General features: G+C 43.5%; 1 protein-coding gene across 1 annotated transcript; it reads right to left on the bottom strand.

Annotated features, from left to right (window-relative positions):
• Positions 1 to 5,538: 5,538 nt before the first annotated feature.
• On the bottom strand, positions 5,539 to 162,880 carry PLXND1 (plexin D1). The gene is made up of 36 exons (XM_060271380.2): positions 159,786 to 162,880; positions 116,744 to 116,920; positions 112,621 to 112,752; positions 106,890 to 106,990; positions 104,392 to 104,521; positions 99,407 to 99,581; positions 97,048 to 97,156; positions 94,357 to 94,459; positions 85,641 to 85,745; positions 82,217 to 82,306; positions 81,511 to 81,604; positions 77,948 to 78,111; positions 75,510 to 75,661; positions 72,075 to 72,174; positions 68,547 to 68,686; positions 67,049 to 67,216; positions 64,282 to 64,372; positions 62,565 to 62,831; positions 60,327 to 60,476; positions 54,656 to 54,770; positions 53,560 to 53,667; positions 51,925 to 52,037; positions 49,510 to 49,617; positions 47,322 to 47,452; positions 45,402 to 45,600; positions 29,906 to 30,052; positions 27,320 to 27,476; positions 26,045 to 26,148; positions 24,839 to 24,902; positions 20,604 to 20,638; positions 19,493 to 19,597; positions 17,862 to 18,025; positions 16,525 to 16,672; positions 12,312 to 12,452; positions 11,783 to 11,857; positions 5,539 to 8,173 (listed from the first exon to the last, which is right to left on the bottom strand). The coding sequence occupies exons 1-36, from the start codon at positions 161,364 to 161,366 to the stop codon at positions 8,057 to 8,059; spliced, it is 6,060 nt and encodes a 2,019-aa protein (XP_060127363.2). The 5' UTR covers positions 161,367 to 162,880; the 3' UTR covers positions 5,539 to 8,056.
• Between the last annotated feature and the right edge of the window lie 74,956 nt (positions 162,881 to 237,836).

Below are 237,836 nucleotides of genomic sequence, written 5' to 3'. Positions count from 1 at the left end.
CCATTACAGGAATAAAATGCTGCATCTTCTTTGCAACATTTGTGATTGAATATTATATGCTAACTGTATCTTTGACAGTAAACTGCAGTCACAGTTCTGTGGTGGGCAAAGAGAGTGAGTTTAGCCCTGCAATAGTTCTGATGAAGCGCCTGTGGTATGGAAGTATAGCAGTTTCATGGGGGTGGGGGTGGAAGCAGGCTGGGAAATGCTCAAGCTCCCTCTCTCTGCCTGCTGGCGTACTGATCCTAGTGCCACTCCTTGCACCTGCTATTTGCTTTTTAAAAAAGAGAGGAAAAAAAGAGATAAACTCAGCATTCATCAGCAATTGTTAAAAAGAAATAACGTCACATTTAACTGCGTATACAGTAGAACCTCGGTTTACGAACACCTCGGTTTACGAATTTTCAGTTTACGAATGTCGCGGACCCATCTGGAACGGATTAATTCACTTTCCATTACTCTCAATGGGAAAGTTGCTTCAGTTTATGAACACTTCAGTTTATAAACAGACTTCCGGAACCAGACTTCCGGAACCAATTACACCCATGCTTCGGGTTAAGTACACTTCAGGTTGAGTACTCCGCTGACCCGTCTGGAACACATTAATCCACTTTCCATTACTTTCAATGGGAAAGATTGCTTCAGTTTATGAATGCTTCAGTTTATGAACAGACTTCCGGAACTAATTGTGTTCATAAACCGAGGTACCACTGTATACACATTTTGACTCATGAAACCTGGGTTACAATCATAGCTGCCAAGTTTTCCCTTTTCTCACGAGGAAGCCTATTCAGCATAAGGGAATTTCCCTTAAAAAAGGGATAACTTGGCAGCTATGGTTACAATTGCCACTCAGCCACAAAGCATGCTGAGTAACCTTGGGCGGTTTGCTGTGTCTAACCTACCTCACAGGATTGTTGTGAAAATAACAATCAGTGCCTTGTCTTGAGCACCTTACAGGAAGAGTGCAATAAAAAAACAGGTTACAATAATGAAATCAGTAACTTAAGGCTATTCAATCAGTATCAGGAAACAGAAGGCTTTTCAACCCATGCTTCCCTAGTCAAAGATTAGTGCTCCTTTGGAGAGATGTTACAAAGTGGAAAGGGGGGTGATGGAGACCTTCCACCTGCTGGGATTTCTGAAAGGCAATGGCTGTCAGTATCCACATATAACTGCCATCTTTACAGACTGATTGTGGTTTGCCCCAGCTAGAGTTCAAGTGAGAGTTGAGTGAAATTGTTTTCCTCGTCTGCAAGCTGGCTCAGTATCTTGGTTGATGCAGGTTTAATTGGACTGAGGATTGTATTCTCTTTAGGCAATCAGATTGTAATAACAGCAACCGGAGATGATCTATGTGACCTCTTCAGTATTTTAGCCAGCTGTTTGTGCTTTATAGCATCCAAGTATTGACATATACATAGGTGAAGCAATTCACAGGCCTAATCTGTTGGATTTTCTACTTTTTTGTTGCAATAGTTCAGGAGTGTTCAACATGGGAGAAATCATAGAATCGTAGAGTTGGAAGGCCCTCCAAGTGTCATCCAATCCATCCACCTGCGATGTAGGCATCTCAACAAAATCATATCTGGCAGATGGCCATCCAACCTGTTTGAAAACCTCCCAGGAAGGAGAGACCACCACCTCTCGTGGGAGTCTGCTCCACTGTCAAACAGCTCTTACTGTCAGAAAGTTCTTCCTGATTTTAGTCAGAATCTCCCTTCTTGTCACTTGCATTGGTTCGTGTCCTACCCTCCAGAGCAGGAGAAAACAAGCTTGCAGCATCCTCCATGTGACAGCCATGTGAAGATATGTGAAGATGGCAATTGTATCTCCTCTGCTTGCAGGGGGAGAGGATCAATATGATGGCTGTTGGCCCTACTTCACATGTTCAAGGGTTCCACGAGGGTGGAAGCCTGAGCAGAGACTGCCATGTGAATTATTCCAACCCTTCGTCTCCCCAAGGTGTGTACAGAGGCCTGTTGTCTCAAAAAGGACCCTTGAACACCACAGCAGGACCAAGATTATCTGGTGCCTTCCCCCTCCACACCATCATTCCTACACAGCTGGACACCCAAACAAGATTATTATTTCTGGTGTAAAATAAACGGGTGGAATCTTATCTGTCTGACGTGTCTGCTAAGGAAGCTGATGTGTCTGTTAAGGATGACCAGATGCAGAGGAGAGGACTGAAAACCTTTAATACTTGTGCAAAGGAATGAATTTCAGCAGGTTTAGCTTTTCTCACATGAACCACTTCACTGGACAATATCCTCTCTTCTATCCCATGTTTGAAGGCATAACGGTGACCATAATGTTGTCATCACAATGCACTGAGCCTCTATGGACCATTGAGTATCTGCACCTCTCAGTTACCATTATGGGTGCTTGGTCTGTGATGTGCAAAGTTAACAACCCCCAATATCTCAAGAAATGGCGATGAATGATGCTCCATAAATCCAGTGCTTGAAGTGAGAGCAGCAATTCCCACATTAAAAAAAAGCAGTTTCTTACTTTATTCTGAGCAAGGCTGGCCCTACCATTAGGCACAAGGAAGTGGCTTCCTTGGGCATTTTGATATCATGGAAGTGCAGCAAATATATTAGTCGTGTTGTTGTTGCTGCTCTTGTTCCTGTTGTTGTTCCTGCCAGGGACAGTAAGTGATGCTTGTAGAAAGGATTATTTATTTAATAGGCACCAAAATCTTTAAGCTTTTTTAAAGGTACACTTCGACTTGAAGGAGCTACCTTGGACCAGTTTGGTAGCTAACTTTTGATCCAAAACCCTGTGGCCTTGTCCATCAAAAGCATATTGTATCACTTAAAGAGTTTTTCTGCCAGATGCCACCACTAACTTTGGGATTTCTAGTGTCATTTTTCTCCTCCAATTCAGCCTTGGTGAATAAGCTGTAGGTAAAGGAATGCAGGTGGCGCTGTGGGTTAAACTACAGAGCCTAGGGCTTGCTGATCAAAAGGTTGGCGGTTCGAATCCCTGTGACGGGGTGAGCTCCAGTTGCTCGGTCCCAGCTCCTGCCAACCTAGCAGTTCGAAAGCATGTCAAGTGCAAGTAGATAAATAGGTACCGCTCCAAGCGGGAAGGTGACCTGGAAGCTGTACACCGGCTCCCTCGGCCAATAATGTGAGATGAGTGTGCAACCCCAGTCAGTCACGACTGGACCTAATGGTCAGGGGTCCCTTTACCTTTACCTTCTGTTAGGTCCAGTTGCGGACGACTCTGGGGTTGCGGCGCTCATCTCGCTCTATAGGCCGAGGGAGCCGGCGTTTGTCCGCAGACACCTTCTGGGTCATGTGGCCAGCATGACTAAGCGGCTTCTGGTGAACCAGAGCAGCACATGGAAACGCCGTTTACCTTCTCGCCGGAGCGGTAACTATTTATCTACTTACACTTTGATGTGCTTTCAAAGTGCTAGGTGGGCTGGAGCTGGGACCGAGCAACGGGAGCTCACCCCGTCGCATGGATTCGAACCGCCAACCTTCTGATCGGCAAGCTCTAGGCTCAGTGGTTTAGACCACAGCACCACCCGCATCCCATGTAAATTTACCAAGTAGGTAATTTGCCCACGGTTCTCACGTCTATCCATTATACAGCCCATAATTCATTGGGTGCAGGGGTTGTGGCCCTATTAAATCAAATTGTCAGACAAGGATATGGTCAGTTAAATTCTTCACCTGCTGGTAGCACAAGTTAGCAAGCAGAGCCCCTGGCAGATAACTGAGTGGGGGAAGGCAACCTGCAACAGGGCTGTCGTCAAGAAGTGAAATGTTGAGCCTGAAGCACTAGGAAGCCAGTCAAGACTCAGGGTTCACAAAGGGCAGAAGAATGAATAGGGAGTGGATTACAAGGGACAGAAGAAAGGAGAGGCAAGGGAGCTGTGGAGGCTAAAGGAGTGTGGGCCTGAAAGCCTACAGCAATGGTGGCGAACCTTTTAGAGACCGAGTGCCCAAACTTCAAACCAACACCCACTTATTTATCGCAAAGTGCCCAAAGTTGTTGAGCTTGAGCTTTTTTTGGGAGAGGAAGAACAGAAAAATCTCCGCAGTTCTCGCCGTCTCCCTCCCCTCCCTCCGACGTTGCTGCAGCAAAGGGGTGAGGCTGGGTTGGGCCAGGCGCACAGGGAGGCGGCAGGGGCAGGTGCCCTCCTAGCCCAGGCAGTTCAGACCCACGGGAGGCGAGGGCCTGCGGAGGATTGGAGCTGGGGGGGGGGCAGAAGGGAATGGGCGAAGCCTGGCTTGGAGGGGGGAGCTGGGAACTACCACGCAGCACCGAAAAAGTGCAGGAAAAAAATCACGAGGGCCAAATAACAAACGCTGTTATGCCCAATCAGAAACAGCCACTGCTGCAGCCAATTGAAATACAGATCAATCGCCAGCTGCCAGCAAAAAAAAAAAAAAGTTATGGGTTTAAGCAGTGGATGCACACAGTAGTGTGGGGAGGAGCGGGAGCACAAATGGAAAAACAACAACAAAACAACAACACAGATGGGCCGATGGCGTGCGTGCCAGCTGTGAGGGCTCTGCATGCCCACTCTGGCACATGTGCCATAGGTTCGCCACTGCTAGCCTACAGGGTATAAAACCCTCAAGTTCAAACCTGAGAGCTCTCTACTTTTAAGAGTGGCACCAGAAGAAGGCAATCTACCAAGTGCTTTCCCCACTCCCCTTTCCATGGCTAGAAAAAACCCCCACCTTGATTTAATTATCAAGGGGTTCTCCCAGGGCCTGGTTGTGGCAGACAGTGAAGCCCAAGAGGCTATCTGAACTGATCGGTGAATCTACTATGTAGTGATGTAGAGATATCGAACCAAGGACTGTTCCTCTAGACTGCTCCACACGGAGCAATGGATTCAAACTACAAGAAAGAAGATTCCACCTAAACATTAGGAAGAACTTCCTGACAGTAAGAGCTGTTCGGCAGTGGAATTTGCTACCAAGGAGTGTGGTGGAGTCTCCTTCTTTGGAGGTCTTTAAGCAGAGGCTTGACAGGCATATGTCAAGAATGCTTTGATGGTGTTTCCTGCTTGGCAGGGGGTTGGACTGGATGGCCCTTGTGGTCTCTTCCAACTCTATGATTCTATGATTCTATGTTTTTGCAAAGGAGCTGGAGGGAGACACAGCATGGCAAGTGGTGACGAGAGCTCCAGAGCTTGCTTATTCCTCTACACATGATAGTGGTACCTCTGCCTTCTAAGGATCCCTTCTGCTGGACTGAGGGAAGCAGGCAAGGGGAGGGGAAGACACCAGCCTAATCCTGCTTTGGTCCAATTACCCAGACCAATAGCCCACAGCTTAAGAGATTTCCAATTCAGTCTTGTACTACCCAGAACCCAAAGCCCTCTTCCTCAAGACTGGAGTAGGTAGCTGGAGTCTTCTTAAGACTCCAGTTTAGAAAACATACTTTTTAGTGGCTTCCATCGTGGGGCTGAGTGAAGTTTCATACTGAAGCTGGAATACATGATGTTCCAGTTGACTTTTGTTCCTCTCCCAAAGTTTTATGAATGGAAACACTCGGACACTAATTTGATCACCTTGTTTTATTACAAAGATATTTCTCACCAAAGATTCTGCCACTTCCATTAAACAGCAGGTAGGGGGAAAACACACCCACAAAGAACATGACAGCATTAAAAATATATTACAATGGAGTTGGGTTCTGGGCAACAACACCCAACCCTCAGCTTCTAGTTTGTAGACAATTCATTTCAATGGTTGTAGCAAATATTTGGACAAAGAATTAAATAATAAAGCATATGCCATGATACACGTATGCTGCCAAGCACATTGCTTGAAGCACACACACACACACACACACACACACACACACACACACACACACACACACAGGATATAGTAATATGTGAGGGGGATACAGAGATCGGTCCCTCTGGCCTGGTGGCCTGTCCAGACAGTGGCTTTCTGTAAACCCAATTAAGTGCTGAAACTGTGCTGATGCTTTCCAAAATTACAGCTGTCTGCACTGACTGGGCTAGGAAAAAAAACCTCTAATCCTGTCTCTGTTTTCCTTCAGCTCTCTCCTCCTCCCCACAACTGGTGGTCCAGCAGACTCTCTTTTCACATTCCTGAGTCAGCCTTCTCTGTATGCGTGTAACTGGCAGCTCTTCACAGTTCAAAAAAGAAAAGAAAAGAATGTTGAAGGAAAAAAAATCTCTTTCTAGGTTAAATGTAGCCCAGCTACATCCTTAAAGTTTCTCTTCTGCAGCCACTTTCTCAGCAAACAGTAAGCGTAATATTCTGCAATTCTGTTCCCCCCCCAAATGTCTTATATTCCTCTTTATTTTTGCACTGGATAAAATCTGTACTTTTTAATATACCAATACATAAAATCCATCATGACATGTCGGTTCCCCACATAATATACTACACTATGCATTTCTGATATACTTGACAAAGGATAACTACCCATAACAATATTGCAATCAGGGAAAATAAACTGCTCAATTCCTACCCAAGTGATCACATCTTAGCCTCATAAACTGTGGCAACTCCCCTTTAGACCTTGCCTTGGATGAGGTAGTGTAGGTTTATTTTTTAAAAAAAGCATTAATTGGCAGTTTGTGACCTTGGCATTGTCAACAGCATCAGCTGGCTTCAGTGCTCACGGTAAATCTGGATTTTGAAGGCAGCTACCTATTTTTCTAAAGAGGAATTCAGAGAGAGAGAGAGAGAGAGACAGACAGACAGACAGACAGACAGACAAGAGAGCTAGGACAACTGTGTATCTTCCTCACAGTTGAGAAAAAATAATGCTTCCTACTGTAGTCAGTGTAAAGGCATACGGGAAACAGTTAGGGGGCTTTATGTTTAAAACCAAATGATACTTTAATGATGCTGGCAAATATAGGATACTGCATTAAAGGATGTTACCTTATGAAAGAAGTTGGAGCAGGAACAGACACTTCTTTTTCCTTTTTCTTTTGTGAAGCTACCAGTGGTTTTGTGTTAAGCCAATTGTGGATTTATGGTGATCCAAGAGTTCAGCTTTGTACATTCCCTCTAAAATTGCAGGGGGCAGAACAAAGGGAAGGAAGTGCATCCCTTTGACCCCCGAAGTGTGTGTGTGTGTGTGTGTGTGTGTGTGTGTGTGTGTGTGTTCTCCTTCTTGGGGAAAATTGTTCCTGGAGCCAGATGGGCATTTAGAGGGGAATTTGTCGACTGCAGTTCAGTGTGCATAAACATCTGGGAAGCTTTGGGAAGCGGGAACAGCTGCACTGATTTGTTCTTTTTCAACATTGTCTGCTACACAATAATGATCCCTCCAGCAAGGTAACAGCCACTTCCGTTTGGGGGATAAAGTGCTTTCACATGTCTCATGACTACTTAGGAAGCAACTGCATTGTCTAGCCTGTGAGTTCCCCACCTCTTTTCAGCCTCAGATGAAGATGTGGTTATGTTTCCATGTACAGTACAAAAATAAAAGGCACAAAATACATCTAATGCAGCAGGCTGTGTACAGTAAATGGGTTCCCTGATATTTAAAGTACACAGAAGGGAGAGGGGGCACTGTTTTGCAAGGGGTGGGGAGTTCCCCTGTTGCTCCAAGGGCCTTTTGAAACCTTCATTCAGTGTTCCCTGAGATAATATATCTGCTTTTCTCCAAACCACCTCAGCATTGTTTCCATATCCTGAGCTCTGGTTTACAAGAGTCTCTCTGGGAAAATGAATAAAAGGAAAGATGGCCGCTTTGAATACGAGTCGGAGCTCTTCAGAAGGAACTACTCTACTACATTTGGCGGCGCAGGTATTGTGCCTCTGTCTGAAAGATCAAATAAATTATGGGTGCCGTGCAGTGCAGATCACATAAGGGATTTCAAGCTGTTTGGTGGCCAAACCCTCCCGTCGCCTGATGGTTCAAGGAGACTGGCCAGAGAGACGCACCATCAAGTTGGTTTCTTTATCATCACATACATACAACAGGCTGCATATTGACACACACAGATACTTTGAAAAGGTGTTCCCTAAAGGACAGTGCACTGTAGAGAAGGCCACTTCTAGACGTGGAACAAAGTCCAGATTGCCACCTATGCCTCACTGCAGCATTCGTAAATGTTGTCTTCCATGAGTGCAATCACTTGCTCAAATTTGTGCTGCAGCTGTGTGCGCCTCGTCGTGGGGTTGGAGTCCAGCGCATTCACTATCTGAGAGAAGAAGAATTGAAAGAAAGAAAAACAACACCATCAAGATTTGAGATTGCAGGGTTTGAGATCCTTGCATTCTGCCAGTGCAATCCCATGCATATCTACTCAGGAGTAAGTGCCGCTGAGTTTAATGGTGCTAATCCACCGGAAATTGTTCCAGGACTTCCAACTAACAATGGTTTCCCTGCCAAATAATTTCATGTCGTTCAAGAGCCTAAATCACACATCTGTTTAAGTCCATCTATTCCCTCCTCTCCCACAGCAACATTTCCCATAATTTAGATTCTCCACCATTCACCCTAATTTTACCCTCTTCCACATCATTTACCACCCTAATTCCTAAATAATCTGCAGGCGCTCTTTATGGAAGGGTGTCGTGTAACAGAGCTCTTAAAAAGAGCTTGCCGGGGAGCAGAGGAGTCACTTTGGGGCACAGCCGAGCTCTCACGCCCCCAGAAAGGGGTTCTTTTGGGGGGCCACGTTGCTCTCGCGGCTCTCCCCCTCCCTCACAGCACCAGGAACCTCGGAGCTCGAGGATTCCTCGCCAATCAGCACTGGTGGTAGACCGGAATTCCTCTTCCACATCATTTACCACCCTAATTCCCAAATACTCTGCAGGTGCTCTTTATGGAAGGGTATCGTGTAACAGAGCTATCGTTCTCGGTTTAAGCTCAGCCTCTTGTTTCCCTACTTTGTGAACAGCATACTGCCACTTGATTGCAAACCAGGGTTTGTAACCCTGGTTTGAATTTCCTAGAAGTAATGGAAAACAGAGGACAAGATGGTTGGACAGTGTTCTCGAAGCTACGAACATGAGTTTGACCAAACTGCGGGAGGCGGTGCAAGACAGGAGTGCCTGGCGTGCTGTGGTCCATGGGGTCACGAAGAGTCGGACACGACTAAACAACAACAATGGAAAACTGTGATTCTACAAATCCTGGATGTATTGCATTGCCAACAATAGTCACACTCTGAGGAGACCCATTAAAATAAATTTCTTTCACTGGGTCTATTCGGAGAATGACTAATGGATTTCACCCATAGCATTTGAAATTCATTCTCATACTGTAGTTCTCATAGCATTCACCCATATTGCGATATACAGATTCTTGCCAATGATAAGTGAATACATTTTGTAACTGAATCATAGGTGTGTGAGTTATGTGACTTAATAAAACAGCTCCCTGTCCGCCAAACATTTTATGCTTATTACTACTATTTTTTAGAAAAGCAACACCATGTATTACTTGTTTAATACAATTGTTTTGCATTATTAATTTGCATGACCTCTCTTAGGCAAGGGAGGAATTCAACGTCTCACTAATGCAAGTGTTCTGTCAGGGCAAGCATTTCAGCTTGCGAGACTAAACAACCACTTCTCTCCCTCCCTGCTGCTCTGGGTTTTTTTCCTGCAAGCCAATTTTGGGGTGCATGGGAGGGAGGAGGGAAGAACAGTGCCATTGCAGAAGTGGAAGTCCTTGTGCAGGGCTTCTGCTGGCAGACTCCTTACCTGAATTCCGCCTAATATGTTTGAAATACTGATGTTTTAAATCTCTTAAATATTAAATTGCTTTGGCCCTAATTGACTTGTAAGATAGGCTTGTTGTTTTTGTTATCCACGTCATGTAGTCTCGTCTTGAGGTATCATTCCCTCAAAACCCACTAAGCTTTGTGAATAAATAACAGCTAAACACATCCCTAATATGACTTTCTTTAATACACTGGACTTGCGACTTTGGGTTTGCTGTTTCTCTGAGTTGGTGTGTTAATGGCCATTTAACATTGTGATGAGTAAGGTTATCTCCTGAGCAGTTAGAATAACACAAGGATCTGTTTGTTTCTAAACACAATTAGAATTACTTGTTCCAAGGTGCAATATGTTTCACATCCACAATGAATCTCATCTGTCATCATTGTGCTTGACATTCTGTTTGTACGGATTGCTTCTCAATTTTTTGGCTTATACAATATCCTGAATGAGTTTGTTTAAATGTTGCCTCTGATGTCTTCATATAATTTATGACAAAGTTCAGAAAATTGTGTCAGTATATCATATCATATATCATATCATAAAGGTAAAGGGGCCCCTGACCATTAGGTCCAGTCGTGACCGACTCTGGGGTTGCGCGCTCATCTCGCATTATTGGCCGAGGGAGCCGGCGTATAGCTTCCAGGTCATGTGGCCAGCATGACAAAGCCGCTTCTGGCAAACCAGAGCAGCACATGGAAACGCCGTTTACCTTCCCGCTGTAGCGGTTCCTATTTATCTACTTGCATTTTGACGTGCTTTTGAACTGCTAGGTTGGCAGGAGCTGGGACCAAGCAACGGGAGCTCACCCCGTCGCAGGGATTTGAACCGCCGACCTTCTGATCAGCAAGCCCTAGGCTCAGTGGTTTAACCACAGCGCCACCTGGGTCCCATATCATATCATATCATATCATATCATCATATCATATCATATCATAAAAAAGGGACATGGACCTAGCAAACTACTTCCCAAAGGCTAACCCAAGTGGGATTTGGGCTCTCTACCCATTTGGCTTCTTAATGTGGGAAGATGGCAAAATTGTCACCCTGCACACTGCCCAACCTTGTCATTGTTCAAATAACATAGCAACAGCAGGTATGCTTAGATACAAATGCTATAAAATTACAACTCTCTGGTACACAGCCAAACAGTTGTGTGCTTTCAACTGAATAAAAACAACATCTCCCGATTTTGGATACAGATTTGATCACATATCTCAACCTTTGCTATGAAATCCTAATGTGCAGGAATTACAACTGGATTGAAATTTCAGCTGGTGGTAGAAAGGTTTTAATTTAAGAAGTGTTCTAATTACACTAGGTTTATTTTTGTGTGGGTGAAAGCTCCACTGTCCTTTTAAAACCCATTTGTGGATGTTTAAGACAGGAAAAAAGCTGGCATTTGAAGCAAAGTGCTTGAAGATGGTTGTTTTTTTTTTCACCAACAGGTCTGCTTGAAAAAGAAGCAACAACAACAAAAAAGCTATGCAACATAAATTCAGTACCTTCACCTAATGCTTAGGACGCCAAGGGCACAGCACAGAATCACAAAAGCTGGAAGCCTGAGCAAGGTCTGCTTCCTGCGGCCTTCTTTGTTTTAGAGCTGCGATCCACTAGATTAATTATTAAAAGTCATTAACTCCTTTTAGAGTTGATTAATGCATGCTGAGACATGGCCTTACTGTCTCTGGACTAAGTTTGTGAATCAGTCATATGGCTGGCTTCACTGTGCATCTAGATCAGGGATGGGGAACCTCTCCCACGAGGCCAGCTTTTCCAGCTGGCTTGGCAGAAATGGCCTTGTGGGCCAAATGGGGGTCTGCATCTTGGGTCTGCATCAATGACACAATAAGAAAAATATTTCTGATAGCTCGTTGTCAGTGACTTGATTAAGACCATGCACTGAAGAACAAGGATCTGGACTTGTGGTAAAGCTTCAGTGCAGAAGGCATGTGTTGAAATTTCATACGACTGTTTCAACCATCCACGCAAACAGAGCCTATTTGCATTCAACCCAGGTCAACAGCACAAGGTCATGTGAATTGGCAACGAAAAGGGGAAACAGTGAAGGAATTGCTTACCTGACTGCGGTATCTCTTGGCATATTTGTAAATTTCAGTCATGGCAACATTGGTGTTAAACTCATTCCGATATTTCTTCATAAAGGATAAAACAAACAGGGGAAGACTATTAATCAACATACACAAAATGATATCCATCCTGTTTGACGGAAATCAATTACACTAAAATGGTACTTGGGTTTCATTGCGTTGTAAGCTAGCATCAGCATATTTGAACTCTGGTTCTCTTCTAAGTTAGTTAATTAATATGTGACATACATAACTTCAGAGCTGCAGGAGAAAAAAATGAAACCAAGGTCATTCCCTTGATTTATACTTGCTTTGGGCTCATGCATGGATTTGTTTGATTCTTCCATGTTACTCTAAATAATATCACTTAGCATCTTTTGGCTACAGAACTTAAAAATATCTTTAAATAGATTTGAAGTTAATGCTCTATATATTGGACACGACTCAAAACATTTGCTCCCACAATATGGGATGCTGATGTCCTAAGCTATTGCTTCGAGTGGCAGAGCTGATTTCTTACCCTGGATTCCTCTGCCAAGTGTGCATTCATTTCCTGTTCACTGAGAGGTGGCATGTCATGGATCTGCTTGTAATACCTCTGCACTATTTTTCTATACTCAGGAATCTCCTTGGCGTACAACAGTTTATTCGTAGGCGAGTCCTAGGGAGAGAGAAAAACAGGCAGAATCCATTGTTATTTCATTGACTTAGTGGTTAGTTCCTTTGCTATCTGATCCTCAGTGGGCATAATACTGGCATCGGTTTAAGAACGTAATAGACAACCTTGCTGAAGGAAGGAACTTAATTATATGCACCTTGCCCTTTAAAACAAAGACATGCAATAGCGCATTCAAGGCATGGGGTTGTATCCAACAAAGTCTTCCTGTTACCTCAATGATTTTCACCTGCACAACGAGACTTCTTCTCCTTGCATCTCTCCCTCTTTGCCCTTCCCAAGTCTGTTTTGGAAGCTCCGCCAATCCTCCAGAGTAGATTGTGTGTGTGTGTGTGATTGGGGAGACACAGGGGAAGACCCAGTGTGCTAGTGGGAAGGATAAAACCCATGGAAACCGCTGTATTGGTAAATACAACGTAACTGTCCATGTATATTGCAGTGTGTGATACATATAATTAACCAGGATCATTTGCTGACGTGTGTACCTACAACACCAAATGCCAAAGTTATCTGGCATCTACATGACCCACCAGAAGCTTCATGTGGAAGGGCTAAAGAGCTTATTATCAACATATTGCCAACATTACACAGAAGCTGGATTTGGCTCTCACTATTTGCCAATACTGCGAGGAGGAGTGAGGGCATTTACACTGCCTTAGTTAGATCTGTCAAAATGCAAGTGAAGCTGCCCACATTAAAAAGTAACCAGCCGCATCAGTCTCCAACTCTGTTTCTTAGCTCAGTCCACCAGTGTTCCTACTTATTGTGGATTTTTTTTAAAAAAACAACTTTAAGACCCCATGAAATGAGGGGTCAGGGTCCTTTGGATAAGTCTAGTGAGGTACGGTACTTGACTGAAGTTAGCAGCTTTTAAATCATTGGGGTGGGGGGAACTGGGTGTAGTAAAAGGATGACATATTATAAACACATGTCACTGTATTTTGATGCATGGGGTTTATTCCCCCCACTTTACTCCACAATGCCGCCTTTTATGCTGTTGTATTCTTTGAAACCATTTCCATCTGCTGTCTGACCCCAGCCGACCCGTTTTCTGTCCTGACTTAGGGTTTGAAGAAGGGAAAACTGTAGATGTTTCATAGCAGATGCAAAAATGTTTAGAAACCCAAATATACACAACCGACACATCTCATTACAATGTCATCTCGTGTTAATCTCTCTCCCAATGTGCAGAGGGGAATGCTCAGCTGCAGAGGTTTGCATGGGCCCTCTCCGCACCGCAGCTCTGCTGCGCATTCACTGCAGACGTGCCAGCATTGAGACGTATGTGATTTACAACATTCCCTAATAAAATTTATTTATGCTAGAAAGTTTCAGATGTCAACACCAAACTCAGCAGAGTCATAAAGAGGACAATATCACACCCACCCACCCACCCATTTCTGCTTTAGAGATTGATCTTGCTCCTGAAGCTTGCTCCTAAAAAAATTATATATGAGCCAGTTCTAGCAGTATAAAGCCTGTGCCAGGTAGTATATGGCCTTATGAGTTCCCATGATACAATTTTGTGTCCTGGCTGCACAGCTTGCAACTCTTCCCTCCTGGAACAGGGCAAGTGAGCTAAATCAGAACATATCATTACTGCATTACCATGCTTTAGCCTCAGACTTTTGCACTATAACCTGTTTTGCAGATATCAGTAGCTAAACATGGCACATACACAAATAGGTGTTCCTTGCTGTATGGTTCCTATTGCTGACGGTTTCCTTCATAACCGTGTAAGAATCTCTCATGAATAAACGGTGGTCTAAATCGGCTCCACCACCAGCAGAACGACCATTTATTATTACAGTCACAAGGCCTGAGAAGAATATACTGTATAGGAAGAATCTCTAAAAGAGCCTAGAGACTTTTGAGTCTATTCCAGCCTGGATTCTGCGAGCTATCAATCTGCTTAACTGGACACTAAGCTCCTTTTAAAACATGAACCAATTGGTCAGGCAGTCTCTCTAGGAAAATGGGGACACTCTCTCGACTACTCAAGGTCAAAACAGCGTAACGTAACAAAAAAAGAAAGAGATGACGATGTGTTAAAAAATGAGAGGATGAAAGTCCACTGCTCAGCATATAAAGGAAGTACATATACAAAATGGTCCCATTTGGTTCTATTCTGGCTAAAATGTGGAACAATGCCAAACAGGCCTTTGTTATAATTAATGGTTGTAAAACTCAGAGATGCATCCCATAAATCAGCATCAGGCTTCCTGTGGTTAGGAAGCTTCCTGGACTCCATTAGTATACGGTACATAACATCTACCTCCTTAGACAAGAAACAAGGAGAGAGTGGAGTACATATGTTTCCCCCACCCCTTATTTGCAAGAGATTTAGCATTGGTATGATATATATTGATTCCCAAATTACTGCTTTTGGCTTATCTTCCCCCCCATACGATTATTATTATTATTATTATTATTATTATTATTATTATTATTTTAAAAAAATATAAAATACAATAAGATAAACTAAGCTAAATAAAAACAAAAAGAAAATACAGAGTCCTGTCTCAAAGGTAGCTCTTAGCCCTTGTCACACACAGAGTGGTGGACCCTCCCAGCTCTTACCTGGGAGCTTCCCATTCTTCTCCCAATCTCTCACCTTGGGGGAATCTTCCTTTCCCTGCCACTGACTTATCTTTGTGAAAGAATTTAGGCCGGTAGGAGGCAAACAGGAGATTTCCAAAAAGGGTGCCATGACTGTTAAAGTGTCTTTAGCACAAAGTATTAATCATCCTAACAAAGAGAGGTTCATTTTTGTCACAACCTCTGTAAGGAATTTGGCACCAAAAAAAGACAATTTTCTGCATCAAACTGCAATGCTCCCCCCCCCCCAACGGAGTGGGAATCATTTAAAGCCAACACTTCAACCTGAAACCCCACTTTTAGTGTTCCCCTTTCAAACTACAAAATGTTGAGATGACCTTAGAATATCAGAAATATCGCACTTAAACAAGGTATGCCACTTCCAATGCACAAACTGGCATGCAATGCTGGGATTTCTGGGTACCATAATCTAAGAGTTGCCATGGGAAAGTCCCTGTTACCTCCATGTGTTACAACTTGGCAAGGTAAGGCATCTTCAGATGACTGTACTGTGCTGGTAGGTTCAGGTGATCTTTCAGATATTCTGGCCCCATACTGCACAAGGCAGCACCCTCAGCTTAGGCCAGGAAGCAAATAGGATATCAGTGCTGCTCTATGGTCCAAAGACTGGGCTCCTGTCAGCAACACTTTCGCATTTTGCACCAATGGAAGCTTCCGGACACTATTCAAGGGCAATATAGTAGCTTAATCTTGAAGAGACATATGCATGCATAACTGTGGCAAGAACACTCTTCTGCAGAATAGGCTATAGTTGGCAAACCAAAGATGAGCGAAAGGAACTCCTGGACACAACCACCTGTTTATCCAGGAACACACCCAAACTGTGTAGCTGCCAAACCTGCTCTCTCATCCCTAGCCGAGCAAGAAGCCTGAAAAGGGGTTGATCCATGTTTACTCTCCTAAGCCACAACGTCTTTTTGAGTTGCCCCATTGGCAGGAACTTATGGCAGGCTTCTGCCCCTAGATGTAGTTGCTGAAACAGCTCAATATCCCAGTCCTGCTGGGTGGGGTCTCAAATTCCAGGCTGCCAATGGCCATGCAGCTCCACTGCTTTTTACCCCACAGCAGATCTCAGGTCTTTCGGTGACAAAGCTGACCTGTCTGCTGCAGGAGCTGATCACTCAAAAAGTGTTTAAAATGTCTGGATGGCAATCCATTTGAGCAGTATGAACCGGACAATTTATCACGAGTGATTTGTGCCATTAGCACTGCTGTACTGATAACACACCTGACACAGCTACATTTAATAGCAATGAAATGGAAGAAAGCTTAAAGTGCCATCATATAATTCTCATTTTGTCGGCTGCCCACAATGGCCAGATGCATCCCCCTAGTATTCTTGGCTAAGCCGACACTAGCTGCATTGCAAGACAAACAGAAGGGAAATATTTGTGATGGAAAGCGAAGGGAAAACTTGTCCTTATTGGCAGTAATGTACCTTGCCCAATTGCAGGTCAGAGATGGAGCAGGCGTCGATAAAGGCCTGGGCTATTACAGAAAGGCAGGCATCTATGTGGTCCGTTTTGTCGATGTCAAAAACAAACTGGGGGTTCTTCAGAATGTTGACCCAAAACCTCAGAGGTAGGCTGCAAAATAGATGAAAATGGTTATCATTCTCTCATTTCTCCATTACAGCGTGATGGAAACAACTTAGGTTTAGGTATATTAAAATATAAACTGCTGAATGTGTATAGTGCAGTAGGGTTCTGGATTGATGTAGGATATCATCTGACCATCAGGCTTTCTTCCTGGATTCTAATTTTCCTGTGTTTATGGAAAACACAGGTTATTTATCTGCTGACAGTTATTTCAATGTTGGCAGAGCTTGCTCCGTTACTGCTCAGAAAATGACGTGGAATGAAACTGCTGTGGCATGGAAAGAAGGAGCACAAGATTCAATGAATACTCCTCCCTTTGTGCATAGAGGGTGCTATGGGCCATTAATCTCTTGGCTTTTCAGCCCAAACTGCTGACACAGTTGTCAAAAAACATGGGTGTATCAGCCCCTGAAGAGCTTTGCTATGAGCACCTACTTATTTAGGAGAGATACTGTATAACTAATTGGGGAGTGGGAGAGAACACTATTGATCACTGCCAAATGGGTTATGTTACCTATAATCCAATCCAAAGTTCTTCAGCTTTGACAACTCTGTTTACAGTTGTCCTCAAATACAGTGAATCTGTAGAACTCTCTGCATTTGCACAAATATTTGTGGTAGCCTATATTTATATGAAAACTTGCTGACACTCAATTTTGATTTATTTTTGAGCTGGAATGGTTGTTTCCCCTGTGACAACTTGAAAGGCATCTCTTTAATATTCTCTGAGGAGGATATACGTTCCACTGCTGAGCAGACCTGAAGCTATTTTCTGTTCCCTTGCCATTTCCCGCCATTCCCTTTTCTGTATATGCTGTCTCCTGAGAAACTACAATGGAAGTCAACGAGATGTGCTCAACCATAAGCATACTTATAATTACAGGAAGTTCTCCCCTTTTGTTTGTTTATTCCGATCAGCCTGTCTTGCACCTCAGATGTTCCACACATAAAATGATGATGTCTGTTGCCCCCTTAGTATAATTTACTCCATGGCCTCTCCTCCTCAACTCCTTAATCTTTCTGGGTTTGGACATTTAAGTATTCCAGCCCTCACTGCATATTCTTATTAATAATTCTAGTGATAAATAATATAAGCCATGGTTATTTTGAAATACAAGGTTTTTTTTAGAAGTATGTGCTCATTCAAGGCAAAAGGATTGAAAATTCTTTCCCCAACCTGTTTGTTTTCCAAATGTGCAATGTGTCTGGGTCAGAGATCCCTCTCTTTTCTGCTTGCTCTTCCAGGAAATCAAAGAAATACTTGATAGCCAGAGGAGGTTTGTCATCTCGGAAACTCAGAATGGCTTTGAATAAGTCATCCAGGAATTTTTGCAGTGTCCCCTCAAATAAGAAAAGAAAGAAAAGAATATTCAAGTTGGTTGGTGGCAAAGATGTTGATGAGATATGACTATTTCTTTTTAAAACTAAATTGAAGAAATCTTGCTATAGAACGATTGAAGAATGAGGCAAAAATAAGAGCCTGGAATGGAGGACGGGTTAATTCTGTGCACTGTGATATAATTAGCTTTAGTTTGCATTTAATCTCTCTTGGCACGAAGAATCTCCTTCTCTGTTGCTGGAATCCAAGAGCACATCTGTGATTGTTCTGTGTGGTAAACAGTGGGAAAAACTACAGACCCCTGGCAACTCTTATGATCTCTCCTCCAATTATGAATCACAAAGCACTGGAATTACAGGCTGGCTTAAAGCCAAGCTCTGTGTCCATGTCTGTTAAGAGCAATGGTCTGATGTTGTAAGTGGAGTTTCTCAATGCAAACTGGACTGTTCTCCACTGCTGCATCAGGCTGCCTCAGACTCCGTTGAGGTTTAGCACTTTATCTGACACCCCAACATGTGAAATCCTTGCGGACTTTAAGAACTACTGTCCTATTTCCCATAGGGTTCAGGTCCCATTTAAGCAACATAACAAGAAGCAGAATTAATGACATGAGAGTGCTTGAAAGTGCCACTTGTGTCACCGGTATTTTGAGAACTACATTGTGAGTAATGTAAGTTAGTAAGAAACAGCAAATTAAGCTTTTCTGTCATGTTTTAGTCCAGCCTTGCAAGTATCCACATACCTTTCCCCCCCTAACCTGCCTGCCCAATCCATATATCCTTTTGTTAAGTTATTTGAAAGTATGTGCAGGAACTAACTATGTGTTACATACACTACTATGACATGCACCGCAGGAGGACCATCATGGTCCCTTCCAACTCTACAATTCCATGGTTCCATGTAATCCTCACTTCTAATCAACAAACATACTTTTCAAGGAGCTGATTTGAAGCAGAGAGGGGTGTGAAGCCTTCTCTCAACTGCCGATTTTCACTATCACAATTATTTTTATTTATTCAAAATTTATAAGCCACTCTTTTGGGTTTTGTTTTGTTTTATAAAAAAAGAACAAACTCCACAAATTAGTATCTTGAAACCCATGATGGAAAGGTGGCTGAGTGAGTGTTAATTTTAGAGGGAAAGCATTCTAAGTAAAGGATCTTTAAGACCTGCTGATCTGAGTTGGTAAACTAGCTGTACAATCCTAAACGTGTTTATTCAGAAGCAGGCTGCAGTCCTATGCATATAAGCTGGGAGTGACCTCCCATTTATTTATTTTTTGAATACCCATGCCCAGGATCCCACTATAAGCATTCTGTCCATTTCTGATGAATGAATTTGGCTATCCTGGGTATTGGTCATCATCAAAAGCCAGAGACGGGATGCTTCTTCAAGAGTTTGATTTGTGCTTATTCACACCAGGGACAGTCACCATTCTTCACACTCAGCACAGCCATAATGTATCCTACCTTTGTGGAGAGCAATCTGGTCAGGTAGATTTCAGGGAGGACTTTTTTCCTGTGACTCTGTCGATGAGATTTCTTACTCTCATTCAGGTCATCTGTGGGAAGGACCTGAACAATTGCAAAAAGACAGGGTTATGCATGGTTAAAATGAATGTTTTAAAATAAATGCTGCTAATAAAGCATTTGTGTTAGAAGAAGAAAAGACTGTTAGCCCATGCTATAAACCAGACAATTCATTATATATATATATATATATATATATATATATATATATATATATATATATATATAATCTCACACCAATTGTACTGTTTGCCAGCTGTGCTGTTTGATTCCTTTCCACCGCCCTCCACCTTAATGAATGAATGATTTTGCCATAGATCCAGTTTGCAATGTATTCAGCTGTCTGAAACATCACCAGACACAATGTTCCCTTTCCCTTCTGGTAATTGGCAGTCATCATAAAGGTAAAATACATTAGAAATATATGCAAGATTATGACTGAGATTAAGATGAAAAATTGAGTTCTCCCCTTCTCTCTGCCAAACATAACGTGTGTTCTATTATTATCTTATTACACAAACAATGCAGGAACCACAAGGGTCTCAAGCGTACCCCCCTTGGTGGGTCTGATCCTGGGCCAACAAGCTGGCCAGCTGACAAATGCATCAGTCGGCATATGCTGCACATATGGAAAACATTCCTAGATTTGTCTTTGACAATAAACTATGTGCAGTATTACTGCCCTTTCATTGTACATTGCTAAACTGATGCGAGGCAGGGGAAGGGAAGATGGAGGTTTGTTTCATAACAAACACACTTGGCAAATTTCATTGGACCAGACCAGCCACCCACCCGTTCCAGTTAAGTAATTATTTCCACACGTTTGCATAAAGCTGTTGCAATTTGTGTGTGAACAGTGATTTACCTGTACCATGCCATTTGTGTGTGTGTGCGCGCACGCACACACACATTCCTCGTGTGTGGGGGTCTAATTCCCAAATAGACATTTCCTATGGAGGAAAGAGGGGGAAATGACCCCCTAAGAAATCTTTGGCCCACCCACAGTGGGTGAGTCATTATCCCAGACTAATTTTTGGAATAGGATACTTACCAAATGAAAGTATTTTTCAGTGTCCAGATCTTTCACTGCAAAAGAAAAAGAAAAGAACTATTTTTTGGAGAAAATGAAAGAAAATGGCTTAGCTTGCTACTTTCCACAGCAAGGCCCCCCCCCCTTAGAATGAATGTTTCTGCTGCTAAGGATAATCAGCGGTAAAACCACTTCCGCATTTTACGGAGGTGGTGTTGTGGGCGTGGCCTGTCTCGACCCCCGTGAGGGGGCTGAGAGTTCAGCCCTCTCGCGAGACGGGGTTCCCGCCTCCGTCATTCCCCGGCTGACCAATAGGGCCAGCCGGGCGGGGCTTCCCCCGCGTTTAAATCAGGCTGGAGGTGGGAACTCTGCCTCTCCTTCGGCCGGGACCTTGAGCGATCGGATCACCCACCCACCCGCCCTATGGCTAGGCAGTTAGGCAGGTTAGGCCGACGCTGCTATGGAGTTAGTCGGTCGCCTCGGTTGGCCGTGGGGCCGGGTAGGACTTTTTCCACTTGGATTAGCCAATCTGGTTTTTTCGCCTACCTCATAGCATTTCGTCACAACTTGGTTTGGCGGTTAGGCATTGGAAATTTGCATAAATAAAGAATGGGGGGCAGATTACGTCATCCTCTGCCCGAAATTGGAGATTTAATCCCGTTAAAGGGGTTCCGGGGGCGGTAGCTTTGTCCTGGGCCTACGGAGGTCAGGGCCTTATTGCACCCCCCAACGGTGGCCACAGGAGGTGTCTCGGTAGATGTACATCACTGGGCTCCTTTCTGGTGGTTAATTTCTCCCAGACTGTAACACACGGGTTACAGTCGGATATAGCCGGTTAGGGTCCAATGCCTAAGCCAATACCGCTCAACATCCTTAACCAATAAAGTTGTGGCCTTTTCACCCACTTAAACTTATTTCTCTGTGTCTTGTTCATTATTTCTGGGGAGGGAGGGACATTGCCACACAATAACACATGATATACTTAACTGGGCTCAGAACTTAAGTAACACCCCCCAACAAAACATTAACTGACCCAGATGACATTTACATGAGTATCTGGTAGTAAAATCCATGTTTTATAACTGGAGAACTGAATCGAGAAGGTAATACAGAAGATACTGGCTTCCAGTCCTGCTCTCCAATTGCTGGCTACATCCATGCCTGGCATTATTTTGTTGCCCTCATCACGGAACACATGCCAGTTTCTTGAATAGAGTGGTAGAGAATTAGACCTGGACAAACTGAAATCTCTACAGTGAATTGGCACCACTGCATTTGCTACAAGAGGAGGCTGCTGTAACTGAAGGCTGCAATCTTTAAGCGTTATCTGTGAATTAAGTCCCACTGAACTCAATAGGGCTGAAGTTTTGAGTAGGTATGTGTGGGGTTGCACTGTAGGTACAACTTCCCTCTCCTCTCCAGACTCTTTCCCTCTTTTATGAGACCTCATTTTCCAGTGAAAAGCAAAATAGCGCAGAATAAGTAGTGTTTTCCTCTTCCTCGGTGACCTTCAATTATTTTCATCATTGTTTTATTTGTCAGCTTCGCTCTGAAAGTGGCCATTGTGACTGCTGAAAACTTGATCTGCCTACTGGTCGGCCACTTACCCAGCTAAAAGCCATTCTGCCCGGTGTCTGGAGTGGGGGGAGATTGGCAGCTGATGCGTTGCAGTAGAAGATGACAGCCATTCAAGGCAAAGGTCAACAAACAAGCCTATTTAGCAACAGTGAAGAGGATGACCTCATAACATCCAGTCTGATGATGACCCAAGCTATATTATATTCATGGGCGGCTTCAGGCCTCCGTGCGTCCCCACCCCCACCAGCTTTGCCAAAATACTGCTTGCTGCCGTTTGGACACCCATTTTTCTCTCTCCGATTGCTGGCTGCCATTCAGAGAATGTCATGCACTGCAGGGAACAGGGCACTAAGTGTCTCCGCTCTGCTTTTCTGTCTCTTTGTCTAGCCATCAATCCTACTCAGTTCTGTGGTGGACGTTGAAGGCTTTCAGATGAATGGTATTATTCAACAACATAAATTACTGCAGCTTAATCACTGTGATTGAGATAGGGATGTGAATCTTGCTAAGTCCCAGTTATAACAAAGTAATATCATGATGGGTTGATTACTTTTAAGCTGTAGAAATTTTTCATAGTATCATTAAATTGCTTTCATCTTGAACAGGAAAAAACAAAGAACAACTTCACAAGTGAGGCTTAATTTGTGCCCCCCCCCCCTTATAATGTAAGTAACCAGTGCAGGATTTGTATCACAAATTCAACTGAAGCAAGGATCACTGTAAGCCTCACATGTGAAAATACCCAAAGAGCACTGTTACTCCTTAGAGCAGGCATCCCCAAACTGCGGCCCTCCAGATGTTTTGGCCTACAACTCCCATGATCCCTAGCTAAGAGGACCAGTGGTCAGGGATGATGGGAATTGTAGTCCAAAACATCTGGAGGGCCAAAGTTTGGGGATGCCTGCCTTAGAGGCTAATAGGCTTACTGTGGGGCATGAGCTTTCAAAGGGAGGATTGGGAGGAAATGTTGTTGAATTCTGCCACAGATGTAACAGCACTAGGATGGACTTCTAAAGTGGAACATGGGGCTCAGGAATTCAAAACTGTTTCTGGGAGGAGGGTCCAGAAGGTTTGGTGAACTTTCAGATTTAAAAATCTGGCAATGGCAACATTGGTGAAATTGTATGGTCCATTTCCAACCGTTTTTACTGCAGCGAATTCCTTTTACTCTCAGAGTCAAAGTGGGAAAAGCACTGCTTCCTTTAGCTTCTACCCTCCCTGGAGAAAACACACTTGGAACAATGTGAATAGATGTTGGGAAGGGAGGTCATATGAGATACTATCATTACATCATTACAGCAGCTATGCAAATGGAGTCTGCACAGGAGTGATGTTTCTGTTGGGTTTTCCCCACGCCTGTGAGTTTTGAGGTACAAAATCTCATAGCCCTGCCTTCAACTTTCTGTTTTGCTGGAGCAATGATAGTAAATGAACAAACACTCAAAAATCTAAGAGGACTAGGCTGGAGCTTTTATCCTATGGCTAATGGCAGTGACAAACCTAGACAGCATCTTAAAAAGCAGAGACATCACCTTGCCTACAAAGGTCCGTATAGTTAAAGTTATGGTTTTCCCAGTAGTGATGTATGGAAGTGAGAGCTGGACCATAAAGAAGGCTGATCGCCGAAGAATTGATGCTTTTGAATTATGGTGCTGGAGGAGACTCTTGAGAGTCCCATGGACTGCAAGAAGATCAAACCTATCCATTCTGAAGGAGATCAGCCCTGAGTGCTCACTGGAAGGACAGATCGTGAAGCTGAGGCTCCAATACTTTGGCCACCTCATGAGAAGAGAAGACTCCCTGGAAAAGACCCTGATGTTGGGAAAGATTGAGGGCACTAGGAGAAGGGGACGACAGAGGGCGAGATGGTTGGACAGTGTTCTCGAAGCTATGAACATGAATTTGACCAAACTGTGGGAGGCAGTGGAAGACAGGAGTGCCTGGCGTGCTATGGTCCATGGGGTCACGAAGAGTCGGACACGACTGAACGACTAAACAACAACAACTAACGGCAGTATGGGTGATTTTTGCCAGGATTGTGGCTGGGGAGGGAGGGGCTAGACTTATCATCCTAGTGTACTGCAGTCCCTGTGAAAATTGGAGTGGGTGGCCCTCACCTGTCACTATTATAATTTTAAAAAACAAAACATGTTTCTAATGAACAATTAGTATCAAGAATGCTTTGCTTGGTAAACCTTGTAGCAAAAGCCTTCGCATGTGGAACACCCTCCCATCAGATGTCAAGGAGATAAATAACAATACAACTTTTAGAAGACATCTGAAGGCAGCCCTGTAGAGGGAAGTTTTAAATGTTTGATGTTTTATTATGCTTTTTATATCTGTTGGAAGCCCAGTCAGATGGGTGGGGTACAAATAATAAAATTATTATTTTTATTGTTTTCAAAAGATTGTAGCTCTAGTTTGATAAAACATATTAAATACAACTGAGGAATCAAACTACATGTGAAACATGGTAGCATATGGGTCCATTTTGTAAAACAAAACACAAAACATCCCAACAATTGGGGGTGGGGAAACAATTGACTGAGAGTTGCATGCAGTTTGGTCTCTAAAGAGCAATATGGAAGGCACTGTAATCTTGGCTTCAGTCTGCAACTTATGAAGGAACCCCTTCCCTTCAAAAGGCATAATTCATTAGGAAAAAAGTAGCCGCTTACCTCTACTTAAAGTAGTATCTTTCTTATCAGTTAAACTCATAGCTAGGGAGGCACCGTCAGGAATCTGTGAGGGGAATACAAAATAAATAAATAGATAGACCAATAGAAAATAGGTGGACAGATGGACTGTGCATTTCAAGATTTCCTCTCTCTCCTGATAACACTGCAACAAATTTATTGTGATGTGAGTGAGCGCACAGAAGCCTGCAAGTCTGCATACTGATAGGAAATCTGAAGATTACTGCAGGGACAAATGAATGAAATGCAACAGGAATCCTGATCAAGATGCATCCTGAAGCCCGCAATCCTGTACACACTTATGAAGGGACAAGTCCCAATGAAAACAGTGGGACTGAGTTCCGATTAAACATGCATGAGATTGCTCTGCATGCACCGTTTTGAGTCTTCAGAGGAATTGCTTGTGGAAAATATTACCTCAGAATGATAAAACACATGCGAGTATTTTTCATGAAAGACCCATTAACAAGAGATGATAGACGTATAATAACCAATTTACAGATCCTTGCAGCAGAAGACACACGAGTTTTTGTTGTTGTTGTTATGACAACATTCCGCATGTGGGGCCCTTGATGGAAATTACTCCAAACACTGCAGTGGAACAATCATAGACCCAGGACTGGTTCACATATGTAGCCATCCATATGATTTGGGTTGTGTGTGCGTCATAATGAGACAACAAGGGCCGAGCTCCACAATACCACGCTGCTGGTGTTATGTTGCTTCGCCAAGCCCAAGCACCAAGCACCTCCATAGTAGTCCTTTGAATACACACTTAAATTCCTCGACTTTAACTTCAAATGAAATTATTTCCTCAAAAGAAGAAAGGATGAGGGGAAAAAAACCATGCTCCCATAAGAGACCAATGGGAACTCTGACACCACTCTCAGCAACAAAGAGGAATGGTATGATTTTAATTAGGATGGATAGCAGCCATTGGGAAAAAGAAGCTTCTCCCCCCCAGCACTAACTTGTTTCGCATGAAGAGTGTTTAATTAGTCTCGATGTGTTGCAATATTAACGAGTTTCTCGCCAGGGCAGATGTCTGTTCCCCGGAAGCTCTTATGGAGTTATGGCAACCTTCCTGCTTGCTTTTGCTAATTCTGCTTAGAAAGCAAATTGTGGCGTCTCCCCGAGGAAAGGCGGGCCCAAAGGAAGGGAAGTTCACGGAGTATTCACACTTCTTACCTTATAATGTGCTAGCGTGTTCAGTTTCTTCCTGCCATCCTCCATCACTGAAGTGTCATCAAGGTCCCGGAGGATGTAGCTGTCAGTGCTTGTGGCAAACCATTCTAAATATAAAGAAAATGGGACAAGTGGAAACCCTCTCTGAACACAGCACGTGCTAGCAAGAACACAAACATTTTCCTTTTTGTGTCACGTTTGACAAGGGACACAGGTGTTTCGGTGTCAAGCTCTGCGGTTCTTTGGGGGCACTTGTGCCATGAAACTCAAATACGCAGACTTTTTAAAAAAGTACCTATTGTGGGAAATCTTACAAGGATATGCCAAGCAGGTAAGAATGTGACCACTGCATTTCATTCTGATGTCATGTATCTCTCACACTGTGAATAAAAAACGTGTTCAAGTACAACGCACAGTGTGTAAAAAAAAATAAAGGATTCTGGGTGTAAAGTAAAAGTACACACCTGATCTCCAATAATCTGGGATTTTTTTTAAAAAAAAGTGAGAAAAATTCACTTAACTAATATCTCATTTTGAATACATTTGTATGGAAGTAAGTTCAACAGATTTGGAATTACGGATCACAGCTTTAGAAAGATAATGTAAACAAAACTAACACCTTTTCATGGGGAGCAGATTTTACCTTCTGTTCCCACACATTTCGTTCTGGTTTCAACTGTGGCACTTTCTCCCCAGTGGGTAATTCAATTACAATTGTATCCTGATTTTTTTGTGACCTGGAAGGGAAGCCGCCACGATTCCTGTGAGCTTCACCCTATTCAAAATGCATTGTTGTGTTTGAGGGATGTTAAGACAGGCCCAGGGGAGAGCAAGTGATCAATCAGAAATGGTCCTGATTTTTTCAGGTTCTGCTCATATGCAAAATATGCAACTGTTTTGAGGTTTTATTACAATCAAGTGGTATATAAATGTTGCAATATAAACAAAACAAAACAAACATGGAAGTAATGTTCATTCTGTATCAATGTTCATTCCTGATGAACAGGGTGGGCTCCCAAAAGATGTTTACTAGGCAAGTATTCAACCTGGGACTTGATTTTAGTAGCAGGTTATTATTATTATTATTATTATTATTATTATTATTATTATTATTATTTAAAAAATCAATTCACAATGTTCCTAAGGCACCACAGTTCAACAACAGTTAATATATGGAATACAGGTGTTCCATGTTTGAACATTATGCTTGCGCATGATGAGCATTTGCATCCTAAAGATAATGACAGGTATTTCTGAACAGGGGGGAAAAAGGTTTACCAAGATCAACATCTTCTACTCTAGGCCACTGGGAATATGGGATATTCTTGCAAAAGGCTTCAAGTATCTTCTCTTTAACCTGGCTGAGAGTGTCTGTATCCATGACCCGAACACTCAGTGAATCCATCCCACAGCCTTGGAAAGACACATTAAGATTCTGTGGAGAAAGATGGTTGCTTACAGTATGAGGTGATTTGCACAAGTTAAAAGACATAAAAAGCCTGTGAGCTATAAGCGGAGGGAAAAAATCTTGGCACACCATAAGCACTGTACTAAAAAGAGATGAATATTAAAGCTAGCGAAAAGTGCTGATTTACAGTCTCATAGATTGAAATTGACCGTATTATTCAAAGAACTATGAGACCATGAGAGAGTGCAGTCTAAGGCTCCCCAGAATTGTCCGGTCTATGAACCCAAACCCTGAAAAGCAGGAACTATCTTAAGCTGGGAGTAGAAAAAGTGACTGTTGCAATTTTCTTCTAAGCACTCACTTTGTCACAGGAGGGGACTGAGTGCCAGTGAACCAATAGGTATAATACAGTGGCAGCTGGTTAACCTACTGTACAATGTTGAACAGTGACATGAGGTAATGCTGCACTCTGAAGCCCTGCCTTTCAGGATTTCAAAGCGCAGAATGGGGCTATTTGACAGCGTTTTGTCATAATATAATGACTAGACAACTCAGCATACAAGTTCCCAAATTCAAGATTTGTAGAAGAAGGAATCAGGAGTTCCTCATCATGTGGGGAGGAGCCGTCATTCAATGGTAGATCATTCATGTACTTTCACAAAAGCATTTTGACATCATAGAATGAGCCATCCATGTTTGATAGATCTATTAATTTTGGTTTGTCTCATTTTTCCAATCTTAAATTCAGTTCTCCACATTTGCATTTTTTTTAAAAAAATGTGCATGAAAATTCGTAAGCATTTTAGTGTGGATTTTTCTTAACATACACATTTTTGTATGCATTTTTGCAAAGGAGTTTTCCCCTAATTGTGTATTGGCATTTAGTATGCATGTGCATTTTTATGCTGACCTACCCTGGTATAAGCGTTTTTGAACATATTCTTTGGCTAAAGAACTGCATTGCAAAATTTGAAGAAGTGCAGCTTTCGAAGAGTGCACATTTAGGCTTGTGTTTTGTTTTGAAAGAATTAGGAAAGTTTGCCTTTAAATGGAAGCTGAAGGGAATTTATCCCCCATCAGAATTTGACAGCAACCTTTTATAATGTGACCAGACAAGATAGCAGGGTGTATCTTGCACCATTTCAGACTTTGAATTATGCCTATTTCTAGGATCAGAGTTTGCTTTGTGAATGGTAAGCAATAGAACTTAAAAGTTTAATGTGTGTTTTTTTTCTTTTAAAGATAACCAGGTTTACCCACAGTTTGGTTAACACTGATGTTATTTTTGCAGGGACTTTATTTACTATCACCTGGGAATTGTGCATTCACTTGTTTCGCTTACTTGTAAACAAAGAGTCAGTAGCACGTTCTCAATTTGTTCTTATGGAGTTAGCTCTGTAAATTGAAAGTTAATGCCAAAAGCCCTGCTGCTAACCTCCTTAGCTCTGCATCATAAATTGTAAATCAGTTGGTAATGTGAACCTACAGCAAGGCAACAAAGGATACCCAACCAAAAGCCTGCTCTCATTTTTACACCAGCACAGCTCTTGAGTGAACCCCACTGATTCTGGGAGAGCTCCTTCAGATTTATGCTATTGTAATCAAAAGCAGAGCTTGGTTTGGACTTTGCAAAGGTCTGTCTACTGCATTTACTGTCAGGGTTGTAGTTAACATATTCCCCCAGACTCTACATTCTTTGTATGAGTCAGTCCCACAAGAGGCATTTTACAGCATCACTTTTCAGCACGACTTCTGTAACACCCTGCGTAAAAGCCTTCACACCGTGGACTCCGCTTTACAACCAGCAACCTTTGCTGGCAGTGGAGTCAGTGCTTTGCCAGAAGCTGAAAAGACCTGACACTCCTTTTTGATAATGGCTTGTTAATCCCCCCCCAGCATATCATGAACACCAGCCAATCAGATGGAATTCTCAATGGCCTCGGTATATTCTCTGCCTTGAAGATCTTAGTACCCAGATGTTTTAAAATAAGATGTACTTCCTTATGTACTTTTCCAAGTCTAATATATGCTAGCACAAGGATGGTAACTTTACATGGAGAATGAAACAATTTTGACAGTGAATCTGAAAACAAAGCTATCTGATACGCACAATTCCTAAGGAACCTGTGTACTTAGGGCACAAGCCTTCCTATGGATCTCTTGACTTGTCAACCTCAATGTTCTTGTGACTTACTGTACCCATTGATTTTGGTCTATTTACAGGATATACTTGTTGGTCTCATCCACTGACTCAAAATACACTTTTCTTTATTTAGTACTGCCCCTCCCCTCCAGTTCTCATTCCCCCAAATGCCCAATATAAGTCTAGAAATAGGGCACACTGCCTCACCCCATTAAAAGAGCTTCAGTTCCTAAAACTGATATGGATGACTCAACCTTCAAATATAGCCATGACACAAACAAATCCTTTTCACTGAAGAGCAGGAATCTCTTACCCTTGGCTTTGCTTCAATATTCTCTCTCAATAGCCATTCTTCGTTGAGAGTATACCTGGCTTTTCCAGTGATGGCATCTATGGAGCCTTTATTGATCTGTTGCTTGATTGCACAGAGCAGGAGGAAGAAGGGCTCCCCAACAGTTTCCTAATAGGGGAAATAACAGGAAATGGTTTGGTGACCAAGAACCAATGAGTGTAATTTCTCACACCCCCCCCCCCAATGATTTACAGCAGGGGTCAGCAAACTTTTTTGGGAGGGGGCCGGTTCACCGCCCCCCAGACCCTGTGGTGGGCCGGACTGTGTGTGTGTTTGTGCATGCGCACACATGGCAGAGAGGGCTTCTCTCTCTCCTTCTCTCTCCCCCAGCCCCTCCCCTCCCCCTGTCTACCTATGGTGCTGCTGGTGGCCCAGCCAAAATGGGAAGGACAAGCAAGAGGAGCGAAGAAGAGGAGCACACACAAAGCCCCAATCCCATCTCTTGGTAGCAGATCCCAAGGAGGACCCCACCCCACAGAAGTCCCGCAGAAAGGAATTGCCACTATCAGACAAAGGCATCAACCACATCGGAAAGGAGCAGCACGTGTCACTGAAGCAGGAGAGGCTGCTCTCCTCCTCCTCCCCTGCTTGTCCCTCCGCTGCCGCCAGCCTCTGTCGCTCGCAAGGGCAGGCACAGGAGCCGCAGATGGCAAAGTGCAGCACCCTCTCCCACCCGTGGCTCCTGTGCCTGCCCTTGCGAGCGCCAGAGGCTGGCGGCAGCAGAGGGACGAGTGGCCCAAAAGGGCTGGCTAGCTCCAGAGAGGCGCTGCCCAAAATGGCGCTCAGCCAGCTCAGCCCATCCCCCTTCCTCCACTACGCAGAGCGGGGAGAAAGGCGAGGAGAAACCAGGAGGAGGGAGGGAGGGAGGAGGCGCTGCAGTGTGTGAGAGGGAGAGGGGGGGAAATGTCGTCAGGGGAAAAATGGCAACACTGGAAAAAGTTAACAGGGGGGAAATTAATAAACAGAATCACCGATCCATGGACCGTCCGCGGGCCGGATCCTGAGAGCAATTGGGCCGGATCTGGCCTGCTTTGCCATAGTTTGCCGACCCCTGATTTACAGAGCCATTTCCATGCTGCCGTATTTACAGACGTAAATATTACAAGCAAAGTTATTGTAGGTGGCCTCCAGGCTAGTCATTATTTTGTGGGAGGAAATTCAAGTGCAAACTGAAACATTACATTTGTGCAGTTAAAGTGGATTAAAGTCCTCTGTTGTCCTAGTACAACAAATCTCACTTAACCCTCCCTCCCCCAACTTTTTGCAATTAGGAAAGCGATGGGGAAGCACATAGAAAACTTGGAGGTGAAAGAATGATTAACAGGAAGATGCATGAACACCCACAAGCGAATTTGGATGAATGCTCATTGTCATCTATCCACCCTATAAACAAACCAGAATGAATGCTCAATAAACTCAAGGCAAAGTCTAACCACCATGTAAACTTTGCACAAGCAATCAGGATGAATGCTGAATAAATGGGTCGTCTGCAGGAGCCCTTAAGATCCTGGAGAGCAAATGCAGCTTTCAAGCAACCCAAAAGAGATGCTCATCATTCTATACAATCAAGCAATATTATCATAGAAACTAGAGCAGGAAGCAGAGTTGGAAGCAATAATACAATGAAATTACAGGAGTAATTTTAAAGAGTCAAAATGAAATTATCCTATTGTAAAGCCCCACGAATAGATGGGATCCTTGCTTAGTCTCTTGTGAAACCAGAACATGACATTTATATGTCTCTATATTGGGAGGATAGGTAATATTATCAATTGTACAATCTGGATCCTATCCAGACATTAACGCCATGCTTATTTTACTTGGCAGTATTGTACTTCAATACTGATACCACTGAAATTGGATAACAGTAATTTTATTCACGTTCTCAGTACAGTTTTTCAGAGATTTCAAAGGCAATTTTCCAGATTGAATTCATCCAGTTTCACTGTCAAATGACTGTAAGCTAACCCCAATGTATTTTAATTCAGAAATCCTTTATATGTCAGCCTTTTTAATATTCATATTTTTTCCTCCAACTAAAACGTTTATATTAATTTACCATTTTTGTAATTCAATTTCACTCTTCCCCTCATGCATTCATGCACACGCACACTTCTTCCGAATTTCTTAATTGCTAAGGGCAAGAGAAGTACAATTACTGCAAAAATGTTTCAGGAATCCAAGTGGCCAGCGTCTGTTCATTCCGATTCCTCTGCTTGATTGATGCTAACGCTATTAATGCTTCCTCATCACTACAGCAGCTAGTTTCATGCCAGCTTTGGCTTCGCTACACTTGGGATGCTACTATACGGCTGAAGATGGGTACATGCCATCTGTTGTGTAAGTGCCAGGATTTAATTTGCAGCAAGCAGCATTCTTATGCTAAAACAATACTCATACTAGCTTCTTATTTGAAGGTTTTGTCAACACTCTGCCAGATACCCACATCTAACTGGGCCTGTTGTGGTCAACAGTTTGCAATGTTTGACACCCTTGATTTTTCTGCATGAGTCACACAGCAGTTGCATGAAGAGGAGAAAATATAGCCCCAAACGATGGAGCTATCAAAGCATTGATTCTGAATGGAGATGTACTTTAGGAGGTGCTTAATGCTAGATAAGGGACCCAGGTGGCGCTGTGGGTTAAACCACAGAGTCTAGGGCTTGCTGATCAGAAGGTCGGCGGTTCGAATCCCTGCAACGGGGTGAGCTCCCGCTGCTTGGTCCCAGCTCCTGCCCACCTAGCAGTTTGAAAGCACATCAAAGTGCAAGTAGATAAATAGGGACTGCTCCGGCGGGAAGGTAAACAACGTTTCCGTGTGCTGCTCTGGTTTGCCAGAAGCAGCTTTGTCATGCTGGCCACATGACCTGGAAGCTGTCTGTGGACAAACGCCGGCTCCGTCGGCCTATAGAGCGAGATGAGCGCTGCAACCCCAAAGTCGGACACGACTGGACCTGATGGTCAGGGGCCCCTTTACCTTTAATGCTAGATACATGCTTAATTAAAGTCTCACAAAACCTGGAGAACAGACTGTGGTTTAGGGCTCATTGAGTTACAAGTGGGGAAATAGTGACACTTATTCAAAGTAGGGAGGGAGAAGAAATATATCAAAGGTCTTGGACGAAGGCCATTGTTACAGAATAAAATCAGATGTATTTTTTTTGGGGGGGGTATTCACATATGTTCTTGCAATCCAGGTTTCATGAAAGCAAACGATACTGAGAGGGCTCCAGATTGCCCTGTGCTTCGGATTTTTATAGCACAATCCTATGCATGTTTACTTGGAGCTCAATCCTACTGTGCTCAAGGATGTTAACTCCCTAGCTAATTACAGGTAGGTACCCGTGTTGGTCTGACGCAGTCGGAAAAAAAATCCTTCCAGTAGCACCTTAGAGACCAACTAAGTTTGTCATAGGTATGAGCTTTCGTGTGCATGCACACTTCTTCAGATACACTGAAACAGAAGTCACCAGACCCTTATGTATAGTCAGAGAGTGGGGAGGGGTATTACTCAGAAGGGTGGTGGGAATGGGTGATTGGCTGATAGGAGTGGTAAACCTGTTGACGACTGTTAACGACTGCAATTGGTCTTGCAGGAAAAAGCAATCATAGCTGCCAAGTTTTCGCTTTTCTCGCGAGGAAGCCTATTCAGCATAAGGGAAAATCCCTGTAAAAAAGGGATAACTTGGCAGCTATGAAAGCAATGGGTGATCCATAGCTAATGCATTAAAGAATGTAGCCATGCTTTCCGACTCTGAGCAGGAAGTGTGTGTACCTTGTAAGGGAGCTGCTGAAAAGGCTGACCTTACTGTGAAATGCTAGAGGGGAACATAGGGTGGTTGTGTATTAAAATCAGATTCATCCCTACCCCCACCGCCTTGTAAGGCATGTAGCTGAGTCTCCACCACAAAATGCGTCAGAGTCTCAGCCAGAGACAAATTGCACCTGAATCATAAACCTGCTTCCAAAGCCAGTAAAAGTGTTTTGCGAGAAGGCCACAGTGACAGAGCTGATATTTACTGCCTTGGCATAACATGTATCGCATATGATTAAGCAGAGCATGTGAACATTTCTCCCCCGCTATGTCTGAGAGTGCCACAGCAAGAAGCAGTTAAGCAGGCAGCTACACTATTCATGCTGTAGACTTTACAACAAGAATTATTACACAAGAAATAAACTATTAAGTCCCAGCCTCTGACATGCTAGTTCTTTGTGTTTCTGAATCCCAGAAATTGTGGGTTGTTGTGAAAATCTGCAGAAACAGAAAAGTCAGTATATTTCAAAGATTGGAAAGGAAGTGGACAGCCAGGGACTATAGATGAAGTGGATAACTTGGAATTTATTTCAAATTTATTGCTGGGAAACTGGTTTGGGAAGTAGTCGAAACCATCCTCGGACTAGGCTTTTTGTTGGGGGGGGAGGGCTGTACCGGTAAATGTGCTTATTCGTGGGGGAAAGGGGTGTTTTGAATACATTTACAGAGCACATTTCCTTCTCTATTATATTTGCTTTTTAATGAAATGTTTGGTGATTTGTAACTGCAATGTTATGGGCTCTTACAAGTAACCCTGGGCGGTAAAATCACTTTGTATTAATGAAACCCAAAGTTGGCATCCTTTGAACTGTTCCATATAGGTTGTATGAAGTTCTCTTTCTATATGCTGGATTTAAACAACAACTGGGAGGGGAAGAATGAACTCTTGGGTTAAATTTACAAGCTACTCTTCTAATGAGACTGAAACAATGTTAGAGATGTCTCTTGGGAACATATTATAGAGAGTTAAAATGCCTGAGGGCACAAATAGAACTATTCCAACTACCCCAATTCAAAGTCATTTCTTACATTAAAAACATTGCTTTATGGAGGCTAGCAGTGGGCACATAATAGCAAACTCCAGTGTCTCAATCTTGGCTTCACATTCTAGTTATTTGGCTAGTTATTGGGCCACAGAACCATGGCTGAATCCTTGCCCCCTGTTTCTCCTCTGTGGCTAGGGGTGCCTTTTACCAGCTTTGCCTGGTTTGCCAGGTATGGCCATTCCTGGACAGGGATGTCCATGCATCGGTAACCTTGAAGCTGGATTACTGCAATCCACTTTGGGTAGGGCTTCCCTTGGGCCTGGTTTGGAAGCTCCATCTGGTGCAGAATGCAGTGGCCTGACTGCTGATGGGGACACCTAGCTGACAACATGTTGCACCATTGCTAGAATATCTGCACTAGCTGCCTATCTGAGCCAGGTTCCAGTTATTAATTTTGAAAGCTCTGAACGACATAGGTCCAGGGCACCTTAGGGTTAGCAAGGCTCTTCTGACATCAGCATGAAATAAGAGGTTTTTAGTGTCATTGGCCCAGTCCTGTGGAATACTCTGCCAACAGAGATTCAGCAGGTGCCTTCTGTTTCAATGCCTGCCGAAACCTATTCCATTCTGCCTGGCTTATGGAAGCAATTAAGAATACATTTTTCTATAACAGCTGATGCTCTCTAACTTCAAATGTGTGAAAGTGTTTTTTGTTATACATATATACTGTTGTAAACGTCATTGATATTATTTATTATCTAGTGGTATATGCATATTTTTTTTTATAAATTATAAATAATAAAATTTTCAAGGTGAAATGACAAATTCTTGCACTCTGTGTTCATTTGTCCAGAAGAACCCCTGGCAACACCCTCCAAGGCTCCATACTTACAACCATTAAATTACTAGTCCTACCTTGTCTCTCGTCATACACTGAAAAGATGGAAAAAACTAGCCTGATTATGAGTACAATCGAGTGTTTAAAAAACTTTGACTAATCTGCATTATGCAACCTTAATCTTTGCAAAGAACCGCCTATCTTGTCCTATCAAGAGAAGATAAAGAAGTGCTAGAATGTTATTTGTGATGGGCTTGTATATTAGCATTTAGTTAGACTCCAAAGAGGACTCAGTTGATTCTTCCCCCTTTGGTTTCTGAAGTTAACTCCAAAGTGCTTCTCTTAGTGCCAAATTAGAATGATGTTACCTATATGACTGCAATGAACATACCTAATTTTAAGCCATCAATAGTGACTGTACAGTGGGAGCAGGTGGGATGAGAACACAGCATGCAGGGAAGCAGAGTTAACTCTCTCCCACCCCCATGTTGGAGTCCCACTGAAAGTGCTCCCACCTGAAGCTGTAATTCAACCCCAGGAGAGACGCTTACATTGACAGCTTCCAATAGCAGTTGGGGAGGGTGTTATTGGGACTGCAGCATATGGAAAAGTGTCCACCCACCTTCTTGGTCCTAATTCTGATCCCCTGCAGCTGCTATTTAAAATTTAAAAACCAGACACGTTAATTGCAATCATGCAATAAACATCACAGCTTGTTTGGCTCTCATTGTATGACAAAAGGCAAAAGCCTTCTGGGGTTTCTCACGTTTACGTTAATAAAATCCTAAGTCTTTTACGGCAAATCTAGGTTTTTATTGAGGCACCTTCTTCTTCTCCTGAAACATACAATAACTTTCTGGAAGTCACATCATATTTTTACTGGCACGCTTCAGACATCATGCCAAACCATGGTTTAAAACCCGAACCGTTCCTTACAATTCCAAATCAACCACTATTTAGAGATGCTTGTTTGCTTTCCTTTTCCTTTTGTGTTTTTCATTTTCTATAAGAGTAATAGTATTTACTATGGTTTCAGATTAATTCAGCAAAAGCATGCCTTGCAAATATACTTTTAAACATAATTTCAGACAGAGCTTTGCTGGCTGATTGCAAACCATGATTTATCACTTCAGACACCACACCAAACTATCACCTTCCTTAACCATGAAAGTTTCTTTAACCTTAATTCCTGTCTGAATTGAAGCAATGTGTTTCTGCGGAATTCTTTTCAGACTTGTGTTTTTGAAACTCTTTGTTTTTCTGTCCCCTAAATGTCTGAACTCTCAGACCTTGACCACAATGTGAATATGTTCACAAGAACGAGACACGTGCGAATTGGGGGGGGGGGAGAAGGACCCTGAAGCAAAATAAATTGTATGAAGGTGTTCCCTAAGGATTAAGCTACTTGGGTCACTCTGTATACAATTAGCTGCATTTGTATGTCATGATAAACCAGGGTTGCAGGCTTATCGAAGTTTTACTGTGAATGAGGAACGTAATGGTGCATGCAACCTTTGTTCTTCCCTTGGCGTGGGAGAAACAAGCCATGAAGTCACAATTAAAGTTGTTTGATTTCCCCCAATGAGGCAAAATTGCTAGCTAGCCATAAACCATGGTTTGCTGTTGTCAACAGTATTAGCACACCTGGTGGCCATGCTGTGGCGACAGTACTCACACATACGCCCCCAGCAGCATGGAACTGCACCACTGTGAAGAGGACGCCATATCCTTGGGTTCCCATGTGAAGGAGGTCTGAGTCTCGCTGACTTGTGTTGCAGAGTAACCAAAACAAAAAGGGGATGAGTCTAGTTAAGTTTGGCTGAGTAAGTCCAAGTGCAATGAAAATAGCCTAATTGCACCAGGCAGTTCTTTGTAAGTTCTCTTATCTCTTGGCAGCAGAACACATTTGTGAAAGCACCTAAAATCTGAGCCTTTTAATTTTCACAATAGGGCTATATTTACAAACTGAACCAACTAGTCAGGCTCATCACTGGAGTTGCCCTTTGCTTAGGCCATGGATAGCTATTTGACTATTTTTGAATGTTTCCATTTTTAGATGGTTTGCTCTTCAACCCTCCATTTCTACAATACAAATGGATGGATTGTTTGGCACAGAATTAATATAAAACAAATGTTTAAATCATGTAATGCTAACTTACGAGGGAAAATACAAGCAGCTGGAATTTTTCCACTGCACAATTGTTAAGGACCTTTTGCAGCAGCTGTTTCAAATAGATGTTGTGATTAATGGGGATAATTCAAGAACTAAAAACAGACCCATCATCACATATGTCTCACGGCCCAGTGCTACAGGAGGGCTAGTAAATTTCTTTACCGAAAGCTGCCTGTAAGACTGGGCTTGGTTCACAAAAATGTGGTGCATAATGGAAATGCTTGACTTATAGCGGATAATTTAAATTGCAGATTGTGGGTCTAATTTCTTGTTGGTGGATCTGGGTATAATATCCCTGAATATAGTAGGCTTGCTTTACTTTTCCAAAACCTTTGCAGTTAGAAATCAACTGTGACTTCCATTTTCTCTTGGTTGAGCCGACCTGGGCTGACATTCCATTGTTAATCTGAGTTCCAGTTACTCTGTTGAAGTAGACAAGACTCTAGTGGCACCTTAGAGACTAACACATATGTTACAGTATAAACTTTTGTGGACCAGAGTCCACTTCATCTAACATTATGAAGCGTACAGTAATCCTAAACTGACAAGCAGATAACACACAATTTTTGGGGGGGACAGGGGTGAAGTCAGAAGATCATGAAATGCAAAAAGAATGAGCAGTGATTATTATACAGTTTGAACCTTGGTTTCACTGCACTGGGTTTGGATGAGGTTCTGTTGCTGTAGAAGTTCCCCACTGTATCCAAAGAAAACATGAGTGGGAGGACGCAACCACCAGCAGTATACTGTATTTTTCCATGTATATGACTAGGTCCCCCCCCTAAAAAATAATATCCAAAATTGGGGGGGGCATCTTATACACAGGGGCCATCTCCCCCCATTTTCTTAAATCAGAGCCCCCCATGTCTTATACATTATAGACAGAAAAATAACGGTACATGCCAAAAGGTTGGCAGCATAAATTATTGAAATGGTGCAACTGGGGGACAGAGAAAGGGGTAGAGCTGAGCCGACTCAGTCGTCACTGGATCCTAAGCTTGTCCAACTCCTGGCAGCTTGTGGCAAAGGGGCCTAAACTTGGCCTGTTTGCTTGGTCTGAAGGTGGTACAGCAAACATGTGGACTCTTCTGCCCTGGCCAATAAAAGCGGGGGGGGGGGGGGGCTTCAGAAGCGGTGGTGGTTCCACTACCCACTGTTGCCTGCCAGTGGTTAGGACTGCACCTTGAGTATGTAAGAGCAAAATGGTGATTGTATCATCAAAACTGCTTTTTCATTTTTTTTACAATTGCCACAATGCTCTTTGTTATTTTCCCATTCCCTGATACTCTCATGTTTTCAGGAGGAAAACACATCAATTGCTCTATTGTGAGGGCAACTGTAATAATGGGACACTGGTGCAGCATAACACCATATTTAATGTTAAGAATGTTGTGAATAAACTTATGGGCTTTTGTTACATTTACATTTACCTTGGAGGCACACACAGCTGAAGAAATTAAACACAACAAGAACATGTTCTCTAATTTTTGGTCCTGCAAGCATGCATGCAGAAATGGCCAACCATTTCAAAATGTGCAGCCATCTATCATTTGTTTTCTGTGATTCTAGGAAACTGTTTAGTGGATTCAGGGATATCATCAGGAAATTTGTGTGGGGGCAGAAATGTTCTCAGTCCTAATTATCACCAGATCTAACAATAAAACTCTGAAGTCACCACAAATAAATGGATCACTGAACACTACAATCATCATACTGTGTAGCCACAATATCAATGGGGGGGGGGCGACTTTTGCGTGGTCGCGCGCAGCCCCCTGATCCCAGAGGGTGACTCCCTGGTAGTTCGGGGCTGGCACCACCTTCCCAGGTAGGATGCCAGGGGTCTCCGCCTACCCAAGTCTAGCTTCCAATTCAAGTCTAGCGCCCAATCCTGCCTGGGGAGGTGTTGCCAGGGGATGGCCAGGTAAGGGGAGGGACTGTCCGGCTCACACAATAGAATTTGAATCTTACCTCCAAGCACCAGTTGGTTCCAGAGCTTCTCCCACCCTCATTCAAGTTCTTTTGCAGGTTAACCTTTTCTCTACAGGTACACGGGCACTGCTACGTCAAGGCCGCTGTTGAAGGGTCGGAAAGGAATTTCCCTGCATTGGCAGGTTTCGCCTTTCCCGTAGCAATACGTCACAACTTGGCGGTGTCAGGCCTTGGGCGGAATTCTTTGGCAATTTTCCTAGAGGGAGGGGCATGAGGCGGAGACCTCACCCCCTTTGCAGCAACAAGATCGGGGTATTGGGGGAAGCCTTGACCATGCCAATAGGCGTCATCACTTCCCCCTTCCAGCGGCGGTGAACAGGGGGCGGCCTCTCTCTGCTTGAACATATGTTCTCCAGAGCCAGCCCCAACCCCCACACATGTGGATAACCCCGAAGCCTCCCAGAACCCCGGCTGGGGACTGGGAAGGATAACGCCCAATGCCTGAGCCAAGGTCTCCCTACATCTGAATCTTAATAAAGTTGTGGCCAATTTGAATCCCATAGCACGTTGTCCTGTGTCTTTATTCCGCTCAGTGGGTCGCCTGGGGGTTTGGGGGACTCGCAATTGTGTAGGACAAATATGATTTCTGAAACTATACTTTGCCTTCTCGTTGCTCTCTTTTTGTAAGCATTTTGGGAAGAGCTGATGTAAACTGGATGACTGAATTTGTCCTTTAGGACCAACCTATCAGCAAACCTATAGAGAGTTTGCATAGTTTCCTGAGAGACGGAACCATTCTGTCTGGTTACATTATCCATGGGCTTGCAGTGGGAGCTTATAGTCTGAGACTGGAATCCAGACAGGTCCCAGAGTTATCTTCTGTCACATAAAGATTTTTTTAAGCTAGTCTAGATAAGTAAGCTAAATCTTGTGCTTGCCACAATCAATTCTGCCCCTCCTCCAATTTAATGGAGAGGAGAGACCATGTTTCTGACATTGGACAGGTTTCCAAATTTGAAAGCAGTGAGAAACCTCATTGCATCAGAGCATCATCTATGCAATTGAGTGATCCTACTCCTGTGTTGGGCTTGTGTTTTCCAGCTGGACTTCAGAGGTGCTCCAAAGCAGTCAAGAGTCTCTCATAGAATCATAGAGTTGGAAGAGACCACAAGGGCCATCCAGTCCAACCCCCTGCCAAGCAGGAAACACCATCAAAGCATTCCTGACAGGTGGCTGTCAAGCCTCCGCTTAAAGGCCTCCAAAGAAGGAGACTCCATCCCACTCCTTGGCAGCAAATTCCACTGCCAAACAGCTCTTACTGTCAGGAAGTTCTTCCTAATGTTTAGGTGGAATCTTCTTTCTTGAAGTTTGAATCCATTGCTCCGTGTCCGCTTCTCTGGAGCAGCAGAAAACAACCTTTCTCCCTCCTCTATATGACATCCTTTAGAGGAGGGAGAAAGGTTGTTTTCTGCTGCTCACTACTTCCAAGTGTCTCATAAGCAAATCATGAAATCAGGTGGTCCCTTACCAGTCTCTTATCTTGTGCTCACTTTATTAAAGGATGTGGTCTTCACTGGGGTGCTCATTTATGATGCTCAGGTTTAGACTTGCAGCTTCCAGAGAGGAGCGATGAGGAGTGGTATGCCTCTGAATACCAGCTGCAGGGAATCACTAGTGGAAGAGTGCTGCTGCTGTCAGGTCCTGCTTTAATGTATTTTAATTTAATGTATTTCTAATCTTCTGTTGGAAGCCGCCCAGAGTGGCTGGGGTAGAAATAATAAACTATTTATTTATATTATTATTATTGGTCTTCTACAAACATCTGGTTGATCAGTGTGGATTACCTGGGCCTTTGGTCTGATCCAGCAGGACTGCCCTTCTGTACTTAGCAAGAGATGAGGCAATTCTTTCTATGTATGAGATAATCCATGGAATTCTTCACTTGGATGATTAAAAGCACTTCTACCTGAGACTGAGATGAGTTCAAGATCTACTGACTATGTTCAGTTAGGCCACCAATTAATCCTGATTCTTCCTTAGATCACACAATTCATAGCAGCAAGCCAGAAAGTCAGGGGTAGCTATCCTTACGTTGCTTTTCAATGAGACATTTCCTCACCAGTTAAGACAAAACCAGAACATCAGCTGTATATTTCAGGACAAGCACTGCATGTGTTCTTTGTTATCACTTTGCTTCTAAACGCAGTATTGTTCCTAATGAAAAGTGCCAAGCAATTTTATATGCATATACACAAAATATTTTTTAAAATATTGAACTTCACCACTGGCATGCTGCCTTTTCCTGTCCTCCGGTTCTACAGCTAAGTAGACAAGAGCTGATTTTCAGCCGAACGAACAACAGCAGAAGGAGAGGTGGCACTGTCTCACCCTTGTCAAAACCAGCTTCCTTCCAAATTGTCTAATTTACTGGCAGGCTTTCCCCAGATTCAGCCAGTTATCGGCTGCTCCACAAAATACCACAGAATTAAAGCATTATCACAGCACACATGGAGAATCAATTTATGTTTTTAACATCTGTCTTTTATCTTTCTCTTAGCTGGGACCATGCCAGGTTTAAAAGATGGGGGGCAGGCTGGGGGGGAACAAATTATTTACAAGCTAGCTTCATGTTTTAGATTAACATTTAAGAGTCCTAATCTTTGCTTCACTCTCCTGCTATGAAAGCTGCATCCTTCACCCTGGCTGCGCAGGCAGACCAAACTCTCCTGCACTCAGACAGGCACAAGGTGGGATGTGAAGCCTTAGAGCGATAGTAAACAGTGGCTGTTTCTTCATGCGTGCCTATCTGAGAGCAGCAGAAGAGAGCTCAGAGGAACATAAAAGACCATATGAGAACTGCAGGCGTTGTTAATTTCTTTTGTAAGACCATCCTGCTCAGAGGTCCTGTAAGATAAAGCTCTATCCCCTCCCAAGGTTTCCTTGCACAATGTTCAGAAGAAATTAGGCAGCTGAGTTGGGTTGTATCAGATTCCAGCTGAGTTCTGTAGTCCCAAAAGAGGTCTCCACTTTCTTAACCGGGAGGCTAAGTATATGCAAAATCAGCAGATTTTAGCACCATAGCATGCAATTAAAAAACACACACGTCTCCTACTTTCTTTCCCTTCCCAGGCTTGTTGAATGTCTATCACCGACCGCATATGAACAAACTGGTTTTGTTTAAATATGTGATTCAGTTCAGACTTTGAATGCCTACAGTCAAATGGCACATCATACAAATCATATAAATCAGACAAATGGATGATCTAGTTGAGATTCCTGCATTGCAGGGGGTGGCACTAGTTGACCCTTGGGATCCCTTTCAAAATAGTCAAAACTTCTAAATATTGTTCACTTTAATAAGCAGTGCTATTTTTCTAAAAAAAAGGCGGTGGCAGAACTCACCGTGAATGCTTCCCTCATTCTCGTAGAATGGCAATGGCGGCCACCTGAGAGGTGCCGGAACTGAAAAAGCCCTCTTAATGAGGGAATTAGAGCCAAATTATGTCATTGGGGGGGGGCGTGTTCAACATTACAGTGGTAGCTTGGTTTATGAACACAAAATGGAAAGTGGATTAATCTGTTCCAGACGGTCCGCGAAGTACTTAAACTGAAGCGTTCATAAACTGAAGCGAACTTTCCCATTGAAAGTAATGGAAAGTGGATTAATCCGTTCCTGACAGGTCCGCGGAGTACTCAATCTGAAGCGTACTTAACCCGAAGCATGGGTGTAATTGGTTCTGGAAGTCTGTTCATAAACTGTTCATAAACATGCTCATAAACATAAGCTAAAGTGAACTTTCCCATTGAGAGTAATGGAAAGTGAATTAATCCGTTCCAGATGGGTCCGCGGCGTTCGTAAACCTAAATTTCGTATACCGAGGTGTTCGTAAACCGAGGTTCCACTGTATTGGTTAGAACATAAGAAAAGTCTGCTAAATTAGGCCAATGGCCCATCTAGTCCAGCATTGTGTTCTCACAGTAGCCAACCAGGTGCCTGCAGAGAAACCAGGGAGCAGGCACTCTGCCCACCTGCAATTCCTAGCGACTGGCATTCAGAGGCCTCTGGCAGTGGAGGTAGAACATAACCATTGTGGCTAGTAGCTGCTGATTGCTGATTGCTGCTTACTGCAAACAGCATACATAGTCTTTATGTCTCAGCTTAAAAGGTCCATTAAAGGATATAGTACTTTGAGTAAATCCCTGCAATGGGGTGAGCTCTTGTTGTTCGGTCCCAGCTCCTGCCCACCTAGCAGTTCGAAAGCACATCAAAGTGCAAGTAGATAAATAGGGACCGCTTCGGCGGGAAGGTAAACGGTGTTTCCGTGCGCTGCTCTGGTTTGCCAGAAGCAGCTTTGTCATGCTGGCCACATGACCCGGAAACTGTCTGCGGACAAACGCTGGCTCCCTCGGCCTATAGAGCGAGATGAGTGCCACAACCCGAGAGTCGGACACGACTGGACCTGATGGTCAGGGGCCCCTTTACCTTTACCTTTTACTTTGAGTAAATTTTAAACTCTTTCTGTAATGGATGTGACATTAATTCAAGAAATGAACATAGACAAGGGACTCAAAGGTGACTAGTGAAAATTAGCTGTGGGTGAGGACATGTAGGGGCAAGAGTACATGGGCAGTAGACATTTGAGTTAATACAGAAGCTGAGGTAAGGCAAGACTTACTTAGATGAAAGTATGGAACCAGAAATTGGGAGCTGAACAAATAAAAGCCTTGATTCATGGGGCTCATTAATAAAATAGCTGAATATCAGTAGTTTTGGTCATCACTGATTATGTTTTGGAGCATAAAATTGTATTATTATTTTTTTATAAATCCAAAACTAAATTTGAGCCTAATTCTTGAAAGCAAACTCCAAGCCTCCAATCCTTTCTTGAAAAGCAACATTTGCAGACAGTATGCTGACAGCATTTGAGTTGAGCCAATTACAAAATTTGCATAAACAGGTGCAGCCTTTGTGTTCATGTTTGGATTTCTCATGTTGGGCTATAGAAATATCAGCCTAGTAATTTTCTAGGATCAGAGGGAGCCCCTCAAAAAGAAATATGGCCAATATCAACAATCCCGGTTGAAACATTATGATAAAAATGCAGTTGTTTTGAAACAAAATCTGAGAGGTTAACATTTGACATTCGAACAGAAATTCCACAACATCATCAATGGGAATAATTCTTCCCTAGGAAAACTTGGGGGATAAAGAAGCGGAAAATGCTGAAAATACAAGGACATAGACACAACTTCCCTCTATGCTAGTTATCACCTTAGTATGTTATTTTGCCAGGACATATTATGGTAGGCTAAATGGAAAAAGTATCAACTGTTTCAACAATGGGGATTAAGTTTTTTAGAATCTTAACTTTTCAGAGATCACACGCATTACTGTTTTGGGACCTCACAACACAGCTGCTTAAATGACAGCCGTTCTATATACTTTTAGATACCTGAAAATCTCTGTTCAGCTGTGAAGTTTACTTGATGGCCCGGGACAACTCACTGCCCATTAACCTATTCTGCATTGAAGTGTTGCTGATAAAGTGAGATAACACTATATCTTAATCTCTCTCCTGGGCTACCATTACCTAGAAAGAGAACAGGGAAGAAATCTAGATGCCCTGAATAGGAGACAATGAACTATCAAAGGTGCCCTGCCCAGTTCTCCACAGTCGCACCAGGCCGCAAACAGCGCCTCCCCAAAAGCTACTTACTCTAAGAAAGCTGTACATGCAGATGGACATCCAGTTTGTCAGCATCTTCTCAACTACAGATTCTGTCCTTCTCAACATAAGCTTGGGGTTTTTAGAGGCAGACGCGTCAATGAGATCCACCAAGAGGTCCTTCATGATGCTGGTGTAGTACTCTAGTTTCCCATGCAATGCAATGGTGAGCAAGGAGGCCAGGTTGCATCTGCAAGAAGAGTTAATGGACGGTTTTTGAGACTGATAGTACCACTGGGACCCATCAATCAACGTGAACAGAAATTAAAACCATGGTAACATTCCAGATTTTTTTTATTTTTTTTGCGCAAAGGCTTTCAAAATTGTTGAAGCTTCAAACCATTTGTACTGCAGCTGTGCATAATCACATTGTATTATGCCCCTCCGATAGAAATGGATGCCAATCGTTCAAAGAAAAAACATTGCTCTGGCGCTCTGTAGAATAATAGAGAAGGTTAACACCAGAAAGCTGGAAAATGGCATAATAGTTGTATCTTTTAAAGAAATAATGGAACGGCATGATGTTTAGGGGGATATCGTTGTTGTTTTTTGTATGTGGGTTATATACAGAGCCCTTGAGATGCAAGGCTACTTAGGTCCGCTGTACAATAACCATAAAACACTCCCAGGCAGCTCTACCAACTACTTTACTTTCTTCATCCTTTAAAAGCTCCCTGGTTGCCATTTCTTCATACAGGGTGCTTCTGAATTAAGTGCCATATATTGTGTCTCTTGCTGACAGAGGCAGCCACAGAATGCACTTCAGAACAGGTTAATCCTCCTTGCTCCATGATAACACCATGAAGACTACTTTGTGATATGCTAGTGACTCAGGAGGAGCCATAAATGACTACTAAAAGGGCCTGAATAGTTGTCTAGTGCAGAGAGGATGCAAGAAAAGCAAAGAGAAAATGATTTTAGCCACAGTGCTGTGGAAGCAAGCTTAACTCATAAGGATATCAAATTCCTCCTCCTTTGTCCCTTCTCAATTCAAGGACTGTTGAAGTTCAGTCCTCTTCAGGCATTCTGAAACATGCAAGCTCCCCCCATCCTGTAGGGACAAGCATGCTAGCCCAGCCCCACACGGCTCTTCCAATTGCCCTCCAACCCATCTGAAAAAGGGAGGCTCCCCAAATATTTTAGAACCCTGATTTTCCAGGAAGTTTTCTGCTTCAGATCCTTGTCCTCCAATATGTGGAGGGTGATGAAAATTGCAATGGCGGCGGTGTGTGCGTGTGTGTGTGTGTGTGGCTACCTGCTTGTCCCTGCAGCATCCAACAACCATGTGCAACTTAAAACAAAAATAGGATGTCTGAAGAGGACTTATGTGAAGATGAAATCCTACATCTGCTTTTTCCTGAGGTGTTGCTTGGCTTCCTTCTGTCAGGTAGATAGAATTTCTGTAATATGTTGAGGGTATGTCCCCACTCAAGACTGATTTGAGGTACGTATGTACCAAACTTTAAATCCCATCTGTGTGTGTGTGAATGAGCCCCGATGGTATTTATATAGCTATAAATATTTATTTCATGTAATGCATTCAAAACCAGCAGTCCAAGGCTTATTTAGTATTGCTTTAATATCTTTCGGAGTACACAGAAAGTGAACAGGTTATCTACCCTCTTTAAAACTTGGAGTTGCTCTGAGTTTGTTTGGGGTTTTTTTAAAAAAACAAACATCTGGAAGCATTCATTCCCCCACAAGCACAGATATCAGGTTTAGAAAAGGAACTCAAGAGAAAACCAAGTACAGTAATGATTCTGTGTTTATCAAACAGGAAGTACCCTTTTAAATGCCCAAAATCTGGGCAGGGCTCATCCAGGTTTGTAGGGTGAAAGAGGTGTGTGGTCAAGTTAGGGTGAACTTGTGTGCCACCTAAAGTTATCTTAAAATCTTAAAAGAGAACCTTACCTGTCTCTAACGGCAAAATCTTTCTGCTGCTCAAGAGCATGGACGAAGACATTGAGAAAGTGCTTGTTGTTGAGTAAGGTTGAGAACAATGCAATTCCTTCTTCCATGTTGGGTCTACAATTTTCAGGAATCTAAGGCAAAACCAGCAATTTGGATGAGAACAGTTCCCCCCCATCTCCCATCACATACGTCTTAACTGGCCTACTTCATTTTAATACTGTGTACAGCAGCTTAATAGCAGCTAGCAAGACAAAACAAAAATTTCTTTACCACTGAAGGCACTCCAAATAGTTTATGACTACAAATTTGATAGGTATGAGCTACCTTGATACACAAAATGAAAACCATTTAATAAAAACCACAGTATAATTAACATATCAACCACAAAGTGAAAAAGGAAATATGCATTCCCCTGCTTTGAGCCTGATTCACCTGATTCATGTAAAAACTCCTCCAAAGTTACGATTCTCCGTCAAGTTAGACAGGGAACTTTTAAAAATGAGCCTAAAAGTGTTTCCTTGTGACCTACTAGCAACGAGGGATGGATGAATTTGTCAATTTCAGCTTGCCTGTCTCTCATTTTCCTAAACTAAAGTTCAGTTTGTTCGATTTCTGCATCTGTTTGTGATTGTTTTAAAAGAAGTCCACATGAACATTCATTCCTATTGTTATGCCATTGTTTCTAACAGGCACATTTTTGCATGTAATTTGGCAAGCGATTTCCCCCGATGTAATTATTTTTTATTACATTTATACCCCACCATTCCTCCAAGAAGAACAAGGTGACATACTTAGTTATCTCACATACCATTTAATCCTCACAACAACTCTGTGAGGTATGGCAGCCTGTGAGAGAGCGACTCAGCATAAGAATATAATAAGTCCTGGCCAATCTAGCCCAGCATCCTGTTCTCGCAGCAGCTAACTAGATGCCTGCAGAGAAACCACGGAGCAGGACACGAATGCAGTGGCCTTCTGCCCACCTGCTATTCCTAGCGACTGGCATTCAGAGGCCTCTGGCAATGGAGGTAGAACATAACCATTGTGGCTATTAGCCGCTGATAGCTGCTTATTGCAACCAGCATATACATTACAGGTGTCTCCCCACTTGTGTGTCATCATCATGTGTGCTCCTTCTGACATGCACACCATTTTCGGTGCTGAAAGGGGGAGGAACGGGGGAATCCATGGTGATGTGTGGCAGTCGGGAACGGAGCCCCTGCATGAGCACTTACTTCTCATCTTAAAAGGTCCATTAAAGAAAACAGTACGTACTATGAATCAACATATACCAGGGATTCAAAGGCGAAAATTAGTGAGGAAATAGAGTGGCAAATGTTTAGTGTATCTGGGCAGTAAATGTTTGAGGTAATACGGAGCTGAGGTAAGTCATTACTTCTTTAGATGAAAGTGCAACAGCATTCTCCCCAATTGTGATTCTCAGCAACTGTTATACAAAGGCATAATGCCTCTGACAGTGGAAGTAGAACACAGCCATCGTGGTTAGTCGTCACTGGTAGTTTTATCCTCCCTCGGTTTGTTTAAAGGCCGTTTATCTGGCCCACGGGCTGCCCGTGAACCGAGCCGCCCACTCGGTGAGTCCCCCGCGCGCTGCGCTAAACCAGCACAGCACAGGAAATGGTGCCTGCACCTGCGTAGACGCCGGAAATCGCTTCTGTGCAGAAGCGATTTCTGGTGCTGTGGACATGCGCAGACACCATTTCTGGCATTGCACTGCACCCGTCCGGCCCATGGATGATGTCTGTGGGAGTGATCTGGCCCATGGCTGGATAACCTTGCCAACACCTGGTTTAAACCTTTAAAGCCATCCAAGTTGGTAATATCACTGTATCTGTATGGGAGCGTATGCCATAATTTAAACTAATTTAAACTATGCACTGTTTGAAGAAGGGTGTTTCTTCAGTGTATCCTATATCTTCTTCTAATATGTGAATTCATATACATTTATTCTAGAGCTCCCCGCCCCCCCCCCTGAAATTATTATTTTTTTTCTACAGCTTTCTACATCCTAGGAGGACATTTCCTATTGTTTTTACTCCTCTGTAGCCAAACTTCATTGGTTACTCGGTGCAGAACATACTACTTATTTCTCATGCATTTCTTAATCACTACAGTATAATAAAACAACACATTGATCATTACAGCTGTATCTGTAGCCAATACTCACTTTCCATTCTCCCAACAGTAATGGGTGAGTTTCTTGCACCTGAGAGCCCATCTGTGAATTAAGGTGCTGGGAAGGCAGAATGTAACGCTCTTCATAGAGGGAGGAACACTATTTTTTTTAAAGAAACACAGAAAACAAATCCAAAGCACATCTTGTTATTTGGCAAAAAAGGAAGCATGATCAAATCCTACATGCCTTCTCCAAGTCCCTGTGCCAACAAAGCAATATTGTTATGGAGTGGCAAGGAGAGATGTCATCATGACTTGAGGCTACTCACAAGTAAGAAATAATTTGGCATGTTTTATGGAGGTTTTAAACTCTCGGCAAGAAGCTTCTGAATGAATGCATAGAAGAACTTTGGGGGAGGCATATTGTTTGAGAGAAACAAGGTATTCACAGTGTGAACGTTATGAACTGCCTAATCTGACATTCATGGCTTCACAGAATGGGGGGAATTATTTGGGACTAAGCCACAATAAGTAGTTATTGGGTATTTGAATATTTGCCTCTTCCAAGACAAAAGGAGCGAACTGCTTCATTCTCCTATATTTATGTACTCGCCCGAGGCTTTGCGTAATCTGCAAGACAATTCAAATTCCGCTCACAGAATTCATTTGCAAATGAAGGAATTGCATATATTTCCATTTTTTCCTGCTTTTTTTGTTTGCTTTCATTTATTCTGCTTCTGAAATGTGGCTTTTCAAAAGTTTTGAGGCAAGTATCAGGATGTAATAGTGTAATGGGGAATGAAGGAAGAGGGGGCCATGTATACTGTAACAAGAGATAAGATGCGAGCATCCATTGGCAAAGGGCAAGTTGCTGGCAGGATATCAAAGTCTTTCCTTAGGACTACCTGAAATCATTTTCAGTCCCCGTTTTCCTTTTAAGCACTTGCTGCTCATACATTTTAGTGCTCTCCCACAACTATGAGAGCTAGCAAATCTTAGGGTGGAATTCAACAGTACATGAATTCTGTTTGGAAACTGAACGTTCTCCCCCTCGCCTTCCTCCTACACACCATCTAAATATGTTCTAGAGGGTTTCCACAACCTGCTAGAGCAGTTTGGGGGAGGGCACAGGTGATGTAAAGTGGATAATGTCCCCTTGCAGAAGCAAAAATCCTTGATGGGACATGCTAATTGAATTTATTTATTATTTATTCCACTTAAATCCCACCTTTTTCCTCCAAGGAGTTCAAGGTAACATACATGGTTCTCCTACCCCGCATTTAATCCTCACACCAACCCAGTGAAGTAGGTTAGGCTGAGACTGAAAAGCCAAAGGTCACCCAGTGAGCTTCTGGCCAAGAGGGGATTTGCACCCTTGTCTCCCAGGTTAGAGGTTCAGGTCCTAGTCTGAACCTCTAACCACTACACCACATGGGCTCAGATTCACTTCCTCAGAATGTCAATTTTAACGTCTTGCTATGTACCGGGGTATTAGATTCAGTGAATGCGAGTGCTTACCTCCCTGCTTACTTTACCACAAAACAACAACAAATGAAGCTCCCAAACAGAAATCACCCCTCTCTCTCCCACTATCGATATAATGCAGCTGTTTCTAGGGTGCAATGCTGCTATTTGATCAGCATATATTACATTACAGGCAAACGATAACAAGAAAAAGAAAGCACAGCATTTGGTGTGACATTCATTACCGGGTTTAAGTTAACATACTGGATCTGGAACAGCTCAGTTAAAATGTATACACCTGTGAAGAGTCTCAAAGGCTGTCATAAGGACACTGAATGCTGATTGTTTCTGCCAAGAAAGTGTCTTACAACAACTTCAATTATTGTTATATTCTTATCTTTGAGATATTTGGTTCTGAAAGTGAGCATAGTTGAACAGGCTTTTCCAGATGTGATTTGACTTAGCTGAATTATGAATGTGAAATTGAACTCCGTAACACAATTCCTGAGGCCAATCTCAGTGTAACACCAACCAACTTCTCACTGGGGAACTGAAGATATATCTAACCCTGATTGCTGTAGTGCATAAATCAAAAGTCCACAACTGGGGAAAAGATATTTGCTTATTAAACACTTAAGAAACAGCACTCGATGCTAAGTGATGACATGCTACAGCCCTACTTAATACTAGTTTGGACTGGAGATCTCTCTTCAATGCCACTGCCTGACTGCGCAGCCATTATTTTCTACTATAAACTTGCCTTCTAATTATCAACAAGGCCTGTTTCTGCTTACAAGACAAGGATCCATGGTGATGGGAAGCAGCTTCTGGGGGCTTGCTGTAGAACTAACATCACAATAACTGGACAATAGTATTAAACTGCCCTCTAAACACTGAGTGTTAAAGGCAAGATCGAGCATCAAAGGCAAACAGAAACACACACAGTGTACAGTTGGGAAAAACCATGCATTATTAGAACCTTTAAAGTGCCATATTGTCTTACTTTGGGAAAGAATGTTCGTGTAACAAAGTACTTGTATTCCAGGAATGGGATTCCTTGGCTGCGATTTAACTCCTTGGTAAGATCTGTCATATCTGTCTGGAGTTCTGCAAAACCTGATCCAAAGAAACCACAATCAGACCAAAGAGCTGCTTTCATGTAATGCAAACTTTTATTCTTATTCTGTATGTTGCAGCACGTTGGCAGCAGTTACGCCTACTTTTTTGGGGTCAAATCTTGCATCCTAATTATCGCTAGAACATCATGTATAGCGGAGGATTCTGTAAAGACTCATGGACTAAAAAGAAATCAATTTTTCCTCTAACTTTGGCAAGCAATATTTATATTTCTTAAGTATCTACAGTGCTCTCATAAAATAGCAGGGCAGCGTACAGCAACATAAAACTATAACACCCCCCTCCCCCAAATTAAAAGCAGTTTAGAACAATAATTTAAAAGACTGGCTACTCAAGAAAAATGTTGAAAAACTGCATAGGCCTGTCGGCATAAAAAGGTCTCCAAGAGACACCTGAAAGTTAAAAGTGAGGATGCCTGCCAAATCTTTACTGAAAGTGTGTTCCACAGGACTGGCAGCGCTAACCACCTGACTTGTAGTTCAGGCCAGTCAGGCTGCTGTAAAATGGGGACAACTAACAGAACTCCTCCAGAGAATGCTATTTTAGTTCCTTTCACTACTGGATCCTAGAGCGTCATTAAAGACTCACAGGACTCTTGTGAAGAAGCCATTTCACACATATGGAAACCAGCAACATGAGATAATCTAGAAAAGTGTTTCTCAACCTTTTTTGGGCCACGGCACACTTGTTCCGTGAAAAAAATCACAAGGCACACCACCATTAAAAAAGTTAAACAATTTAACTCTGTGCCGCCCTATATTATAATTATGACTGTAAGAAACACTTGCCAAATATTGCTTTCCGGCGGGTCAGTGTTGTGTATTGGCGGCCGCCAGGCTCGTTTGCACTGAGCTTTGGGAAAGAGGAGGAGAAATATTGCTTTCCGGCGGGTTAGTGTTGTGTATTGGCGGCCGCCAGGCACGTGACAATGCAAATTGCCCTTCTCGTCGCCGCACGTCGCGGCACACCAGCCAGCGTCTCGCGGCACACTAGTGTGCCGCGGAACAGCGGTTGAGAAACGCTGATCTAGAAGCCACCTTCTAACGACGTTGGTAAGACAATATTGAAAAAGAGCCATAGGCAGAAGTAGAGCCTGTGCTCCTTGCTCATTGGATTATTTTACAATGCTAGTGAACTGGAAGCTTGCTATTTCCCCAAGTCCATGCAACAGGTTTCATTCAAAACTCCTGACCTTCACCCATTAGGCTGTGGTTTGCCTACTTGGTTGCGATTTTGTTTACAAGTTCCCCAAATGCAGCAAACCGTTTCTGGAAGTTTCAACCACAGCACGAGGCGGCAGCTTCCCTTTTGTTAACAATAATACCATTTTGCAATCTCCGAGGAAGCTGATCTCCGAGTCACAGGACCCAATGCTGTGGGCACTGCTGTTTCTTCTGCATGAACTCTGAGGGGCACCTCAGGGCTGCAAACTTCCCCCAGAGTATTTGAGAAGAAACATTTATTTGATGCCCTTCAACACTGACTCTTTAAAGGTACTTACCTTTGCGAATTTCTTCTCGGATCTGGGACTCCATCTCCTCCATCTGCAGAAGAGTCTTTTGCCAATAACGCTCCGCCCTGCGACTCTTGGTGCAAAACACAAACAGGGCTGGAGGAATGGAAGGAAAGAAAGGCCCCAAAGGGAAGACAATAAGCAGCTGTGGCAGCGTCCAACACGTCCATTTCCTATTAATATAGCACTGGTGTTGCTATTACGATTCACTGGGGGAAAGAGTACGTAACGCTACCCCCCCAACCGGTGAGAACTGCTGCTCACCAAACATGAGCCAATTGGAATGAAAAATAATTGGCAGAGCTGGGTCTGATGGCTAGTCCATTGGATCATGGATAAAGGAACATTTCCAGAGGGTTAAGATGGTTCAGTGGTTTATCTCACCACAAGAGCAGATGCTGCTGTGATATGCTACAAGACCATTTGAGATACGAGATGGACACATTTGTGTTTGGATTGTGGTATGGGCTATCCATACAACTTACATTAAAAACAAACAAACAAACAAACAAACAAACAAACAAACAAACAAACACAAACCCACCTACTGAATTATAAACTGTGTGGGTAAGCTAAACGTATTTCTCCTGTTTCCTTTCCTTTATCGATGATTACATTAATCAAATACATTAGCAGGGTAGCTTACAAAAGAACATCAAAACCCCATAAAAAAACAGCTGGTCTTAACCTATGCTTGGAACCATAATAAATGATGGAACACCTCTTCTCATATGAGCCCTATCCAGACTCTGAGGTCCCAACATAGTTCCTTCTCCATGTATTCCTCTGAAAGCAATCCCGACCATGGTAACAAGAGAACAGGCCTTTTCAATTGTGTCTCCTCCCCAACTTGTGGAATGCTGATATTAACATATTTTGACTCCCTTCTACCAGGAATTTGAGTGTTAGCATTTTACTGTTTTATAATTTGTGTGTTTTGAACAGTCTACTGCCTTTTATTTTCATATGTTGATTTTTCCTCCAGGGAAATGACAAATAAATAAAATAAAATAATAACTCCAAAAAATCTTTGGAATCTGGTTATGTTGGGTGAAGCTGCCTCTGACGGGCATTTGTCCCTTACCTACAACAGAGAGCAGCAGCAAGATACTACAGATGACTATGGAAACAGTGATTGCCGTCTCACTTCCTCCAAGGTGCAACATAGCAATTGTTTGATTGAATTTCCCAACCTGGATCTAAGAAAGAACAGGATGGAACCATCATGAAGTTATTTAATGAGAAGCTAGGAGCAGTACAGAAATCAGGTTACATGGGAGGGATGTTCTGCAGAGACAAATGAGGTTAGCAAATCATTTAGTTGCTGGCTCTGCAATACTGAATGAATCACAGTTCTGTAGTTCAATAGTAGGACCTACTTTGATTAGCATTGCTGGGTCTGGTTGATGGTTATCAGACTGTCTGTGTGTCACATGCACAAAGGCAAAACTGTGTGTCACACACACAAAGGCAAAACAAATCACAATAATTTCTACAAGACCCTGGGTGACTTCTTTAGATCCTGTTGTCCACTATGTTTATTCATAATGCATGGGTGCACTTTAAGAAGTCATACCCATGCTTGAAGATGAACATCAGAACTAGAATAAAGTATCAGTCCCAGAGAGACAAAATATAAGTTTTGATTTTTTAAGAAAAATGTAAGTGCACAATTAGCTCGATGCAAATAAATAAATAAATAAATAAATAAATAAATAAATAAATAAATAAATACACTTCACTTTGTTTCCAACATCATACTTTCATTAAACTTTGTGTCTCACTCCAAAGGATACACCTTTGTCTTTTCAATATAAGGACCAGCCATCTAAATGGCTGTAGGAATTAGTTATTCAGACCCAGTTGATTAAACTTTAAGATAAGATCCCACTGTTATTTTTCTCCCTTCCCTTAGCAGCATGCTTTTTTTCAACAAACAACCTTTTTCATGCACAATAATATTTACTCAATCCGAATTCTCCAGCTCAGTTCACATTTAACAGTTTTTCAAACATTTGATTTGAAACAGAAACATATACAGCAACCGCAGCTATCTGCAAAGTACAGTTCTCCCTCATTAATTATATAAAGACTAACTAGCGCTTTGACCTTCCTGTGCTAGGTGAGCAATGTATGATTTTTAAACAATATAGCGATGCACAATTCCATGTCTTTTTATTTCATGCAGTTTAAGAAATCCCTTGAACCAAGAGTATTATTTGCCGTTGACTGTTGTCAGTTGTTAAGCTCCTTTAAAATGGGCTGGAAATCTCCAAGTAAAAAATAGGACCAAGAAAGAAAATGAAGAGCCACAGGCATGTGCTGAAGAATTTGCGGCAGTGTTGGGGTTAAGGCACAGTAGTGGGATGCACAACTGGGGCAAAAGTGTGGCTTTAGGCAACCCACTTCTCCATCTCTGCACTCAGAGGTCCAGCGGAAAGCTGGGGACAGGGAGTTTATCTGTGATTTAATGAGGAAGCATACTCTCAGAACAACTAAGAAAATGAGTTTCGCTTCCCCACAGAAAGGAGTGTGACCTGGAGGGAGCTGGTCTGTACCAGCCAATTGTGAATCAGGGGTTCAGCTGAGAATCAAACTCTGTTTTCACTGGTAGACTCTGCATGGGCAACTGCATAATCCTGCCAGAAGTTACTAGAAACGTGGACTATGCAGAATTAGATAAGATGACAGGGGGAATTCGAAACCGACGGGACCAGAGGTTCTTGAAGGACTGGACTAAATTTGAAAAATATTTGAAAAACAATTGTAATCAACAAATTATGCTTATAGGTTTGCAGGAAGTTTTGTAAGGAGAAATGTATGAAATATTACAGAGGACAAGTTAGGAAAATGGAATTTGATTAGTGATTATTAAAAGTAATAGTGAAATAAGGAATACAAGATGAAGTTAAAAAGTTGGGAAATCTTGAGACATGGTTGATGGAAGTTCAAATGATTTATGGAATATATATGAAAAAATTATATATATATAGTTACTAGAAATGGCCAGGAATTTCACTAAGGGGCACATCTATAGGGCAAAGAAATGAGTGCAAGAGGGGTTATTCGGGCTTAAATCATTCCAACAGCAAGAAGTGTTGCTCGTCCCTGTGCCCTGTCAAGGCAGAATGCTCCCCATCCCTATCCAAGAGGCCAGGCTAGAGTTTATTGATATAATTTAGCTGTGGGTAATCTAATTTAATAGAATCTGTCACTAGAGAGTTTCCTGGATGGGATTTATTTCCTTTAGAAATGGTATCAGGCATCGGATGATTTTGATATTTCCCATGTGCTTTAAAATGTTGTTTAGCAACATGATAACCCTGCCATTTCTAGCAATGGAAAAGCTTATCAGGTGACGCTATTTTTTTTAAGCATTCTTTTACAAAGGAGCACAGAATTCATGGTTCCTACTTTTTCAGACTTTGAACAGAAGAATAAATGTGCACAGCAACCTTGCCTCTAAATAATATAATAGTTTCTATCTATTAAACTTCATAAGCAAAACATAAACATATTCACATTTCCGGAAAATTCTGGTTTAGCAGAATATTCCACCATATATATATTCAGATATCTAATAGGCAGAAGCAACGGCTCCTTTGTCTAAGAAAACTGCAATGTAAAACCTCTTGATTTACTTTTCTTTTTTGGTTAAGTCTTGTTATGCTGCCCTCAACTGACATCACTGTGAGTGCAAAAACCCACACTTTTTGACCAGCTCCAGGTAATGAGTAGAGTAATGAAGGAGCACCTCCACCCCCATCGTTCTGCCAGGACACTGAGGTCCAGCTCCGAGGGCCTTCTGGCGGTTCCCTCATTGCTAAAAGTGAGGTTACAGGGAACTGGGCAGAGGGCCTTCTTGGTAGTGGCACCCGCCCTGTGGAATGCCCTCCCGTCAGATGTCAAGGAAATAAACAACTATCCGACTTTCAGAAGACATATTAAGGCAGCCCTGTTTAGGGAAGAGTTTTCTGTTTGAAGTTTTATTTTGTTTTTAATCTTCTGTTGAAACCCAACCAGATGGGCGGGGTAGAAATAATAAAATTATTATTATTATTATTATTATTATTATTATTATTATTATTATTGCTACTATTGCCACTATTAGTAGCATCATGAACATACCACATAACATAAGCCAAAAAATGAAATCCCCTGCACAGTAAATTTTGATACTGAGGTAGGCAATAAAGGAAGGTGAGAGAGTAATGAAAGAATTGTACATGCACTTAGGCTTAGTTTCTTAGTTGGACTACAGTATGTGAGTTGCACAAAGCATGCTTTTTAAAAAGTACCCATAGTCCTGGTGTGGAGCCAGTGCACCAGACAAGAGTCTTCACACAATTGCTCCTCCCACCCACCCCACCCCCAGAAAAATATAAATGAGGAGCACTAAGCATGCTTTTTTAAAAAGCATGCTTAATGTAACAAGTAGTTTGGCCCTAAAGGTTTTTAAGATGACGAATTTATGGAAAGAGTAGCTTTTAAGCAGGGATTTGATTATGATTTCACCTAAGTGTTCTGGGAAGGGGTTCCAAGCATGGGGAGCAGTAAGAGAGAAAGCCTGAAGCTATTTAAAGACTTTTGGGTGAGTGAGGCTGGCCGGGTTGGAGAACTGACGATAATAAAGAGGGATTTGGGGAGACAAAGGAAGAAAAAGATAGGGCGAGGCAAGCCTACCGGTATGAAGAACAGAAGGCAGTGTTAAGTTGTTTGAGCTGGTTGCAAAAGGAAGTCAGTGAAGGGATTTTTTTTTGGGGGGGGGAGGAGTGCACGGTCCGCATGATAAGAGAAGCGACACAATTTTGGCAGTAGAACTCTGGGGCACCGCGATGAATCTCAGCCTTGGTTCCTGTTTAGCTGGGTTCAATGGCTGCTGGTATGGGATAAGAACGACATTTTCCAAATTTGCTGCCTCTGGGTCATATGTGGGATGGCAGCTAGGCATTGTGACCTGCCAAAGACTTGGTAGACCACCCATGTTTATCAAGGAGAGCTGCAATACATACCTAGTGTGGCACATCTACCCTGGGGGGTTTGACAGGCTGATAAAGTGGCATGAATTTAACCAACATCAAACTTTTTAAGGATACAGCAATTTACACGGTATTAAAAGATCTCTGAAGGAAGGGGGGGACCCTACCAGCTTCCTTTTTAAAATATATATAGCTTACCCTATATTTATAAAAGTCCCCAATTAAAGATGGAATTTTCTCGTTTTATAGTTCCCTGTAACAATGGGTGAGGAAATTCAGAGGCCTGCTATTTCTGCCTTTGTTTGTTTTGCCTTTGCAATGGAATTTCATGTACAAAGACCCAAATAACAAAATAACACCCTCTTCTCAGATGCAATGCTAGAGGCATGGGTTTCTCCAGCTTAAAGAGAAGTTTCCATCCCACATTTGCGAAATGCTGTGCTTCTGGGGAAGGTTTGGCCACAGGCTTCTCGAAGTCCCAATAGGCTCCCCCCCCCAGCCACATAGTCCTGCCAACTTAATATTAACACACTTACTGGAAAAAAGGGAACAACTGAGATTTGGGGGTAGGGAAAAAGAGAGAAAGCTGTAGGTTGTTATGCCTTGGAGAGAACGTCTCCACCTGTCTCAATGTGTGAACAGCTTTAAAGCCACTCCGAAGAAGCTAAGGGACATATAGAAAGTAAAGCAACTGCAGAGAAATGAGTGTAATTAGTGACTCAGTCTGGGAAAAAGCCCCAGAAATGAAGACTTGTAAAACCACAAAAGCAGACATACAAGTTGAAGAAAGCTTACACCAAAGAGCAAAACCTTCCTGAATATGAAATCAGCAGCTGAGAAGTGGCCCTTTTGAGGGCTGCGCAACCACTCCCTTCAGACTGAGGAAGACGGAGGAAAGGAGCCCTGGGCTGGGGGAAAACACACACAAGACAGCCAACCAGGGGAACTGGCTAAACTTTCTCCACACTGCCTCTGTCCCCACAACTATACTCCCATCTCTCACATCCACTTAGTCTCCTGCCTTGAGAGCAGTAGCAGGAGTGCTAGCTCACAATAAGCTACAACGAATTGCCATACTCGCTATACACGGGTGAAGGAAAACAAAGCACTTTAAAAGGAAAATATTAGATGATAGACAGGACCTGCAATTCAACACTGCAATATTGCCGCTTGGGAATTCACAAAACCATATACCCAACTTTATTTGTATTTAATTTGTTTATCCTCAGCAGAACCGGTCATTTCTTAATTGGACATGATCCCGCCGGCCTGTCCTTAATGGGTTTCAGTTCCTCTTAGCCTGCAGGGGAAAGGCTGCCTTCTTTCTTTCTCTCCACCTCTTGCCAAGGTTCTGTCACACGTTAGCATTTCATTTTAGAGTGACAAAGAAACAAAACCCACGATGAAGAGAATGGACTTCTGTCTGAGTCACAGTTCAGAAACCAACCGTTCACAAACATGAACATCGCCCCCCGATAATGAGGTCCCAAAGGGGTAGGGAAAGAGTCCATCTCCTCTGATGATGCATTCCTGAATGCACTCCTTCACCTTCTCCCACGTAAGATAATTGATGCAATTCCTTTTTAGGAGGTGTGAAACGATGGGGGTGGAGGTAAAATGGCACACTAAAGTAAAAGTGAGAATTCTAAAGATTGGGTTGGATTGCCTGTACACATAGTGGAAGCCAAAATCTAGGGTGTCAACAGTGTATGTTGTGTAGGCTAGGAGGCAGGTTAAATACAAGCTGGCAAATGCTTTCAGGCTTCTACCACTTACCGTAACAGGGAGTTGTCTTTCTGAGGTGCGCAGAGATTCATTGACTGAGCAGTGAATTACTTTATCTGAAACTATTTGGATCTCGCAGGAAATTAAGCCAATCTTAACTTCATACTCGTTGCTTTCCAGGCCAAGGTTGTCAGGCTCTTTCTAATTATGAAAAAAACAAACCAAGTGAAAAATGACAATGACAGTGAATCAATGCTGGTCTCCGCTACAGTGTCTACTTCTCAAAAGGTCCACTAAACTCTGTCTCAAACATTTCTGAAATATTTCAATTTAGTCCAAATCTCTCCTTTTCAGCTGACATTTTCCATTTTACCAGAGTATCACAGGAAACACAAAGCCCTCTTCCCATATTTCTATTTTGGATGTGTTGGAGATACGAGGGACGGGGGATGGCACAGGAACTGTTTTCCAGTTCCTTTGCAACTCCCAGAATGGAAAACATCAGAGCCAAAAAGCCTTAAAGGCCTGGGGAAACTCTCTTTGATCTTCCCCTGATTCTGCACATCAAATGGTATCTGATTAAAGATAATCATAAGCCTGTATAGAAACTGGTGACGGAAAGAAAGACTAGATGGTGCTTAGATCCTGGTAATGGCTGCATTTGACTGGACAATGCTTTTGAAGTCCATGGTACTCAGTGAGAACATTTCCCAGTACATAAAGGCCTGTGACTAGCATTGTTCCAAATCATTCAATTCTGCTTTGTCTCAATTTCCTTGTTTATTTAACAGGAGGTGTCAAAATGATGTAGGATTTTTCTGAGTAAGTATAAATTTTCACCCTCCACTTCTTCCTTCTAATGTTTTTTTATCTATTGTCCACTATTTCCTTATTTGTCCACTATTTACTTATTTCTGATTTGTTAAAAGGTAAAGGGACCCCTGACCATTAGGTCCAGTCGTGACCGACTCTGGGGTTGCGGCGCTCATCTCGTGTTATTGGCTCAGGGAGCCGGCGTACAGCTTCCAGGTCACGCGGCCAGCATGACAAAGCCGCTTCTGGCAAACCAGAGCAGCGCACGGAAACGCCGTTTACCTTCCCGCTGTAGCGGTACCTATTTATCTACTTGCACTGATTTGTTAGAAGAGGCATAAACTCTTGCTTGACTCTGTGTCTACATTTCCCCTTGCGTTTATTGAATCATAAGGTGCTCCTTCTCATCCCATCCTTTAATCAATTGTTACGGTGTTTGAGGTGCTGGGAGGTCCTATTCCAGGCTAAGTCTGCCTCTTCATGATCCCTCCTTTTGAGACGTTAAAGGAGTTCACAAATAAGCACAGCCCTGCACCCTTTTCACTTTCTTCCCTTATCTGCCTGCATAGGACACAGAGCCATCCAGGCAGCCCACCTTTGTTTTGAGGGTAGTTTCAGATGAGACATGAAGGTGCAAGGAACAGGAAGTGCAAGTGTCTCTTCTCTACCTCCCCTGCTCGGAAGATGTAAAACTTCTCCGCCCTTCAACAACTTGTACATCTTCCAAGAGAGGGAGAAGTGAAAGTTCTGGATAAGCTGAAGATGCAGAGGAACAGGAAGGAAGATGCATTTGCATGTCCTCAATTTCAGCATCCTATCCCAAACTACTCTCCTTAGGGGGATTAAAACTGCATTGCTCTTTCTTAGGGTAAGCTCATTATGACACTGTTTGAGAAACAACACCCCCCTTACAACATTTCTCACCATCGATTGTGCACGTTTCCGAGCACAATTCAAAGTGCTGGTGCTGACCTTTAAAGCCCTAAATGGCCTCGGTCCAGTATACCTGGAGGAGCGTCTCCACCCCCATCGTTCTGCCCAGATATTGAGGTCCAGCGCCGAGGGCCTTCTGGCGGTTCCCTCATTGCGAGAAGCCAAGTTGCAGGGAGCCAGGCAGAGGGCCTTCTCAGTAGTGGCACCCGCCCGGTGGAACGCCCTCCCATCAGATGTCAAAGAGAAAAACAACTACCAGATTTTTAGAAGACATCTGAAGGCAGCCCTGTTTAGGGAGGCTTTTAATGTTTAATAGATTATTGTATTTTATTTTTCTATTGGAAGCCGCCCAGAGTGGCTGGGGAAACCCAGCCAGAAGGGCGGGGTATAAATAAATTATTATTATTATTATTATTATTATTATTATTATTATTATTATTATTATTATTATTATCACCACCACCACCAACTCAGTCTGGCAATATTCCCTCACCAGCTGAACAACAAGGTAATATGAACCAATGGGAAACACCACATTCTTACATGTATAACTAGCGTCAAAGGCTCCCCTGGATGGTGTTTGATCCATTTCTCCTTCTTGGCTGTGAAGAACTGGGGGTCCATATAGTATTCCAAGTGGAACTTGCTAATGTGTATAGCCTCCTCAGGGTGTTCAAAAGGGAAAAGGCTGTCATCGGTATACAGGCGTCCATTGATGTAGAAGTCCACAGGTGCTGGCTTGCTCCCGGTGAGGTTGGAAGCAGCTGGAGAAGGGCAGGTAATCACAGTGTCCGTGTGAACCTTACAGTTCTGAAAGCAGGAGAAAGCATGCACATCAAATAAGGATCAACTCAAGTGGTGTCGATGTGCAAGCAAAGGTTTCAAAAAGTCTGCAGCCATTCGAGTATTTGTTTGCATGGGGCTAGATATTTTCATCAAAGTGGACAGAGAAAGGTGGCACTGAAAGGGAGCCCTGCTTGCTAAAGGGATGCAAGAGAGGTTGGGGAGAAATCAGCGATCACGAAATTACTGAATCATCTCTGACCATCATGTATCATAACAAAATAAAAATAAAAATGGAAAAATCCTTATATTTTGGCAAAATAAAATAATCAAAGCCCATAATCACAAAAATGATCCAAACAGACATTTTCAAATACGAGAAATCAAAATTCAGTTGGAAAATATTTCGTTTTTAAACAAATAGTGGGATTGGTCTAATGAGAGGAGCTTTATAGCTTGATCCACAAAATCTGGACTACGGGACACCACAAGCAGAGTGCAGGTGCACCCCAAAGTTGTCCTCCGAGACCAAGAGGTAATTGAAAGCCAGAGTGATGTACTAGCTAGACCAGGGGTCCCCAAACTAAGGCTCGGGGACCAGATGCGGCCCAATCGCCTTTTCAATCCGGCCTGCGGACGGTCCGGGAATCAGCATGTTTTTACATGAGTAGAATGTGTCCTTTTATTTAAAATGCATCTCTGGGTTATTTGTGGGACATAGGAATTCAGTCATTCCCCCCCCAAAAAATATAGTGTGGCCCCCCCACAAGGTCTGAGGGACAGTGGACCGGCCCCCTGCTGAAAAAGTTTGGTGACCCCTGAGCTAGACTCATGGACTTAAGACCAGTACTCAATGCTCAGCCATGAAGTTCACTGAATAGTCTTCTGTTAGGCATCCTCTCTCAGCATAACCTATCTCACTGGTCTGTTGTGAAGCTAAGGGTGGAGGGAAGAGAAGAACATGTGTGCCACCCTGAATAGGAAGGGGAATATGGCTATTTAAGTAATTTAACCTGTGGGAAAATATCTACACCAGGTTAAGAAATCTATAGCCCCCTGGGATTGTTGGGCTCCCAGCAGCTCCAGCCAGTGTGGTCAACTCCCAGCAGCTCCAGCCAGTGTGGTCAATGATCAGGGATGATGAGAGCTATATTCAATGATAACTGGAGGACAACAACCTACCCATGACCAATATGATCCTATATATGTGAGTAAATCAAACCCTAACCCATCTCAGTGGAAACAGGAATTGAATGGTAGCAATTCCCTGATGATCCAGGGGTAGAAAAATATTGTAGGAAGTTAGGTGGTGGAGGAGGACAGCCATTTTCAGTGGGCCATGAACTGAAGTGAACTAATTTCATTTCTGGCTTCTATGCAAAACTTATGCCTTCTATTTTGCCCACCATCATATTTGACTGAATGCTTCCATCATTTTCGCTCTTTTCTTTATCATGCTACTCTCACAAAGACTTACTGTTTGTTCTTTTCCAACATTGAGAACAACCATAGACACATTCTGAACCATCAAGAATCCATTTCCTTCCACGGTGATGATTCTGCCTCCACTTTAAAAAAAGAAAAGAAAACAAAAACAGTGAAGTAAGGGATCAGATGAAGAATGGGGCATCTTTCATTCATACAAGATAAGAAAATGAACGAAAAGGAAATAGACACTGTCCTGTATTGAATGAAGTCTGCAGTCCTGTTTAGCCCAGCATCAATCAACACTGTGACTGGCAGTGACTTTCAAAAGTCTCAAGCAGAGCTGTTTTTATGTTATTTGCTTTACCAAACTGTAGCAGAATAAAGGCTACTTCACACATTACCCAGAAGTAAATGCACACAAATGTAAGCACATGTGGTGGAAAGCACTGGTCAAGCAAGGTGTGCAAGGACAATGACCAGACATGTGGTGGAAAGTATACTTTGCTGTATGTGCATCTTACAGTTTTACAAGTAAGCACAAAATGCATTTTAACATGCATGGATAAAAGAAAATGTAAAAGCATCTGCTTGGACTAACATGCATTTTAACATGCATGGATAAAAGAAAATGTAAAAGCATCTGCTTGGACTAAAAAGTGGACAACCTGCAGCCTAAGGGCTGCATGCAGTCACTGAAATAATTTTACGTTGCTCCCAGCATCACCTAATAACTTCAAAAGCACAATTCACTAATAAAATAACAAATAACTATTTCACCATTGAGGCTAAATAGAGACATGCTCTGAATATATTTTATTACCTCGGCTGCAAAGTATGAATGAATAGTTGCGCTGACTTGAATCATGGATGTTTCAAACACTTGATATTAAAAAGTGAAAGGTTTGGGTAGTCTTACCCCATCAGACAAGCTGCCTGAGGAATGCTAAATGTGGCACCATCAATGTGAAATCAATTAAAGAAAATAATGAGATAGCTTTAGCACATGCCACCAATACAGAGAGGAGGAGAGAGGAGAGGCTTGTCTCCATTGGTTACCAAAAACTACATCCAGACTTTACCCCGCATGTGGCCTTTCATTACTTCAACCATTTCGTGTTCTACTTGCTTTAATTATACCGCAACATCAGGTGGCTCATCGGGGAATTCAGGAAGATAGTGATTTATCCCCTTTGCCTCCAAAAGACACTCAAATCCAAAGTGATAACATACAGGGACAGCCTTCGCAAGTCATTTAAGGCCTCTAAAGCCTCAGCATGCTGTGGTTATGCATATTCATAGGCTCTCTGTAGTTCACGCTACATCTGCGATGTTGCTTGGTGTTTCCTTGAAGAAATTTAATTCCGAATGGTATTTGATCATTGCCGGGGAAAACTATGTTAGGTCCAATTACCCTTTTGATGAGGAAACCTACAGCACCACGTTCATCAGAAGCAGCAGCGTGGTGGGAAAATGGAACTAGTGGCAAGAGGAATCCTGCAGTATAACTTTCCAAGCACTTTGTTGTCCTCTTTGGTTGGCCTACAGCAGGGGTCCCCAGACTACGGCCCAGGGGCCACATACGGCCCCCGAGGCTCTTTTATGCAGCCCCCGGGGAACCCCGCCGCCCGCTGCTCTTACCGGTGTGGCGCGGCTGCCAACTTCCAACCCAGAAAAGCGACGGAAATAGCTTGTGCGCACGCGCAAGCATCATTTCCGGTGTATTTCCGGGTTGGAGGAGGCTTCTGCACATGCGCACAAGCTATTTCTGGCACTTTCCAGGTCGGGAGTGTGCCAGAAATAGCGTTTGCGCATGCACGTGCACAGCCGTGCGTGCTCCTCCACACTCCAGCCCACCACGCAATCGGCGCGGCAGGCATCCAGCCCAAAGCCGGGTAAGTTGGGGGACCCCTGGCCTACAGTAACAGTGCCGTTTGCACACCGCAGTTTAGGACAACATTTATTTGCAGCTTAGTGATCTTGAATGTTTCTGCCCAACTCTTACGTTTTGCAGCTGCCACCCTGCATTTCTGACCCAGTTCTATCCTGCCTCACACTCACAAGACTGTCAGAACTTCCCGCCCAGCACTGAGAACTGGGTGTGCTGCTGCTGCTCATTTGCAATTCCCCATGTTGCAATTCGTGTTTTGGTTTTTGTGATCACATGCGATCCCACTTTAAGAACGTTGCATAAGATCAGGGCAGTTGGCCTTGGTTGGCCTTAAAACACTTCCTGAGTAACTTGGGCTTCAGGTACACTTGCAGATTTCCTCAAATTTCTTTGTTCAAATTATGCTGTTACACTTCAAGACTGTACTAAGCAGGGAGTGATTTCACGGAGAAATTCAAAAAGGAACCGGAGCCCCAAGGGCTCGAGGGGGAAAATGGAATCAAAAGCTTTTTTTTTCCCCAAAAAGAAAAAAGAAGTCCTGAAATGTGTCTGCCTTGCAGGTTCTTTTGAATAAAAAATATTGCAAACTGTATCAATCAGCCGGAGCCAGTAGGAATAGTATGATGCTCATGCGGACTTTGGCCTGAATTTCTACATCCTTTGAAGCACATAAACTTAGGATTCTTTCCCCATTATTAGTTTGGAGTTTAGCGATGCTTGCTGAAACTGGGTTTACGGTGAGCAACTGTTCTGCCTTGCATCAGCTCTGCCTCTGTTTTTCACAGCAACTTGTCTATTTTACCACCCCAGCCTCAGCACAATATGCAGTATCCATGAATGCCCCAACCCCAACCTAGAGGACCGCCTGCCACCTTTCCTATTAGTCCCTGTTAACAGTTCTAGAAAATCTCACAGAGTAATGTCTTACCTGATCTGACTCCTTTTGGGGTTGATATCTCTTATACTTGGGTTTTTCTCATACTTGAAGGTGCTGTTATCACCAATGCAGGACTTCCTTTCAAACTGGACACAGACTTTCACAGTGGTAGTAAATTCCACACCTGGCATGGTGCAAGTGATGCTAGTGTCAGTGCGACTATAAAAAAGAAGACACAATGAGCTGCTGTGCAATGCATGGATATGGCCAGTTGTTGTTCTCTACAGTGAGAATCCACACTACATGCCATTCATCCGAAGCTTTATAACACAATGGATGTTTATGAAATTACGAATGGTGTGTAGTGAGTGTGTGTGTCTCTCTTTTTTGTCTCTGTCCGTCTGCCTCTTTCCTCAAGCGCAACTTGGGGCCACCTAATGACTGATTGGCAACCAGCTGAGGACAGAAAAAAAGTATTTCTTCATAAAATGCACAATCAACATGGAATTTCTCAGTATGTGGTGAAAAACACTAGTCTTGTTGGCTTTAAAGGATAGCTGGACAAATTCACAGAGGTCTATCAATAGCTATTAGCAGCGATAACTAAATAGAGCTCTGTTTCCCTCAAAACCACTGATCCGGGTGACAAGCTAAAGGGAAAGGTTGTTGCCGTCATGCTATCTTCTTAGTAAACTTCTGAAAGGCATCCTGCTGGCTGCCAGTGGAAAAATAAGGTCGCAAAAGATGGACTTTGGTGTGATTTCAAGCAGTGCTCTTCCAATGTAAGGCCTTGCCCATGGGCATAGCCAGTTGTTTTGCTAGGGGAGGCAGGATATTTGTTGAGGGGGGCATAACTTCAGTTTGCTAGGTATTTTTATTTATTTTTATTGATTGGGGGGCAGCTGCCCCTCCTTGCCCCCCCAGGCTACGCCCATGGTCCTGCCTCATTCCTCCCATCCTTTACTGCTCATAAAATCCTCATCAAACTGCTGTGCTGGTGTGCTTACCTGTGGCAGTGTAGTGGGGAAAACTCATTGCATGAGAAAAGGCAATTTTGCAATCCATGCATCAAAGACTATATTAATAGAGTAAGATGTGCTTCTCCTACATTTCCCACTGTATTGGTATACTCCAGTCTAGAGAACTGGGCTTTTTAATAGACTTGTTTTCTCACTTCTGATCAGGGCAGCTTCTGACCCTATTTAAATTTTGCAGCTCATGAGAAAATTCTGCAAATATAAAATTATCTGCTAGTTACCGGTACATATAATTTGAAAGAATTGCTAAGTACCTTTCGCAGATACAAAACAGAGGGGGGAAACCGAACTAGTAGTGAGATTATATGGCTACTCAGCAAGTTGATATGCTTTGCATTAAAGAGAGCTCTGCTGAATTTGTTCATACTGAACAATTTGCGTTTCCTTGGAAAAGTCATTGGACAAACACTTATGGCATATGGCTATGGCATATGGGTCTTGTTTCTTGTTAGGTAAATTATAATTTCCTGCCTCCGCTACTGAATTATGGTTCATTCTGAGGCAGCACTTACCTGAGGTCTTCACATTCTTTTGTATTATTAACCAAAACTCGGAGCTCAGAACCCACACTCAGGTTATTCCCTGTGATGGTTACTCTGGTTCCTCCTGCTTTAGGGCCAGTAGATGGAGACATAAACTTCACTACTGGAAGCTAAATAAGAGAGGAATGTCAAGGTGAGGTTTCTTAGTTTCTTAGTCTGTAATTAATGCTAATGATACAGACATACCGCAGGCAGGGAAGATTCTGCATGTCAAAGGTTCTGCAACAATTCTCCAGGAAGAAACCAAGGGTGGTTGGTTTTGGGAACAAAGGAAAGGAATTCTAACCACATTTGTTTGGAAGTGGGCACCACAGACTTTGTAGGGCTTCCAAGCTGTCAAATGGGGGCAACTTGTATAACTCATCTCACAAAAAGGGATCTGGAGTAGGTTGTCCTTAGTATGGTGCTGTTAATGAACTATATTTCTCTTTTACATCTGAAACAAGCGAAGCTGTGAAGGTGCTAAACTGCTATTTGGAGGCAGTAACTAAGTAGATTAGTGCCCCAAAGTTCAAGCTCAGAAATGAAAAGGTAGAGCTGCTGTTGGCCAGATTAAGTGACATCCCACTTGCGGAATACCTTACTTGAACTCTTAACTGGTATCTATTTTGATGTCATTTTGATACAACATACAAGTTTCTAATTCTTTTCCTGGCTGCAAAACAAAACAAACAAAACAAACAAAACAACCCATCGAAGCCATTGTTGCCTTATCTGCCTTGTTTTATTTAGCATTCCTATTCTGCTGCTTTCATTGTTTTGTAATATTCCATATTTGATTCTTTGAAATTGTTTTTAAACTTTGACATCAGAAGCTGAAGAGCAACACAGAAAACAAACAACAATCACCCCCCCCCGTTGACTGGTTTTCAAACAGTGCCCCTTGAACTCTGAACCTAGCCTAAAACCATGCTCAAATTTTAAAGTTCTCTCGAGTTTCTGATGCAGTAATACATTTTCAGTCATCTTTGTATCAGACTGGCAGGCTCTGACTGCCTTGATTTGTAAGTAAGGATAATAATATCTGTGACAGTAAAATGGAGATGAAATTTATTGTACCTTTGAAGGAGCATATTTTAAAAAATGCCATAGGTGTTCTTTTTCTGGCCTTCTGAAATATATTCAAATGCCTTTTAGTTGAGTTTAATCTTGCACAGCAAAATTTAATACTGAAGTGTATACTATACAGTAACACTGCAACTTTGAAGGGGCCTTTTTACAGAAAAATACTGGGATAAGCAGAATGTTTATAGATTCTTTTTAAAAGCACTTTGACTTAAAAAAAAACCCATAATCCTGTGAAAAAGTTTTACATTTTTGTAAAAATACTTCTGTATGAGATTTAAGAGCCAAACCATGGTGAACAGGATCTGCTCCCCATGCCTCATTTTTAACACTGAAAACTAGTCACTGGTGGAAAGGTGAAGATTTGGAGGGAAAAAATTGATGCTAGGGAAGGAGTTAAACTTTCTCTCTGTTTTAAGTTGCCTTTCCAAAGCTACTATTTCCCTAAGAGGCAAAACATATTAATGCAATAGTTTGGATTGCCCTTTATTTGGGTTATTAATTGTTATTTTTGTTAATGTCAATTTGTTAATATCTATCTCTGCATTGAGCCAGACCATGACAACCAGTGACCTCCAATATATAAACTGCCAAGTGGTCAAGTTATGAGTGGTACCTTGCATGAGAGAGGCACCTTGAGGTCCAACGAGACAAGTTAAGATGGAAGATAATCTAGGTGAAACACCCTCCACCAGAATTCAAGAGATGACCTACAAATTGCTTCTCTGGTAGCACTGGACCCCGGTGAGACTCTCCCGTAGGAGAAGGACCTTGTCCCCACTCTGCTGGTGCAGATGTGAGGAAAGGAGAATCCCTATTCACATGATGTGCCAAAGTAACAAAATTCTGGGTTTGGGTGTTTGAATTAGCCTCCGTTATAACTGGTCAGATTTTAGTTCCAGATGTTGTGTTGATGTTGCTCTTAGATGAAAGCGGATAGAACCCCCTTGGTGTTCTATAGCGAATTAGCATCACTAATGTTGCCAGCTGTTTGGATGGAGGTGGACAGATGATAGGAGGCAGAGGAAGGGCAAACGATGGAAGGGTGCTGGGCCAAAGTGTGCAAAGGAGCTCTCTCAGAACACTTGAAGTATTCTTCTTGAAGTATCCTTCTTGAAGGATACTGACAAGCTGGAACGTGTCCAGAAGAGGGCAACCAAAATGGTCAAAGGCCTGGAAACAATGCCTTATGAGGAACGGCTTAGGGAGTTGGGCATGTTTAGCCTGGAGAAGAGAAGGTTAAGGGGTGATATGATAGCCATGTCCAAATATATAAAAGAATGTCATATAGAGGAGGGAGAAAGGTTGTATTCTGCTCCTCCAGAGAAGCGGACACGGAGCAATAGATTCCTGACAGTAAGAGCTGTTCGGCAGTGGAATTTGCTACCAAGGAGTGTGGTGGAGTCTCCTTCTTTGGAGGTCTTTAAGCAGAGGCTTGACATGCATATGTCAAGAATGCTTTGATGGTGTTTCCTGCTTGGCAGGGGGTTGGACTGGATGGCCCTTGTGGTCTCTTCCAACTCTATGATTCTATGAATAATCAAAGAAGAGTAACAAGAGGTATAGCTAAACATGGCACGTTTGATACTGTATAGTTCATGTTTGTCAGCTTTATTAACAGAAATACCTCCTAGCAGTCCCCAATGACACACACCAAGCTATGGAGCAGATATCTCTTGGCAAGATAATTATAGTATCGACGTGAGAATTGTATACTCTGTAAATTTCCATTTGTGTCATAGCTGGAAGTGTTGATAAGATAGCTCTACCTGCGAGTTTCCGTCGGTGATGGTGTGTTTTTGTTGTTTGTTTTCTTAATCTTTTGAATTAATTAATAAAACTTTTTTTTTTTTAAAAAAAAAACACTGTTCAGACTTGTGACTGTTTCTGGGCAAATTTTGATATGTTTTTCCTTGAGCAGTTAAATTGCTTTCTCCAGTAGGAATGTTGCCTGACCTGAACAAAGGCCCGGGAATGTTAAATCAATCATTAAAGGAAGACTTCCAACCGAAGCCACTGGCTCCTATTTTTGCTTCTGTGCAGGTGTTTCCTGAAGATGCAATTTCCTCCAGCACCATCAATAGCTTTAAAACATCCTCATCCTTTTTAACTTCTCCATCACCGCCATAATAGTTCTAACACCAAATACTGTTTTTTTTTTGTGAGCTCTAATTTGCTACATTGCATCATATATATATATATATATATATATATATATATATATATATATATATATGGATGACTTAGTGTTGCTATTTTTTTAAAAAAGGAGACTTGAGAGGAAGAGAACAAAGGAAGCTGCCTCATGCCATTGGTCCTAGTTCAGTATTGTCTACACTGACTGGAAGGGGCTCTTCAGAGTTTGAGACATGGCTATTTTCCCAGTGACAAATTCAAAGTTCAAACCCCCAGTAAGAACTAGAAACAACTTACCACATAAGAGTATCGGTCCCTGGATTTTCCTTCTCTGCTCAAATTAACTGTCACCACATCAGAAAATTCATCTGGAGCTTCTCCAGTCCAGCACACAATTCTGTGTAAAAAAAGAAAGAAAAGCAATTGTGACTGAGAAGAAAAATATGGACGAGCATGAAATAGCACCTCGTAAAATAAAAGGTGGGCTGGATTGAACTCTATTCCCCGTCCCTTAAAATTCTTTATTTTTTATATTAAAAGCATTATTTCGGATTCCAACTAAGATCATTTATACAGGAAACAGAGTAGCTTCAAACTTAATGCCTCAAATGGGGTTGGGCTACCATTTCCAGTGCAGATGATATTCCCATACAGAAAGTCTGATAAAAGGGTACTCCAGGTCAAAAGCACTGGAATCAGATTACAGTGCACCCTCAGGTTACGTTACCTCCGGGTAATGTAACTTTCGGGTTGCGAGCGCGCCAAACCTGGAAGTGGGTTTGCCGCTTGCGCAGAAGCGCTCTACGGCGCCACACGCATGCATAGAACAGGGGCCTCCGGTTACAAAGATTTTGGGATATGGCCGGGCCACCGAAACGGATCCCGTTCATAACCAGAGGTATCACTGTATTTTGCTTGTGTGGTCACATGCTAAGGGATACTCCATTCTGCATGAAAGGGGGGGGTGTCTGTTGGTCTCCCCACCAGATTGCATTAAGAATTCAGAGCACTTTGGACGTTTTGGGAGGGAACGTTCACTCTTCTCTTGATGAAACAGGGATGCCCCCCCCCAATGGAATCCAAATGCCCAGCTTGCACATCATGGCTTACCATGATCAAGCAGAAACAGCATGCTCTCTTCTATGGCAAGGTGCCTTGTCATACCTTCTTCACACGGAAGCCATTTCAATGTCCAAATATTCACAAGTTGGTGAATTCATGATGGCATATGCTTGGTAATAGGTTAGCCTCCAGAAGGGGGCATATATAACCAAGTGTAAACTATCCTGGTACAAATTATTTCACTAACCCTTTTCTGTGCATGATGGACTGAGCCGAAAAGAAGTAACACCATTTCTCTTGAGTCAGTTCAGAATTTTGGGGTGCTCTTCAGAATGAAGTAGGAGGCTCCACATCTGTTAAGCTTATTCTTATTTAAAGTGACATGACTTTTGAAATTTTGTTGCCATTTTTTTCCTGATTGAGCAACTACATATTTCACATTACTTAAAAACGTGAAGCTCATGAAACTCCAATTGTGCTTTATTTCTTACGAAAAGTCACTAAAAATAAAATAAAAGGTATTTTGCTTTATAGAGAAATATGAAGTTTGCTCATGACCCAACAGGAAATAACTAGGTGTTTATGTTGTTGTTTAGTTGTTTAGTCATGTCCGACTCTTCGTGACCCCATGGACCAGAGCACGCCATGCACTCCTGTCTTCCACTGCCTCCCGCAGTTTGGTCAGACTCATGTTGGTAGCTTCGAGAACATATTAGTAGTAAATAATCCTGTGATTCGGTAGCACCCTCTACTTCAAACGTAAATAAAGTATGCCTGCACCAGCAACCTTTGGGCTTTAATTAATTAATCTTTGGTGTTTTAATTTGCTGCTTGTTGTCCCACTGCTGCTGTTTATGCATTTCCTGTCCAGGCATGCATGTTCCCTTTGGGTCAACAGACTGCTCTTCAGATAATTGCATTCATTCATAAACAACAACAACTAAGAGCGGATATGTTCACTGCAAAAGCTATGGCGTATCATACTATACAACAGCCAGCATCATTAAATACTGGAAATGCCCCCTCTAGCATCACACAACAAAGGAACAGCATCTCTTTTTCTGGGGATTACTGCTGCTTTAAAAACTTTGGCATGCTTATTCAAGATGGTGCAAAGGACGCTATGGGAAGGTTAATACTTACTGAGGCACTACTCAGATGTAGCTCACTGGGTGGTGGGGTGGAGCCATTACTCTAGCTTCCCACTGGATTACTGTTGCTGACTGGAAGGGAGAAGGGGAGGCGGCAGGGAGGTCATCACAGTGTAAACGTAACAGCAGAGCCACTCTGTTTTGCCTGCTGGTGCATTTGCACTATGCCAACTTCTCTGCTGACTTGCCCCTCCCCCTGTGGTAAGCAACCCACATGCCAGGAAGCTAGTGTAATGGCCCCACCCCACTTGGCGAGTCACTTCTGGCACTACCTTTAATTCAAAGAAACCCAGGATTGGGAAGTTAATTGGGGTCAGGACTTGGGATAAAGTGTTCATTATATCCACTATTCCCACACGAAAAACAATTGGTGCAGGAACACCAATGCCTTGTTTGCGTATTTTCTCCTCCTTCTCAGATGGAAATGGTAACTTCATAATTGCTATACCCAGCTATTTCCCTGAACTGTTCATAACGGGTAATTTCAATTTCTTCCAAAATTAGATCTCGCTACGTTGCTTGTTATCAACAGCATGCCTTCACACACAGCCCTTATAGATTGCTTGATCTGCTGATCTTTGGTGTCCTTGGTTCACTGGCCTCCTAGAACCGTTTTCCATAAGAAATTATCACGAGAATTTCTCCCGGGTTTTTGTGGATGATTTCTTTCCAAAGTAACTGCACACAATCACCTCAGCTGGTCTCTGAAGCCTGTCTAGCAGAGATAACGAAGACAACTTTGCAAAAAAGTATGCGAATGTGAAGCTAGTGAAAGGTCTGACAGCACAGAAGTTTCCCAGTTGTTTTAGATGGAGTTGCAGAATGGGTAGCAGCTGTGCGAGTTTTGATTACATTTGTCCTCCTGACCTGCGGAGGGCACAGGTAGGAGACAGGCGGGAGCTTAGAATATTGTGGAGATCAATTCCCTGGCACAGCCAGCTAACTAGAAGGCTAGTTAGTACCTGTCTTTTCCGCACTTGTTCACAGAAAATGTTTGTCTCATGGTAACTTCCCCTCTGAGGATGCATGTGCATCACTCAAAACAAAACAGATAGGACCTACGGTAATTTTCCAGGTGGAAGTCTTCAGCAGAGAATACAATTCACAGGAACGACCTGAGAATTCTAGAATGTGACTTCTCTCGGCTGAAGTTATTACTGTGGAATAAATTCCTTGTGGGGATAAAAATCATTAATCAGTTTCAATATGTATCATACAGAAATCTGCACTTTTCATAAATGAGCTGATTCAGAGTCAGCTTGGTTCACTGGGTCACAAAGCAAACAGTAGCAGCTACTATTAACAACTAAAAGGCCAGTGGATAATTGGATGCCTTACTCTCCATTTACGCATGCATGTGAATCCCTGGAAACATTTGCACGCTCATACCAAGCCCTCACATTCCTGATCTCTGAAGAAAGACCGCTGGAAGAGATCAATCAGCTGAAAAGGAGGAAATAAACGACAGCAATCCCTTTCCTTTCACTCGCTTTTAAATCATTCAGCATGAGTTACTCACTCCTCAGAGACGATATATCTGTCCGGGAGCGGTGAACACTTCACATTCCCTATTTTGACAGCGTTAATGACATCACTGAACCTACGGCCCAAATTTCTTCCTCGTATTGTGAGCAGAGTTCCTCCTTCCAGGGGTCCATTCAGGGGCTCGATCTGCAAGTTCAAAGGGAACCTGATGAGAGTAGGTTAAAAGCAAAGGCATGGAAGGCAGCAAGGTGGGGCGCATTCATTTTTATTCCCGTCTGGGTACAAACATCAATCTTATGCTCCCTATTCTTCTATTGGGGGGGGGGAGTCTGTGGGTCCAATAAATGAGCCACATGCTTAAGATTCATGTCCTACTTCGGCTTCATGACTAATACAGTTTTTACAGTGCCTTTTACCTCATATAGAAATAATTTCATACACCACTGAAAGTACAACTATCAGTATTCTTAAAAGTTTTGAGTAACAGTTTAGGGAAGGGGGAAAGTAGTAAGAACTGACCAGTGAAGAAAACATAATAATGCTACCAACTCTTTGCACTGGGAACAGTCAGCACAATCTTTTGTATAATCCTTAACAAAAGGGTTGGTCTCTCTAAACACCACCATGCATGTTATGAATGATAGCAGCTATAAGTGGGCTATTTGTTCCCTACCTTTTTACATCCTGACCCAGCACTGATTCAGAGAGAAGACTGCCTAATTATCACCCTGGGGTTTTTCATTTAAACAGCAATATCCAAGTCTTGCTGCAAAAAGACTATAGTTTGTTTGTTTCAAAAAACTGCTTATCTACCTGTCTACCTACCTATGGCTTTTATATACTGCCCCAATCAATGATGTCCTCTGGCCTCTGGGAGGTTGTGGTTAGCGTCTACCCAACAACATTTTGTTGCACATTCAGGAGAGATTTTTATTTGTTACCCTTTGTTCTGCAGTCAGTCACAAAGCCACTTTGATTTCGCTGGACATCTGGCCTAGCTTAATGCCCTACATTTAGAAAGGGCCTTTTAAATTGCAACAAACCTATTGGAAAAAAATAAAGCCAGCGAAAGCTGCACAGGAACAGCAGCCTTCCTTCCTCAAAGTACAGTTATAGAGGCTGCAGCTTGCCATTCACTGTAGCTGCTGCCAGCATAACATGACGTAAGCCAAGGGGCAGGAGGTCAAGAGTGGAGGCTCCTTCTTCCGCCAAGCTGCTTAGGGCTGATAATGTTCCCTTACTGAGCTCAGCGTCCCTTTCCAATAGACTTGTGGTTGTCCTCCTCCCCCACAAGACAACTCTGTAGACACTAAAGAAAAGCTTGTTTGTTTTTGCAAATGGAGGGATTTGGATTGAATGTACAGTATCTGCTAAGAAATAGCATCCCAACCCCGTGACATGCCGTAACCTCAATTCTTGTGGTTTGTTTTCAGTTCTTGATTTTGGCAGAGAGGCAAGAGGCTAAGTTTCCTATACAGTGGAGCGAGGCGGGCTCCTTAGCATTTCCTCTGTAAAGCCAGGCCTGAGAAACGGGAACGGTAGATGTTAACAATAAAATGGCTATTGGATTATGAATGCAGTAGGGACCTACCCATCCTCACCAATACAGTTTTAAGAGCATTTCTCTGGATTGTGTTATATATGTATAATTGTGATATAAAGGTAAAGGGTAAAGGGGCCCCTGACCATCAGGTCCAGTCATGTCCGATTCTGGGGTTGTGGCGCTCATCTCGCTCTATTGACCGAGGGAGCCAATATATATAATTGCTACTACTGTCCAATCACAAATAGCCCTTCATGAGCAAAGAGTAAAAGAGGACGGTGTCCAAGCAACTTCCTATGTGCTTAGAGGAAGCAGATTTCTAGACCCATTTCAAATGGTGTCAGGTCCAGTTTTAGCACTGAAGCAGCACTGATTGCTCTGGTTGATGACCTGTGTCAGGAGAGGGATGGGGGTGGGCAAGCAAGATCCTCTTGATTTTCCCTGACCTCTTAGCAGCTTTTGATACCACTGACCACAGCATCTTCCTGGAGTGGCTTTGCGGCATCAATAGACTTCTGTTTGGGCCCTGCATCATCTGTGTTAGCATTTTAAAACTGAGACTAGTGAATTTATTCCTACTTTTGTGTTGCTTTTAGGCACTGGCATTGCTCTAAAGTGGGTATTTCGAATGTTTTAATATTGTATTTTTGAAATACATTTAAATACTTTTAAACTGCTTTGGTACACTGATTAAATACATAGTTAAAGGTTAGAATCCCTATCTTAAAATCTCTGCATTGGTGGGGTCGCACTAGACAGTCTTTAAAGTTGGCTCCAATTCTAAATACCAAGCTAGCCTAATGTATCCACTGTAAAGATCAGAATACAGGTCCCTGTTCCACTATCCATTAATAACAACCAATTCCTGTTTACTGCGGCAAAATGACACTGAGCAGAATACCTCTTTCTGTACTGTGCCCAAGACTTACCTTCTTAATCTCAGGAGGAGGACACATGCCTGGAATCTGGAGGGACTCAGTGTTTAGTCTACAATTAGAACTGCTCTCGCTCCAAATGCACTGATGACCCAGATCTTCTCTCCCAAGACACTGAGAACAGTCACTACTTCCAACTGCACAATTATAAATCTCCACTAGAAAAAAGAGACAAATATCCTAAGCTGGAAGCATATATGACTCTGCTTAACTTTGTGTGTGCAACTGCCCCCCTGCCATAGTAATGCAACATTTCCAACAGCAGAGTCTGGACATACAACAATTTAAGAAGTCTTGGCCATAGTCCTAAAGATTTCCCAGAAGTTCTGGGCACTCGTTCCCACTGCAACATAATTTAGTACTTGAAAATCCCTTTGTCAATTTGTGCTACATTTTTCTAGATATCCACATGAGAGGCAGCTTTGCATAGCTCAATGCATCTAGTTAGCAAAAACTTTAGTTTACAATGGCAAACAATTATCATTACAATGCTTAGCATGATATGTACATTTCACCAACCTTCCCCCAAATGGGAATCTTTTTACTGCTGTTATTTCTGCCTGTCCTTGTTTCAATGGCATGTTACATTTTTATTAGACCAGGAATGGAAAATATGTGGGCCTCCATATGTTGTTGAGCTCCATCTCTCATCAGCCCCAGCTAATGTAGCGAACAAGATGATGGGAGTTGTAGTCTAACAGCATCTGGAGGACCTTAGGCTCTTCATCCCTGTGTTAGAGCACAAAAGGGTTACCTGCTCTCCTAAAGTTTAGGCCTCTTGCCCTTGAATAAATAGGAAATCCTATTTATTAATCAACAGAATGTGGATTAATAACTGTGGACGGGGAATCATACAGACTAGTGTTTCAGCCAAACTGGAGCCCCGTTGCAATGAAAACGCAACAACTGACTTTTACAACAAAAACATTATAATTCTGAACCAAAGCGTGATTTTGCCCAGTATTTTCTACCAAACAGTGGCATTTTTCAGACACCTATCTGAATGATTGCCTTCAGCACCCTCTGATCAGAGATGTATTACCTTGGAACATTGATATTACATATGTGTATTACAGCTAACAGGCATTTATAGATCTAACTTCCATAGACACTTGCACTATGGGATATTGCAGGCCATGGGCGTACCCAGGATCAAAACTAGGGGGGGGCAAGGGGAGGGGCCAAGGCACGGAAGGGGAGGGGCCACAAAGTGGGCGGGAACGCTGAACTCGCGCTCCGCCGGGCTGTGCCCCTCCCTAGAAGCAGGGCTGGTGGGCGGAGGCGGAGCCCAGCCCAGCGGAGCGCGAGTTCAGCGTTCCCGCCCGCCGCGCCGCGCTCCCTGGTTCCCCGCCGCGCTTGGCCTTGCCTGAGGGCGCGCCGGGGAGCTGGAGGGAGGGTGCGGCGTGGTGCGGCGGGAATGGCGAACTCGCGCTCCGCCGGGCTGTGCTCCGCCTCTGCCCACCAGCCCTGCTTCTAGAGTAGGGCAGCTGCCCTAACTTGCCGAATGGTGGGTATGCCCTTGTTGCAGGCGACTAGTCTTATCCTGGTGCTGTTTAGCATCTATATGAAGCCATTGGCAGCAGTCATTCAGAGTTTTGATGCCGTGTGCCTTCAGCATGCTGATGACACCAAGTTCTATTTCTTGATAACATCTTAATCAAGTGTGGCTATGCAGACCTGGACTGGTGCCCGAATGCAGGGATGGGCTGGATGAGTGCAAATAAATTGTATCTGAATCCTGGCAAGATGGAGGCTCTGTGGGTGAACTGATATATCAGTTGCTTGTTCTGTATTGGGCTACACTCCATCTGGAGGAGTGGATCTCTAGTCTGGAGATAATACTCGTTCCATCATTGTCACTTGAAGCCCAGGTGACCTCAGTGGCTAAGAGTGTTTTTCACCAGTTTGGCTGATACAACATCTCCAGTCATTCTTGGATGACTCATAGCTTGGCCACAGTCATCCAGGCATTGGTAAATTCAACCTTTGCTGAAGCAACTGCAATGGCTGCCAGTATGCTACTGGGTCAAGTTTAAGTAATTGTTTTTAGTAATCAAACAACTTGGGACCAGGGTATCTCAAGGACCCTCCGGCTTACACGCAAGTAGGAATGGGATCGGGGCTGCTCTGATGGGAAGGGAGGCGTTGCACTGCCTAAGGGATCCCCGCCTCCTCCTGCTTACACGCAAGTAGGAGTTGGGATGGGGCTGCTCCGAAAATGCACACTTTTCACATATTTTGGTATGTTTCTGGAGCTGAAAACTTTATTGCAAAATTCAGAGAAGCATAAAACCCAAAGGCTAATAATGCCCCAATCCCTATATTAGCCCCAGGGGTGTGAATGAGGTTAGTTTGCTAAAAATGCAGACCAAACAACATTCTCCTCCTCCCCTGCTTGGAAATAAATTAAAAATTAAGTGGTTGCTCAAGAGTGTTTGCTTTGATTTCAAATATATAGGCAGGGATGACAGAATTAGCAGAAATGTGTTTACATATTTTGTTTCTTCCCAGCATTGAAAACACACATATTTCAAATATATCCCACAGTGACACTGTGTTCCCATAAAAACTGCTGCTGGTTTATCTGGAGATTTATCTCCTTTGAGCTAAATTCCATCCCTGACCCTAAACAGTCCACACATTTTTGTTTCAATATCAGGCCAGTATGATATTTACAGTACAACCCTACACATGCCTATTTGAAGCCAAACCCCACTGAGTTCAGTAGGGCTTGCTCCCAGGTATGTAGAGCATTACAGCTTTAACAGCTCGATCCTATACATATTTGCATAGGAAAAAGTCCTACTGAAATCAATGGGACTTACACCCAAGTATGCACATATAAAACTGCAGCCCAAACTATTGTGCATTTAGTAACTGGATGAGTGCACATAGCAGAACATGTGTGAGTATACTGTATACTCACACATGAGTACAGTGGTACCTCTACTTACGAATTTAATGTGTTCCGAACGCACATTCGTAAGTCGAAAAAATTTGCAAGTCGAATCCCATAAGAATGCATTAGGAGGAAAAAAATTGTAAGTAGAAGCAACCCTATCTAAAAATTCATAAGTAGAAAAAATCCTATCTGAACTGCATCCAAGATGGCGGACGGATCTCCATTCGTAAGTAGAAACATTCGTAAGTAGAGTTATTCATAAGTAGAGGTACCACTGTATTTAGCCGGAACTCACAGAACTCAGTTCTGGCACCTTTCAGGTGGGCGCCACTGCCATTATAAGAGAACAAGGGAGGTGTTCATGGTGAGTTCCGGCACCTCTTTTTCTAGAAAAATACCACTGAGTATACCCCATATGTTGTAATCTGCACCTGATGGTGAAAGGTGGACAAGAAATATTATAATGAATAAATAATAGTCGTAAAAAGAGATCCAAATTTTTGTACGTTTCCCTGATTTCAAAACATCTGCCACTAACGTATGCAAAGGCTCTAAGAGGTCAAAAGCACCAGCTAGCTAAGAATCTGTAAGCTTTCTAAAGGGTATTTTACCCTCTCCAAATGAGAAACAGGTAGAAAATGTGTTCAGAGCAAACCTGTCATCAGCGCTGGACTATCAATGAATCTATCGGGTTTTTCCTTCAGCTGAAGGTTTAGTGGAAAGAGGTGCCTTTTGTCTGAAGTGTGAAGCTGTACAAAGAAAGTAAGTTAAGAGTTATCCCATTTACAGAAACACTAGACCCCAGTGGCAAAATACATGTTAGCTTTATAGCTGTCAACACAAGGCATTTCTATATTGCAACAAGATGTTTCTTGGAATATGATATTCAAATTCAGCAGGAGAAATCAGGAGCCTGGGGCAAAAAAATAAATAAAGAGGTACTGCTCTGTCTTTGTTAATTAAACCTCAGTAGCAGAGTCCCAAACCAATGGGAAAGCAAAATTATGTTTCCATGTGGAAACCAGGCAAGCAAGCTCAACCTTAATTTTTTTAAAAATGTTTCTAGCTCTCAACAATTAGCCAGAAAAGCCTATAGATAAGAGAGCAATTGGCCCTTTTGATCATCTTTCAACTGGAGTTTCATTGCTGGACATGTTGCACATCGCTGCTGTATATTCATGCTAAAAAGAGCAAAAGAAAACTTGGAATGAACTTACATCATCGAAATGCTAGAGTTCATGGAAGCAGAACCTAATGAACTTTGATAGGATGATACCGTATGACTTGATAAAACAGCATACACAGGGCCTGTGGCTCTGTCACCAGAACAGAGGAAACATCCCCACTAGCTGTGAACTCACCAGCACGTTGCTGCACTGAACAGCAGATGCATTCACCCATTGGGCCTCAAATATCCTGTCAGTTTGAAAATGACATTCCAAAGGCATCTCCTAGACAATTGGGAAGACAAATTCTGTTCTTAGTAGTGATGGATGTCTGATCAATTTCAGAAGATCATTTTCTGGTTAATTTCAAATATGTTCATTGCAATTCATAAATCTATTTCATCCCATTTCTGCATTCATCCTTTTATTTTAAAAAAAATCAGCATGGAAATCTGTATTTAAATACATATGTAAATAATATTTTCATCACATATTAAAATATGCATTTTGTCTCAATTTAGGTACCTCTTAACATATTTTATCCTAAAATATGCATTGTTTATGCATTTGGGCATTTTTTGAGCTAAGAACTATATTGAAAAATTCAGAGGTATGAAATGCAAAGGGTAATGACATTCCAATCCATGTATTAATCAGGAGGGATGAACCGAGTCAGTTCATTTAAAAATGTAGACCAAATGAAACTCTCCTTCAGTTCCTAGTTCTCTGTGACATAAGATTTCATTTATCCCAGTAATAATTTCAGAAATAATAACTGTGACCAATAACTAGTTTCATAATCCTAATAAGCTTGATGAAAGAAATTTGAATGAGAGCATTTGATTTGCAGACAGTACTTATCCTGAACTAACCAGGAGCCATAACTCACTGGTAAAGATATATGATTTGAATGCATAATAAGTTGGCATCCTAGATACATTGCCGAGACTACTTCTTGAAAAAGTAGAGAATACTGGTCTAGATGAAGCAAGGGTATGACTCATTATATATAAAAATGGTTCTTATCAAGCTGGTAGGTTTATTCCTGTAAAAAGTTGAATTACACATAATGCATGCTCTTAGGCTACCAAATATAATACTAAGAGGTAAAGGTAACGGGACCCCTGACAGTTAAGTCCGGTCGTGGACGACTCTGGGGTTACAACGCTCATCTTGCTTTACAGGCCAAGGGAGCCAGCGTTTGTCCGCTTCCGCAAACAGTTTTTCCAGGTCATGTGGCCAGCATGACTAAGCCGCTTCTGGCGAAACCAGAGCAGCACACGGAAACGCCATTTACCTTCCCGCAGGAGCGGTACCTATTGATCTACTTGCACTTTTTGGCGTACTTTCAAACTGCTAGGTTGGCAGGAGCTGGGACCAAGCAATGGGAGCTCACCCCACTGCGGGGATTCGAAGTGCCGACCTTCTGATCGGCAAGCCCAAGAGGCTCAGTGGTTTAGACCACAGTGCCAGCCGCGTCCCCTAAAGGCTCACCTTTCAATGCAATTAGATAGCCACGACTTCAGTTTCCTTCCCACAGCTGTGCTGAATCAAGCAAATATGTATCACTCCTATTTTCCTACACTCTGATAAATCAGTGAATCAAATTCTGTTCTTGGCTAGCTTGAAAATCATGCGAGACTAGGCTTTGTAGTTCAATCTAATTTCACAGGAGATTTTGAACCCCTGGATCTGAGGCATGATTTTGGGAAGTAGAGGCCTAAACTGGTTCAATTGGCTATTGTAGTATTGTGGTCATATGAATGGTGGTATTGCAATTATTATATAATACTATAGGGCGGGGAAATTCATGAGTAATCATTAAAGATCTCAAAATACATGTGTGATTTCAGTCAATGGCGTTTACTTGTGTTTGTACCTATATAGTGCAACCGTGAAGCATACATTTCCCAAAGAAATGCAGTGTTGCTAATCTTTCCCTTGTGTTTGCAGACAGGCTGAGAGGAAACCAGACTGTAAGATAGTTGTCTGGATTTGCCATCTAGGAGCTGAGTTTCTTTAGTACCTTTCCTGTTTATTTCACCTCTTATCAAGTTACACACAGTATTTCTCCCCTGTAGCCACCTTGCAGCACCCCAGAGGAAGGCAGCTTCCCCCCACCTTCTCTTTTGCTGTAAACATAAGGGCATATCCTTATTTACCAGTGCCAGACCTTAGGGAAGAAACTGTAATAAAGCTACAATATAAAGAGTTTTCTTTGCTAGTGTTGCAAGCCAACTGTGCCTTTGTCTGAGGCTTGTTAAGCTCCTCTGTTGGGTACTGCAACTACTTCAAAAACTGTCAATAAGGGCCCTTTAAGAAGCTTTAAAAACAGTTGCTCTGAACAAAAAAGGACAGGCTACATGCATGCACAGTTATAAGCAGGGGAAGTGCTTTTCACACAAACCCACATTTAATTTGGACCTGTAATCACATGTGATCATTTAAAATCATGAACCACTATGAGACACTGAAATGCTCTACAATGCTAGCTTTTATGGGAAAAAAGCTTCTTGTCTTTATTAATTCATGTGGCATTTGCTGATTAAGCACCTAAAACACTGTGCTCCACCTACCCCCCAAACTCAAGAGGAATAAGAAAGGTAGCATATTTGGTACATCCACACTATAGCTTAGTTATCCCTAATATATTAAACTACTAGGGGATCAAGATGGACACATGGAAATGGATGACTAAATTAATACCATGTGTACATGAGCACCCTAAATTACCCAGACCTGGCCAATGACAGAGAGGATACTGGGTAGGATGAAACACTATATTCTAATGCAATACATGAGCTCTCATATTCTTTTTAAGGGTTCATATAATAGCAGCTTTCATATACTTCAGGGGGAATGCACAAAAGAATAAGATACAAATGAAGTATTCTTCTATGTCATTGATTCCTAGACTTCTTTAGAAACTAGTCTATGAATGTACCTCAAACACATAATGCTGTAATGCTAAAATTATTTGCCTGACCCAATTCATGTGTCAGGAAAGTACAAAGAGCATGTATTTCCGTAAGTGCAAAAAACCCAGATTGCCAAACTCAGAGTGTGATTTGCAGAGCAGAGAGGAATTATGTCCATGTTTCTGGTCTTGATTCATTTCCAGTCATAGATTTTGCCACTTGTTTTTAACAAGCTGCTTTTTCTCTTTTTCAAGCACGGCTCGGAGTACATTCCCCTGTGAGAGTTGCACACCTGCAAAGTACACTGAGTGAAATATGGAAAAAATATCTTCAAGTCTATGAAGTTGATTTGCCCCCAAACAATCTGTTCAAGTGAAAGTTTTACAATATTATAAATCCACCTATTGTATAAATACTATGAAGGTTCTTGCATTACATGTAACAGACCCCAGAGAACGCCTGCATTTTCTTCTTTCTTCTTAAGCCCACCCAGTCGCTTGCCAAAGTGACTGCTTTCTATTAAAGGTCTTTCCTCTTATGCCTATTTCTGCCATTCTGGCAATGGGAAAAGGCAAGTTATGCATTAACCTCATTTCATTTATGATAAGACATTGCTACCCCATTAGCAATCTCAGTTTTCTGACTTGTGGTGTAAATGTAGACTCTACCTGCTTTTCTGCAATGCCTCTCTATTTTATTACCTTTATGAAAGCAGTATTCATCAAGGTGATGACAATGTCCTGGGAAGTCCCTGTTGGTGCTGGTGCAACAGAGGAAGGTACAATCTGTGGACAATCAGTGCTGTTCTATAGTTCAAGAAGCAAGCAAAAGAAAGGAAGGTTAATATGGGAAACTTGGGGTCTTCTTAACACTTGAGGAAACAGAATTTAGAAAAAATGGCATGGCTGATAACATCCTTGGCATTCACTAATTTTTAGTCCCAAGTTATAACAGGTAAATGGAAGGTAAAGGTCAAGGACCTGTGGATGGTTAAGTCCAGCCAAAGGCGACTATGGCATGCGGCGCTCCTCTCGCTTCAGGTTGAGGGAGCTGGCATTTGGCCACAGATAGCTTTCTGGGTCCTGGGACGCAGGTAGCACTGTGGGTTAAACCACAGAGCCTAAGGTTTGCCGATCAGAAGGTCGGCGGTTTGAATCCCTGCAACAGGGTGAGCTCCCATTGCTTGGTCCCTGCTCCTGCCAACCTAGCAATTCAAAAGCACGTCAAAGTGCAAGTAGATAAATAGGTACCGCTCCGGCGGGAAGGTAAACGGCATTTCCGTGCGCTGCTCTGGTTCGCCAGAAGTGGCTTAGTCATGCTGGCCACATGACCCGGAAGCTGTACGCCGGCTCCCTCGGTCAGTAACGCGAGATGAGCGCTGCAACCCCAGAGTCGTCTGTGACTGGACCTAATGGTCAGGGGTCCCTTTACCTTTACGTAGCTTTCTGGGTCATGTGGCCAGAATGACTAAACCACTTCTGGTGCAATGGGACACCGTGACAAGTGCCAGAATGCACGGAAACACCATTTACCTTCCCGCCGCAGCAGTACCTATTTATCTACTCACACTGGTATGCTTTTAAACCAGGCACCCCCAAACTTCAGCCCTCCAGATGTTTTGGACTACAAGTCCCATCATCCCTGACCACTGGTCCTGTTAGCTAGGGATCATGAGAGTTGTAGGCCAAAACATCTGGAGGGCCACAGTTTGGGGATGCCTGTTTTAAACTGTTAGGTTGGCAGAAGCTGGGACATAGCAACGGGAGCTCACCCTATTGCGTGGATTCAAACCGCCAACCTTCCGATTGGCAAGCCCAAGAGGCTCAGTGGTTTAGACCACAGTACCACTCACATCCCTTCCCCAACTTATAGCACCCTTTTGCAGGCAGTTCTCTGCCTCACAGCCTTAAAATCCAATCCTGCAAAGTCCCATCATGGCCAATGGGACTTAATCACTAGTAAACATGCTTAGAACTGTTCCATTTCATCTCTGCATTATCAGTAAAAGCTCTCTACTTTACATAGATGATAGCCGTCAATCTTGAACTCAGTGGTCGGTGCCAACTGCCTGTGGTGTGAGCTGGCACCTTTACTTGCACAGACCAAGAATATATTAGTGTGAAAACAGAAGAAACTTCACCAACAACCTCCTCCCTGGAGTGTGACTGTGTGAGGCTTGCACCATTCCTTCCTATTCATCTTCTGTTCTACGGATAAACACTGTGCTTTCAGACTTCAGGCAACGGTGTTATCAATCTGGGATTTTTCACAGCGAAATTAATTTCCTCACAAATTAAAAGGAAAACCATATGCTCTCATCAGCTGCCATGTCTGAGGTAGCTACTATACCCGTTATTTCACTAGAAGAAATGAAACCAAATAATATGATAACAGTGTATTTATTTACAGAAATTCCAGCAAGAGTCCTTGCAAAAAAACCCAAGCATTTTGCTGTGCTTTTTGTTTTTTGTTTTAAGTATGCACTTGATGCTAAATTTGAGCACTGCATGCATGTGACTATGTGCGGGCAATAACTCTTATGAGTTTTAGAGCTGGCATTGAAGGGCTGTCATTGCCTATCACACACACACATCATCATTATTAAGGCTGATTTCTGCACAAATCCGTTTTGCAGTTTTGTAGTTCTTCTATAACTGCCCTGAAAAAGCAGAGATAAACAATCAGAAGCATGACTAGCACTGTTGCAGTAGATGGGTGTACAATATGAGATGCATGTGCAGTGCTCTTTATGGGTACTCACTACTAAGTACAGTCATACCTCAGTTTAAGTACGCTTCGGTTTGAGTACTTTCAGTTTAAGTATTCCGTGGACCCGTCTGGAACGGATTAATCCACTTTCCATTACTTTCAATGGGAAAGTTCGCTTCAGGTTAAGTATGCTTCAGGTTAAGTACAGATTTCCGGAACCAATTGTGTACTTAAACCGAGGTACCACTGTACCCATAAAGAGCACTGGATTGCTGCTGCAGCATAGTGCATAAAAGAATGGGCACACATTTCTGTCCACATTCACGAAACCATTTAAAATGATGGGGGCAGACCTGGAAGCAGTTTCCCTTAGAAGTAAACTGACTAGGTTAAAAGCTGCTCCTAAATTGGCCTCATCATGTTCATGTTCACAACTGTACTGATTTGTACAGGACTTAGGGAAGTTGCTTTTTTTATGAAAGTATAATAAAGTTATTAAGGTTCCTATGCTGGATCAGGTCTAGTGTAGTGTCATGGGAACCATAAAGAGAAAGTCATTCCCATTGCTCCAAATGAAATAACCATCTGTATAAAGACTGTGTGTGTATGTCGAGTGTTTACAGGCTATTGTGGAGCACAACAGAAGGAGGACAGCCACCAGTGTGGTGACATGTGCGTTGTTTAATTAAACAAGGGCTGAATATGAAGCAAATACAGTGGTATCTCAGTTTTCGAGTGTCTTGGAACCCGAACACCGAAAACTTGGAAGTAATTGCTTCTGTTTTCGAACGAGTCTCAGAGGTCGAACAGCTTCTGCTGCGGTTTTTCCTTTTTTCTCAATTGACTTTGCTGACTGCCCTTCGCGCCTCAGTTGTCGAACGTTTCGGAAGTCGAACTGTCTTCCTGAACAGATTACGTTTGACAACCGAGGTACCACTGTATGTTATCTAATATTCCACAGCACCTAGCGCTACTGGATGATTTTTTATCACAGTTGGAACCAAGGCTCAAACATGCATGAAGCCATATATGCAAAGTTGGAAAATATAAAAGAACCCTCTCTCCATCTTCTCAAAAGTGCATCACATAAAATTGATGGATGGACAAAGGATCTGATTACAAAGAGCCCAACTTTCACAATTTGGTTCATCCAAAAGGTTTACATACACAGACACACACCCTCCCTCCCTCTCTCCCTGAAAAGTCTGGCTAAATTCTTATCTCTCCAGGCATAGGCAACCTTGGCTCTCCAGATGTTTTGGGACAACAACTCCCATGATCCCTAGCTAACAGGGCTAGTGGTCAGGGATCATGGGAGTTGTAGTTCCAAAACATCTGGAGAGCCAAGGTTGCCTATGCCTGCACTAGTCTACCAAATATGCATAAATAGCATGAGCTAACTGAGAAAACATCATGCCCCACAGTGCACAAAGGTTGATTCTCTTGTCATTGACTGACTTCTAATTTACACCTGAGTGAGACAACTTAAGACCTGGGCCTTGTAACACTTAAAAAGATAAACAGTAGAACACTTCTCTATCTCATATGCTGCAAGCACTGGGAACTCCTTGCACTTAAGACTGGCTCTCCCCTGGTTCCTGCTAAGCCCATCTTCAAGGCTTCTCAATTATCTTAAAGTGCTTGTTTGATGGGGAAAAGCATGTTTCATGGTTTATCGGGACACTGATCTTAACCATGCACCTTCCCTAGGCTGCCTCAGCACGAAGATTAAATAAGAGCGATATGCAAGCAGAGAAGTAAATCAACAAAGAGGGAGTGGATTGATTCTGGTCCCTGAGTCTCCTTAATGTGAGCAAGAAAAAGAAAAGAAAAAGAGGGCAAGCAAACTCAGCAGGGAAATGAACATAGCTTTGTGTGTCCCTGCACAGTAAAGAAGCTGGCTCAGATTGCTAGAAAAACAAACAATAGCGAACAGATTAACTCACTACCTCACAGTGCCTTCTCCTGCCCTTGCGCAAACTACTATAGTGGAACCTCGGTTTATGAACACCTCGGTTTACGAACGCCGTGGACCCATCTGGAACGGATTAATTCACTTTCCATTACTTTCAATGGGAAAGGTCGCTTCAGTTTATGAACACTTCAGTTTATGAACAGACTTCCGGAACCAATTACACCCATGCTTCGGGTTAAGTACACTTCAGGTTGAGTACTCCGCGGACCCGCCTGGAATGGATTAATCCACTTTTCATTACTTTCAATGGGAAAGTTCGCTTCAGTTTATGAACGCTTCAGTTTAAGTACTCCGCGGACCGTCTGGAACAGATTAATCCACTTTCCATTACTTTCAATTGAAAAGTTCGCTTCAGTTTATGAACGCTTCAGTTTATGAACAGACTTCCGGAACCAATTGTATTCATAAACCAAGGTACCACTGTACTTTCATTTGCGGCTGCCTCAGGGAGAAGAGCATGTATCCATGTTTGTCCCCAGTCTGTCCACTTTGCTAATTGTAATTTCCACCATCCTCTCGTTGTTCAGACCCTGAAAGGTTACCAAAACAAGACCCCCTCCCCCATTTTGGCAGAGGGCAAAAGTTTTGGCGAAACAGATCGCTCTCTCTTTTAACTCATGACTTGCCTGCACGCAGCGATCACTGCAAATGCTTATTAAGGGTTAAACTACTAAACCCTGGTTATCAACTAGTACCTTATTTTCAGTGCTCCTATCTTTAGTTTCCAATCCAAGGAAACCAAACGACTACTGCAGCCCACGCATCCTGATGTTTAATCACCCCAGCAAATACATTCTAGATGGATGAACCTGGTACATTCAGTTGCACAGCAGGGACAGCTCGCCTGAGTGTACCTGAGACAGAAAGGGCCTTTTCACATTTGGTGTTTAATCCTTTAGTCTGTTATTACTAAGCATAGAAACAGCGCTTTTCATCTTTTGCTATGAAGCGGCTCTCTAAAATGGCACTAATTCTTGCAGCTGGATAGGGGGAAAATGTTTTTTCTCCGTTTTGCACTGGGAACACTGAAACGGGGGGGGGGGAGGGGGAGGAAGAGACCAGTGATGCATTCAAACAAGTTAGCATCTCAGAGACAGGGAAGAAACTCCATTTGCCAAATACAGTACATGCTTCGTATTTCCAGCATAGCTCCCTGGCCCTATAGTTTAGCAAAAAGTATTGCATAATTTAAATAATGCACAATATCTAATTGTATCTGTACATTCATATCTGTTATTCAAACAAATCAGAGAAGTTCCCACATTGCATTTTACCAAAACAGAAGTTGATAAGTGTCGGTTTATAATGTGAGAACAGTTAGGCAGGGTGTCTGCTTCAGGGCTGCTGAGACATGAATTTGGTGAAAGCAGCCTGGGATTTTGGTGTCTTAGCAGCGAAGCAGTCTTATGGTTTCTTATATCTATTACTAGGCCTCATGTCTTAATATCAGAGAGGCACCAAAAATAACACGGAAGATGGCACACAGGTGTCTGTGAATACAAATACGTGTGTTTATTTGAACGCAGAATGGTTTTTTAAAATGTTTGTGGGACTGAGGCAATTATGATTTCAGATGGTAAGGGTTTGCTGGCATAACTTGTCTATTAAAATTCAGTTCATGCCCTTGAAACTTCATTGAAAGCTTGCTTTATTTCCTCCACCCCCACCCACCCCTCAGGATGTAACATCTGCTAACTAAAACCATTCTGTGAATTTCAGATTAATGCAAATCTTCAGGGCTCTCAACCACTTCTCTTAGTCCATCTCATGGCAGCAAAAATTTCTACCTATTCCAGAAGGAGATTTAAAAGGTATATAAAAAGTAAGCACAGGGGTTTCTAGATTAGCCTTGCCAAGCCTTTTTGAAGATGATCCCTCCTGGATGCCCTAGATTCATCTGCTTAGTTTAATCCTCAACAGTTTAGGAGGCTCATTTTGCTGACATTGCAAGGATCTTAGAGTCCTGAAAAGGTGAAGCGGTGGTCAAAGGGCCACTGAAAATACCATACTTTCCCAAAAGGACTTAAGTGTGGAATTCTAAGGCAGGCCTAACATGTGGCTTGTGAGGGGTGCTTTCATGGAAAAGACAGTTTGTGGAACTGAAGAGCTGAGTTTTCTTCCTCTGTGTATTCAGATTCCCAAGGAACCATACAGATCGCAATGCAAGCGTATAGGCAGTTACTCCCACCACGCTATATTTCCTTTTCGTCTGTTCCAACGAAAAGCAGACAAATTCACACAGTCCTTTCTACCCTATTGGGACTTCTTTTTCATGTAATGGAAGTTTGTGGTCGTCGGTATGAAGCAGAGGGCTTGGCTAGAAATGCTGCTCCATAGAGGAGACTTGGCAGCTGGACATTAACAGAAGGAACCAGAATCCAGTGGGTACTAGGGTCAGCAGTGGCGATGGAGGTGCTGAGACCAACCTAGCAGCCTCTGAGGAAGCCCGAATTTGAAACCTCAGGGTATAATGTTGGAAGAGGTGGATTGTAAGGGCAGCTTCTAAATTGTTTAGAGTTATGATCAAACTAGTAACAGTTGCTTGTCACCTTAGATCAGGCATAGGCAAACTCAGCCCTCCAGATGTTTTGGGACTACAACTCCCATGATTCCTAGCTAGCAGGACCAGTGGTCAGGGATGATGGGAATTGTAGTCCCGAAACATCTGGAGTTTGCCTATGCCTGCCTTAAAAGGTAAAGGGACCCCTGACCATAAGGTCCAGTCGTGACTTATTCTGGGGTTGCGGCGCTCATCTTGCGTTATTGGCCGAGGGAGCCGGCGTACAGCTTCCAGGTCATGTGGCCAGCATGACAAAGCAGCTTCTGGCGAACCAGAGCAGCACATAGAAACGCTGTTTACCTTCCTGCTTGGAGCAGTACCTATTTATCTGCTTGCATTTGGACATGCTTTCGATCTGCTAGGTTGGCAGGAGCTGGGACCAAGCAATGGGAGCTTACTCCGTCACAGGGATTCGAACCACCAACCTTCTGATCGGCACGCCCTAGGCTCTGTGGTTTAACCCACAGCGCCACCCATGTCCAGCCTTAGATACTACCTATAGAGCAAACTACTCATGTGCCTACTTTTACTATTCATTCTGCTTCAGAAAAGGCCTACAGGCATAATTTTGCAAATATGTAGATTTTAACAACCATCAGTTCAATGTTATGTTGCTGTGGTGAAAATGATTTTACTGAGGAAAACATAACTGAAAAAGCAAAACCAAGGCCAATTTTTTAACGAAGTCAAGCATGAAAATCCCTGTATCTAATAAATTTACACTACACTGATAAGATCTGATTTGTCTAATGTATTCTTTCTGAATATTTTCCATTTATATATAATTGAGGCAGAGTAAAAACTGGAAAGTGAAAATAGAAAGTATGACAAGAAGGCCAAGGCCCTTTCTGAATAAAACAATCAAGGAGAGACTCAACACGCTAGAAAAATTTCAAAGCTACAAAGAAGTAGAAGGGAATTTAAAATGTAAATGATCAGTAAACTGACTGCTAAAAGGCCAATTTGTTTAAATTAACCTCAGGAACATTATGCCAAATTTCACTATAATGATGAGATGGATTTTGGATAACAGTGATTTCCTGTTCAAACTGTTGATTTTTACTAATGTTAGCTTGTTTTATTAATATCCCACAATAGACTAGTAAAAGGTAAAAAAAAAAAAACCCTGCAAGGTATTACTAGATTTATTTTATTGCTAAAATCCAGGCATTGCAACCCATGTGGAAATAAAGATACTGTTCCAGTTTTAAATGGTAATAAAGATCCAATGGATAAAGCCTGATTGAACAGCCAGGAAATGTGAGTACTTTTGTTAAACACATATAACTGCCTGTAGTATTATTATTATCATTAAAAACTGTCCATACTTCCAAATATCCTGCACCTGGATAAACTTCTTAAGCAGAAATGCTCTACTCTCCATGCATCTGAGTAGGAAAGAGGTTTTTATTTTATTTTATCAATGAACACCACAGCACAGCACAAGTTTTAACAACAGGAATTGCAGTGCTCATTTCACACACATGGAATGTGAGATGCAGAGGGATGGGGAACCTTGTATTTGGTCAAAGAACAAGGTCAGTGAAAGATGGGGAAAGCATGAACACAAACCCATCATGATTAGGAATGACTTTTGAAAGTCATCTGGTCTTCCATGTGGCTCACTGGATCAGGCTCACAGAACTACTACCTAGAACATTCAACAGCTAAATAAATGGGCCGCAGAAGATTTATGTAATCCAACCCACTGTCCATTTATTTTCCTGCACACACATGTAGAAATATCAAGTACTAGAGGTTTGAATACCAAATAGTGAGCAGGCTCTGCAACCTATTATCATTTGGGGGATAACTGGAAATCAGTGTCGAAAGACCTTGTCCAGGCTTCAACCTCGGCCCTCCAGATGTTTTTGGCCTACAATTGCCATGATCCCTAGCTAGCGGGACCAGTGGTCAGGGATGATGGGAATTGTAGTCTCAAAACATCTGCAGGGCTGAGGTTGAGGAAGCCTGACCTTGTCCTTCAAAACATCACCACCACCACGATACACAATGTTTATGCACAAGTTCTATACACACCATACACAACTATTGCCATTTCTGTAAGATTTGTAAAAACAAGGTCCTCAAATTTCTACCAGACAAGGAGAAAAAGAACCATAGTGTCATTAAAACAAAGTAGTATTATGAACTATCAGTGTTAAGTGCTTACATTCATCTGTATTGAGTCCTCACATTCAGTTGAATTGGAGACACAGGTGTATTTTCTAGTGCACCAGTAACACTTCCATTTAGCCGAGAGGCAGCTGATACATCTGAAATGCATAAAAGGTATGTACACTTATAATCTACACCAGTGCAGTTTATAGACTCCTGTCTGGAGTGAAAATTCTGTTGCAAGTCTGCAGTCTCTTCACTATGGCCTTGTGGCAAGTCCATCCACTGAAGGTTTTTAAAAGTCTAACACTCCATTCCCCCCCCCCCCGGTGAGAAGGCCCAGAAACTGCCCTTCTGCCATTCCACTTAATTCATGGACCAGAGAGCTAATATAACATCTGGTTTTGAGCTACTTCCCTTATTGTTTTTCAGGAATAACTTTTTTCAATAAATACAACTTTCACCATTGCATAGAGGCAACTTTGCCATTAAAAAGCAGCAACCCAAACTTGCTCTGAGTAAAGACTCAACACCACCATTGATGCCCCCTCTCACGACTATTTTACTATTATTTAAAGAAATCTTTAGTCCAGTGTTAACATTGCAGCAATGATGTCTGACCTGCCAATATGAGTTGTAAAATTTTATCCTGTGCTTTGTAGTCCATGCATGATATTAGCGAGTGACAGTGACTTTTAAGCTTTGGGGGGATACCTTGCAGAGTAGTAGGTAAGAATCTAAACTTTTAATTTCAAAAAGATCAGTTTGATTGGCGGCAAAGTATACGCTAACCATCCAATCATAATGTAGCCCTTAATCAGCATTTCTCAAATCGAGCCAACAAGACCATATGTGAGCATGAATAACATTCTTGCAGCAACAAAACATTTCTTAGCATGGATATGCTGAAAGCATGTTACTGACATGCTTTCAATGCTGACCCAAGCAATCAGATTATTCTAGGAGGAGAATGAATCTGTCCCCCTAAGTCATTAACTCTATACTGCCTTCAAAACCCATATCCTTTTAACTTTGCACATCCACAACTGCCTCTTCACATCCCTTAATTACTCTTCTTTTTGATGCTTCCTGCAGAATATATCCCCCTTCCTATAAACACATCCAAAGGGATGGTTATACTTGGGGAACCAACTGTTTCCAACTCTGGGGCTGATAATCCATTCAACAGAACAGTTGCTCGGCTCTTGAAATTGTACTGAAGTAATGCCATTTCAGTGCATTTCACATACTGCTGTAATTATCCCTAAAAGTTGTCTCCAAAGGTTGATTGGTTAAAGAGCATGATCTGTTGCGTGTGTAGACCTTTTAACCTTCCCCATATATATTCAGACAAGACTCAAATTTTTGGTTTGGTTTTTGGCAGAATTTAGGCCACAACTTTATTGATTACAATCAAGTGAGTGGTTGCATAGGCTCTGGTTCGACTAGCTCCCTGCACCCTTGCAGGCAGCGCTGACCCAGGGCACACCGTAGGTCAGCCTTGGGTGAACACCCGGCATAGTGGAAGGTGGTGTCCAACCAGTCCACCACTCAGATGCCCCCCTAGACTCAGGCTCCGGGCACAACCCCTCTCAGGGAAGACCAACCAGGAGCCCCAGGATTCCTTTAACGGAATACCCATTGCATAGGGATGGCCAGACAGTTCTGCCACCCCTATCTCCTGAACCAGAGCCTACCTTACAATTTGTGACGATTTGCTACGCAGCAGGCGAAACCCAAATGGCACCAGCCAATCAGCCAAGTGGGGGAAATTCCTGCCGTGCCCGTCCCAATGACAGACAACACATGATGGCATAGCAAGGTCATGCGTGCAAGCCCTAAATATAGGGAGAGGTGGGTGGGTGTTCTGATGCACTGGCCCATAAGAGGAAGCTCAGGGACACGTGCATGGGCTTAAATAGAGGTCCCTCGATACAAATTTGCTGGCACCCCATTGGTCTGATTTCACCCAGCATCAAGGGACCTCCAATAGGGTGTTGTGACCATCCAAATGTTCCCACCCACAACACAGGGTCTGGTTGCCAGGTCACACCACAACACGTTCCCTCTGGATAGGGAGGACCTGATTAAGCACATGGAAGAGAACTTTCTAGGGATAGAGGCAGTGGCAGGTGGAAGAAAAACAAGGCCTGACAAGGTAATACCAAGTTGTTTCCACAGCTCCATGAGCTGCATAACCTTCATGCTCACTATGTTTACTGAACCCTGGGAAATCGTATTTTGTTTTACAATAGACTGATCAGTCTATTAATATGTAGAATTTATCTCCTGAAAATCAAGCAGAGTTCTGAGGGTTAACACTAAAGCTTTCAGATAAAATAAAATAAAATATTAAGCACGTTTAAGAAACTTGAAAGGAAAAAATGCCAAAAGCCGTCAAAATTGTCCAGATGGTCTGAAATGCTCTAAGACCCTTTCTCTGTGAATCTTGGCAAGCTGCACAGTCTTCCCTGCCAAATCCTGCCCAGGGTCTAAAATATCTGGTTGACAACTAAGTGGTTCCTGCTTAGTTAACCCTCTACAATAATTGCTCCTGGGTGATGAATGTACTTTTTTTTTTAGGACTACCTAATTCACAATCTCTCCCCTACCGAAAACAAAACAAAACACGAAAAGGGTTTCCCAATGTCAGATTCTGATGCAAGTCATAGCCAAGCAACCTACTGTTTGTCAGCAAGCTGCCATCTCCTCTCCACTGTAATTTACGGACCATGAGATCACTTACGCTGTCTTTGGATAAATGTTTCCAGTTCTCTTGCAATCATAGATGGTGAAATTGGCCCACACAATATTTTTGCCGTTGACCTGTACAGCAGTTTGAACAATCACATGATCTGAGGGGGGGAAACAAGCCAAAATATACCAGATCATAAGAGAGTTGCTTTTATATTTTTCTAAGCTTTCAAGACAAGATAAATGCCTGGGCGGGGTGTCTCAAAACTGTTTCTTTCCCCAGGGGATGCGAGTCCTCAGTTTGCCCTCCCCCCAAACTCAAAAGTTTCTCTTCACTTAAAATTGCAGCTTTCAACTCCATTTCTCCAAAATAGGTAGTCACACAACAAGGGGGTGGTATGTAACACTGATGTTAGCAGTGGGATTTGTGTTTCCTGGAGCTTCATGCTCCGGCACCGGGGGCGGAGAGCAGGCGGGGGCAGGGCTGGTGCACGTTCTGGGGGCAGGGACCACCGCCTGCAGGGGCGGGGCAGCCGTGATGGCGCCCTTGGGATCGCATTGCCCGGGGCGGAGCGCCCCTACGCTTCCCCTTCCTACGCCCCTGGAGGCATGTAACATATAGAACAAAGAAAGCTGCAGGGTTCTGCTTTTGGCACGTAACCCCCTTTTATTGCACATTCATGATGATTTGCGCTCATGATGCTATCAGGTTGGTCATATGCGATCTCACTTTCAATACTATTTATTCCTGGAAAAGTTCTGAGAAAGTCATACTGCTTCCTTTCTAGCCGATGCATTTTCAGCAACCTGCTGATAAAATCCCATAACCTCTCATACCACAAATTTTATGGGGTTGGGGTTTTGTCCCGTGTTTATTGCACTATAGTTCCTCCAGACCGTAATTGGGGAAGAACAACTAATAAAGCAGGATAAATCCACCACTGACACACTGTTATTGTGTCAAGACCATGTTACAGAATAGGCTTGCAATAAAACACCAGTCTGGAGGGGCCCCATGGGGAACTTTTTCTGGATGAAGGAAAATTTGGTACCACACATTAATACACCTGTGAGAAAATAATGCATTAGTAAGAGAACATTTCGTAAGTTCTGAAGCATTTTATCGTCCACACATGTCTACCCTAACAGGATGCCCAGGGAATCCTCCAATTTGAAGGTTGCAGAGATTTATTTTACAGGAATAAGGTAATCATCTGACTTGGTTCATTGTGGCAAAGTTCATGTGCTGTAATTCAAGAAGTTAGGATACAAAATTCTACACAATTACTTATTCAACACCAGAGTACCAAAAACACCCATAAGATACAAAATACTATTTCTGTTAAGCACAGAGTTGCAAAGTATTACAAGTGATTAGAACTAGGCCACATTTAGACTGACAAACCGTGCTTGGCAACTGCAGGCTAATGAGCAGAAAGCCACATGGCAAGCAGTTAATCAGCAGGTAAAGCTTTTCCCAATGGCTTTGCATGTCTGGAAATGCTTCTCCTGCAGAATTTCTGCTAATCACACAGCTGTTGAAGATACAGGCGCTGCTGCGCTGAGGGGGAAAGGCAGGCAGTTCTCCGCAGAACTTTACAGGTGCCTGGCATATGGAAAATCGCAGCATAATGCACAAGTGTGGCATTCATGAATTGTCAAGGTCCAGCAATCAATACCAGATGGAGGAAAGAGGTGGTTGCTAAGGCCAGGGGGAATCCATACCACCATTTGGAAATGGCAATGACAAATGAAGTCGCCATTAATTGAGACTTTTTTCTCCCATCAAGGCTGCTGTTGCAGATGCTCTTGCATGTGCCGAAATCTGCAGCTCAGTACTTCCTGGGTTGATTTATATTTGACAGGAGATGGTGAGCTGAAAATTCCAATATATCCAAGACATATATGAACACGCCTAAGACTTAACACCATGCTTGTGGTGGGCTTATCACCATGAACTGGTTCTTATATGCACTTATACTATCTGCATAATTTAGGAACAAATATGCACATCCTTCTCTACCATGCATCTATGGTGATATTCAACCTGAGGACTCTATGACAACCACCATGTATCCAAAGTCATACTGGATCTTCAAAAAGGAATTATCTGAACCTGCATGATATAGCGAGGTAGCAGATAGTGTGTTTTCCCCTGGCAACATGTTGCTGTTGTTGTTGCTGTTACAGAGTTCACAGGACTGTGGCCAAAACCTAGCAAGGTAGGAGAACATGAGGACTTCAATATTCCCTTGATAATGTTCTCACATAAATGAACACACACACACACAATTCATGCAATAATTCAGTTTTCCATATCAAATAAATATGAATGACTACAGAAATAGTGGAGTTTCTAAGTCTCTCAATATTTTTTTTTAAGCATGTTGTCTCTATTCTTTGTTACATACCTTGATTGTATGGGAAGGCTGGATATTTTTCTCTAGGAAGAAAATTGCAATAAACAAACTGGCTCCAAGAGTGGGCAGCAACTTTAGCTACAGTGGAGATATTATTTCCATAATTGCAAGACATCTCCATTCCATTCAAACTTGGAATATTCCCATTTATTTGGATTATCATGCCCTAATACAGACAAAAAAATATTGAGTTATTGCTACAAAAAGACATACAGAATTTTGAATTGCATTGACTATCTAGTTTAGGAAACAAATGGCTACAATTGATTTTTCATTTTGCATAATATTTGTCAGCTGGAAAATAATGTATGGAAAGCATGGCTAAACTAGTACAGCTTTCAGAAAGGTAATAAGCAGTTGATGAAGGAGACTTACTCTTGGCTAGTAATTGTTTTCTCTTAAGTTTTTATTGCAATTTCTATTTGGACATTTTGAAAAAGGAAGTTAGTAGAAACATTTTGCTCAGGGATAAAAAAAGTATATTTATTTAAATTTATTTTTCAATTAATTAGCATATTTTTTCCCTTTAAAAAGTACTGACGTGCTTTGCAACAATATTAATATACAAATTACACCCACACACCATACATACTTGCATCCTACTACGTTTACTGAGAGTAGACCCATTGGAAGTAACATACCTATTCATCAGGTTCATTCATTTCAATTAATCTACTATGAGTAAGACCAGTGCGGGATACAACCCATAGCCTCAATAAGTAGCAAAAATATTGTGTGGACTGGAAGAAGCACCACTCTCCCCAGCCAGTTGTAACAGTTGTGTAACAGCTTTGCTTATCAAGTGAAGTGGAATCACATGTACCAAATCCACCCCTTTGCCCATGCACAATGGTCACACCTCTTGCTGTCAGTGCACACAGCAGAAACACTTCCCAGGTGTCTGCATAGTTGGGTGGTGTTGGAAAAGGATGCCTCCCAGATACTGATGTTCATGGATAGAACTTCTCTATGTAAGGTACTTTGGCTCAATCAGGGCCCTTTCCAATGCTGATCTCTAACTGTTTACATCAGACAGTACTTGAGGAAAGCCCTTTCCTATACTATTCATTCTATGCAAGCCACAGGATAGAGGAATGAAGGTGTACAGGAAGGAGCACATCAGTGGGGAAGAACTGACGCATGAGATCTTGTAACCATCCTCACCCCTCTCTCTCAGTGTGTTGCTTGAACCTCCCTTTTAGAACCAGTGAAAAGTGGGACTGAAAAACAGAACGCCACACTGTAGGAGACATAATTCCCAAGGGGGCGAAGCTCTAGTCTTGGGAGAGGAGATGGAATGCAGCAGAGCAACCTGCTTTGGCGTGGTGCTGTAGCATTCCAGTAGTGGCTAACCAAGTGCAACTGAAAAGGAGTGTAATCAATAAATCAGTTCTACTAGTACACAATCTGGTGGCCTAATGTAATTCACCCCACCTGATCGGTGCAACAGAACTGAAGAGGTTTCTGTTTCACTAACAGAAAGCTAGGAAAAGCTATTTCACAAATTCAAAGCCGAAAGATTAAGCTAAATGTATTAATTAACATAATTTCCATTGTGTGCTTTTTACTGAGGAGCCAAGAAGCAGTAGCTTACTAGTCCCCCCCCCCCAAAAAAAAATTAAGTGAATGTTTGTTGGTTTATTTTAACATTATTAATGCAGTTGTGTTAAGGGCTAGAGGTTTCTAGGGGAAGTGGTTTAATTATTTACTGGCTCTTATAGTAAGCTAATCCTGATCTCCAGAGAGGAATGACAGAAGTTGAACAAAAATCTTCTGCAGTTTACTGGCAACCAGCAAAGGTCTTTGGATTTGCCATTCAAACCATATTCCCCTCAAACTCTGGGGAAGTGCAGATGATGCTGTTCTTAAACATAAATAAGTTCAAGTCTGCTTAGCATTCTCTTCATCCAATGAAATGTACCACAGTACTGGCCTTGTGTCATCAACCGTACAATCCTGCACGTAACTACTCAGAAGAAATCCCCACTGAGTTCAGTGAAATGCACATCCAGAGTTATTTGCACATTAGCTAAAAGTGGCCCATTATCACAATTATACTGTATTATGTTATGAATAATTATATTACAACATAGAACCAATCATCATTTAGGCATAGTTTCTTCAGCAGAAAAGAAATCTTGGGAAATGATTTGACGAAAGGCTTCAAAAAAGTGAAAAACCATTTTAACTCTGAAATATCAAGCTGATGTTTGTGTGCAAATAGGTATGCTGAATATTTAAACTTCAGTTTTTCATCAGTTCAACTGGTTCAGCCTTTTGTGTTCAGGTAGCACTTTATTTAAAGTTCTTTAAAGGGATGCAGGTGGCGCTGTGGGTTAAACCGCAGAGCCTAGGGCTTGCTGATCAGAAGGTCAGTGGTTCGAATCCCTGCAACGGGCTGAGCTCCCGTTGCTCTGTCCCAGCTCCTGCCAACCTAGCAGTTCGAAAGCACGTCAAAGTGCAAGTAGATAAATAGGTACCACTACAGCGGGAAGGTAAACGGCATTTCCATGTGCTGCTCTGGTTCGCCCGAAGCAGCTTTGTCATGCTGGCCACATGACCTGGAAGCTGTACGCCGGCTCCCTCAGCCAGTAAAGTGAGATGAGCGCCGCAACCCCAGAGTCGGTCACGACTGGACCTAATGGTCAGGGGTCCCTTTACCTTTAGTACTTTCTTTAGACTTCGCCTGAGTGGTATGTTAAGCCAGTTCCTCCTTGCACAGGGACGACACTGACAACATGATGTGACTTACCTCTGCATGGGCAGATATCCCCAATGACTACTTGATTCCATAGGTACAATATTTTGAATGGAATTGCTGCTTCACAGAGTCAAAAAATCCAAATTTACCAGTAATGTTCTCAACTTTCAGATGTGGTAACATGGCAAACATTCCTTCTAATAGCGATTCAAGTCTTTAAATGTGCACCATACTGTAGCCAAAATAGTACTGTCCATGCAAAAGGATGATAAAATAGCAGACCTGCGGTAACCCTAAGGTTTGCAGTTGCTCAACAAACTCTTTAAAAAGAAAAAAGAAGAAAACTCCCCAAACAGCCCCATGAGAACTCAGTGGCTTGAAGCACTGAGAGACTGAGAAGAAAAACCCGTAACAATGGGGGTGGGATGTGTGGGGGTGGAGGGAGCAGATGGAATGGAGTGTGCTCCTATCAAAGTACTCAGAATCTGATTAGTTCTAACTCAGCTTATGTCAATTTCCATGGGGGTGTGCTCTGAGTTTCACTTAGTCGGATACAACCCATAAAGGATAGAATTATCACATTGTCTAGAAAGGTCACTTCCTGGTTCATACAGAGAAGCCCTTTAAAAACATGTCCCCAAGGATGTACTGTATTGGCCCAAATATAAGCTGCACCCAAATATAAGCTGCACCTTTAAAATTCAAGGGGGGAAAAAGGCAAAAACACAATACCCGAATATAAGCCACTCCCTTAAAATTCTGCAGGCACTCCCACCTGTTCCGTTTTACCGTATGTCTGTTTCAGCAGCGATATCGTAAAAGCCCATTTTTGTAAGGTCGCGAATTTAAGCCGCACTTTAACTCTGCATGGTCGGAATTTGGGGGGAAAGGCTTATATTCGGGCCAATATGGTAGCAAAGAGAAACCATGGAAACTCATGGATAAAACAAATAATTTCATGTAGGCTGGATACTGTGAGAGAATGGGCGCCTTTCTCTCACACACACATACATCTTCCCAAAATGAAGAAAAAACATAGGAGGAAAGAAATGGAGGACTGAGTAGGCTCAATGTGCATGGAACACTGACAGACTGTTGGCGGCGGGGGCGGAAAGTGACAAAAATGGGGAGGGGTACAGAATGAAAGAACAAGCTGCGGTGATTTTGCTGGAGAGCACCAATGGTGACATCTATTTAAAATGCACACAGTTGAAGATGTCCCTAGCTGCACCTGAAGCCTGATAAAAAACAAAGACAAGTGATGTATGCCTACCAGCATACATAAAAGTCAGATTGCAAAGTTCTGTTCTTCTAATAATAGCAAACTCAGTTGCTGGTGTGATTACGGTCCCTGCAGGCTTGTGGAAACCCCGTGGTTTACAGGTGTAGATAAAAAGTATTTATGGGAAATACCTGAGGGAGGAAAAAAGGGGCGAAGCAGTTTCATGAGGGTGGAGAATACTCAGTAGCCACAGAAAAGGAAACCGGGATAAAATGGAAGTATTCTGAAAGAGGGCTGGAACAGCAAACCAAAGCACTCTATGCACGGCCCTGTTTTGCTGCAGGTTCTACTTTCCCTCATAATGTCTGAAGCTCAGAGGTGGCTTGGATCGTTATGTAACCAAAACAGCACAACCTGCGCACAAAAGGGTTGTATCTGCAGGCTCAGGAAAACCAAAGTTTGCAAAGTACAGTACAAATGTCTTGGAACAGGGGGAGCTTAATGGGGCAGACCTTCCAATACAGTCCAACAGGGACTGAGCATGCTCAGCGGCAGCGAGATGTTGATGGTTGAAGAAGAAGAAGAGGAGGAGGAGTTTGGATTTGATATCCCGCTTTATCACTACCCAAAGGAGTCTTAAAGTGGCTAACATTCTCCTTTCCCTTCCTCCCCCACAACAAACACCCTGTGAGGTAGGTGGGGCTGAGAGACTTCAGAGAAGTGTGACTAGCCCAAGGTCACCCAGCAGCTGCATGTGGAGGAGCGGAGACGCGAACCCAGTTCCCCAGATTAGGAGTCTACCGCTCTTAACCACTACACCACACTGGCTCTCCACTGGCTCTCCAACACTGGTTGAAGTAGGGATAGAAAATTGGGGCAGAGAGGGAAAGGAGTGGTGTTTCCTGGAAGCAGGCATGGCTGTCCGGAACCCTGAGCATCACACCAAGCCTTTTTTATTTTTATTTTTTGCAGGTTCCACTTAGAATGGTTTAGAATAAATCCCGCTGCTTATGAAACAATATCAATAAATAGCGCACTTCTCATTTGACATACTTTGTTCTCCTTCTCAATGTTTATCTCTGAGGGTAGAATGGTCATTGAGGGACACTGCTGCACTCCTTCGCTGGCACTTATCCAGAAATTGGGTTCAGAAGAATTAGCGCACTCATGTTGCAGGGAACACCTAAAACAATTAAAAAACAGTCATGACCCTAGACCTCAAAATTATTAGTAATGTTGCTGGGAGAACTGCAACCCTCCTCATATTTTTCACTGTACTAGCATCCATTTTTTATAATCAATACGATCTCCATGATATAAATATTTTAGCTTCAACACCCAAGTGCACGAGATACAAAATTTAGAGATACTTTATGCTTTCCTTGTGTTTTTCCACATACTCTTTTTCTGTATCTGATGCTGAGAAATCGACTCACAAACCCATGGAAACCAGAAATTAAGCTTTTGAACTATGTTGGCTTAGCAGACTCAGAGGAGACAGGGTATCAGCTAGCCCTGCAAGTTACTTTCTCCCCCTCCCCTGCATGTTCTATTTCTGTTTTTATCAGATTTCCCCTTAAAATAAATATATTGTTCCAGCAAACTAAATTGATTGTTCTGCCTCGGTTATCTTTACTATGTTCTGGCTTGTTTCCTATACTGTAAATACTTCTGTTTAGTCTTTTGCTCCTATGATTGAGTTAGGAAAGGCTTGACAGAGCGGCAGGATTCTTATTAGTTGTAGCAATACTCCTGAAGGGGAAGCGCCATAGCTCAGTGGTAGAGCATCTAGGCTTGGCATTCAGAAGGTCCGAAGTTCAATCCCCAAGTCTTGCCTGAAACCCTGGAGAGCTGATGCCAATCAGTGTTGACAATACTGAACCAGATGGGCCAATGGTCTCACACAGTAGACAGCAACTTCTTATGTTCCTATGACGTGGCAAGCTAGCAACCTATGTGAAGTTGGGTGAGTTTGACCAGGTTTTGAACCATTAAAAACTGCACATAAGTGTGCGGCAGTAAAAATAAAGAGTGGTTGCTAATCTCCAATTGACATTCTTCAAGTGGTCATCCGTGAAGTTGCATGATTAGGTTCTCCACCTACAGAACCTTCTAGAGATCTTCCTTTCAGAGCTGGAGGGAAATTCTTTCCACACATGCTGTGCTGGGCAAGGCAGGAACTCTCCCTCCCATGTCCTTCTGCATAGCCTTAGGGAAAAAACTTTGATCTAATGTTTGGCAAATAGGACAGAGCTATCTAGCTTATTCTTGTTACAGGTAGGTAGCTGTGTTGGTCTGCCGTAGTCGAAACAAAATAAAAAAAAATTCATTCCAGTAGCACCTTAGAGACCAACTAAGTTTGTTATTGGTATGAGCTTTCGTGTGCATGCACACTTCTTCAGGCTCTCTCAAGCCTTCTTCAGGTATCTGAAGAAGTGTGCATGAACACGGAAGCTCATACCAATAACAAAATTAGTTGGTCTCTAAGGTGCTACTGGAAGGAATTTTTTTTATTTAGCTTATTCTTGTTCATCAGACTATTTTACAGCTTAGAGAATTGCAGGGTTTTATGAGGATATGTTGTTCTGGGACGTGGTGATTGCCCTTAATATATAGCCTATGGCTGACCTTGCTCCCTCTGCTAAACCATTAACTTGGGACCGTTCGTTTAGTTCTCGGGGCGGGGGATGCTGATTTCATGTTTTCAAGACCTATAGCTAGCAAACTTACTTTAAAAAAAATTATTATTATTATCAAGACTACAGATTGTACATGACCAGATTGTAGATACTGTGCTCAGAATAAGGCCAACAACGTTCAGCTGTAAAATACTCTTATCATTTTCCCAAGGGGTGGTGTAATCCTGTTAGCCTTACTCTTGAATTCCATGGTTACAGTGGTTATTGTATTTGACAAAGGAAAAAAGAAAGAACACTCAGCCACTTAGTCCTATGTTGTCCCTTCAAAATATTAAAATAATATTTTTAAAATATTTTAAAAGTCTTAAAATAATCTTAATGTTCAGGTATATGTGTTATCAAAGAAATGTTCCTGGGATTTTGGTCCCCTGCTTGAAAATGGCCTTGATAGGTCTCTTCACAGATCTTCTATTTTATGGTACGATAATAGAAATACAGATGACAAAGCACTTCTATGCTGATTTTAATTAGAGATTTTTTTTTTATTCTTGTCAAACTCAGCATCTCATAATGTTTATTTTGTAAAGTATTATTATTTTTCATAAACAATTATGTGTTTGAATTATGAATTATGAAATTACACTTGTGAAAAGTGTGCCTTGTTTACAAAATATTTTTTAAAATGGCTTTTGAATGCTTAGGTTTCAGCCATGACAATCATTTCTTCAGAATGAGCTATTAAAATTAGAAATGACTTTTGAAAATTGTTATCAAACAACCCTAGTGTTGTCAAAAGAGGAGAAGCAGAGTAATGAAATAAAAAAGACTAGTGATTTCCCTCAACAACAGACAATTATTTTCTGCACAGAGGAGCCTATTACTAAGAGGCATGTAGTGTACAAAAATACCCACCTGGTCTCCAAGGTGCACCAGCCACAGTAAGCATCGGCAGCAGCCAAGCACTCGGTACATGTAGTATATTGATCACAGGCAGCTACTTTCACACGGGCTATCTGCATAATAACAAAAGTTCAAGAAAGTAATTTTTTTTTTTAAAAAAGCTTTCAGAGAGGCACACATCTCACTTAATAGGAAAGAAGGAAACCACAGTTTTTTAACATTATTGTTTTATTTCATAGGTTACTGTCACCGCAGAGGTCTTGAACTATTAGCATAGATCGTGATAGAAGACTCTGCTGCAAGACAACTTTAAGAAGAAAGTGCTAGCAATCCTAGCAGTTTTTAGAGACAGGCCCAAGAACAAGCTAAAAAGGTAAAGTTAAAGGACCCCTGGCAGTTAAGTCCAGTCACGGACGACTCTGGGGTTGGGGCGCTCATCTCACTTTACTGGCCGAAGGAGCCGGCATTTGTCCGCAGACAGCTTGAGCCTGCCTCCCCACACCCCACAGCTCTGTATTTAATCCAAGAAATCCCCATTGCTGGAAACTCATTTAAAAAACGGAGCAGAGGAATTCTGAGAAGGCTTGCAAAATCATTTCCGTGGGCTAAGTTTCTGTAGAAGCATCTAAGATGGAAACGGCGGCGACAGTTCAGTGTGTTCTTCTGTTGTTTTAAACATTCTATTCCAGTGCTGTTTTCCCAGCTGAAGAATTTTGGATGAGTAAGGCAATAAATCTTTACATTTTTTCTCAAAAGATGGTACTTGTCTTCTATAAGCAGAACATTAACATCTGAACAAGAGAAGATTGTCAAGATGCCTGACAAGAAAAAAGTCTAGATTTCTTATTACTGAAAACGGCATCCTTAAGAAAGTTGCAGGATGAATTTGATGCCCTTTAGTTCTTCTGTTGTTATGTCTCCTAGGCTGTTTTATTTCTAATTTGATTGTTTCTGTATTTCTTTATGTAAACTGCTCTGGACGTTTTTGCTGAAAGGTGAAAAACAAAAACACTGGATAGTGCAGAATGCCGCCGCCAATAAGACTGACCAAAACTTCCATGTAGATCTGTGTAAAGCAGGCATAGGCAAACTCGGCCCTCCAGATGTTTTGGGACTACAATTCCCATCATCCCTGACCACTGGTCCTGTTAGCTAGGGATGATGGGAGCTGTAGTCCCGCAACAGCTGGAGGGGCGAGTTTGGGGATGCCTGGTGTAAAGTTTCCCTGATCCCTCCCCGATTTGGCAGAAATCTATCCAGACCTGATCCAACCTAATCTGGACTCAGAAATCCTAATCTTGTAATTAGAAAATGCAATACTTCAGAGACAGTCTATCTGGCTTTTTTTGGAGCATGTTTTAAACTCTGGATCAGCACAAATTGCTACAAATCAATATGGCTCCACCTGGCCCACTACAGTATAGTTGCCTTGAGCCAACTTGTACCAGGCACAAATCAGCATGATTTGGTTCAGGATTTAGCCAGATTGGTTGCACAGCCCAACTTCAGTGAAGTATCAGGTAATACCCATCTTCCCCAGTCTGGGATGGACATATTCAAGGAAGAGTAGGCTACAGAACATCCTTATAATCACTGCCATCAACATATTTTTGTGGGATGTGCACTGGCTGCCTGTATATCACAAAGTCCATTTCAAAATACCAACTTTAAATATAAACAAATTGGTACCTAGGTACTCTCCCCATCCTGAGCCTCAAGACAGGCAGTGGGAGCCTTACCAGAGGTCCAGAGGGTTGCTTGTTATATGAGGAGAATGGAATTATGAAACTCCCTCCCCTTGGAAGCACAAATGACCACAACATTAATGGGTTTTCACCTGTTGGTGAAAACTCACCTGTTTTTAATACTTTGGAGGTTGAGTCTTCCCCCCCCCCAAAAAAATGGTTCTTTCTCATGCTATTGTTCAGTGGAATGAGATTGTTCTGAATTACTATGTATGTGTTGTCTGTATTTTGTGATATTTTATTGATCTTCTTGTTGTTTATGTACACTTTTATGGAAACTGCTTTAAGGTCTGCATGAGATAAAGCAGCAAATAAGAGTTTAAATAAATATATAATTTGGCTGAAAGTTATTTGGAAGAAGCAACACTGTGATATAATTTCACTAGTGGCCTCTTGAGTGACAAGATATTCAAAACCATTTTAAAATATCATATGAAGAGAAGACAGTGAAAAATAGTTTCAGCATCTTAGCCCTCCAGGCTAAAGGCTGCTAGAGAAATTTAATCAATCAATCAATAATTTCAATGCCATTTTGCAATTACAAAGAATACCTCTGCCCACTATCTGGTGCAGGTTCTATGTGCAACATTCTAACAGTAATAGCTAGAATACCCAGAGTGATCTGACATAGAGATCACATTACCCTACAATTGCTTGATTTTTTTTTGTTGTTGTTGTTGTTTAGTCGTTTAGTCGTGTCCAACTCTTCGTGACCCCATGGACCAGAGCACGCCAGGCACTCCTGTCTTCCACTGCCTCCCGCAGTTTGGTCAAACTCATGTTGGTAGCTTCGAGAACACTGTCCAACCATCTTGTCCTCTGACGTCCCCTTCTCCTAGTGCCCTCAATCTTTCCCAACATTTGGATCTTTTCCAGGGAGTCTTCACTTCTCATGAGGTGGCCAAAGTATTGAAGCCTCAGCTTCAGGATCTGTCCCTCCAGTGAGCACTCAGGGCTGATTTCCTTCAGAATGGATAGGTTTGATCTTCTTGCAGTCCATGGGACTCTCAAGAGTCTCCTCCAGCACCATAATTCAAAAGCATCAATTCTTCGGCGATCAGCCTTCTTTATGGTCCAGCTCTCACTTCCATACATCACTACTGGGAAAACCATAGCTTTAACTATACGGACCTTTGTCGGCAAGGTGATGTCTCTGCTTTTTAAGATGCTGTCTAGGTTTGTGATTGCTTTTCTCCCAAGAAGCAGGCGTCTTTTAACCATCTGCAGTGATCAAGGAGCCCAAGAAAGTAAAATCTCTCACTGCCTCCATTTCTTCCCCTTCTATTTGCCAGGAGGTGATGGGACCAGTGGCCATGATCTTGGTTTTTTTTTATGTTGAGCTTCAGACCATATTTTGCGCTCTCCTCTTTCACCCTCATTAAAAGGTTCTTTAATTCCTCCTCACTTTCTGCCATCAAGGTTGTGTCATCTGCATATCTGAGGTTGTTGATATTTCTTCGGGCAATCTTAATTCCGGCTTGGGATTCATCTACTCCACCCTTTCGCTTGCTTGATTTAAACCTACTCAAAAGTGGCATAAACCTCTTACACTCCCACAAGCTTTTTTTTTTTTTACATTGTTCTGGCTTCTCCTCAGATCACATTCAAAATCATGGTTCTCGACAATGGCCATAATCCCATTTGCTTTCTTGTGGAATTTAACACATAACTCATCCAGAACCTATGGTATGCTAGGACAATATGGGGGGTGGGCGGGAGGTACCCACACACAATTTGGATATTGCTGCCACTGTATGGTGGCGATAATGCTTCAGGGTGGTATAATCGCACACTGATAGCAGCAGCTGATATGAGATGGTGATAAGTGATGTTAGCACAGTGAAACCTCTCAAACAGAGAATTCTGCAGGCTGTGGGATTTCTCCAACCAACGGATGGCATATGCTATGCTAGCAATTGACAAGAGAAAGGCATGTTTTCATGGACTAACATTTATAAAGAACAAGTTGGTTTCCTCTTCATTTTTTATTAGTTATATTTATGTTCCACCTTTCTTCAATAGAATATGATGGTAGCATGCATAGGGCTACCACGAGGCCCTCCTATTCAGCAGTGCTTGACCCAACCCAAACCTGCATAACTTCAGCAAGGTTGGTACATTGTGTAATTTCAAACCATAGCTCTGGCTTGTGTAGATTAAGTGAAACTTTTGACATATTGTTCAGAACATCCCCTTACCTTGCCTAAGCAAATTTCCCCAAAGCTAAATACCCCTGGAGAAAAGGAAACAGAACCAAGTTAACCAGAGAAGAGACAAATTATATCACCTGATGCCTTGCAGACTTAGTGCGCTTGACAGAATGATAAAGCCTATGCTAGGTAAACCATTTTGATTTGTTAATGCTAATGGGATACAGTAATGGCATGATATACTATTCCAAAAGGAATCTTGTGAGAGTCTGTACAGTGATATATGGATATTCTGTAGGGAATTGCAGCTGGGGAGTTTAAATACCAAGTACAAAATTATTGGTTGCACATCTGTTTCAGTAGATTGAGAATGAATGTAGCTTGCACCATTGATGACAGGAGCACATACCAAATTTGAGTTTCTCTTCAACTAGGCAGTTTAAAGGCAACAGGAAGACAGTAATTATACAAGAAAAGAACACTTTATATGCTGAATAGTTCTCGCTCATGCACTGTGGTATCCAATAAATTAAGTCCAACTGTGTACTGAGAACAATCTCTAGTAGTGACAACTTTAAACTCCAGGCAAAATTGTGGTAGAAATTTGGTGATACCTAGATTTTATTATTATTTTTACTTTTGCTTTTACTACAGATAAGAAAGGAAGGACGGAATCACTATCATTCAGCTTTCAGGAAAATCCAAATGCAGAATGAACAACACAGATAAAACTTTAAAGTCCTTTAAAGAAACAGAGCGAAATTATCCTAAATAATATTAACGTTCCATGAGATCAATATCGATAACTAAATCTGAAATCTTGTTAACATTTTGTTGTGTATTTTTGTGATGCCCCAAAGAAGAGGTTTTTAACCTTTTTGAGTCCACAGCTCCCTTGACCTTCTTTCTGTGGCACCCCTGTGGGGCTCAGGAGGCCAGTTTTGTCACCTCTTGCCTGCAGAGCTGACAGCTTCTCACCCTTTTTCGAACACCCTCCCTTGTGGGGTGTTTCCTCAGCCTCCTCTCCTTGGGAGTCCTCTGGGTTGCCGCTCTGGTCTCAGAGCTGCCCCCCCCCCCAAAGAGAGGCGCCTCCTCACGCTGCCCCACAGGGGCCTGGGACTTGTCTGTCCGTTCCCAACAGCAAGGGCTGGTGGACTGGCTGCCTGGGCTGCCTTGCCCATTTGCATGCTTATTCTGAGGCCACCTCAGCTCCTGGAAATCAGCACCCTCTGACCAGCTCCAGAGGCACCATTCGCCTGCTTAGCTTGTAGCCAGGGTTGCTGCAACCAACAGCTGTGCAAGCCTTTGGGAGGCAGAGACACGAGAAGGCATCAGAGGAGGGAGGTAAGGAAAGAAGGATAGAGGCCAGTGTTGCCTGCAGCAGTCCTGACCATCATTTAAGGCACCCCAGGGTGCCACTGCACACTGGTTGAAAACCCCTGCCCCAAAGCATTTGATTCTAATCAATGAACAAGTTATGTTCAAGCCCCTTTTATATAATCTATACTTTTACGGTTTTCATGGGTGTACAGGTTTATACCAAGAGACTTATCTTTTTAACAACAAGGTATGTAATACCAAGTTATTGAAGCAGACAAATATTCAAAAAATATTTATTTCCAGGATTTTTTGTTGTCATTAAAAAAATAAGTCTCTTGGCATAGACCTGTACAACCACGAAAACCACAAAAGTATTAATCATATAAAAGGGGCATGAACATTACTTGTTCATTGATTAGAATCAAACTTCTACAACTTTTTTAAAAATCACTTCATCTCCAGAACACTGTTTATTCCTCCCTACTCACCTAACAGCACTGAGAAGCTATGTCTGTAAAGGAGTCTTACCTGGTGGGAAGTCATTAGATACAGGTAGCTGGAGTCAGAAGGATCAAACTGCATGATGGGATGGACAGGTTCACCATAAGCCACAGTAATTGACTCCCGGCTTATCTCCTCCATAGAACTGTTCAGATTAATCTGCCAGGGGAATAAATATTTCATAAGACCACCACTTTGAATGAAGAAAGGGAATCATTGTTTATAGAAACTTGAAAGTTATTAATTGAACAGTTAGCATGAATTAACATAGTATCCCTGTGTGTTTGATGATTCAATAAACCAGTTTTTAAAATGAAGGATATCCCAAAAGTTAAAAGGGGGGGCTCAGACTGTAATACAATTGGCTGTTTTCCACAAACCACACCAACAATGACATCAGGTACTTGAAAGATGGATTGTCCTGCTCACCTGCCCAAGTTGGCTGTGGGTTGGGGACTGATAAGGATCCGGCCCACTGGGTCCGGCCCCACCCCTTGCTTAGAGTTACATCCAAAGCCACCTTAGCTTAACATCATGATTTATTTGGAGTGAAACAAACCGCAACCCCCAGTTCTGATGTATTGCTAAAGCCTGAGATTGTAGTTTGCTGCAACCACTCGCTTACAGTGTGAGAGCCAGTGTGGTGTAGTGGTTAAGAGCGTTAGACTCGAAATCTGGGGGACCGGGTTCGCATCTCCGCTCCTCCACATGCAGCTGCTGGGTGACCTTGGGCTAGCCACACTTCTCTGAATTCTCTCAGCCCCACCCACCTCACAGAGTGTCTGTTGTGGGGGAGGAGGGGAAAGGAGATTGTTAGCCGCTTTGAGACTCCTTCAGGTAGTGATAAAGCGGGATATCAAATCCAAACACTTCTTACAGGGTGCAGTGAAGCAAAAGCCATACACAGATTCACTGCAAACCAGACACAGAATCCCTGCTGCTGCGACACTAACCCTAGTAGCACTCAGGCTTTACACATACTGCTTATCCATTAATGAATGTCTTGAATATGCCATTGATAATGGCCCTTGTAAAATGTCCTTCTGCGGTGTACTTTATAACTTACCGGATCAGATTAATTCCCTATGCGATAGGAAATCATAATTGCTGCTTGGGGAGCTGGCTGAACATTGCTTATGCCCTTTTATGCTGTCTTGTCTTGGATGGGAAACCTGAATTATAACTCACACCAAGTAATTCTGTATGCAATGCCAAGTAACAAGGAGCCCCTAAGGTTAAAAAAAAAGCTGTTGCTGCTGGTGGTGCAGCAGCAGCAGCTGTGTAGCAGAATTAGATTATAGCTATCTGAGCAAATTATCCCAGCAAAGAGCAGCCAGGAGCCTTTCTCTAATGGAGGTTCAGTAGATAAGGCTGCCTTTTCTGATATGATAATGGAAGCAGATCTGTTACTATTGTGTGAATACAAGCTCTGTAAAGAATGAATCTGCACCGACTGCCCTATGGAGCTGGCTCTGATGCCGGCTGCCTACCACTCTGCCTCTGGGCCAATGTCAAAACAGAGGACCTCTGAGATCTTTCCCACCTTCCTGCTAGGAACATTTGTAAAGCAAAGAAATTGGATTCCCTTCTGTTCTCCCTCTCTTCTGATCTAATATTCTGCATTATGTGTTATTATCTCCAGGCTGATATAAAACAGGTTCTAATCATGCCCCTTTCTTTTCTTAATGGTCAACATCTCAACAATTGTAGCAACTCCACTGAATGACTACTCTGATTGGCCAATACTGGACCTTGCTTCGGCAAGTGGGCATACACCGTGGTTATTGCAGCTGGTGGCTGTTCATGGCTTGAAGACAATTATAGTGCCTTAAATCTTGGCCCCTGATGTATTGCTTTGACACAGATGAAACGGGCATATCACACACATTGGTTTACGTCTCTTCTCCAGCTTAGCAATAGCGAGGACCAATCAGGGAATATTTATTCAAAATGGAGGGTGTATCTATGTGCTTTTTTTTACAAGTGCCAATCAAGACAGGGAGCATTTCATACGAGGAAGTTGTTAATAACTAAAAGCTGTGCAATAACACTTCAAGTATGGGCATTTATTTCTACAATATATTAAATGACATCTTGATTGCACTGTAGCCTCAAATGCTGATTGAAAGTTAAGAATTAGTAGATATTGTATATTACTATGCAATTTAAAACCAACATCCAGTTGCTTCTTTATTGTAGAATGAAAGCTTGTGCAGTGCGCTTGTCAAGTGAGGGAGTTTCCTGTTTAAATTAACAGAATCATGGATTAACATGCCAATCTTACATTGCACAAGTATGAATTCTTTAATTTTATCATCAGTAGTCTGATCATGTGTGCTGCATCAGCACAATTATGCCCACAGTGCTTTGTCAACATGCTTTTAACTCTGAACTGAACACAGTTATCATTAGGCTCACTTAAGCAGTTGTCCAGCTCTTCAACTGGACATCTGTTCTTCAACTGTAGGTTCTCAGATATTGTTAGACTACAGCTCCTATCATCCCTGGACAATGGTTCAGCTGGCTGTGGATGCTGGGGGTTGTAGTCCAATAACATCTGGGGACCGAAGGTTGACAAACACTCTATGGAAGCATTTTGTTTGAGACACCACTGAATGAATTAACAGACACACATGGCTGTTGTGGTCCATGACTTAGGGAAGGGTGGAAGAACTGCAGCAGAAGGCTAACAGCTGAATAACAAGGGGAGTGAAGAAAACTCAGCCTGGACCAACTGTAGTCTAAGAAATATGTAATAAACCTTCAGCAGCAGTCAGACAGGGTTTATTTGCATGATGAAAGAGCTGTAGAGATTCCTAGAGCAGCCTCCTCAGGCTGATGACATCATCTACCCCGTTGCTGGGAAACTGCAATTCACTCCAATGCAAGAGTGACTTTTGGGCAGCATCATGCCTGGACTGGACTCTCCCACTCTTATCTCCTGCCAGCTGACACACAAAGGTGGCAATCACTAAGAATAAAGGTCTGCTGCATTGGCTATCACAGCAATGGCATGACATGCAGCCTGCAGTCCCGCCCCCTTCAAAACAGGTCTTGACTGCCAAAGACACAAAAGCAAACTGAGAGGTCAATAGGAAGGCAGTGTGAGGATTGTTTTAATTTCCCCCAGATATTAAACTGCCGCAGGCAGGCCCAGTTCCTTGCTTGGATAGGCAATAAAACTGCCAGTTTATAGTGAAGGAAATTTCTACAAGATACACTCCACACCTGAAATCTACAGGTTTAGGGCAGTATACAAATTTAAGAAATAATAATAAATAATTCTATTGTTGTGATTATCTATCACAAGCCATCATTTCACAAATGCTAACCCAAGTTGTTCAGACAGTCGTATCAGCCTTTCATGATCACCCAGTTCCTCCCATACAGGGATTTCAAACACTTAAATATCACTCAGCAGACCTCATAACATCCCTGAAGCCACCTATGAGATATAAAAAAAAGAACAGCTAGTACAGAAAGCAAATGCCCTAGGATAACTCTGATTAACAGACAAGCTAGAGCTGAACGAGCCAGATAATTGGCATTGCAGATAATCATAATGTTCGGTGCTTATCTACTGTTTAGCACTGATAGCACATTAAACAGTGCTTAATCAGCCTGTTTGGAACAGTACAGTTTGGTGGAAAATGCAACTGAAATTCAATTGATCATAAACTTTCAAGAGAAACAGTCAGACAATCAAATATGACTGTACATGCAAAGAAAGTGGCTGGGGAATTTGGGGTTTAGAAAGTACAGTTGCACAAACTGTTATTTAGCCAAAGTGCACAAATTAGCAATTTTATTGTTTACAAAAAAGCACCACGGAATCTTTAACAACCACAAGCACTCAGGACTTCTTCTGTCTTTTCTCTGAAACCATGCCTTCGGTTCTTTAAAGTCCCGTAACATTAGAAGGGAGATGAATCATTAAAACCACTTCCTTCTGATTCAGGAGCTCCTTGGCAGTCAATCATTTAGGAACTGAGCCAGCCTGACTCAATTTACTAAGCACGATAGCCACATAAAGGTGAGGTGGCAATTTAAAAAACAGCTTTCCAAAGGTGGGTCCTTATTGCCAAGGGTTTCAACGTGTATACCAATTATTAACTACGAAGTCCTTTAGTAACCATTTGGTAAGTTTTACCTTGAGCAGTCTTCCATTGGCTGTTCCCAGAAATACAACTGTGTAATTATTGACGCTGGTGACAGCTACTGATGTAAGTCCTGGCGAAGTGAACACTGGTCTGGCCTTGATAGGTTGCAGGATTGACAATGGATGCTGGAGATGCGCTGCTCCACAGTCCAACTGTTCTGGTTGCAACTGAAAAGGGGGGAAAGGTAGATTAGTAAATAACTATTGGGACACTGTAGGTATCTGTAGCTCACTGGATATTTATTTGGTTTTTGCATCCCCTGCACTCTATATTGCAAACAATGCAATGGAGGTGGCCTCGGGGGTGGGGGCGTGCTGAAATTTTAACAGGGGAATCAAATTTTGTATGACTTCACAATGTTCCCAAACAGAGACACATCTATCTTCCATGTTCTATATTTCCTGCTTCCCCCACATAACAGTACTATGCAATATAGGTATTGAGCATATATAATGCCAAGGGTTTCAAGCTTGATGCTCCTTCTTTTCTTGCAATTTATTTATTACAGGTATTTCTAGGCCACCCCAGGGCCGTTTACAAGAATAAAACAATTAGAACATGATTACAGAAAACAGTAACGTAAGAAATGAAAAGGTCATGAAAAGCGAATGTCACTATCTGCCTTAATGTAATCATAGTTGAAAATGATTGATCTTCTACTTCTGTTTGAAAAAGTGTTTGGTGTAATACAGATCTGCATAATCTGTCACCGAAATAGCTTGCCCGATAAATTGTATAGTAGTCTCATGACACTGATAGATTTTCTCAAAATTCATAAAGTCCGGGGGGGGGGGGGGACAGTGGCCTTATAGATGAATTCATCAGCACCAAATGCACTTGCTCTCACAAGCAGGATGCCATGCAGAGAAAAGACTGAACAGGTTATCGTATCATTATTTGTATAAGTCTACAGGGTTTTATTCTTTGTCTCACTTGCAGGTGGCTTTTCTATCTCCCTGACTTAAACATATGTAAGTATTCTGTCCTCTATGTTTGGCAAATTTGCATACTGTATATCTTTACAACACTGCAATATTACTGAAGTTAAGCAACCTAAGTCCCTTAACATTTCCTTCCAATGGTTTTGGGTTGCAATCCTCAGCATATTGAATAAACCCCTCTGAACTCATGCTTCTCAGTAGGAATATAGCTAGCCTACTGCACTTTAGGCTCAAGGTCCATTTGAAGAATGAAAACAAACAATGTCAGTATCTTTCAGGTAAGAGTAGTTTCCTGGATTCCAAGGCAAGAAATGTTAACCTTGCCAAAGCTGTTTATTTAAAAAGAACAAAGCAGTAAAAGTTGCAGCACTGGAAATAAAAACTAATAACAGCTGCACTGCTAATCTCAGAATCTGCTCAGATAACATGTTAGTTTAAAAACCAAACAACACTTCAGTGTATGCTACAAGTAAATTAAAAAAAAGCCCTTGGACTAGAAACAAATGAGTGATATGCAACTTTTTTTCTTTATAGCTCTGTTTCATTTTGATGGTTTACAGAATTGTTCTGAGCATGGAAAATGCAGCAACACCACAGACTCTAAACAGAAGACTCTTGCACAACTTATCAATGTTTTTGGCCAGCCATCACAGACTGTCTAGCAAGAGATGGTCAGAGATTCTGAGCAAGGAAATGCTGCATGTTGAAGAAACACACGAGATGAATCATAGAAGGATTCACACTAGTGGAATGGCCAATAAAGGGCTTGGGTCATATACTTGCTGAAAACTCTCCACTTTTCATGTTAAAACCCCACCCCAACTCAAAAGACACTGAATTTCTTCCTGCTATTATTAAAGTCAATGTCCTGGTTTATATAACACGCTAACTCAAACTTTGGCTTAGCAAGATCGTGCAAATGCTTGGGCTCCCCAAGGGGAGTTTGCTGTAGCTTTGCTCTCCTTGGTCCTTGATGCTGAGCAAGGGAAAGGTCTGGTTTATCATGTTGTCTGAACAAGGACTTGGGGCTAAGTTGCAAACACAACCGCAGCAGGTCGGAGGTCGCTGGGGGGAGGGGTTCCGAAGTGCTGAAGCAGCAAGCATCTTGGGATTGTGATGGCCACAACTTTGTTGATTCAGATGGAAATCAGTTTGGGCATAGACACTGGGTATGTATCCTGAATCAGTCAACCTGAATGCTGTCTGATAGGCCATCAGGGTTGATACTGGGGTTAAGGATCCCCACCCCCCCCAATGACGCAAATCAAATAGGACAATCCCACCAGGTCGCCTCTGAATGGGTCATTCTCAGAGGGAGATTAGTTTTGCCATTTTCAGTGCAAGCTTTGTCAAAAAATATAAATTTTAATAGATTTGGGAGTTTGGTTTCAGGCTGCTATTGTTCCTAAGGAACTGAAACACAAAATCATATTTGATTAAGCAGGTGTGGTGATAAACAATTCCCATTCAGAACATTCCCTGGGAGTTGTTCTTTACAGATGAAAGTAATTGTTGGCATCCAAGGAGTGCACCTCCAGGATGGAGTTAAACCGCTGTGTTAGTAGCAGAAAAGTGGCCTCCTCAGGGCACAAGCCTGGGCAGTGTGTATGGAAGTCTTGAGTGGACCAGGACTAACGGGTGGGCAGGCAGTATCCCCCATAGGTCTCCACTGCCTTTAGATGCACTTAAGCAAGTATGGAAATAGTGACCTATAATATTCTCCTTGATCAAATGCACCTCTTATCATCTGTTTAGATCTCGAACCATTGCCAAGGCAGAACTGAAGAATTGCAAACTGTTTTCGGAGCCTCTCTCTTTCATTAGCACTCAAATGCAAATTTGTTGCCACAAACTAAAGGGTATGCCTTATCAAAATTAACAAACACTATGTCTGGTCATTCTCCCCTATCCTGCAAGGCATTAGGCCAGGAGTTAACTGACTTTGTAAGTCACACTAAGGCAAGATGGAAAGGGCTGATTTAAAAACCTTTTATGCTGAAAACAAGTGCCAAGAAAGACTAACGTAGGTTCAACTATACGACATGGTTTATAAGAGACCAAGCAGAAGAGATAATGTGTTACAAGTATGAGGATCTCTGCAAAATGTATTTTGCAGCTCTGCATAATTTAATGCTATGAAAAACAAAAATCCAACCCCATCTCTGAAGCAATGCTTTTATTTCTTCCTGTAACTGGGCAACACAATTGGTTTTTTACTATGTACAAGTCCCTTTCATTTTTCTTATTTAATTGTCCTTCCCCAATTTAGTCTACTTATACAATGGAACCTTGGTTGTTGAATGCTTCAGAAGCTGAACAATTTGGAACCCGAACGCCGACAACCCGGAATTGAATCCTTCCATTTTCGAACATACCTTGGTAGTTGAATGGCTTTCGAGGCGCATTTCTTCATTTTTTCAATGGATTTTGACGACCGGCAATTGCTCCTCAGTTGTTGAACGTTTCAGAAGTCGAACGGTCTTCAGGAATGGATTACGTTCAACAACCGAGGTTCCACTGTACATATTTTACGTCAGGTTCCTAGGTCTCTCTCTCAGTGATATCTGAATCAAAGTTGTTGCCACTAAATATAAACTACAGATACTCAAGTTCCATTAATGGCTATAGATCAGAATAAGGGAGCGATCCAAACAAAATATCTCCTGGATGAGTGTGTTAGGATCAAACGGATCTCCAGATCAGCCGATTGATTCCTGGGACAGCTAGACCAGGCATAGGCAAACTCGGCCCTCCAGATGTTTTGGGACTACAACTCCCATGATCCCTAGCTAACAGGACCAGTGATCAGGGATGATGGGAACTGTAGTCCTAAAACATCTGGAGGGCCAAGTTTGCCTATGCCTGAGCTAGGCTACATTGGCGTAAATCCCTCATCCCAACTCAGCTGGAGCTATGCTAGTTTAACTCCTTCATCTGGCTCAGCTGAGGTTAGGGAAGCTGGAGCAACAGTGAAGGATGGAAAATGGGGGATTGGCAGGGCACAGGACTGAGCAAGGGTGACTTATGGTGGATCCTAACTCTGTTCAGCTCAGTCATGTGATCTGGCAACCTGGTGGGACGTATGCCAGCAAATCAAATTATTTTCAAGGTTTGTTTTCCCTCTGCCAGGCTTAGGCCAGCTTAGTTAGCAGTAGCCTCACTCCTGAACAGCATTTCGATCAGAATACTTTACACTGGCTTAACTTAAACCAGCATACTTTATGCTGGCTCCCCATACTAATGATAGTTGATTAGTCCTTTGTAGTCCATGCAACTGAACTGATTCAAGTACTTTGACAGCACAACTCCTTTCTATGAAACGGAAAAATGAGCCAAAGACCAGAATAAGCAATGTGTTCTTAACAACAGAATGCAAAAGGTTGTCCATGGATATGATGAGTATATTGATTCTTATCTATGTCAGCAATTTTTGTGAATTCTGCCATACCAAGCAGGGGAGGCTCATGCTTTTGTAATACCAGGCACCAAAAAGTGTGTTTCTTCCACACCAGAAATGGGTTCAACAAGTGAATCCTTTTCAAACACAACATTTCTTCGCAATTAGTACAATAGTGGAGGCTGTCTGAATATAAAACAGCACATATCGCTCTGAAATGAGATATCCCTGTAACAAAAGTTATACCTAGGCAAAACACACGCAGACAGCACACTACAAATTAGAAACAAATGCACATGGCCTTTTCAGAAAATGAGAGGATGGAAGGCCCTTGGGAGAGGCAGGAACAGCTGCTTTCTTTATTTAACAGTCTTGGATTTGGCAACCACTGGTGAAGATAATTGTTTCCTGAACTAGAAGGTCTAGATTTCTTCTTTGAATGCTGTAGAGGACAACTTTCATGCCTCATCATAAACATATCAAGAGCCAGGAGGGCTGTTTTTAATTTAAATCTATATAATAATCTATATATCATTTTCCTGCTTGTACTAGATATAATGGGCAGAGGAAGAGAAAGTCCACTGCTTGGAGGAACCTCAGTCAGAGGTATACATCAGATCTTATGTGCGTTGAGCTGAGATCAAGTGGTGTCTGGGTCAGAGCACACATTTGGCTTCACCTCTACAATTCTCCTCAATGCATTGTCACTCTCTCACATTCCTTCCTATAGGAAAAAAAGACAACCTACAGATAGAGAAAAAAAATTGTCTCCTGCATGTGACATAGGACAAACAGTAACACACACCACCACAATGGTGGGCCTGGGTACAGAGTTTTACTTTGTGCCGAACGAATAAATACCTAGTCATTTCAAAAGGCTAAAGTAAAACATAAGAACACATGTGTCTGGAATTTAGAAGGCTACCATGTGCAGAATTGGGGCATATTTTTGCACATCCCAACTTATGTTAACTGTTTATTAATCTTTTTGTGTCTTCCTTCTATTGCACATAGACTGGCGCAAAACTTCTAAGCTAACATACAGTAAAACCATATTGGAAATGAGAGTTTGGTAACTGGAGTGGGGAAGGTATGAAGCCAACAGAGGAACTAGGATAACAGAGGATAGAGAATAAGGAGAGGAAGGACACTGGATGGGTTGGGTCTATAGTCTTTGGTTGTCGTAATTTTCATCAAAATCTTCTAAATACGGTGAATTATTTTTTTCATATTTCTCTGGGTTTATTTTTTGTGGAGCATTGTATGTTTCCTCTCTGCAAAATTTAGCTTTTTATCATGCCATTTATTTGCTGATGACAATGTTGTGGCCTTCCTATACAGGGAAGCCTGGTTATGATGCTTGCCTGTTGCAGAGATACTGTGAGATAGTAAAAGGATGTGATCCTTTCCTTTCTGTCCAGAGTAGTGAATAGTCCTGAGTCTTTATACCCCATTTTTGGGGGGAGCAGGACAAAAGTGTTGAGCTTTTTTTAGGGGAGACAAAGTTGTTGAGCTTCTTTGGGTGGGGGAGCCAGTGATCTACCACAGACGTCCAGTGATCTACCGGTAGATCACGATTTACCTGTTGGACGTGCCTGTTACGTATCAGAAGACTACTTTAGCAACTAAAATACTAACAACTTTATTACGGCATCAGCTGTTGTGGATTGAAGTTCTCTTCAAGTTCATTAATTAGAATCCTTCACCTTCTGTTGTCATCTGTATTTTATTAATGTAATTTTAGGGCGATTTCCTTCCACACCCCTACAAAATTATTCCAAAGAAAGACATAAACATTTGTATGGCCTGCATGCCTTTTGGGGGTGGGGGGTAGCAGTTTTCTTTTTCATCATCCACTACTTAGCAAGGAGGGTACAGGAGGCAGAGTAAAGGGTCTGTTTCCCTAGCGAGATGGTACTTAGGGGCCCATGATTTTTCAACTGACTGGTAGTTCTAGTTTAGATCTTTACAGAGGGTGGTGAACGGCTGTCCCCTGAGCCCGTTAGATGACATCGCAAGTGAACGATGCCTTAGGAGAGCGAGAAAAATTCTCAGGGTCGATTCACACGCCGGCCAGCACCTCTTTAATCTTCTACCCTCGGGCAGGAGATATAGAAGTATAGTCAGTCGTACCAACAGGCTACAAAACAGTTTCCATCCGTGGGCTGTTAGGCTGCTGAATGGAAAATAATATAGTGCAACTGACTTTCGGGGTTGGTGTGTTGTGTGACAAGCACACAGAGTGCAATGAGATTGAGTGTTTGTGGAGGGGAGGCTTGGTTAATTTCATTGTACACAGGTTGTACATTGTACATTGACAATAAAGGTGGTATTATTATTATTATTATTATTATTATTATTATTATTATTATTATCATTATGTTTTGTATGGAATTCTGCAACATCTTTATGCTGATGAAGCAAGATGAGTAGGGGAAGAGTTGCATGACAGTGCTCCCTACTGGGCTGCTGTTATATCCCTGCCAACAGGGTTGAAAAGCTCCCAAGCACCTGATTATGTGATGCCTGCTCCTAAAAGCTGGTACCAAAATCAAGAATGTGTGATATTATTCCAGTTTCACATAACTGATTAAAGTCCAGGGAGGACACAAACAAGACACCCACCCTTCTTTCTGTCCGCATTAGAGAACTGCATATTTTGTACACCTGTAAGTATATATAACCTGGCAGAGAGGTATTTCACTGAAGGGTATATAGTATTCTTATTGCAATTAACGAAAACAGCAAAACTGTTTCAACTCATCTAGTTCATACATATATAAATATATATAAGATATGATTATGGGAGAAGAAAGAAAGCTTATTCCATCTAAAACCATGATACATAAGGGCTTTTTTCTTAAATCTCAAAATTGGAGTATAAGATAGATGATTAACTACATTTGCTGCCAGGCAGAAGATTAATTAAATTAAACAAGGAGAGGTTAGTTTTCAGGAAGTCAGTTTCCGAAGAAACACAGAAAAGAAGTGGTAAGGCAACGCTCAATGAAACAATGAATTTAACAGATTTTGGGTCCTGTATTTTGTGAGCTTGAACGTTCTTGACCAAATTGAGGGGAGGGGGAGAGAGGGAGAGAGAGAGTTTCTTACAAATCAAATGTAAACTTATTTGAACAGGAAATACTGTATTTCTATTTCTGTTAAAACTTTTTTTGTCACAATGCGAAAGGAAGTCAGAGGGGTTCTTCTGGTCCTTTTCATGCAACTTAGCAGAGGATTAAGCTGTTGACTCCAAGCATGCATGAAGTCCTGGGAAAATGACATTGCTAGCATTAAATTATTCTTTATGAATTTTATAGGACATAAATATTGAGCATATGAAGACTCTTGTCCAAAGCTATTTTTACTACACAAAAATAATTTCTATTAATTCTTATGAAAGAGACCCACTTTTTTAAAGTAAACCATTAGCTATCATTAGAATTAAAATGAAAAACTCTCCAAATATAAACTATACTATCCTGTGACATAAATCCAGCGTACAGAACACTTTTCACCATCATACAATTTGACAATAGTTATGAATGTATAGACTTGTGCAGTGCTCAGCCTTTTACATTAAAAAGTCCCTTCTGGCATAGCAGGAGGGGAGGTTGCGGGCACCCAGAGCCCTTCACGTGCTGGGTGGTGGTGGCTGCCATCCCCCTGGCCATTGGCTGTGCCCCGGGCGCGGCTCTCCCCGGCGCGTCCAATCTGGACGTCCTGGGGGGGGCGTGGCTCACTGAGTTAGGTGAGTGTGCGGCCGGGGCTGAGTTTCTTGGTTCCTGCCCCCAGCCGCTTCGGTTTTCCCGCCCACCCTCCCTTTAGGCAGGGCTTTCCTTTTGACATTGCTGCGGACCTTGGTTGGTCGCCGTTGAGGGGCCTGGTAGGAATTTTTCCACTTGGCAAATTGGCTCTGGCCGGGTAGTTTTCACCTACCTCGTAGCAACTCGTCACAACTTTGGTTCTGGCGGTTAGGCATTGGATTATCTCTGAAAGGTTAGCGGTGGGGGGGGGAGGATGCTGCCATCACCTCCCCCAAAATGCTGAAGGGTACTCCCTTAAGGAGTCCGGGGGCGTGGCCATGTCCGAAGCCGTGGTAGGTGAGGGCCTAAGGCACGGCCCCTATCAGTGGCCCCAGAGTGAGTTCCTAGCTGATCTGCATCACAGGGCTCACCCAACGGTGGTTAACTCTTCACAGAATGCCAGCACAACGGGCTGGAGTCGGATATAGTTGGGTGGATCCAATGCCTAAGCCAATACCTCTCTACACCCGTAATCAATAAAGGTGTGGCCTTTTTATGCCCATTAACCTTATTCAACGTGTCTTGTGTCTTTATTTACTCCTGGAGGGATCTGGGTATCGCCACGCAAATAAATAGCCCACCCTATGCCAATAGGGCTGAGCAAAGGTAATAATATTGTGCAACACTAGCAAATGTAGGTTGGATTCTCCCCAAGTGAGCACTTCCATTCATATCCAAATATACTGCAGCCATATTCTCATTCATGCTATGCTAGACTTTTATTTCTACTTGTCTCTGTCTAGGATGCGCTGTGTTCACATGTAATATTAAAACACAGGTGGGTAAACTTCAGCCCCTGACCTACGGTAATTTTATGTGGAAGCTGCCCAATTCTTCTGTCCCATCAGAGTTCCTCCCTTCCTATTCATTTCCCCCTTTGCCCTGGCACTAAAAAGTATTTTCCGTCTCTCATTGTAGTTTCAGAATACGTGGAAGGAGCCGTATTTTACCCGATCAAGATAAAGTGATTTAAAACAACTGGCGATTTGTCATATGCACTGAGTCCTAGACCATTTCCTCCAGATCCAACTAAAAAGTGTCAGTTGTAACTTTCAAGGCTCAAAACGGCTTCAGGGCAGGTTATCTGAAAGACTGCCTTTTCTCATCTATAACTGCCTGGTTTTTAATATCTTAAACAGAGCCCCTTGTTTTAACCTATGGTCCCTGGTTCAAGTGAAATGAAACACTGCAAAAGTCGTCGTCCTCCTTGAGGAGACGTGAACTCAATGCTTTGCTCAGGCTCAGCCACCAGCCTTTCCCAACTTGTGCCTTCCAGATGTTTTGGACTACAACTTTCATCAGCCCAGGCTAGGATGGGCAGTAGTCAGGTACGATTGGAGTTACAACCCAAAATAGCTGTAAGGAAGGGAAGGGGGAGGCTGAGTTAAAGTGATTTTTGTTCTACCATCAAGTATTTGATCAGAATATGTATCTCCCAAAGCGTCTCAACACTACAAGGTTTATACAATTTGGTTTTTGCATTAGCAGATGCAATACAGTTACCATTCATTGGATTTTGTAGTGCATAAACTTCTTCTTTTTTTGCATTTGTATTTTACATGAAAACTGGAAAGGTTGAAGGGACTGGTTATGTTTAGACTAGAGAAGAAGCACAAAGGAACATGATAGCACCTTTCAAATTCTTGAAGGGCTATCACACAGAGAAGGGCTGCACTTTTTCTCTGCTACAGCAGACCAGGGCTGTGGGGAAAACATATAGACCTATATTGTGACGAAGTTACAGAAGGATTCAGTTACGAAAGATTTCAGTTAAACATTAGGTGTAATGTCTCCACAGAAAAATCAGCTCAAACATGCCCCTCCTGTTTGCACGTCCTGGTAAACCGTAGTCTGAAACAAACTACGTTTTGCTGTGCATGAACAGTGTGCTGATGTGCACTCCTCAAATCACACCTGCCCTGCTCCTCTTTGCTGAGCTTGGAGGACACCGTGCTGGCGCAAGATGACATGAAAACCAATGTGTGCAGTTTGCTTCTCCCAAACACACCACGAGTGGCAAGCCAAGGCCTAACCTTCATTTCTGCTCATGGTTTATTTGACGAAAGCAAGCCACAAGTGGCAGTTAACATGCAATGCTAAGCCATCACTGTGGTTTGTTTCTGCCAGGCTTTGGTAACAGAGGAGTGGCATTAACATGATTTGAGCAGAGTGCAACACCAGCAGGCTGCTTGTTCACAGTAAGCCATAGTTTGTTTCACACCACGACTTACAATGACAGGTGACCAAAACAAATACGTTAAGTCTCCAAGAGTACGTACAAGAAATCACAGGAACCCCCTAAACAATGAAAAAGGTATGAAAATGAGTTATAACTAGAAAAAACAAGGCTGTGTACAAAATGAGCATATAAATATTAGTGGTAGTCACTGTTGTGTAACAATTACAACAATGTCTCCAAACATCTCAAATTATGATGATGAGATCTCCTGGATTGAATCTTGCTTCCTCAGAACAACACAGAGGTTTCTCACAGATGGCAGCTGTATATCCCATTACAGCCTCATTGTTTGACTTTTCAAAAGTATGCTAATCTTTGTTTATCTTTAATCTTTAAAAGTATAATACAATAAATAATGTCATCCAATTGACTGGAATCCAAAATTTAAGAGTGAAATGCTATTATGAATGGAATAGCCAGTATAGTTCCTCTAGAAGAGCTTAATCAATGAAATTTCTACCATAAGGGGCTTGCTGCTTGCAAAGATTACAACATGAAAGAATTGTTTAGTTATCACAAATCGTTGTAGCAAAGAAAGTTTGCATAATGGAATAATACAAAGCTACCGTTTGAAGGCAAAGTTTCAAAATATATACTGTATAAAAAAGTTTGCCTATGTTACTACTCAAATGATACTGCTCCTCACAAAATGTACTATAACTAAGGTCTTACACAGAGTGATGGAAATCAGCTGACAAACCATATATCACCAACATACGTGATTACATTTGAATACAGCAGTTACTCATGAGCAGAGCTACTGTTTTAAAAAGTAACCACATATTTACATCCACTTTTCTTTGAGAGAGGAAAATATTTATGAAAATATAGATAAACCTTGCCATTTAAACCTGTGGTGGGGACATGGTATTCAAGTTGTATATCAAAATACTTCTTGTAGGGAAAGTAACAAGTCCAAGGATCTTTTTTTGTGTGTGAAATAGGATGACATCTTTCTATGAATAAATAAATGAATGAATGAAAGGAGAATGTATGTGATGACATTACATAAAATCAGGGGTTTCTTCAGCCGGAACTCTGTTCCGGCACCTCTCAGGTAGACACATTCTAAGAGAACGAGGGAGGTGTTCATGGTGAGTTTTGGCACCTCTTTTTCTGCAAAAATAGCACCGCATAAAATTCACAGCTAGTGGGTGCTTCTAGATTTCTAGTAAACATCTTGGACTTGTGCTCCGTTATCCTCAACCAAGAAGTCTAGATGCCTGGCCAACATATAACTTGTAACATGCACACATAATCACATCATTGTACAACATAAACTGAGTTGCAATTACTGAAATATTTTTGCTTGTTTTGTTTTTATTATCTTTTTGTTATCAACAGGATGAAAAAACTTTTAATATCCAAACTCTGTGGACAACATATATAATTGGAATTCCATGTGCAGAGAACAATTTATCTGCTAAATGTAGGGTTCTGCAAAATCCCACAGAAGGAACTCTTTGGCACCCTGGCAACTAATATCCCAATGTGTTTGTTATTATAGGCTAATGATTAAATTCCCAAGACACGAATCATCTTTTTTTTTTTAGTATCGGATGAAGATATCAATAATGAACAATGCAATCTGTTCTTAACTTGGACTCTAAATCTGCCTGTTTCATGGAAACCCTATTGCACAGGTCTTGAGAGAAGTAACAAACCTGAGATGTATAAACTTGATCAAATGCAGTTTCTATTATTCACAGTAAGTAGGAGGTTGGACCAGATGACCTATAAGACCCCCTCCAATGATATGGATTATAGCCTATAAACAGTAGACCCACAGACATTAATGGACCTCGTTAGCCCTGCCCATGAACCTCACTGGGTTTATTCTGAGTAGAACCAACAATGAATATAACAACCCGAGTATGAAATCTACAGTATCTATTTTTTAAAAAACTGTCCTCTGTTTTCTAGGATTATTGGTCATTAACATTTATAGACATTAATTTTAGTGCTTTCATCATTTTATTATGCTTTTAAGTTATCAGCATCTATCTAACCCACATGCTGCTTCCTTTGCAATATCTATTAACAGCTCTGAATTTTTAAACAGTATTATGCACAATTATTTCCTATATGAAATATCTAAGTATTTTGAAAGGAACAGCTCATATATAGCACATATTTTCTTCTCCGTGAAACTAAAACTCTCTTAACATGTTGTTGTTTAGTTGTTTAGTCGTGTCTGACTCTTCGTGACCCCATGGACCAGAGCACGCCAGGCACTCCTGTCTTGCACTGCCTCCCGCAGTTTGCTCAAACTCATGTTCGTAGCTTCGAGAACACTGTCCAACCATCTCGTCCTCTGTCGTCCCCTTCTCCTAGTGCCCTCAATCTTTCCCAACATCAGGGTCTTTCCCAAGGATTCTTCTCTTCTCATGAGGTGGCCAAAGTATTGGAGCCTCAGCTTCACGATCTGTCCTTCCAGGGAGCACTCAGGGCTGATTTCCTTAAGAATGGATAGGTTTGATCTTCTTGCAGTCCATGGGACTCTCAGGAGTCTCCTCCAGCACCATAATTCAAAAGCATCAATTCTTCGGCGATCAGCCTTCTTTATGGTCCAGCTCTCTTTATGGTCTCTTAACATATCTGGATGCAAAACTGATAAAACTTAAATCTGTCATTAATTAGAAGCATGTTCCCATCCCACATGAAGCTCATTTATATCTAATGCCCGAGTATTTGTTCTGATGAAATTCCAATTGGATCTATTAAGAGAGATTTCCATGATTTGATCCGAAATTGTTGTGAACTGAAAGGGGAACGTGAGCACTCTAATCAACAGGGGGAATGCTAATGAGAAAAGAAAAACAAACAAGAAACAGTGAAAGCAAACACTTTGAAGTCTGCTCAGCTAACATAATTCTTTCATCTATTGTAGTAGCTAGACAGAAGACAACGAACTGATGAAACAGCTATTCGTTTTTCTCAACTAATTCTACTGATTTTTCTTGATGTCACTGGCTTTTGTACAGTGAATGCTCGTTTATAATAACAATGATGATGCATCTGGGGTCGACAGAGGAAATCAGTTAATGATTTTACACGAGCAGCTACATTCATGCACTTAGCTCAGTCTTCTGAGTTGGGGTTGAAAGTTTCCATTTCAACAGAGTGTTTGTAATTTGTTTGTTTTCGTATGGTATATATCCTTACATTTGGAGCGTCTCTTCTTCTACTTGTACGAAAAAGTTTTCCCTGCTCTTGAAATTCCTTTTGCATTTCAGTGTAGCTTTTTCTAGTCCCCATCACAGAGTAAGAAAAAAGCAGTTATTGGTTCAGCAATATAGTAAGCATTTTGCCTTTGAGCTATATTTTCCATCCTACATATAAAAAAATGTTTGACTTGAGAGGGATATCCAAAATTCACAGTAGGCCAAAACCTTCCAAATGCTGGGGAATCCTGTTAAAGGGATCCGGGGGTAGTGGCCATGTCTGTGTGCCCAGGCGGGGGCCAGGGCCAAAGGCACTCCCCCAAATGGAGGTCCCTACGGGGGGGGGTCACACTATTTGATGTAAGTCTTAGGAACCCCTGCTTGGATTGACAATGCATCACTTCTGGTAGGCGGGCCGAAAGTATTTTGATTGCCCCATGCCTAAACCAAACCTCTTTCATCTGTATTCAATAAAGTCATGGCTTCTTTTGACCCAAAACCAGTCTTATTGGTCTCTTATTTATATGGGTTGGGGTATGGGGCTCCTGGTCCCGCAACCAAAATATCACAAAACAGCATGCAAGCTTTTGAATTCTCCAGAACTCTTCATCAAGCTAGATCATGGTAGACCAATGTGGGTGGGAGAAAAAAGTATTGTTACACGCCACCCCAACCTCAGAGCAGTGCAAGATTCCAGGGGTTCCAGGTGCTTCCCTAGAGTTTGTGTTTCCTTTCAGAAATGAGGCACAGTGGAGACTGTGGTTTCTTTACAACCTGAGCCTACAATGGAGGGGTTCACAGCATCAACAAGGATCTCGTTTCTCCCATAACTGCAACCTTGGACTCAAGCAGAAAACAAGCATCATGTTCTGCCTCTCTGGCTTTCCAGCCTGCAGCTTTTTGTGTTCAGTTTACATCACAGGAAACTCAACTCTGGCTTTTATCCTTCCCACTAAGAGTTGATGGAGCAGCCCCACCCATTTGCCATCTGGCACAGAGCCTCTTCTTCTTGCTTTCTTAATGACCCATCACTTTTCCTTTGTTTTCTTAATGGCTCATCACCCCAGGTGACTACCTCATCAGGAAGCTAGCTGGACTGTTATGTCAGCTCTTCCTTTTTGGAGAGCTGCTTTGCGGGCGGGAATCCAGGTCCTCGCAGCAACCCGGTAGTGGGCGGAGGAACGCAGCCCACATCAGCAGCATCCCCAGCCACGTCACACACCCTGGGAGGCCGGGGAGGCAGCCTCTTTTGCCTCCACTCTTGGGATCTCCCAGCCCGCCCGCCCTCTTTTCTTGTGTGGATTGACTATGGCCTTGCAATGACTTAGGTCGGTCTCCTGGCTGTTGGGACCGGGTAGCAATTTTTCCACTTGGCAAAATTGGCACCAGCCATTTTGTTTTCGCCTACCTAGTAGCAATCGTCACAACTTTGTAAGGTTGGGCATTGAGTAAGCCTTATTATGGGAGGGGAGGTTGTTGCCTCCACCTGCCCCTCCATATTAAGGGTATCCTGTTAAAGGGATCTGGGTGTGTGGTTCCTGTCCAAAGTCTGGACGTGGGCTAGGGCCATGCCATGACCCCAAAGGTGATCCGGGGAGGGGGGGGCTCATTTGATGTACATCATAGGACTCCCGCTTCCGGTGGCTGACCTTTAAAGAGACTTTCTGTTAAGTGAATCTACTTTCTTCCCCCATTAATAATACTTTAGCACATGATGAAGGCTCTCTGATCAATTCATACTTCAAAATGGCAGGATTTCCTTTCAAAGAGATATTAGCTGTCAGAAGAGCAAGTTTTTGAACAACTAGTTGAAATCCTTCTCTATAAAAATCCCAGTATTTCTTTTCATCACTTCACAGATTTCTCAACTATTTTTCCTCACAGGAATAAGTTAAAATCCACACTATCCATCACAGACAAAAGTCATGATCTCATAAAACTTCTTGCTATGTTACTTTGGCAATGAAGTATTCCATCAGCTAGAACCACTAATCAGTTACGAGGTGGTTCAGTCCATGGAATAATACATCTTAAGTCCAATTTGTGTTAAACTCACTCACAAACTCAAGGCACTAATCTTCAAATTAGCTACTTCAGAGTAGCTGTGTGGTTTTGAAAAGATATCTTAGAGGGTAGCCTTAGAACAGGCATCCCCAAACTGCGGCCCTCCAGATGTTTTGGCCTACAACTCCCATGATCCCTAGCTAACAGGACCAGTGGTCAGGGGTGATGGGAATTGTAGTCCAAAACATCTGGAGGGCCGAAGTTTGGGGGTGCCTGCCTTAGAATAACATTTTCAGGATGGATCTTTAGCAAAATGCTTCCTATTAAAACTGAACAATTTCTATGTCCTGAAAAACCCAGAGGTTGAAAAAACATAAGCATATAAGTTTGGGGGTGGCGTGGGGGGTCAAAGCCAGCATCAGCTCTAATGCAGATACTGCTATAAAAATATCTCATCAGTTGTCTCTTTAGAGTTTTTCCATGTTCCTCACATTTTCTTTTGAATTACAAAAGTTCAAATAACGAACTAGTCATAGGGCAAGTTAAAATGAATGCTAATTTGACAATCCAGCGGGACTTATTTAACAGGGTTTTCTTTTCGTTATTGAAGACTGCATATGTTTTTTTAAAAAAATTAAAGACTACTCAGCTTCATTACACAAGTTTCTCTACACTATCAGCACACCTAAGCCTAAGAATGTGGTCAGGGTGGGTGTTTTATGTCATAAAGGAAAAGGAGGAATGGCTATAAACTCCATGCAACTAAGGCAGCGAGTGTTCAACTGATTAAAGTTGTTGAGGGAAGTGTTTGCCCTTTTCTTGAGAATGCACATCCTTTTTACTAGCTATGAAGACAGATTATTATTCATTCTGTGTTAAATACAATACTTTATGATTAAACAATGAAATCCCTGAACAATGGCTGGACTGATGGATTAATGAATAACAGTCTCTAGAAGGCCTCTTATAGCCAAAATATTGTATGTTTAAGCAACTAAATCCTTTGTGTCCTTTAAAATCACCCTTTTTAGAAAATGCTATTTTTCTGCCCATGCTCTCCTGGGACAGGAGACATAAGTCAAAGCACCTCTCTGCAAGGGCATCCTACCAATTTAGAAAGCGCAGCTAAAATGTCGCTTTTGAAATTGTTTGGAATAAGTCATCTGATTTATTCAGACTATACTACATTATTCAAGCTATATTTTCTTAGCTGCTCAGTTCTCAAGAGAATCCCCCTTTTACCATTCAAGCTGTGTTTCTCATTTATGTTTAGCTTTGGCTTTGCTAACGGACTTCAAAAATATCCTAACTTTCCCAGAAGACAGAATTTTGGATTGACGGTAAATTTGGCTTCTTACACTTTGGAGGATATATTCTTAATACTGCTACTAATACAGTGCCCCTCTGATCTTCAAAGTGCTTCAGAAGCAATAAAATACAGCTCTGGTTCTGAAAAATACCCATGTACAAATAACATCTTTGTAGTCATTAGGACTATTCCTTGCTTGTACTTAATCATGTGTCTGCTTAGTTTAGTGAAATGCAGGATCTTTGCATATCTTTTCCTGCTAATCCTGCACAGTCAATATAATTATGGGAAAGGGCAGAGGAATTCATCCCTGCTCAAACTTGCATAATTTACTCAATACCGAGGACAGATGATGTGGCACACATTTTATTAAAGCTGTTTTTGAAACAACCTTCTCTCACACTGATGTGTATAAGAAAGTTTGAAGAATAGGAAAGAGAAATATTTGTTTCAGATTTACTGGCACAGGGAAGACTGGCCCATCTTCTAACCCAGTACTGTACAGTATCTTATTTCTGATGAGAGTAGGGAGTTTGATAGCACAGCATGCCAGTAATTTGGCACACAATGCTTATTTTTATAAGCATACCAAAACAGGCTTTTATAAGCAAACAGAAAACAATCATCCATTGATCTCAAACTTAAAATTATGATTTTTAAAAACTGACACAGATGCAATCATTTCCCACTGGACTGGCTTAGGAGGAAATAAGACACCTCGGGGTGTCAAAGTTGGTAATAAGGAGTAACTATATCACATATCCTGGAACTGGGAAGTGTTTAAAGACCTTGGGAATGAAGTAACCAGCAGATCAAACCTGTTCATACAAATATGTATATGGGAGTTTCAAAAAAATGTTATATATCACAACGGTGAAGAAATAAAAGTGTGGAGAAAAGGAGGAAATAGGAAGATTTGCAGTCATAAATCAGAACTTGAACAGAATGAATAGCTTTAGCATTTCATGAAAAAGTAGTGTACAGCAATAGGCAAACATAAGGCAAGTATGAGGGGAAATGGGGATAAGGAAAGTTAAAGCCAGAATGCTGTAATACAGGGATGAGACATGTGGATGGTGGTTGTTGATAAGTGTTTTTAAAACATGTCCTCCTTGCTCCCTTTTGTATTGCTTTACCATTTTGTATTGCTTTAATTTTGTACTACCACCACTACTTTGTCAATACTTTTTGGATTATTCGAATAAATGAACGGAACATCATGGGGAAGTGAATGGGGAATATATTAAAGCATCAAACCAATACCAGAAAGATTAGACGATTTGTCTGAGGCCATATGGAGAGTCCACAAAAGGGCAAGTACTCAGAGATTTCTGATACCCTGATTTCATAGAATCATAGAGTTGGAAGAGACCACAAGGGCCATCCAGTCCAACCCCCTGCCAAGCAGGAAACACCACCAAAGCATTCCTGACATATGGCTGTCAAGCCTCCACTTAAAGACCTCCAAAGGAGGAGACTCAACCACACTCCTTGGCAGAAAATTCCACTGTCGAACATCTCTTACTGTCAGGAAGTTCTTCCTAATGTTTAGGTGGAATCTTCTTTCTTGTAGTTTGAATCCATTGCTCCGTGTCCGCTTCTCTGGAGCAGCAGAAAACAACCTTTCTCCGTCCTCTCTATGACATTCTGTGCACAGCCAGTTTATATTTAACTTCTGATACCTCTCTAGATCAGTTTGGACTATGGCTCCTTCAAGAATTCTGGAAACTGTAGTTGCTGAGGTATTGAGAATTCACGACAACGCAATTCCCAGGATTCTCACAAAAGAGGGACTGTTAAACCAATTTTATTCTGTAGGGTGAATATGCTCCAGCTGTGCTGAGCTATTCTCAAATCAATCCAGGACACAGCAGTATTGGTGTTGAAGGACAAACCTCATTATAAGGCAACCCCAAATTTGAAGGGTTTGGATTCACCTCACGTTGGGATTAAGAATTTTTTTGGGGAGGGGGAACCCACCTGAAGTATACTTCCATCACTAAATCATATCTCTCTGTTTGCTTAAACTGCCTCACAAGGATGTAGTGAGCACAAGCAAGAATCTATATAGCACTGAGCACATTGATTAAAAGTAACATCCAAAGTAATCCTACAATTGATTATAATTAATAATATGGCCTACAACTGTAGTCTATAGTCATATGATAAAACACTTTCCCAAACATCACTGTACTTTCATAGCTCTTTCCAACATTCACAGAAACAGATGTTTCAAAGAATCTTTGGAAAGATCAAGTAAATATATCAAATCCAGTGTGCGTCTTGTACCAGAACTCAGTAAAGTCAGAAAGTGATGAGAGGCATGAAAGACAATGTTACATTTCAGATTCACTTCTTAAACTTTAGAACTTTCAGATCAGTCACATAAACCGTCTGGTGAGATTCACTCACTTTAGTGAACAGTAAGAAAGATGGAATGTCTCACCAGACAGTGATCGTTAAGAGTGAAGATTTTTGTTCACTGCTCCAAATTAAAGTTTCTGTTTTTAGGTTATACATTCTTGAGGTACATTCTCAGAGCTAGTAAGAACCTGCTAAGATCACTTCAGGAGATAAAACTCAACTAACATTACAAAAAAGGACAAGGGTGTAGTAAAATAAATGTACACTCTCTATGTTCTCCATAGGATGTATCCAATATTGTGTGAATGGAAGGCAAGCTCTTTCCTTTACCTCCCCATCCCTTGCAGTCCCCTGTACTACCAGAAAGGCCTTTCCATAGGCTTGGGGACCAACCGGACATTATGGTCTGTGCCATATGGAATGGCAGTAAGAGGAAGAATTAACCAGAATCTGCTAAGGGAATCTTGTACCACAAGAACACAAGATTCCTCTGACGGATTTTGGACAATTTCCCCTTCCCACTGTGGCCTGGCCCACAATGTTCAGTAGCCCTCACCCCATGACCCTCTGGGGAAGCTTTTGTGGGAGGCTGAAGGAAAGATCAGAAGCACAAACAGCCTCCCACTTATACAATGCTAGAAACATCACATTTTGCTTCTGGCTTGACTTGTGTGTCTTTAGTTTTTCCTGGCATGGACATACAATACTGGGAGATGCTTACCTGCTGGACCTCTGTCATTCTGCTGTTTAAAGACACACAAGTCCTGCCAGAACAAAAGGAACCATAGGCTCCTCTCTGCTTTCTTCTTCTACCGAAACTATTATGTATTAATTTATAAACATTGTTATCCCACCTTCAGATTAAACTCCCAAGGGTATCTTAGAGTTATGAAACAAAATGAGAAAGCAAGAAACACACAGCATATTACAGTGAAATAACCAAGCAGAGGAGCAGACTATCAAGAAAGAAAAAACCAGGGGAAATCAGTAGCAGCAACAACAAAACCAGATTAAAAGTCTTGCTTAAATAAAAGGCTCTTTGGTGCTAAAAGAAAAAAGCTTTGGGGTGGGGGGTAGGGAGTTTCACAGGTGGGACACCACAACTGTAAAGCCCCTTTGGCTAGTCACCCACCTGCCTCCCTCAGAAGGTGGAGGCACACAGAGAAGTGCCTCAGAAGTGCCTTAGTTGATGGTAATGGTAACACACATCAGCAAATGATGAAATATCTTAACATTTCAACAGAAGGAAGCCAAGCCAAAGAACAGATATCCCTTTGAACAGACATGGATTTAACTGGATCCAACATCGTATATTTTGGGTTCAGTCTGGATTTGGAAGAATTCCTTCTCCATTTCCACTTTTGGTTCATAGGTTTCTGGAGTCTTTAGATTCCTTGGTAATTTAAACCAGAGGCATAAGAAATGGTGGCCAACAAGTGATCGAATAAGATCACTATCATTCAAGAGAAACTCTTCAAAAGCAACTTGCTGAAATCTGAAGTTCATTTCTCTAGCATAAATCTATTCAACCAAATAGATAATATCTATGCTTGAAATCTTTTCAAATGGTTATTTTATAAAACACATAAACATATATTTGATGCAAATATGATAATGTCAGTAGTAGTCACCAAGCATGTTCACTTTTGAGCACTTTTTAGCTGCAATAATCAAAAAGTTTTTTTGGCATCAAAAATTAAAGAAAGTGTGATGTGCATATATTTGAACTTCTACTACCAAAATATAATGAAAGCCAATCTACTTAAGCTGCTAAAAGCAATATAATTCTTTTTCATCTTTTCTTTTAAAATTCTGAATATTTTAATAAAAATGCTATTTCCCCCACTAAATACTAACATAATCATTTGCACAGTCCTTTTTTACACAGAAATTTGGATCAGTGCTGTTGAGAAACTACCTGCCAATTCCATAAGACTTGTGACTGCAAGATTTATAATGTCTGTAATTTATCGTAAGATTTTTTGGCAGCACTTATTCCTTAACAGCCTTAACAGAACTGAATCTGGATTCTTCCTAGGCCTAAATTTCCTATAATCTCGAATCTACCCCCAAACTTTGTTCACAGGTCGCTCATTTTTTCATTCCAATGATATTTTATCATTTTAATAGTGTGTAGTCTAAAAGCATGGAAGGATGTGAACTAGATGACAGCACATTCAATGTAACCAATAATAAATCACTTATTCCTTCCACCTAAGGTAGTCAGGGTAAAATAACACTACATAACAGAGTCGGAAATACAGAGAAAAGGGTCTTTCTTCATTTCTAGGGGAGGAGAATTCCACAGAACTGGTGCCGCAATGCTAAAAACGTGTGCTGGGGTCGCAGCCTGCTTTATTGCAAGGGCATGTTGCATCATCAACAAATCTTCATCCACAGAACTGAGTGATTAGTAGGGGTGGAATACCTTGGTCCAGAACTGCATGAGGCTCCTTATGTACCAGAAGTAACGCTTTTAATCTAGCACAACAGCAATTGACAGCCAATGCAACACTTTCAAAGGAGGTGTCGCATGTAGTTAAGCTACTGTAGCTTCTGGACCAAAGCCCCATGTAACAATCATGTCTAAACCCTTAGAAAACTTTGTCACCCAAGCTCTCCCTGTCTAGGAATGGTCACAACGGGCATATTAGTGAAAGCTGGTAAAAGGCACTCCTAGACACTGAAGATACCAGGATCAAGGAGTGTCCCCCAGTTGCCAATCTCTCCTTCTTGGGCAAGGTTCTTGGGTGGTTGGTGATGGACCAGATCCTGGTGCTCTTGGAGGAAACTGATTTTCTAGACCAATTTCAAACAGGATTTAGGCTCGGCTTTGGCACAGAAACTGCTTTGGTCACCCTGTATTATGGCCTGAGACAGGGAAGTCCTTGTTAGTTTTCCTCAACCTCTCAGCAGCTTTTGATACCTTCAACCATAATATCCTTCTGGAGCGGTTGAAAGTTCTTCAGCCCAGGCTTTCAATGTGGAGTTCCTCAAGGTTCAATTTTATCCCCTATGCTGTTTAACATCTATATGAAACTGCTGAGTGGAGTTTTCCGCAGTTTCGGAGGACATTGTCAGCAATACTTCTCCTTTACCTCTGCAGGTGAGGCAGTGGATGTGCTGGACTGTTGCCTTGCCTAGGTAATGGACTGGATGAGGGCCAACAAACTAGAGGAGAAATAGGTCCTTTAGGTGTTGTGGGCTGGTAAAGGTGACAAGATGGAGAAAGGGTTAGAGCACAATAGTTGATTTCCTTTTGGATCCAGAAGCAAGACCCTCTTGGGATGTTAATGCTGTGAGCCCCTCCCTCATTGTATATTTGTGTAAATAAACCATATATCCTAAAGATACCACAGCCTCTGCTGTGCCTCATTCCTCAAAGGGAATTTGCTCTCACCTGATTGAGGCTAGAGAAGAGGCAATGTAGGTGTGAAAAGTCCAGTGCTCTAAATCTACACACATCAATAAGACCACACTGATTTACAGTAAGGGGGAAGAGATCACAGTTAATTATGCTGTATAATTTATCACCTTTCCCTATAATTTATTCCTGCTTACCCTGGTCACAGTTGCAATAGCGCTCCATTGCTGATCAAGATTCACATCAGCAGTGAATTCCTATTCTCTCACAAGAGGATGAGAATTATGGGCAGAACAGGAGCATAGAATCAAAAGTATTTAGGCTCCATGTGTCACACACACTTGTGCAATGCATCAAAATGCAGTATTTCAAAAGAAGCAACAGGGCAGATACAGGATACTTATCCCAAACCAGTGGTGGGAGCACAGTGGATGCAATAATCAGGAGCATACAGCTTGATTTGCAGTTTCAAGTCAGCCCATTCTGGGGTTGGAGCTTCACAGATTCCAGAAAGTCTCACACTGTTAGAATCCATCAGAATTCTTAAACAGATGTTCGATAGGAATGCTGCTCTTTCTGCTGAAATATGTCAATAAATTCAATCAGTCTCCCTAAGAGAGGGATCATTTCAAACAGATTTTTCATTTCTTCGGTTACTTTTACATTTTTTCTCCCCACTTGCTGAGGAAAGCAGAGCTGAAACTGCTGCTCAGCAGATAGAGAAATAATTGTTGAGCATGGGAAGAGCTGCACTTGAAAGTTAATTATCCTGATGCTAAATTCACAACTGAATTCACTTTATTTTTAATCACAAACTATTGATATAGTTCAAGATCTACAGAGAGGACAATTGCTCTCCATTGACAGAGCACATGGCTTGGAGTTCTCAGTTCACAAACTACTCAATGAATAAACAAGTGACTTTCCTTTAGATCCGCAGCTTCATTACTGAGAAAGAATTTTTACTTTTCAATTCGCCTTCCCCCAAGAAGCACCTAGAGCTTTACAGTGCAATCCTATTTGTATACGGTATAATCAGAAGTAAGCCCCACTGAGTTCAATAGGACTTATTATCGGAAAAGTATAGGATTGTAGCCTTAACTCCTTACTATATGCTAACTGTCTTGAGAGCAAATATCTTGAGAGTGGGTGGGGGTGTGGGCTAAACCACTGAGCCTCTTGGGCTTGCCAATCAGAAGGTCGGGGGTTCAAATCCCTGCAACGGGGTGAGCTCCCGTTGCTCTGTCCCAGCTCCTGCCTACCTAGCAGTTTAAAAGCATGCCAGTGCAAGTAGATAAATAAGTACCGCTGCAGCAGGAAGGTAAACCGTGTTTCTGTGCGCTCTGGTTTCCGTCACAATGTTCCGTTGCACCAGAAGTGGTTTAGTCATGCTGGCCACATGACCCAGAAAGCTGTCTGTGGACAAACACCGGCTCCCTCGGCCTGAAGCGAGATGAGCGTAGCAACCCCATAGTCACCTTTGACTGGACTTAACCATCCAGCGGTCCTTTAACTTTTTTTTTTTTAACCTTCTGGTGCTACAAAATATTATTGTGGTAATCCAGAGAAGAGTACCAAACTTCATTATAATTTCACTTGTCTTTGGTTTTATGGCTATCTCCTGAAGTTGAACAGCGGGAAACCAATTTTTAAAACGCATACCGGTATATCTCACTGTTATATGAAAGGCCCCGTTAACACATACTGCAACTTTAATCTTTTCAAGGAGGCACCTCAACCCATGAAAGTCTGGAACTAAGAGTTAAAAGTTGTGCACTTAGGTCAAGAGGTAAAAATTATTCGTTTACAAGGAAAGTACTCTAATGTGTGACATTAAACTATGCTATTGACAGCTTTCCAAAAATCCGACTACTTCCCCAAAGATGTGATACTAACAAAACACAAAAAAATCATGTTTACTAAAAAGCAAATCAAACTGAGTTTTATGGGATTTAAAGGTAAAGGTAAAGGGACCCCTGACCATTAGGTCCAGTCGTGACCGACTCTGGGGTTGCGACGCTCATCTCGCATTATTGGCCTAGGGAGCCGGCGTATAGCTTCCAGGTCATGTGGCCAGCATGACAAAGCCGCTTCTGGCAAACCAGAGCAGCACATGGAAACGCCGTTTACCTTCCCGCTGTAGCGGTTCCTATTTATCTACTTGCATTTTGACGTGCTTTTGAACTGCTAGGTTGGCAGGAGCTGGGACCAAGCAACAGGAGCTCACCCCGTCGCAGGGATTCGAACCGCCGACCTTCTGGTCAGCAAGCCCTAGGCTCAGTGGTTTAACCACAGCGCCACCTGGGTCCCTTTATGGGATTTACTCCCCAACAAATGCATTTCGGATGGCAGTCTAAATCTGTTATAGGAATTATTGCTTTAATCTTAAAAGTTTAAGTTAAGAGTCAAGTTCCAGTTTCATTTTTGTGGAAATTTCAGCTGGAAATGTGGAAAAAAATTCATTGTCATGTTTTGATTTTCTGGATTAGTATAAACTAGAACTTCAAAGTAGCACAATTCCTTAAAAACCCAACCCAGCTGAGAAAGGCTTGAGTATATTTGGACAGTAAGTAGATGTTCCGTCATATTCCCATGTGGATTCAACTTTTGCTCTGGGAACATTTTCTTGGTTTATGTTCAATTTCTAAACCCAAGTGTACACATACCAGAAATGTTTATATAATTTACTCAAGCAATACACTTTATTCAACAAATCATTACTGTAAAAGTAACTATTGGCTATTCAGTTGCTGAACCACAAAACACCATTTTCAAATGATATGCAAAGCCTGAGAGAAAACCACAAGAGCCAGGAAATTCAAAGTTAATGCTAAAATTGCCCTTGCACATTTTACACCATCATCCTATGCCTGTTCATGTAGAAGCAAGTACCAGTATGTTCAGTGGGACTTACTCTGGAATAAGCCCCGAAGCTGCTTAAGTAGAACTGTTTGGTCTTGGAGCATAAATATTTTTTGCTTGAAATTCGTTCTCTTATGTAGAAGATGACAGTCTGCAATCTTCACTCACAGCAGAGAACATCTTACTCAAGGGGATATCTGAAATGGCAGTAGGTTGTGACTACACAAGTGCCAGACCAGGAGTTGCTTACATGTTGGAAACATCCCCCAATGCAGTCATTCCATGCAATATGCAGCTTCTGGTGAGTTGATTGTTCACCAGATGCATAATGACACACACCCAAGCCTCAGGAACTTCATTGGAGACTGGTGAGATCATCTTAATGAGATTAGCTCAGTGTCAGAAATGGTGTAAGAGCAGTAGAATCTACTGTACAGCCTCATAAATCAATGATACTGCACAATTTTGAACTAGACAGACAGAACAGTAGCTTAAATTGCCTCTGCTATTCGGTGCAGCATTCTGCTGCTTTGATTGGGAGCTAAGAGACCTTCAAACCATTTGTGAAGGACTGCCAATGAGTTGCTTTTATGAAGTTCTGATAATGTTTAATGCACCATCCGTGTATGCACGGATCAATCACGTCTCCCATGAAATGAGTACCCAACTCTCCTACCTGCAAGGAGGAGGCTGATTCCATTTTCAAGACTTGCACCATCAGGTCTGCCTACACAGCCTGGTCACTTAAATATTATTCCTGCTGCAGAGGCATAACTCAAGGAAAGCTGCTCCCCATGCATGTAAGATAAATGTTAAAGGTCCTTTTGATAAAAAATGGCTTTCAGTCTACTCTAACAATTATCTAATTAATAGCACATCCCCGTGGAAAGTGAGAACGTTGCAGCGATATTCTGGCAATGACATTTCACTTTCAGTTTGACAGGGCTATTCACAAACATAAATTAAGCATAAAACAAACATTTTATCTGACAAAAAGTTTATAATGTATTAGAGAGTGGATCACTGCAGGCAAACTCAGTTGAATCATAGAGTTGGAAGAGATCACAAGGGCCATCCAGTCCAACCCCCTGCCAAGCAGGAAACACCATCAAAGCATTCTTGACATATGCCTGTCAAGCCATATGCCTGTCTGCTTAAAGACCTCCAAAGAAGGAGACTCCACCACACTCCTTGGTAGCAAATTCCACTGCCAAACAGCTCTTACTGTCAGGAAGTTCTTCCTAATGTTTAGGTGGAATCTTCTTTCTTGAAGTTTGAATCCATTGCTCCATGTCCGCATCTCTGGAGCAGCAGAAAACAATATTTCTCCCTCCTCCATATGACATCCTTTCATATATTTGAACATGGCTATCATATCACCCCTTAACTATCATATCACCCCTTAAAGGAATGTTGAGGAATGGTTATAGCTGGTGAACCAGTCATAGCTGGATGTAAGCATTCCTTGCCCCTGAGGCAACCTGTGCCTCTACCAACAGTTTAGAAAGACTGCTTCTCTTTCCAGGGATATGGCGATTGTGGCCTGATGTGGCCAATGGGAACCAGAGGGTGGGACTTTTGTTCCTTTGTTTAGGATCAGAGTTTTCCTTCTCCTAGACAGGCTACCTTCCCAGGTGGTGGAGCCCTAGCAGAAACCACCTTCTTGACCATTGGACCCACTATTAATCTCATCCACTCAATCATTGTGGGATAAGGATTTGAACCAGGGTCTCCCTGGTTATAATCCTACATGCTAAGATCCGTACCACACTGGGTATAACCAAACAGAACAAAATAATCTAGGCTAGAAAGGAGTTAAGCACTTGAGAAACACTTGGAAACTCACTAACCGCTGAAAAGTGGCATTGCAACAGAAAGGGAGACAGACCCTTAACTGCAACACCATGACAGCTGCTCTTAGAATATATTTTTCCTACTGCGTATTCAAAGCTGGGACACAAAATGATTTAAAATATTTCGCTGCCTCAAAGGTAAAAACCAAGGTAACAAGCTTAGTGCAAAGAAACACAACGGTACAATCCTCTTTTTCTCCAGCAGTTCAAGGAGTCAGAAATAAAAGCAGCTTGTTAGTTCACCGGCATTCATGGTTATTAAGGAAAATGGGGAGGGGGCATGAAAACTCTTTCCATGTAGATGGTGAGCAATGAGGTGCCCAGTGGATCCAGTCAATGTTTCTAGAGGCCCAGAGATCAAATTAATGGGACATATAAAAATAGTAAGCAAACAACAGTAGCATGTTTCACACTGAGCACTGAAGTAAAATCTTCAATCCAAAATTATCAAAGGACTTTCAAAATGTAATGCTTTTCAGCCACTAAGGCTGGCTTGGTGATAAAAAAACACCTATTTTAACAGATCTGAAAGCCCGAACATGTAGAGAATGAACTTTTTGTAAAGCCCTAAGTAGCTCAGGGTGTAAACTTCAAACCTATTCCCCCAGAATACTTCCACTAGCTTCAGTAAATCTGCTCTGAAGCAGATGCTTTACATGCATCAAAGCCTAACTGCCTGATCCTGTGCTTGCTACTCAGATGTAACAAAATCCAGCAGAAGAGCTCTGGCACTAAAAGTTATGTGCAAAGGCTAAAGACAAATCCTTACATGGTAGAGAAGTGAGGCAGTTTTATTGTTTTTGTTTTAGAATGGGAAAGAACGAAGAAGGGCAGAGATGGTGTGAGCAGAGCTTTTCACTGCGGTAGTTATGATCAGGGTCAGGTTCAGATCTCCTGCATCATTATTTATACAATGGATGGGCAGAGCAATCCTAAATGGTTGGGTGGGTGGGAGAGTGGAGAAAGACAAATCCGCCACCATAGCCCAAGCACTGTCAGCTCACACTAGCCAGGATATGACATTTCTCTCCCTCTGTTTTGCTATGTCAAGCTCCAGGTTGGTATAGCAGGGGGGCTATGGAGCTTTGCAGAAATTCCAAAAATAGAACCATATTTGGTAAACATACAGAGTTGCCTCTAATGCCAATCCTACTCAGAGTAGACCCATTGAAATTAAGCGACATGACTAGCTTAAGTTTATTTATTTAAATGGGTCTACTCGTTCAATAGAATGTAGTTGGATACAAGCCATGGGCTCTAGACACCGTGCCATCCATGGGCATATCCACAAGGTAACTGAGGAGAAACTTGGTCTGTCCTTATTTTTCAGTCTAGGGCAGGGGTAGTCAACCTTTTTATACCTACCGCCCACTAATGCATCTTTCTTGATGGTAAAATTTCCTTACCGCCCACCAGTGCTCGATGGAAGGAGGATTCAGCTTGTGCCGTAGAACCCCCTACCGCCTACCTAGAATCCTGAAACACCTGCTAGTGGATGGTAGGGACCAGATTTACGACCCCTGAGCTAGGGCTACTCCTGTTCAGTTCCCAGCTCTCAATTCAAGGCCCTAGCCTCAGGCACCTACCCATTCAGGTTTAAAGAACTGTCTTGCTCCCTGTGCATTCTCCCTAGCTGGCAGCATCTCCACTTAGCTTCACTCTCAGTCTCCTTCTCGAAAGAAAGTGGGACGCACAACAAAACATTGCAAAACTATTCCAAATTCTCAGGCATCTCACCTTCATGGTACTCGGTTTCATCCCCCTTCCATGCGGTTCCCCACCCACCCGCATTTGAGTTGCCAGTCAGCCTGCAGTAGCCACTGAACATGCATAGTTCTCAGTGCTTCTTCCCCACTTGGGGGCTTTTGTACTTCTGCAAATGCAGAATAGCTCTCTAGCCTGTTGCTTCTTTTCTGCTTGCCCTGATCACTTTGCCCTGAATCACCTTCTCCCAGCTGGAAGCTGGAAGCCTTGCTGCGGAGAGGAAAATGTGAAGAACAAACATATAAGAGTCTGCATTTCAGACTTCTGGAGCTATGCACAAATTATATCAACTGGAAATATATATATTTTACATTTTAAAGCAGAATTTAAAAACAACAACTATTTATTTATTTAAATTTCTAGTAGGCCCGGCTGCAAAGGCTCAAGGCAAACTGCAGTCTGAAACATAACATCAATCTAGGTCATTGGAAAAGAATAATAATACTGGTTCCCATAATGATTTTGATGAATTGACTGAGATAAATGTTTCAATCCTATGTTTACTGGGGTAGTGTTGACCAGGACAAGAATTAATAAATTCTTGTGGTTGTAGATTAACTTATATTTGCTTCTACACAGAACTGTAATTACCCTGAAGGCAACACAGTAAGGGGGTGGTCAAGTACAGAAAGGAAAGTGTGGTCAAGAATGGAGTAGTCACAAAAGCCGCTCCGCCAATGCTTGGATGATTACTCCCCCCTCCCCGTGCTTTCTACAAAACCATGCAAGTCTTCACATAAGAAGAGTCTTGCTGGATCAGGCCAACAGCTTATCTTGTCCAACATCCTCTTTCCAACAATGGCCAACAAGATGCTTATGGGAAGACTAGAAGATGAACATGAACAGGCCTCTCTTGCAGTTGTTTTCCATCAATTCAGAGGCATGGTGCCTTTGATGCTGGAATTAGCATACAGTCTTCATGACTAACAGCCAATGATTATTCTTATTCGTCATGAATGTGTCAGATTCCATTTTAAAGCCATGGAAATTGGTGGTTCCTATATCAAGTAGTGTATGAAATAAAGAAATCATGAGGTACAGTTTTAACTATGCTCAGATAAAGTTCTCTTCTTTGTCTTTTCTGAATCTCCCACCGTTTAGCACAGTGATGGCCAAACTTGGCCCTCCAGCTGTTTTGGGACTACAATTCCCATCATCCCTGACCACTGGTCCTGTTAGCTAGGGGTGATGGGAGTTGTAGTCCCAAAACAGCTGGAGGGACAAATTTGGCCATCACTGGTTTAGCATCATTAGGTGATCCTAAGTTCTAAAGTTATGAGAGGAGAAAGACTTCTCTCTACTTTCTTTACACAATGTCTAGTTTTATAAACTTCTAAACTACATAGCTCCAAATGAATATTGGTAGCCTTTCCCTGCACCTATTCCAGCTCTAATATTGTGATTTTGGCAGGTGCTGAACAGAAACCCAGGATCCTTGAATATGGAACTGTGTAATTGTCAAAGAATTTCTAATTGCTATGACAACTAGATGAGATACAGAGTTCTGTTTTTATATCTATTAAATTTTACGGGTGTTATTTTCAAAGGCCTCAAAGTAACTTTTACTGCACGCCTAAACACATTGACTTGGAAATATGTACCATTAATATCCATGGAACCTACTTTAAAATAAAATCGCTTAGGAGAGCAGCTTTAGGGCTCTAGGTTCTACTGAAAACTGGTGGACTATATAGTCTAGAAGTCATTATTGATCACTATAATATTTCTCCCAAAAATAATCAACTAATCATAAAAAGCCTACACTTGTGCACAAATCTAGCCGCTTCTTACAAAGATGCGGTAAACCTTAATCTACAAACTACTGATACATTCATTCTTTGATTCACACTTTAGTTTTGGAGCCAAATGGAACATTTACACATAGTTGCTAGTAACTTTCCCCTAACATAATAATAATAATAATAATAATAATAATAATAATAATAATAATAATAATGCATGCACAGAATAATATAAAAAACCATTTCACAAGAATAAGCATTTCACAAGAATTTATTTCACAATAAATAATAAAGCATTTCACAAGAGGTCTCGCAAGGAAACTGTGTCCTTTTTTCATCCAGTGGTTTTCTGGGGGGGAGGGGTTATATTAAAAAAGCTGTCCTTCCATACTCCAGGAAAAAGATAAAGGAACCCATATCTTTTTTTCTGGGAAGTGGAAAAGCAGTTGGGTTGGGGAAGAGATTAAATACCCAGTCTACTGCTCCACCATTAAAATTTGCAAATACCCATGACTGTGTTTTTTTTTAAAAAAAACCCAATAACATTCAAGGGTAACTGTGCCATCAAATGTAACATTTTAACAAAAACTGGTGTAAGGTAGTAGCCAGCTGAGCTGTGGATAAACAAATTCCTGGTTTGAATTTCACCAGTAGCTTACTATTTATTTGAAACCTTTATTAATGCCCTTCCTTATATTTGGATTTCAATGCAATGCGCAATTAAAATTACTATACTCTCCATTCCCCCCATCCACAACACAGAGGAGGATAATAATAGTAACTTATCTAAAAGAGCTGTTATAAAGATCACAGCTAGATGAAGCACATGATGTGGCATACTTAAAGGTCACATAAAAATGTGAAGCATGTAGTTTGGGTGACCCTTGCAATATGTGTCTGGCTGCATCTCACAATATTACTGCTGGAATGTGCCATGCACAGTCCTCACCTCACCCATGACCTACATCTCCACTTTCAGCCTTTTAGCATGAATTAGTACTTTTCTGTTCTAAGTCTTGCCTTTTTAAAATTGCAAAAAAAGGATTTATTTGCAAAGATTTATTGACTTTGGTATTGAAGTGTATCGCGAGAAAAGTTTTAGCCTCAGAAGATTTTTGAATGGGGAATAAATTGATGAAATAAAATTCTACCTTGCACCCCGTACACCCGTAAGTATGCCTTTAGGGCCAAACTAAATGTGACTATACATGCGCATAAACATGCTTAGATGGGCCATATTTACAAAATATCAATGCAGACTTAGCAGAGAGTGGAGGAAAGATTTAACCCCTTTACCTCCTATGCTGTTTTCCTGCTAAAAGTACTTGCATCACTACCATTTGTTGACATATCTTCAATTTTTGAATGGAAAAATGGAAAAAACAGGAGATGTCTATAAAACTCTCCCTCAATGGATCTGGTGGCCACAGAAGTGTTTTGCAAAAAAGAAAAAAAGAGAAAGATGTGGCATGTCTAAGCATGTGATTCAATCACATGCTTACTTAATCACATCTACTTTGAGTGGCTTCCTTCTCTCTCTCTCTCTCTCTCTCTCTCTCTCTCTCTCTCTCTCTCTCTCTCTCTCTCTCTCTCTCTCTCTCCACTCTTCCATGGTGCAGGGTGGACAATTTTATCTTCTCAAAACTCCAACACCAAGCATAATGGCTCTCTTGCAGTATGTGGTTGCATTTCTGCGGGTATGTTAATTTTGTTATTTCTGAGACCGGTGGTGCCAATATAGGTCAAGTCACTAGTTGGCAGAACTGCTACTAGTTCTGAAATGGCTTCCTGTTCCCTGGGAAAAAAAGACTGCCCCATTCAAAAGTCTTGAACAAATACTCTCAGAGCAGATAGTTCTTATTATTCAAATTTCTCAAACAGAATGAAGCTGAATTGCGCTATTATTATTATTATTATTATTATTATTATTATTTCAATTTATACACCGCCCTATACCTGGAGGTCTCAGGGCAGTTCACAAACAAGACCACAACATATAAATCAAACCAAAAACAATAACTCAATTTTGAAAAACCCCAAAAGAGCCACATTCTAAAAGGATGTCAATAAGATCAACCGAAGGCCTGGTTATAAAGGAATGTTTTTGCCTGGCGCCTAAAGGTATACAATGAAGGCGCCAGGCAAATTTCCCTGGGGACAGCATTCCACAGATGGGGAGCCACTGCAAAGAAGGCCCGTTCTCGTGTTGCCACCCTCCAGACCTCTTGAGGAGGGGGCACACGAAAGAGGGCCTCGGAAGATGATCTCAGGGTCCAAGTAGGTTTATACGGGAAGAGGCAGTCCTTGAGATATTGCGGTCCTGACCCATTTAAGGCTTTATAGGTCAAAACCAGCACTTTGAATTAGGCCCAGAAACTAATTGGTAGCCAGTGCAGTTGGACCAGGATCTGTGTAATATGCTCAAACTGTCTTGCTACGGAGAGCAACCTGGTCACTGAATTCTGCACTAGCTGAAGTTTCTGAACCGTCTTCAGAGGCAGCCCTGCATATAACGCACTGCAGTAATCTAACCTTGAAGTTACCAGAGCATAAATAACAGTAGTTATGCTATTCCTTTCCAGATAGGGACATAGCTGGGTCACCAGCTGAAGCTGATGGAAGGCACTCCAGGGCACTGAGGCCACCTGAGCCTCAAGTGACAGCAAAGGATCCAGGAGTGCTCCCAGGCTATGAACCTCCTCCTTCAGAGGAAGTGTAACCCCATCAAGAGCAGGTGATCTCTCATCCATCTGATATAGGGAACCACCTACTAACAGTGTCTCAGTCTTATCTGGAGTGAGCTTCAGTTTGTTGGCTCTCATCCAGTCCATTACCGAGGCAAGACACTGGGCCAGCACTTCCACTGCCTCACCTGCAGGTGTAAAGGAGAAATAGAGCTGAGGGCCATCACCATACGGCTGACAACTGACTCCGAACCTCCGAATAACCCCAGCCAGCAGTTTCATGTAGATGTTAAACAACATGGGGGATAGGATTGAGCCCTGTGGAACCCCACATTGAAGGTTCCACGGGCTGAAAAGCATTCCCCAAGTAACACCCTCTGGGAACGACCATCCAAGTAGGACTGGAACCACTGCAAAGTGATGCTACCCAACCCTAGTATGGAGAGTCACTCCAGAAGGATACCATGGTCGATGGTATCAAAAACCTCTGAGAGGTTGAGAAGAATTAACAGGGATGGTTCCCTTGTCTTTCTCAACAGAGGTCATCATACAGGACGACCAAAGCAGTTTCTGTGCCAAAACCAGGCATAGATCCCAACTGAAATGGATCCAGAAAATCAGTTTCTTCCAAAAGCACCAGGATATGGTCTGCGACCACTCGCTCCAGAACCTGTTTCCAGGAAAGGGAGATTAGCAACTGGCCAGTAGTTAGTTAGGTTTTCTGAATCCAGGGAAGGTTTCTTAATGAGTGGTTTTACCACTGCCTCCTTCAAACAGGCAGGAAGCACCCGCTCTTCCCTGGCCCAGCCAGCTGTTCCCTCCCTGCTGGATTTTATCAGCCAAGAGGGGCAAGGGTCTAGAGCGCAAGTGGTCGCCCTGACTGATCCAAGCACCTTGTCCACATCCTCGAGCCTTACCAACTGAAACTTATGGAACACAACAGGACTAGACTGTGCTCTGGACCCCCATGATATTCATCTGCTATAACAGCAGAGTCAAGATCTTGGTGCATGCAAGCGATTTTACCCTCAAAATGCTTTACAAACAAGTCACAGCACGCTACTGTTGGTTCTATCACCTCCTTTGGGCCAGCCTGTAAAAGGCCCTGTGCAACCCAGAAAAGCGCTGCCAGACGACATAATGAGGATGCAGTGGAGACAGCAAAGTATGCCTCCTTTGTTGCCTTCACTGCCACAGGTAGGCTCGATAATGAGCCCTTACCAGTGTTCGGTTGCATTCATTTGGATCCTTACTCCACTTGCTTCTAAGTTATCTGTTGTGCTCCTTAAGGCAGTTAAAAATTTTAAGTAACTAGTTTGAAGAAGCATTGAAAACAATCTGCACTTCAGCAACTGGGTGACATAATTGATAGTCTTAGTCTAGGACCAGGAAGATGGGTTCTACACTGCTTAGACACCTAACTAAAAAACCTGAGCCCAGTTACTGCCTCTCAACGTCCTCCACCTCACAAGGTTGCTGTGAGGATATAAAAGGGAGAAAAGGATATAAGCCATTGTGTGATTCCTGAAGGAAAGGCAAGATACAAATGCAGCAAAAAACAAAAACAAATTCGCAAAGAACCCAAAATAAACAACCTTAGCACAAAGACTTATTGCAGTAAGTAGCCATAACAGTTATTCTGAGATCTAAGCAGTTAACACCTTTTAGAGGCAATTAACCTTGCAAGAAGAAGGGACCCAGGGACTGTGGTGTTAAACCACAGAGTCTAGGGTAGGCATCCCCAAACTGCGGCCCTCCAGATGTTTTGGTCTACAACTCCCATGATCCCTAGCTAACAGGACTAGTGGTTGGGGAAGATGGGAATTGTAGTCCAAAACATCTGGAGGGCCGAAGTTTGGGGATGCCTGGTCTAGGGCTTGCTGATCAGAAGGTCGGCGGTTCGAATCCCTGCAACGGGGTGAGCTCCCGTTGTTCGGTCCCAGCTCCTGCCCACCTAGCAGTTCGAAAGCACATCAAAGTGCAAGTAGATAAATAGGGACCGCTCCGGCGGGAAGGTAAACGGCGTTTCCGTGCACTGCTCTGGTTTGCCAGAAGCAGCTTTGTCAAGCTGGCCACATGACCCAGAAGCTATCTGCGGACAAACGTCGGCTCCCTCCGCCTATAGAGCGAGATGAGCGCCGCAACCCCAGAGTCGGACACGACTGGACCTGATGGTCAGGGGCCCCTTTACCCTTTACCGTTAAGCTTGCAAGAAGCATTGAAAGTAAGCTGGTTAGCTTTTTGTATTCAATTACTCTTGACTATGGGTTAAATGCCAGGCAAATGCCAAGTATGTTTGAGATACATTTCTACCCTAGACTGTATTTTTATTTACAGAAAAGTGTTAAAGGGTATTGGGCTCTGACCGTGCCTCTCAACAGAGGTTTGCCTGTTGCCCAGGCCAAAACATTTTTCTTCACCCAGGTGATCTAACTTGAGTGTATGTTTTAGTATAGAATCATAGAGTTTGAAGCAACCATAAGGGTCATCCAGTCCAACCCCCTGCAACGCAGGAATCTTTTGCCCAGCATGGGGCTCAAAACCCACAGCCCTAAGATTAAGAGCCTCATGCTCTACCGACTGAGCTATCCCAGCTATTTTAAAACTTGGTTACAAGCTCATGGTTAGCAAGGGGAAAGTTAAACCATAAGCCTGAGTTCAGATGACACACACTCAGCTAAACCTTGACTTAGCTAAGAGCAGCATGGAAATTTAGAAAAAGACCAAGGAGAATTCCTCTCCAGGACCCTCACTTTCACATGCATCTAGTAAGCCATGCCACGTGAACAAGTCCATTGTATAACAAAGTGCTGGTGACAAGACCAAAGTTCTAGAGCCACTAACTTAGAACGTGTCTGTAGAGCATGGGTAGCCAATGTGATGCCCTCCAGATGTTGTTGGCTTCCAATTCCCTTCAGCCCCAGCCGGTATGGCCAATGGCCACATATGATGGGAGATGAAGTCCTGCAGCATGTCAGCTATTCCTGCTCTAGATAAAAAGGAATACCCCTTAAATTTCTACCTATGTGATGTGTCCCATATGAATGTTCACTAATATATTCTGAAATGTTCCTCAGTCCTCAGCCCTGCCATTTCCTTGTTACGCTTCTATTGAAGTGTTTTCCCCATTAGTTTAAATAATGCTGAATATATGCATTTTCATCTATTCACCCAGGTTCACAAAAAAACAACCTCAAGTTGCTTTGTGTTTGCATTTTTGTACCGCAGACTTCAAAGTACCTTTGAATTTTAAAAAAGAACCTCCCCACCCCAATTTTCATACTAAAAAAGTTACTGCTGTATATGTACAAAGGTACCCAGTTGTCTGGGCACATATTTATTATTGTTTTAAGCAAAGAAAGTAATTAAACAATCCCAAAGCAAGTCAGTTTTGGGCATATTGTTTGTGTTGGATTACTTCATTTTGCTTTTTACTTCAGAAGCATGATTTTCTTTCTTTCTCTTTCCCTTTATTCCCAATCCTGTAATATCAATGTCTGAATGCTTGCTTATCTTTATCTACCCTATTATTATATCAGCAATATACCCTACAAGTCTAAACTAATTTAAAAAGAACAGTGTCCTTAAATTAATCATTTTTAATATATGATGATGATTAATTTAAGATGTAGCGGTATGCACCAAAGAAGTCAAAAGCCCCGGAAAACAAACAAAACGTTCAGTTAACCATTGCCCTCTTTTTAGGCCCCTCTTAAAATCCAAATATGGGCTTTACCCAACAAAGAGCTTCACCATTCTACAAAGAATGGAATATCTGATTCTAAAAGCAGTCGACAGTTCAGCCACTGTAAAAAGCAGAATCTCAGCTTTAAAAAATTAGTTACAGTGGGACATGTGATTACATAACGGTGCAATATTTAGTGTATTCACCCTTAAGGAATTAACTGAAACACCATCCAATTACCAAATGTCTTGGCTGTAGCAGCTTAAAACCTGCACTTGATGATTACTGAAGCATATCTATGAATTAACTGCAGTGAGGCCACAAACTTTCGCAAAGCATTGAAGCTGCCATGCCAAATGCATTTGGTTAACAGAAAAACTCCTTTCTGACACCGCCAATGGAAGGCAGACAGAGGTAGAAGACCAAGCTTTCATGGTCCAGCTTCTCTGTGAAATCAAACAGATGTTTCATGATCCCCGGCTGAAATGTGTTGTGCATCTTTCCCAGAGGAAGAGAAATCAAGGCAGCCCTGGTTACTTTTCAAAAAAGGAAAAACAGGCACTGACATTCAGCCGAGACTAACATTTATGTCCAGTTGGTAACAAATTTTGACATTAGCAAACTTTCACCCTGAAAGCTGTAAAACAAGGCAGCCTTGTGTCCCTTCTCTCTGAACTTTACACATACAAGAGCTGCCCCACTGCAGGAATATGTGGGAAGAGAACAACTGGAATGGAACACACATTCTTAAGAGGAAAAAACCCAAAAGTGGGTGAGCAGGGAGAGCGGGAGGGGGGAAGCAAAACTATGAGTCACCAGTGGTTCACTTAGGACAGAGAACTTGGGAAGAAAGGCACGGCTTGATTTAAAAAAAAAGTGTGGGTGGGTGGGGTTAAATTCTTTATGCATTTGTGTGCACAAAACCACTGCACATTTGGCTTCATTGTAAACAGCAAAAGAACCCAACTGACTTTCACAGTGTATCTAGGGTTGGTATATGATACTGCATGACTATAAGCTATGTGGGGGAAAGAGGATGACCATGCTTCACCCATCTTTTCCCCTAAAAGATACACCCTATGTTGCAGGTATACAGCAAACATTTAGCAAGTACTTATAATGTACCCACAACATATAAAGTGACCATATGCTTTTCATTTCACCAAGTGTACACAAAGAAACTTAACTGGGAGACCCAAAGTCATTGTCGCTCTCCATACATAGCATGCGTTAAAGTAGACACATGCATTTAACTTCAAACATTTTGGGGGTACAAGACGATACACACTCTAAATCTGTAATATGTAAAGTGGCCTTAAGGACCCACACAATGCATTAGGAGAACTGACAATGGATTTAATAGTCATCATGGGTATGAAAAATCCCAAATGTTTTCAGCAAAAAACAACCCAAAACTTCAAAGAACATTCCCCCCCACTCTTTCCCACTCACAGCATCATTTTTGGATATGGATCTTAACATGTACACTCTCATCTCTGCTCCTTCCCCTCTAATAATAATAATAATAATAATAATAATAATAATTATTATTTATTTATACCCCGCCCATCTATCTGGGTTTCCCCAGCCACTCTGGGCGGCTTCCAACAGAAAAATAAAATAAAATAATCTATTAAACATTAAAAGCCTCCCTAAACAGGGCTGCCTTCAGATGTCTTCTAAAAGTCTGGTAGTTGTTTTTCTCTTTGACATCTGGTGGGAGGGCGTTCCACAGGGCAGGCGCCACTGCTGAGAAGGCCCTCTGCCTGGTTCCCTGCAACTTGGCTTCTCGCAACGAGGGAACCGCCAGAAGGCCCTCGGTGCTGGACCTCATTGTCCGGGCAGAATGATGGAGGTGGAGACGCTCCTTCAGGTATACTGGACCGAGGCCATTTAGGGCTTTAAAGGTCAGCACCAACACTTTGAATTGTGCTCGGAAACGTGCTGGGAGCCAATGTAGATCTTTCAAGACCGGTGTTATGTGGTCCTGGCGGTCGCTCCCAGTCACCAGTCTAGCTGCCGCATTCTGAATTAGTTGTAGTTTCCGGGTCACCTTCAAAGGTAGCCCCACGTAGAGCGCATTGCAGTAGTCCAAGCGGGAGATAACTAGAGCATGCACCACTCTGGCTAGACAGTCTGCAGGCAGGTAGGGTCTCAGCCTGCGTACCAGATGGAGCTGATAGACAGCTGCCCTGGACACAGAACTGACCTGCGCCTCCATGGACAGCTGTGAGTCCAAAATGACTCCCAGGTTGCGCACCTGGTCCTTCAGGGGCACAGTTACCCCATTCAGGACCAGGGAGTCCTCCACACCTGCCTGCCTCCTGTCCCCCACAAACAGTAGTTCTGTCTTGTCAGGATTCAACCACAATCTGTTAGCTGCCATCCATCCTCTCACTGCTGGGAGTGCTGAATGAACCAGTAAATCTGAATGTGGGGTGTCATTGACCTAGGGAAGAAAATGTACTTTCCACCAGATTTACTGTTGCAGGTTATGTATGGGGTGTTAGGGGGTGGGTAATACCTCTGGTGGGGTGCTCCTTCTGGGTTACTTAGTCCACCTTTAGTCCCCACCCTGCACTCAGCTCTCACCTGTGGCTCCTAGAAGCTGTCAGAGTGGCCATACCCTAGAAATGGCTTTGACTGGCTGGCTAAACCAGGTGAGGGTAGCCAATGGGTCTCAAACCCTCATTGAGTTAGGGACATCGCCTGCATGCAAAGACAGGCTCTGTCAGATTGAGAGGATGAGACCAACCGTGTGTCCAACAGGCAAGAAAGAGGTTTCTGCACGTGCTGTAGAGGGAAGTGAGGGGCAGATGGGATTCGTCAACCCAGGAAATTGGCCCATCTAGGAGAAGGAAAACTCTGATCCAAAACCTCTGCTGTCTTGCGGGATGTTTTGGGGAGAAGAAAAGGCTAAGGAGTAAACTCTACACAAATCCAGAGTGAAGTCTCCGAGACAGTTGGATGGTGCCTTGTACACCTCCTTCTGGCAACTCCTGCAGTCAAGCTGGTGCCAGACGTATTGCTCTGCTTTTCTTTGGAGCACATCAGCGAGGCCGAAGGGTGTGTGTGTATTGTCATCTGGGCAGCCCAGGACCCCCATACGCACTGCCCAGGCTTGCACTCCAGGGAAGTCACTTTGGTGCTGCTAATACAGCGGTTTGACTTCACCCCCGAAGGTGCACTCCATTGGCTCTCGAGACAGATGCCAAACAACAACTGTTGCAGGGTTGATCACTGAGATTCTGTGTTGAAATTAATGTGGAATCCCCTAATTATGCAATTTTATTCCACAGGAGTTGGAAAGGGAGTAGAGCCGCCTAAGACCCCCCCACACACACCCAATATTCCGCCCAGCTGCAACCATTGAGGAGGAGATGCCAATGAATCGAACTTTAACCTGGCTAAATTGCAAGTTAGAGGTATAGATTATGAATTCAGGTCCCTTTTATACATGCAATCTAACAGACACACAGAAACCAATGTTGAGAACAATCTAAGCTTTGAATGTGACTATTATAAAAAGCCAGTGTAAGCGTTAAAGACCCTGGTCTTGCAAAAACCACAGTGGCTATGATCTTTCTCAATGGTGGGAGGCAGTAATGCCTATGAATGCTAGTTGCTGGAAACCTCAGGATGGGACAGAGCTATTGTTCTCGGTTCCTGCTTGTGGCTTTCCCACAGACATATGGTTTGCCACTGTGAGAACAGGATGCTGGACTAGATGGGTCACTGGCCTGATCCAGCAGGCACTTCTTATTTTCATATCACACCCTAACCTACCTCACAGGGTTGTTGCAAGAAGAAAACTGGAGAACCATGTGTGCTGCCTTCATTCCTTAGGTGAAAGGAGGGGTGCAAGTGTAAATAATGATAGTAAATAGAAGAAAGAAGGCATTGCACACAGAAACAGAAGTTTGCAATTTGTTTGGGATGCAGAATCAAACCTACAAAAATTAAAGATGCTGGGTTCTAAATCAACCTGTCAAAGCTCAGTGATATTTGGACCCAATGTATTGATTTAGTCTATTCATGTGAAGGATAATGTCAGCAGATATGTGAAAGTCCACTGTTTGCAATACTGTACAAAACAGGACAAAACAAAGGAAGCCTTGAAGAACTGGTAGAAATTGCTTTTTGAGCTACACTACAGATTTACAGTGCAATCTTAGGCATGTCATCTCAGAAGTAAGTCCTTTTGAATTCAATGGGGCTTGCTTGCAGGTAAGTACGATTATGATGGCAGGCTAGTATGTCTTTTTAACTTTCATATTGCTTTGGACATGATATAAATGTTTAATTTTTTTAGAAATTAGCTCTGTGCAAAGAACTATATCCAAGGCTTACCATGACTGTTTAAGGAGCTTTCCCTGCACAAAATCTGCACAATCAGCATTGCGGAGAGATGGCAACACAAGAGAAGGACATCTAACCAAGGGAAACACAGCACCATATTCTACCAAAACAATGTACCTTGATTCCAAAATTGCCTCAGCAGATTGCTTCATGAGAGAGATTTCTCTTTTCTCCTTCTCCCACATTGTTTTCCCAATGGAAAATCTGTACTTTGCTCTCAAATAGTAAAATGCCCAGGAAACAGGATTACTATCGCAACGAGTCTTTCTTCAGAGATACATATGATGCAAATAGACCTCTTAAGAACCACCTTGCTAGCCCACCTAAATCTATTACTCTGCATCCAACAGTAGCCAAACAGATGCTTTCTAGCAGGGCCTGAAAACAGCAGCCATTCCCTGCCACTTCTCCACCAGCAACTGGCACTGAGGGGCAGACTGCTGACAGCAATAGGATAGAATCATCTTCCATGAATTTGTCTAATTATTCCCTTTTAATAGGGATAATAGGAGTTGAAGTCCAACAACATCAGGAAAGACTAAAGTTCCCCATCTATGGTTTTACAGCAGTCACAGTTCAGATTCCCATGCTTGGATAAACTGAAGATTCAACTGTTAAAGTAAACATCCAAAAAAAAGTCTTCTGAAGCCAACTAAGCCAGGATCTAATTGCATGGCAGCAAATCCCAGACATTAATTATGCATTGTGTGACCGAAACACAGCAACCTGCCATTTCTTTTGCCTGTCCTGAAGCTATTTGCAATCCATTTCATCTAGTGACCCCAAGTTTTGGACTTACAAGGGAGGAGTAAAATGTCTCTCCACCCACTTTCTCCACACGCCATGCACAATTCTATAAACGTCTATCATGCCCCTATCCAATCCTTCGGCCACAAAGTAGGTAAACTGAAAAACACTGCCCCCCCCCCCAACCTTTTCTCAATAGGGACACAGTGCTCCATGGCTTTGATGGTTTGGTTGACCTTTCCTTTTGCCAGGTCAAAAAGGACACTCTCCAATATAACTCTCTGTGCTGCAGCTACTTGCAGAGGGTAAGTCATCACCAGCCCACCCCACCCCGAAAACACACCTGAATGACGCAGTCCTCTGCTTCTAATATTGGAACTGCTTTACCAGGTGCATTCCACAAAGTCTTCCTCCTAATCCCTAAGGAGGGTGCCTGTCCTTGTTCAGCTTTCTGGACACGATTGCTCAGCTGCACTCTCTTTGTCATTGTTGGCATTATCATACTACAATTTATTACCCACCCTTCACCCTAAGTTCCCAGGGCTGGTTGCAGCAAATTAAAACACAACAAGCAAGCACTATGAAAAACAAGTTTAAAAACCACCTAAAACTACAAAAACAAGGTGGGTCCCCAAAATACATGGTAGTGAGAGCCCTGGCACTAAAAGCAGGCCAAAGTTTGCCAAAGTGTGTCTGGAATTAAGACACTGATAGGCAGGCCTTCTTGGTCGCCCGCCTTCTCCCTTACCTGGATTTTCCTCTTCTCGCAGGCGGGCCCGGTGCCTTGCACCACGCTGTCGAGCACCGTGACCAGCCCGGCGTCGGGAGCCACGAAGCAAGAGTTCCTGGCCACCCGGATGGCCTCCTCAATCTCGGCGAAGCGGAAAACACACAGCGCCGAGGGCTGGGGCGCTTGCCGGCCCCCAAACCCCGTCCCGGAGGATGACGAGGCCTTCTCGAAGACCCCGAAGAGCAGCTCCTCCGGCCGGGGCGGGGAAGCGCTTCCCGAGCCCACCTGTAGGGCGGCGCTGGCGGGGAAGACCGACACCAGCCGGTTGAAGAGGTCGCCTGCGCCGCCGGTCGCCCCCGACGCCGCTCCGCCTCCGCGCCAGGCGCCGCTGCTGCACTGCAGCCCCATCTGGATGTAGGACTCGGTCAGCTTCTTGGTTTCCGCGCCGCCGCCGCCGCCGCCGCTGCTGCCGTTCAGAGTCGTCGCCTCGGCGGGGTCGCCCAGGCAGATGCGCGCCAGCAGGCTGTGCGAGTGGCTCTCCTTTTCCCGCGCATTCGCCTCGCTGTTGAGGGCCAAGTAGGCGTAGCGGCCGAGCGGGGCGCCCGCCGAAGGCGAGAGCGGGTGGCCGCTCCGGGCAGGGGCGCCGCCGGGGAGAAGGGAGGCCCCAGGCCCGGCGTAGGCGCTCCGGCCGCTGGGGGCGCCCTTTTCCTCGCCGGGGCGAGAAGGCTGCGGGAGCGGCTGCGACGGCGGGCGGGCTCCGCGGTGCAGGAAGGCGCGCACGAAGCTGAGCTTGTGGCGCTCCTTGGCGCCCTGCTTGATCTTGAAGATGTTGTCGTCGGAGGGGTTGATGTCGAAGGTGAAGAGGCGCGCCAGGTCCCCACGGGCGTCCAGAGCGCGGATGGCGATCTCGGGCGTGTTCTCGAAGCGGTGGTCCTCCAGGCTGGCGTTGCGCGGGAAGAAGGGGCTGCCCAAGCCCGTGTAAGTGGCGGCCACCAGCAGGCGCGTGTCCTGCCCGGCCTGCTTGAGCACCAAGCCCACGGTGGACGCGTTGGCGTGGTTGGCCGCCACGTTGAGCATGCTGGGGAACACCGTGACCTGGTCCCCGCCGCCTCCACCTGCTCCGGGCGGGAAAGCGACGGCCACGACGGAGATGTTGTCCATGCTGCGCAGCTGGCAGAAGCCCTGGTAGACGGAGCCGCACACCACCAGGATGCCTTGCTCCGGGTCGGGCTGCAGCAGCTTGTTGTAGTTGTCGGTGGGCTTCCTGGCGTGCTCGCACGACGCCTGGGGCAGCTGCGGAGCGTGGCAAAGCGGGTTGTCCTCCTTGGGTCCCACCTGCTCCTCCACCTCCAGGGTCAGGTTGGGGCCCGACAGCTGGTAGAGCCGGTTGACGGCCGCCAGGTACACCTTGCCTCCCGACGCATCCAGAGCGAAGTTGTTGGTGGCCGTGAGCGAGACGAACTTGTGCTGCACTTCCAGCCCGGGCACCGGGAGCAGCGGGAGCAGCAACAGCACGAGCACTAGGGAAAAGGCTGGGAGAAGGCGATCGCCCCGCGGCAGCACCTGGCTAGCGCCTCCCCGACCGGGCGAAGAAACCATCCTGCGTCCTGGGCTGCTGCTCTGAACAGAGCATGAGGCTCCTTGGCGAAACGGGGCTTGGCAATCGCCAGGAAAGGAAAGAGCGGCGGCGGCGGATGAAGCAACGCAGCGAAGCACGAGAAAGGAAAACCTGTTTCCTGCAGAGGATCTAACACGCCTCAGCTCCGGAGTGACGCCAGGAGGGAAGTCCCGAGCCTTTGTTGCAAGCGATCGGCAGCCTTTTGCCTCCTTACTGGACCGACGTCTCGAGTGGGGTTAAAGCAGCACGTCTGAGAAAAGCTGCGCCCTCCCCTAAGTCTGACAGCTTCTCTCTCTCCTTCCTTTCTCTCTCTCTCTCTGCCTGAGGACAAGCTGCCGCTCTCCGACTTCTCCGAGGTCCTCTTTTTTGGCATTACCTCTCCCCCCTCCTTTATTTAGGGTTTGTCATGTGAATATGATTAAGTTGAAGCAATTTTCCCCGAAAGCTGGAAGGCAATCACCGCACCAGCCCCAAACACAAAGAAGCAGCTCTTGATAGCAGCTCCTTTGCTAACAAATAACTCTTGTGTTTTGCGCTTTTCTCCTCTTTTTTTTGATGTTGGGAAGCAAGAATGTAGGACTCCACTAGCGGGAGGCAGAGGGAAAGGGTGGTGGTGGTGGGGAGAAGAAGAGTAGGAGATAGAAAACTTTTCTCCTCTAGCCATAAAGCAACACTGCAATCAGTTGTAAAAATAGACCTAACCAAACAACGTTAATTTCAGGAAAAGGCAACACTAAGCGACCCCTTCTCCCTGCAAGCTGTTATTCTCTCCCTCTCCCACCCCCAGCAATGAAAATAAGTTAACTCTCCATCTGCTTGAAGTGCTGCCCTACTCATTAAAAGGGTTTTACCAGAAAGGATAACAAAAAAGAGAAGGTCAGGCTGTCTGGGGTTTGGGGGTCAGGAATAAATTAAGAGGACAAGTATGCCAAGCATGTAAGATGAGGGAGGGGTGAACTGGTTCAGTCCTACTGTGTCTTGTTCATTGGCACCGTAGAGCAGCGAGGGTGTGTGAAAATGTACTTCAGAGTGTGCTGAACTGCAAGGCACTGCTTGTGCTCTCCCAAGTTCACAATCTCAGGGACCTCCTTCCCCACAGATCAGTTGTAGCACACTCCAGGTTTCCTCCTCATCAATCCACCACTTGGAGGAATCGTCTCTTGACTATCATTATTTTGAGAAGACGGTGCCTGTTTTAGATCACTCTGCTTAGTGCACTGTTAATGATATGTGTTTTTTCAATGGTTGTTTTTTTAAAAAAATAGTGTAGTAATAGCTTTTCGTGAAGAACGTCTTGTTTAATGCATAGACTTTTACACTTTGGTCTGGGGTGCCTGGTTAGAGACCTCCACTCTGCCTCAAAGCTTTCTGGGCATCACTGGAGCTGTTGTCACATACTCTGACCTGAGCTGCTCAAAGGTGATGGGTTACAAGTGTAATAAATTAAAATAAAGTGGCATGTCAGAGAAGTTTGAAACTCCTGGTGCCTACACACACTTCCAACATTTCCTGCTTCTCTTGTGATTTAGAGCTCTTGCAACATTCCCACTGCCATCATTCCCCAGCACTCTGCTCCCACTGTTCCATGCCAGCTTCCCAGTCTCTGAACATTTGATTGCCTCACCTGTCGGGTTCTGGCACAGATTTCTGCCCCTAAGATCTGGGCATCTTCATGCAAACAAAGGCAATTCAAGCCACTTTACATTTCCCCCCCTCTGCAAATATTATTCAGGAGCAAATGCCCCACACCTACAGGAGTGCACACCCTTGTGAGTAAACAAATAAGAGTTAGGGCAGGCACCCCCAAACTGCGGCCCTCCAGATGTTTTGGCCTACAACTCCCATGATCCCTAGCTAACAGGACTAGTGGTCGGGGAAGATGGGAATTGTTGTCCAAAACATCTGGAGGGCTGAAGTCTGGGGGTGCCTGAGTTAGGGGGATACATGTCCTGAAAATAACTTTTCACTCAGCTATATTTAGTATGTAGAAACAAAGCAAAGAGAACACAAGTTCAACTCCTAAGCTTATTGTGATATGCAGATGGTTAGTTAAAGCCTGACCAAATGACACGTGGCTGACATGCTCGGCAGTCCCATGATCACTTCTTCAGTTCTGGGGTGCTGGGAATTTAATTGAGGGAACTGAAAGAGTGTGTTTAATGCTTTACCCTCTTGCCATTTTTCTTCTCAGTATTCCCCACCCCCTTGCTTTCTACCCATCTGTATCTTTTCTCCTGAGGGTGGAAAAGCAGCTGGGGTAATTCCCCAGAAAGGAAATGGTTAAGCCATTGCCCTGTCTCCTCCATTCATCTGATCATAGTCTTACCCTTCTACATTTTATTTTTATTGTCTTATATATATATACCCCAGAATGATACAATTACACACATTGGCCTTCAGCCACCCAGACTAACTGGTTGAATGCCCCTTCATAGTTCAAGCTCACACAAAGAGTGGATGGTTGATTCTCCAGTGTTAATTTTTCCTGTAAGGTTCTGTATCTATAGAAGCAGTTGCTGGCATTGGGCCAGAATGTTGCCCTTTAGGAAATGGGAGGTGACTAGTAGATGGCATATCAAGCTTTCTTGCAAGATTGATTCAATCAGAGGGGAAACAGCAATCATTTTTAAACTCTGAGCCTTGCTGGCTCCATGGAGTTGACAACGTCCCCCCCCCCACCAAAAGTCACATGATGCAGAGATTCCTTAACCTTAAAATCACAACTCAATGTTAAATCACGGGAACGTGAATTATTGTTATTATTTTATCTTCTCTAATTCAGCATTTTAATGCTCCAAAGGCATGTGAAGGAAAAATTAATAATGTGCTGTAAGGTAAAGGTAAAGGGACCCCTGACCATTAGGTCCGGTCGTGACCGACTCTGGGGTTGCGCGCTCATCTCGCATTATTGGCCGAGGGAGCCGGCGTATAGCTTCCAGGTCATGTGGCCAGCATGACAAAGCCGCTTCTGGCAAACCAGAGCAGCACATGGAAATGCCATTTACCTTCCCGCTGTAGCAGTTCCTATTTATCTACTTGCATTTTGACGTGCTTTCGAACTGCTAGGTTGGCAGGAGCTGGGACCGAGCAACGGGAGCTCACCCCGTCACAGGGATTCGAACCGCCGACCTTCTGATCAGCAAGCCCTAGGCTCAGTGGTTTAACCACAGCGCCACCTGGGTCCCTTAATAATGTGCTGTAGTGTCCCCTAAAGGCTCAAAACTAAAAAAAAGAAGGGGAGGGGAGAAACCACGCAACTGCATTTTTCTTTATTGTTAATCTTATAGTGTTGATGTAGTTTATTATGATAGATATAAGGAGCAAGGGAAGGACATGCTCTCCTCCCTCCCAAAGGCTGGGAAACTGACATCCATATTCCCATGCTTTGTATTCCACACACCTCATTAGATGCCAGGACCCTAAGCAATGGAATAACCTTATTTTGCTAAGAAAGACTATGATTTTAGCATTAAATGACAAACGCTTCCCTTTGGTGGAGCAGATCTGCTGCTTTGTTGGTCACCTGCCTGCTGGTGTTGAAAGGCTCCATTTCCTATTTTATTTCCTTGTGTCCACTCTAGATCTTGTGTCACCCAAGTTATTTTCACGTGTAGAAAACATCAGTAAGGGTGATGAGAATTCTGAATGATCCATGTTCAGGATGGGGAGGAAGCCCTCCCTCGTTGTCTAATCTTATTTCTACACCTGCCAGCTTGTTTCACCCGCTTCCTAGCCTTTTCTCCTCTTCAGAGCATTAATTAATACATAACAGCAGTGGCTAGCTCATGTCCGTCAAAAGCGTGTGTTAAATGAAATACAGAATATTCCTTCCTCTGTCTGTCCGTCTATCTCATAGTTCATGCTAATCATATTCCTAATGGATAGAGTTATTAATGTGGAACTCCTATAATTGCTGGGATTTTACATTTTCAGTTTCTGAGTTTCAAATCCAACTGTGAGCAAGAAATAAACACCAATGTTTTGAAGATAATAACACCTTATGTTTAACACCTTTTATTGGAAAGTGCCAAAGGAATTTATAAGCATAAGTTAATTAAACATTACGATACACAGCTGAGCTACAGAAGAATCATTAGCCCCATTTCACAAACGGATAGAATGAGATACTGGGCCTATAATTTCCAATATCTTTACTGAACTGTGATGCTTTCATTTTAGGGTCTTCAGCCAATTATCTGATAGGGTACATCATTGGGGGAGGGTGGGGAAGAGAGAACAGGCTTCTTTGTATTAGAGGCCCAAACTCTGGCACCATGAGGAGGAATCTAGAAGAAACAGTCATAGCCAGTGATTCTATAGTCTTCACAGCAGGCAGCTGCTAAACTGGAATCACACTAATGTAATATTTGCCCCATCTGCACTATACATTTCACTCAGTATCATATCACTTTAAACAGTCATTGCTTTCCCCAAAGAATCCTGGGAATGGTAGTTTGTTAGGGGTGCCTAGAGTTGTTAGGAGATCCCGTTTCCCCTCAAAGAGTTGCAATTTCAAAACTGGTTTAACAGCCCCTCTTCCCAGGGGACTATGGGAATTATAGCTCTGTCAGGTGAATAGGGATCTCCTAACAACTAAGCACCAGTAACAAACTACAGTTCCCAGAATTCATGGGGTGAGGGGGGAGCCGTGACTATTTAAAGTTGTATGGTACTGCTTTAAATGTATAGTGCACTTGAGGGCTTAGTCACAACTTTGTGCTCAAACAGAAGCAGAGTCAACAGGACAAGAGCAGAAGCAAAATATGCCAGTATAGCAACAGCAACAGTCACACCTAGTGTCCATGGAAAATGCCTCCACCAACCCCTTCATGGATAACATTCACTTAATCCTTCCAGGAAATGGGAATTGTGCACATTTCCAAGTCAGAGAAACATAGAGTTGGAAGAGACCACAAGGGCCATCCAGTCCAACCCCCTGCCAAGCAGGAAACACCACCAAAGCATTCCTGACAGATGGCTGTCAAGCCTCCGCTTAAAGACCTCCAAAGAAGGAGACTCCACCACACTCCTTGGCAGAAAATTCCACTGCCAAACAGCTCTTACTGTCAGGAAGTTCTTCCTAATGTTTAGGTGGAATCTTCTTTCTTGTATTTTGAATCCATTGCTCCGTGTCCGCTTCTCTGGAGCAGCAGAAAACAATCTTTCTCCCTCCTCCATATGACATCCTTTCATATATTGGAACATGGCTATCATATCACCCTTTAACCTTCTCTTCTCCAGGCTAAACATACCCAGCTCCCTAAGCCGTTCCTCATAAGGCATCGTTTCCAGGCCTTTGACCATTTTGGTTGCCCTCCTCTGGACACGTTCCGGCTTGTCAGTATCCTTCTTCAACTGTGGTGCTCAGAACTGGACACAGTACTCCAGGTGAGGTCTGACCAGAGCAGAATACAGTGGTACTATTACTTCCCTTGATCTAGATGCTATACTCCTATTGATGCAGCCCAGAATTGTCAATGTGCACAATCTCCAACTAGCCTTGGGGAATGTGCATATAGTGACTGAATTTTGTACATTATCTTGCAATTGTACATACTCTCCAACAAGCTTTCAATTCAGGGCTGTGTATATATCAGCATAATGTTGTAAATTCTCTGGTTGTTATGCATAATCTCCAACAGGCTTTTGCAACCCTGCGTATCTCAGCTGAATTTTTTTGCATTTTCTGGCTAATAAGGCATAATCACCAGCAGACCTTAAGGAGTGTGTGTTTACGTACCCACACAACAAACACACACACACACACACTTAATTTTGTATATTCTTTTGGCAACGTGAGATTATCTGCTCAGTATGTATAGTCTTTTTTAAAAAAACAACACCACATGCCCCCTTTTTGGTATTTCTGTTTCAGAAGTGTACCATCTACTATGCTTCCCAGGCTTCTCCTAGCCTACTGCCTAATCTTAAAGGTAAAGGTAAAGGGCCCCCTGACCATCAGGTCCAGTCGTGTCCGAATCTGGGGTTGCGATGCTCATCTCGCTCTATAGGCTGAGGGAGCCGGCGTTTGTCCGCAGACAGCTTCCGGGTCATGTGGCCAGCATGAAAAGCTGCTTCTGGCGAACCAGAGCAGCGCACAGAAACGCTGTTTATCTTCCCGCTGGAGCGGTCCCTATTTATCTACTTGCACTTTGACAAACATACCATCCCACTGATCAGTCAAGAAGTTGGGTTGCATTGTGGGGTTCCAGATATAGATAAAGAGTTTTTTGTTTGTTTTTTGAAATCCAGCCTCTTCACCCTCAGATGAGCAGCACAGTCAGCTGAACAGCACAAGGGGCATTGCAGGGAGAAGAAAATTTTGAACTTCCTCTCCCACAATTCTAATGGAACTCCCCGCCCTCTCGGGGCTGCTATAAAGCTTAGGAAGAAAGCATCATGGGGCCTGTCATCATGGGAATCTCAGGGGAAGGAAGATACAAACAGCTGAGGAGAGAAGCAGATCCATGCCCTCTGCCCTCTAGAGTCTGTCAGGTTTTTGTTGGGACTTCCTCTGGTCCAGCAACTGCTGTTGCCTCAAGTACTTAGGAATCCTACTGACAGCTGTCTGTAGAACTCTCCCAAGGGCTGCCTCCTGAGCCACAACTTTCTCTCCACAAACCTCAACTGTAGCCCAGTGATGTCAAAGCCTCTCAAAGCCAGTTCTTAAACTTCCTGACTTCCGCTTTCAGCTCTTCTTTTGGTTGACCAGCAACCACACACCAGCCATTCTCCCTTCTCCTTCTGCTCTTCCTTCTTCCTCTTTCTCTCTTGGATCTGAATGGTCTTGTAAAGCCATAGAGAAGGTCCTATTACTATCACTTAATGGGCTACAACCATAGCTGCCAAGTTTTCCCTTTTCTCGCGAGGAAGCCTATTCAGCATAAGGGAAAATCCCTTAAAAAAAGGGATAACTTGGCAGCTATGGCTACAACATTTTTACTAGTCAGTTACAATCATTTGCAAAGCCTAATAATTTGCAAGAACTTCCATAAAATTGCCAACACTGAGTCCCTGGAGATTTCTGTCCTGAAAGTCAGTCCCTCAAGACAAACTTATAACATCCAATACATTAAGTTTGCAAAGTGGGGCTTCCCTTTCATTTCTGTTGGAGGAATTTAACATAGCACTCATGAGATTGTTCTGGCAGCACAAGCATTTCAACTTGCCGGAAGGAACAAGCTCCCCTCATCTTCCCTCATGCGCTGTTCTGGGAGTTTCCCTGACCACCCCCTCCCAGCCAATTTGGGGGGCACACAGGGGGAGGAGAGGGGGCAAAAAGCCCTGTTGCACTAATGGAAGTCCTTGCACTGGTTTCCACTAACAGGGCTCAGCTGAATCCAGTCCAATATCTCAGACAAGCCCATGCTACTTGATCAATTTGTTTCCTTCATCCCACGAGCTTCATAAAGGTCAGTGCCAGTCCTTCCAGCCTTGAACAAATTACTCTGAAGAGCAGCATTCTATCAAAATCCAAAACAGACTTGCTTATTTCATCCATTCCCTGTAGCTTTAAAATTTGAAAATCTAGAACTGGACAAAAATGAAGATACCCTCCTACCCATAAAGCCTGGTTCAAAGTATCTATGCTGTTCACTCACAAGCTTCTACTAAACCCATTTTAATTCCAGGGAGGACAATGGCAACACAATGTCAGTGCCCTTATGTTTGAGTGCATTCTTAGCAGCCTGGCCTACCGTATCATTGCCAACAATTTTCACACGGGCTGCATTCCGAGAAAAGCAGACCCAAAGACCTATTATTGCCTGCAGTTCTGAATTCAAAAACTATTCCATTTACCAAGCTTGACCAAAGCCTGGCCTTTGTGAAAAATGCAGCAGGACCAAAGTTTCCACTTGCACTCTCCTGTTTCTCTAAACGTCTGAGTTGGAGTCGCACTCAACATATATTGAGATATGAAATCTGTGTGTCCCAGTTGGTTGCAGAGTTAAATGGGAGGCAGTTGCCCTGGGCTCCTAATCTGGCTTTGGTGGGAGTGCTTTAACCTATTATGTCACACTTGCAAACATACCAATATGCCATTATTAAAGGCAGTAATAATCCTGAGTGAGCATAGCACTTCCGCGAGGCCCATTCCTGCCCACCATGCCCCCAGTTCCACTCAGGTTCCTTCTGCTCTGAGGGCATCCTGCCAACATCAGGGTTACATTGGCAGAAGCCTCCTGCTGACACCAGGGTATTGCTAATTTGCCATATTTATTTCCCTGCTGTAACCAGTACAAGGGGATTTAGGAGCCATCCTATCTATCTGGTGGGTGTGATTACTATGTTAGATAGATGCAACTGACTCATAAAAAACACGTGCAGAGTAGTAACCTGTTTTTTTCTGATATAAGGGTGCAAAAACATATCTAACCATGTTTTGCAGGAATAAGTATTGCAGGAAATTCCCCTCATATATCTATTAGTCATTTGGAAGTAGATGGCAAGCAGAGTCACAGAATCTTTGTGGGGGTTACGTGCGCTGGGACATATCACACTGGGACATATTTCACACTTGAATTCGAAGACACCCTTCTGAAACCAGCCAGGAGAGAGTAGAGCTATATGGCCAGAAGCTCTTGTACATTCTCTGCCTCTCTGGTGGCTTTGCCTGTGGCAGGACCTTCTCTCGCTGGAGGAGCTTTGCTCTTGACCACTCCTTTTCCAAGTCACATTGCACATATTGCTCCACCGTTTCTGACCCACTGGACCAAATGCACATAGTATGTCAGGTGGCAACTGGCACAGCAAGATTTGGGAGTTCTAATAGACAACAAAGTGACTGTGAACCAGTATACTGACATAATTTGTGTTGAAAGAAAATACTGTTCCCAGGAGTTAGGAAATAATGGTGCAAATCCCACATTCAGTGCTGAGAAGATCCTAGATGAACCACAGAGTACGACAGATCAAGAAGAACGTCTGTATAATCGCAAGATGAAACACAGTGTAGATGGAATATAATGAGCAAGAGTGGGATTCTGGGATGTTTTGGCCAGAGAAAAGACTGAGGAAGCAGAAATATCATAACAATACTTGGTTTTTTTTAAAATACAGCATTATAAATATGGCGCGGCACTTTGTAAAGGAACATTAGCAGTGTGTTGACAGCTTTCAAACATTTAAAAGATCTCAAAAAGGGAGATGGTTGTTGAATTCATCCAATGTGCAAAATGCAGTAATAATTTATTTAAGCTCAAGAAAAATGAATTTAACTTTAAAATTAAAGTAGAGGCAATTCAGTATTAAAATAAGTTGCCTGGAGATGCTACTTTTCATGTTTGGAGATCTTCAGAAGAAGTATGGAGATTTTTAGTAAGGGCTTGAGCAGGCATGTATTGCTTTAGTTTAAAGCAACCTTCCTCAATGTGGTGGCCTCCCATTGTTGTTGATCTACAACTCCCATTATCCCTGACCAGTAGCCATGTTGACTGGGACAAGAGAGTTGGAGTCCAAATTGCCTGTAGTGCACCAGGTTGGAGAAGCTAATTTAAGGATATGCTTTCTTGGTCACATGAGACTGAGCTAAATTGATCCACAGAGTCTCTTGCTGCTGAAATACAGAATTCACAAAACACAAAAGGCACAAAATTCTAAATCCACTAAAATTCATTAGACACTTGGCCACATCTGGTACAGAACCCAGTAATATTTTGGTCTGAGCACACTAGCAAGCACAATTAAGACAAATAAAAGAATCCTGAGTTGTTGCAGATATTCTGTTAATTAACCATTCACTGTTCTTCAGGAGCTGCTGTGAGATTCATGCTTCCAAATATGATTTCCCCCCATATTACTATTTGTGGAACTGGTAGCAGCCATGGAAGATGAGTAATTAATGAGATAGCCAAATTTGCAGATGACACCAGAGTATCCAAGACAATAAACCTTAAATACAACTTGAAGAGATCCTGAAGGATCTCTCCAGAATGGAGGTCATGGCAAAATTTAGAAGATGAGATTAAGTGTTGATAAGTGCCAGATAATGAATTAACATTCAACATGCAGCCCACATTTAATTTATTCTACTACTACTCTCTCTCTCTTATCTTCTTAACCCATGTTTAAGGAAGAATGTGGTGGTATTGCTGTTGACATCCTCCTTAGGTCAAGATAGAAGCTAGCAGTGGGTTATGTGACCCACCAAATGGAAGGCCTATGAGCGAAATAATACACCTAAAGGTTCTGGATTTCATGAAGCTTCTCAGGGAAAAAAAAGGGAGAAAAGAGAAAAAAATCATGGAAAACTGTCCATTTTGCTCTGGCAGTTTAAAAGGTAAGCAAAACAACATTATTAGGAAATTATTACAGGAAAATGACATGTATAATATTGGAAACTGCTGAAATGTCTGGGAAAATCTGGGCGTATGGCACAAACACACAGAGACTGCATATGCATTAACGTGTTTGTAGTACAAAAATGCAGAATCCTTCATGCTTGTCTTCAACATGGTGTTTTCAATCTGTTCTAGATGCTACTGTCACAAAGGTAAGTGTGGTTACTTGAAACATGTTTGGAAACCCTCCCCTGGATTAGGTAATCCATGCCTTTTCCTCCCTTCACATGCCTCCACCCCCGTGAATGATAGAGAATGTGGTGGTTGTGATCTTGGAATACCCACCATGTCATTGGCCAGGGCCATCTACATCTCTTTTCAAGTGGACACACTGCAGGGTAATGCAGACTCAATCTGCCACGACCTTTCATTTTTGGAATGAAACCAGTTTCTCAAGAAGCGTTTCTCAGGGACCAAAAACGTGCAAGAGGTCTAGACTACTGGTATGTGTGGACTACGTAAAAATATCAAGTGCCCAATCTCTGTTTCTGAAATAAAATCCCATGCGTGTGCAGCGAGTGTCTCTTTCTTCGGGATAATGTATCCTTTCCTGACTGGGAATTGCAGCAGAATATTTTCCTAAGCCCTTCAATACTGTACACCAGAAACCAAAAAGTTCTTGTTGTGCACGTTGGACCTGGGAATGGCTGGCAGTTTCCCCGGGCTGAATTCAATGTTGCTAGTGTGTATGTGTGTGTAGGAGGGATCGCAACAGAGGTATTCTAAATAAATATGTGCAGGTTTCAGTTGTTGCTGGGAGAGAGGGAGTGGGGAGAAGTGGCCATATGGTTCTGTCCCATCTAGTTGGTGCACTTGTCAAGTAAACGTTGAATTTAACAGTGAGCAAACATTCAAGGCAATGTTACCTTTTGAGGATTTTGGGACCAGCTTGGACCAGCTCTAATGACCCATGTATGTGCCATTCTCCCAGTCTGCTATTCCAATTGCATGCATTGTACACAAGTGTTTTTGGCTTGCAGGGATCAGATGTGCTGAGTCAGTACATTAAAGCTTTTTTTAAGGGGGGGCTCTGTGGGGGCAGGCCAATTATGCTCCTGAGCGCTAACAACTCCAGCTCCCCCCAACGGTGCCTAATTTGGTTCTACTTTGCCCTGCTAGATGCTCAAGAAAAGAAACCCAGCATGAGCCGCATTAAATCAGGGAGAACAGAACAGTTCCAACCCATGCAAGCAAGTTTTAAAAGGTATGTTTGGAGTGGCTAAAGCAACAGTTTTTACTTTGTCCATTTCCCTTATCTGTGTGAGTGATTAGCAAGGAAAAAAAGCCTTTCATTCAAAAGCCATTTGGAATCTCCCGTAACAAAATTGAATGTTTATTAATTTTAAACGTATTCCCAGCCCTATCCAAAAGGCTCAAGGTGGCTTATAGTTTATTAAAAGATAAAACTATAACAGAAAAAATAAGATATCCTTCCCCTAAAAATAATTCTGCTAAAATAACCCCTTGCTTATCATCAGCCACCAAATGCCTGCTCAGAAAATACTCAGGTGGACCTCAAAGGGAAGGGAAGGCCAGTCCTAAAAAGCAGCCACTGAAAATAGTTTCTCTAAGTGCATTGCCATTTGAGTCCTTGAGATTCAATTTCCCCATCAAAACTCTAATACGATTTGGGGAGCAGCAACATGACCCCCTCCCAAACAGGCATTTTGAATGTTTGCATAGGGGGGGGGGGTCGGAAGCAGTTTTCTATGTCAACAATAGACAAACAATGTGTGCTGTGTTTGTAAGTGGGGGTGATGGAATTTGTGGTCCAAAAGATATGGAGGGCACCAGGATGGTGAAGACGAATTTAGGTTGTATTGTAAGGTATGATGCAGCAGCTAAAAAAGCCAATGCAATTCTGGGCTTCATCAATAGGAGTATAGCATCTAGATCAAGGGAAGTAATAGTACCACTGTATTCTGCTCTGGTCAGACCTCACCTGGAGTACTGTGTCCAGTTCTGAGCACCACAGTTGAAGAAGGATACTGACAAGCTGGAACGTGTCCAGAGGAGGGCAGCCAAAATGGTCAAAGGCCTGGAAATGATGCCTTATGAGGAACGGCTTAGGGAGCTGGGTATGTTTAGCCTGGAGAAGAGAAGGTTAAGGGGTGATATGATAGCCATGTTCAAATATATGAAAGGATGTCATATGGAGGAGGGAGAAAGATTGTTTTCTGCTGCTCCAGAGAAGTGGACACGGAGCAATGGATTCAAACTACAAGAAAGAAGATTCCACCTAAAAATTAGGAAGAACTTCTTGACAGTTAGAGCTGTTCGGCAGTGGAATTTGCTACCAAGGAGTGTGGTGGAGTCTCCTTCTTTGGAGGTCTTTAAGCAGAGGCTTGACAGGCATATGTCAAGAATGCTTTGATGGTGTTTCCTGCTTGGCAGGGGGTTGGACTGGATGGCCCTTGTGGTCTCTTCCAACTCTATGATTCTATGATATTATGTTATGTTATAGGATGGTTATCAAGAAGAAATATGTTAGACTGAAGAACTTAGATGGACAAACAACACCCATAATGCAGGCATGAACACTGTGCATGGAACATAGATAAGGCTAAGGGCACAATGTTAGGAATGATATGTTCACCCCTGACCACTGGTCACGCTGCCTGGAGTTGTAGTTCCAACAACATCTCTAGGGCACCAGGTTGGGGAAGGTTGACTTAGCATATGGACCAATGTTCTGACGCAGTATAATGCCATTTCATAGGTTCATATATATATGATAAGGATGGGCCAAGAGAAAACATTATTGTTTCTAAAACCCATGCTTTAAAACTAATGTTGAGGGCTCGATCCAGATCTTCTCCTATGAGCAACATTGGCTGCACACTTCCTTTCTATGACTGCAGGTATCTCAATATGGCAGGGGAGGTTGATGGCCAGAAACTCCCACTTTCAAAGCAGTGCTTATACCTAGGAAGGGGAGGTGTGTTGCAGTGTGAGACTGTACCATCCATTTCCTTATTGTTTTTGCTGGAATCACATATGATGTTTTCCTGGCCCTGCTCGCATACTTATTTCTGCTCCATTACCTATCCATTTTTATTTTTTTAAAAAGACCATGTTTTACAAGAGCTGTGCCAAAATGCAGTAGTCAGTGTGGATTGTTTTCTTGCACTGAAGGGGATTTTGCACAGTCCTATGAATGTAGCTTGGGGGGGGGGAATATGTAGCCAAGCTGGTTTTTTTCTTAATTTAAAAAAGAAAGAAAGAAAGAAGAAAGAAAGAAAGAAAGAATTGTCTGGCACATGGCTAGATATTCAGAAATCTTTTTTATTTTATTTTAAGAGAGATGTAGTTGTCTGGTTGATTGATTTGCAACCCTTCAGCTGAACACAGCTATAGAATCTAGTGTATTATTAACCTTAATTTTCATTAGAGTGGTAACTTAGGGCTAAATCAGGCAGATTTTGTGAGTTGTCAATATTAATGATTTATAAAGCCCCAGCCGTGTGCAAGGCACTTAGCGGTAACTGTTAGATGGGGTTCTTTTCCCAGACTGTTTCCAGTCTAAACAGACTCCAAAGTGTGGTCTTCTTGGGCTGTGTTACAAACAAATCACGCAGATGTGAGCTCCAAGGGCAGAGGAGTCACGAATGATCAGTGTGGTTCCAGTGGCACTGAGCTGCAGCCTGCGAGTGCTTCTTTGAACGAGATGGTGATTTATTGGGGCCCTGAGGAGATTTCTGAGTGGAATCATGTTTTCCCCTCAAAAGTCCTTGTATTTAAAAGATGAGCCTTTTCTGATGCAACACAGAGACTTACAAACTGTTTAATGCCAAGAATCAGTCACAGCCATGTCTCCTGAACACAGCGCACTAATACATTTAAAGGGGAAACGTTTGACCGTGGGGAAACTGCACATATCTAGGTTGCTACCAAGCAAATGTTTCTCCTGAGCAATCCGCTCTCAGTGGAGTCTTAGTAAACAGCATGATTCCTCGGTGCAAGGACTATTTAATACCCATCTGGCTGGGTAATAATAACAATAACAATAACAACAACAACAACAACAACAATAATAATGTGTTTTTGTTGTTAGATTTGCTAGGATACAGTATTATGCTAAATCTTAACTGCTGGGGGAATGCTGTTGCAGCAGACGGAATGCAAACTTTCCATTCTGTCACAAGTTTCTGACATGATCCAACCTCAATATGGTAAAGAAAGAAGATGCTTTTAACATTTTATTGCTTTTTAATACTCTGTGATCAAAGTGGACGCATGGCACAATAAAGTCCTACACAGTAGAGTGATTCTAAGAACAGTTTACCTCAATGGCTATTCCATTTTGAGACCATGAAGGCATGCTTAGGATGGAGATGTTTAATATCTTGTAGCAACAAAATTGCTGGAAAACAGGAGAGCCAAAATGCAGGCTCAAAGAGGGGCTAGAACACCGAGGCGTAGAGTGACTTGCAGAAGAGTGAATTGCAAAAAAAAATGACATGGATCGGTCCTTGATCTGCTCCTTCCTAGTTAATATACAGCCAAGATGATAAAAGGTCCGGAAAACAACTTTTATGGGGAACGGTTGAAGGAATTGGGTATGTTTAGTCTGGTAAAGAGGAGACTGAGAGGAGATATGGTAGCCATCTCCAAATATCTAAAGGACTGTCACATGGAGGATTGAGCAAGCTTGTTTTCTCCTGCTCCAGGAGGAAAAAGGAGATTCTGACTAAACACCAGAACTTTCTGACAGTAGGAGCTGTTTAACTCCCATGAGAGGTTGTGGACCCTCCTTCCTTGGAGGTACTGGTGTTTAAGCAGAGGCTGGACGTCCATCTGTCATGTATGATCTAGTTGAGATTCCTGCATTGCAATGGGTTGGATTAGATGACTGTTTGGGTCCCTTTTAGCTCTACAATTCTATTATTCTGTGATCTTCTGTCCAGTTGATTATTGTTTCTTGCATTGCACCTTTGTTTTCGGAAGAGTAATAGGATAACTTGGCAACATCTGCCTTGAAACGTGCCAGTCAGTAGGTACTATGTGCCAGAAGCAATTTGCTTGCATTCTAAAGAAATTTTGCCAATTGTGAATTTAATTGGTTTGGCATTTAAAATAAAACAAGATCAGTTATTGTGATTTGGAGATTATTGAGGTGTTTCCCAGAATTAGGAAAAGAGAATGATAACAGACATCTGGTAACTGAGTGGCAATGGATCTATTTTTCCCTTGGCCCTTTCAAATTGTCTCTTCGAAAGAACCATGAAGAAGCACCAATTCCTATTTAAAACAAGAAATGCACAAGCTTCACTTGGCTAATGTAGTTCTATCTATACCCTAATGTTCGGGGGATTTTGTGAGTGCGCAGTGAAGCCTCATGCAGCAGCTGGCTGAATTACTGTGATGTCACAGAATGTTCATCAACATTCTATTTGCTGGAGAAATGACACTGTTGACAATATAATTCAGTGGTACCTCGGTTTACAAACACAATTGGTTCCGGAAGTCTGTACTTAACCTGAAGCGTACTTAACCTGAAGGGAACTTTCCCACTGAAAGTAATGGAAAGTGGATTAATCCGTTCCAGGCAGGTCCGCGGAGTACTTAAACTGAAAATACTCAAACCAAGGCATACTTAAACTGAGGTATGACTGTATGGAAGTGGGGAAATAAAGGTCAGTTGGTGTGAAACTGAAATTTCACACAGGCCTGGGGGAGAACGTGAAAAGGAATTGGAAGGGGTCCATGGAATGGGAAAGATTGTGCCAAAGCAAGGCAGCTGAAGGGGGGGGGGGGCGGAGTGGCAGCAGGCAAAGCAATATGAGGGCAGAACAGGTAGAAAGGAAATGAGATCAGCAGAGACAATGATTGGAGAAAGAAAAATGTCAGTCATGGGGAAGCAACAGGGCTTAATGTACACAGTGAATAATTATATTACTCCTTGATTTATATTATTTAGATAAGAAATTTGTACCCTGCTTCTCAAAAAGAGGTCTGAGGTGGCTTACAAAGAACACGTAGAACCGCAAAATAGCAACTAAAATAGCTTGCATAAAAACTGATACAGAAGTCCAGAGAAAACTCCCGCAAAAATAAATTGTGATCTGTATTAGAATACTGAAATTGAAAATCAGTAGGTGGGCAATCATGTTTATTACAGTGTTGCCCTTAGGTCTGGGGAGACTCGGGTTCAAATCCACACGCAGACATGAAGTTCAGTAGGAAACCTTCAGCCAGGCACCACCTCTCAGCCTGACTTACCTTGCAGGGTTGCTGTAAAGAGGGGTAGGGGGAACCATGCATGCCACCTACAGCACCTTGGAGGAGAGGTGGAATATAAAGTTAGTTAAGAAAATGTTATTAAGTAAGTAAACATATTGGGGGCGGGAAATATGGCCATGAAGGGCATTATGTAAACAAGGTGCCACCGCAACGAGAGCCTTTTTCTCAGTCCCCAACTTCCAGATCTCAGCAGGAACCCGAGTGAGCGTAAGGTAGCAGTAGCAATCTCAAATGCTGTGTCGTTCTTTCCTCTGCCTGCTTGCTCACCAGCCCTCTCAGTACTGCTGCTGACTCTTCCTCCGCTGAGAAGAGAGGAGACCATGCTGCTTCCATCTCAGGTGCCCGGCTGCAGGGTCTGGGCTGGCCAGCCAGCAAGCCCAGCAGTTGAGAGGCAAGAATGGCACACCAGTGTTTGAATGACTGGTGTGCAGAAGGCAGATGTTAATATAAAAAGAGAGCTGGTGGCACATTCTCAGAGACGTGAGCCTTCCTTGTTGTGTTACGTCTTTCTTTAGGAGGGTAGGGGAGACCGGGGCACATTTTCCAACTCGCTTTAGTTCCAATATGGTGATGGGGCAGGTTTTCCAACAGCATACGGGGCACATATTCCAACACGTGTCTCATTGGAAAATGGGTGCATGAAGACTGCACCAAAGGGGATGTTACATTTTTTGTTTGCGTTCACTGTGATTCAGACAATGACGACTTTTGTTTTAAAATATATATATATCTGTCTTTGTTAAATTGTTAAGTGACATTTTTTGTAAAATCATTAAGTGGCATTTGTTTCCTATATCCAATTACTTTCTCTATTACTTTCTCTATTAGTCTGTTATTATCTTACCTACTACAGTGGTACCTCGGTTTATGAACACAATTGGTTCCGGAAGTCTGTTCATAAACTGAAGCGTTCATAAACTGAAGCGAACTTTTCAATTGAAAGTAATGGAAAGTGGATTAATCTGTTCCAGATGGGTCTGCGGAGTACTCAACCTGAAGCGTACTTAATCCGAAGCAGGGATGTAATTGGTTCCGGATGTCTGTTCATAAACTGAAGCGTTCATAAACTGAAGCGAACTTTCCCATTGAAAGTAATGGAAAGTGAATCAATCCGTTCCAGATGGGTCTGCGGCATTCGTAAACCGAAAATTCGTAAAGCGAGGTGTTCATAAACCGAGGTTCCACTGTATTATTATGCCTTTTTAGTTTACAATAAAAATACATATTAAGTAACAAGCAAGATTTATTGCCTGTGTTTTACCATTCAAAGTATAGTTGGAAAATTTGCCCCTGCACATTTTTAGTAGGCTGTAAAACTTGCCCCACATAAGGGGCACATTTTCCAATTTGACATGATCAGACTTAACCATTTGCTGTCAAAAACTATATTTACTTTTTTGAAAAATAATTGTGCTAGTTTGTAGTTAAAGGTATAGGAAATACAATGATATCTTGTTTACCTCAAAATAGATAAGAATAAAAAAATAAAAAATACCAAAAAATTAAATTATAAAAAGTTGGAAAACGTGCCCCGGTCTCCCCTAGCTGTTCATTCTTTCCACCTGTTAGGACACTTTGCTGTGACATCATTCAGGCACAACTCTTGAGGGGCTGGAAACATGGTACAGTCATACCTCAGGTTAAGTACGCTTCAGGTTGAGTACTTTCAAGTTAAGTACTCCGTGGACCCTTCTGGATCAGATTAATCCACTTTCCATTACTTTCAATGGAAAAGTTCGCTTCAGGTTAAGTACGATCTTCCGGAACCAATTAAGTACTTAATCTGAGGTACCGCTGTACATTGATTATTGCCTTCATTTATGGATCAATGGTCTCATTAGACAGTAAAATTCGTGTTAAATTGCTGTTTTAGGGGGTGTTTTTCATCGTCTGGAACGGATTAATCCACTTTCCATTACTTTCAATAGGAAAGTTCACTTCAGGTTAAGTACGCTTCAGGTTAAGTACGGTCTTCCGGAACCAATTAAGTACTTAACCTGAGGTACCACTATACTTTGAAACAAATAATAATAATAATAATTGCTTCCAGTAGCACCTTAGAGACCAACTAAGTTTGTCATAGGTATGAGCTTTCGTATACTTTGAAGGAAAAGGCTACTGCTCTCAGAATTCTCCCAAGAGCTAGCATGCCTCCCGAAATTGCCCTGGCAACCACAGAATCCCACCTGTCATTGCATTTTGAGAAGAAGCCCTTCTAATCCCAATAAAAAAAGGCTATTGTGGTGCAGTAAAAGATGACATCCCATCTTTGGGTTTAATGCTATGATTCTAGGTCAGGCTAAATAACATGCCTAGTTCCTTGCGAGTTTTACGCAGAATCCACATAATGTTGTGGACAGCTAAAAGGTGGAATATCCATAGAGGAGAGTGGGGGAGCTAATGTGACAAAATTTCATTCTGGAAAATTCATTTGCAATACAAAGGCCCCTTCTGGAAGCACCCACAGAAGCAAAATGCCCTATTGCGTTTCTATATCAAAGGATTGTCTCCACAATTCCACAGTGTCTCATCATTTCCGCAAGAGCAGAGACCTCTCGGTTATTTGGGATATGATCCTAAACGTTTCCATTGGTGTGTAACATCCGATTCTCAGTCTAACATCATGCTGGAGTGCACTCAGTCTTCTGCGTTTGCATGCTGTCACCTCAAGTCTCCAGACAGTTGTCTGTCTTCTCAGTCAGAAGCTGTGATGTTGTGCCTCTACTGAGAGCACTTCATAATTGATCCTGAGGGATTATTAGCCTACTCATCAATAACAGCATAATCATCAGCATGTTTATCTAGAAAGAAGCCCCAATGAGTTAAACAAGACTTCTCATGTGTTTACTACTGATTTACCCGAGAGTAAGCCCCACTGAAGTCAGTGGGATTTACTTCTGAGTAGACTTGTATAGAACTGCACAGGATGTTTTCTTAGGATGTTGGTGCCTAATTTTTATGGAAGGGAATATAGATTTTATATATATATATATATATATATATATATATATATATATATATATTCCCTTCCATAAAAATTAGGCATAAAATGTATACCCCGCCCATCTGGCCGGGTCTCCCCAGCCACTCTGGGCGGCTTCCAACAGAAGAATAAAACACAATAATATATTAAACATTAAAAGCCTCCCTGAACAGGGCTGCCTTCAGATGTCTTCTAAAAGTCTGGTAGTTGTTTTCCTTTTTGACATCTGTTGGGAGGGCGTTCCACAGGGCAGGTATCACCACCGAGAAGGCCCTCTGCCTAGTTCCCTGCAACTTGGCTTCTCGCAACGATGGAACCACCAGAAGGCCCTCGGTGCTGGACCTCAGTGTCCGGGCAGAATGATGGAGGTGGAGACGCTCCTTCAGGTATACTGGACCGAGGCCAATATATATATCTCAATCACCAACCTTAGCCAACTGTTTCTCATTGACAACTTTCCTAACTGCACATGATGGAAATCAGGCATGGAAAAGGAAACCCAAAATAGAGCAGGCATTCATTATTTGTGTAAGTGGCTGGGCTTTTGTAGCTTTTGTTACTGCATTATTTTGTATTTTTAAATGCTTTCCATGTATGCTATAAATTCAAAGTAATTTGGCTTTCTGGAATTTTCACATTGTCCTATTTGCCTGCCTGGTAGAGCAATTTGATAGGGATTCATTCATAAGCACTGAGCATAATTAACTAATAACAATGTATGTGTGCCTGAGGTTGCTCATCTAATATAACAACGTTAATATAACAAAGGGGTTTCTTTTTGTCTAAATTAATAATAAGGACCCCCATATCTGAAAGATGCTCAATTGCATGTTAAATAGGAAAGAGGCAGGTGCTGCTGCTGCTGCTTTTTGTAAAATGCTTTTATATTAATTTACTTTTATATCACATTTAATTTTCAAGTTCTTATTGTGCTCAACCTCATTACAATTCAATTGAAGTGGGTCACTTTTATTCATATTTTGCAGCTGGGGAAACGTGGGTGAGGACTGTCTCTTTCGTGTGATTTGCCCCAGGTCATGCAATGAATCTCTGGCAGAGACAAGACTTCAGATCTGTCTAAGACTTACTAAGTGGCTATTTGCTACTCTAAACAGTGGGAGGGAGCTATTGCCTTTATGTCCTAGCAGGTCTATCTGGTCTGTCACCCAACTCTTCACAGTGGCCAACCAGATGCATCTTGTATGAAGGAGTGGCCTTTGGTCAGATCCGGTGGGGCACTTTCTATGTTCATATGCTCTTACTAGGGGCTGCGCCCCTGCTCACACTGCTTGTAAACACAGCTGCCATTCCCCCCACATTTTCCCCCAATAATATTTATTCATTTTATAAGAATAAAAAAAATACACAAAAAAGAAAATAAAACACCAAAAAACCAGCATACAAAAAATATAAAAAAGAAAGAAATTCATATTTATAATTCTTATATCTTAACATTTGTGACTTCCTTATGTCCCCTCCACTGTGTTTCCTTGTAAATCATCTCCAGTAACTTATATATCATAATTCCAATCATCTTATGTCCTCTTTACATTCTTAACATTCATATTGTTTCTTAATTAATACTTATACCTATATCTTAAAATACATTAATATATCTTCCTTCTACAACCTCTAAATACTTCCGAATCTAAATTAAACACTACCGATATTGCAATTCTTTTTTTATATATGCTTTAAACTTCTTCCAATCTTCTTCCACCAACTCTTTTCCCTGATCACGTAGTCTGCTGGTCAGCTCGGCCAGTTCCATAAAGTCAACCATCTTCATTTGCCTATCGTCCACTGTTGGTAACTCTTGTGTCTTCCAATTCTTAGCTATCATTCCCCCCACATTAACCCCTAGAGCAGGGGTCCCCAAACTACGGCCCCCGGGCCGGATGCGGCCCAATCGGCCTTCCAATCCGGCCCGCGACGACCCCCGCCGCCCGCTGCCGCCGCCCGCTCTCACGGCACGCGGCGCAGCGACGATCTAAAAAATTGGCAAAAAATCGCCGAAAATCCTTTGTGCGCATGCGTATGGGCCTCTCCCGACCCGGAAGAGGTCATTTCTGGTGCACTTCCGGGTCGGGGGAGGCCCATACGCATGCACACAAGCGATTTTCGGCGATTTTTTTCCCGCCCGTGTGCGTGTGCGCATGCGCACGGGCGCGCACTCCCCCGCCCTCCGGCCCGCTGCGCGCGCACTCCCCTACCCTCCGGCCCACCGCGCGGTCGGCGCGGCGGGCACCGGCCCGCCGCGCAGTAAGTCTGGGGACCCCTGCCCTAGAGCTTCCCTTTCCCACCCCATGCAACTCCTGAGCTTGGTTGTCACCTTCCCAGCCCATTTTTGAAGCATCTCTCTTCTGCTGCAGCCCCAATTTGCACCTTTCACCCTCACCTCCTTTTCTCTACCTCTTCCTTCCTCCTTTTTTTCAGCTCTCCCTTGCACCAGACCACCACTCATTCCCAATCCTAAAAGCAATCCTGCCAATTAGCTTGTTAAGATAGAGGAGATTAAGTTCAATTGGTGAGTGTTGTACATATATAGGAGATTGCTTGTTAATAAAATATCTACTCTAAGATGATGTTGAATCTGGAATTTCATGAAGATAACACATGGCACCAGGAGTGAAATACATTATGGGAAGGTACTATGGGATATTTGAGGGTTCTGCACCCTTTATCTCATTTGAGGTGGCTGCGTAATGGAAGAGGAAGAGCCTCCCCCCCTTTCATTGTTGCTTTCTTCTCACTGTACTCAAGCAGCAACAGAAGTCTGAGTAGGGCAGGGGTAGAGAGACACTGATATGAAGCTTGTGGATTGAAATAATGACACCAAGCTGTTTAACAAGGAAAAATAGTAGAGATGGGTACCACTCAGAAGCTAACACAACAGAGCGTTTCCCAACTTCCTTCTCACTCAAATCAAATCTTGTTTTAAGCTGCCACTTCTCCCACTCCCATGTCCTCCCCTGCTCCCTCTACTTAAACCATTGTTTAAAACCATCATTTTCTCCCCAGTCCTCTCCAACCATACCTTCTATTTCGATTCCCTACCCTGAACTGACTTTATGTGATGAGGCAACTCCTTCAATGGGGCTGTGCTCCGATTTCATACTAATCCAGTACTAGGATGTGGAACTACAATAGGGGCTGCGTGATGACAGCCTTATATTTCATATATATATATAAGAGGGAAAAATGTGCTGCAGCAGTTCTTATGAACTCAAGTAAAGAGTGTTAGATGTGTGCCTTTAGAATAGGCATCCCCAAACTTTGGCCCTCCAGATGTTTTGGACTACAATTCCCATCTTCCCCGACCACTGGTTCTATTAGCTAGGGATCATGGGAGTTGTAGGCCAAAACATCTGGAGGGCCAAAGTTTGGGGATGCCTGCTTTAGAATCTCATTGCATGTGTTGAGCTTTCCTTAGAAATATGTGCCCCTCTGTTAGTTTTACTAAGAAACATGAAATGTTTTCTTTCTTAATCTGCCACTATCTCCAGCTTTGAGATAAATCCTCGACCTTTTGGAGCCCAGGCAGCATGTGTTTTGCATTCACACTAATAGATGTTCCACATTGTAATGTCATTTGTAGGGTGTCATCTAATGTTGCCTTTCTTTTTGACAGATCTGAATAGCTTGATCTTTTCCTTGACATCTCCTCTGTGATTAAGTCAATGGCTAGAGTCATATCTGGAGCGCAAGCTTCATACATTTATTCACATTTGCTGCCAGCATATTAATGGGTGAGGTATTAAAGAGACATTGCCAGGTGGCACCAGGCCACAAACGTAGGGCTCCTCTCGTTAAGGGTTTGATGTGTATATACAATGTAATGTCTTCCATACACAACTGACTGTAAAATGAGTAACAAATGCTTAAGTGCTGTACATGCACATTTGACAGGTGTACAAAAAGGGAACGAACATTTCTAATCATTTCTCTCCTATAAGTTGAAGCAGCTTTTTTTTAATAAGAAAAAAACCCACACACATAAAAATAAAAGCATGGCCTGGTTTTAGCTAGTAATGAGAGCCTAGAACAGTGGTCCTCAAACTTTCCCCCACTTTGATAAGAAATTCATTGGAAAACAAAAAGAAACAACTCCTAGCAGTGCTTGATTTCTAACACAGAACACAACTACTTTATAGTATGATCATGGGACATCCAGAATGTACAAAACATTGAAGCTACATAAGAACATGAATCATTCCCGCACACTTGATGTTCTTGCTCTCATTTTGAAAAGGTATCTCTATACGTATTCTGCAAATAAAAAATATTGTTTTGATACTATACTACACTGAAATGTTTAAAGGTTTTTAAATACTAATAATAATAATAATATATTATTATTATTATTATTATTATTATTATTTATACCCCGCTCATCTGGCTGGGTTTCCCCAGCCACTCTGGACGGCTTCCAACCGAATATTAAAAACAGTACAGCATCAAACATTAAAAACTTCCCTAAACAGGGCCGCCTTCAGTTGTCTTCTAAAAGTAAAATAGTTACTTATTGCCTTGACATCTGCTGGGTGGGCGGAAAACCACGGGGTTTTTTTTGTCCTTGAATCTTCCTAGCACACTTGCCATCCTCTCTTGTCACGCCAGTGTGGCATGCCACACCCTTTGAGAACTACTGGCCTAGAATCTTAAAATGAAAGCTGGAAGATGCTGTAGGACCCCAATGTTGCAAAATTCTTGAAACTGTAGGTTCAGCAAAGAAACCAATGTGTGGATCCCAGCCTTTATTACTGACACACTTGACTAGTACAGTGTTACTAGTATGCTACACACCAGCACTTTTATCAGAATTTGTGGCACAACATCCTACATGCCCATTTGGTTGAGAGCTCTAGTATGGACTTAAAACTACCTAGAAAGGCCTTCTCCTTCATGTACTTTCTGTGCGTTAACCAGCCTCATGTAACCAACATGCTTAAGTCTAATTAATGCATGAAGGGGTTAATATCATCAAGTAAGATGTCATGCTGGGCTTAATGAGTTCACTTCCCCTTACCTTTGAAGGAAATGGGTAACCAAGCCTATTGGTCCTCCCCCGCCCCCGTCTAGCAGAGAAGCTCAGCATGTGATGAGGGCTGGGTTGGTTGCTACAAGCTCAGACTGCATGGCTCTCAGAAGCCACTATTCAGTTACTTTACCAATAATTTAAGAATTGTAACTAAGCCAAGATTTACTGTTTGTGCAACTTCTGAAGCACATAAACCTGACCTTTGAAGAGTTTGTAAGTAAGCTGCTTTTAACTTACCAAACAAACCAAAGAGGGAAACTTTGGAACTGACTTTAAAGGGCACATTCTAAGGTTTTCCAGGCTATATTTCCATGCATGTTTTGTGATTTTAAATATCTGCCAGGGTTCTCTCACCAAAGAGTACTGGCCCCAAACTTGGCACCTGAGAATTCTCCTTGAACCATCACTTTCCTCATGCAAGGAGTTGTGTTGACCAGCCTGGTGGTGGTTGTTTTTAAGGTGGCAAAGCCACCTTAAATCTAACCATGCAGCTCATTTCTGCATTCTGAAATTCTACTGACTCAGGGGAGGACTGTACCATGTCCTTTTGTGAATATTTAAACCAGCTCTTTGGAACTTCAACTATCTTTGTCTTTGTCATCAAGGAAGAAGAGGCAAACAAAGCCAATAATAAGTAGGAGAGCACATTAGATTTTTTTTTAAAAATCTGTCAGAATGGATCATGGTTGGCTCTTTAAATGTATGAATTTTAACTTCATGCCATTCCTTGTAAGATTCAGCTGTCTGCAACTGTGGCATTTGACTGTTCCTGGTGATGATGGGTGACCTTTCCTGAGGCTCTTTACTGTGTATATAGCACTGCGATGTGCAATCCATTTTGCTGCAGAGTGAGGTCTGTGAGGCTACTGAAAAAGTTTCCAGGGTTACATATGACTCTTCCCCTCCACCTCCTTTTTTTAAACTACAGCTGCTCTCCAGAGCTAACTGAACATATGCAAGAGTTCATGTATATGTGTGTGTGTGTGTGTGTGTGTGTGTGTGTGTGTGTGTGTGTGTGTGTGTGTGTACATAATTGAGCTTTATGATGCAGCAGCCCCAAGCAGTTTTGGAAAAAATGTTTTGGAGAAAAAGAGAAACCCAATGTGGCTGGAAGCTGTTGTGAAAACCGCAGGAAAACCTTGATGTAGGCACATGCAGATCTGGGAATTGTGGTCAATATGTTCCAAGTAGGGACAGGCTGGAATGTTCTCAGTACCGCCAAGCAGGAAATGGGATCAGGGCCACGTAGACAGAAACAGTGGTACCTCGACTTACGAACAACTCGACAACCGAATTTTTCGACTTACGAATGGGGGCAATGGCCGTGTGCTTACGAATGTCTCGACACCCGGCGGTTTTAGATAGGGTTTTTTTGACTTACGAATTTTTAGATAGGGTTGCTTCGACTTACGAATTTTTCCGTTTTCAATGCATTCCTATGGGAAATCGCGTTTCCAATGGCGTTTTTTGACTTACAAATTTTTCAACTTACGAAGGTGCCTTTGGAACGGATTAAATTCGTAGGTCGAGGCACCACTGTAGATGAAATGTTTAGAGACACCAAGGTATGCGCTACGAAGGAACCCACTGTTACAGCTGAGAGGGCCTTAGAGCAGAGGTAAGCCACACAACATGTGTAGCATGTGCCAGTACCGTTACTGATCCCATTTGCCCTACACAGCAATCGTTGTGGGCCTGTTTTGCCACATCCTGCCTTTGCCTGCTTACTGGTGCAAATGACAACCTGGAAGCTGCTTCAGCCCTTTGCATATAGATCTGGTTGCCTTCAAGATTACAAAATGGGAAACAATTTATTTCAGATACCCCTTTGCCATTAGGTCTATGAACCCACAGGAGACATGAACCAGTCTGTCACAAAGATCACGCTCCTTCTTTATCCTGAGAACAAAGTCAGCTTTTCTGCTGCAGTGGTGCTAAGCAACCAGCCCGCAGCCCCAGAAGCCCTGTGTTAAGCCAGTGGCTCATTTAGCTTTGGCTGGAAGCAGTTAATGCCTTGTTACTTTTGTTCCGGGAGATGTGAATTGCAAAGAGACTCTCCCCATCCTCCTCCCCCACCATCTGAATTTAAAACAATCCCGCAATCAGTTTTGATCTACATAAAGTTGCATCTAATGCTAATAAAATATGACAAACCAATCTGAAGTCCTCACTTAATCAGGGCGCAAGTTACACGGACACCAATTTCAGTAGTAGCTTCTGGATTTAATGCTAATTCTGGACTACTAATAGTTCATTATTATAAAAGTTTGCCTAATAGCTTATTACCATAGACATTTGCATATCACCCTTCCTCAGGATAGCACACACAGATGTGGATCCTCACAACAACCTGGTGAGGAAGGTTAGGCTAAAATAGAGAGACTGCCCCATGGGGATCTTCATGATTGGGTCGGAATTTAAATTTAATGTTCCGTAGGCTATGTACACACCATACATGTAAAGCCCCCACAAGTATCCTGGGAACTATAATTCCCAGCACCCTTCAGCTACAGTTCCCAGGATTCTTTGGGGGAGAAATGTGCTTTAAATGTTTAGCGTGTACTAGGGATTGAGGGGAGGAGAAATTTAATTCAGTTCACATTTAAAGGTGAATCCACCTCATTCACAGTTTTCAAAACAATGTGTGAACTGAAACACAGGGCAGTTTCGAGCAGGTCGCACGCCCTGGCGCTGAGGGGCGGAGATCGCTCCGGCGCCCCCGCCCTCGCAGGGCGCAGCATGGTTTTCGCCATCTGCATTTCTCTGAATTTTGCGATGAAGTTCTGTTGCCAAGCAATGTGAACAAAAATGCATAGATTAGGAGGAATTGCTTGCAAAAATGTGTTTGTCAAAACTGCATATTAAAAAGTACTCCTGGGGAGAAATTCACACTAAAATCTTGATGATTTTCCGTGAAGATAAAAAAAAAACAAAAACACCTGCAGAAATGTCAAGAGCTGAATTTAACATTGGAGAAATGAGAAACTGAGAGGACCAAAATTGACAGATTCACCTGTCCCTGGCGTGTACACGGTCTTGCTTAAAATTTAATCTGAAGGCAATCATGTGGTGTTTGTCAGTGGCATAAAGATTCCAACGACCTGCCTGTAATTTGTAGTTAAAGTCCCTGTCCTCATAGTTATTATTTCTGTGGGTATCCTTGGCAAGAAGTACTGGAGAAAGTCTGTTTACCAGAGGGAATGATTTATTCTAGAGTGTTATTACTGATTAACGAAGTGCATTTGGCAGATTCAGATATACAGCAACCAAATGCCAATAGGATTTGGCAATACGGGCAAATATGTATTGATTGGCAGTCTTCTTCATCTCCTTTGTATAACAGCTGGTTGGAAGGAATACGTCTCGCAGGCAGAGAGAAATAAATTCATCTTTTCAGAATTCACATGGTCTATGCAATCTGAGCCGCCATGCTATAAGTTTCTTCCCTGTTGCAAAAATGGTGCAACTGACAGGAGTAGCTAGAGATGGTGCGTTAACTGCCTAAAACACTGCGTGGTGTGACTGGAGGTGTGTACATTTCTTTGTATGATTGAAGTTGTGTGGCCGAAGCAAGGCGAGGAGTTCCTCATGAGACATGTTGTTATCGTTTTCTTCATTTGTAAGCATTTACCACCCACTTAATATTTCAAAAACATCTCCAAGCAGTGTGAAATATATAAACAAGCAATATCATTGAAACAAAAATGCCACCTAAAACCAATAAAACAGCGGCAAAGAAAGCCTGATAAAATTTATCTAGAATCTCATGGCCTTCAACTGGCATCCAGCCAAGTAGGCAAACTGCGACTGTATGTACCCAGTGTTTTATTGAGGCATAGAGTGAAGCAGTACAGTGCAATATTAGCCCTTGCTATTTGGCAGGCAGTGTCAAGTGTCTGGATTGGCGAGGCCTAGCGCAGGGGTCCCCAGCCTATGGCCCGGGGGGCCACATACGGCCCCCGAGGCTCTTTTATGCGGCCCCCGGGGACCCCCGTCACCTGCTCTTACTGGCGCGGCGCGGCGCGGCTGCTGACCCGGAAAAGCGACGTAAATCGCTTGTGCGCATGCGCAAGCATCATTTCTGGTGTACTTCCGGGTCAGAGGAGGCTTCTGTACATGCGCACGAGCTATTTCCGGTGCTTTCCAGGTTGGGAGTGTGCCAGAAATAGCGTTTGCGCATGCGCATGGGCGTGCACAGCCGCGCGCCCCACCACCCTCCGGCCCACCACGCAGTCGGTGCGGCGGGCATCCGGCCCAAAGCCGGGTAAGTTTGGGGACTCCTGGCCTAGCATATATACAGGAAGCCTGAAGAGCAGAATCTAAACCCTGTTGGTGGCTGCTGTGGATACATATCAAGTTCTAGTTTCCAGTTTCTGTCCACCACATTGTGGTCAAACCCACCCTCAGCCGACCTCAAGCAGCCCAAATCCAACTTCAATAAATAATTCGAGATTATATTTTACATTCTCACCCATTTTATCCTTACCTCAGTGGGAGAGGAGAAAACCAGTTAACAAATGAATCAAAATGTTAGCAAAGCATTATATGAACAGAAGTGAGTTAGGCTGAGAGATGTTGACTGGTCCAAGATCACCTACCAATCTTTCTGCATGAGTGGTGATTTGGACCTGGTTCTTAATGATTCTCTTCTGATATCCTAACTATCAAACTGCACTGACTTAAATCTACAGTACATCATCATGTATTTACAGTGGTACCTTGGCTCTCAAACGCCTTGGTACTCCAACGCCTTGGTTCTCAAACGCCGAAAACCTGAAAGTAAGCGTTCCGGTTTTTGAACGGTTTTCGAAAACCGAACGTCTAATGTGGCTGTCAGCTATTGTTTCCAGGGCGCCTGCACCAATCAGATTGGTTTTGGTCAAACGGACTTCCGGAATGGATTAAGTTTGGCGCTTTTATTTTTGCTTTTTTTTGCGTTTTTGTTTTTGAGGCTTTTTCGGTTAATTTGTTTTTGTGACTGTGTGGAACCCAGTTCAGCTACTGATTGATTGACTGATGGTGTGACAGCGGAAATGGATAAAAGCCTCCCATCCAAACAATGACTACCATTAGTGCAGGTAAGAAGGGAAAAAAACAATTTTTTTTCTCATCTAAAAATACTGTCTTATCACCTTGCCGACAAAGGTCCATATAGTTAAAGCTATGGTTTTCCCAGTAGTGATGTATGGAAGAGAGAGCTGGACCATAAAGAAGGCTGATCGCTGAAGAATTGATGCTTTTGAATTATGGTGCTGGAGGAGACTTTTGAGAGTCCCATGGACTGCAAGAAGATCAAACCTATCCATTCTGAAGGAAATTAGCCCTGAGTGCTCACTGGAAGGGCAGATCCTGAAGCTGAGGCTCCAATACTTTGGCCACCTCATGAGAAGAGAAGCCTCCCTGGAAAAGACCCTGATGTTGGGAAAGATGGAGGGCACAAGGAGAAGGGGACGGCAGAGGATGAGATGGGTGGACAGTGTTCTGGAAGCTACGAACATGAGGCAGTGGAAGACAGGAGTGCCTGGCATGCTCTGGTCCATGGGGTCACAAAGAGTCGGACACGACTAAACGACTAAACGACTAAACAACAACAATTCATTTTATAGTACAGTACATTGATTATTGCTTTCATTTTATGGTTCAATGGTCTCGTTAGATAGTAAAATTCATGTTAAATTGCGGTTTTAGGGATTGTTTTTAAAATTCTGGAACAGATTAGTCTGTTTTGCATTACTTTCTATGGGAAAGAGCGCCTTGATTTTGGAACGCTTGGGTTTTGGAACAGACTTCCAGAACGGATTAAGTTTGAGAACCAAAGTACCACTGTAGTTGTGACATCATTTTGGTACAGAACTCACAGTCACTATTTCTGAGAATTTCTCAGATTTACAGAATTCAGTGTATTCCTTTCAGATATCAAAATGTAATTTATTCTTATGTGCTCCTCACTTCCCTGTTCAGTTTTAGAAGACGTACTACTGGACTTAGCTCCATTTGGATGAGAGCTCACTGGGAAAATATTTGCTTTATTTACACATCTACAAGCAGAGGATAAAGGGGCAAAGAGACACCTCGACAGCAGATTCCCATGCACCAGCTGTGCTCTAGGAATGCAAGAGGTGTGCAAAGTCATTTGTTTTATGGAAGAGGGCTGTCAACAAAAAAGCAAAGTTGCGTGCACAGAGAGTTTTAACTTTCACATTCATAGCTCTGGAGGCAAAGGCCAGGGTGCTTGAAATGGAGGGTCTGACAGACAGCTGTGTGCAACTGCAATCATATTCTGATACAGATGTTTCTCTTTCCCACTCAACAACAACTTATAATGTAAGAAGCTGGCACAAGCTACAATCATTCCAAAACATGTTGTGCTTTCATGTCAAAGGCAAAAAAAAAAATTATGGGTTTTTTATTAAATAGCACATACTGATATTTTCCCCAAAAAAGGTCTCTCTGTCTTCCTAACTGTGAAAATTAAGAATATCATTTCTTTCATTCTGTTATTTTAATACCAAACACCTCAGACTCTTAAGAGATCAGAATCCCCCCCCAGTTTTAAATAAATAGACTCCTGTTCATTTTGATCACCTAGTTCTCTAGGTACCTCTGAGAAAAAGCTTTTACCTCAGCCTCTGGAGAATCACTGTGGAAAATTACCTGTCAAGTCAAACTTTTTTTTTGCTACCCTTTTACCTGAATCATTGATTATCCTAAAAAGCAGTTTTTTTCTTTACATTATTTTAAAGCTAACTAGAGCTGCAAAATTATGGTAGGTTCAGCATCTAGTTACCCTGACTAAGCACGGAGAACTTTGTTTGGTTTGCAAAGTGCCCCAATTTACACTTAAGACACAGAACAGAGTGTAATTATTCTTTGGATTTCACACTCCTCTGAATTTTGCAATACAGTTTCTTGGCTCACAAAAAAATACCAACAATTTTTCAAAAAATTGTGCTTTGGTACAAAATATGCTTATAAATATTGTGATAAATATATACGTTGTGATAAAACATGTATTTGCATTCCATTCCCTTATGAATTTTTGTATACATTTTTTTTTAAAAAAAAGGTTGCAGGTTAATACAGAAGTGGAACAGAATGGACTTATGAATAAGTGCATGCAAAATGATGCAGTCTGAAAATATACTGACTCCTGCACCCCTTCTCCTGACTCGTGGGGCACATCCACACTGCAACACAACTTGTTTCTTTTTGCTAAGCTCGCAACACTTTCAATTCACAGGTGAAACTGAGCTCTGCCTAATCAGTTCCGTTCTCCCACAGAGCATCCTGTGTCGCAACATAATCTGGGTGGAATATGCACATTGCTGGGTACTCTACACTTGCCTTGTATACTAAGGGAGAAATTTCTACACTGCATCAACCTTAGTATAATAGCAAGGGATGAGGAAATTATACAGCTGCTGGAATCTCCCACTGGGGTGCTTCTGTCTTATTCCCTGGCTCCGAGATTTGTGCTAATTTTCAAAGCACAAATCAATCTTGTAATCAACCTACTTTCGATATGAAACATTTTTCTAACATCATGATTAAAGCAATTTGAAGCATTGTGGGTGTTTGGGGGCACACATGGAACTCCTGCAAAAACTGGCTTTCCCACTCACTTCAATAAAGGGCGCTGGTCCTGGAAGTACTCTCCCCCTGCCGTCCCCTCATTGAAATGGATAGGTGTGGGCAGAACAGTCACCTGCTAAAAGACCACTAAGTAGAGTGAATAAATCCAGTGCTTTTTTCCCCTTAAAAATAAAATAAAAATGTTTAGGGGCACTCTCATTTTGACTCAAGAAAATCACTGGGAAAGGAAATTAAGCTGTCATCGGAGGTGGTAGCAATGAAACCGACCGATCACCATACTAGATTCCAACTCCTACTTCACACATTAAACGCTCGCTTCTGTCTGAGATTCAGGAAACACCATGACAGGAAATGAGGCCGCCATCAGGGGCAGCAACAGAACTGATGATTCACTGTGCTAGAGAAGAAACTAAAAAAATTATTTTTTTTAGTTTCTTCTCCTGTTAGATTCACAAAATGTTTAGGGGTATGCGTACCCCCTTAAAAATGCGCTGAATAAATCTAACCAAAAACACCAGCAGTTTCTAATGCAGGTGTCTTCAAAACAGTCCACATAGAACTCCACTGTCCCCTCCAGTACAAGTGAATTTAGTTTTGATTAAAAAAACAAAAACTAATCTGTTCATAGGTATTCATCTGGAAACTCATAATATACGTACCCTCTCCTACCATGGCTGTAGCATTACTCCATCTGTGTTAGCTTGATAAATGTATAAACATTATGCAGGGGGAGGTTTGCTGAAGTGTTGCTGGGGAATCCACTCACTTTGTTTCCTTAGGGCAGTGTTTCTCAACCTTTTTTGGGCCACGGCACACTTGTTCCATGAAAAAAAATCACGAGGCACACCACCATTAAAAAAGTTAAAAAATTTAACTCTGTGCCGCCCTATATTGACTATATAATTATGACTGTAATTTAACCCATGTGCAACTGTACTTCGTGCCTATTTTATAGTTTTGTTTTTCATCGTTTAATTTCCATCAGCTGTCATAACTGTTCTGTTTTATATACATTATGAATATTTTTTAAAGCTTTACCTCCCCCCCCCAAAAAATATTACAATAGTTCAGCCAGCTATCTCCCTGTCTTGCTATTTCCCCCCTAGGCATTTTATTTTATTTGAATACGTATAGGCCCCCTATTAAGTAGGAAGGAGGAAATTAATCTCCCTCCCGCTGCCCCATGGGAGGGGAGAAGCCTTCAGACCCCCAATTCTCCTCTCCCGTGGCCCGAAGTGGTACAGTCCAGGCAAGGCTCTGCCTGCCCCCGGATTACAAGGGCGTGCGCACTTCCAGGGGAGCTGCGGGGTGGCTCAAAGGCGAAAGGTTACCTTGGCTGCTGCTTGCGAGTAATTCTGGACCGCGAAGCCCAGCGTCCACCGCGCAGCCATGGCGAAGGATGGGCGAAGGAGGCAGGGGAGGCGGAGCAACCTCGATGCTTAAGGGGGGCCGGCGGTGGATCTGGAGCGCGCCTCCCTAGGGGGCCTCCCTAGACTCTAAAACCACCCTCCAGTCGTTTGCACTGAGCTTTGGGAAAGAGGAGGAGAAATATTGCTTTCCGGCGGGTCAGCACACTATTGTGCCGTGGAACAGCGGTTGAGAAACGCTGCCTTAGGGTACAATCCTAGATCCACAGGGATGAGTGAGTTAGGATGTCATGGATTTCCGACTCAGCTAGCAGGTTCCTTGCTCTGCTGGACTACCCCACTGCAAGGCCCCCAACCATGGCTCAGCCAGAAATACAATGGTGTAACTCCTTCATTGTGGCTCACCTGGGGCTAAGTTGGCTGAGCTGAGGCTGGCAAAACTTATGCCGGCTGAAGCTTCTGAAAAACATGGTGAGGACCGGACTGGCATTGTATCCTAACTCCATTCAGCTCATTCACAAGTTCACAACCCAGTGGAACTGACCACTGGTCCTCTTAGCTAAGAATCATGGGAGCTGTAGGCCAAAACATCTGGGTGGACAGAAGGAGAAAAGGAGGAATATAACTGAAAAAGTGGATGACATTGAAATATGATTTTATTTAAGTGACATTGGGTTTGAATATGATAGAGGAAAAATTGCTAAAGATGGAGGGGGAAATGAAAATCAGTAGGGGGGGAGGGGAAGTCCAGACGACAATGTTTAGTAAAAAGGATATGAGATAATATCTTTTAAAAAAATTGTTTCATAGGTATGTTTTTTTTTGTATGTCTGTTTTAGTTGTTGTTTATTGTGTGTCTATCACAAAATGAATAAAAATTATTTGGAAAAAAACATCTGGAGGGCCGCAGTTTGGGGATGCCTGAGATAGATGATAGATAGATGATAGATAGATAGATAGATATAGATAATTATTAGACCATATGTGTTATAGTTATATGTGTTATAGTTAATGACATACCTATGAAACCATTTCCAATCTTCAAACACATACTAGCAAAACCCTGCTCGCAATAATAAATGCACCAATTTAAGCACACTTAAACTCAATAATGTAGACCCATGTATTCCTCGAGGATCTTCTGGGTGGCCAGTTCCTGGGGTATAACAATGGGAGAGGGCTATTGCCAGAGTGTGAAACAGGATGCTTGATGCCTTTGGTTTGATCTAATGCAGCTTCTTTGGTGATCTTGTTTGTGTGTGTATCAAAATTGTCTACTTTGCATTTTCCAGTGTTAATTCAAACATGCAAGTATGACAGTGGTTTCGTACCATACACTAGGCATACTTTGCAACTCTTCCCCACACCCAATTCATGTGTCCTGTTTTGAATTTTTTCGAAGCAGGACTTGAAGTTCCATTATTTCAACCATCAGGTGAAGTGTTTCAGAGATCCAAACAAAATGTGACAACAGCAGTTCTGTCTGTTTAAATACAATCACATGCAGAAAAGAGAGGGATTCCCATGGCTGAAAGTAATCTCAGTTAGGGGAAAAGTACTTGTGAAGGTATAGCAGTGGGTGAGATAGAGATGGGCGAATGTGTCAATTTTGGTTCTCTCAGTTTCTCATTTTTACAATCTTAAATCCAATTCTTCACATTTCCATAGCAATTTGTTGTTGTTATTTAAATTCTTCGTGAAAATTCACCTGCATTTCAGTGTGAATTTTTCCTAAGAAACGTATTTTTGATTGCAGTGTTGACTACACATTTTGGCAAGTCATTTTCCTTAATACAGTGCATTTTTTGTATGCTGCTTTCACTCACATATGCATTGATATGCAATCTTTAAATCACCATGTGTAGTTCTGGGTGTAGAACTTCATTGCAAAATTCGGAAAAGTACAGATTTCTAAGGATGGTTGTGGTTTAGTTCACTTCTTGTTTTGGGAAGTGCACCTTAGGTCAATTCACCTTAAATACCTACTCAATCTAATTTCTCCCCCGTTCCTTGGGTGAGGAACAGTTCACCACTCCTCACCTATACATCCTTTTGCTGTTACAGTTGAGATTTGCTGCCCTCTTTCTATATGACTAGGCCAATGTTAAACATGGAGCTGCCACTAACACACATATCCTTTGCCCCAGAAACACACAGTGGAGACATGGAGAGAGTCAAACAGCAGCACATCAAAAGCACATTGCATTGTGGGTCAGCAATATTTAATACTGTATCTCTGCTGTAACATTTCATCTGGGCACAAGGCACACTGAAATTTGCAGCTGATGCCAGCATCTGGAAAACAAAATTAGGGGTTTCAGGCTTTTTTTAAAAAAACCTTTAGACAGTACACAGACACCTCCCCCACCCCACACTGCAGTTGATACTCACTGGCAGCAAAATGACGTGTCTGCCACTGGTGCCCTGTGGTATTTTTACTCTGTGGAGACAAGTTTCATCCTCAGGGGCTGTGAGGCTGGCACCGTCAGCTAGCATTATATCCCTGCAACACCCACTGGGAACTGAAAAAGATATTAATGTATTCTCCTTGCTATTATCATTTCCGAACTCTATCATTTTCTCAGCCACTTCCTTTGGGACTCTCCCACCATCACTTTCTCTCTATAGTTAATGCCCTTCGGAGTTATACGCACATGTAAAGGAGAGGAGACATTCCTCTTTAGGGAGGAAATCAATCTAGGCCAGAGAAGCTGTGATTACACCTTAGTGCAAAACTGACGTGCTGTACTTAAAAAAAAGGAATTAGGGATGGGATTAAGGCTATCTTACTTGCCATGCTGTCATTTAATACTCCTGAGTCTGAAACTGACTAAGTGGGTAAAGAGAAATAGGAAGTACAATGGCTTGCACTTCCTGTTTTCTGTGCATATCTATCTTGACCTTTCCCCCAAATCCAGCTCTCAGCAAAATGTCTGACATTGTCTGAATCAAACACTAAGAAATGCTATACAAAAGAATTGCGTCCTTTCATTTTAATAAGTGCTAAACAACCATTCTTGCACACACACCATTTCCCATTTGTTCCATAGAATAAATGATGGGCCTTACTCTGTGTTCCCTCACCATCTGAGGTGAAGTAAGAACATTTTTCAGTGGTTGCCACCAGATCCTAGAATTCTCTCTCCTGGGAGGTCCATCTGTCTTCCTCCATTTTGACCATCTGATAAATGAAAAATAACCTCTTCTTTTAGAAAATCTTTGGTAAGAAGTCAATCCGATTGCCTATTATCTGGATGCTGATATGTAATATCTGGTTAGCAGTTTGGTTTTTTTTATTTAAATGAAGTCATTAGGTTGTATCCAACTGACTTTGACATTCAGAGCACAGAATTAAAGCAATACTTAGGCATAGCCATTGATTTCAAATGGCCTACTGGGATGCGGGTGACGTAGTCTAAACCACCGAGCCTCTCGGCTTGCTGATCAGAAGGTTGGCGGCTCAAATCCCACAACAGGGTGAGCTCCCGGCTCCGGCCAACCTAGCAGTTTGAAAGCACACCAGTGCAAGTAGATAAATAGGTACTGCTGTGGCAGGAAGGTAAACAGTGTTTCCGTGCACTCTGACTTCCATCACAGTGTTCTGTCACACCAGAAGCAGTTTAGAAATGCTGGCCACATGACCCAGAAAGCTGTCTGTAGACAAACGCTGGCTCCCTCGGCCTGAAAGCGAGATGAGCACCGCAACCCCATAGTTGCCTTTGACTGGACTTAACCGTCCAGGCGTCCTTTACCTTTTATTTACCTTTACTCTGGATACAGCCTAAAACGTTGCTGTCTTGTTTCTTTAATGGCATTTGAAATTTATTGTTGTTAACTTTTTGTGATTGAGTTGCTTGGCCGTTTTGGTTTTGTTAGCCACCTTAGCCGTTTTAGGTGGAAAAGTGGGATAAAAATACTGTTAATAAAACAGAGCAGCGTGAAATCTGTGGCAATAACATTAATAAGAAACCACCACTGGGATTTCTAACAGGGACCCATAGGAGAAGGAATGCAAAGAAGGCAATAGATATGTGTGACTAGGTGGAGGGGCGGACATGAGGTCATTCAGGATGCAGGTGTTCAGGGCCAGTCCACCCACTTCCCTGTTTGGATTCTGATGAGCCTTTGAATGGCCCCTTTGAGCAGACAACTTCTCATATATATTTTCAAGGTTTCCTCTTCAAGCTAAAGTGGGAAGTGGCTTTGTGCTTGAGTGCTTTGTTTTGATTTTGATGGGTTTGGTTTTTTATTTAAAAAAATACAATTTTGAAAGGCTCAGCATATTCCATGCACACACAAAAATAAAATAATGTCACTTATCCTGCGTAGGAGGAAAGGAAAGGAAAGGAAGAAGAGTGCAATTTTAAGAACATTGTTTACAAACAGTTATGTGACCAGAAAGGTTAAACTCTGTGATAAATGACAAAAAGTGGGAGAACTGTGAAATAAAAAACTGTGCTTGTTTAATTATGATTGCAGCATCTGGTTTCTTCCACAGTTTTGATTGAGAGTATATGCCATCAGCTGACGGGCAGAAGGAACATGCATTGCTCTAGCAGCACACAACAATATGGATTGAAACTGTTGCAAAAATGGAGGGAGGAAGCCCTATTTTAGCAGTGGTTTCAATAAGAACTTTGACGTCACTCATCTGATATCATTGCAGTCTATGGGAGAGTTTCTTGAGAAATTTCCAAAGGTATCAGAAACCCTCTCCACGGTAACTTGGAGTAGGGCTTTTAATGTGGCTGCGCCTGAGCATTCCTATTGAGAAGCGACAGGTGACAACTGTCTGCAGAAACAATTAAAGACATTCTTGTTGCGATGGGATTTCCCAGCTAACATGAAAGGGCCTTTGTGGGGCGGGGTGGTGTTGGTAGGTCTATTGCGCATTGTTTTTAAAATAATGACATTCGGTGATTGACAGGTGGGTCGCCCCACCAGCCTGTCATAGTTGACCCATGCAGGAGAAAAAGATCTGGCACCCTCGGCCAAAACGTTTCTCCACTTCTGGTATATTGTGTCAGGAGATAAATGAAATGGACAACTAGATGGGCCATGAGAGGGCAATAGATATCCACATGTAAGGAAATGCAGTGGGAAGAAGTGAGGCAATCTGACTGATGGGCAAGCAGCTCTCAACTCTATAAGCTGTTTCTACTGCATGGCCCCAGATATAGTACATGAGAACACACCCGAATTCACCAATCAGCTTTATCCCACAATAGGACCATTAGTACTATTGGACAGCTAGAAAAGTGACAGTGGTAGTAGAACTGGGCCTAATTGGCCTTTAGCCAGGAATGGGGAACCTGTGACCTTCCAGGTGCTATCCAGCTCCCCATTGGTCCCCACCAGCATGTCTAATGATTCAGGACAATGAGAGTTCAATAACACCGGGAGGGCCTACACAGATTCCCTACACCTGCCCTAAATGGTTTGGGACCCAAGGATTTGAAGGACTATCCCTGTCCTCTGAAATCTACTCTCCCTGCTTCAAGTATCCAAGTACTTTCAGAGGTAAGGTGAGTGCTGACAGGAAACAGGGCCTTCCCAATTATAGCATCCCATCTCCGGAATATGCTCTCCTGGGAATTCTCATTAGCACCATCTTTGCTTTCTGTTAGGCTTTTCTCCTGGGCTTTTGTGTGTGTGTGGAGACAAAGGACTTCACAGCTGTCAGTCATCTGATGACACTGTGGACGAGCCGCAAGTTCCAAAGATATCAGAAGCCTGCTCCACAATAACTTGAAACAGGGCTTTCATTGTGGCTGCCCCTGTTGTTTGCTCCCAGATTTGGCTTTATGCTTTTATTCCACAGCTGTTTGTGTGGTTATATTAATAGATTTTTGTCAGTATAGTTTTACAAAACCCACCTTGGGTACTGAAAGCTGGAACAGCAGGACACAAATTTCATGTATAATTAAAGAAAGAAACTGGGGCCCATGGGAAAAACATGGGGAGCCCAGAGCTGTTAAGTTTTAGTTCGGGGCTCAGGCCAACTGCCTGGAAGACTTGACTGCTGCCATCATCTCTGTCACAGAAAGATAGCGATGTTTTTGAACACATGCACTCTTGTAACCGGCCACAAGAGTAAAATGAAACAGCAATTGAAAAGTCTAACGGTTGTGTGCCTAGTGGTTAATTTGAGAACAAAGAAAGTTTCTGTATGAGCGATGTTAGCTGAATGACAGTTCTGTCAGCATTGTCTAGAGAGAGAAAAATGAAGTCATGGCTTGGGTATCTTTTAGGAACAAGGTTTGCAAGAATATACGAATCTAGAGGTGGGGAATTGTTTTTGTTTTTTAAAAAGATTTTTGGTTGTTTGAAAGGGAGACGCTACTTCCCACAGTGTACACACACATGCTCCTTTTGTCCCACTGCCACTGTTTCGTCAAACAGATTTGGAGGGTTTAAAGAAAAAAAAACCTGTAAAACCTGATTACCAAGGTGAGGGTGGGAGGAATGTATATCTGAAGGCAGCCCTGTTTAGGGAAGTTTTTAATAACTGATGTTTTAATGTACTTTTAATCCTTGTTGGAAGCCACCCAGAGTGGCTGGGGAAACCGAGCCAGATGGGCGGGGTACTACTACTACCACTACTACCACTACTACTACTACTACTAATAATAATAATATTCCAAGCATATATTCCTCTTTCAAACCTCTTTCAGCTGCTTTTAAAAAGATCTGCATCCAGCCTACCCCACAGACTAAATTTAACAACTGACAAATTACCTAGGTTCATTTCTCTCTTTTCCTCCACTATTAAGACTGCTCAGAATTTTTGCAAGGCAAGTAACAGGTAAGGCAACACAAAGTTTGATACTGAATTAGCTGATCTAGAAATGACTTTGAAAGGCAGGCAGGCAGGCAGGCAGGCAGGCAGGCAGGCAGGCAGGCAGGCAGGCAGGCAGGCAGGCAGGGGGACACACTGACAGATCTGCTTGCATGCCAGTTCTCCGGGCTTCTCTTCAGGCCACATGATGAGGCAGGATGCACATTTGCATTCAGTCCCTGACCCAAACTTCCAATTGCTGGAGAGGGAAAGAAGTCAGGACAATTACATTCATTTGTCTGACTTGCTTTTACTGAAATCATTCAGACAAGGAAAATTGCATTACGTTGATTCTCTAAGGTATAATTTAGGCATGAGATGTTTACAATCAGGCCTCATTTGCATTAGTACAGAGGGAGGAAATATGGGTTTCTGTGGGATATTTCAATTGGTGGGTAATTTGCCAGTCTAAACACTACTGTTTACTTACATTGCTGCACTTAAGCAAATGATGGGCCAGATTCTGCATGTGTGTGTGAGTGAGTGCATGATTGAACAATGCCCATTAACCTTTGGGGTGGGGGGAATAAAATCGTTTACTGCAGAAAATAGTTTACTATGAAGGGTATTTGTTGTAACAAACTGTTTACAAATGTCTGGGTTGAGCAGGTAACAAAGAAGCATGTCCACACAGGCAGGCAGCAGTCAATTCCCAAAGGAGCATCACCACCAAATAAACAGTGGCCACCCCAGCACACACTCTGCACTGTATGTTTAAAACAGTCATGGCTTCCCTCAAAGAATCCTAAGGACTGTAGTTTGTTGAGGGTGCTGAGAATTGTTCGGAGGTCCCATGTCCCAGAGCTACAATTCCCAGAGTAGTTTAACAGTCGCATCACCTTCCCAGGGAACTCTAGGAGCAGATGGGCCACACACAGAGCCTGATTACTTTTTCCCCAGCCAATTCACAAACAAAATTGTCCTTTCCTGGCCAAATTCACATTTTATTTTTGGCACAAGTTCTTTTTAATCATTTTGGACTAGATGGTTTCCCAGCACCTTCTCCCACTCCAGATATTAGACAATAACTGGGCTGCTGGTGGGACAATCACGACCATTTTATTAAATACAAGCTGTTCAGATTTTACAAAAGCCAATGGAGTAAGGGTGATAGTTTCACTTGGTCATGCAGAATAGCAGAAGAGGGATGGCCTAAATGCCCAGCTAAGCTCATCTCCCCATCAAACATCAGACAGGACTGATATCTGTGAACCACCCTGAGATCTTATGATGAAAGGCGGTATTCAAATCTAATAAATAAAATAATAGTAATAGTAATAGTAATCATAATAATAATAATAATAATAATAATAATAATAATAATAATTCTCATCATACCGGTACCTCTCAAATGCACATCTTCAAATCTAGTTGAAGAGAAAGTTGTGGGAGAGAGAGATGGAGAGCAGGAAAATAACCCCAGATATTTAGAGGTTTTTTAGAGCCAGTGTGGTGTAGTGGTTAAGAGTGGTAGACTCTTAATCTGGGGAACCGGGTTCGTGTCTCCGCTCCTCCACATGCAGCTGCTGGGTGACCTTGGGCTAGTCACACTTCTTTGAAGTCTCTTAGCCCCACTCACCTCACAGAGTGTCTGTTGTGGGGGAGGAAGGGAAAAGGAGAATGTTAGCCGCTTTGAGACTCCTTCGGGTAGTGATAAAGCAGGATATCAAATCCAAACTCCTCTTCTTCTGCTTCTTTTAGACCCACTTACACAATTTTCGCTTATGTGCGCAGGGGCTTGGAACGTAACCCGCACGTAAGTATGGGGGTGCCTGTTCTAGAGAAGTGCATTTAAGCCTCGTGACTGCAACTCAATGGAAACCACACATTGTTCATGCTTCCCCACCGTAACATCTTTTTTTATTTGCTCCCATCGGTTAACCCACCGAGTGAAGCATAAGGTGTGAATCAGAGTGTGGGTGTTCCGCTAGACAGGAGGAAACCTTTCTTTTCAGATGTTTGGGTGGAAAACACGGTGGCTAGATGTTGGGCCACTTAGGGAAGCATTTCTCAAACTGCTCTGTGGAGTCTTTGAGGTTCTATGAAGCAGCCCCAGGGGTTCCCGCAAAGAAGAAAAATGCAATGGTGGGCAAGCGTGTGCAATGTGTTCTTTCCATTGAATTGCAGTCATGAGGCTGAAATGCACTTCTCAATGAATTGTCATGACTTCTCCTCCATCCCTTCCCTTGATGCCCTTTCCAAGGGTTAAATCAATAGCAGCTGGTGGGGTGGGGTGAGCATGTTGGCACAGCCTACCTGGCTTCTAAATGCTGTGCATCACTGCCAGTTATTGTAAGAAGGATGGGCGAGGCAACAGGGAGCTTGGGCTGGTGAGGATGCAACAGTGGAGCCAATCCAACTCTTTGGATGCTCCCCAGTGCCTCCCCTTTTCAGTACGTGGCAGTGACATGTGGCTTTGGGGAGCCAGGTGAGCAATGCAGCCTTGCCCTTGCTGCCCCACTACTGGGTTAAATGTGCTGTTCAAATGTGCATTTGTCATGGGAATACCTCACCCCCCTCTTAGCTTCTCCTTTCATGCTGGTGGAGAGATAAGAACTCTCTCTGATAAGAGCCTTAAAGGTGACAAACAAGGTGAAGGCTTCTCCCATCCCGAGAGTGACAGCAAAGTTTTTCAAAGTCTCAAAGTTGCTGCTTTTAAAATCTGGCACTTTGTCTGGCTCTCCTTTACAGGCTCCCCCAATAATTGACACTTCCGGCTTTTAAAAAATAAATACTTTTGAGTTTGTTACAGCAAGTCTTGGAGTTATTTGAAACAAACACGCAGCAGCACTTTGGTGATCCTGGGAATTTGAGAGGAGGAGGAGAGAAAGGATTTGGAAATGATTACCAGCTTGCAAATGTCCACAATTCTGCTTGGGGCCTGCAATTTAAACAAGCCAGGCAGTCTAAGGGTCAAACTGGAAAGGGATGTTTGATGACAGGGTTGTACATTTAGAGACCAGAATAAAATAAAATAAATCCAAGTGCAGCCCCGAATCACGGAGGTATTTTATTCAGTCGCACATTCCTTCCCATTGATCCAAGATCAACATGTTGATATCACTTGTGTGTGATGTATGGAGGCTGCAACGACTTTACAGGTTTTTAAAACAAAGAGAAGAGTTTGGATTTGGATTTGATATCCCGCTTTATCACTACCTGAAGGAGTCTCAAAGCGGTTAACAATCTCCTTTTCCCTCCTCCCCCACAACAGAGAGAAGTGTGTCTAGCCCAAGGTCACCCAGCAGCTGCATGTGGAGGAGCGGAGACGCGAACCCGGTTCCCCAGATTACAAGTCTACCGCTCTTAACCACTACACAGACAAAGAGAAACATATACAAAGAGAGCAGACAAAGAGAAACTTATTATTTGCCGATATTCTTTATTGCTTTCAAGAAGTTAACTTCTTAGCTCTCTCAACTTTTTTCCTTACTTCCTCTTCTGAAGTTCTTGAGCATCATGGGGAAAGACAGGAAGCGTCCTAGAACTCTGAGGCATTCAGATTTGCTCCACCACTTGCTGTGGCCAAAGGAGAAAAGTAGAACTGCACTCTAAGTAGCCAGGCCACCAGAGAAGCCTCTTGAACAGCACTAGGCTGGGGCAGATTGTGAGATGAGACCAAACACAAAAGCTTCCAGATGAGGCTTTCTGAGGCCACTTCAACTGCTGCTACATTCCCTCCTCCTGTTATAGATTTGCATCACCTCTACCTCACCAGAGTCATCGCAGCCAGTTTTGTCATGCTTCAGTTGCCCCCTGACTTGGCACAGTCTGGATGGATCTGACAGAGAGAGGTAGGAAGAGGGAAAGGGTAGACTGCACACAGTTGTAGTCTACAACAGGAGGTGGCTGAGGCCTCAAAACATCGAAGACTCCTGGTTTAATCAACAGTGACATGAATGAGCCCAACAGAGCAATGTGGCAGGCAATGACTGTGACAAAACAGAAGGAATCTGATGAGTGTTGACTGAAGTTGGAAAGTTTGGAAAAGGGAACACAGCAAAAATGGTAAAGCAAAACCACCTAGAGGCACCCCCGAAGGAAGGAAGGAAGCACTAGAATCTCAGCGGAATGAAGCTGGCCCTGATGCAAGCATGTTCTTGGTGACAGAATGCAAAAAGAACAGGTTGAGAGATAAGATCTTGGGGACACCTTGGGTCAGATCCAGGGCTTCGGAAATGTTGACACCCTATTCGGTCCATGGCTCCATCTGCAACAGTTCTAATTTATGCCAGCTGCCAAGGTCTGCGGTGATGTTGACACTTGCCTGCTGGGTCCTGACCTGAGGCCCCTAACTAATTTTTCATCAGTGGGATTTGGGCTGCAGCAAGTTTTGGTCTTCCTCAAGCAGGCTTTTCTTGAGAAGGAAGGATCACTGAGGTGTGGGAAAGAGACTCCAGGGCTCCTCGTTATGTCCACACAGCCAGCCACCAAAATGTGTGTGTTTTCATAACATAACCTCGAACACTCATTCTCATCTTCGCAGAATGTCTAGCCTGACAGAAACATTAGTCACTGATCTCCGAAGTAACAATGAGTTCAAACTGGAAAGGCCAAGGGAAGTTTTCCATGGTGTTAAGAAAAGCCTGGTGTGTATGGGTTGGCCCTGCTGCCAGTGGCAGTTAAGTTGTCATAGCAGACTTCACTGGCCTGGTGTCCTCCTACAACTCCTATCAGAGCTGGATGGGAGTTGTTATTCAAAACATACAGAGCCCACCATGTTGGTGAAGACCGTGACACAGGAAAGGGCCCATCTCCCTTAGGAAACAGCTGCATTGTTTTAGGAATACTCTTCAACAGTGTTTGTTATGTCCAGGAGTACTTTGCGTAGCTTTGGCAGATGCACCAACTCTGGTGTTTTTCTGGTCAAGGGTTATTATGCATACTTTGGTCACACTTCCAGGATAGACTACTGTATGCACTGCTTGTGGGGCTGCCTTTGAAAAGGGTCCCAAGACTTGATATCTAATGTGATCACTAGGTTACTAACTGGAGCTTGTTTGTTTGTGCATTTAATAACTTTGCTTTATCAGCTCCACTGGCTTCCAGTTTGTTTCCAGGTGCAGCTGGTTTTAGCCTTAAAGGCTTGAAAGTTTGGGACCTAGATACCCAAAGGACGGCCTCAACACAGTACACATCGGTGTTGAGGGGAGCCCCTGATGTAGGCCCATTTGCATGTTGGAGGGCACAAGGACAAGGGTCTTTTCTGTGGTAGCACCAGGGTTTTGGGACACCAGGGTTATGGGACATTTTGCCCAAGGAAGTTTTTACAAGCCCTTGCCCAAGCTCCAGTTACAAACTTTAAAATGATTATTTAGGATCACTTTCCAACAACTTGTTGCTCCTTGGTGGCCTGATGTCGTCATTTTTAAAAGTACTGTACAAGATTTTTGCTGCTCATTTTTCTGTGTCTTGCTGGTTTGTTTGTTTTATTGCTGTTTTAAGTTTACGTTTCTAATGGATTTTGTTAGCCGTCTTCTTGGCTCCACCAAGCAGCTGAGAGGCAGGATAGAGATGTTTTTGATAAATAACAAACAAATAAATAAAATGTGAGAAGGAAGTAGCAAGCCTGTTCAAAAAGCAGCACTTTCCTTCCTCCTGCTCCACCTACCCAGTCATTAATTAGCACTCTAAAAAAGATACAGGATTTTTGCTCGTGTCCGTTTCCCCACCCACCCACCCTTCCATTCAAGCAGTTCATCAGAAAATACCCTGTAGATTCAGAACATCAGCACAGTTATAAAACATTGTGTTTGTGTTCCCAAAAAGAAAACTCTTGTCGTAACATAAAAGAATGTGCTTCAAAGGTGCTTCAGAAGTATAGTGCGTATGCAGACTCAGTTTAAATGTGAAGCTGGCTGTGTAAACAACAACACACCCTTACCCTTCAGGGGCGGTTTCTTGCAACTGGATAACTGCACCTAGGGAATGAATCCATTTTAACTGATTTTAATTATGAATTATGAATTTTGAACTGTTATAACCCACCCTGGGACCTGCAGGTGAAGGCTGAGTGATGATGATGATATAAAGTAATACTTTCCAACATATGCAACCACTCAGGTACACTCCCAACCATGGATCTCTGTTGTGATAACCCTACTTTTGCAATCACCTGTGACCCAGTTTAGATGTGATATGGAACCTGTCAGTTTAGGGAGGTTTTGTTTTGTTTTTTAACACAACCATGTCTCAAGTGACCAACTGAGATCTGGGACAGGATATTACACAGTCACTTTTTCAGAGCCTTTTAGTCACCACCCCTTCCTGAGCACCTGGAAAATGCTCTACTGTAGCGGAGCATATTCACTTCGTAAAACACAGTATTTTGAGTGACTCTAAGATTCCAAGAAAACAACCTGTTTACTTCCAGCTTAATGAATTATTTCATGCTCTGGGCTTACTCCCCCCCCCCACACACACACTGATGATCGAAACAGTTGCAATATTGGGCCAGCCATTAGCACTGTTTATTAGAACAAATGGCTGTCAGTTGCTGTTAATTAAGTGGCAAGTTCAGGTATGAGGCTTCAGTGTTTTGCTTTTGCTTTCACCACGATCAAATCCGAAAGGGCAGGCAGACAGGCACCTTTCAGAAGATAGGTCATGTGTTTTCTTTTTGCCACTTGCAGCAACAGTGAATAATGGAGCACAAGATACGCTTGATCTTGGCACACAGCCACTTCAGAAACGCTTGGATGTTTATTGCTCTGTCTGCTGAAAGATCCTTACAACCACTTCATAAAACCATGGCAATGGAAATGCTTGTATTGACAGAGGCCTCTTGGGTTTTTACACAGAATTCTAAAGAGCTGCCTCATTCAAATTCACTGCCTCGTGGCCAGACGAAATATGCATGGCTTCAACTGAAAATGGCTCCTCTCTGTAACGATTCTAGGAGAACTCACCTTCCGTGGTTGTGATGCCACAAAGTTTCTCTGCTCACGCTCCATGTCATGGGGAAATCATCATGGCATCAAAACATAAAATAGGTTCTGCTCCATGTTACAGAGGCGAAGAGAGGAGCTAGATGTACACCTATCATTTTAGTGGCCACCAGCTGTTTGTCCTGACATCCATCTTGAGTTTCATCATCATTATCTGGCCATGATAGCATTATATAGAGGAAAGTGATGTAAAGGTGATGTAAAAATTGGAAATTGGCTTTTGCTAGCCAACTCCCCATGGGACTCTGAGACCCTAAGTCCACGATCAGTCAGAGAAGAATGGGTGGAAGCAGGATCCAATGGAAAGCAAGGTAGATATTTATTTTTCTGTTGCAACAGATTTCTCTCCCTTCCTTCCTAGGAGGGCGAGACCCTGACCAAAAGTGTGCAGGAACCTTTAAAGTCTTTTGACATTGCCCAACCCCCTTAGCCAAAGACCACCCCAAAATCATCATACATACATTGCAGGAGGCAATCTACAGCAGAAATCCTGTCTGCCAGGATACCTGATAATGGTCGCTGATCACATTACCTGGGCAGCCTGGCCATTCTTTTGTGATGGTGAATACCGGTACTTTAGTTCCTGAATCCAGGTCACAGGCTCACCTTGTTGTTGTTTAGTCCTGTCTGGCTCTTCGTGACCCCATGGACCAGAGCACGCCAGGCACTCCTGTCTTCCATTGCCTCCTGCAGTTTGGTCAAACTCATGTTCGTAGCTCGGAGAACACTGTCCAATTTAGTTCCTGAATCCAGGTCACAGGCTCACCCTATTCATACACAAATACGCCCTCAAGACAGGATTTGTAAGCAAAAAGACAATAGGAAGGCTTTCCCCATTTGCCTCCCTTGCTGCAAAGGAATATTTGAGGTAATTGGGAGCATCAAAATGGCTTCAGGATTGCTCTCCTGTACTATTTCAGACACATGGTTTATATAATTAGATATGTGAGCGTTTATGAATATTTATTCTATATTTGAGACCTTAGAATTCTTATAACAAAGGTGAATCCAGATAAGACCCAAAAACAACAACAACAACAACAACAACTTATTATTTATACCCCGCCCATCTGGCTGGGTTTCCCCAGCCACTCTGGGTGGCTTCCAACAAAGATTAAAAATACATTAAAATGTCACACATTAAAAACTTCCTGTGAGGGACAGGGGATATCGCGAAGTCCCTCCCCTCCTGAGTTCAAGCCAATCGCCGAGCACAGGGGGAAGCAGAGAGAGTTCCGATTCCAGTGGGGAAGCAGGAAGTCGTGTCCGAGGCTCAGGCAAGGTAGAGGAGCCAGGGTCCCAGGTGGGACAGGAAGGGGCGAATAAGGGCGGGAGACCCATCCCCCCAACTCTGGAATTACGCAGAAAGAGGAGGGGAAAGAGGATGGGTCTGCCAAAGCTTTTGTGTTGGAGAAAGACGCGCCAAAAGCCATTAGGAGGTTCTGAAACCGACTGACCACATCACTCCGTGTAAATAGCAATGACTTAAGCACTGTAAATACGCAGCACCAATAAAAGAATAAAATGCAGAGCTGCGTAGCGTCGTTACTCTGAAGTAGTCCACTCCGGCCACTGTGACAGCAACCTCCTAATCCTTTTTGGGCTACTTTGGAGTTGCCGGGATGAGCGTGTCAGAGGCGGAGAGATGGCGGCAGATCGCGGAGCAAGCCCAGCAAGAACTGCAGCAGCTGTCGCTGCAGGCGCAGGGGGAATTGAAGGCAGCTAAAGAAGAGACTAAGAAGGTCCAGGACGACCGGCTACAACTTGCGGAACAGGTGAGAGCGCTACAGGAAAGAGAGCAGGAATTAAGGGCGGTGGCGGTAGACCTCCAAAACAAGCTGGATGCAGAGAAAAACAAGGCGGGAGGGGCACCCCAAGTCCAAGTGCTGCCAGGAAGGAGAGCCGGGACGCTAGTAAGCAAGTTCAATGGAGACCCGAAGGAATATCAGGGCTTTGAGACTGAGATTGTGTATGCTCTTGAGCTGCACCACGATGAGTTCCCTGATGATGAGCACAGGGTAGCGTTTATTGTGGAGCACCTTACCGGGGCAGCCAGGGAGTGGCTAAGACCGTTAATTGCAACAAAGAATCCTTGCATGAAGAATGTCAAACTATTTCTAGAAGGTTTGAAAACGATGTATTCGTCCGATAGTCATATGGACCAGACTAAGGAGGAACTTCATAATTTACGCCAAGGAAATATGACAGTTCGCGCGTATTGGGCGAAATTCACCATGCTGGTGCACAGATTGGGGTGGGAACTAGAGTCACCCCCAATGCAAGCGGCGTTCTACTTGGGGTTGCATGAGGAGGTGAAGGATGAGCTCTCGAGAGGTCCAAAGCCCAGTAATATGGATCAGCTGAGCAAAGTGGCTCTGGCGGTGGGGGTGAGACAGGAATCCCGGTGGAGCGACAAGCAAGCAACGCGCGCAAAGCGGGCTTGGTTCCCACGGTCGCAGGAGAAGCCACTCCCCCAACAACCCTTTCAAGCCACGCCTGGGGCCAGTCAGGACCAGGAACCCATGCAGATTGATAGCGCGCGCGCGGGGGCTTTTCAAACCCCAGCGGCGCCAAGACGCAAGGAGGGAAGGGGTGGGAATTGCTTTCTCTGCAACTCCCCCCAGCATCTCGTCAGAGACTGCCCACATCGCAGGGAGTGGCAAGGAAAGGCGGGAACGGTTGTGCCCTCCCCCACTGACGCAGCACCACAGCAGGGAAACGGGAAAGCCTGGCTGCAGGAGACAAGGGGCAGCAGCCAGGCACAGTCAGCAGACAACAGCCCCAACCCACCCACCCGCACAGAGAGGAGCAGAGCCAGCCCACCCCTCCCAGAGCAGGAGTGGTTCTAGAAGTGACGCTCACGCTCCCAAATGGCTATCCCCTGACGGTCCTCGCCCTAATTGACAGTGGTGCCTCAGCCAACTTCTTCTCGAGAAACTTTGCAGAAGAGCACCAGATCCAGCTTCTGCAGCTGGATTTTCCCCTGCACGTGGCAACCATTGACGGCAGAGAGCTGCTGGGAGGGGCCATCACACATCAAACCCCCCCCATGAGAATGACGGTGGGAAGGCACTCAGAGACACTGGCATTCAACGTCACAACCATCTCAGACCCCCCCATCGTCTTGGGCATGAGCTGGCTGGCGCGCCATGACCCCTCCATAAGTTGGCACCAGAGATGCATCACTTTTGGATCGGACTTTTGCCTGGAAAATTGCATGCAGCACCAACCAGGGGAGGGGCCTCCGATAGCCACGGTGGCCACCATGCACGTCAAAGGGGGTGAGACGATACCCAAGCCGTACTGGGACCTGCAGGAGGTCTTCAGCGAAGCGGAGTCCGACCACCTACCCCCACACAGGCCTTTTGACTGCCAGATCAACCTGGTGCCAGGGGCAACTATACCCCCAGCCAAGCTGTACGCCATGTCAGACCAGGAACTGGAGGATCTGTGCGCTTTCATCGACAAGAACCTCAAGCGGGGGTTCATCAGAGAAAGCAAGGCAGCAGGGGGCAGCCCGGTCTTCTGGGTGGACAAGAAAGACACGCAACAGCGCCGTCTGGTGGTGGATTTTAGACGGCTGAATTCAGTGACAGAGCCAGTGGCTTTCCCCATGCCCAGAGTGGATGATCTCCTGACAGCGGCACGCAGGGGCAAGATTTTCACCAAGCTAGACCTGAGGGGGGCGTACAACTTGATCAGGATCCGGGAAGGCGATGAATGGAAAACCACGATGTTCACGCCTCTGGGCTCTTTTGAATATCTGGTGATGCCCTTCGGGTTGCAAGGGGGCTCAGCATGCTTCCAGGCCTTCATGCACCACGTCCTGGGGTCCCTCCTCTTCAGGAAATGCTTGGTCTTCCTGGATGACATCCTTATTTACTCCAATGACCCAGTGCAGCATGTGAAAGACGTCAGGGAGGTGTTGCAGCGCCTGAAGGAGAACCACCTGTATGTGAAGCTGGAGAAGTGCAAGTTTCACACCAAGGAGGTGGACTTCCTGGGCTACAAGCTGTCAGACAAGGGGCTGGCGATGGACAAGGACAAGGTGCAGGCCATCCTGGACTGGCACAGCCCCAGGACGCGCAAAGATGCCCAACGCCTACTAGGCTTCGCCAACTTCTACAGGAAATTCATCAAGAACTTCTCTCGCGTTACGGCTCCCATCACTGACTGCCTGAGAGGCAAGCAGAAGTTCAGGTGGACACCAGAGGCGCAAGCAGCGTTCGAAAGCCTCAAGAGGGTGTTCGCCTCAGACCAGAACCTGTTCCACGTGGTTCAGGACGCGCCCCTACGCGTGGAGACAGATGCTTCTGATAAAGCTGTGGGCGCCATTTTGTTGCAACTGGACGCCAACAGAGAGTGGAGACCCTGTGCCTTCTTCTCCAGGAAGTTGACCCAGCCAGAGCGAAACTACACAGTGTTTGATCGGGAACTTCTTGCGATCCACGCTGCGTTCCAGCACTGGAGACACTTCCTGGTGGGCGCCAAGCACCCCATCCAGGTGTGCACAGACCACAAGAACCTGGAGTTCTGGAGAACTGCCAGGGTGCTCAACCAGCGGCAGATACGGTGGGCAGAGTTCTTCTCGAACTTCAACTTCTCCATACACTACATCCCGGGAGAGCAGAATGTCAGGGCGGATGCCCTCTCCCGCAAGCCAGAGTACATGGAGGAGGAGGCGCCACCGGCACCCAGGCACATTTTCCCCCCGTCAGCATGGTCCTGCGGAGCAGCAGTGGTGAGCGAAGCAGAACTCACAGCACTGACGGCAGCGGATGAATTTGCCAACCGCATCTTCAGAGAACTGAGAGGGGGGGGAGCAGGCAAAAGACTTTGCAGAACGCAGGGGGCTGCTTTTCTACAAGGGTGCACTGTACCTGCCCACCACCCAGCTTAGACGTACGGTCCTCAAGCAGATGCACGACAACCCAACGGCGGGTCATTTTGGGAGGGACAAAACCACTCACCTAGTCATGAGACACTTCTGGTGGCCAGGGGTGCGGGAAGATGTTCGAGACTATGTAAGGGGCTGTGACACCTGCCAGCGGGCAAAGGTGGTCAGAGCAGCGCCACCGGGATTGCTGGAGCCCTTAGCCACGCCACACAGGCCGTGGGAAGTGGTGTCCATGGACTTCATCACAGATCTGCCTTCTTCCAGGGGCAAGACCACAGTGTTGGTGGTGGTGGACCTCATGTCCAAAATGTGCCATTTTATACCGTGTGCCAGGGCGGTCTCTGCAGAAGAGACAGCCAAACTGTTTGTGGATCACGTATTCAGACTGCATGGATTACCCTTAAGGGTTATTTCGGATCGTGGCCGCCAATTTGTTTCCAGGTTCTGGCGGCGGCTCATGAACCTCCTGCAGGTGGAGGTCAGCTTGTCGACGGCTAGACACCCGCAGACCAATGGACAGGCGGAGAGGGTCAACGCCATTCTGCAGCAGTACCTGAGATGTTACGTCAGCCAGAGGCAAACGGACTGGGTGGATCGCCTGCCACTGGCAGAATTTGCCTACAACAATGCGGTGCACGTCTCCACAGGGGTGTCGCCCTTTAAGGCCAATTACGGGCGTGACCTCAGATCTTTCCCTGAGAGGGAGGGGGAGGAGGAGGAGGAGGGCCCACAGGCTGAGGATTGGGCAGAGGAACTGGAGACGGTGCACCAGCAGCTCAGAGAACACTTGGAGAGAGCCAAGGAAGCGTACAAGAGGGGGGCAGATCGCCACAGGCGACCGGGGGAGGTCATTAGGGTGGGGGACAAAGTTTGGTTGTCCTCGGAGGGCCTTCCCATCAGAGGGCGATGCAAAAAGCTGGCGCCCAGAAGGTTGGGCCCCTTCACGGTCACGCAACAGGTCAACCCGGTGGCATACAGGTTGGCACTGCCAGAGGACATGAGGGTGCACCCAGTGTTTCATAGATCGCTGCTGTCGCCGTACAGGGAAAGCAGCAGGCTCCGAGACAGCGAACAAACCCCTGAGGGAGGGGGGGAGAGGGAAGGCAGGGAGCAACTCAATGAGGCCACAGCCATCCTGGATTCAAGGTGGGGGGTGGGGGGACTGGAGTACCTCATGGCATGGGAGGATGCTCCACCGTCCCAGAATGAATGGGTCCCAGCCACTCAGATACAGGAGGAATTCCTGGTAGAAGAATTTCACGCCCTCTTTCCCCATAGACCCAAGCCCTGGCACATGGAAAGGGAGGGGGAGGGGGAGGAAGCACGGGAGAGCAGTTCACCATGGCGCTGGGAAGCGGAGTTTGAGGAACCAGAGGATGAGGTATGGGTGTCACCGAGATCCACCCAGTCAGAGGAAGGAGCAGATTGGCAGAACATTTTTACCCCCACCAGCTCTGACGCCACAGACTTTTTGGGATTCCCGTCCTCCCAGGCGGAAGGGGGGGGCTTGCAGGACTGGGGGGAGGTGTTCACACCAACGGGCTCGGAAAGCACTGAGTTCTTAGGCTTCCAGTCGTCACCGACACCTGGGGGGGACCTGGGGAGGGGTGAAGGAGAGCTTGGGAGGGGGGTGGATGTGAGGGACAGGGGATATCGCGAAGTCCCTCCCCTCCTGAGTTCAAGCCAATCGCCGAGCACAGGGGGAAGCAGAGAGAGTTCCGATTCCAGTGGGGAAGCAGGAAGTCGTGTCCGAGGCTCAGGCAAGGTAGAGGAGCCAGGGTCCCAGGTGGGACAGGAAGGGGCGAATAAGGGCGGGAGACCCATCCCCCCAACTCCGGAATTACGCAGAAAGAGGAGGGGAAAGAGGATGGGTCTGCCAAAGCTTTTGTGTTGGAGAAAGACGCGCCAAAAGCCATTAGGAGGTTCTGAAACCGACTGACCACATCACTCCGTGTAAATAGCAATGACTTAAGCACTGTAAATACGCAGCACCAATAAAAGAATAAAATGCAGAGCTGCGTAGCGTCGTTACTCTGAAGTAGTCCACTCCGGCCACTGTGACACTTCCCAAAAAAGGGCTGCCTTCAGATGTCTTCTAAAAGTCTGCTAGTTGTTTTTTCCTTTGACATCTGATGGGAGGGCGTTCCACAGGGCGGGCGCCACTACCGAGAAGGTCCTCTGCCTGGTTCCCTGTAGCTTTGCTTCTCACAGTGAGGGAACCACCAGAAGGCTGGACCTCAGTGTGCGAGCAGAACGATGGGGGTGGAGACGCTCCTTCAGGTATACTGGGCCAAGGCCATTTAGGGCTTTAAAGGTCAGCACCAACACTTTGAATTGTGCTGGGAAATGTATATTCCCTGATTGGCATGATAAGGAAGGGGGAAAGAAGATGCTCAGGAATCATGGAATTGAGTCAGATTCATATCTCTCCTCAGCCTTTCTCACTGACTGGCTTTAGGCAAATCAGTGTTCCTCAGCTGCAACCTCCCACTGCCTACTTTACAAGGTTGTTGTAACTAAGATTATAAATATGAGGAATTTTAAGAAGTTAAGAAAAAGTGTCCTAAAATAGTAAATATTGTTTAACCAGGGGTTGCACTCCTGCTCATCCTACTCACCAACCCCCTGCTGTTTGTTCACATTAGCCCCATAGAGCTTCTTTCCTCCTGAGCTTGCTTTTCACCTTCCCGTCTCTCTTCTATTCTCCAGCCCTGCTTTGCACTCCCATTTTCACCTTCCCACCCATGCCCTCCTGGCCAGAGGGCACACCTCCTGCCACCACCATCCATAGCTGCCAAGTCTCCCGTATTCCCCGGGAAACCCCCGTTTTTCCAGCTGTCCCCAGCCGAAAAAACAGATTTTTTTTGTTTCCCCCCGGTTTATTCTGGCGCGGCGGCCATTTTAGAACTGGGCGGAGCATGCTCAGAAGCGACTTTTGATGCTGCTTTGCCCAGTTCCAAAATGGCTGCAGTGTGACTTCTGGTGCGGTGGCCATTTTGGAACAGGGCAGAGCAGCATCAAAAGTCGCTTCTGAGCATGCTCCGCCAGTTCCAAAATGGCAGCAGCACTACTTCTGGTTTGCTACATCCCAGTCTACATCCCAATTCCAAAGAAGGGCAGTGCCAAAGAATGCTCCAACTACCGCACAATTGCGCTCATTTCACACGCTAGCAAGGTTATGCTTAAAATTCTACAAGGCAGGCTTAAGCAGTATGTGGACCGAGAACTCCCAGAAGTGCAAGCTGGATTTCGAAAGGGCAGAGAAACCAGAGACCAAATAGCAAACATGTGCTGGATTATGGAGAAAGCTAGAGAGTTCCAGAAAAACGTCTACTTCTGCTTCATTGACTATGCAAAAGCCTTTGACTGTGTCGACCACAGCAAACTATGGCAAGTTCTTAAAGAAATGGGAGTGCCTGATCACCTCACCTGTCTCCTGAGAAATCTCTATGTGGGACAAGAAGCTACCGTTAGAACTGGATATGGAACAACTGATTGGTTCAAAATTGGGAAAGGAGTACGACAAGGTTGTATATTGTCTCCCTGCTTATTTAACTTATATGCAGAATTCATCATGCGAAAGGCTGGACTACCGGTAGATGAATCCCAAGCCGGAATTAAGATTGCTGGAAGAAATATCAACAACCTCAGATATGCAGATGACACAACCTTGATGGCAGAAAGCGAGGAGGAATTAAAGAACCTTTTAATGAGGGTGAAAGAGGAGAGCGCAAAATATGGTCTGAAGCTCAACATCAAAAAAACCAAGATCATGGCCACTGGTCCCATCACCTCCTGGGGAAGAAGGGGAAGAAATGGAGGCAGTGAGAGATTTCACCTTCTTGGGCTCCTTGATCACTGCAGATGGTGACAGCAGTCACGAAATTGAAAGACGCCTGCTTCTTGGGAGAAAAGCAATGACAAACCTAGACAGCATCTTAAAAAGCAGAGACATCACCTTGCTGACAAAGGTCCGTATAGTTAAAGCTATGGTTTTCCCAGTAGTGATGTATGGAAGTGAGAGCTGGACCATAAAGAAGGCTGATCGCCGAATAATTGATGCTTTTGAATTGTGGTGCTGGAGGAGACTCTTGAGAGTCCCATGGACTGCAAGAAGATCAAACCTATCCATTCTTAAGGAAATCAGCCCTGAGTGCTCCCTGGAAGGACAGATCGTGAAGCTGAGGCTCCAATACTTTGGCCACCTCATGAGAAGAGAAGAATCCTTGGAAAAGACCCTGATGTTGGGAAAGATTGAGGGCACTAGGAGAAGGGGACGTCAGAAGACAAGATGGTTGGACAGTGTTCTCGAAGCTACGAACATGAGTTTGACCAAACTGCGGGAGGCAGTGCAAGACAGGAATGCCTGGCGTGCTATGGTCCATGGGGTCACGAAGAGTTGGACATGACTAAACGACTAAACAACAACAACAACAAAACACTTCCGGTCCAGTCTCTTATTTCTCAGGCCGGAACTTGGCAGGTATGCCACCATCTGACTCAGAGGTCCTCCAGGGGACTCATCCTCTACCTTCCCAGCCTTGCAGGGAAGCGGAGCCTACCACATGCCGGGCCTGACCAGGTTTAATAAATTGGCAGTAGCTCTCTGCAGAAATGGCTTCTTTTGAACTTGCTTTAGCAGGGTGCCCTGGGGGCTGTCTCAGGTCCTGTGGGCTCTCTGCTTGATGTGGGATTCTGACTGGGCAGATCCTACTTCCTTTGGGATTACTTGTTCTGTTCTTGTCAGAAGCAGCACTGATGAAACGGAGCAACACCTTGCCTAGCGGGCACCTGTACTGTAGAATTTTCCTCCAAATTTGACTCTTCTAGATCAGATTGAGGTGATGACTTCCTTGTTTTTTTGTTTAAAGAAAGTTGGTGAAAAACTTCCTATATTCAGCAGGTCTTTGACAGAGTTAGAATAGAGGATGAGGCCTTGTTGATAAATGAGTTGGCATGTGTTTCCTGGAATTTGCCACAGTGAGGGTTTTTTTTTTAAAAAAAAACTTTTTAAAGAAAATACCTTGCTCTGTCACAGCCAATTTGTAGTTTATATGATATGATGTTTATTAGTATTGTAAACTGATATTGTTTTTAAGACTGCTTTTACTGTTGCTTTATTATGTTAGCTGCCCCGAGGGCTAGATGGAGACATGTTTAGTGGGGAAATAGATTTTAAAATACAGGAATAAATAAACATGTTTGTGCGGAATTCATGGCTGAATGGTTAAGACAATGATTGGAAAATTAGATCTCCAGACGCAGGCTGATCATGACTTGAACTTAAATTTCAGACCCAAGAAAGTGCCATGAGCAATGTCAGAGAAGGGCATGGGAGTTCTAAGTTCAAATCGTTGCTGAGGGAGGAAGATAACTGGGTGGTCACAGGCACCTCATACTTTCCTCAGCCTCACCTACCTTACTCTGTGCTGAGGAGCCCTGGCTACTCCTGAAGCAAAACAGCAAACATGGTTCAGAGGCAAGAAAGGGATGTAGCAAAAGTGGTAACACCATGTTTCCTGTTTCCATTTCTTTCCATTGTATTTACATGTTGCACCAAGTCCTGGGTGCCACTTAAGATCAAGTTCAAGGTCACCTCCTCTGTCATTGGAGCCAAGCCCAACTGTTCCAAGACACAGACATTTACTGTATATTCCTGCGTATAAGACTACTTTTTAACCCAGGAAAATATTCTCAAAAGTCGGGGGTCGTCTTATATGCTGGGTCGTATTTCTTATACAGCAAGTATATCCCAAACTCTCTATTTTAACTGGAAAAGTTGGTGGTCGTCTTATACGCCCAGTCGTCTTATACGCCGGAATATACGGTAGGCTGTGCCTGGTCCTTGCCACTTGCCCAATCAATATGGGGGTAATCGAAATATCTTGTGACTGCAGCACGTTGTCCTTTGGGCGCTTCCTTCATTTAATTCTTCTTTTCAAAATCACCCTGGCCGTTTTATTCAGGGGCTGGGGACAATAGCCATCTCCAACTCCTTGACAGATTCCATCAACGGTGTCTCCAATTTTTTTTACACATCACTTGTGAAGACTGGCAAACTAATACCAGTGTACTGGAAGAAGCAGAGATCACCAGTGTCGAAGCAATGATTCTTCAACATCAACTTGGTTGGACAGGTCATGTTGTGCAGATGCCTGATTTTCATCTCCCAAAGCTTCCAAACTTAAAAATGGAAAGCGTAATGCTGGTGGTAAACAAAAGAGGTTTAAAGACTCTCTCAATGCAAATCTTTAAAAATGTAGTATAAACACTGGCAACTGGGAAACAATGGCCTGCAAGCGTTCCAGTTGGAGAACAGCCTTTACCAAAGGAGTTGTGGACTTTGAAGGCAAAAGGGAGTAATGTGCTAAAAGGAAGGCACACTTGGCAAACCCTCACCATGATCAACTCCTGCCCGGAAACCAATGTCCCCACTGTGGAAGGACGTGTGGATCCAGAATTGGCCTCCACAGTCACTCATTGTTAAAACCGTGTTCATGGAAGACAATCTAACTCGGCTACAAGTGATCGCCAAAGAAGAAGAAGAACACCCCTAATAATGAATAGCTTTTATGGCCCAGGTGGCGCTGTGGTCTCTAAACCACAGAGCTTAGGGCTTGCTGATCAGAAGCTTGGCAGTTCAAATCCCCACAATGGGGTGAGCTCCCATTGCTCGGTCCCTGCTCCTGCCAACCTAGCAGTTCAAAAGCATGTCGAAGTGCAAGTAGATAAATAGGTACTGCTACAGCGGGAAAGTAAACGGCGTTTTCGTGCACTGCTCTGGTTCGCCAGAAGTGGCTTAGTTATGCTGGCCACATGACCAAGAAGCTGTACGCTGGCTCCCTCAGCTAGTAAAGCGAGATGAGCGCCACAACCCCAGAGTCGTCCGCGACTGGACCTAACTGTCAGGGGTCCCTTTACCTTTACCTTTATTGCCACTTACAGTAACTCTCTGTCATGTTTGAGATTTCTAGTGTGTTTGACTCTGTGTCCTCATTGATGTACAGAGCAACGGTATCTCCAGTATGTCCTTGTTTGTTTATTTGGTAAACTTAAGACCGCTTCTCAGACAATAAATGCCTCCCAAAGCAAATCAATAAAATATTAAGACCATTTGAGGCACATACAAGCTCCTTCATCCAAAGATCAATAAGCAACATCCCATGCCATAAAATAAATAATACAAACAGTAATAACTAGCCCAAGTACAACAGAGACAAATTCAGCCAAAGGCCTAGGTAAAAAAGTAGTTGATGTCATATTTTGGGGGGGGGGCAGTGAGTTTGATAGTTAGAATGCTTGTATGTACTGAGCATGCCTTCTTTCGGGTTGCCACGTAACACATTCCTGGCAGATGCGGCAAGAGATCTTAATGTCCAGGCAAGTGCCAGTAGGAGAAGACATCTGTGTGTTTAGGATTGTAAGCCATATAAGACTTCGTGTCAACAACAAGCACTTTGAACTTGGCTCAGTTGCATATAGGCAGTCAGTGCCACTGCTTCAGAATGGGTAGACTCTCCCATTTCCCTGCCCTTCCTATAAAGTTCATATCCAGAGATAGCTGGTTACTGAAAGAATGAGAGAGGAAAAATTCAGAGTACAAGCACCCAAAATACGGATGTTTGCCCAAGCAAAACTCATTATGGGAATCCCATGATCTCTACTGAATCCAGAAAAATCAGAATTTCTTTCAAAAGGGAGTGTTGCTAACCATACTACATGTTTTCTTAAGGAAGTAGACCCACCGATCTGAATGCAGAAGCACTGATTACGGTATTCTCCTCACAAATTGTCATTCCAACCCAATAAGCTTACTCAAGAGAAAGCCCCATTGATTTAAGCATAGCATACTTCCAAGTAAGCATTGCACTGTAACCTGAGCCATACATATGGCTCAGCCCTAACCCTGTTCCCTGCGAAGCAAATTCCAGTGTTTTTAATGGGACTTACTTCCAAGTAAATAGGCTTGCAGTCTTAAAGGAACAGTGCCCTGGTTCTTGCTAGAGTTCAGCGGGCAGGCAGATTACTTGGCAAAATGTCAAGGTTGATGACTGATAACACCCAGTCCTTTTAGAATTAGGATATGACTCAGAGCCATGGGACTTCCTATGAGAATAAGAAAAATGGAGCAATCTAGTTTGCTTGGTCTTACTTTTGCAGCTGCTCCACTTGTTAAAATCCACCAGTGGCAATCTTCAGGTCGGTTAATATATGGTCCAGGATTTCTGCTTTAAGACTGTATCCTCAATGAGTGAAGGTGTATCCTGATGTTATTTTATAATAGCAGTGCATCTTAAGAATCATATTTGATTCTTTAAAAAAGGAGTAAAAAAGGCACCTAGAAATGGCTGCACTAGTGTTTATGCTATTGCTGTGATAGACTAATAATAATAATAGTAATAATAATAATAATATGTTGCAATGTTTTATCAGATGAAGTGTTAGGTTTAATAAACTAAAGCTTCAGTTGATTAATCAGTTAGATTATTTTTCTTCTGACTTGTTACTGTAACAGGGAATGAAATAGATGGACTTTAATACTAGGCTGTAAGTCATCTCAAGTTTCCTTATTATTTGTTTAATTAAAACATTTCCGCACCACCTTTCATTTCAAGTTCCCTGTTGGTTTACAGTGATATAAATACATTCTGAATAAAACCAATACATTAAGATACAATAAATATATTGACATCCACAGTAAGCTGGATGATTATTACATAGCTTGTTTTCAATGCCTGGGCAAACAAACAAGTTTTCTAGCAAGCATCCTTGACCATCTCAAAAAGATGCATGGTGTACCAAGTACAACATTATTAATGGAGCGTCAGCCACAGGGGTAAAAAAAGAAAGCTATTTGCTGGAACGTTAAAAACTGGTGTGTGTGTTCTTAAGTGAAGCACGCCTGCGTCTTAAGATATGTGACTGTATGTGACTTATCTGTGGGAATAGACTGGGTGGGTGGGTGGCAGAAGAACAGACAGAAAATGGAACTGCAAAAAAGAAAAAAAAGAGTTCAGAAAAAAATATTGATTTATGTGCCATCCTCTAATCAGTTTAAGATGGTTTTGTGCAGAAAAGTGAGTTCAGCAGTAGTTGGAAACTAGAATGCACCTGTCTGATCAGGCTTTGTGTTGATTTGATCAAGGAAATAAGGGGATGTGCTTCAAGAATAGTGCCCAAAGTTCATTCATTGGGGTAAAAAAAAAAACCCGAACAAACAGCCCTTCATACACATTGTGGTTTGTGGAGAAAAAGTGTTATGCAATTTTTGAATACTAATTGATTGATATTGGCATGAACTATCAGATTCTATGCATTATCCAGATGCATTTCTGAATGCTCAGGGGTATTTCACTAGCTCCATTTTTTATTGTGGTAGAACTAAACATTACATGATTAAGCATGTTTGCCAAACATGTGAGTGAGTTTAATGCTTTCCCTAACGTGGTGGGGGGTGGGGTAAAATGTTAATGGGAAGTGAATGTGTACATGATAGTTGGTGAGTGGGAGAAGGGTTAAATATCTCCGCATTTGCCCACTAATTTTCCTCTGCAAATGGCTTCCCACCCTGTAATGTGCAGATCAGAGCTATTCTTCTTCTACAGGTGTGTGTGTGGGGGATGGATCTGCAAGGTCAAAGTGGATGTTTCCATCAGTGTCCTTACTTTATGACAGTTGAAAAAACTATTCATTATTAGATCAAAAAGATTTTCCCAACTGCATGAAATTTAGCATGCGGAATCAGACAGGTGCTATGAGCAGCGGGCCAAATTTCATTGGGGGTGGAAGAAATCAAATTTAAAAAATACCTGAGAGAAATACCATTTTAGAATGTTGCTTTGATTTCCACTCCTTTTTTGGCACATCCAAAATTTACCTTCTGTTTCTCCTTTTGCTGCTTTTAAAAATTCAAGAATAGTTCAAACGGGGGGGGGGGGGGAGTCTTGCCTTTTATGGCTTGGTGAAAATCCATTGTGTTGTGAGGTTTAAATCCAAGTAAGAGCAGCCTTAGGCTTCTTGGGAGGAGGTGTCAGATCGACATGCCGGGCACAAATAAATCAGTGTCAGATTCACTCTTCCCAGGGAGAGCGCAGCCTCTTCAAAACAGAAAGATGGCAAGCATGAAACCAAGGAGGCTTGCAGAAGTGGTGGTGGGGACAAGTGGATGTACCATAATTTTTGGTGCATGATGAAATTTTTTAAAGCCTCCGTTTCTCTTAAATCAAACATGTTTTGATCTGTGAGTTCAGTATTCCCGTCTACACTTCTTTCATTTCACACAGGCAAGGAGCGATGACAAGAACATTATTATGAATTTCTGGTTTTCATTTACTCCTTGCCCTCTTCTGCTCTAACCTGTGTTATAAAAATAGCAACAATTAAATGAAACTGTATAATTTACCACACCTCTCCTCACACACACACACACACACACACACAGTGGAACCTCAGTTTACGACTACCTCCATTTACAAACGCTTCGGCGAGTGAACGGCGCGGACCCGGAAGTGTTTACATCCGGGTTCCGCGGCGTCGGATGCGCAGAAGCGATCTGCACAGCTCGCGCGTGTGCAGAAGCACTCTATCGGCACTTCGCGCATGTGCAGAAGCGTGCCTTCAGCAAGCAAGCGCCTCCGCGGAACGGATTGCGGTCGCAAACCGAGGTCGCACTGTGTGTGTGTGTGTATGAGAAAAAAAAAGAAACCATAGAGTATTGAATCCTGGCTTTATATCCTTTACAAATCCAGGGAAGCAGGAGGGTCAGTTTAAACCAATGAGGACCGAACAGGGATTGGCTCACATCAGATAGAAACAAACTGGAGTGTTTCTCTGTTACCTCCAGAAAAACAGAAGACAAGCGTTATCTGGGAAGGCTGATTTGATATATTTGCCTGATAAAAAAGCAGCGGAGCCTCTAGGCAGCGTTAATGGAGCCAATAGACAACCTTTGCACTAACAGATTGTAAATCAAGATGAATAAATCAGCCATCCACTTTTTGCTCTTGGGACTGGATCCTGTAAGTCAAATGTAAAGCTCATTGAGTTCAGAGGTGCTTACTCCCAGGTAGACAGGGGTAGGATTTTGCTGCAAGAAACTTACCAGCAAATGCCCCACTGAAATCAGTATAACTTCCAAGTAAACAGAGAGCTAGGCTGTTAGTGTGAGATGCCCCTTAGGGTCAAGCACGCTAGATGTGTTTCTCCCCAAGGTATAGTGTGATAGAGTATAATGCGCCAGTTACTCCGGGAGTAGTGCAGTGTTACCTTAAGAGATCAAAGACCTTGTTTTAAGTTTCTTTTAAACCTGCAGTGGCCTAGCGTGGGTTGCTATGCAGAGCTGCACAGAGGGGATGGATGGGTGGGAGGAAAATGGGCAGAGTGCGCATGCGCATTCAACTGCTAACGGCATTCATGTCACCCAGGGGATCGCAGCTGCAGAGATAAGAAAAGAAGAGGTTGTGTGGAGAGGTCACTTCCTGGTTCGTAAAAAAATCATCCATCTTCAACAGAGCCCAGTGACACAAGAGCACAGTTGTGTTGAAATTTTGCACAGTTGTGTTGAAATTTTGTGCCCGGGGCAACTGCCCCTGTGACACCCCCCCCCCGGCTACACCACTGTTAATCTGGGACAGGTAGGAAATAAGGACTGCCCCCTGGTAAACAGGATGGTTTCAACATATACTTTCTCGTTGCTGCTTCTCTGCTTCCAATAGTTCCCTCCCAAAGCAGTCTCTTCTGTTAAAAGGGAGACATTGTGTTATTGCTTTATACACTCAGGCCATGACATGCCCTAAATTTTAATTTTTTTTAGCTCCAGAGCCTAAATGCAACTAGGTCTCCCATGTTAATGAGCTAAATCTATTTAGTTCGAAACCTAATTATGGGGCTGGAAGTTGAGTCTTGCTCCCTGTTAGCTGTGAGGATTTTCCTTGCGTTTTCCTTGATATACAGTATAGGTTGTATGTTCGCTATGGAAGGGAGGGGAAGTGTCTTGTCTGAATTTTCCAGGACTTCCGGATACTATGTTTAAGAATCTAAACATCTGGGAGCAGCCTCCACAACAAACTAAAACAAAGCCAACAATAAACGGACGCTAGCCTGGCTCAGCTTCAGAAACCTGGAAGTCCAGGTGGGGGGAACGCTCTCTGCATCCTGGTTCCATCTTTAAAGTCCTGGCCGGGGAGTTACTTAACCTCTTCACCGGTTGCAACAGAAACAAAACAAAAGCTTGTTGGGTGGTAGGTAATCTGCCAGACATTTGGATGGGAGGTCTGTGATGGAAGCTATTTTAAAATTCACCAAAGAATGAAAAGCAACAGAGAAGGAAGTGAGTCATTGACAAAACACACACACACAAATAAAGATGAGAAAACAACAAGGGGGGGGGGACAGTTTTATCTGGCACTTCAGCAGATAAGGGTGCCACAGATGGAGGAAATGGAAGCAAGGCAAAGGGGAAAAAATGTTAGATGAATGTGCAACATCCCTGCCACCGAACTGCTCTCAATGCTTCCCACAATGCCACCCTATGACGGGGCCTAAAGGAGTGACTGAATACCAGAAATATATATATTTCTTATCCAAAGGACGGCAAAGGTGTGCCTGACATGGCAGCTGAACACCACTAAGCTGATGATATAAACATACTGTAGATGAAGGGAATAGAGGGGTGGCAGCGCTGATTTGCCTTTGGCAGGCATCCCCAAACTGCAGGCCTCCAGATGTTCTGGCCTACAACTCCCATGATCCCTAGCTAACAGGACCAGTGGTCAGGGATGATGGGGATTGTAGTCCAAAACATCGGGAAGGCCGAAGTTTGGGGGTGCCTGGCCTATGGCCAGGGCCGTCTTAAGCACCCCTGGTGCCGTGGTGCGACGGATCCCTCCGTCGCCCCCGCCCCATTTCCCAGTGCGGTGGGCGGGCGGGCAGGCACAGCACAGTTGCCATGGGCGCAAATGCACGGCGGACCGTCGGGCCAGCGGGCGGGCACAGCTCGCAGCGCCCCGGTGCCCTGTGCCACCCAGCCTGGCCGTAGGGCCGGCCCTGCCTATGGCAACGAGCTCATCCTGCCCTGGCTGCATCTCTTTCAAAAGCGCTTGCATTTTACTCCAGCAATGAAGAAGCAGCTGCCCTAATTCATTTATTCACCCTTAAACTCCGCCCACGTTTGAAACGCAGAGGAGGGGAAGATCTTAAAAATAAGGATGGGTTATCACTGCAAGAGCTGAAAACCATCCCAGAGACTTTGAAAGAAGAAGCATCACTAGTGCGCTTTTGTTCCACTGGTCAAACAGAAGATTCTGAAAGCTGTTTCCAAAGGTGTCCAAACAAATGCACTTCACCATAGCAGGAATGTGCTCTTCAGATGTTGCCGAACTTCAACTCCCATCATCCCTGACCATTGGCCCTGTTGACTGGGGCTGATGGGATCTGGAGTACAACATGTGAGGGACTGCAGGTTATCCACCCCTTACACTTTAGCCATCAATATATATATAAATGTCCAGTAGCACCTTAGAGACGAACTAAGTTTGTTCTTGGTATAAGCTTTCATGTGCATAGAGTTGGTCTCTAAGATGCTACTGGACAGTTTTTTAAATTTTTTAATATATCTCGACTGCATCAGACGAACACGGCTACCTACCTGACTTTAGCCATCTTCACCCATCTTCCGTTGATGCTTTATATTAATGTACATAGAGGTGGAAGAAGCATCGTGGTGTCAGGCTCCAACTCCCGCACGGGATGCATATTACACCTGCAGGGTCTTCTTTTGCCTGCAGGGTTGCCAGCTATATGGAACGATGCCTGCACTGCACACAGACATGCTGCAGACACGCAACGGGAGGTGAATATGGTGTGGCATGTGGGCAGAGTCTGCTGCCACAGGGCTGCCTCCTCCCTTACCCCCATAGGTTTGCTCAGGGTATGGCCAGCCTGAATGTAGGAAGAGGGACTGGTTTATTCCCCTGCTTTGAGCCACTTTGCAAATTATGCCTTCCTTTTACAGACAAGCAAAAGCAGGGACGCCTCATCTCTTCCATCCTGCTGCTTGTAAGTGTTTTGCAGCGGAAAGCCGTTTTGAACCGACACCTTCTGAAGCCGGAAGTTCAGTTTTCTGAGACAATTATTGCTCGGGAATGTGTATGGAGAGTCATTCACCTCTGACCTTTGATGATTGTTCTGCTTCGTTCAGCACTTTCTGGCAGGAAGAGCACCGGTGTGAAGGTTGTGGATTCAGCATGCCTATCTCCTCTTTCCTGACCCTTGGGCTGGGATTGGTTCAGAAATGAAGCACATGCCTCTTGCCCTAACCCCAGGAAGAGATATCCATTAAATGCCTAGCAGTTGTGTTATGTACTGAGCTGAATCCTAGAACAATAGGATTCAGAAACAGCGGGAGCTACCCAATCCAACTCCAGGTGGAAGTGAATCCGCAACCTGATTGGCCTGCTGGAGCAGCCAATCAGGCGGCTGGCAGAAGTGAATCTGCTACCTGATTGGCCTGTAGGAGCAGCCAATCAGGCTGCAGGCAGAAGTCAATCCACAATATAATTGGCCCACAGGTGTAGCCCTGAAGCAGCCAATCACGCAAGGCCCATTGTGTAAATAATGTATATAAGCAGATGGTTTTGGGAAAAGAGCCATTCTTCTTCTCCTTGATGACTATGAGCTGAATAAAGAGCATGAAATTCACTCTCGACTCCGAGTACATTTCACTGGCGACGAGGATGGGATCCTGCTGAGCTGACCGCCACCACGCACTGCACCGCAGCACCGCCACCTGCTGCACCGCTGCATCGCACCGTGCATCCAGGCTTCAGCTCCAGGACCCAAGGAACCCAGAATGGCAACCGACAGCAGCTTCTTGCCATTCAAACCAGCATCAGGAGACTGGGAAGGGTACGCCGCCCGTTTCAACTTCCTCCTGCAAGCGAAAGAAGTCACCAACGATGCCATGAAGAGGGCGACATTCTTCAGCGTCTGTGGAGAGGAGACGTTTGAAATCGCCCGGGCTCTCCTTGCACCTAGAGATGTCGCTACCGTCTCTTACAAAACAATAATGGAACGGCTGAAGGAGCACTTCTCACCACAGCCCTCGGTGGTAGCTTGCCGAAATGCCTTCTACGCAAAGCGGCAAGCCCCGGGGGAAACCATAACTGGGTTTGTGACCTCCCTCCGCCAAGCCGCCCGGCTATGCAACTTCTCAGAGTTGGAGAACATGCTTCGTGACCGCCTCGTCGGTGGCCTGAGGGACAAGATGTTGCAACGACGCCTCTACGCCAAAAAAGACCTCACGTTCCAGATTGCTCTGGAGGAAGCCCTGGCAACCGAAGCCGCCGAGAGGTCAACGCAAGAGGCACGACCGGCCCCGCCATCCCAACCGAGGGTCTACCACGAAGACCTCACCGACGAATCCGAATCTGACAGGGAGGAAGTACACCGAGTACAGCGGCGCACTCAAGCAGCACACACACCACAGCAGCCTCGACGAGAAGGAGGGAACTGTGCAAGCTGCGGGGAGAACCACGAGAGGAGGACCTGTCGTTTCCGCAACGCAGAGTGCAGGCAGTGCAGAAAATTGGGACACATCGCCCGGGTGTGTCGGGCTCGACTCACCCGTCGACAAGCATCAGATGACCGACCCAGGAGCCCCAGGTCACACGGCACCATGCACCAAGGCAACTCGACGGAGATCACGGACTACCAGGTATTCCAGTTGCCCCATCCCAGCACAGAGAAAATTTATATAGAGGTACAGATAGAGGGAGCCCCATGCCGCATGGAGCTGGACACGGGTTCAACTCTATCCATAATCTCGGCCCGAACATTAAGGGAACTGTGCCCTAATGGGGGTCCCAAACTAAGGCCGGCCCCATTCACCCTCCGGGACTTCCAGAAACGTAAGGTCCCTACAATGGGGGTGGGGACCTTCAGGGTGCAATATCGAGGGCGAAAGCAACAATTGGACTTGCTGGTAGTTAAGGGCCCCTACGTTAGCTTACTGGGACTGGCATGGTTTGGACCTCTGGGGCTAGCCGTTACCGGGGTGAACCGCACTAGCTTACAAGTGGACGTGGACGCCATATGCAAAGAGTTTCCAGGGGTTTTCGATGGGGCATTGGGACGATATACAGGACCCCCCATTGCCCTACAGCTAGACCCCGCTGTACGACCCATCAGGCACAAGGCCCGCCGGGTCCCGTTCGCCCTGAAACCCCGCATAGACGAGGAATTGGACCGACTCGTGGAGCAAGGAGTGCTGGAGCCGGTGCCCAACGCCCCCTGGGAAACTCCAATTGTCACACCCGTCAAGCCTAACGGTTCGGTCCGCATCTGTGCAGACTACAAATGCACCATAAACAAGGCTCTCACGGCCCATGCATACCCAGTGCCAGTGGTCAGCCATGTCCTCGCCACCCTGGCTGGGTCAAAAATCTTTGGCAAACTGGACTTGGCCCAAGCGTATCAACAGTTGCCTGTGGACGAAGCCACAGCAGAGGCTCAGACGATTGTGACGCACAGAGGGGCATTCAGAGTAAAGCGGCTGCAATTTGGCGTTAGCGTGGCACCAGGCATATTCCAGAATCTAATGGACTCTCTCCTTAAAGGGATTCCTGGCGTCACCCCCTTCTTCGATGATGTACTGATCGCCGGGCCCACACCAGAGGAATTTGAGGACCACCTCCGCTCCGTCCTGCACCGTTTCCAGACGGCGGGCCTCAAGGTGAAGCGGGAAAAGTGTTTACTGGGAGTGCCGCAGGTGGACTTTCTGGGATTTAAGGTGGACGCAGAAGGGGTCCATCCAACCGGTGACAAGGTACGGGCCATTTGTGAGGCCCCAGCGCCCAAGAGCAAGCCCGAACTTCAGTCATTCTTGGGACTATTGAACTTTTACCATGCCTTTCTTCCGCATAAGGCAGCGGTAGCGGAGCCCCTACACAGACTCCTAGATAAAAGGGCCCCTTGGGTGTGGGGCCAGCGACAAAGGGCCGCATTCCAGGCAGTCAAGGACTTGCTCGTCTCGAACTCGGTCTTGGCACACTTTGACGAGAGGCTGCCAGTGGTGCTGGCATGCGACGCCTCTCCCTATGGCATCGGCGCTGTCCTGGGACACCAACTCCCGGATGGAAGAGAGGTGCCGGTGGCATACTTCTCCCAGACGCTTGCTGCAGCCGAACGAAACTACTCACAGATTGACAAGTAGGGTTTGGCAATCGTGAAGGGCGTAAAAAAATTCCATGATTTCTTGTACGGGCGGCCCTTTACCATAGTGACTGACCACAAGCCGTTGCTTGGCCTGTTTGCCCCCGAGAAGCAGACCCCCCAAGTGTTGTCTCCACGTGTCCTCAGGTGGTCAATTTTCCTTGCCGGCTACCAGTATGCACTAATCCACCGCCCTGGGAAGGCGATGGGCCACGCAGACGCCCTCAGCAGGCTACCACTACCAGAAACAGGCCCCGACCCAGCGCCTGCGCAAGAGGTTATGACCCTGGAGCTGCTTCCCGACCGACCCATTCAGGCACAAGAAGTTGCGCACCATTCCACAAAAGATAGGGTCATCTCCCGGGTCCTGGACTGGGTGTGGCGAGGATGGCCCAGCAGCAGCCCCGGGCCAGAATTCGCTGGCTACACAAACCGCAAACATGAACTGTCGGCCCACAAGGGGTGCCTGTTATGGAGAAGCAGGGTTGTTGTTCCCCAGCCCCTCCGCAAAAGGGTCCTCACAGCCCTACACGAGACACACCCAGGGGTAGTGAGGATGAAGGCCCTTGCCAGGAGTTATGTGTGGTGGCCGGGGATTGACAGAGAGATAGAGGCCTGGGTCCAACACTGCCAGACCTGCCAAGAATCCCGCCCGGATCCCCCAAGGGCCCCAGTCCAGCCCTGGGAGTCCGCCCGACATCCATGGTCACGCTTGCACGTGGACTTCGCTGGCCCCTTCCAGGGAAAAACATTCTTCATAGTGGTGGATTCCTACACCAAATGGCTGGAGGTTGCACTGGTACCGTCCACTTCTACGGCGGCAGCCATCCGGGTACTACGTAAGCTTTTTGCAACCCACGGGCTCCCTGACACCCTCGTCTCGGACAATGGAACCGCATTCACGTCAGAGGAGTTCCAGACCTTCACAGCGCAGAACGCCATCCGCCACATCCGCTCAGCACCATTCCACCCTGCCACCAATGGCCAAGCGGAGCGCATGGTGCGGACCACCAAGGACAGCCTCCGCCGCATGACACAAGGGGACTGGGAATACCGCCTTGCCGCATTTCTTCTAGCACAGCACAGCACCCCAAGCACAACGACGGGCCGGAGCCCAGCTGAACTACTAATGGGCCGGCGCCTTGCAACTAGACTGGACCGACTTCACCCCGACAGAGCTCAGGATGAGGTAGTGGTGGGGAAAGGCAGGAACCCCCGGACATTTGTGGCCCAGGACGCAGTGTACGCAAAGAATTTTGGGGCAGGCCCAGCATGGGTACCCGCCACAGTCACCAAGGTGACCGGTCCCGTGTCGTACGAGGTACTAACGGAAGGGGGGCAATGTTGGCGCCGCCACTGCGACCAGCTACGGCGACGATTCCCAGGAGGAACCTGGGAGGAGAGCGGGACAGAGGGGTCCCAAGGGGACAGCAGGGCAGTGAGGCCTGTAGAGCGAGAGGGGTGGGCAGGGGAAGCAGAAGCAGTAGGCACAGAGGGGCGCCCCGAGGCTGGAAGGACACCGGAACCAGAGCCACAACCTAGTGGTTCAGTGGCGCCAGACCAGACAGCCCCGGCACAGCCAGCAGCCTCGGAACACGAGCCAGAACCAGAACCCCTGACCAAGGAACACCCCAGGCCACAACGCACACGGAGGCGGCCAGCAGACCTTGGGGACTACGAATGCAACTTCCCGGGCAGGACTGGAACTTAGAGGGGAGGGGTGTTATGTACTGAGCTGAATCCTAGAACAATAGGATTCAGAAACAGCGGGAGCTACCCAATCCAACTCCAGGTGGAAGTGAATCCGCAACCTGATTGGCCTGCTGGAGCAGCCAATCAGGCGGCTGGCAGAAGTGAATCTGCTACCTGATTGGCCTGTAGGAGCAGCCAATCAGGCTGCAGGCAGAAGTCAATCCACAATATAATTGGCCCACAGGTGTAGCCCTGAAGCAGCCAATCACGCAAGGCCCATTGTGTAAATAATGTATATAAGCAGATGGTTTTGGGAAAAGAGCCATTCTTCTTCTCCTCTTCTCCTTGATGACTATGAGCTGAATAAAGAGCATGAAATTCACTCTCGACTCCGAGTACATTTCAAGTTGCAACTCTCTTTTGTTTTTCTTCTGTCCCGCAGAACTTTTGGAAACTGGAAGAGAACCATGCCGGAGACACAGAGCCAAACTAGACATGACAGCCACAGTCCAGATTCTTGAACCACATCTCTAGTCCATAGGTGCCAACTCCCTGGGGCCTTGGGTGCCTGAGCACCCACAAAATTCCTCATGAAGGGTTCGGACACCCACAAATTTCGGTGCCAGGGCACCCACGGCCCTGGGCACTGCCTCATTCACATGAAAAGCTGTCTAGCAACATAAGCAGGAGCACCAGCCCCTAGTAGTAGACATGTATCGCATATATCAGGCACCCCCAAACTGCAGCCCTCCAGATGCTTTGGCCTACAACTCCCATGATCCTTAGCTAGCAGGACCAGTGGTCAGGGAAGATGGGAATTGTAGTCCAAAACATCTGGAGGGCCGAAGTTTGGGGATGCCTGACATATATGATCATTGACAGTTATTAGTTAGCATGCTTTTGTGCTTATTTTATTAAATGTCTCTTTTTATGATTCCTTCTGTTCTCCCCAAATACATTTTAAGATGTGCCTTGGGAATTTGATGTATCTGACCTGAGTCATCTTGATTCTTCAGTTGTTTAGTTCTATAGCTTTAGCAGTTGAATGATGAAAAGGGCACTCCATTCAGGTACCCTGGTTTCTGTTTCCAAAATTTAGGGTTGCCATATGTCCTCTTTTTCATGGGTATGTAAAATGAGAGTTGTCATAGTGATCCGTAGTTAAAAGTAGAAATTGGCAAATGTGTCCTCTTTTTTGATCTTCAGAATATGGCAACCCTACCTTTACTCACACCTGGGAAATATGCAGTAGTGGGAGCAGAAAAACTATACATTTATGTAGAAGTATGACTTTGTTTCAAATCTATTTCTGTAACACTGCACTGAAAGTCTTTCCTGATTTGGGTCTTAACTGGAGAAAAAACAATTTGGCTTGATTAAACTAGGTAATGGCCTATGACCTATTATTAAAAAACCGAGGAGACAGGGGGTAAAAAGCATTCCAGTTTCTCTCACATCAGTTATCCTCAGTCATTAGACATACGCACATTCTACTAAACATGGATTAATATTTTTATGAAGTATTTTTTATATAAAATCCATTTTCAGTCAAGCATTCCACCTGTGAAAGTCTGTCTCTGTCTAACGTACCTTGCAGCCTTGTTAAAAAGATAAATGAGGAAAAGATTTATCATTATATGTACTCACACTGTGCTCTTAAAATACAGATTTATATGTGACAGCTTCTTTGTAATATGTCTTTTGTGTTTGCATGATAATTTCAGAATGAATATTTTACATGCTATCGCGGAGGCCAAAGACTATTAGCACATTTTGGCTTTGATAAATGCCTCGGCGTGTACGTCAAAGGTCAAATATTCCGTGGAAAGTTGGTTTGCAGAACAATTGAGGTAAGCGGGTTCAGTGCCTCCAACGCTACAAAAATATTGGGCCTAAAGGGTCAGTTCCGCCTCAGGAGATCCAGCCTCCCATTGGCAGTACCATGGCACTGTTGGAGCAACCTCCAAACAGATATGAAGGGTTTTCCGGTGATTTTAAGTGTAAGAGAGGAAATGAACTAAAAGAGGCCACAAGTGATATATCTATTGGTGAGCTATACCATTAGGGGATCAAGACCAGGGACCCCATATTAAATACATACATTTAAATATCAGTGCCTGCCATCAAGAGTTAGCATCGCTGGATACTGGTCAAGGGGCAGCGACCAGGCAGAGGGCCTTCTCAGTATTGGCGCCCGCCCTGTGGAATGCCCTCCCATCAGATGTCAAGGAAATAAACAACTACAGTGGTACCTTGGTTTACGAACTTAATCCATTCCGGAAGTCCGTTCTTAAACCAAAGCATTTTTAAACCAAGGCGTACTTTCCCATAGCAGTGGGGGGGGGGCTCAATTTACAAATGGAACACACTCGACAGGAAACGAAACATGTTCTGCTTCCAAGGCAAAGCTCACAAACCAGAACACCTGCTTCCGGGTTGGCAGCATTCTTAATCGAAGTTGTTCATAAACTAAGCTGTTCTTAAACTAAGGTATCTGAGTTTTAGAAGACACCTGAAGGCAGCCCCTGTTTGGGGAAGTTTTTAATGTTTGATGTTTTATCGTGTTTTTAATATTCTGACCAGAGTCTCCCAACCCTGCCGTTGTTCCTCTTGTCACTACTGTCACTTGCTAGGACATTCTGACGGTCTGGCACAGAGGGAGAGTGCCAGCAAGCAACGGGAGTGAATAGGAAGGAATAACCACAGTTGCTGCTGCCTCTGGTTCACTACTCTGCCTTCTTTTCACTAGGAAGCAGTGGGGACTGGCAGGTGGAGAATATGGAAGGTTGCAAGGAGAAAGCCCAAGCTCGCTCTCCCCACAAAACCAGGAACTTGCATTGCTACATATAGAAGATTAGTTCTTCAAGGCAAATCTAGAGGAGCCTTTTCCTGGACATGCAAGTTTTCTATGCGTAAGGAGTTTTGTTCAAATGTGTGTGTGTGTGCCGGGTGTGGGGGCAGCATTCTGCCTCCCCCACCTGCAGTGGTCTAGCCCAGCACCAGATACATCATGCAATGCTTCTACTCATTTGTTTCGGTTCTAATTTAGGATTTAAAGCATTCTCTGTCAGAGGCGACGTTGCACAAAGTTATGCGGACTGCGAGAGAAAACAAGAAGGAAGGGGGCCATCCAGCTTAAGAATGCTGAATTGATGAATTTTCTTCTTTGCCTATAACTCAAAGTGAAAGATGAATAATCCTCCTAATTTGCACTTATTTGTAAGGCACCTGTTATTTGTAAATTGGAGCTCTGCGCAGGAGACCAGCAATTCATCGCGGACACCTTCCGTGAGATTAATTAAAGCGAAGGAAGCACGACAGCCCGTTTTAAAAATAAAAATAAAAATGATATGGAGCAACCTTGCCAGGTGTTTCTTCTTTGGAAAAACAGTAGGCATTGCGGCAACAGAGCTGGCAGTGCTGCTTGTGAGATGTTTTGTGTTTGTTCTTCCTCCACAATGCTCTTTTGACAATACAGCAACCTTGTGAGGAAGATTAGGGAGAGAGATAGTGACCCGATTAGCTTCATAGCCAAGGATTTGAACCTGCATTACCCACATCCAAATCCACATGCCTATTCGCCTCTAAATGGAACCATATATGAGAGTTCCTCGCTTTTATCTAAATCCTCAGGATTAACAAGGTTTGGGCTGGGAAAGTGCGCCATGTGCTGAACATGGAGCTGCTGCTGCAAATGGCAGCCTCATGCCAAGTCCTCCACACACACCATGCCAAATTCAACCTACCCAGTGCTCTGATAAGAAGATAAGAAGAGCCCTGCAGGATCAGGTCCATGGCCCATCTAGCCCAGCATCCTGTTCTCACAGTGGCCAACCAGATGTCCATAGGAAGTCCATAAGTAGAACCTGAGCACAACAGCACAGCAGCACTCTGCCCTGGTGCCTTTCCCAGCAACTGGCGTTCAAAGTCACCATGCCTCTTAATCTCCGTGTCATGGGTTCGAGCCCCACGTTGGTCAAAAGATTCCTGCATTGCAGGGGGTTTGGTCTAGATGGCCCTGGTGGGTCCTTCCAGCTCTACAGTTCTATGGTTCTATGATTCATCCACCTGCATGCCTGACCGCAAGGAGAAGTACAGTAGCACAGATGGAAAATCGCACCAGCAAATAGATGGAAGTCAAGTTAGAAAGGTTTTACCCCTCCTATTCTGTACATTTGTCAGAATTAGGTCATGTCCTTACCTCCTGCTCCAGCTGCTTGAGCCATTATTATTGCCAGTAATAAAACTCCCCCCCCCAAAATGAACAAAAGTGCTAAGATTTTATGGTACTTTATGCCTTACAACACAAGAGTAATGAGGCTGGGATTTGGCAGCGCTGACATTGTTCCAGATCTCATGCCGTGTCCAGAAAGTAGAGATCGTTCAGTTCTGCGATTCAGATTCAGAGGTTTTTCCTGCAACGTAGCCAATGGAAAGTGATCGTGCATGGACCCAAGGAGTCACACTACATGTGCTCTTCACTTCTGCTTGTGAAAATGAGAGACTTTGTCCAGCAGCGTGAATGGATGGTGTTATGGACATCCCTCCGAGGCGTCCCTGCTTGCCTTTTATGTGCCGAGTAAGTGGATAATCCCAGAAAATGCCCCTGCTGTATAAACTCCCTCAGTTTCACCAGGGCTTGGAAACAGTGGAGCGGCATGGCTTGGTGGATTGAGCCCAGCGTTCCTTTTGGATTCCAGGAGCTCCTCGATGGCTGGGCCAGCTTTTATCTACTATCACAGAAACACACTGTCTCCTTAGAGATAAGATGGCTTCAGCTTCCAGCCCAAAGGGCCTGACTAGCAGGAGCTGAGCTTTATCAATGGGACTCTTGTTTCGGGTATTATTCTTGATTCCCTCCCTTGCCCCTGCCCCCATCAGAGTTGTAATCTCATGATGAGGTTACAGAGCTGAGCCGAGCCAAGTCAAGTCAAATCAGAGAAGTTTCTTTTGTTGTCAGAATTATGGTGTGTGTGAGGAGCTTTTCCAGTGATGAAAGTCCTTAGGTCACAGCAGTGAAAGGGGATCTGTATCAGGAGAGGAAAATTAGCTCTGAAGTGAATGGAGATATTAGAAACCATCCCCCTTTCTAATCTCTAATATTGGTTCCCTTGGGTCTCTCTCTCTCTCTCTCTCTCTCTCTCTCTCTCTCTCTCTCTCTCTCTCAGGGATAGGAATATATTGTGGTCATGGCTTCCCTATCAATGGCAACAACTGCAGCCACCTTTCATTGCAGATTAAGGGTGCTTTCACATATGGCACGAGAGCGTTTCAAGGGCCCCCGCATGCGGTGGTGATGCAC

The sequence above is a fragment of the Zootoca vivipara genome, chromosome 2 (genome assembly GCF_965207765.1).
Source record: "Zootoca vivipara chromosome 2, rZooViv2.hap1.1, whole genome shotgun sequence".
Taxonomy (NCBI): Eukaryota; Metazoa; Chordata; class Lepidosauria; order Squamata; family Lacertidae; genus Zootoca; species Zootoca vivipara.
Note: the sequence above shows the minus strand (reverse complement) of the source record. Positions and strands in the feature narration are given on the sequence as shown.

Excerpts from the sequence above, each read along its gene's own strand:
- PLXND1 (XM_060271380.2), bottom strand. The coding sequence starts at position 161,366 with ATGGTTTCTTCGCCCGGTCGGGGAGGCGCTAGCCAGGTGCTGCCGCGG. Across the intron at positions 26,149-27,319 it reads AGTAGAAGATGTTGATCTTG|AATGGTTTGCCACAAGCACT; the intron begins GTAAACCTTTTT and ends CTTTATATTTAG. Across the intron at positions 11,858-12,311 it reads ACTTGGCAGAGGAATCCAGG|AAATATCGGAATGAGTTTAA; the intron begins GTAAGAAATCAG and ends TCCTTTATGAAG.